Below are 288,358 nucleotides of genomic sequence, written 5' to 3'. Positions count from 1 at the left end.
TTTTTATTCTATAGAAAACCTCCCACAACGGAGTTCTTCAGTTCTACATAGAAACCCCTTACTGTGGCCTTCTATCTTATAGAAGTTCCCTACAAAGGCCTAGGAAGTCTCCTTCTTTCCTATGGAAACTCCCTCCTATGGAGGTATTCTTCTATTCCACAGAAGACCCTCCAATGTTAGTCTTTCATATTCTATAGAAGACCGCCCTTCTACAGAGGCCTTCCATTTTATAAAAGTCCCTCCTCCTGTGTAGGCCTTCTATCCTATAGAAGTCGCACCTACGGAGGTCTTCTGTTCTAAAGAAGTCGCTCCTACGGAGTTCTTCTATTCTATAGAACACTCCTACCAAGTTCTTCGATTCTGTGGGAAATTCCTACCAGAGTTCTTCTATTCTATAGTAGACTCCTATCGAAGTTCTTCCAATGGAGTTCTTCTATTCCATAGAAGACTCCTATCGAGTTCTTTTACCCTATAGAAAACTCCTACGGTGGTTTCCTATTCCATAGAAGACTCCTACGGAGATTTTTTATTTAATTGAAGACTATAGAAGAAGTTCTTCTATTCTATAGAGGACTCCTACGGAGTTCGTGTATTTTTTCACCATGGGAGCGGCAATTTATCCCGGAATGCCTGCTTAGAGCTCTTCTGGTCCGTGCCGGGATAGAGATGAACCCCGTGCCGGGATAGAGATGAACCCCGTGCCAGTATGGATCTGTTACGTTTGCCAGATCCGCATCCACCACATGTCAACAATGGTGAGATGTAAGAGATGTATGGAATGGGTGCATTTTCGTGGGTGCTGTGGCCTTAGTAGCACCCGGGACCCCAACAATAACAAATGCAGGACCTAACACCACAAGTTGTTGTTCAACGGCCCGGAAATGCATCTTTCCTGCAATTCAATTGCAACGGTCTCCGCAATAAGGTCAGCGAAATTGTAGGTTTTATGAGTCGGAAAAACATCATGGTCGCCGCGATGCAAGAAACAAAGCTCACTGCCACCTGTAGCATGCGTTGTGATGGTTACAACGTTTTGCGGAAGGATCGCACAAGAAGCGGAGGAGGATGACTTGCCTTCCTGATACACTAGTCTGTCCAGTACAGACCTATCTCGCTTGAGCTTGTCTCTAGTGACCCATACATGGAATGTATGGGGGTAGCAATAAAGTGTGGTACTGCCGAGGGATATCTGCTTAATGTGTATACCGCCAATGAATAGCTGTTCCCGATATAAGTTCGCTTTTAGAGAGCAATAACCGTCTGGTGCTAGGGGACTTCAATGCTCATCACGAGCATTGGCATTCCGTCCTAGGTAATTACCAGGGGGGTACAGCGCTGGCTGAGCAAATTGATAGCTCCACGTTTTGCACGGTGAATGAAAACGCTCCTACGAGGATTAAAGGAGACTGCCACAGATGGCCAGATATCAGCATTGTGTCACCAGGTCTGATAAATGACCTATCATGGCAATCCGTCATTTCCCTTAGCTCAGACCACCTTCCTATCATCGTCTCCGTAAACAAACCACCTGACTTCATAATCTCTGAACGCCGTACTTTCCTGAACCATGGGAAAGCTGAATGGAAAAGGTTCAGAGAATTTACCAATCACCGCTTCAGAGAATTGCCCTCTCCCTCCTATCCTCGGGTAGCTGAGAAAACTTTCCGGGATGTCATCACTGCAGCAGCCGCTCGATACATACCTGCTGGTCGAATACCCGAAATAAGACCAAATTTCCCAGCAGAGACGACGGGACATGCAAACAAGCGTGATGAGCTCGTCGTACGAACCCTGAAGACTTAAGAGCTAAAGAGCTTACTCTTGAAGTCAACAGGTTAGTAGGCGGACATAAGCGGAAAAAGTGGCTAGACCACCTGAAGCAATGCAACATTGGTGCAGGATTAAGTAAATTGTGGGCAACGGTTAAATCACTCTCGAATCCGAAAAAAAGGATGACAGAACAGCAGTTACTTTCAACGGCGTGACTGTAACTGACCCAAAGAGGTGCGCTTGTTATTTTAACCGGCAGTTCATAGAGCACCCCGAGAGTGATATGGCGAAGAGAAGTATAACAAGCCGTATAAGAAGCGCACTTCCAGCCGCGGAGGTACCATCACAATTTACGATGAGCGATGTTGCAGATGCCATCCGAAACGCGAAATCATCCAAAGCGTTGGGCCCACACCGAATATCGATGGTAATGCTTAAGCAACTGGATGAATCTGGAGTTGAGTATTTAACAAGTGTCCTCAACCTATCGTTAGCCACCCAAATCATACCAAAAGCCTGGAAAGTTGGCAGGGTGGTCCCGTTACTGATGCCTGGCAATGATGCCAGCAGAGGTGAATCGTACAAGCCGATTTCACTCCTGTCGCCAGTAGCAAAGATCCTAGAGGGATATGTGCGGACGCCAGTCGTTTGTGGAATTTAGAAACAAGAAGTCCAAACCCCGTAGAGTGAATCAGGGAGTTCCCCAAGAGGAGTGATATCTCCGGAACTGTTTAACCTCTAACTTTTTGAAATTCCACACCCTCTAGACGGTAAAGAGATCGTGATGTATGCGGATGATTGTACGATCTTGGGGTCGGGTTCTATCATCGATGACATATGTGATAGGTTAAATTTCTACATAGCTCACCTAGTGCAGTTCTTCCATCTGAGGAATATGAAAATATCCGTCTTTATATCCACTGCCACACTGTTCACCACATGGACGGCTGAAATGAGGCTCCCACTGAACATATTGGTCGATGGTGCACTGATTCCGACCACTAACTACCCCAAAATACTGGGTGTAACGTTCGATAGCATGTTTATGTCTTCCGCGCATGCCACAGCTATTTGCGATAAGATCAGAAGTAGGAACAAAGTCGCTGGCCGGCAGCACTTGGGGAGCTGACAAAGAAACCTTGTTGACCACCTACAATGCAATAGGCCGGTCTGTGGTAAGCTATGCGGCGCCAGCGTGGTCTGCAAAGGTTAGCACTACGCAGTGGAAGAAGATTCAAACCTGCCAGAATGCTGCCCTGAGTACTGCAACAGGGTGCATCCTCATGACACCAGTGGACCATCTTCATGAGGAGACGGAGACACAATAAGATGTTGTCGATGCAGTATCTGTTTGGGTGTTATCGCTTCCTCCACCCAGGCACGTCAGGAGAGATCTTCATGATTTAGAGAGAGGTCCAAAGGTATAAAAGAGAACCTCTAGACCAACGAGCTTATCAGGCAGGCGGGGATAGCATTCACACTGACATGGTTGCGCAGGCGGTAAAGAGATACAGTGTGAATGCCGTTCTTGGAGACCATCCCCATCCATTGCAGCAGAAGAACGCCAGCTGCCAAGGCAAACACGAGTGGTTTTAGCCCAGTTAAGATCCGGACGATGCAGCCGCCTCAATTCGTATTGGGCCCGAATTGACGCCACGATACCCAACACATGCCCAGCATGTGGATTGCGACCATACGATACACTGCATTTGTTTAGCTGCCCAGCTAACCCCACTCACCTGTCTCTTGATTCCTTATGGACGCAACCAGTCCAGGTTGCAGAATTCTTGAATCTGCATACCGAGGAACCTTATACTGAAATAATACACGAACGAACACATTTGCGTTGCTACAACAACAACGGAGTTCTTCTATTCTATAGAAGGCTCCTCCGACGTTCTTGTATTCTATAGAAGACTACTATGGAGTTCTTCTATTCCAATGGGAGACCCTCTGGAATAGGGGGGTGTCCATCTTTGGATGGAAAGTCCTCCTAGTGGAATAAAATAACACCGACAGGTAATTCTATGGAATAAAAGACCTCTGGACCACACTGGCTTCCTAAATTGCCATGAGAGACCTCCTATGAGGTATTCGATGAAATAGAACACCCTTCACGAGGCTTTCTATAGAACATATAAGTGCGTACAACAGAAAATAAAACCTCCATAGGGGGTTTCTATAGAACATAACGCCTTCCAAAGTGTCTTCTAGAGAGGACATCACATAAGGCTACTTCTATTGGAGACGACATAATTAAGGATATTCTGTAGAACAGGTGAGCACCTCCAAAGAGAACAAAACTTTTCTAGGGATCTCTTTTAAAAAAAGGTCTTCTGAGGATTTTTCCATAGAATGAATACCTAAAATAGGAGGTCCCCAAGGAGTTTTCTATAACATAGAAGACCAGCCAAAGATTCTCAAAAGGAGTCATCTATAGAATAGAGGACCTCCCAAAGAAGAGTTCTTCCCAAAAAGGCCTTCTATGGATGAAAAGAGAGTATATCCCAAGGGTTCTTCTTTGAAATAAAAGCCCTCCAAAAGATCCTTCTATAGAATAGAAGACTTCCCAAGGGGTCTTCTATAGAATAGAAGTTTTCCCAAGGAGTCATCAATTCCAATGGGAGACTCCTATGGAGTTCTTCTATTCTATAGAAGACTACTATGGAGTTCCTATATTCTATAGAAAACTGCTATAGATTTCTTCTATTGCATAGTAGACTTCTATGGACGTCTTGTGTTCTATACAAGATTCCTAGAGTTTTTCTATTCCATAGAAGACTCCTATAGAGTTATTGTATTCTACACAATACCCCTAGAGTTCTTATATTCTATAGAAGACTCTTATAGAGTTCTTCTATTCCAAAAAAGACCCCTATGGAGTTCTTGCATTCTATAGAAGACACCTATGGAATCCTTCTATTCTATAGAAGACTCCTATGGAGTTCTTATATTCTGTAGAATATTCCTCTAGAGTTCTTCTATTCCATAGAAGACTCCTATGGAGTTCTTGTATTGCAAAAAGGCCCTATCGGATCACGATCTATAGATAAGCCTTCTACTCTACAAATAGAAATGTCTGTCCTTGGCCTTTCTTACTTTGTAAACCACTTCTTGAAGCAAAACTCTCTTTAATTATCTCTTCCTTAACGCTTTTCAAGCATTAAACATGCATATCACGTCTTCTAAACTAATGAAGTTTCTTCTCCTTATAGTTGAAGGACACAACCTAATCCTGTTTCAAATTCAATTGAATATTTTATTAGAGGATTTTTAGTGAAAACTTTTGTGTTCAATTTTAAACTGATTTATTCTACGACTGTTGTTTGTTATTGTGATGCTTTTAAAGTTCACCAAGACTGGCAGGATTTCTTTTCAAAGAAAAATAAAATTATCACCCAAAACATTTTAATTTACAAAGCTTTTTTTCTCATGCACTTCTTAAAAAAAAAAAAAAAAAACATAAACTGGACGTGTGGTCTGTCACCTATCGCAGTGGCCGGCCAGCCAGCCAGCACCACCACTTTACTTCTTTGTCAGAGTTTAGTGACCAAAAACACTTAAAGGTTATTTCGATATACTGGCTTTACATTAATGTTCGGTGGTGAGTATGATAAGAAGAGGTGGGCAAAAGTAACGGGGAGAAAAAACTAAATTTTCTAGTTAAAATTCTGTTCGTTTTTTGTTTCGTTCAGTGAAGCCTTTGTAGCTCATAAAAATGCTTTGTGGTTTGTAGTTTGTTGTTTTTGTTTTTTATTGTGCAAAGAAAGTGTGAAGTTTTTGTTTTTTCTTTTTCTTCAAACGTTCATTTCAACGTGAGCTACTCAGTGGAGGACGTGTGTCATGAGACAAAAAACGTCCTAGGGCAAAGTTTGGGTGACAATATTTCTGGGAGATTTTCGGAAACTTTTTTAAATGCATTAAATTACCTTTAAAAAATGTTTAAGGAATTTATTAAAATGATTTCTGGTTTCTTGTTGGCCTACGAACACATTTCCTTCCATTAGCCTAAATAACCTCCTCATCATCCTCCTTTTCGATTATCCCTTTTTCTCTCTAATATCCAAAATCTTTAGCCATAAATCATCCATAACCTTTGATATCCAATATTTGAAAAATATAGCTCAAAATCCTTGCACGTATACGTGCCTAATTTCCAAAATCTCTGCTTTGAAAATTAAAATTTAATTTATACGAATTCCAAACAAAACTTTCTGCCACCACCATTGAACAAAGTCAAACATTTTCCAATCTAATATGGACAAGTGTTGAAAAAGCTATTGAAATCTTAAGATTTTTCACACCTTTTTCCATAAATGTACAAGGAAACTATAAAAAACACACACAGATACTTTCAACACCATCTACTGCTTGTAAGGACTCGAAGGCCACACAATTTATGATTATCAAGGAACACACACACCCACACCTTTATTGTTTAAGCATAAACCCCTTTCTCCCTTTTTTAGTGTCTTCAAATTCTCATCCAATTTTCCCAGTCAAGAAGTTTAGACAAAAACGTTGTTAGGAAATTAAACTTAACCTATGTAAACAACACCAACAATATTCCCACACACACACCGGAAACGCTAAGGAAGTAGGAAGTATTTCAACTAGCAAAGGTGTGGTCTGAGGACATCCATCCAACACACACGCACCGTACACATATTGTTGTTGCTGCAAGAACAGGAAAATTATTAGCAAACAAGTTCAAACTTAATTTAAGGTTCAATACAATGAAGATCCTTTAAACACACACAGACATTCACACACACATTACATACTCCCTTCATTCCACCCATATTTAGGTTTCTCAAGACCACAAAACAAACTTGGTCTTTTCGTGTAGCTGCGTGGCATTTCTCCAATCTATATTTTTTTGCCCTGCCATACATAAAAATCTTGTGGTTTATTAGATTTTAATAATTCACACGCAACCTCTACTCGGTTTTAGTTATTGAAAGCTGGGTGGAGCGATTCACTTCGCCGAAGGAATTCAAGACAAGTTTTCAATAAACAGTGGATTAAGAAGGGGAAAAAACAAAACTAAATAAAAAATTTTCCAAAAATTTCCCATCCTATTGAAGACTCTTTCAGAGGAAGAAAGAACACCACGATGGTGTTCGGATTTATCAAATATTCTTTAGATAGCTTCCGTGGTATCAAAATCAATATGAAGGTCATCAATTTGATATATGGACAATAGGGTTATGACTTTTCGATTTTTTTTTTCCCAAAAATGATTACCTATAGCACGAATGAATGAACTATTAATGACTAAAGTAACATTACCAGGGGCCTTTCTTCGATGGACGACTCAAAGGACTCCTTATTTCTTTTCAAAAACTCTTGAAAGAGGTTCATATATTTCAAGGAAGTCCCCCATATACGCAGGTCTTCTATTGTTCACACCCCCTTTACAGGGGTCTTTTCTAACAATTTCCTATAGAATAAAATATCTACTTAGGAGCTCCTAATTCAGAGAGGTTTCTTCTATTCTTCGGCGGAGCATCCTAATATATAAAATACCTCCATGTCGGTCTTCTATAGAATGTAATACCTCTCATTTGTTCTGTGAATGTCAGAACTTCTAAGTAATCTTCAATAGATGAAAATAACATTCCCAAGTGAACTTCTGAGAATAAAAGGCCTCCAATGACCTCCCACCTGGAGTATTATAGAAAAAAACATTTAAAAAAATATAACAGAATATCTCATCTCCAAGGGTCTTCTACAAAATAAAAGACTTCCCAAATTTTCTTTTGTAAATATGTAGCCTCCCAAGACTACATCCATGGTAGAGAACACCACTCAAAAACAACTCTATGGAACAGACGACCATCCTAAATCACTTGAAAAGACTTTTGTCGAACATAAGACATCCTAAACGCTCATCTGTGTATAGAAGGCGTATTTTAGAACTCTTAAGGGGTTTTCTATAGAGCAGATGACCCCCAAAAGGGTGTTCTACAGAACAGAATAACTCTACAAGAGGCATCTATTTGAAAAATAACCCCCTTGGTAAGTATTTCTATAGCAATAAATCGGCATCGCAGAGTCTTCTATGGAAGAATATACCTCCCAAAGGGCTTCCTATAGAAGAGACGTACTTGAGAGGCCCTCAAAACGGAAGGAAAAACTAACAAAATGTTTTCAGCGGAATACAAGACTACATAAGAAGGTTTCTATGGACCAGGGGAAGTTCCATGAAAAGAAGATCTCACAAAGAGTCTTCCATAAAACAGAAGTATACCCTTGTATGGAATAGAGGAACTCCAAAGTGTATTGTATAGGAAATATGGAACAGAAAAACCTCCCAAAACGACTTCAGTGGAACGGAAGAACTTTTAAAGAGCAGAAGATCATATAAGGGGAATTTTAATAGAAAATTAGACATCTAGTGGAAGTCTCCATTGAAAAGAATACCTCCAAAGGGGTACCCTCTGCAACAGATGACCACACAAGTGGTCTTCTTCACAGTGCACTGACTGTTGTTAAATCGTTTAGACGTGTTACAATGGAGCTCCCTAGTAATTCTCTCTGCGCTAAATGTTTTAAACCGGCAAACGTAAAATTTATAGCCTGTCATGTTTGCAGGTCAAAATATCATTTATTTTGTGCTGAAATCGATGTTAGCATTGTTGAACTTTTTATTAAAAATACCAATTTAGTATTTAATTGCAATGACTGTTTAAGTGCTACATCTGACATTGTTGCTGTTATAACTTCTCTGAAAAACGAAGTAAGAGAACTTAAACATTTTATTGACTCTTCGTTGAGTGCAGATGTGCGAGAATTAAAGCAATTATTGGAGAATAACAAGCAAGCAAAAAAAGGAAAACCACATCAAAACAAAACCCAAAGCAATGCGACGGTTAGTTCTGGTGATGTTGTTGGTTCGGTACAAAGTTCATTTGTACCTGTCTCAAATGGTGCCGAAACAGAATCTAATAACAACAACAAACAACATGTTGTGCATTATGCATCCTCTGTGTCGTCGATAAACACTCAAGATGTGAATGCTAATGATGCAAATATGTTTGAATCAAACACGCAAACAACATCAAATTGGATGCGTGCTCAGAGGCGTAGAAAAAGGAGGAATAACATAATTTATGGAGAAAATGTTGATTCCAATGACTTGGATGTTATAGTAGCTAAAAAGTGGTTACACGTCTCATCATTTAAACCGTCAGTAACGTGTGAACAAATCATCAACTATATTGTGAAAAATTCTAAAATTGAAAGGGCCAATGTTGTTTGCTACATGTTAGTAAAGAAAGATGCGGATCATACAACTTTAAAAAGAGTAAATTTCAAGATTGGAATTTCTCCATGTTGCTATGAGGAAATTGTAAATCCTAAATTGTGGCCTAAGGATATCAGAATTCGGCCATTTGTAAATTTTCAAAGAAATGCTGCGCAACCGACGACGTTGTAATTAATGTCGTACACGGTTTAAAAATTTATTATCAAAATTTGTCTGGAATGCGCACTAAGTCAAAGGCGGTTTCAGATTTTACCAACCAGTGTGATTTCGACGTAATAGCACTAGTGGAAACTTGGTTAAACAATGATTTTCATGATGCTGAATTCTTCAATCTAAGTTTATATTCTGTCTATCGCAAAGATAGGAGTGTTTCAATGACTGGATCTACTAGAGGTGGTGGTGTGCTTATTGCAGTCAAAAATCAATATAAGTCTTTTTTACATGAAGTAGATGATGATAACGGATTATTGGATCAAGTTGCCGTATCTATTATTGGTTTGAATATAAATCTTAAAATTTGTTTATCTTATATACCTCCATGTAGTAATGAATGTATTTACTTAAAACATCTGGGTAATGTTGTCTCGTTGGAAGCAAGCTTGGAGTCAAATTTTTGTCTTTGTGTTCTAGGAGATTTTAATCTTTCAAGTATCATTTGGTCCAAATTTGATAGCAATGATTTTTTAACTCCCACAAATGTTAATAAGAGTTATGAAATTGAGTTTATTGATACTTTGTTGAGTTTGAATCTGGTACAAATAAACCATATTTCAAACCAGTTGCATCGTTTCCTCGATCTTATTTTTGTTCCTCATGACTTTAAATTTCAAGTTTTTGAATCGTTGACGCCGATATCTTCTTCCAACCTGCACCATACTCCAGTTGTTATTGAAATCGATTGTTTTCAATTCTTAAAATCCACATCGTTTGCTCTGACAGACTTTAATTATAACGCTTGTAATTTCCAAGTGCTAAATTCGATTCTTGGCTCTATTGATTGGTTGACAATTTTTGCAGATCATGAAGTTGAGGTTTGTTATGAATTATTTATTGAAAAAATGTCAGATATTCTTAAAAATAATGTGCCTATTAGAAGAAATAAACCATATAAGTTACCTTGGTACACTAAAGGTCTTAAAAAGCTAAAAAATCAGAGAAATAAATTCCATAAACGTTTTCTATTAAATGGAAGTTCAGATGACCAGTTAAAATTTAAACACTATCAACGAGAATTTAACTTTTTAAACAAGTTCCTCTACAAGCAATTTATTTTAGATAAAGAAAACGATATTAAAACAAATCCCAAAAGTTTTTGGTCGTTTGTGAAATCAAAAAAACAATCGTCTGATATTCCTACTGTTATGAGGTATAATGGTACAACGTCGCAATCAGGTGTTGACATTGTCAATATGTTTGCAAACTTTTTCAAGTCTAATTTTGATTCGTCAACTGTGAATAATAACGTTATTCCAAACTCTGTATCTGCCATAAATTTGGGTAACATTTTAATTTCAGAAGAAGATGTCTTGGAAGCTATTTGTAAAATCAAGAATAGTTTCAAAAGTGACGTTGATGATTTGTGTGCTCACCTTTTGAAGAATTGTTCAGTTTTCATATCACCAATCTTAAAATTAATTTTTAATCGTTCTATTGAAGAAGGTGTATTCATTAGCAGATGGAAAGTTGCATACATCACACCGATTTTTAAGAGTGGCAGTAAGGATGATATAACCTGTTATAGGCCTATTGCTAAATTATCGTGCGTTTCTAAAGTATTTGAACACGTGATTCACAAAAAACTGTTTTTCACATGCAAATCAATTATTACTCCTCATCAACACGGATTTTTTTCTGGTAGGTCTACTACTACCAACTTAATCCTTTTTACTGAGTATTGTTTATCTGCTTTTGAGCGTGGTTTTCAAGTGGATGCTATTTATACGGATATCGCCAAAGCATTTGATAAAGTCTCACATGTGATTTTATTATCTAAATTGGAACAAATAGGGTTGCATTCTAATTTTTTACAATGGATTGCTTCATATCTGCATAATAGACTATGCAAAGTAAGAATAGAGGAATTTGTGTCTGAGTCTTACTTTCAAACTTCTGGGGTACCACAGGGCAGTATACTGGGGCCACTACTTTTTAATTTATTTATTAATGACATATCTTTGTGCTTTTCCAAGGCAAAGTTTCTTCTCTATGCCGATGATTTGAAGTTATTTTATAAAATTGAGTCTCTGCGTGATGCGATCGACTTGCAGAAAGATCTAGATAATGTTCTACAATGGTGTATTGATAATAATCTTGCATTCAATTTATCTAAATGTTTTCATGTTTCATATTATAGATTACTTAATCCCATTCAGACCACTTTCAAAATTGGTCACATTATACTAAATAAAGTAACTTCAATTCACGATCTCGGGGTAATTTTTGATTACTCCTTGACTTTTGTTCCTCACATGGATTTTATTATTCCCCAAGCCTACAAAGTCCTCGCATTCATCAAGAGAAATTGTTCAGAGTTTTCTGATCCCAATACTATTAAATTGATTTATACTGCCTTTGTAAGATCAAAGCTAGAATATGCATCCATTATTTGGGACCCTTATAGCTTATCCCAAATTAGTCGTGTTGAGCGAATTCAAAGACGATTTACGAAATTTGCTCTAAAACCAATTTCGTTTGTTGAACTTCCACCATATCAATCAAGATGTTTGCTACTAGGATTACAGAGCTTGGAATGTCGTAGAAAATTCCAATCTTCTGTATTCATTTATGATTTGATTAATGACAATGTTGATTCACCTGATTTGCTGTCCTTAATTCCGTTTTCTGCTCCCTCAAGGAGATTACGATTTAATGATTTGTTTAATATTTCTTTACATCGGACTAATTATGCATGTAATGGGCCTTTGACGCGTACACTCAGAAATCTTAACTTAATAAATCTCAACTTTCAAAAAGATCAGAAGCCATGCATTGACTTTAGTGCTCCTAAAGAATCGTTTAAATGTTTAATTTATTATGCTTTTACTTAAACTTTAATATTTAAAATTTATTTATTTTTGAATTGTTATCTTAGTCTGTAAGGAATTGTAATTCCATTGACTGAAATAAATGAAATGAAATGAAATGAAAGAAAGCCTTTCAAGTGGAAGTGAAGAAAATACACAGGTAACTTTATGGGGTAATAGACTTCTGGACCACATAAAAAGTCTTCTAAGAGTGGAAGACCTCCCAAGTGGCCGTGGAAGAACGTCTACTATGATGCCTTTGATAGAATAATACCTTCCAAGGGAAAGACCTTCGTACGGATTTTCTATGGAATAAAAGACTTTTTCTCCGATAATGAAGACCTCCCTAGGGTTCTTCTTTGGAAAAGAAGACTTCACAAAGAGCCTTCTGTGGAATAGAAGTCTTTCAAGGAGCCTTCTATAGAATCGAAGATTTCCAAGGTGTCTTCTATGGAATAGAATAACTTTCAAGGGGTATTCTACAAAATAGACGTATTCTATAAAATAGAAGTATCCTAAGAAGTTATCTATAGATAAGAAAACCTCTAAAGAATAAAAGACTTCCCAAAGGGTCTTCTATGGAATAGAATGTTTCTTCTATGTCATAGAAAGATTGCCAGAGGGTTTTCTATGGAATAGAAGATTTCCTAAGACAATATAATACTCCCCAAGGGACTTCAATGAAATAGAAGAGTTCTTTTCTAGAGGACAAAGTTCTTCTTCAGACTCTTTCTAGAGGAAAGGATGTTTCTTAAGACCTTTTTCAGAGGAAAGGGCGCTTCTTAAGACCTTTTTCAGAGGAAAGGGTGCTTCTTAGGACCTTTTTCAGAGGAAAGGTTGCTTCTTAAGATCTTTTTCAGAGGAAAGGTCGCTTCTTACGACCTTTTTCAGAGCAAAACGTGCTTCTTAAGATTTTTTTCAGGCGAAAGGGTGCATCTTAAGACCTTTTCAGAGGAAATGATAATTCTTCAGACCCTTTCTAGAGGAAAGGATACTTCTACAGGCCCTTTCCAATGAAAAGGGTGCTTCTTAAGACCTTTTTTAGAGGAAAGGATGCTTCTTAAGACCTTTTCCAAAAGAAAGGGCGCATCTTAAGACCTTTTTCAGAAGAAAGGTTGCGCTTAAGACCATTTCGAGAGGAAAGGATGATTCTTAAGCCCTTTTTCTGAGGAAAGCGTTCTTCTTAAGAACTGTTTCAGAGGAAAGGGTGCTTCATATGATTTTTTCAGAGGAAAGGGTGCTTTGTAAGATCTTTTCAGAGGAAAGGGTGCTTTGTAAGAACTGTTTCAGAGGAAACTTCATAAGATCATTTTCAGAGGAAGGGGTGCTTCATAAGATCTTTTTCAGAGGAAAGGGTGATTCATAAGACCTTTTTCAGAGGAAAGGCTTCTTATGAAGGCCTTTTCGGAGGAAAGGGTGCACCCTAAGGCCTTTTTCAGAGGACAGGGTTCTTTTTAAGACCTTCTTCAGAGAAAAGGGTGCACCCTAGGACCTTTTTCAGAGGACAGGGTACTTCTTAAGACCTTTTTCTGGGGAAAGGGTGCTCTTAAGACCTTTTCAGAGGAAATGATGATTCATAAGAAAGGGTGATTCATAGGACCTTTTTCAGAGGAAAGGTTTCTTATTAAGACCTTTTCGGAGGAAAGGGTGCACCCTGAGACCTTTTCAGAGGAAAGGGTGCTCCTTAAAACCCTTTCCAGAAAAAAGGGTCCAATTTAAGACCGTTTCCAGAGGAAAGGGTGCTACTTAAGACCCTTTTCAGGGGAAAGCGTGCTTCTTAAGACCTTTTTCAGAATAAATGGTGCTTCTTAAGACCTTTTTCAGAGGAAAGGGTGCACCCTAAGACCTTTTTTCAGAGGAAAGGGTGCTTCTTAAGACCTTTCTCAGAGGAAAGGGTGCTACTTAAAACCCTTTCCAGAGAAAAGGGTGCTATTTAAGACCGTTTCCAGAGGAAAGGGTGCTACTTAAAACCCTTTCCAGAGAAAAGGGTGCTATTTAAGACCGTTTCCAAAGGAAAGGGTGCTACTTAAGACAGTTTCAAGAGGAAAGAGTGCTTCTTAAGACATTTTTCAGAGGAAAGCGTGCTTCTTAATACCTTTTGCAGAAGAAATGGTGCTTCTTAAGACCTTTTTCAGAGGAAAGGGTGTTTCTTAATTGCTTTTTCAGAACAAAGGGTGCTTCTTAAGACGTTTTTTCACAGGAAAGGGTGCTTCTTAAGGACTTTTTCAGAGGAACGGGTGCTTCTTAAGACTTTTTTTCAGAGGAAAGGGTGGTTCTTAAGACCAATTTCAGAGGAACGGGTGTTTCTTAAGAAATTTTTCGGGGGAAAGGGTGCTTCTTAAGACCTTTTTCAGAGGAAAGGGTGCTACTTAAAACCCTTTCCAGAAAAAAGGGTCCAATTTAAGACCTTTTCCAGAGGAAAGGGTGCTTCATAAGATCTTTTTCAGAGGAAAGGCTTCTTATGAAGACTTTTTCGGAGGAAAGGGTGCACCCTAAGGCCTTTTTCAGAGGACAGGGTGCTTCTTAAGACCTTTTTCAGAGGAAAGGGTGCACCCTAGGACCTTTTTCAGAGGACAGGGTGCTTCTTAAGACCTTTTTCAGAGGAAACCGTGCTTCTTAAGACCTTTTTCCGGGGAAAGGGTGCTCTTAAGACCTTTTCAGAGGAAATGATGATTCATAAGAAAGGGTGATTCATAAGACCTTTTTCAGAGGAAAGGTTTCTTATTAAGACCTTTTCGGAGGAAAGGGTGCATCCTAAGACCTTTTTCAGAGGACAGGGTGCTTCTTAAGACCTTTTTCAAAGGAAAGGGTGCACCCTAAAACCCTTTTCAGAGGACAGGGTGCTTCTTAAGACCTTTTTCAGAGGAAAGGGTGCTTCTTAGGACCTTTTTCAGATGAAAGGGTGCTTCCAGAAAAAGGGGTCCAATTTAAGACCGTTTCCAGAGGAAAGGGTGCTACTTAAGACCGTTTCCAGAGAAAAGGGTGCTTCTTAAGACCTTTTTCAAGGGAAAGGGTGCTTCTTAAGACCTTTTTCAGGGGAAAGCGTGCTTCTTAAGACCTTTTTCAGAATAAATTGTGATTCTTAAGACCTTTTTAAGAGTAAAGGTTTCTTATTAAGACCTTTTCGGAGGAAAGGGTGCATCCTAAGACCTATTTTAGAGGACAGGGTGCTTCTTAAGACCTTTTTCAGAGGAAAGGGTGCACCCTAAAACCTTTTTCAGAGGACAGGGTGCTTCTTAAGACCTTTTTCAGATGAAAGGGTGCTTCTTAGGACCTTTTTCAGATGAAAGGGTGCTTCTTAAGACCTTTTTAAGAGGAAAGGGTGCTACTTAAAACCCTTTCCAGAAAAAAGGGTGCTACTTAAAACCCTTTCCAGAAAAAAGGGTCCAATTTAAGACCGTTTCCAGAGGAAAGGGTCCAATTTAAGACCGTTTCCAGAGGAAAGGGTGCTACCTAAGACCGTTTCCAGAGAAAAGGGTGCTTCTTAAAACCTTTTTCAGGGGAAAGCGTGCTTCTTAAGACCTTTTTCAGAGGAAAGGGCGCTTCTTAAGACCTTTTTCAGAGGAATGGGTGCTTCTTAGGACCTTTTCGGAGGAAAGGGTTCTTCTTAAAACCTTTCTCAGAGGAAAGCGTGCTACTTAAAACCCTTTCCAGAGAAAAGGGTGCTATTTAAGATCGTTTCCAGAGGAAAGTGTGCTACTTAAGACAGTTTCCAGAGGAATAGGTGCTTCTTAAGAAATTTTTCAGAGGAAAGCGTGCTTCTTAATACTTTTTGCAGAAGAAATGGTACTTCTTAAGACCTTTTTCGGAGGAAAGGGTGTTTCTTAATTGCTTTTTCAGAACAAAGGATGCTTCTTAAGACTTTTTTTAACAGGAAAGGGTGGTTCTTAAGACCAATTTCAGAGAAACGGGTGTTTCTTAAGAAATTTTTCAGGGGAAAGGGTGCTTCTTAAGACCTTTTTCAGAGGAAAGCGTGCTTCTTAAGACCTTTTTCAGAGGAAACCGTGCTTCTTAAGTTCTTTTTCAGAGGAAACCGTGTTTCTCAAGACCTTTTTCAGAGGATACCGTGCTTCTTAAGACCTTTTTTCGGGGAAAGGGTGCTCTTTAGACGTTTTCAGAGGAAATGATACTTCTTAGACCCTTTCTAGAGGAAAGGATAGTTCTACAGGCCCTTTCCAACGGAACGGGTGCTTCTTAAGACCCTTTCTTGAAAAAAGTGTGCTTCTTAGGACCTTTTTCAGAGGAAAGGATGCTTCTTAAGACCCTTTTCAAAGAAAAGAGTGCTTCTCAAGACCTTTTTCAGAAGAAAGGGTGCCCTTAAGACCTTTTTCAGAGGAAAGGGTGCTACTTAAAACCCTTTCCAGAGAAAATGGAGCTATTTGAGACCGTTTCCAGAGCAAAGGGTGGTACTTAAGACCCTTTTCAGAGGAAAATTTGCTACTTAAGACCCTTTTCAGAGGAAAGGGTGCTACTTAAGACCCTTTTCAGAGGGAAGGGTGCTACTTAAGACCCTTTTCAGAGGAAAGGGTGCTACTTAAGACCCTTTTCAGAGGAAAGGGTGCTACTTAAGACCCTTTTCAGAGGAAAGGGTGCTACTTAAGACCCTTTTCAGAAGAAAGGGTGCTACATAAGACCTCTGTTTTGGTCTTTTATGGAGCAGAAGACTTCCCAAAGAGATATTTTGTTTCTATGGAATAGAAGACTTCCCGAAGTATAGATGATTTTACAAGGATTCTTCAAAGAAAAATAAAATTTCCAAGTGTCTTCTATTCCATAGAAAAATTTCAGGACGCCCAAGGAAAAGAAAGAAGGCTTCCCAAGAGGTCTTTTAAGGAATAGAAGACCTCCTAAGAGGTCCCCTATAGAATAGAAGGTTTCAAAAGGGGTCTTGTATGGAATATAAGACTTCCCAAGGGGTCTTCTATAGAATAGAAGACTTTCCAACGAGTTTCTATGGTATAGAATACTTCCCAAGTGGTGTTCTATAGAATAGAAGACTTCCCAAGTATAGAATAAAAGGCTTTTATAGACATTACAATTGGTCGTCTAGGATATAGAAGGCTTCCTACGGGGTCTCCTAGGGTACAGAAAACTTTCCTATGGGTCTTCTATTGTACAGAAGACTTCAAAAGGGGTATTCTATTGAATAGAATTCATCGCATGGAGCGGTCCCCATCCAAATTCAGAACATGTGTTATCAATTCGGGACAATATCATTTGTTAAGGTGGCTTCGTCGTCTTAATTGAGCCAAAACCACTCAATGGACGGGGGTGGTCTCCGAGTACGGCATTCACACTATACATTTGTTTTGCCTGCACATCCTCATCTGTGTTACTGCTATACAAGCCTGGCTGTTAGGCTTAGGATAGGTTGATCTATAGGTTCTCGTTTGTGCCTCTGGACCTCTCTCTAGATCATGAAGATATCACCTGACGTGCCTGAGTAGGTAAAGTCTGTCCACTAAATTGAGGCGGGTATACTCAGGGAGATGGCACCCATGCAGATATTTCATCGAAAACATATTTTTATGCTGATGCACAGGCAACATCTTCGCCTCCGATGAACATGGTCCACTGGTGTCATGAGGAGCCATCCTGTTGCAGTTAGCAGAGCGTCATTCTGGCAGCCTTGAATATTTTCCACTGCGTAGCGCCATCATTTGCATGGCGCATTGGCGGGGCATATCTTACCACAAGCTGGACTATTGCTTTATGAAAGGTCAGTACCCCAACTGCTTCCGGATATGAACTATTTAGCGGAGGATATTTTCATCTTCAGATGGAAGAACTGTACTAAGTCCGATATAAAGGGTGATCCAACTAGAGGTATTTTTTCACTAGCCTTTTTTGGCAGATCACATGTGAGTCGTGTCATGGTATCACGTTATTTTTGTTTAGTATTGTTTGGCATTTCATCGTGGAAATACTTACGATTAAAAAACGTTTGCAATCGAATTTTGTTCAGCAATGAGGCCCATTCCAGGCTCAGTGGGTATGTTAACAAGACCGCATTTAGGTAAAGAGCTACCAAAAGAGATTCAAGAGGTGTCACTTTATCCAGAAAAAAGTTCAGTTTGGTGTGGTTTGTCCGCAGGTAGAACCATCAACCCATATTTCTTCAAAAATGATGTCGGTGAGAACGTAAGCTTCAATGGGGACTATGATAGCTGAATATTTGATGCTTCAAAATGCAAATGCCAAGATGGTGCAATCATCCGCATACCTTACATTCTCTATGACGTCCGAAGAGTGTGGAATTTCAGAAAGATAGAGGTTAAACACTTTCGGAGATATTACACCGCCTTGGAGAAATCCCTCTTTCATTCTACGGCTATTCGACTTCTTTCACAAACGACTTCAAGTCAATATAGTAAATCCGCTGCATAGAACAGCCCGTCGTGGGAGATTTTTTCTTTTTTCATTGGAGGTCTACATGTTTTATACAATATCCCTTGTGAGGTATTCTGTTTAATAAAAGTTCGTGCAAAAGTTCCACCCAATCTATAAAAGACACCTTATTGTGTTTTTTCTAGTATAAAGAACCTCCCTTGGGAGTTCTTCTTTTCTATAGAAAGCCACTAGGAATTCGAATTTATTAAAGATCCCCTGGGTAGTTTCCTATTCTTCAAACGGTCCTTTTGAAATTCTTCTTTTCTATGGGACATGTCACTAAATGTACTTCCTTCTCTTCAAACCACTGTCTATCATTACCTGCATTGGACAACTTTTTTGCTAGTGTTGGTGTTTTTGTTTTCTGATTCTTTCTCAAGATGTGTGTGTTAGACAACCAGGCTAAAGTTTCAAGCAGCCGTCATATAGAACACAGAACAGTTTTGGTTTCTTATGTCCTGATAAAATCATAGTTTATGGAATGTATGTTAATATGTATGTATGTTCATACATATGTAACTGGTCGATTGTCAGTTTGCAAAGGAATGCGTAAGTGTTCGTTAAGATTGTTGTTATCATGTCTTTGGAAAGAAGAAAAAATAGAGAACAACACCTACGGCTGGGGGCTAGTCTGTCTGTTTGTTTAAAACATTCTGGCAGCAACAATCAAGCTTTGTTTGCAGGTCGAAGTTAAGGTGTGAGCAAGGATGTTTACTTACACAAAACACCCACTTAAGAGAATTGATTTCCTGTTCCTCGTTATCTATGAAAATTCTATGGCTAATGTGGGAAATAGTTTTTTTTTCTGCGTCAAGCAGATTTTGAAGTTTTAAATCACTTCCAGAACAAAACATAAGTTTTCGGCATTGCTTTCTTTTTAACCACACAATAAGGCCTAAGAGAGCCATTACCGGTGATTTATACAAAATATGTGATAACAAATGTTGCAAGAAAATTCTTGTTGCACTTTTCTTTCAAAAAGAAACTGCAAACAAAAAACAACGCCATCAGCTGTTTATATGAACAGCTGTCAAAATTACAGTTGAACCAACATTCCTTTCCAGTTTCAACGTAAAACTGATAAACTTCTAACATGAACATCACTTCGCTGTATCTTTAGCTTCAGAGAAGCAAGAAAAAAAGAACTCTCAGTTCTTAAAGAAAAAAATGTTTTATTGTATTTGAGAACCATATGTAACTCTCATATGGTCTGTGTTTTAAAACTTTTCCCCTTTTAGATTTTTCGTTAGTTTATTTTTGTTGTTTTTCTTTTCGGTTGTATATTTTTTCTTCTTATGCTTCTAGGAAATTTACACTTTATAAAGTTCTTTTGTTGTAAGAAAATAACATCTTTAGGGAGGAAGAAAAGGAGAGAGTTCACAACTTGGTGTTACATACCACTGGCGTAACCAAGATGCTGCCACTGGTTTTGCTGGAAGGAGAAAAGCTTTACAAATCATAATATGTCCAGTGATGCAGTTTGTCCCTTCCTTCTGTATCTAACCTTCTATTCCAGTGATGTAGTCAGTCAATTCGTCTCTCTTCTATCCACGCCCATATTTTTCTGTCTTCGCCATCCACCTCCCTGGGTGGTAGAATACTGATGTTGCATCAGCAAACCTGGTTGGTTCTTCCATTTAAAATGAAATGCATATCTAAACATCATCATTTCTTTTTGAAAGTAGCCAAACAACCAACCAACAAACATACATATGTCAGTATTTTTGAAGCTTCTCTTCTGAATTTTTTTCTATTTATTTTTTCCCCTTCTGTTTAACTTATTAAAGTTGGGACTCAAAACTCCGAATCCTCAAATGGCTTAAATACTGCCAAAAATATTAAGAATTCTAAGTAATATAGCAGAAGAACACATAAAATTCAATATTTTAGAGCCTACTTCAAGGCGTTGGGAAGTACATGTCACAAAAGTTCAAAATGTTCATTTAAGTGCAGTTTAAGGGCTGTTCGAGGATCATTGGCAATGAGTGTAGGGATTTCTATACATAGATACACTTTTAAGAGGGCCTCTATCTCAAGAAGTCCCCTTTAGCAGGCCTCCAATCCATAGAAGACCCCTTTAGGAGCTCTTCTGCTCATAGAAGACATCTATTGCAGGTCTTCTATCCATAGAAGAGAATATAGTTTTCGCAGGTCATCTATCCATAGAAAATATGACGATATTAGAAAGGCTTCTATCTCTTTTAAGAGTACGTCAGTACATAGAATATCCCTTTTTCTAGGTCTTCCATCACTAAAGATCCCGTTTGGAGGTCTTCTATCTGCACCAGACCCTTTTATGAGGACTTCTATCCATAGAAGTTCCCTATAGGAAGTCTTATATTCATAGAAATTCCGTTAAAATGTCTTCTATCACTAGAAGATCCCTCTAGGAAGTCGTCCATCCATAGAAGACCCCTTACAAAAGGGTTCTATCTACATCATATCTTCAATGTATAGAAGGCCCATTCAGGAAATCATATATCCATAGGATAACACTTTATTAGGTCCTTGAAGACCTCTTAATGGGATATTCTGTCCATAACTATTCTATCCGGTTTAGGTCCTATATCCATAGAAGAACCCTTTTTGAGATCCTTTATCCATATAATAGCTCTTTCGGATGTCCGCTTTACATAAAAGGGCCCTTTATGAAGTCTTCTAAACAGAGAAGACCCCTTTAAGAAGTCGTATACTCAAAGAAGGGACCTTTAAGAGGTATTCTAACTACTAAAGAGGTCTTCTACCCATGACGATATTAGAAAGGTTTCTATCTCCTTTAAAAGTACGTCAGTACATAGAACTCCCCTTTTGTCGGTCTTCCATCACTAAAGATCCCGTTTGGAGTTCTTCTACCTGCACCAGACCCTTTTATGAGGACTTCTATCCATAGAAGTTCCCTATAGGAAGTCTTATATTCATAGAAATTCCGTTAAAATGTCTTCTATCACTAGAAGATCCCTCTAGGAAGTCGTCCATCCATAGAAGACCCCTTACAAAAGGGTTCTATCTACATAATATCTTCAATGTATAGAAGGCCTATTCAGGAAATCATATACCCATAGAAGAACACTTTATGAGGTCCTTGAACACCTCTTAATGGTATATTCTGTCCATATCTATTCTATCCGTTTTAGGTCCTATATAAATAGAAGAACCCTTTTTGAGATTTGTTATCCATAGAATAGCTCTTTAGGATGTCCGCTTTACATAGAAGGGCCCTTTATGAAGTCTTCTAAACAGAGAAGACCCCTTCAAGAAGTCGTCTATTCGTAGAAGAGACCTTTACGAGGTATTCTATCCATTGAAGAGGTCTTCTACCCATGTCGCCCTGAGGACATCATAAGGTGCTGTCGATGCACTGCCTACGTTAGTGCCACAATCTAGTGGTCACTGGATTCCCCATCCAGGCACATTAGTTGATATCTTAATGATCTAGAGAAAGAAGTCCAAAGATACAAACTATCTCTAGATCATCGAGCATATCATGCAGTCTTGTACAGCATTCACACTGGCGCAGTTGCGCAGGCAGTACAGTTGTGCAGTTGTGCACCCATAGCCAAGGCAAACACGAGTGGTTTTAACCGAATTAAGATCCGGATGATACTGCCGCCTCACTTTGTTTTAGGCCCGAATTGATAGCACGGTAGCCAACATATGCCCAGCATGTGGATTGGGACCGCACGATACGCTGGATTTGTTTAGCAGACCAGCTCACTCACTTGTATTCTGATTCTTTATGGATAAAAGCCAGTCCAGATTGCACACTCAAGCATCGGTGAGATGCTAGTGTTGTCGCTAGTGGGTGCATATCAGGGGTTGCTCTGGACTTGTTCGTGTGAGGGAATATACTATAGCCGTCTTGTACAGCATTCACACTGGCGCAGTTGCGCAGGCAGTACAAAGATACATCCATAGCCAGGAGCCAGGGCAAACACGAGTGGTTTTAACCGAATTAAGATCCGGATGATACTGCCGCCTCACTTTGTATTAGGCCCGAATTGATAGCACGATAGCCAACACATGCCCAGCATGTGGATTGGGACCGCACGCTACGCTGGATTTGTTTAGCAGACCAGCTAAACCCACTCAATTGTATTCTGATTCTATATGGACGAAAGCCAGTCCATATTGCACACTCAAACTTCGGTGAGATGCTATTGTTGTCGCTTGTGGGTGCATCTCAGGGGTTGCTCTAGACTTGTTCGTGTGAGAGAATATACTATGGCCCCTATGTTGCTGCATGCTGTGAGTCTTCGTCATCAGAATACCGGACTCCCCGCAGTCCTAGACTAGCTTTTCCAGTCCGTTCAAAACAGACCAATCTCGCTTGGGACTGGCTCTAACGACTCGTACATGGAATGTATGAGGGTAGCAGTCAGATGTGGAACTGCCGAGGTAGAGTTGCTTAACGTATACATCCTGATAAATGGCTGTACTCCAGGTTGTGGCAGCTCGCTTTTGGAAGGTCACAACCGACAGTTATTTTGGTACATTGATGCTCATAATGAGTTGTGACATACGGTCCTCGGCAATGGCCAGAGGGCTGAACTGTTTGATAACGTTTTGCACATTCTATGAGTTCACCCCTACCAGAATTAGCGGAGAGTGCCCTAGTTCGCCAGACATAACAATCATGTAACCTAGTCTGACAAATGAAGTTATCTGGCAGACCATCTATATAAAATCACACTTCTGAACAGGGGCGATCGAGCCAATTCCAATGACCACTGAGTCAGCTATCTGGCAGTGGAAGTTAACAGTCTGGTCGATGAGCATAAATGAAACAAATGGCTAAATAATCTAAAGAGTTGCAACATTGGAGACAGAAGTAGTGTGTTGTGGGCAGCGGTTAAATCAATTTCGAACCCTGGAAAGAAGGAAAATAGGGAAAATAGGACCACAGTCACGATTGACGACGTTACACTGACTGACAGAAAGAGATGCACAAGATGTTTTAAGCGAAAGTTCTTCGAGCACCCCAGGAGTTGACCGGACGAAGAGAAGAGTACTACGCCTTCTCTTCCTGCCCTGGAGGAATCACCACAATTTACGACTAAATCAATTAGTTGTCAATAAGAGCCGTACCTAAAATTTTCTGAGCTAAATCTTTGCAGAATATTTCGATGCTGAAAAACGTCATATAGTGGTATTTTATAGAGGCTCTTAAAATAAAGGACGAAAAGTCAGAAGGTCGAAATGCTCTACGAAAATAATCCTCATTTCATTTGACTACAGACATTTTATCTCAAAAATAAGCTAAAGCTACAGTGAACAAAGATATAACGCTAATTTCTGATGCCTTACAGCGTATCTGGCAAAAACTTCATCACGCCATAAGGCGGAAGTTCGACTCACGGCGGATCTGTCCTTCGGGGTTCTTAATATACTCACCAAGGCCTTTCTTCACCAAAAGGAATTTCCCGTGCCCCAGACTTTCACCAACATTTTGTTGCACAGTTAATCTGAGAGTTGTAACCTTAAGTCACTCTCGAACCCTGAAAAACAGGAAGATAGGACCTCAGTCACGTTTGATGACGTTACGCTGACTGATCAGAAGATGTGTGCAAGTTATTTTAATCGACAGCTTGTCGAGCTCCTCGGGAATAACAGGGCGAAGAGAAGAGTACTACGTTAGGGCAACGTGGTCCCGCTGCTGAAACCGGGCAGGGTTAGCAAAGACTCTTGAGGCTTTACTTCTACCCAGGGCGAGAATTAGCTATATAGTTGCCATTAATCCGCATAGGTTCCGTAAGCAGCACAGCACGACCACAATGTTGCACGTCATCTCCACACATATTAGTCGAAAACTCAACCAGAACAAGCCGGCGATAGAACTGCTGATTGCGCTCGACTTATCAAAAGCCACACTGTTTGAGGACATTGAGCAAACAACCAAGTTTGAAACGTTTGATAACACTGTGAACCGAAATTTTGGGGGGTGGAAAATTCCTATTGGAGATGAAAGCCCTTGGTGAGTATATACAGAACCCCGAAGGACAGATTCGCCGTGAGTCGATCTTTCGCGATATGGCATGATGAAGTTTTTGCTAGAGACCCTGTAAGCCATCAGGAATTAGCATTATATCTTTGTTCACTGTTGCTTTAGCTTATTTTTGATATGACATGTCTTCAGTCAAATCGAATGAGGATTATTTTCGTACAGCACTTCGACCTTCTTACTCGCTTCCTTCAATGTCCTTTTCGTCCTTTATTTTAAGAGCCGCTATAAAAGTACCACAAGATGACGTTTTTCAGCTTCGAAATGTTCTGCAAAGAAAATTTTAGGTACGGCTCTCCTTGACAACAAATCGATGTTGTCGCGTTTTCGTGGTCGTTTTGTGCAGATAGAATGTATTTAGCGTCCTTTCACAATTTTGTGGCCTTTTTTGGACATTTAAGCTTGCCGACAAAAATGTGGATTAGGATTAAAGTTCAAAAGTGTTGCCAAGGAGGTATTTAAAGGTATGGACCCACTTGGTCCATTATGGAAGTGGATCTTATTTTGAGAGTCATATCTTTTCGATAGATATTGCGCCCATTAGTCATTTCAGTGGGTCACTGTATAACTTTTGGACCAGGAAGCATGGACTTGTCCACGAAAAACATAACAAACCTTTAAACAGGACCACAACGAACAGCACTTAGACCCAAATGCTAAATTTTTGTCGGGGAGGTATCCTAAGGAGAGGAGCGATATGGGCCATTTAAGAAGTTAAGCTAAATTTAAACAAAATATTAGGAGATCCATAGTTTGGACCAAATTGGTTGCCGCGTTCAAGGCATATCGTGCATACCGTTTCAGTGACCGGTATTGCCCTTCTTCGAACTGAAACTAAGTTTGGACAAAATATGACCAAGGCCAAATTTTGGACCAAATTGCTTGATCGAGAGTTGTCGTGCTCACCAGCCACTATATATGGTGCCATAGGGAGAAGTATGGACTTGCACCTGAACAAGTAAAAAAGTATCCGTCGGCTTTGCCGACTGAGATATACCCTCATCCTTTGTATATTGAAACAATTTTTCACAAAAAACGTATGTATTTAGGGGGTTTTAAAAATTGTGGGCGTTTTAACGGCAAAAATGTTGATTAGGATTAAAGATCAAAAGCTTTGCGGAGGAGATACTAAAAGGAATGGATCGACATTGACCATTATGGAAGTGGATCTCCAACCACTACATATGGTGCCTATGGGGTTTTTAAACCCTTCGGGCTGTTTCCTCAAGAAGTATGAACTTGCCCCTGAAAAAAACTTTTATCATCGTAATTGAGGCAGCGAATGCAAGTTGTTTCAACAAAAATCAAAGTGATTCGATATCAGGTCTTAAAGTGAACTTATCCGAAATTTTGTCTGGGACGTACCGGATGGAGTAGACAAATATAGTCCATATTTGAACCTTATCTCTATCTGGTAGATATATTAGGATGTGTAAAGTACGGACCAATTCGGCCACTCACTTCAAGAGTTACCGTACGAACAATTTTTCCGAACATTTTTGAACTTTTGTGGGGGAGGTACCTGAACCGATATGGCTTATTTTCGAACTTAAACTGAGCTTGAACAAAATATTACGAAGGCCAAAGTTTGGACCGAATCGGCAGATCCGTTCGAGAGTTATCTTGCGCTCCAACCATTACACACGGTGTCATAGGGATTTTTTTTGCACATTTCAGGCTATTTTCTCAGGAAGTATGGATTTGCCCCAAATAAAACTTGTTCCGTCTTATGGGGGCTGTGAATACAACTTGCTACAACAAAAATCAAAGCGATTCGAGAGCAGGTCCTAAACTGAACTTCTCCGAAATTTTGTGTGGAAGGTACCCAAAAGGGTGGACCGATTGAGTCCTTATCTATGTCTGGTAGAAATTTCACGATCTGCACAGTATGGACCAACTCGGCTACTCGCTTCAAGAATTATCGTGCGTAAAATTTTTCCGAACATTTTCGAACTTTTGTGGGGGTGGTATCTGAAGGAGTGGACCAATATGACTCATCTTCGAACTTTAACTAAGTTTGGATAAAATAGTACTAACATCAAATTGTATATACCCTCGTTAACGTAAATGCTGAGGGTATACAAATTAACTTACAAATATATCATATGCTGTTACAACAACTGCTGCGCACGATATTTTACGAATTGAGTTTCCGATTTAGCCGAAATATTCCAAGAAGGTCTATAGCAGGCAGCACCCTGCTCTACCTCCCTCACAATAGTTCAATAATGATGTTGTTGTTGTAACAGTGTTTTTTTATTATGTTTGTATGTTCGTTCCTCTGTTCAATCTGGCTCTGGGTCTATCTCCAGTTCCAGAAAAATGGCTGCTTCGATGGGATGTAGCCACAGATCCACTGGAGCTAGATGGGTAGGTTTGGCGGGGCAGTTGAAAAAGTGTTCTGTGTCGTGCGGGTCCATGCCGCATACTGGGCAGATGTCGTGCACGGCGCGATCGATTTCCGCCCAATAAGAATTTAGGCGACTGCAATATCCCAAGCGTGGTTGAGCCAAAACTAATCTGGTTTGTTGTGGTAGCTGACGCTCCTCAGCTGCGATATGTGGGGGATGTACTCCGAGTACTTTATTCACACTATATTTGCTTAAGGCCTTGGCAAGTGCGTCCGTGTGAATGCTATTCAAACCTGCTTGATATGCTTGTTGATCTAGGGGTTCTCTCCTGTATCGTTGGACCTCTCCCTCTAGAGCATGGATATCCTTCCTAATCTGCCTGAATGTGTCGGGCCTACCCACAAGATGATGATTGGGATGGCTCACCCGGTAACATCCAAGCAGGTACTGCAACGAAAGCATCTCATTGTGTTGCCTTACTGGAAGAATCTTTGCCTCCTCATGTAGATTGTCCACTGAAGATTTGAGGAGGCACCCTGTTGCTGTTCTCAGGCGGCATTCTGGCAAGTTTTAATCTTTTTCCAATTCGTATCACATAATCTCGGGGACCAGACTGGAGCCACATAGCTTACCACAGACCGACCTATCGCGTTATATGTGGTCAACAAGGTTTCCTACTTTTCAGCTAGTTCCTACTTTTCAGCTTGTCGCAGATAGCTGTGGCGTGTGCGCACGACGTGAATGTAGTGTCGAATGTGACCCCTAAAATGTTAGGACAGTTTGTGGTCGGAATTCTGCTACCGTCGACCACGACATTCAACTCAAGTCCAAACTGCCATGTGGTGAATAGAGTGGCTGTAGATTTTGTGGCGGAAATCTGCATATTCCTCGAATGGAAAAAGGTGGTAAGATCGGTTAAATAGTTGTTCAGTCTCTCACATGACATCTGACAGGATAGGAACCCTACGCCAGGATCGTGCAATCATCCGCATACGTTACTGGCGTCAACACATATAGTTGACTATCCAACGTTTCAAGCTTGGAGGGTTGTCTGCTCATTGTCCTCAAACAGCGTGGAGTGTCTGAATGTATCAAAGGCTTTTGATAAGTCAAGCGTCACCATCATTTTACTATCGCGCGGCCACCTCTGGTAATGGCGTGTAGCGCAGTTGTCGTGCTGTGTTGCTTACGGAATCCATGCTGATGTTCGGTAACTTGATAGCTATTTCTGATACTGGGGAGGACTGAGGCCCCAAGGGTCTTTGCTACGGGCGAGCGAAATCGGCCTGTACTATTCACTTTTGCTGGCATCCTTGCCGGGCTTCCGCAGTGGGACCACCCTGCCCATTTTCCAGACTTCGGGAACAACGAGGGTGGCTAGCGATAAGTTGAGAACTTTAGCGAGATACTCCACTCCCGGCTCATCCAGCTGCTTCAGCACATTACCATGGAGATTCCATTAGGGCCCAACGCTTTGGATGATTTAGCGTTTCTGATGGCATTGGCAACATCATCCATTGTAAATTGTGGTGGTTCATCCTCGACAGGAAAAGATCTGATGCGACATAATACTCTTCTCTTCGCCTTGCCACTCTCGGTGTGCTCGACAAACTGTCGATTGAAATTACTTGCGCACCTCTTCGGGTCAGTCAACGTAACGTCGCCAAACGTGACTGAGGTCCTATCTTTCTTCCAGGGTTCTAGAGTGACTTAACCGTCTGCTCAGCCAGCGCTGTACCTCTCTGGTCGTTTCCGAGGGCCGAATGCCACATCTCATGATGCGCATTAAAGTCCCCCAGGACCATACGATTGTCACCTTCCAAGAGCAAATTCAAACATATGTACACTGAGGTGGCAGCCGCTAGCCGGAACGATGATTTTGTGTTGTTCCGGGCCAATCCGGTACGAAAGAACCCGCTGCCGTGGGATTGTTCAATATTAATGATTATGTGCAGTTTAAGGCTGCTCGAGAATAGTTTTGAATTTGTTTCGATGTCTATACTAACTTATTTTTTCGCTTTAATCCAGTTTAAGGGCACTTCATGGTTCGTGGGAAATTTTAACAACGGGTAGTCCTTGTGATCTTGACTACAACAGATTTTTTTTTTATCGGGGAATCAAATACTTTCTGAAATATGGCTATGGAAATGTCCCCATGCAGATAAGTCCAGGTTTTTATGCAGGTAGTTTTTGTGGCCACTATTACGATGCTAAGTTTTTATTCTCCATATATACCTAAACAATGGTCCGAAAGTTCTAAAAAGAACCAGCCCACATGTTGTTCTTGTAAATTTATAAAGGGTTACGGATTCTATTCGTGTAAACTGTATTGATTGGATCTGTCAGTAAAGGAATTATGCCCACCTACTCCACAAACACATAAAAATTTTGATGGAAACACCCAACATTTCCTTTTTTGAACTAGGGATCTGTACCTAGGACATTAAGGTCCACCATTACTGTTATAGTTTTTTGTACAGTCATATGCCGAGGGTATTTAGGTTTCGTCAAAGTCGACTGTTTCGTTTTTACTTACTTCTACTCAGCGCCACACAACAAGTTTCCTATTCAGGGTTCTTCAGTATAAATGTGCACAATATTTGCTCTGTTCCAGAACCTGCAAGAAGCAACTATTTTTTACTACGATAACATTTTTTCCCTTATGTGTTTCGAAAAATAGTAAAAATTTAGATTCTTGCAGTTCTGGAACAGACCAAATGTATGTGTTGCCTACTTTTAGGAGGTTTACATTCTATGAGGGGATGGTAGATACAATTTCTATTGTGAACTTTATAAGTATTGAAGCCAGCTTAATAGCTTCATTAAAACTTCAAATAATCACATGTTTTACATCAAAACAACCCGCAATTCTCACACAGACCCAAACCCCTAAAAGAAAACAATACCAAGTGTCAATAAGACGTTTATGGTAAAGCAATTGAAATGGAAGTGTTTTTCAAAACAAACAATAGAGTCACACTTCGTAAACCTTTGAACTTTGACGGAACAAGGCAACAGAAAAATAACAACACCAACAATAATAAAAGCAATACAACATAAAGCATCAATAATAATAATTGTAAAGTTCAAATGCCAAACAGCAACAACAACAATAAAATAACACATCAAACATTTCGCGTTTGCCTTTTACTGCTCAAGAGCAAGCAATACCAAGATCTTTTTGTTTTGCAGAACCCTAGCAAAAAAAAAAGCGTTTAATTTGACTCCCAAGAAAGTAAGAAGTAAACAGGAATTATTAAGCAAAAAATTTCCAATTTTTTCCACCGCTTCCTTGTTAAGGATGTAATTCAAAACTTTGGCGGCAGTATCAATAGCATTTTAATTGTGTATATAACGGCTTTGGGTTCGGTTTTTTTTCTTTTACAATATTCAAAGGTGTTAGAGAGAGGGGAGGAGGTTTGTTGTTGTTATTTTTTTATTGAAATTAAAATTAAGGAAAAAAATCTTCCTACTTAATCTCGCCTTGGCCACCGCCGCCGACAAACAAGCAAAGTTGTTAAAGCGTTAACCAAAGTTAAGTGTTGCCAATGAAGCATGAAATGTAAACGTGTAAGCAGTATAGCATAACATTATCGTGGGGGATGGAGTAGGTGGTGGAATGTTTGAGAATTGGTGGTATTCATCACACTTTTAATTAATGAGGTCACGTTTATTTTAATTTTTTTCCTTTTTGGTTTCTTTTCACCGCCTAAAAAGGACTTTAAAATAAGCAAAAGAAGAAGTAGGAAATTCTAAGGATTCCTTTTGGGTGGTGGTAAGGATGAGAGGCATTAAGTGTTAATAATATTAAGGGAAAATTGATATTTTAATTTTTTGTTTTGGTAGAAAAATATCAGTAAATAAGTTTCGCTTTGTTTTTGTTCCGGTTGGAAAAATTTCGTGATTAGCATATTAATTATTTTACGGAGTGTAGTGAAAAGCAAAATCAATTAAACTTTTTTTTTGGAATTTGAGAACTAATATTTAAATGAGTAAATAATTTTCGACACAAATAATTATAGAAAAATTATCAGCTGATTTTATAAACAAGGGAATTTTTATAGAAGCCATGAAGATTTCTTCTAAAAAATGACAATTTATTGCTAGAAGTTATTTTGCCATAGAATACCAGCTAGTATTCCTTTCAAAAGGCTTGTAAATCTTCTTTGATAGAATAACAAAAATATATAACAAAACAAAATATAACAAAATGTCACCTAGAGAAGACTAGAAGAAGTTTTCCCAAAAGAATCGACAGGATGTTTTCCTAGAGAAGACCAGAATGTTTCTTCAATATTGTTTTTTTCCTGTAAAATAAGAGGACATTTTTCATAGTAGCTCAAGAAGATGGCTAGATACCTTCTTCTATAAAAGACCAGACGGCAGAATCTCTTATAATATAGAAAACGTAAAGGTGTTCTTATATACGAGACCGAAGGTGTGTTTCTATACAAGACCATAACGTTTTTTATCTATGGAAGAAGATGCTGAGGAGTTCTTCTATAGAAACACAAGGCCAGACGGTATTTTTCTAAAGAAGACCGAACGTCTTCTTCTACACGCTCCTTCTAAAGAAGACCAGATGGTCTTCTTCGATACAAGACCGGAAGGTATTTTACTATAGAAGACCAGCGGATGTTCTTCCCAACGAGACAATATAATATTTATACCCTCAGCCTTTAGGCTAAAGAGGGTATTTACACTTTGATGCGACCAAAAATGTGCTCATCGAAATAATGGTTTTAGACCCCAAGTATGTTTGTACGATATCCGTTTCAGACAATTTTGAGTAGATCTAGCAATGTCCGCCCGTCTGTCTGTCTGTCTGGTGCGCACGATAACTCTCGAACGGATCAATCGATTCGGTTCAAATTTTGGGTATCGAAATATTTTGTCCATATTCGATTTAAATTCGAAGATGGGCCATATAGGTCCACTCCTTCAGGTACCTCCCCCACAAATGTTCAAAAATTGTCGCAAAACTTGTGCGCACGATAACTCTTGTAGGGAATAACCGATTTGGTCCATACTTTGCACATCGTGTAATTTCTACCAAATTTAGATGAGGTTCCAATATGGACTAAATCGGCCCACTCCTTCGGGTACCTCCCACACAAAATTTCGGAAAAGTTCAGTTTAGGACCTGGTCTCGAATCGTTCTAATTTTTGTTTACGCAAGTTGTATTCGCTGTCCTCTATACGACGCTGTAAGTTTCATTAGGGGCAAGTCCATACTTCCTGAGAAAATAGCCTGAAAGTTACAAAAAACCCTATGACACCGTGTGTAGTGGTTGGAGCGCAAGATAACTCTCGAACGGATCTGCCGATTCGGTCCAAAATGTGGCTTTCGTAATATTTTGTCCAAACTTAGTTCAAGTTCAAAGCTGGATTATATCGGTCCACTCCTTCCGGTACCTCCCCCACAAAAGTTCGAAAATGTTCGGAAAATTTGTGCGTACGATAACTCTTGAAGGAAGTAACCGATTTGGTCCATACTTTGCACATTATGAAATTTCTACCAGACTTAGATGAGGTTCCAATATGGACTCAATCGGTAAACTCCTTCGAGTACTTCCAACACAAAATTTCGAAGAAGTTCAGTTTAGGACCTGCTCTCGAATCGCCTTGGTTTTTGCTGTAACATCTTGTATTCACTGTCCCTTATACGAAGGTACAAGTTTCCTCAGTGGCAAGTCCATTCTTCCTGAAAAAATAGCCTGAAAGTTGAAAAACAAACCCTATGACACCATGTTTATGGGTGGAAGCGCAAGATAATTATCGAACGGAAATTTGGCCTTCGCAATATTGTTTCCATACTTACTTTAAGTTCGTAGATAAGCCATATCGGTCCACTCCTTCAGGTACCTACCCCACAAAAGTTCAAAAATATTCGGAAAAATTGTGCACACGATAACTCTTGATGGGAGTGACTGATTTGGTTCATACTTTACACATTCTCATAATATCTACCAGATATAGATCAGGTTCGAATATGGACTATATTTGTCCACTCCATCCCGTACCTCCCACACAAAATTTTGGATAAGTTCACTTTAAGTCCTGCTATTGAATCACTTTGATTTTTGTTGAAGCAACTTACATTCGCTGCCTCAATTACGATGGGAAAAGTTGTTTCAGGGGCAAGCCCATACTTCTTGAGAAAACAGCCCGAAGGGTGTAAAAAGCCCCTATGGCACCTCCAAGGTCTATGTCGGTCCTTTCCTTTAACAACCTTTTCCGCAAAATTTTTGAACTTTAATCCTAATCAACAATTTTGTCGGTTCATACGACCAAAATTTTGAAACCCCCTAAATACATAAGTTTTTTGTGAAAAAAGTGTTTCAATTTGCACAGGCTGAGGGTATATCTCTGTCGGCAAAGCCGATTGATACTTTTTTACTTGTTTTATAAAGAAGACGAGATTGTCTTCGTGTATATGAGGATTTTTAAAAATATTTTTTCAATGACCACCAAAACTCGTGCTCTTTTAAAATATTTTTTTTTTTTTTCAATAACTACGAGGGCAGTTCGGAAACTTCTTAGCCTAGCACAAAAAGCGCGGTATAAACAGAAAAAAGTTAAGTGTTTTGGAAACTTCCATCTCTGTTATGAACACATGTTAAATTTTGTTTCGATCTGGCAACTCCTTCATATAGAAACAGGTGTTCAAAAAAGACCCATCCGCAATTTTTTTACAATGGAAAAATTAGAAATGCGTGCTGTCATTAAATATTTACATAAAAAAGGTTTATCGGGACAAGAAATTCATAATGATATGGTGAATGTGTTAGGTGAAAGTGCTCCTTCATATGCAACAGTAAAAAATTAGGTTGCTGAATTTAAATGTGGTCGTACAAGCATTGAAGATGAACCACGTAGTGGACGTCCAAAAACAGCAACAACAACAGAAATTGTAGCCAAAGTGCATGATATGGTATTAAATGATCGACGAATAAAAGTGCGTGAAATTGCTAATATAATGGGCATCTCCATTTAATTTTGCATGAAGAACTACAGATGAAAAAGCTTTCTGCAAGATGGGTGCCGCATTTGTTAACAGGCGATCAAAAACGCATAAGAATGAACATTTCTCAAGCTTGTTTGGATCGTTGTAAGCGTCGTTTCATAACTGTTGATGAGACATGGATCCACCACTAAACTCCAGAGACAAAGGAACAAACCAAATAATAGACTAAAGCTGGAGGAAGTGCCCCAAAGAAGGCAAAAACAATTCAATCGGCTGGTAAGGTTATGTCAACGGTTTTTGGGACTTCAAAGGTATTTTATTGATTGAATATCTGCAAAAGGGTAAAACAATAAATTCATAGTACTATTGCAACCTTTTGGATCAATTAAATGTACAAATTCGAGAAAAACGTCCTGGCTTACAACACAAAAAAATAATTTTTCATCAAGACAAGGCACCAGCACACAATGGCTAAAATCAACGAATTAAAGTACGAGTTGCTTGACCACCCACCTTATTCTCCTGATTTAGCTCCCAGTGACTTTTACTTGTTCCCAAATCTAAAAAAAATTCTTGCTGGCAAGCGTTTTACCTCAAATGAAGATGCAATTACAGTTGTAAACCACTATTTTGAAGACCTTGAGGAAAACCATTTTAATCAAGGGATAGAATTGCTAGAAAAGCGTTGGACTAAGTGTATTGAAGTTTCAGGAGATTATATTGAAAAATAAAAATATTTTTGAAAAACTAACTATTCTCTTTCATTGATAGGCTAAGAAGTTTCTGAACCGCACTCGTAGCAGCAGATCACGAGAATTAAAAAAAAAACAAAATTAAAAACCGCCAAATCTAGAAATTTTTTTTTTAATATTTTTTAAGGTCCACCAAAACTTGTAGATTTTTACAAATATTTTTTGGAAGATTTAGTAAAATTTTGAAAAATATTTTTTTTTGTTCAATCACCAACAGACCACGGATATTTTTAAAATATTTTTTTTTTTTCTAGGATCAAGAGACCCTCGAGATTTTCAAAAAAAATTCTCAATATTTGGTTTTTTTTTAAAAATATTGTTCTAAGGACCAGCAGATCTCGTGGATCGTTAAAATTATTTTTTAAGGACCAGCAGATCTCGTGGATCGTTAAAATTATTTTTTAAGGACCAGCAGATCTCGTGGATCGTTAAAATTATTTTTTAAGGACCAGCAGATCTCGTGGATCGTTAAAAATATATATAATTTTTTCAATGACCACCAAACCTCTGGGAGTTTTAAAAATATTATTATTCAATGACCACCAGACCTCGTGGATTATTTAAAATATTTTCCCACTAATAAATTAAATTGTTTTAATAAAATATTAAAACAACGACTATGAGATTAAGCCTGACTATTTTGAAAAACAAAATAGAAGTCGTCATCCCAAACAAAAAACGCCAACCCTCCTAATTGTGAGACCGGGCACCGTCAAAATGTTGTTTATTGCTGTAGTATGCAATACCAACAAACTAGTTATGTGCTTTTTCGTCGAGAATCGACGAACGCATAGCAGTGGGAAAAATTTGGATTTGTTTGCAAGTGAAGTTGCTAGAGTTTAGGTAGTGCCAAAGAAATTCTCGATCAGAGTGTTTCTTTGCGCACGTATCTATTTGAGCTAGCAATTGACACTTGGGTATAAAAAGTTTCTTGTTGAAAAACAAGAAATAAGGGAACTGATGAAGATCTGTGGCGAGATCTGAAACTATAGTATTCCCTGCCTTACCCCTTGGTAAACATCGCCAATTTTTTTCCCACTAATAAATTAAAGTTGTTTTAATAAAATATTAAAACAACGACTATGAGATTAAGCCTGACTATTTTGAAAAACAAAATAGAAGTCGTCATCCCAAACAAAAAACGCCAACCCTCCTAATTGTGAGACCGGGCACCGTCAAAATGTTGTTTATTGCTGTAGTATGCAATACCAACAAACTAGTTATGTGCTTTTTCGTCGAGAATCGACGAACGCATAGCAGTGGGAAAAATTTGGATTTGTTTGCAAGTGAAGTTGCTAGAGTTTAGGTAGTGCCAAAGAAATTCTCGATCAGAGTGTTTCTTTGCGCACGTATCTATTTGAGCTAGCAATTGACACTTGGGTATAAAAAGTTTCTTGTTGAAAAACAAGAAATAAGGGAACTGATGAAGATCTGTGGCGAGATCTGAAACTATAGTATTCCCTGCCTTACCCCTTGGTAAACATCGCCAATTTTTTTCCCACTAATAAATTAAAGTTGTTTTAATAAAATATTAAAACAACGACTATGAGATTAAGCCTGACTATTTTGAAAAACAAAATAGAAGTCGTCATCCCAAACAAAAAACGCCAACCCTCCTAATATTAAAAATAGTTTTTTCTATGACCACCAGACCTTGTGGATTTTTAAAAATATTTTTTCAACGACCACAAGACCTCGTGCATTCTTGAAAAAAAATTTTTCAGTGACCACCAGACCTCGTGGATTTGTAAAAATATTTTTTTAAATGACCACCAGACCTCGTGGATTTTTAAAAATATTTTTTTCAACGACCACCAGACCTCGTGGATTTTTAAAAATATTTTTTCAATGACCACCAAACCTCGTGGATTTTTAAAAATATTTTTTTCAATGACCACCAGACCTCGTGGATTTTTAAAAATAGTTTTTTCTATGACCACCAGACCTCGTGGATTTTTAAAAATATTTTTTCAACGACCACCAGACCTCGTGCATTCTTGAAAAAAAATTTTTCAGTGACCACCAGACCTCGTGGATTTGTAAAAATATTTTTTTAAATGACCACCAGACCTCGTGGATTTTTAAAAATATTTTTTTCAACGACCACCAGACCTCGTGGATTTTTAAAAATATTTTTTTCATGACCACCAGACCTCGTGGATTTGTAAAAATATTTTTTTAATTACCACCAAACCTCGTGGATTTTTAAAAATAGTTTTTTCTATGACCACCAGACCTCGTGGATTTTTAAAAATATTTTTTCAACGACCACCAGACCTCGTGCATTCTTGAAAAAAAATTTTTCAGTGACCACCAGACCTCGTGGATTTTTAAAAATAGTTTTTTCTATGACCACCAGACCTCGTGGATTTTTAAAAATATTTTTTCAACGACCACAAGACCTCGTGCATTCTTGAAAAAAAAATTTTCATTGACCACCAGACCTCGTGGATTTGTAAAAATATTTTTTTTTTTTCAGTGACCACTAGGCCTCTTGGATTTTTAAATGTATTCTTTTTCAAACATATTTTTTTTCGGGACCACCAGACCTCGTGGATTTTTAGAAACATTTTTCAATGACCACCAGACCTCTTGGATTTTTAAAAATATTTTTTCCAATGACCACCAGACCTTGTGGATTTTTAAAAATATTTTTTCAATGACCACCAGACCTCGTGGATTTTTAAAAATATTTTTTCAATGACCACCAGACCTCGTGGATTTCTAAAAATATTTTTTTCAAAGACAACCAGACCTCGTGGGTTTTTAAAAATATTTTTTTCAAAGACAACCAGACCTCGTGGGTTTTTAAAAATATTTTTTGCAAAGACAACCAGACCTCGTGGGTTTTTAAAAATATTTTAATATTAAAGACCCTTGAGATTTTTAAAAATATTCCTCATTATTTTTAAAAATATTTTTTAAAGAACAGCCTAGACCTTATGGATTTTTAAAAATATTTTTTTCAATGACCACCAGACCTCGCGGGTTTTTAAAAATATTTTTTCAATGACAACCATACCTGGTGGATTTTTAAAAATTTTTTTTTCAATGGATTTTTAAAAATATTTTTCAACGACCATCAGACCTCGTGGATTTTTAAACATATTTTTTCAGGGATCAACATACCCCGGAGATTTTTAAACATATTTTTTTCAAGGACCATCAGACCTCGTGGATTTTTAAAAATATTTTTTCAAGGACCACCAGACCTCGTGGATTTGTAAAAATATTTTTTTTTTTCAGTGACCACTAGGCCTCTTGGATTTTTAAATGTATTCTTTTTCAAACATATTTTTTTTCGGGACCACCAGACCTCGTGGATTTTTAGAAAAATTTTTCAATGATCACCAGACCTCGTGGATTTCTAAAAATATTTTTTTCAAAGACAACCAGACCTCGTGGGTTTTTAAAAATATTTTAATATTAAAGACCCTTGAGATTTTTAAAAATATTCCTCATTATTTTTAAAAATATTTTTTAAAGAACAGCCTAGACCTTATGGATTTTTAAAAATATTTTTTTCAATGACCACGAGACCTCTCGGGTTTTTAAAAATATTTTTTTCAATGACAACCATACCTGGTGGATTTTTAAAAATTTTTTTTCAATGGATTTTTAAAAATATTTTTCAACGACCATCAGACCTCGTGGATTTTTAAACATATTTTTTCAGGGATCAACATACCCCGGAGATTTTTAAACATATTTTTGTCAAGGACCATCAGACCTCGTGGATTTGTAAAAATATTTTTTCAAGGACCACCAGACCTCGTAAATTTTCAAAGATTTTTTTTCAATGACCAACAGACCTCGTGGATTTTTGAAAAAAAAATTCAGTGACCACCAGAACTCGTGGATTTTTAAAAATATTTTTTCAATGACCACCAGACCTCGTGGAATTTTAAAAATATTTTTTTCAATCACCACCAGACATCGTGGATTTTGAAAAAAAATTATGACCAGCACACCTCGGGGAATTTTACATATATTTTTTTCAATGACCACCAGATCTCTTGAATTTAAAAAAAATCAATGACCACCAGATCTCTTGAATTTTTAAAAATATTTTTTTCAATCACCACCAGACCTCGTAGATTTTTAAAAATATTTTTTTCAATAACGACCAGATCTCGTGGATTTTTATACCCTCAGCCTTTAGGTAAGATACACTTTGATACGGCCAAAATGTGTCTCATCGGAATAACGGGTTTAGACCCCAAGTATGTTTGGACGAAATATGTTTCAGACAACTTGAAGTCGATTTAGCAAAGTTCGTTTGTCTGGCTGGCTGGCGCGCACGATAACTCTCGAACGGATCAACCGATTTGAACCAAATTTTTTGGCATCGTAATATCTTATCAAAACTTGGAAGATGGGCCATATCGGTCCACTCCTTCGGGTACCTCCCCAACAAAAGTTCAATATTTTTGTGTAAGTGTAAAATGGTGTGGGTCGAAGGGAGCAATCGATTTGGTCCAAACTATGCACATCGTATTATTCCTTCCAGTAGTGCGATTCTCTAACTCATTTTTTGAGTTACCGACAATTGTCGGTAAAATTAAAGTGCTTACAATAAATAGCAGTCATAAAGTTCAACCGATAGCAAGAGTGTCGTCAACATTTATTTGAACTTTTCATTCATAATTTTGCGTTTTAATTTGATCGATTTTTGTCGGTAAGTCAAAAAATGCGTTAGAGAATCGCACTACAGATATAGATCGTGTTCGAATATGGACTATATCAGTCCACTCCTACGGGTACCTACCACGAAAAATTCGGATAAAGTGAAGTTTAAGAGCTCCTATCGAATCGTTTTGAATTTTTTTTCAGTAGGTTGTCCCCTTTACGACGGTATAATTTTTTTCTTGCGCAAGTCCATACTTACTGAGATATTGGCCTGAAAGCTCCAAGAAACCCTGACGGCACCAACCAAAATGAAGAAATTTGGTTACTAGAAATGTTTGGTATATCTATCAATGATTTGGTATAGCCCCTCATTACGGAACATATTTGAAAGAAAACTCGTGATACAAAATCAATATATTTTGTATACGGCTTCCAATTTAAAAATAATTCCACCTAAAAATATTCAATATTTTTGAACACACTAAATGACACAAAAAAATATTTCCTAAAAAGTTAGCGCTAAAATATAGACAATATTTGACCAAAAACGATTAAAAACTCCCCTTCTATATTCTTACTCCCTTTTCATTATTTAAATCCCACATAAAGTATTTCTCAACAAAAAATCTATTCAAAAAGTGTGGCAATTTCAAAATATTGAAACAATATTTTTTCTTAAATTAAAAGTCAACATTTCTTTGTTAATATGCAAATGCACTTGGATTTCCTTGTTTGACATCCCCACAAAATAAATAAAATAAACAGTTCTTTAGTTATCCTTTGGAGATTCTTTGCTTTTACATAGACCCTTTTGAATTTCCTTTGATATTGTTTTCAGTTTAGACAACACATCAAAAAATGTGGGGTAGTGATTTGTTGATATTGAAAATTTGCCGTTGTTATTGTAAGGAAATAAATTCTATTATTTGCTATTTTTTCCAGTGGTCGCCAGTGCCGTGATTCATTGTGAAATAAATAAACATCACAAAATTAATCTCTTAGGATTTAGGAATTGAAATCGCTGAAGCAAGGGACCACAGAGACACCAGCAATTTTCCCTAATATATAAATAAGTTCAAGGAATTATTGCTACATTCTTTGTGTTGAAATAAAAAAATAACGAAACCAAATTGAGATTTGTAAATATTTGCTAGACACTTAAAATGTTCTGCATCACTGCAGAGTTAAATTGGCTTGTGAGACATTTGTAAATAATAATGATATTATTAAGAAAATTGAAGCATTATTTTAGGCGGTAGTGACATAAATCAATGAGAGTAATTTGTTTATTTAAAGGGAGTTAAATGTTTAAACTTTAGCAATTAATAATAATATAATAAATTAATATAATTTTAGGAAATATCCTTCGGTGAGGTGTCATCACATTTTGACACTTCCAATGTCTTACTTTAACTTTGATTTTTCAAATGTTTTATTGTTGCATTACACGCCTGCCGTAAGAAACTAGAAAACATAATTCAACAATTGCCAGGCAATTGTATTGCAACAACTAAATCCTTTTAGCCAGACAATGCCAGGATAGAAAATCCTTCAAACCTTCATGGCAGACAAACTAAATATTGGTCATTATGGCCAACCATTTCAAGCAAACTATAAGATTTTCTTTCTACAAAACGTCTTCGTATTTTACCTTCGTTTAAAAATTTTCTCCATAGAATTGGTATGAGTGACTAAAACAGGCCATATATCACAAGATTTCATTTGCAGTCCATTGTCGTAACGCACGAAACGGAAGTTGTTCAAATAGATTATCTATTCGTACAAGGAAGGCTTCTTTGAATTGGAAGTAGCATTCATTCGTTCGTTCGCTGAGAACTGTTGCGAAAAATTTCACAAATAGATTTGTAATTGGAAGGCGTATTTTTCGAAAATCTTTACTTCCACCTACCTCATCCATTCAATGCTTGGCCAGCCATCAGCCTAGCATGAAGCACGGGCACACACAATTATTGTATGGCTGCCAAATCTTTCTGCACGCTAATAGAGAGGTAAAGGTGTTAACTGTAGACAGAAAGAAGCACGAAGCAACAGCAACTGAAACAAGAAAAAATAACAACCGGCGTAACGAATTTAATGTTCTTAGTAAAGTAGCGGAAACGGAAGAGGCCATTAAGTGATGCCAATGATTAGTACTCAAGGAAATTATAGATTTCATTTCAACAAGCCATAATAAAAACGATGGCCATAATCAATGGATATTGGTGGAAATGGTGGCGGATTGCGAATGGAATGTTAGCTGTTAATGGATTTCAGACATAAATCAATTCGAGACAGATGAAGAGATTTGACAAAAATAAAAATATTAAAGAGAGAAATGACACTGTGCTACAGAACAGTATTCTAGCGTTAAAAGGATTAAATTTGAAAATGTAAGAAAAATGTAAGAAAAATAATAAATAATAAATAAAATAATAAAACGAAGTGACCCAAACGAACCAAAGATATTTTCGTGGTTCAAGGACCCCAACACGATAGAATTTTGTAACAGAACACTTGAATATTTTTCTGGTCAACTGTTGTACCACAGTGTCATTTATCGATATTTGTCGAAAATTTTGCGCAGTCTTAATCCCAAAAGTGTCTAAAGGAGCATTCCAATACTTTTGCGATGTGCTAGAGAGTTCTTAATTATTGTATTGGCTACAATTTTTTGTTGGATCGCTAATCTCAAAGGCTTGGCTGATATATGTCAAAATATCCAAAAACCGTCAATAAAAAACTTCAAGTCGAAATCGGGAGGCTCGATTTTCACCGTAGACATATGATCTAGAGGACTTTTTTGTTCAGTTCAATCCCAGGAATCAGAAACTCGAAGGGCCCATCAAGTTTTTTTTCCTTCCATACAAATCACCCCGGCCTAGTGGACACTACTTTCCTTAAAAAATTCTACTGAATTTCTCGTGGAACCCACGACATTATATAGAAAATGTTGTGTATGCCATTGTTTTATATAGTTAATCTTGAGGATCCTTTGATTTCCCATAGCCTTGCGTCAACACATGTCATTCCACCAAAGAATCATGACGACCCCATTATTTTCTCTAGAAATTCTTGTGGAACCCATGATTTTCTACAGGTAATCTTGTGAAGTCCATGGTTTTCTGTAGTAAACACTGTGAAATAACGATTTTCTGTAGGAAAATCTTGTATAACCGATTACACATTATTATCTATAGAAAATGTTGTGGCCACCATTATTTTCTATAGAAAAATTTGTGGAACCCATTATATTCAGTAGAATATTTTGTGGCACCCATTACTTTCAATAGAAAGTAGTGTGGAACCCAACATATTCTATAGAAACTTTTGTGGAAGCCTTGGTTTCGTATAAAAAAAATCTTGTGGAACCCATAGTTTTCTATAGAAAATCTTGTGAAAACCACTATTATGTATAGAATATATTGTGAAACCCAATAGTTTTTATATTCTATAGAATATCCTGTGGAACCAATTATTTTCTACAGAAAGTATTATGGAACCCACTTTTCTATAGAAAATGAAAATGTTGTGGAACCTATTACTTTCTATAGAAAATATTATAGAACCCACTATTTTCTATAGAAAATCTTGTGGAAGCCATTATTTTTTATAAAAAAAATCTTGTGGAACCCATAGTTTTGTATAGAAAATCTTGTGAAAACCACTATTTTGTATAGAATATCTTGTGGAACCCAATATTTTTCATATTCTATAGAATATCTTGTGGAACCCATTATTTTCTACAGAAAGTGTTATGGAACCCACTATTTTCTATAGAAAATGTTGTGGAAGCCATTATTTTTTATAGAAAATATTATAGAACCCACTATTTTCTATAGAAAATTTTGTGGAAGCCATTATTTTTTATAAAAAAAAATCTTGTGAAATTCATAGTTTTCTATAGAAAATCTTATGAAAACCACTATTTTGTATAGAATATCTTGAGGGACTCATTATTTTTTGTAGAAAAACGTATGGAACCATTATATTCTATACAATATCTTGTGGAACATATTATTTTCTATAGAAAGTATTTTGGAACCCACTATTTTATATAGAAAATCTTGTGGAACCCACTATTTTTATAGAATATCTTGTGGTACCCATTATTTTCTATAGAAAATCATGTGGAACCCATTATTTCCTATTGAAAGTATTAAGAAACCAACTATTTTCTATAGAAAATCTTGTGAAACCCACTATTTTTGTACACTCAACCTTTAGGCTAAAGAGGTATATGGTAATATTCAAAAATGTTTTACAATCGTTGAAGTTAAGGTTCACCATTTAATAAGTCGCGAACTGTCAATATATTTTATATAATATGAATATATTTTTATTAATTGAAGTGTTTTAGCCGGGGTCTCATAATATAGACTATAATAAATAAATTACGTGGAAGCTGTGTTGGTGGTAAATAAAAAAAATGGTTAAAAATGGGTTGAAGTTAGCAAGTTTTTTTGTGCTTTTTCTTGATTTCTGTTCAAACCAGGGAAAATTCAGACCTGAGCTCAAAGAAAGAATTGATGAATATCCCTTGGGCAACATGGTTCTAATGTATGACTTCTCGATATATACAGTGCATCCCCCTTAAATCGATGCTGACATTTTGAAGTTTTGAAATCGGGGTTTTTTGAATTTTTCATATAATTGGAGGGCGCAACCAGATAATGACCTAAACTATTTATTGGATTGTAAAACTCGTGATTCCACGTCGTTTGATGTATATCTCATGAGTGTGCTCCGTACACATCCCTAGTAATAGGAATCCAAAGTCGAATTTTTGATGCGTAAATTTTCTTTAATAACCTATTTTTTGGCTTCAAAATTTACAACTGTGAGTCAGGTACCCTTGAACCCCGCGTAATTTTAGTTTTCTTCCGCGCCGGATTTAATGAGCCCTACCGCGATCGAATCCATCCACTAAAACCGCTGATATAGATACCCTGAAAATAGGAAAATAAGCAAAATTTTATTTTGACTAATCCGCATACTAAACCGAGATTTCCCTTAAAATTTTTTACATAAATGGAATCCTTTATACGCGATTATAATATTTGTCAAAAAAGGTGTGTCATAAATTACAGAGATTCGGGAGTAGTATTCGTATTTAACCAAAAATAGAATCAGGTAGCACATCCGCGGTTCTTGACGAATCTGTATAAAATTTGTCTTATTGACGTATTTTTAACAGGGGGTCACTGAAATCGGATGCGCCTTATAATCATATGAACATCGCGTTATTTTTACCCACATGAAGCATTTTAGTGTAGTAAGATGCAACTGGTAGCACACTTTGGACGCTGAATGAAACATGGAAAAATGCAAACATATTGACAGAGATGCACTCGCTTTATGCGAAAAGCACATGCGCCTCAACTGATTTTAACTATTTCGCGCGTTATACGGGTTTTAACTTTTATGTTTTTTCTTTGATTGTAATATCAATATCACTCTTTATTTCCTAGTTCTGTTGCTTATCACACTAAGCAAATATACTTTCACGATGATAAACTATTTTCCTTGAAGTGAATTTAGCAAAATAATTCAGGTTTTGTTTGTAAATTTAGCGAAATAGTAGAATAACTCCCAAAAAATGTTCTCAAATTTTTCATATTAAACCAAAAAATATATTCTTGAAATAATGTTCCAACAATACAATTTTGTCTTTTGCTGTAGCTGAAATATGCAATCTAAAATCCTTATCAATTAAATTTTGGTCTCACATTTTTCTGGACATTGTCTAGATTCTGTACGTATTTTTAATTTATTTTTTAGAGATTTTTATGGACTTTGAGTTAGAATAAATAAAATGTACTCCAAGATTCCTTCATTATTTTTTGATTTTCCGCCAAAATGAAATTAAATTTAGCAAATATTTAGGCGTCTACGGATAGATATTAAATGTTGCTACCGATTTATATATACATTTTGGTATTACAACACAAAGGGAAATTTTAAATAATTTTTCTTTATAAGGGAATAAAACGCCCCATAACTTTTGGGCGCAGCATCCAATTTTGTGAACGCGAACAGATTTGAAACCACGATTTTTTCCTTAACCCATGTACCAAAAATCGTGAATGTGCTTGTACAAAAAATTTTTCATTTTTTTCGATGTAATTGTAAAGGAATTTTGAAATTTACCATATACACTTTGATACGGCCAAAAATGTGCCTCATCGAAATAACGGTTTTAGACCCCTAGTATGTTTGGACGAAATTCGTTTCAGACAATTTAGAGTCGATTTAGCCATGTCCGTCCGACTGACTGGCTGGTGCACACGATAACTCTCGAACGAATCAACCGATTCGAACCATATCGTAATATTTTGTCCTAACTTAGTTTAAGTTCGAAGATGGGTCTTATCGGTCCACACCTTCGGGTTCAAAATTTGTCTGTAAAATGGTGTGAACGATAACTCTCGAAGAAAGCAATCGATTTGGTCCAAACTAAGCACATCGTATTATTCCTTCCAAATATAGATTGGGTTACTATATTGGTCGTCTCCTTCGGGTACCCCACACACAAAATTCGGATAAAGTGATGTTTAACAGCTCCTTTCGGATAGTTTTGAAATTTGTTTCAGTAAGTTATCCATGCGGCTCCCTTTACGACGATATAATTTTTTTCTTTTTTTTTCTATGGGGGCTATATGAAGGCATGGACCGATACCGACAAAGTTCTGGGGGAAAGTTTTATACCACCACCGTAGACTAAGTACCAAATTTTAGCCATTTCGGTGTGATAATGAAGCTAAAACCTTCAAAATACCGGAAATCGGGAGGTACCGCTCTATAAGGGCTATATGAAGGTGTGGACCGATACCGACAAAATTCTGGGGGAAAGTTTTGTACCCTTAAAGAAGACTACTTACCAAATTTCAGCCATTTTGGTAGGATAATGAAGCTAAAACTTTAAAAATACCGAAAATCCGGAGGTACCGTTCTATGGGGGCTATATGAAGGTGTGGACCGATGCCGATAAAATTCTGGGGGAAAGTTTTGTACCCCCAAAGAAGACTACGTACCAAATTTCAGCCATAATGAAGCTAAAACCTTAAAAATACCGAAAATCGGGAGGTACCGTTCTATGGGGGCTATATAACGTGGACCGATATATCCCATTTTCAATACCAACCATCCTGCAAGTAATAAAAACTTCTGTACCAAATTTTGACTCTCTATCTTTAAAATTGCGAACTCTTTCGGAGCCATACATTAGCACGGGCAGTATCAGCGTTTTGTATAGTGTTATTTTTGTTTGACGAGATGTGGCTTTGTTTTTAAATTGTTTATTTAAACCATAGTAGCATTTGTTGGCCAATAGAATTCTTCATTTTATTTCACAACTGATGGTGTTTGTTGTGTTTATGTCCAAGGTAGACGAAGTCTTTAACTACCTCAAAATTATAGGTACCAACTTCCACAGTTGGTCCGAGCTCAATGGACGCTTTGCGCATCGACACCATCAATTTGGTCTTTTCGCCGTTTACCGTTTACCTTCCTAAAGGTATCATTTCCTTCATTTACTGATGGTCCTATGATGTCTATGTCATCAGCATAAGCAAGTAACATGTGACTATTGGTGTAAATTGTGCCATTTCTTTTGACATTTGCATCTCGTATTAACTTTTCCAGCAAAATGTTGAATAGGTCACACGAAAGGCTGTGTGCTTGTCTGAAACCTCTTTTGGTACTGAACTGTTCGGAGAGGTTCTTTCAGTTAAAGTCATCATACAAAGCCGGATGAACTTTGCGGGGATACCAAATTCAGACATTGTATGGAATACCTTTGATCGGAGGGGACTGTCGAATGCTGCTTTATAATCGACAAAAAGGTGATATTTGTCGATCTGCATCTCTTGGGTCTTCTCCAGGATTTGCCGCAGGGTAAATATCTGGTCAATTGGTCAATTGGATACCAACAGATTCGACAAATGTTCCTTCCATATCCTGAGCAAGCTATCAATATCTGTTACCAGATTACCTTTCCTGGTCTCTACAGGAGGATGTGTCTGTACCAAAGCCATCTGTTTGATGTTTTACGCTTTGGTAGACTTTTCGGACTTCATTCTGGCTCCTGTACATTTCGATTGTTTCACACTCCCGCTTTTCCATTTCTCTCCTTTTGTTGCGAAAAATACGTTTCTCTTCTCTCCTTTTCTCCCAATATCTCTCTCGTTGCTACGCGTTGCTACTGATTGTAAAGTAGCTCTATATGCCGCATTTTTCTCTTCGGTAGCAGCACGACACTCCTGGTCATACCATGAATTTCTTTGTGGAGGTCTCTGGAATCCAAGTATGGATTTTGCGGCTGTTTGCATGGAGTGGGCAATATTTTGCCATTGTGTTGTTATGTGGAATATGCTGTGACTATCTGTTGTGTTTGGAGCCTATCGATGTCCAACTTCCGTGATGTGTCTGTTCGTGCTTTATTTGCAACGTTTATACGGGTACGTACCTTTGCAGCAACAAGGTAGTGGTCCTAATCAATGTTTGCGCCTCGGAACGATCGTACATCCCACACGCTCGATGAATGTCTTCCATCTATCAAAACATGACCAATTTGATTATTTGTTCTTTGATCTGGAGACAGCCAGGTGCCTTTATGAATATCAAGATGCTTAAATTTGGTACTGCTAACTACCATGTTTTTTGCAGCTGCAAAGTCTATCAGCCTCATACCATTGTCAGATGTTTCATTGTGGAGACTGAATTTCCCGACTGTTGGGCCAAAGATATTCTCCTTTCCAATGAGAATGATTTTAATGTCATGGGCAGGGCAACGCACATATGTTTCTTCTAAGCGCTCGTAAAATATATCTTTGGTCTGTTCGTCCTTTTCTTCAGTGGGAGCATGAGCGCAAATAAAGCTGATGTTGAAGAATTTTGCTTTTATTCGAATTGCAGCAAGTCTTTCATTCACTGGGGTGAAGCTGGATACCAGATGTTTTAGCCTTCGACTAACTACGAATCCGCAACCAAACTCATGATTTACGTCATGGCAAATATTACGAAGGTCAAATTTTATCTGTTAAATGTTATCTTGACCTCCAACCACAACAGACGGTATCATAGGGGTTTTTTGCCACTTTCAGGCTATTTTCTCAAAAAGTATAGACTTGCGCCTGATGGAACTTGTCCCGTCGTATGGGGGGCAGTGAATAAAAGTAGTTACGATAAACATCAAAGCAGAGAGCAGGTCCTAAACTGAACTTTTCCGACATTTTGTGTGGGAGGTACCCGGAGAAGGGACCAATTGAGTCCATATTGGAACTTCATCTAAGTCTGGTAGAAATTTCACGATGTGCAAAGTATGGACCAAATTAGTTACTCCCTTCAAATTTGCCGAACTTTTGCGGGGAAGGTACCGGAAGGAGTGGACCGATGCAACCCATCTGCGTTTCGTTCGAGAGTTATCGTGCGTCCCAGCCAGCCAGACGGACAGACGGACGGACATGGCTAAATCAACTCTAAATTGTCTGAAACGGATTTCGTCTAAACATACTTGGGGTCTAGAACCATTATTTCGATGAGGCACATTTTGCCCGTATGAAAGTGTATATACCCCCTGCTGAGGGTATAAAGAAAATTGAGTCTTGTAGAATCCATGAGTTTCTTTGGAAAATTTGTGTGGAACCATTATTTGTAAACAAAATGTTGTGGTACCCTAAGTTCCCTATAAAAATTGTAAGGAACTCAAGAATTTCTGCAGAAAATTTTGTGGAATCTTGGATTTTCTCTAGAAATTGTTGTGGAACCTATGATTTTCGGTAGAAATTTTTGCGAACCCTAACATTTTGTATAAAAAAATTGGAACCTAGGACAATTATGGGACTTAAGATTTTTTATAGATAACTTTGTAGAACTCTTGGTTTTCGGATAATTTTTGTGGAACTGAAGATTTCTCTATGACCTGATTTTCGGTAGACAAGCTTTTGTATAACAAAACATTATGTTCAACAACTTTTCTTCAATAAACATAGAGCGACATGTTTTTCTATAGAAAAGTTGTTGAACATAATCTTTTGTCCAGAAGAGATAATAGATATTTTTATAGCGAATTAATATGTTCTTGTGTAAAATGCGTTTATTTAATTTTAATGTTTTTTGAATTGTAATGCGCTAAGGAAACAATAAACTTCGTTTTGCCACTTCGGTTTCCCTAACAAGTGTTTTTGTTATGGTTCCATTACATCTTGTCGCCTTAAACATATTGCATTGTTCACCCACCCAGGTGGTGTATTAAGGTGTTAACGTTTGGTATACAAGCAATATTTGACTCATAAAATATTAAAGAACAACAACTTTGTTACTTCCTATAGCAATACAATCACATGAGTGTGTGAAAAAAGCTTTAAAAACTCTCGGAATTGGAATAAAAACTCTCATTTACTTAAATTAAGAATCTTCCCCAGGAATATTTGATCAGACAATTATTTTCCTGAAATTTCTTTCTTCCCCTCCCTTTGAAGACCTTGAAAATTGTTATACATTTAATATAAGTTTTGTTTAACTCTTCTTTTGAAAAGAATATTTTTCTTATTTTTAATTTCATATTTATTTGCATTGAAATGTTATTAAATTCTCTGCTTTCGTTCATTTACACACAAAGTGAATGTGTGTTGCATACTTCTAGGCAATTTCATATGTTTAATAAAACGTTAGCATATTTTTAGGCATCTATGCAAATAACCATCAAAAAAGGAACAACAATTTCTAGTCAAAAAACAGTGGCACTCTTCTCACCCCACTACTCCCGCCTTCTAATGGCAAAAAGTCAATAACAATTTACAAACTTTTCTAATATTTCTACAAAATTTTAATGAAAATAGTTTTAGGCCTCTTCGAATGTACACGTTTTCTACCAGGCAGCATAAAAAAATATTGTACCTACTAGCTGCAGCAGCAGAAGCAAACATGAACTACAACAAATTCATCATCATCAGAAGTAGTGAAAAAAGCATAGCTCGTCGCTATTCGCATCATCAAAAAACCTCTGTCTAACGGTTAAGGACTTTAACAAATATTGACAGCCAAAGAGTAAACACAGGCAGTAGAAAAATTAAACCAGCAGCAGCAACAACAACAAGCCATATATGTATGAACCAAATGAATGATATTTTAACAGCGGCGATACTATCATCATCAGCTTCAGTATGAGAATGCGACTGATGATGAATACTCAACGAAGTAGGTCGTTCAAAACAAGCAAATTCATAGATTGTAGCATGGAGGGGGACTGGTTGGCTGCCTGCCTGGCTATATATGTTGAGTACTTCAAATAAATACAGAAATGATATGGAAATGTTTTTATATGGAAAACTTCAAGTGTTTGATACTCGGCACTATTTGTGAAAAATTGGTTATTCAGGCGAAAAGAGAATATTAAATGAAAAATATTTTCTAGATTTTTATAAAACAATATTTTCAGTAGAAAACGATCGATGAACAAAATTTCTACATAAGGATGCACAAGAGTTTTCAGAGAAAATACCACCACCAAAATTTTCTATAGAAAATCTTGGGTTCCGATAAAATTTTCTATAGAAAATCTTGGGTTGCACCACACAAAATTTTCTATAGAAAATCTTGGGTTGCACCACACACAATTTTCTATAGAAAATCTTGGGTTGCACCACACACAATTTTCTATAGAAAATCTTGGGTTGCACCACACACAATTTTCTATAGAAAATCTTGGGTTGCACCACACACAATTTTCTATAGAAAATCTTGGGTTCCACCAAATTTTCTCTAGAAAATCTTGGGTTCCACCAAATTTTCTATAGAAAATCTTGGGTTCCACCAAATTTTCTATAGAAAATCTTGGGTTCCACCAAAATTTTCTATAGAAAATCTTGGGTTCCACCTATTTTTCTATAGAAAATCTTGGCTTCACCAAATTTTCTATAGAAAATCTTGGCTTCACCAAATTTTCTGTAGAAAATCTTGGGTTTCACCAAATTTTCTATAGAAAATCTTGGGTTCCACCAAATTTTCTATAGAAAATCTTGGGTTTCACCAAATTTTCTATAGAAAATCTTGGGTTTCACCAAATTTTCTATAGAAATTTTTGGGTTCCACCAAAATTTTCTATAGAAAACCTTTGGTTCCACCAAAATTTTCTATAGAAAACCTTGGGTTCCACCAAAATTTTCTATAGAAAATCTTGGGTTCCACCAAAATTTTCTATAGAAAATCTTGGGTTCCACCAAAATTTTCTATAGAAAATCTTGGGTTCCACCAAAATTTTCTATAGAAAATCTTGGGTTCCACCAAAATTTTCTATAGAAAATCTTGGGTTCCACCAAAATTTTCTATAGAAAATCTTGGGATCCACCAAAATTTTCTATAGAAAATCTTGGGATCCACCAAAATTTTCTATAGAAAATCTTGGGTTCCATCAAAATTTTCTATAGAAAATCTTGGGTTCCACCAAAATTTTCTATAGAAAATCTTGGGTTCCACCAAAATTTTCTATAGAAAATCTTGGGTTCCACCAAAATTTTCTATAGAAAATCTTGGGTTCCACCAAAATTTTCTATAGAAAAAGTTGGGTTCCACAACATTTTCTATAGAAAACGTTGGGTTCCACAACATTTTCTATAGAAAACGTTGGGTTCCACAACATTTTCTATAGAAAACGTTGGGTTCCACAACATTTTCTATAGAAAACGTTGGGTTCCACAACATTTTCTATAGAAAACGTTGGGTTCCACAACATTTTCTATAGAAAACGTTGGGTTCCACAACATTTTCTATAGAAAACGTTGGGTTCCACAACATTTTCTATAGAAAACGTTGGGTTCCACAACATTTTCTATAGAAAACGTTGGGTTCCACAACATTTTCTATAGAAAACGTTGGGTTCCACAACATTTTCTATAGAAAACGTTGGGTTCCACAACATTTTCTATAGAAAACGTTGGGTTCCACAACATTTTCTATAGAAAACGTTTGGTTCCACAACATTTTCTATAGAAAACGTTGGGTTCCACAACATTTTCTATAGAAAACGTTGGGTTCCACAACATTTTCTATAGAAAACGTTGGGTTCCACAACATTTTCTATAGAAAACGTTGGGTTCCACAACATTTTCTATAGAAAACGTTGGGTTTCACAACATTTTCTATAGAAAACGTTGGGTTTCACAACATTTTCTATAGAAAACGTTGGGTTCCACAACATTTTCTATAGAAAACGTTGGGTTCCACAACATTTTCTATAGAAAACGTTGGGTTCCACAACATTTTCTATAAAAAAGTTGGGTTCCACAACATTTTCTATAGAAAAAGTTGGGTTCCACAACATTTTCTATAGAAAAAGTTGGGTTCCACAACATTTTCTATAGAAAAAGTTGGGTTCCACAACATTTTCTATAGAAAAAGTTGGGTTCCACAACATTTTCTATAGAAAAAGTTGGGTTCCACAACATTTTCTATAGAAACATTTCGGTTCCACAAAATTTTTTATAGAAAACCTGGGCTTTCATAAAATTTTCTATAGAAATTCTTGGTTACCACAAAATATTTTATAGAAAATCTTAGTTTTCACTAAATTTTCTATAGAAAATCTTGGGTTCAAAAAATTTTCTATAGAAAATTTTCTATTTTTTTACAAAATTGACGATTCCATCTGTTTTATTACAAATGAAAATCTTTTTTTACAAAATTGTCTATATCTTGTCTTTCCACAAATTATTGACTAGAAATTCTTATTTTCTTTGAAAATCTTGAATGCCACAAAATCTTATTTGAGAAAAAGTTGGTGAAAAGTTGTTTTCACCTGGAAGTCCTTGAACAAATCCACAAATTGTCAATTTCCCTATTTATAAATTCCATTAAGTAAAGTTTCTTCAATGAAACTTTCTCCAAGTTCTCTCTGCTATGAACTTCTTAGCCAAAACATATGCTATTACAACAATTGCAATTAATCTTGGTTATAAGAAGTTGTTGTTGTTCTTGTATCTCTACATATCACCAAAGAAAAAAGAGTGTCAAATAAACAATGCAAAAACATCATGTAATTGTGGCCAAGCCACTTACTTACACCTACACATGTACGGGTGTCTGAACTTCTGGATAGGTATTTATAAGCTTCTTGTACGTATGTATGTGTTTGGGAGAGGAAAACTTTATCTGAAAGTTGCTTAATTTTTTATTGTATTTTACACCAATATCTATTAAATATCACAACAAAACGTCAGGATGTTTGTCAGTATGGAAGTATGTGTTGTTGGTTGAGGAGACCTAAGGTGAGTGCGAAAGAAAAACAACTTCTTCAACTTTTGCCAATGAAGATGATGACGATGTTAAGTAAGTGGGGAGAAGGGGATAGTTAAGCTACATAACCATTGAAACCACGACAATGACAACAACAATAACTCACTGAACAAACCTTCACGCTTAGTTATATATCCCAGGATTCTTACACACATATGTGGCAAAGGAGGATGATGTAGAATCGTTCTCTAATACCTTAACAACTTTTATTGAGAACTTTTTTCTTGTAGTTTTGTTGAGAGGTTGGACATTAGGGTGGTTAAAATAATACGTAAAATAGGGTTAACCCTATAGATCCCTGTTTGACCCACATTAGATCTTTTTACATAAGATTTGTTTTTTTTTTCAACAAAGTTATTCTCCTGCTTTTCAAATCCCCACCCTAATATCATTTCTCTCCCCTATAATAGTTATAAATAAATGACTATAAGTACCACAGTGAATGCGATGTTTGTAGGTTCACTTGTTGTTGGTGTGCATATCTGTATGTGTCATGTAATGGTGTTTGTTTTGTTTTACAAGGATAATGTGTGGACATGTGTGTGTGTGTGAGGGCGCCTTGCCTTTGTGTATATTTTGTGGGGTATCCTTAAATACCAATTTATGGCACAAGCAGATAAAGTCCCAAATCTGCACTTAATCTTTTGCATTGTTTAATTTTTGCCTCATTGATGTCGAGTTACGATGGCATGAGGTAGGGGTTCACGCACACACACACAAACATGCATAACCCACCAACATTGTATTCAAAGTCTGTATTGAGGTTGCCTGGGAAATAAATCGTCTTGTAGTCGATTCAACTATGTGTGGGAAGTTTTCGAACATTCATTCGTTCATTCATTCATTATAGAAGGAGCAAGCAATATTCAATGCTTCATTTGCTTTTACACCTTGAAAACAATAACAACAACAAGTTATGCCAGGAGACGACAATAAGCATATGCTTCCTTGTGTTTTTTTGGTAAAAACGTTTTCAAGGGAAGCAACAGGGTCGGTCTAAAGTTTAAAGAATAAAGAACACAAAAAGGAGGCTAAATAATGCACATAGGATACTTTGTGGAAGCAAAGGTTTTCTATAGAAAAATTTGTGGCACTCAAGATTTTTTATTTATTACTATATTCTAAAGAAAATTGTGTAGAAGCCAAGATTTTTCACGCCTATCTATAGAAAGTTTTGTTCAAGATGTTGTGGAAATATTTTCTGCCACCTCAGGAAATGAGGAAAATTTTTTCTGTAGAAAACCGCTCTCCTCAAGGAACTGAGGAGAAAATTTCTATAGAAAACCGACCTCCTCAGCAACTGAGAAGAAAATTTTCTACAGGAAATCGCCCTCGTCAGTAACTGAGGAAACTTTGTAGAACCCAACTATTTCTATAGAAAATGTTGTGGAACCCAACTTTTTTTCTATAGAAAATTTTTGAAACCCAACTTTTTCTATAGAAAATTTTTGGAACCCAACTTTTTCATTAGAAAATGTTGTAAAACCCAACTTTTTTTTAGAAAATGTTGTAAAACCCAACCTTTCCTTTAGAAACTGTTGTGGAACCCAACTTTTTCTATAGAAAATGTTGTGGAACCCAACTTTTTCTATAGAAACTGTTGTGGAACACACACTTTTTCTATAGAAAATGTTGTCGAACCGAAGATTTGCAATAGAAAATGTTGTGGAACTCAACCTTTTCTATAGAATATATTGTGGAACCCAACTTTTCTAAAGAAAATGTTGTGGAACAAATCGTTTGCTATAGGAAATGTTGTGGAACCCAAGTTTTTCTCTAGAAAATGTTGTGAAACCCAACTTTTTCTATAGAAAATGTTGTGGAACCCAACTTTTTCTATAGAAAATGTTGTGGAACCCAACTTTTTCTATAGAAAATGTTGTGGAACCCAACTTTTTCTATAGAAAATGTTGTGGAACCCTACTTTTTCTATAGAAAATTTTGTGGAACCGAAGATTTGCAAGATTTTCAACCTTTTCTATAGAAAATGTTGCGGAACCCTACCTTTTCTATAGAAAATGGTGAAACCCAACTTTTTCTATAGAAAATGTAGTGTGACTCAACTTGTTCTATACAAAATGCTGTGGAACCCAACTTTTTCTATAAAAAATTTTGTGGAACTCAATTTTTTCTATAGAAAAAATTGTGGAACCAAACTTTTTCTATAGAAAATGTTGTGGAACCCAACTTTTTCTATAAAAAATGTTGTGGAACAAAACTTTTTCTCCAGAAAATGTTGTGGAACCCAACATTTTCTCCAGAAAATGTTGTGGAACCCAACTTTTTCTAAAGAAAATGTTGTGGAACCCAACTTTTGTTTATAGAAAATGTTGTGGAACCCAACTTTTTCTAAAGAAAATGTTGTGGAACCCAACTTTTTATACCCTCAGCCTTTAGGCTAAAGAGGGTATTTACACTTTGATACGGCCAAAAATGTGCCTCATCGAAATAATGGTTTTAGACCCCAAGTATGTTTGTACGATATCCGTTTCAGACAATTTTGAGTCGATCTAGCAATGTCCGTCCGTCTGTCTGTCTGTCTGTCCGTCTGTCTGTCTGGCTGGTGCGCACGATAACTCTCGAACGGATCAATCGATTCGGTTCAAATTTTGGGTATTGAAATATTTTGTCCAGATTTGATTTAAGTTCGAAGATGGGCCTTATCGGTCCACTCCTACAGGTACCTCCCCCACAAAAGTTCAAAAATGTTCGGAAAAATTGTCCGCACGATAACTCTTGTAGGGAATAACCGATTTGGTTCATACTTTGAACATCGTGGAATTTCTACCAAACTTAGATGAGGTTTCAATATGGACCCAATCGGTCCACTCCTTCGGGTACCTCCCACACTAAATTTCGGAAAAGTTCAGTTTAGGACCTGGTCTCGAATCGCTTTGATTTTTGTTTACGCAAGTTGTATTCGCTGTCCTCTATACGACGCTGTAAGTTTCATTAGGGGCAAGTCCATACTTCCTGAGAAAATAGCCTGAAAGTTACAAAAAACCCTATGACACCGTGTGCAGTGGTTGGAGCGCAAGATAACTCTCGAACGGATCTGCCGATTCGGTCCGAAATTTGGCTTTCGTAATATTTTGTCCAAACTTAGTTCAAGTTCAAAGATGGATTATATCGGTTTATTCCTTCCGGTACCTCCCCCACAAAAGTTCGAAAATGTTCGGAAAATTTGTGCGTACGATAACTCTTGAAGGGAGTAACCGATTTGGTCCATACTTTGCACATTGTGAAATTTCTACAAGACTTAGATGAGGTTCCGATATGGACTCAATCGGTAAACTCCTTCGAGTACCTCCCACACAAAATTTCGGAAAAGTTCAGTTTAGGACCTGCTCTCGAATCGCCTTGGTTTTTGTTGTAACATCTTGTATTCACTGTCCCCTATACGAAGGTACAAGTTTCCTTAGGGCCAGTCCATACTTCCTGAAAAAATAGCCTGAAAGTTGAAAAACAAACCCTATGACCCTTATGGGTGGAAGCGCAAGATAATTCTCGAACGGATATGCCGATTCCGGCCAAAATTTGGCCTTCGTAATATTGTTTCCAAACTTAGTTTAAGTTCGTAAATAAGCCATATCGGTCCACTCCTTCAGGTACCTACTCCACAAAAGTTCAAAAATGTTCGGAAAAATTGTGCGCACGATAACTCTTGATGGGAGTGACCGATTTGGTCCATACTTTACACATTCTCATAATATCTACCAGATATAGATCAGGTTCGAATATGGACTATATTTATCCACTCCATCGCGTACCTCCTACACAAAATTTTGGATAAGTTCACTTTAAGACCTGCTATTGAATCACTTTGATTTTTGTTGAAGCAACTTACATTCGCTGCCTCAATTACGATGGTAAAATTTGTTTCAGGGGCAAGTCCATACTTCTTGAGAAAACAGCCCGAAGGGTGTAAAAACCCCCTATGGCACCCCCATGGTCTATGTCGGTCCATTCCTCTAAGTACCTTTTCCACTAAATTTTTGAACTTTAATCCTAATCAATATTTTTGTCGGTTCATACGACCAAAATTTTGAAACCCCCTAAATACATAAGTTTTTTGTGAAAAAAGTGTTTCAATTTGCACAGGCTGAGGGTATATCTCTGTCGGCAAAGCCGACTGATACTATTTTACTTGTTTTGTATAGAAAATGTTGCGGAACCCAACTTTTTCTATAGAAAATGTTGTGGAACGAAATTTTTTCTATAGAAAATGTTGTGGAACCCAATTTTTTCTATAGAAAATGTTGTTGAACCCAACTTTTTCTATAGAAAATGTTGTTGAACCCAACTTTTTCTATAGAAAATGTTGTGGAACCCAACTTTTTCTATTGAAAATGTTGTGGAACCCAACTTTTTCTATAGGAAATGTTGTGGAACCCAATTTTTTTCTATTGAAAATGTTGTGGAACCCAACTTTTTCTATAGGAAATGTTGTGGAACCCAATTTTTTTCTATAGAAAATGTTGTGGAACGAAACTTTTTCTATAGAAAATGTTGTGGAACGAAACTTTTTCTATAGAAAATGTTGTGGAACGAAACTTTTTCTATAGAAAATGTTGTGGAATCCAATTTTTCTATAGAAAATGTTGTGAAACCCAATATTTTATAGAAAATTGTGTGGAAACCAAAATTTTTCTTAAGATATTTTCTGGATTTTTAGATTCACATTAGAACTTAAATGTTTCTATAGAAATTTTTTGTTTTCCTCAAATTAAAGTTCCGGTTGAATCATCATTTTCCCCAAACTTCTATTTCCAATCCATCTAATATTCCATTATTATGTGATCAGAAATACTTTATTTAATAACCGATATTATCAGCTGCAGTGGCAGCATCAACTCCACACTCGAACATTCATTATTAAATTATCATTTCGTTAACATTGTTTAGCAAGGCGCCACTTAATCATGTCAATGATTTATAAGGCTTTCTTGTTTTTTCATCCTTGCCTTTCCTTCAAGACAATCCATACAGCCACTTAAAACGCTCGCACCAATCCATGATGGCATTCAATACCCAGGAATCGGTCATAACTCTCCCCACAACAAAAATAAACTATAGTTTCACAATCACATAAATCAACAACAAAAACAGAGAATGGCAAAAAACAAGAAATGAAAATGATTTATATGATTATCAGCAAAAGGACTAATGCCACAACAACTACTACTACTACAGCCACTTCTACCATGGACAATGTAGTACCATCTCTCCATCTATCCTTTCGTTTGATTGTGTTCTTCACATATAATAAAGAGGAGATGAGACGACTGCCAATACAAGGAGATAATCTCAAAATGTATAGGAAAATAAAAATATTAAACAATCATAATAAAAGCCTTTGTTCCGTCTGCCACTGTGTGGCAGAGGGGAAGTGGTTGTACAAACAATTGAGGTAGTGAATTGATACTTAGGAATCCCATTAACTATGGAAGAAAACAAAGAGAGGAAAAACAGCAAGCAGCAACACACGCCTTCGGATAAAGGAATTGAATAGCAAATAATCAAGTAATCAAAACAGGAAACACAAAACATATTCCAACAAAACAAAAAAACAGAGGACAAGAGAGGTAATCAATAAACACTGGGCAACAAAGTAAATAAATAATATAAAAAATAAAAAATTAGCATATAAATAATATAAAAAATATGTATAAATATTTTTTACTTTAGAAAATGCTTTTAAAAGGAATAGATATTATCTTAAGTTTGAAATTTTGTGGACGGTTATTTTTTGTCAAATTCTTTTGTAGACTAGTGTAACAAAAAAACTAACTTTTAACATATGTAGTTTATCTCACTGAAGCATTTAATATAATTGTTGATACCACCATCAAACCAGGTGGTTTCTATAATTCCTTTGTACCACCTTAACTTTGATGCCAACCTTCTATCCTGACAAACAATCGCTGTATATTGTCTTTTTAACCTCAGACATAATTATGTAGTTTTTCAACTCTATTCAAACAGAAATGTGGTGCATAACTTACAGAACTTTCCTCGGCATCAACATACAGCATACTTTAAGGGATATGAGTACTTTATATTAATAAATTTCGCCAAGTTTCGCCTCCTTACCTTCTTCTTTACCTTCACTTATTTTCTTTGAAGCCATATGTAAAAGACTTATAAGATTGCACTCTTTTATCTCGTATTGGTGAAGGAAAGGGGAGAATAAAATGAAGCTATAATTCTCTTCATAATCATTAATATGATTTATAGACTTGAAAATATTTTGCTTACCTTGAAAACCATTGAACAAGCTAAGCTATAGGTAGGCAAAGAGATATTTGGTAAATTTATTCAATAAATAAATCCAATGAATAGAAATCAAAAAAATATATAAAACTTAGCCTACTTATAGGATGGCAATGAGTTAAAAAATTATGTTGCCGAAACTTAGGTGCTATATGAAATTTATCAGAAAAGGATTTTTTATAAAGGGTATATACACTTTGAGACGACCGAAAATGTGTCTCAGTAAAATAATTGTTTGGGACCCCACATATTAAGATAAAATTCGTTCCGATATCTTACAAATATCATGGAAAAAAGTCATGCAGAGGAAAATTTTGGCTTCTACATAGCAGAAAACTATTTAAGTAAAATCAATATATTAAAGTGTTTTATTTTATTCCTGATGTCTAGGAGGAAATTATTTGATAAGAACGGCTCATATTGAGATTGATACTTTTTTACTGTCCCAGACGTAGGATAAGCTTTTTATACCCTCAGCATTTATGCTAACGAGGGTATACACACTTTCATACGGGCAAAATGTGCCTCATCGAAATAATGGTTTTAGACTCCAAGTATGTTTGGACGAAATGTGTTTCAGACAATTTGGAGTCGATTGAGCAATGTCCGTCCGTCTGTCTGTCTGGCTGGCTCGAGCGCACGATAACTCTCGAACGGATCAACCGATTCGATCCAAAATTTGGCTTTCGTAATATTTTGTCCAAACTTAGTTTAAGTTCGAAGTTGGGTTATATCGGTCCACTCCTTCCGGTACCTCCCCCACAAAAGATCGAAAATGTTCGGAAATTTGTACGTACGATAGCTCTTGAAGGGAGTAACCGATTTGGTCCATACTTTGCAAATCGTGAAATGTCTACCAGACTTAGATGAGGTTCCAATATGGACTCAATCGGTCCACTCCTTCGGGTACCTCCCACACAAAATTTGGGATAAGTTCAGTTTAGGACCTGCTCTAGAACAGCTTTGATTTTTGTTTCAGCAACTTGTATTCACTGCCCCCATACGACGGAACAAGTTTCATCAGGAGCAAGTCCACACTTCCTGAGAAAATAGCCTGAAAGTTGCAAAAACCCCTATGACACCGTGTGTAGTGGTTGGAGCGCACGATAACCATCGAAGGGATCTGCCGATTTGGTCTAAACTTTGGCCTTCGTAATATTCTGTCCAAACAAAGTTTAAGTTCGAAGATAAGCCATATCGGTTCACTCCTTCAGGTACCTCCCACACAAAAGTTCAAAAATGTTCGGAAAATTGTGATCACGATAACTCTCGATGGGCCGATGGGACCGATTTGGTCCATACTTTACACATCCTAATATATCTACCAGATATAGATCAGGTTCGAATATGGACTATATTTGTCCACTCCTTCGGGTACCTCCCACTCAAAATCTCGGATAAGTTCACTTTAAGACCTCCGCTCGAATCACATTGATTTTTGTTGAAGCAACTTGCATTCGCTGCCTCAATTACGATGGTAAAAGTTTTTTGAAAGGAAAGTCCATAGTTCTAGAGAAAACAGCCAGAAAGGTGTAAAAAACCCCTATGGCACCATATTAGTGGCTGGAGAGCACGATAATTCTCGAACTGATCAACCGATTTGGTCCAAAATTTGGCCTTCGTCATATTTTGTACAAACTTAGTTTCAGTTTGAAGATGGGTAATACCGGTCCAAATCTTCCGGTACTTCCCGGTACTGCACGATATCTCTTGAACGGAGCAACCAATTTGGATATCCCAATATTTAGTTTAATTATACCCTCAGCCTTTAGGCTAAAGAGGGTATTTACACTTTGATACGACCAAAAATGTGCCTCATCGAAATAATAGTTTTAGACCCCAAGTATGTTTGTACGATATCCGTTTCAAACATTTTTGAGTAGATCTAGCAATGTCCGTCCGTCTGTCTGTCTGTCCGTCTGTCTGGCTGGCTGGTGCGCACGATAACTCTCGAGCGGATCAATCGATTCCGTTCAAATTTTGGGTATCGAAATATTTTGTCCAGATTTTATTTAAGTTCGAAGATGGGTTATATCGGTCCACTTCTTCCGGTACCTCCCCAACAAAAGTTCGAAAATGTTCGGAAAATTTGTGCGCACTATAACTCTTGAAGTTAGTAATCGATGTGGTCCATACTTTGCACATCCTGAAATGTGTACCAGACTTAGATAAGGTTTCAATATGGACTCAATCGGTCCAATCCTTCGGGTACCTCCCACACAAAATTTCGGAAAAGTTCAGTTTAGGGCCATCTCTCGAATCGCTTTAATTTTTGTTTTATCAACTTGTATTCACTGTCCCCCATACGACGGTACAAGTTTTATTAGGGGCAAGTCCATACTTCCTGAGAAAATAGCATGAAAGTTGCAAAGAACCGCTATGACACCGTGTGAGGTGGTTGGATCGCAAGATAACTCTAGAACGGATCTGCCGATTTGGTCCAACATTTGGCCTTAGTAATATTTTGTCCAAACATAGTTTAAATTCGAAGATAAGCCACATCGGTCCACTCCTTCAGGTACCTCCCCCACAAAAGTTCAAAAATGTTCGGAAAAATTGTTCGTACGGTAACTCTTGAAGGGAGTGGCCGAATTGGTCCATACTTTACACATCCTATTATATCTACCAGATATAGATCAGGTTCAAATATGGACTATATTTGTCCACTCCATCCGGTACCTCCCACACAAAATTTCGGATAAGTTCACTTTAAGACCTGATATCGAATCACTTTGATTTTTGTTGAAGCAACTTGCATTCGCTGCCTCAATTACGATGGTAAACGTTTTTTTAAGGGGCAAGTCCATACTTTTTGAGCAAACTGCCTGAAGGTGTAAAAACCCCATAGGCACCATATGTAGTGCCTGTAGATCCACTTCCATAATGGTCAATGTCGATCAATTCCATTTAGTATCTCCTCCGCAAAACTTTTGTTCTTTAATCCTATCAACATTTTTGTCGGTTCAAACGCCCAACATTTTTAAAACCCCCTAAATACATACATTTTTTTGGGAAATAATTGTTTCAATATACACAGGCTGAGGGTATATCTCTGTCGGCAAAGCCGACTGATACTTTTTTACTTGTTTTTTTTCTTAGGTATGTTATGTTTTCCGTGGACAAGTCCATGCTTCCTGGAATACTGGTGCAAAAGTTATACGATGACCAACTGAAATGACTAGTGGGCGCGATATCTATCGAAAATATATGACTTCCAAAAGAAGATCCACTTCCATAACGGATTATGTCGGTCCATTCCTTTAAGTACCTCGTCCACAATCCTTTCGAACTTTAATCCTAATCCACATTTTTGTGCGTATGGAGTATTTTTTGGAATAAAGTGTTCCAAATTAAACTGGCTGAGGGTATATCTCTGTCGGCTAAGCCGACTGATACTTTTTTACTTGTTTACTTCTTATATAGGCGAATTGCGGGTATCCATATATTTCTTTCGGATTTCATTCTAACATTACCATAACAGAAAGGCTTGTCGTTTACAGCAGTTTTTGAGAGAAAATAAAACCTACTCGAGTCACTTACAGAGGACCTCCGATAAGTTCCCAACCTAGATTTATAAAATATAAGCCATTCATAAAATAACAACCAAAATACAAATCAATAAAACTAGTAAGGAAAGGATCAAAGTCGGGCGACACTGTGAATATGTAAAATATATATGGGAGCTAAATCCAAATCAGAACAGATTTCGATATAATTTTTCACATTTATTTGTAGACAAAATTCAGTCACATAGTCCAAATTTCATTGAAATTGGACAAATATAGCGTGTTTCGGGCATCAAATACCTAAAATCGGCCGAGAATATATATGGGAGCTATATCCAAATCTGAACCGATTTCTATATAATTTAGCACACTTATTTCTAGGCCAAATCCCGGTAAACATTCCAAATTTTATTAAACTCGTACATATATAGCGCGTTTCGTGCATCAAATACCTAAAATCGGCCGAGAATATATATGGGAGCTATATCCAAATTTGAACCGGTTTCTATATAATTTGGCACACTTATTTCTAGACTAAATACCGTCGCACATTCCAAATTTCATTGAAATCGGACATAAATAGCGTGTTTCAGTCACCAAATGGCTTAAATCGGGGGAAGATATATATGGGGGCTATATAAGGAATACCATAAAAAGAAAATACAAATTACGACGGCGGTAGATAATTCCTCGCGTGAAAATGGTCCTGACAGGTACCTGACACCAAGATCGTACAATCATCAGCAAGCGTTACAACCTCTGGGGTTACAATACAGGAAGGTAGAGGTTAAACAGTTCCGGAAATATCACCCCACCTTGGGGAACTCCTAGTTCCACTCTTCGAAGCTTCGACTTCTTGTTGCTGAGTTCCACGTACGACTGGCGTATACACATATAATTCATTACCGAACGTTTCAAACTTTTCAAATGTGTAGTCCGTTCGATGTCTTCAAACAGCTTGGAGTGTTTGACAGTAACAAATGCTTTTGATAAATAGAACACCACCAACACTGTTCTATCGCACGTCTTGTTCTGGTTTAGTCTTCGACATTCGAAGATATATGAGACCAAAGAGGAAAACATCCGTTCAAAAAGGGGTTCTACAGATTATAATATCTCCATAATACTGGTAGTCTATTACAGTATAGGAAATTTTAGGTTGGGTTTTTTCTTTTCTGAATAAAAACATCCGCCGCACGGTGGTTCAGAAATGGATTTTCCTGACCAAAAACCAAATTTTGTTTTGTCAAAGATATCTAATTTCTAAAAATTAAGTCAAATTACACTGTACAACACAAAAAATAATTACAAGATAATTCGGTCGGGAAGTAACCTAAATTCCGCCCATTTCGACAGGTTTTGAAATATTCGACATCAGATTCCTTGGAATCCTTGCATTTTAGGTATACAGTGTCTTTGGCAAAATTACTGACAACAATGCGGGGTATCTTTTTATGAAAAAAATTAACCCTCATGCGAGTCACTAAAGGGGTCTTTTTGGTCCCTTTTTTCAAAAACGTTTTAAAACTCCTTTAAAATGTGATCGTATCAGATCAAAATATTCTACAAAATTATTTGTCATAAAATTTTACTATAGGTCCCCGAATACACCAAAACTCTGTATCGTACATGAACGCCAGGAATCTGCCAAAAGTAAAATCACGTTTTAGGGTTAATGTTGTACTTTATCTGAGTTTATTAAGTTTTGTCCCACAAAACTTCATTCTAGATAGAAAACGTCAAAGACAAAAATAATCTCCATCAAATTTCAATATAAGTCGCCGAATAAATGAAATATGTATTTGCAATATATATGAAGAAAATATATACATCAAGTTTGCCAACGAAACACCCAAATATTTTTTGAATAAATTTGTTTTGTTCTTTTTTCGAGTTGATGCACGAAAGTAACATGAAATTTAGTTCTAGACGAAAGGTGTTAAAAGAAGAAATATTCTACATAAAATTTCATTGTAAGTCCTAGAACAAACTAGATATATGAGTAAAATACTTTGGTAAGAAAATGACGTTACAAAATTAGATATTATAGGTAGACATTATTTGTTAAACTTTTAGACTCTTAATTAAAATATATTCCATACTGAGTCAAAATCTCCTAAAATACCTCACTTTTTGGGGATTTTGTCAAAAGAAGAAATGTTCTAAATAAAATTTCATTATGAGTCTCTGAACAAAAGAAATTTGTAGCTATAATATTTGACATCTCCAGAGGCTTTCGTTTCTATATATGATTTTAGCTGCCATCATTGGAGTATTTAGGACCATGCCAAAACCATGGATGTTAGGACTCGTATGTCAGTTATATATTCACTGGACAATAGCAGTAGACTATCCTATTTCTCGGAAACTATAACAGATATTGTATTCATTGTTCTTTTGTAAGGTAGGTATTATTAAAAATCGTTTTAATAAAATACAGTCGCGTTTTCACAACATGAGCTATTTTATTTTTCCTCAGGTACTAAAATTGTATGAAATTCCAAATATAGTGGACTAGAACTTTTGTGGAACAGTGTTCAGTTTTCACGGAAAGATGTCCGAGAGTTTCCTCCTTCAGCCCATATGAACTTTTATACCCGTCCCGCTCCGTCCATTTAACACTTTTTATACCCTCAGCCTTTAGGCTAAAGAGGGTATTTACACTTTGATACGACAAAAAATGTGCCTCATCGAAATAATGGTTTTAGACCCCAAGTATGTTTGTACGATATCCGTTTCAGACAATTTTGAGTAGATCTAGCAATGTCCGTCCGTCTGTCTGTCTGTCTGGCTGGCTGGTGCGCACGATAACTCTCGAACGGTTCAATCGATTCGGTTCAAATTTTGGGTATCGAAATATTTTGTCCAGATTCGATTTAAGTTCGAAGATGGGCCATATAGGTCCACTCCTTCAGGTACCTCCTCCACAAATGTTCAAAAATTGTCGCAAAAATTTGTGCGCACGATAACTCTTGTAGGGAATAACTTATTTGGTCCATACTTTACACATCGTGTAATTTCTACCAAACTTAGATGAGGTTCCAATATGGACTCAATCGGACCACTCCTTCGGTACCTCCCACACAAAATTTCGGAAAAGTTCAGTTTAGGACCTGGTTTCGAATCGCTTTGATTTTTGTTTACGCAAGTTGTATTCGCTCTCCTCTATACGACGCTGTAAGTTTCATTAGGGGCAAGTACATACTTCCTGAGAAAATGGCCTGAAAGTTTTGTCCAAACTTAGTTCAAGATAAAAGATGGATTATATCGGTCCACTCCTTTCGGTACCTCCCCCACAAAAGTTCGAAAATGTTCGGAAAATTTGTGCGTACGATAACTCTTGAAGGGAGTAACCGATTTGGTCCATACTTTGCACATTATGTAATTTCTAACAGACTTAGATGAGGTTCCAATATGGACTCAATCGGTAAACTCCTTTGAATACCTCCCACACAAAATTTCGGAAAAGTTCAGTTTAGGACCCGCTCTCGAATCGCCTTGGTTTTTGTTGTAACATCTTGTATTCACTGTCCCCTGTATGAAGGTACAAGTTTCCTCAGGGGCAAGTCCATACTTCCTGAAAAAATAGCCTGAAAGTTGAAAAACAAACCCTATGACACCATATTTATGGGTGGAAGCGCAAGATAATTCTCGAACGGATATGCCGATTCCGGCCAAAATTTGGCCTTCCTAATATTGTTTTCAAACTTAGTTTAAGTTCGTAGGTAAGCAATATCGGTCCTCCTTCAGGTACCTACCCCACAGATGTTCAAAAATATTCAGAAAATTTGTGCGCACGATAACTCTTGATGGGAGTGACCGAATTGGTCCATACTTTACACATTCTCATAATATCTACCAGATATAGATCAGGTTCGAATATGGACTATATTTGTCCACTCCATCCCGTACCTCCCACACAAAATTTTGGATAAGTTCACTTTAAGGCCTGCTATTGAATCACTGTGATTTTTGTTGAAGCAACTTGCATTCGCTGCCTTAATTACGATGGTAAAAGTTGTTTCAAGGGCAAGTCCATACTTCTTGAGAAAACAGCCCCTATGGCATCCCCATGGTCTATGTCGGTCCATTCCTTTAAGTACCTTTTCCGCAAGATTGTTTAACCTTAATCTTAATCAACATTTTTGTCGGTTCATACGACCAACATTTTAAAACCCCCTAATTAGATAATTTTTTTGTGAAAAAAGTGTTTCAATTCGGCAAAGCCAACTGATACTTTTTTACTTGTTTATATATGGGGATTTCTGAGTGAAATCGGACACTTTTTCAATATGAGGTTTTTGATTTCCATTATTTTTTGCTGTGGCGATGCTGCTGATTAACAAAACATTTTAGTATATTTTCAAATTTTTTTTGACTAACGGTTCCAGAGATATCGCGCCTTGAAAAAGTCAAATTCTGTAAAAACTACATGCAAAGAAATACTCATAACTTCTTTAATATTGGTCCAAATGGGCCCATCTTTTTTTTTTGATTTGTTTGTTTTTTTTATCAGCTATCGAAAGAAATATTTGAAAGAAAAATGCACAGTGGGCTTCAATGCAATTTTCGGGGTTTAATATTTAAAATCAATTTTTAAACATGATTGCACCCTTCGATTTTTTCAAAAAAATTTTATGTTAAACTACGTTCAATTACAAAATTTTTAAGCCCTATGTGGTAATGGGATTCGGACGATTACTATTTTTTCTGAATTTTTTAAAATTTGTCAATACAATTTTTCCTTTATACCTTTGTCCAAAATTTATTATTTTATTAAAAAAAATTAAAAGTTTCATTTATAAATATTTGTTTTGATTTTATATTTATGAATTTATATCAAACATCTTAAAAACTGCGTCATTTTTCGATTTTGAAAATGCATCAGCGAAAATTCCATTAAAGTCCACTGTGAATTTTTCTTTCTATTTTTTATGATAAATATACAATATATAATGATAAATATGTACTCTTAGCTTCAAAAATACAGGAAATACAAATTTTGGACAAATGTATTAAGGAAAAATTGTATTGACAAATTTTAAAAAATTCAGAAAAAATAGTAATCGTCCGAATCCCATTACCACATAGGGCTTAAAATTTTTGTAATTGAACGTAGTTTAACATAATTTTTTTTTGAAAAAATCGAAGGGTGCAATCATGTTTAAAAATTGATTTTAAATATTAAATCCCGAAAATTGCATTGAAGCCCACTGTGCATTTTTCTTTTAAATATTTCTTTCGATAGCTGATAAAAAAACAAACAAATCAAAAAAAAGATGGTCCCATTTGGACCAATATTAAAGAAGTAATGAGTATTTATTTGAACATAGTTCTTTAAAAATTCGATAATTTCAATAGGCGATATCTCTGTACCGTTGGTCAAAAAATAATTTTAAAATATACCAAAATGTTCTGTTGGCTAGGAGCATAAATTGAACCAAAAACAATTGAAATCAAAAATTACTTTTCTCCGAACTGTCCGATTTCACTTGGAATTCCCCATATATAGAATTTACATGGGTAAAATTACAGGGTTTTTGTACACAAATGGACATTTTTTGAGTATATCAGTTTTTTACGAGTTATATAAGTTTTTGAAAAAATTTAAATTTTTTGTATTTTTTTTTTTAATTTTTGAAATTTTTTGCGATTTTTTTGTTTGTGGTATTTTTATAGTTTATTTATTGGTTTTTGATCTTTAATATATAGGAAGATATAAAAACACAAAACCACTCATATTTTGATGAAATATAGAAAAAAGACTCAAAAAATGGTAGAATCATTTAGAGATCGCCATTCTACTGAATATAAAACTTCGTAGAAATATTTATGGATTAGATGACCCTGTAGAATTAATTAAATAGAATTCAAATTTAATTCGTGAAAAGATGATCTGAGATCCTTATTGGGTAGATATGCCTTCAGATAGGTATACGTATTTTTAATGTCTGTACATTAAGTTCGGCAGTCAACATAGCTCCTTAATCCTTTCAACATTGTAAACGACATTTCATTTAAAAATGAAATATTCATAAAAAACTTCCACAAACTAGTGTTTTAAGCTTTCAACTCATAAAGGACAAACTCAAAACTATTGCATACCTTAAGGCTTGTCATCTTTTTTATTAACAAACTATACTTTACGGCGCTTCTTTTCAAAAATTGCTATGATTTACCACTAATTACATTTCTTTTAGTTCTCATTTGGGAATTTTAAATGTTCCACTTATTCAGCAATTTCAAAAACCTCTCCCGCCACTTTTTTTTACGAAACCAATTTAAATTTTATTACTTTAAACTTAAACCAAACCTCCCATATTCTCACATCGTGACATTTGTGGCACTTGTTATGAGGCATTTTTCTGCTGATAAATCAAATATTCACAATTATTGCCCATTTTTATGGCATCAATTTCCATATCCCGTATAGGCTTTGCCGTCATTTTTTCTTATATATCATTGCAACTTTTATTGTTGTTGTTATTTTATTTGTTACATCTTCCGGTTTAACATGAAAATAAATTTTAAATGTTCAATTGTTGGTTGGTTGAGTTGGTTGGTTTTCTTCTTTTGCGCTTTCCATGTAGTAACCAAGGTGAAAATGATGATGATAATTTTTCATATATATAGCATACCTTTAAGGCGTAACAGGCAAACACATGCTCGCTTAGCATACCACCATTCGTTGGCGAATATTGCCATTACATTCGCATTATGCGTTGCACTCAAGCAGACAACATTAAAATTTTATTTTAATGTCATCGAGCGCTGATTTACTACACTTTTCCTATACTGAAAATTGTAAATGTTTTTCCATAGGGGGAGGAGAATGGAGTGGCGGAGGTATGGAAGATTCATTTGTCGAGCAAAACATATTTCTTTAGTTAAACAACAACGACGCTCTAAGGAGCATGTTCGTCGAAGTTTTGCGAGACAGTAAAACGACACAGCAAATGAGGTATTGGTTGGGGTTCGTCGTCGTAGAGTAAAATTTTTTGACAATGGAAAGTAATCGAAAGGTGGAACAGAATTTTTAACACTAAGAGAAAATTGTTTGCGATTTAATTTTGAGGAAAATTACAGATAAAAATTAAAAGATTAAAAAATCCAATGGTTACCCTTTGTTAACATAATGCATTCTACTTATGTTGAAGAGAGAGAGAGAGAAAGAAAGAGAGATAGAGAGTTCTCGACGGAAAGTATTTCCTCTTCTGTTTATCTTTTTGTTGTAAAACAGCTGATCATCAGATGGCGTTGCCAGATTTCCTATTTTATAAATGAAAACTCATCATCGAATTAGGATTCTTTAATAGGAATTTTAATAATATTGTTTTCTCTCCGTGTAAATGATTTTTTACAAAATGATAATTTACAACAACAACAATTCATATTTCATTGTACGTATTGCCTTCGTCTTTTGGAAGGTAAAACATAATTTTAATAATATTTTATTGCTTCATTGTTGCGTGATGTTATTGCCATTCTTTATACAATATTTTTTTGTTATTGTTGTTGTTGTCTTTGCTGTTTACAGGCAGTGAATGAATACTCATCGAAAGATAGGTAATAACAATAATAATAATGCCATCCATGGCGAAAGAAACAGGAAAATCAAATGAACAATACCTTGAGAACGCAGCCAAAAGCGGTAAAGGAACAACGAATTTTTGGAAAGACATTTTCAGGCCTTACTCCATAGTTTCCCACCATTCCCCACTTCTCTCTCATGGAGTATCTATCTAATGATACTCATGCAATTGAATGGAATTCCTTGAAAGTAGTAAAAATCATAGCTCGCATTCACCACTCACTCACTGTATTAAAAAGTAATAACAATTTTGAAATGCTAAATTAGTCACAAAAATACTTAGACAAATGTGCAGACAAGTTCCAATGCCACCACCAGCAAGTCTGCTGGGCAAAACGACCTCATCAACACAAAGCTTGGTTGGATTTCTGGCAAAAATGAAATGATAGGTAAAAGCAAACCCCAACATTAATTAACAACAATTACTTATTGTTGTCAGGTTCTTAAAGGGAAAATATTAACAAAAAATAATTCCAGAAGATGTGGATTTTGAGTGACACTTGAAATGACAAGATCTGATTAAAGGAGGTAAGTTTTTTTAAGTTAGAGGACAGTTAGAGGAAAATGTGCTTCTTAAGACCCTTTCCAGAGGTAGATTTTTAAGAACCTTTCCAGAAGAAGGGTGCTTTTAAGAACCTTTGCAGAAGAAAAAGTACTTTTAAGAACCTCTGCAGAAGAAAGGGTGCTTTTAAGAACCATTGCAGAAGAAAGGGTACTTTTAAGAACTTTTCCAGAGGAAAGGGTGCTACTAAAGACAATTTCCCGAGGAAAGGTTGCTTATTAAGAGCCTTTCCCGAGGAAAAGGTGCTCCTTAAGAGCCTTTCCCGAGGAAAGGGTGCTTCGTAAGACCCTTTTCCGAGGAAAGGGTGCTACTAAAGACAATTTTACAAAAAAAGGGTGCTACTAAAGACAATTTCCCAAAGAAAGGGTGCTTCTTAAGATCCTTTCCCGAAGAAAGGATGCTTATTAAGAGCCTTTCCCGAGGAAAAGGTGCTCCTTAAGAGCCTTTCCCGAAGAAAGGGTGCTTCATAAGACCCTTTCCCAAGGAAAGGGTGCTTCGTAAGACCCTTCCCCGAGGAAAGGGTGCTTCTTAAGACCTTTTCCCGAGGCACGGGTGCTTCTTAAGACCCTTTCCAAAGGCTAGGGTGCTTCTTAAGACCATTTCTAAAGAAAAGGGTGCTTCTTAAGACCATTTCCAAAGAACAGGGTGCTTCTTAAGACCATTTCCAAAGAAAAGGGTGCTTCTTAAGACCATTTCCAAAGAAAAGGGTGCTTCTTAAGACCATTTCCAAAGAAAAGGGTGCTTCTTAAGACCATTTCCAAAGAAAAGGGTGTTTCTTAAGACCATTTCCAAAGAAAATGGTGCTTCTCAAGACCTTTTCCAGAGGAAAGGGTGCTTCTCAAGGCCTTTTCCAGAGAAAATGGTGCTTCTTAAGTCCCTTTCCAAAGAAAAGGGTGCTTCTTAAGTCCCTTTCCAAAGAAAAGGGTGCTTCTTAAGTCCCTTTCCAAAGAAAATGATGCTTCTTAAGGTGTTTCTTAAGTCCCTTTCCAAAAAAATGTGTGCTTCTTAGGGTGTTTCTTAAAACCCTTTCCAAAGGAAAGTGTGCTTCTTAAAACCCTTTCCAAAGGAAAGTGTGCTTCTGCAGACCCTTTCCAAAGGAAACGGTGTTCCTTAAGACCATTTCCAAAGGAAACGGTCCTTCTTAAGACCTTTTCCAAAGAAAAGGGTGCTTCTTAAGACCTTTTCCAAAGAAAGGGGTGGTTCTAAAGACCCTTTTCAAAGGAAATGATGCTTCTTAAGACCCTTTCCAAAGGAATGTGTGCTTCTTAAGACCTTTTCCAGAGGATAGGGTGCTTCTTATGACCTTTTCCAAGGGAAAGGGGACTTCTTAAGACCCTTTCCAAAGGAAAGGGTGCTTCTTAAGACCCTTTCCAAAGGAAAGTGTGCATCTTAAGACCCTTTCCAAAGGAAAGGGTGCTTCTTAAGACCCTTTCCAAAGGAAAGTGTGCATCTTAAGACCCTTTCCAAAGGAAAGGGTGCTTCTTAAGACCCTTTCCAAAGGAAAGTGTGCATCTTAAGACCCTTTCCAAAGGAAAGTGTGATTCTCAAGACCTACTCCAGAGAAAAGGGTGCTTTTTAAGAACCTTCCCTAAAGATGAAGCGCTGCTCAAACTTCTCAATACACTTTCCCGAGGAAAGGGTGCTTCTAAAGTTCTTTCCCTGGTGCTTCATAAGTCACTTTCCAAAGGAAAGGGTGCTTGTTAAGACCCTTTTCAAAGGAAAAAGTGCTTCTTAAGACTCTTTTCAAAGGAAAGGGTGCTTCTTAAGACCCTTTTCAAAGGAAAGGGTGCTTCTTAAGAAACTTTTCAAAGGAAGCGGTGCTTCTTAAGACCCTTTCCAAACGAAACGGTGCTTGTTAAGACACTTTCCAAAGGAAAGGTGCATCTTAAGACCCTTTCCAAAGGAAAGTGTGCTTGTTAAGACCCCTTTCAAAGGAAAAAGTGCTTTTTAAGACTCTTTTCAAAGGAAAGGGTGCTTCTTAAGACCCTTTTCAAAGGAAAAAGTGCTTCTTAAGACTCTTTTCAAAGGAAAGAGTGCTTCTTAAGACCCTTTTCAAAGGAAAGGGTGCTTCTTAAGAAACTTTTCAAAGGAAGCGGTGCTTCTTAAGACCCTTTCCAAACGAAACGGTGCTTGTTAAGACACTTTCCAAAGGAAAGGTGCATCTTAAGACCCTTTCCAAAGGAAAGTGTGCTTGTTAAGACCCTTTTCAAAGGAAAAAGTGCTTTTTAAGACTCTTTTCAAAGGAAAGGGTGCTTCTTAAGACCCTTTTCAAAGGAAAGGGTGCTTCTTAAGAAACTTTTCAAAGGAAGCGGTGCTTCTTAAGACCCTTTCCAAACGAAACGGTGCTTCTTAAGACACTTTCCAAAGGAAAGGTGCATCTTAAGACCCTTTCCAAAGGAAAGTGTGATTCTCAAGACCTACTCCAGAGAAAAGGGTGCTTTTTAAGAACCTTCCCTAAAGATGAAGCGCTGCTCAAACTTCTCAATACACTTTCCCGAGGAAAGGGTGCTTCTAATGTTCTTTCCCTGGTGCTTCATAAGTCACTTTCCAAAGGAAAGGGTGCTTCTTAAGACCCTTTTCAAAGGAAAAAGTGCTTCTTAAGACTCTTTTCAAAGGAAAGGGTGCTTCTTAAACCCCTTTTCAAAGGAAAGGGTGCTTCTTAAGACCCTTTCCAGGGAAAGGGTGCTTTTTAAGACCCTTTCCAAGGAAAGGGTGCTTCTTAAGACCCTTTCAAAAGGAAAGGGTGCTTCTTAAGACCCTTTCAAAAGGAAAGGATGCTTCTTAAGACCCTTTCAAAAGGAAAGGGTGCTTCTTAAGACCCTTTCAAAAGGAAAGGGTGCTTCTTAAGACCCTTTCAAAAGGAAAGGGTGCTTCTTAAGACCCTTTCAAAAGGAAAGGGTGCTTCTTAAGACCCTTTCAAAAGGAAAGGATGCTTCTTAAGACCCTTTCAAAAGGAAAGGGTGCTTCTTAAGACCCTTTCAAAAGGAAACGGTGCTTCTTAAGACCCTTTCAAAAGGAAACGGTGCTTCTTAAGTCCCTTTCCAAAGGAAAGGGTGCTTCTTAAGTCCCTTTCCAAAGGAAAGGGTGCTTCTTAAGTCCCTTTCCAAAGGAAAGGGTGCTTCTTAAGTCCCTTTCCAAAGGAAAGGGTGCTTCTTAAGTCCCTTTCCAAAGGAAAGGGTGCTTCTTAAGTCCCTTTCCAAAGGAAAGGGTGCTTCTTAAGTCCCTTTCCAAAGGAAAGGGTGCTTCTTAAGTCCCTTTCCAAAGGAAAGGGTGCTTATTAACTCCCTTTCCAAAGGAAAGGGTGCTTCTTAAGTCCCATTCCAAAGGAAAGGGTGCTTCTTAAGTCCCTTTCCAAAGGAAAGGGTGCTTCTTAAGTCCCTTTCCAAAGGAAAGGGTGCTTCTTAAGACCCTTTCAAAAGGAAACGGTGCTTCTTAAGACCCTTTCAAAAGGAAACGGTGCTTCTTAAGACCCTTTCAAAAGGAAAGGGTGCTTCTTAAGTCCCTTTCCAAAGGAAAGGGTGCTTCTTAAGTCCCTTTCCAAAGGAAAGGGTGCTTCTTAAGTCCCTTTCCAAAGGAAAGGGTGCTTCTTAAGTCCCTTTCCAAAGGAAAGGGTGCTTCTTAAGTCCCTTTCCAAAGGAAAGGGTGCTTCTTAAGTCCCTTTCCAAAGGAAAGGGTGCTTCTTAAGTCCCTTTCCAAAGGAAAGGGTGCTTCTTAAGTCCCTTTCCAAAGGAAAGGGTGCTTCTTAAGTCCCTTTCCAAAGGAAAGGGTGCTTCTTAAGTCCCTTTCCAAAGGAAAGGGTGCTTCTTAAGTCCCTTTCCAAAGGAAAGGGTGCTTCTTAAGTCCCTTTCCAAAGGAAAGGGTGCTTCTTAAGTCCCTTTCCAAAGGAAAGGGTGCTTCTTAAGTCCCTTTCCAAAGGAAAGGGTGCTTCTTAAGTCCCTTTCCAAAGGAAAGGGTGCTTCTTAAGTCCCTTTCCAAAGGAAAGGGTGCTTATTATGTACCATTCCAAAGGAAAGGGTGCTTATTATGTACCATTCCAAAGGAAAGGGTGCTTCTTATGTCCCTTTCCAAAGGAAAGGGTGCTTCTTAAGTCCCTTTCCAAAGGAAAGGGTGCTTCTTAAGTCCCTTTCCAAAGGAAAGGGTGCTTCTTAAGTCCCTTTCCAAAGGAAAGGGGGCTTCTTAAGTCCCTTTCCAAAGGAAAGGGTGCTTCTTAAGTCCCTTTCCAAAGGAAAGGGTGCTTCTTAAGTCCCTTTCCAAAGGAAAGGGTGCTTCTTAAGTCCCTTTCCAAAGGAAAGGGTGCTTCTTAAGACCCTTTCCAAAGGAAAGTGTGCATCTTAAGACCCTTTCCAAAGGAAAGGGTGCTTCTTAAGACCCTTTCCAAAGGAAAGTGTGCATCTTAAGACCCTTTCCAAAGGAAAGGGTGCTTCTTAAGTCCCTTTCCAAAGGAAAGGGTGCTTCTTAAGTCCCTTTCCAAAGGAAAGGGTGCTTCTTAAGTCCCTTTCCAAAGGAAAGGGTGCTTCTTAAGTCCCTTTCCAAAGGAAAGGGTGCTTCTTAAGTCCCTTTCCAAAGGAAAGGGTGCTTCTTAAGTCCCTTTCCAAAGGAAAGGGTGCTTCTTAAGTCCCTTTCCAAAGGAAAGGGTGCTTCTTAAGTCCCTTTCCAAAGGAAAGGGTGCTTCTTAAGTCCCTTTCCAAAGGAAAGGGTGCTTCTTAAGTCCCTTTCCAAAGGAAAGGGTGCTTCTTAAGTCCCTTTCCAAAGGAAAGGGTGCTTCTTAAGTCCCTTTCCAAAGGAAAGGGTGCTTCTTAAGTCCCTTTCCAAAGGAAAGGGTGCTTCTTAAGTCCCTTTCCAAAGGAAAGGGTGCTTCTTAAGTCCCTTTCCAAAGGAAAGGGTGCTTATTATGTACCATTCCAAAGGAAAGGGTGCTTCTTATGTCCCTTTCCAAAGGAAAGGGTGCTTCTTATGTCCCTTTCCAAAGGAAAGGGTGCTTCTTAAGTCCCTTTCCAAAGGAAAGGGTGCTTCTTAAGTCCCTTTCCAAAGGAAAGGGTGCTTCTTAAGTCCCTTTCCAAAGGAAAGGGGGCTTCTTAAGTCCCTTTCCAAAGGAAAGGGTGCTTCTTAAGTCCCTTTCCAAAGGAAAGGGTGCTTCTTAAGTCCCTTTCCAAAGGAAAGGGTGCTTCTTAAGTCCCTTTCCAAAGGAAAGGGTGCTTCTTAAGTCCCTTTCCAAAGGAAAGGGTGCTTCTTAAGTCCCTTTCCAAAGCAAAGGGTGCTTCTTAAGTCCCTTTTCAAAGCAAAGGGTGCTTCTTAAGTCCCTTTCCAAAGGAAAGGGTGCTTCTTAAGTCCCTTTCCAAAGGAAAGGGTGCTTCTTAAGTCCCTTTCCAAAGGAAAGGGTGCTTCTTAAGTCCCTTTCCAAAGGAAAGGGTGCTTCTTAAGTCCCTTTCCAAAGGAAAGGGTGCTTCTTAAGTCCCTTTCCAAAGGAAAGGGAGCTTCTTAAGTCCCTTTCCAAAGGAAAGGGTGCTTCTTAAGTCCCTTTCCAAAGGAAAGGGTGCTTCTTAAGACCCTTTGCAGAGGAAATGTTTCTTTGTAAGACCTTTTTCCGAGAAACGGGTGCTTCTTAAGACCCTTTCCCGAGAAACGGGTGCTTCTTAAGACCCTTTCCCGAGAAACGGGTGCTTCTTAAGACCCTTTCCCGAGAAACGGGTGCTTCTTAAGACCCTTTCCCGAGAAACGGGTGCTTCTTAAGACCCTTTCCCGAGAAACGGGTGCTTCTTAAGACCCTTTCCCGAGAAACGGGTGCTTCTTAAGACCCTTTCCCGAGAAAAGGTGGTCCTTTCCCGAGAAAGGTGTGATTCTTAAGACCCTTTCCAAATTAAAGGGTGCTTCTTAAGTCCCTTTCCAAAGGAAAGGGTGCTTATTATGTACCATTTCAAAGGAAAGGGTGCTTCTTATGTCCCTTTCCAAAGGAAAGGGTGCTTCTTATGTCCCTTTCCAAAGGAAAGGGTGCTTCTTAAGTCCCTTTCCAAAGGAAAGGGTGCTTCTTAAGTCCCTTTCCAAAGGAAAGGGTGCTTCTTAAGTCCCTTTCCAAAGGAAAGGGTGCTTCTTAATTCCCTTTCCAAAGGAAAGGGTGCTTATTATGTACCATTCCAAAGGAAAGGGTGCTTCTTATGTCCCTTTCCAAAGGAAAGGCTGCTTCTTAAGTCCCTTTCCAAAGGAAAGGGTGCTTCTTAAGTCCCTTTCCAAAGGAAAGGGTGCTTCTTAAGTCCCTTTCCAAAGGAAAGGGTGCTTCTTAAGTCCCTTTCCAAAGGAAAGGGTGCTTCTTAAGTCCCTTTCCAAAGGAAAGGGTGCTTCTTAAGTCCCTTTCCAAAGGAAAGGGTGCTTCTTAAGTCCCTTTCCAAAGGAAAGGGTGCTTCTTAAGTCCTTTCCAAAGGAAAGGGTGCTTCTTAAGTCCCTTTCCAAAGGAAAGGGTGCTTCTTAAGTCCCTTTCCAAAGGAAAGGGTGCTTCTTAAGACCCTTTGCAGAGGAAATGTTTCTTTGTAAGACCTTTTTCCGAGAAACGGGTGCTTCTTAAGACCCTTTCCCGAGAAACGGGTGCTTCTTAAGACCCTTTCCTGAGAAACGGGTGCTTCTTAAGACCCTTTCCGAGAAAAGTGTGGTCCTTTCCGAGAAAGGTGTGATTCTTAAGACCCTTTCAGAGGAGAGAGTGTTTTAAGACCCTTTCCCGAGAAAAATGTGCCTTTTAGTACCCTTTTCAAAGGAAAGTGTGCTTTTCAAGACCTACTCCAGATGAAAGGCTGCTTTTTAATACCCCTTCCCGAGGAAAGGTTGCTTTTTAAAAGCCTTTCTTGAGAAAAGGGTGCTTTTTAAGTCCCTTTCCCGAGGAAAGGGTACTTTTTAAGTCCCTTTCCGAGGAAAGGTTGTTTTTTAAGACCATTTCCCGATGAAAGGGTCCTTCTTAAAGTTACTTCCTTAGGGTGCTTTTTAAGACCCTTTCTCGAGGAGAGGGTGCATCTTAAAACCCTTTCCTAAAATCCTTTCCCTGGGATAGGTTGCTTCCCTGGACCTCATCCCGAGAAAATGTTTCTTCTTAGGACCCTTTATCATTAAAGCGGTGCTTCTTTACACCCTTGCTCGAGGAAAGGGTGCTTGAGGAATAGGCACTGTTTTAAACCTTTTTCAGAGGAAAGGTGCTTCTTAAGATCCTTTCCCGTGACCTTATCCCTAGGAAAGGGTGCTTCTTAAAGTTGCTTCCTAAGACACTTTCGCTAGAAAATGTTGCTTCTTTAGGTTTCTACCTAAGACCCTTTCCCGAGGAACGGTGCTTCTTAAAACCTCTTCCGAGGAAAGGGCGCTAATTAAGAACTTAGCTTGAGGAAAAGGTGCGGCTTTTCTGAGGAAATTATGCTTCTTAAGACCCTTTCCCGAGGAAAGGGTGCTTTTTAAGACCCCAAAGTGTATATGAGGTTAGGTTTTGAAAACTGTTATTACCTTTAATAATATTACTTCTTGAGCAATTCCAGAATTATTTGAAACAATTTATTTTTTGTTTCTTTTCCATAAATGAATTATGTAGCCTAAATTCCTCATCAAGGAAATTCCCTAAATGCCAAAATAATATAAATTATTTATTTTTCTAAGATCTCACACATCAACAAAACATAAAAAAATGTTAAAAACAATTTTTGTTATTAAAAAAAATTACTTGGCATCATCTTTAACATGGTTATAATGTAATGTATCCTATGGATATGTGTAAAGATGTATGTATGTATGGTTACATACTGTAGATGTCAACGGACAAGGATACTTGCAGAGCAAGGTAGGCTCACAGGACCTTTAGGTATGTAAATGGTTTTGTGTTGTAAAGGTGGTGGCGAAGATATGCAAAAGATGTTGTATTACATCATACATGGAATGAGTAGAAGACGAAATATCTATAGAATCTTGTCAAAATACTCTGGAGGTTAATTCTTGGCAACAACAAACAAGGGGCAGGGTTGAATCTTAAGTAAAACGCCAAAGCATTAACGAACACACACTCACACACGAGCCCATAAAGGTGACGATGACATTTTTTTAATCATCATTAACAATAATTCAAGATATACTTTTAATTTTCATCTCATGTCTGCAGAATAAAACAAACGGCAAGAACAACAACAATGTTCATTCGAACATGGTTTGTTCGAACATACTACACATGAAACATTTGTTTTTTTTTTTTTTTTTGTTTTTTTTTTTTTTTTTGTTTCTTGGGTTACAAAGATGTAAAAGGCTTCAAATATGTAGAACAATACTTATCTTTGAAAATTTCCATCAACCACCCATAATAATCTATGCATATTTTTAGGGTGGGAGTTGCAAGGCAATTCCTTGCTGGGCTGTTTGTGGGCTAATGGCTTTGTATTCAAGCTCAAATATTTGCTTGTAATTGAAAAATATTTTTGTTAAATTATTTACACCAAATAACTTTTTTCTTTGCGTTACATTACTCGTTCAAGTGTATCGGTTAAAGATTTATGGCCACAGAAACGTGTACCCCACCACCCATACCTTGAAAAATTTAACTTTTTTATTTTTTCTAATTATTTCTAAAATTCACGTTCCCCATTTCACTTTTTTTGTTTATGTCCTCTAATAATTATAGACTTTGGAACCAGCAAATGTTTACCATAAATTATTTACTTGTTACAAAATGTCTGCTATGAGGAAAAATAACAACTTCGGAAATTTGGGCAATAAATAACCGAAAAATGGTCACTGTCATTTGGAGGTTTTTTTTTTTTGTTTTTTTTTTTCAGGAGAAATTATCATTACGCTTTTCATAATTAAAAACCAAAAAAATGGTTACAGAAAAATATTAAATTTCATTTAATGTCAATGGTTTGGGGGCGTTGGCCATACAACGGAAATGCTGTTTATCTTTGAGGTTTGATAAGCCTAAAAGTGTGCTTACGGTTACAGAGTTACTTTCGTTAAGTTTTTGTGGACTAAAGAATCTACATATAAGCTTGGTTTCTTTAGAAAATTTGAACTTTATGGTTCTAAAATTAAATACAAAAATTCAAATCTCGGCATTTGTCCAATTTCAACTTCAACTTCTGAGATTTTAGGAACTCGCGAGACATTATCGAGGGTAGTACGGAGAATGAAAGGCGATAATTGACCCATAAACTGGATATAAGAGCAAAAGTGTTGAAATTTTGTTGAGGAGGCACCTGAAGGAATGGACCGACATAGCCTATCTATTGAATAGAAGGCCTTCAGAGAGGTCTTCTCTGGAATAGAAGTCCATCGGAGTGGTCATCTACAAAATGTAAGGCCTTGAAAGTAGTCCTTTATAAAATAGGAAACAATCGAAGTGATTTTTTTAACAATGGCCGTCAGACTGGTCTTTTATAGGAGTGTTCTCTTCAGAACAGAAGGCCTTTGAGGTGATCTAATATCGAACAGGAGACCTTCAGAGAGGTCTTCTATAAAATAGAAGACCTTCGGAGTGGAATTCTACAGAGTAGAAGGCTTTCAAAGTGGCATTCTATTGAATAGAAGAACTTCGGAGTGGTATTTTTTAGAATAAAGGTCTTCGGAATGATTTTCTATAGAATAAAAGGCCTTCGGACAGGTCTTCTATAGAACAAGAAGAGTTTGAAGTGTCCACCATGGAAAAGAAGACCTTCGAAGTAAAACTTTTTAGAATAAAGGCCTTCGGAAAGGTCTTCTATGGAATAGAAGCCATTCGGAGAGGTCTACTATGGAAAAGTAGTCGTTCGGAAAAGTCTTCTAAGGACCTCCGTAGGGGTCTTCTATAGAATAGAGAACCTCCGTAGGGGTCTTCTATAGAATAGAAGTCTTCCGTAAGGGTCTCCTATAGAATAAGAGACATCCGTAGGGTTCTTCTATAGAATAGAAGACCACCATAGGGTTCTTCTATAGAATAGAAGACCTCCGTAGGGGTCTTCTATAGAATAGAAGAGCTCCGTAGGCGTCTTCTGTAGAATAGAAGAGCTCCGTGGGCGTCTTCTATAGAATAGAAGAGTTCCGTAGGCGTCTTCTATAGAATAGAAGAGCTCCGTGGGCGTCTTCTATAGAATAGAAGAGTTCCGTAGGGGTCTTCTATAGAATAGGAGAGCTCCGTAGGGGTCTTCTATAGAATAGAAGAGCTCAGTAGGGGTCTTCTATAGAATAGAAGAGCTCCGTAGGGGTCTTCTATAAAGTAGAAGAGCTCCGTAGGGGTCTTCTATAAAATAAAAGACCTCCGTAGGGCTCTTCTAAAGAATTGAAGACCTCCGTAGGGGTCTTCTATAGAATAGAAGAGCTCCGTAGGGGTCTTCTGTAGAAAAGAAGAGCTCCGTAGTGGTCTTCTATAGAATAGAAGAGCTCCGTAGGGGTCTTCCATAGAACAGAAGACCTTCATAGTGGTCTTCCATAGAACAGAAGACCTTCATAGTGGTCTTCTTTAAAATAGAAGAGGTCCGTAGGGGTCTTCTATAGAATTGAAGAGCTCCGTAGAGGTCTTCTATAGAATAGAAGAGCTTCGTAGGGGTCTTCTATGGAACAGAAGAACTCCGTAGGGGTCTTCTATAGAAAAAAGATCCGTAGTGGTCTTCTATAGAATAGAAGAGCTCCGTATAGGTCGTCTATAGAATAGAAGAGCTCCGTACGGGTCTTCTATAGAATAGAAGAGCTTCGTAGGGGTATTCTATAGAATATAAGATTTTCGTAGGGATCTTCTATAAAATAGAAGATCTCCGTAGGGGTCTGCTATAGAACAGAAGAGCTCCGTTGGGGTCTTCTATAGAATAGAAGACTTTCGTAGTGGTCTTCTATAAAATAGAAGAGCTCCGTAGGGGCCTTCTATAGAACAGAAGAACTCCGTAGGGGTCTTCTATAGAAAAAAGATCCGTAGTGGTCTTTTATAGAATAGAAGACCTCCGTAGGGGTCTTCTATAGAATAGAAGAGCTCCGCAAGGGTCTTCAATAGAATAGAAGACCTCCGTAGCGGCCTTCTATAGAATAGAAGACCTCCGTAGCGGTATTCTATAGAATAGAAGACCTCCGTAGGGATCTTCTATAGAATAGAAGACCTCTGTAGGGGTCTTCTATAGAATAGAAGACCTCCGTAGGGGTCTTCTATAGAATAGAAGATCTCCGTAGGGGTCTTCTATAGAATAGAAGATCTACGTAGGGGTCTTCTGTAGAATAGAAGGTCTCCGTAGGGGTCTTCTATAGAATAGAAGAACTCCGTAGGTGTTTCTATAGAATAGAAGAGCTCCGTAGGAGTCTTCTATAGAATGGAAGAACTCCGTAGGGGTCTTCTATGGAATAGGAGAGCTCCGTAGTGGTCTTCTATAGAATAGAAGAGCTCCGTAGCAGTCTTCTATAGAATAGAAGAGCTCCGAGGGAGTCTTCTATAAAATAGAAGAGCTCCGTAGGTGGCTTCTATAGAATAGAAGACCTCCGTAGGGGTCCTCTATAGAAAAGAAGACCTCCGTAGGGGTCTTCTATAGAATGGAATAGCTCCAGGGGTCTTCTATAGAATAGAAGACCTCCGTAGGGGTCCTCTATAGCATAGAAGACCCCCGTAGGGGTCTTCTATAGATTAGAAGACTTCCGTAGGGGTCTTCTATAGAATAGAAGACCTCCGTGGGGGTCTATAGAATTGAAGGCCTTCTATAGAATTGAAGACATTCCATAGAATAGAAGACTCCGAAAAAGACGCACAAGAACCCGGTTTAAACCCAGGGCGATTCAATTATAATACAAGCCAAAGATTTGTCCCACGCCGATATCGTGAAGAAAATAAAAACTGTCATCAAACCTGTGGAAATTGGAGTGGGAATAAAGGGAATCCACAAAAATAAGGACGGTAATGTACGCATTGAGCTTGGAAATGGAGATGGGCAAGCCACAAAAATTGGAAAGTGCATTTAAATCTTCATTAGGTGAAAATGTCGTAGTACAAACGCGAAAGGTGAAGTTTTACTGTTGAGGCTGAAATTGTAAAGAGCATCCCAGAGGCATCCAAGGAAACTGACGCTTCTAAAATCAAAGTGCGTAATATCCGAAATTTCTACAGAGGTACAAAACAAGCCTTATTATGAATTCCTAAAGAGCCGGTTTATTGAAGTGGGCCTTATAGAATGTAGGATACTCTTCTTCTCTTCCGATTAACTCCTTGAGGAGCGGTGGATTCTAACTCCTTCACAAGACTTCCTTTCCACGAGTTTTTTGGTCTTCCTTTTTTTCTGCTACCTTGGGGATTCCAATCTAGGGCTTGACGGCATATTTCATCGCTATTTTTCCTCAATGTGTGCCCTAGCCACTTCCATTTTCTTCTTTTTATGATGGTTGTTATTGGATCGGTATTGCACCTTTGGTAGAGAACGGAATTGCTTATAACATTTGGCCACCATATTCTCAAGATGTATCGGATACATCGATTTGTGAATAACTGTAGCTTTGAATTTAAGGCTGCGGCAAGCGGTGTTACAGATGCTTGGAAAAAAACCACATTGCACAAAACTGCCAAGGAAAAGATCGCAGTAAGATGTGCAGAAGATGTGGAATTGACGGACACAAAGCAAGTACTTGCCAAACACAGCCGCGATGTGTCATTTGCCTGGAGGCCGGAGAAAAAAACATTACCCATTACATGGGAAGGGGCCCTTTATTCAATGGGTTTTAAGATTCTTCCAATAAATCTGGACAGAGGTCGTCAAGCTCAAGACTTGATGATAAAGCAAGCCGAAGGAAAAACTGTAGATGTAGTATTAATAAGCGAGCAATACAGAGCACGTGAATCAAATAAACTGCACCAAAATAAGAAGGGCAATGCTACTGTGTATATAAGGCATCCTCTCCTGAATATACGCAAAGTAGAGGAAAATCATGACAACTTTGTCGTAGTGCACATAAACGGCATACGAATTTTGCAGTTGCTATTTTCCTCCTAACATTGAGATGTCGGAATTCTTATCAGGCATAAACTTATATTCCACATAAAAAGTCATGACACACCCGTACCCGTTGGAGGCGACTTCAATAGCAAATCACCCGAATGGTTCGCTGGAACAACGGACGGAAGAGGATTAGTGGTCAGCGAAATGATAGCATCTCTTAGGATAATTATTCGCAATAGAGGAAATACATCTACATTTGTGCGCGGTGAAGCAAACTCGATCACTGATATCACATTCGACTCACTGTCGATTGCAACCAAAACACGGTAGTGGAAAGTACTCGATGATGAGACTTTAAGTGATCATCAATGCATCACAGTGGATATAGATTGCAATACCGCTTTAGAAAACACCGTTAGACCAAGATGGAACACAAGGAAGATGAACCCTGAAAGATGCAAAGAAAAAATATTAGACATCAAAGAGAGTTTCCTTTTAAGGAACCATATATATCTAAACAATACTGTAGAACAACTTATGGAAATCCTTTCCCAAATATGCGAGACAGGGATATCGAAAACAAAGATTTGTAGCAAAACCAGGAAACAAGTTTATTGGTGGTGCCTCAAAGCAAAGCGAGTGGCCACTCGAATAATGGGCGATCCTGAGATCCGAAAAAATCTCAGAGAAATTAAAAGAGCAAAGAAAAAATCCTGGGATGAACTATGTGAAGAAGTTCAAAATGATCCATGCGGTCTCCCATACTATACTCCCAAATAATAATGAAAAAGGTTGGAAACAGATATGAGATTTAGGGAATAAAAAAAATCCACGCCATCATCCTGCCATTTGCCGATAAAAGCTCGGATGTTGCAATGACCGGTAATGACTCCCGTCAATACCCTGATTTCTGATTTGCTCAAATGTAAGAGTGAAGTTGTTTTGTTTGTTGATAGAGTCGGCCAAATGGCCCTTGACACGTTGCACCTTGATTCATTATGCCATAGTTCCTTGGCTCGTTCTTCAATGATCGTCTCCACTCTCCGAAAAGGTGACATATGGGTGGTTTGATTGAATCAGTGATTGCTAGACTTGTTGATTGGGATCCATGTCTTGACAGTTCATCTGCCTTCTCGTTTCCAATAATGTCACAGTGTCCCGGTACCCAGCAGAGTCGGACAGTGTTTGTGAGGTTCACCAAAGCAGTTGTACACTCAAGAACGGCCTCAGACTTGATGTTGGGGGATTTGATGGCTTTAAGAGCCGGCTGACTATCAACGAAAATAGTCACCGGTTCAAAGATTTCTGCATTCAGACTTTTTATCAACTCTGCAGCCATTTTGATCCCGAAGATTTCTGCTTGGTAAACACTACAGTCACTGTTCAACCTATATGAGTATTCGAGACAAAGCTTTTCGCAGTAGACGCCAGCTCCGGTACCTTCTTCTATCTTGGAAACGTCTGTGTAGAAAGCCAGACCGTCCAGAGGAGGGTTACTACGGATCCAGTAATCTCTACTAGGGATAACGACCTCAAAATCCTCAAATCTTTGGTCTGGTGATAAGTAGTCGCTGAATTTCCACTGCAGATTTAAGCTAAGGTTTGGTGCTAGCTCACGAAGAATGCATGCATGTCCATAGGTGCTGTCACGCCAACGATTCAATTCATGTAGCCTTAGGGCACTACGTGCTACTTGACCTTTGATGCTGAGTTTCATGGCCAAGAGGTTCAACATCGCATTTAGAGCTGCTTGCGGTGTACTTCTAAAAGCTCCATTTATCAGCATCGAGGCTGCCCTCTGCACCTTGTCTATGTTGCCGGAGTTCGATTTATGTCGAAGCGCATGCCACCAGACAAGGCCTCCGTAGGATAAGATGGTATTAGAGACAGCAAGGTTATCGATACATCAACAACGTTTTTGTGCAGTTATAACCCTTGATATAAAAAATGCGTTTAACTCAGCCAATTGGAATGTTATAAGGCAGACATTAAGAGACCGATGAATTCCTAGCTATTTAGTCAGAATGATTGACAGCTATCTACAAGATAGAATTCTAATGTTTGATACAGATCTGGGAACAGAAAAATATGACATAACATGTGGCGTTCCACAAGGGTCTATATTAGGACCTTTTCTACGGAACGTGATGTACGACGACATTCTAAATTTAAATCTACCCGAAGGAACAAAACTAGTCGAATACGCAGACAATGTCGCGCTAATTGTCGACCAAACTACTGTACCCATAATAGAAATCATTGCAAATGACTGCCTGTCAAGGATATCCAGATGGCTAAGATCAAAGGGTTTATCAATGGCCGCAACCGAAACCGAAGCGATCCTAGTGACCAGAAAGCGTAGTTTTACTATCCCGTAAATTATAGTGGATGGACACGATATTTCTTTTAATAAAAGTCTTAAATATTGAGGAGTAGTACTAGATTGCAAACTATCATTCAAAGATCACGTAGAACAGATAGATCACGTAACAGAAAGATTATCTCTGGAAGTATTGACTTACTCCGGAAAAGAATGTACCGTTGTAGATAAGGCCGCTCGAACAACCTACTGAAAAAAAGAATTAAAACGATTCGAGAGAAGCTTTTAAACTTCACTTTATCCGAATTTTGTGTGGGAGGTTCCCGAAGGAGTGGACCGATATTGTCTATACTCCAACCAGATACATGAATGTACGAAATAATACGATGTGCAAAGTCTGCACCAATCAGAAACTTCCTGCGAGAATTATTTTGCGAACTTGCCTTTTGGTTGGTGCCGTTAGGGTTTCTTGGAGCTTTTAGACCAATATCCAGGAAGAAAAAAATTGTACCGTCGTAAAGGCAGCCACAAGGAAAACTTACTGAAAAATTTTCAAAACGATCCGAGCGGAGCTCCTAAACTTCACTTTATCCGAATTTTGTGTGGGAGGTACCCGAAGGAGTGGACCGATGCAATCCATATTTCAACCTGATAAATGACTGGATGAAATAATCCGATGTGCAAGTCTGCACCAATCTGAAACTCCCTGCGAGAATTTCCTTGCGGATTTGCCATTTTGGTTGGTGCCGACGGGGAGCTTTTAGACCAATATTTCAGGAAGTATGGACTTGCGCAGAAAAAAAATTGTACCGTTGTAAAGGGAGCCGCAAGGACAACTTACCGAAAAAAAATCAAAACGATCCGAGCGGAGCTCTTATACTTCAACTAATCAGAATTTTGTGTGGGAGGTACCCGAAGGAGTGGACCGATATAGTCCGTACTGGAACCCGATATATATCTGGAAGGAATAATTCGAGGTGCGAAGTTTGGACTATATCAATTGCTCCCTTCAAGAGTTATCGTTAACACCATTTTACAGGAAAGTTTTGAAATTTTGTGGGGGAGGTACCGGAAGAAGTGGATCGATGTGGCCCATATTGGAGCTTAAACTAAGTTTGGAAAAATATTACCATACCCAAAATTTGGTTCGAAACGGTTGATCCGTTCGAGAGTTATAGTGCGCACCAGCCAGCCAGACGGATGGACGGACATGGCTAAATCGACTTCAAATTGTCTGAAACGAATTTCGTCCAAACATACTTGGGGCCTAAAACCGTCATTTCGATGAGGCACATTTTTGGCCGTATCACAGTGTATATACCCTTTCTAGCCAAAAGGCTGAGGGTATAAAAAGGGGTCCTATAGAATAGAAGAGCTCCGTAGGGGTCTTCTATAGAATAGAAGAGCTCCGTAGGGGTCTTCTTTAGAATAGAAGAGCTCCGTAGAAGCCTTCTATAAAATAGAAGAGCTCCATAGGGGTATTCTATAGAGTAGAATACCTCCGTAGGGGTGTTCTATAGAATAAAAAAGCTCCGTAGGCGTCTTCTATAGAATAGAAGAGCTCCGTAGGGGTCTTCTATAGGATAGAAGAGCTCCGTAGGGGTCTTCTATAGAATAGAAGAGCTCCGTAGGGGTCTTCTATAGAATAGAAGAGCTCCGTAGGGGTCTTCTATAGAATAGAAGAGCTCCGCAGAAACCTTCTATAAAATATAAGAGCTCCATAGGGGTATTCTATAGAGTAGAATACCTCCGTAGGGGTGTTCTATAGAATAGAAGAGCTCCTTAGGGGTCTTCTATAGAATGGAAGAGCTCCGTAGGTGCCTTCTATAGAATAGAAGAGCTCCGTAGGTGTCTTCTATAGAATAGAAAAGCTCCGTAGGTGTCTTCTATAGAATAGAAAAGCTCCGTAGGGGTCTTCTATAGAATAGAAGAACTCCGTAGGGGTCTTCTATAGAATAGAAGACTTCCGTAGGGGTCTTCTATAGAATAGAAGACCTCCGTAGGGGTCTTTTATAGAATAGAAGACTTCCGTAGGGGTCTTCTATAGAATAGAAGACCTCCGTAGGGGTCGTCTATAGAATAGGAGACCTCCGTAGGGGTCTTCTATAGAATAGAAAAGCTCCATAGAGGTCTTCTATAGAATAGAAGAGCTTCGTACAGGTCTTCTATAGAATAGAAGACCTCCATAGGGGTCTTCTATAGGATAGAAGAGCTCCGTAGGCGTCTTCTATAGAATAGAAGATATCCGTAGGCGTCTTCTATAGAATAGAAGAGCTCCGTAGGGGTCTTCTATAGAATAGAAGACCTCCGTATGGGTCTTCTATAGTATAGAAAACCTCCGTAGGGGTCTTGTATAGAATGGAAGACCTCCGTAGGAGTCTTCTATAGAATAGAAAACCTACATATGTGACTTCTATAGAATTGAAGACCTCAGTAGGGATTTTCTATAGAAATCAAGTAGGGATTTTGTGTGGAATAGAAGAGCTCCGTAGGGGTCTTCTATAGAATAGAAGAACTCCGTAGGCGTGTTCTATATAATAGAAGAACTCCGTAGGCGTCTTCTATATGATAGAAGAGCTCCGTAGGTGTCTTCTATAGAATAGAAGAGCTCCGTAGGCGACTTCTATAGAATAGAAGAGCTCCGTAGGGGACTTGTATAGAATAGAAGGGCTCCGTAGGGGTCTTCTATATAAGAGAAGAGCTCCGTAGGGGTCCTCTATATAATAGAAGAGCTCCGTAGGGGTCTTCTCTAGAATGGCAGACCTCCGTAGGGGTCTCCTATAGAATAGCAGACCTCCGTAGGGATCTTCCATAGAATAGAAGAGCTCCGTAGGGGTCTTCTATAGAACAGAAGACCTCCGTGGGAGCGCCGTAGGCGTCTTCTATGGAATAGAAGAGCTCCGTAGGGGTCTTCTATAGAATAGAAGAGCTCCGTAGGGGTCTTCTATAGAATAGAAGAGCTCCGTAGGGGTCTTCTATAGAATAGAAGAGCTCCGTAGGGGTCTTCTATAGAATAGAAGAGCTCCGTAGGGGTCTTCTATAGAATAGAAGAGCTCCGTAGGGGTCTTCTATAGAATAGAAGACCTCCGTTGGGGTCTTCTATAGGATCTTATATAGAATAGAAGACCTCCGTATGGGTCTTCTATAGTATAGAAAACCTCCGTAGGGGTCTTGTATAGAATGGAAGACCTCCGTAGGAGTCTTCTATAGAATAGAAAACCTACATATGTGACTTCTATAGAATTGAAGACCTCAGTAGGGATTTTCTATAGAATTCAAGTAGGGATTTTCTGTGGAATAGAAGAACTCCGTAGGCGTGTTCTATATAATAGAAGAACTCCGTAGGCGTCTTCTATATAATAGAAGAGCTCCGTAGGTGTCTTCTATAGAATAGAAGAGCTCCGTAGGTGTCTTCTATAGAATAGAAGGGCTCCGTAGGGGTTTCTATATAAGAGAAGAGCTCCGTAGGGGTCCTCTATATAATAGAAGAGCTCCGTAGGGGTCTTCTCTAGAATGGCAGACCTCCGTAGGGGTCTCCTATAGATTAGCAGACCTCCGTAGGGATCTTCCATAGAATAGAAGAGCTCCGTAGGGTTCTTCTATAGAACAGAAGACCTCCGTGGGAGCGCCGTAGGCGTCTTCTATGGAATAGAAGAGCTCCGTAGGGGTCTTCTGTAGAATAGAAGAGTTCCGTAGGGGTCTTCTATAGAATAGAAGAGCTCCGTAGGGGTCTTCTATAGAATAGAAGAGCTCCGTAGGGGTCTTCTATAGAATAGAAGAGCTCCGTAGGGGTCTTCTATAGAATAGAAGAGCCCTGTAGGCGTCTTCTATAGAATAGAAGAGCTCCGTAGGCGTCTTCTATAGAATAGAAGAGCTCCGTAGGCGTCTTCTATAGAATAGAAAAGCTCCGTAGGGGTCTTCTATAGAATAGAAGACCTCCGTAGGGGTCTCCTATAGAATAGAAGACCTCCGTAGGGGTCTTCTATAGAATAGAATAGCTCCATAGGGGTCTTCTTTAGAATAAAAGAGCTCCGTAGGGGTCTTCTATTTAATAGAAGAGCTCCGTACAGGTCTTCTATAGAATAGAAGACCTCCATAGGGGTCTTCTATAGGATAGAAGAGCTCCGTAGGCGTCTTCTATAGAATAGAAGAGCTCCGTAGGGGTCTTCTATAGAAGAGCCCTGTAGGCGTCTTCTATAGAAGAGCCCTGTAGGCGTCTTCTATAGAATAGAAAAGCTCCGTAGGGGTCTTCTATAGAATAGAAGACCTCCGTAGGGGTCTTCTATAGAATAGAAGACCTCCGTAGGGGTCTTCTATAGAATAGAAGACCTCCGTAGGCGTCTTCTATAGAATAGAAGACCTCCGTAGGGGTCTTCTATAGAATAGGAGACCTCCGTAGGGGTCTTCTATAGAATAGAAAAGCTCCATAGAGGTCTTCTATAGAATAGAAGAGCTCCGTAGGGGTCTTCTATTGAATAGAATAGCTCCGTAGGGGTCTTCTATAGAATAGAAGAGCTACGTAGGGTTCTTCTATAGAATAGGAGTGCTCCGTAGGGGCCTTCAATAAAATAGAAGAGCTCCTTAGGGGTCTTCTATAGAATAAAAGAGATCCGTAGGGGTCTTCTATAGAATAGAAGTGCTCCGTAGGCGTCTTCTATAGAATAGAAGAGCTATCGTAGGGGTCTTCTATAGAATAGAAGAGCTATCGTAGGGGTCTTCTATAGAATAGAAAACCTCCGTAGGGGTCTTCTATAGAATAGAAGAGCTATCGTAGGGGTCTTCTATAGAATAGAAGACCTCCGTAGGGGCCATCTATAGAATAGAAGACCTCCGTAGGGGTCTTCTATAGAATAGAAGAGCTATCGTAGGGGTCTTCTATAGAATAGAAGAGCTATCGTAGGGGTCTTCTATAGAATAGAAGACCTCCGTAGGGGCCATCTATAGAATAGAAGACCTCAGTAGGGGGTCTTCTGTAGAATAGAAGACCTCCGTAGGGATCTTGTATAGAAAGGAAAAGCTCCGTAGGGGTCTTCTATAGAATAGCTCCGTAGGGGTCTTCTATAGGATAAAAGAGGTCCGTAGGCATCTTCTATAGAATAGAAGGGCTCCGTAGGCGTCTTCTATAGAATAGAAGAGCTCCGTAGGCGTCTTCTATAGAATAAAAGAGCTCTGTTGGCGTCGTTTATAGAATAGAAAAGCTCCGTAGGCGTCGTGTATAGAATAGAAGAGCTCCGTAGTTGTCTTCTATAGAATAGAAGAGCTCCGTCGGGGTTTTCTATGGAATAAAAGAGATCCGTAGGGATCTTCTATAGAATAGAAGATCTCCGTAGGGGTCTTCTATAGAATAGAAGAGCTACGTAGGGGTCTTCTATAGAATAGGAGTGCTCCGTAGGGGCCTTCAATAAAATAGAAGAGCTCCTTAGGGGTCTTCTATAGAATAAAAGAGATCCGTAGGGGTCTTCTATAGAATAGAAGAGCTCCGTAGGGGTCTTCTATAGAATAGAAGGGGTCTTCTATAGAATAGAAGGGGTCTTCTATAGAATAGAAGAGGTCTTCTATAGAATAGAAGAGCACCGTAGGCGTCTTCTATAGAATAGAAGAGCTCCGTAAGCGTCTTCTAAATAATAGAAGAGCTCCGTAGGGGTCTTCTACAGAATAGAAGACCTCCGTAGGGGTCTTCTATTGAATAGAAGAGCTCCGTAGGGGTCTTCGATAGAATAGAAGAGCTCCGTAGGGGTCTTCTATAAAATAGAAGAGCTCCGTGGTGGTCTTCTGTAGAATAGAAGAGCTCCGTGGGGGTCTTCTATAGAATAGAAGACCTCCACATTTTTAAACGATTCAGTTGAAATTCGAAATGTTAATTTCTAAAAATGTAAATCCATGTCAACAGTTATCAACTGGAGAATATCTGTGGTTTCTTATGAATTGATATTTAGCGACATTTTTAACCAGGAAAATTTGCTCTTGAGACCACAGTGTGTTGACCTGTTTGGAAAATATATTTTTTTAACTCCACATTGTTTGTAACAAGCCTCAACAAGCTGATGTAGATATCGCAAATGTTAATATTCCAAATAATTGGATTGCATGTTGGCAATGTTACAAATTCCAAACAAGATTACATGCGAAGAATCCCCCCAAAGCACGGCATATAAAACACAGCGTTATACCCCACGAATTTTCATTCTAATTTTTTTCTAATTCATTATGTTTATTGTCAATGGAATTATTATTTGGTGGTTCCTACACCTCTGTGTTATCTACACCCAAGCCCAAAAGGACGCGATCGTTGCTGAATTGGAATTATTTGAAATCGATAAGAAATATGATACGAAATTTATCGATTGGAATACCTTGAGGATGACAAGAGTATCGCGCAATAATTTTGTTGTGAATGGCACTGTCATTGTCAATTTCAATTTGAATAATCATCAAGCGGTAAAGATATATTCAAATATTAATTAAATACGCTTGTAAATTATTTTGCAAATTCCTATTCCAGATAAATTTGCAAATCTACAGCTACGATGCCAAGCAGAAGATGCGAGGTCTTTTGGTTTTTAATGTGGATCAGAAAATTTGTGAATTCATTGAAAAGGATAAACAAGTTTATCCTGGATTACAAGACGTGTCTAATCTACCAGAACCGGGAACGTGTCCAGTGCCAAAGGTGAGATAAACCAATATTTTAATTTAAATAGGAGTCCCTTAAAGACCTCTAATGTTTTTTCCCTTCCAGGGCGAGTACCACATCAAAAACTATGAACTGAAAATCGATTTTCTTAGCTCCGATATTCCCGATGGCGATTATAATATTTTGGTTAAGCTAAAGAATGGTTTTAACACCGTTGCTGGCTTGGAAATTTTTATCAAAATAAGTCATGAAACCTGAGGATATCATCCTTGTTTTCTATTCCCCACTCCTTTATTGCAAATTTTAACAATAAATGAAGCAGCAGTTATTATTTTATTTTTGATTGTATATACGAAAGGGAAGAAGAACAATTGCATATTTTGAAGTGTGTGTGTGTGTTGTGCTCACAGATAATCAATTGCTCTCATATTTCACGGTCTAACACCTCTGGTAATTGCATTTGTCCTTTTGTTGGCCACAAAATAATTGTGAAATCAATTTATCATATTTTTAATTGTTTTCACTGCTCATTAAATATTATTAAAAGCGTTGATTTTTTTTTCAAGGGAAATGATAATAAAATTGTCTCTGGCTCCAACTTCAACTCTACCTCATACTCCTTATTCCCCTCATTGTCTGAATGGAATTTTATATTTACAATCCATTGATTCTTGAACATCCTTCAAATGTGAGTGCGTCTCTTACTCTCGACTCTTATGGCATTACTCCAGTTTGTTTTTTCTCGATGGGGACGATATTATCAACAGCAGCAACACTTAATTAACAAGATATTCATATGACGCACTGGTTCGAATTATTTTGAATGTGGTACAACTTCAGTTTTTCCACAAACAAAATTTCCATGTGACACGGAAATTTAAATAATTTTGAAAATAAAATAAATTCTATTTTATCCACAAATTATTATACGCCATCCACGGTGCTCTTGAATCAAATTTAAATGGAAGGTGCTTACACCTGGGAAGTTTTTGCGGATTCTGAAACTACAATGTTCTTAGATGAGACAAATCAAAAAACAAACAAAAAAAAAATCGCCGGAGCGCTTTTTAAATAAATCGCGATTCAAGTTGAAATTTTTAGGGGTTGTTTAGGTTCTTGCGATTTTGCTTGGAAACTGCAAGTCCTATCAAAATGGGAACAAAGAGAATGTTGTAGCTATCAAAATTCTCTACAAGATTGAACTTAATGATATTTTCGTAGGTTTTACAACTTTTGAGATATAGAAGTTGAAATTGGGAAAATTCAAATTCAATTCAATTCTGTGTCGTCTCCTTATAAAACAATGTCATGGCTGCAATTTCCCAACTTAAACTGATATATCTAAAAAAATGGTACAGCCTAGGAAAAATTACATAAGCCAGTCTTGTGGAGAATTTTCACAGCTTTAAGATTTTCTCAGGTCCCATGCCGATAAGACTTGCCGTATTCAAGCAAAATCGCGAAACCCTAACAAAAAACCTAAAAACGTAAACTGAGCTTCTTTATCTCAAAATTGGTACAGCCTGACAACAAATCATAAATCAATCCTGTAGAGAATTTTCACGGCTACAACTTTTTCTTTAGCTCCATTTCAATTGGACTTGCGGTTTCAAAGCAAAATAGTGAAAACCTAAAAATGTGAATTTTGACCGCGATTTATTTAAAAATCCCTACACCGATTTTTTCTTGTTTTTGGATTTTTCTCATCTATAAACATTGCTGTTTCAAAATTCACAAAAACTTCCCCTGTGCAAGCGGTTTTCATTAAAAGTTAGTTAAGGCACACCCTTCATGACATTGTTTTATAAGGGGGCAATACAGTCAGTGCATTGTCCCAATTTGAACTTCAATATGTCAAAAATGGTAAAACCTACGAAAATACCGTAAAGGTCAATCTTGTAGAGAATTTTCAACATTATAACATTTACTTTAGTCTCATTTTGATAGGACTTGCGGTTTCTAAGCTAAATCTTGAAAACCTAAACAACCCCTAAAAATGTCAACTTGAATCGCGATTTATGTAAAAAGCGCTCCGGCGATTTTTTTTTTTTTTGTTTTTTGATTTTTCTCATCTATGAACATTGTAGTTTCAGAGTCCGCAAAAACTTCCCAGGTGTAAGCACCTTCCATTTAAATTTGATTCAAGAGCACCGTGCATCTCTTTAATATTTAATATAGTTTGAATTTTATTTTCTTATTTATTTACTTTTTTATTTTTCCAAATATTTTCGAATTTTTAAAATTTTTCACTTTAATTTTTATTTTTCCATATTTTATTCGAATTTTTCAATATTTTCCTCCTTTAATTTCTTTTATTTTAAGATTTTTGAAAAATGTCCTCCCTTAATTTATTTTATGGGAACTTTTAAACATTTCCCCCTTATTTTTTATGACTCCATATTTTACGCGACATTTTTAAAAATTTCCCCTTTTTTTAAATTTTCCTCTTTTATTTTTTTATTTTTCCATATTTTAGTCGAATTTATAAAAATTTTCCATTTTTATTTTTTCCAATTTTTATTCATTTTTTTTAATTCCCTCTAATTTTGTATTTTTCTATATTTTATTTTTCTCTTTTTTTAATTTTTTACTTAATTCACTTATTAATTTTTAATTTTTCCTATTTTATAAGACTTTTTAAAAAGTTTTTTCTTAAATTTTTCTTCAATATTTTTTCGATTTTTTTTTAAATTTTCCATTTTTAGTTTTTTCAATTTTTTTATTTCTTCATATTTTATTAGAATTTTTTAAAAATTTCCTCTCTAATATGTTTATTCTTCCATATTTCATTCGAATTTTAAAAAATTTTCCTCTTTTAATTTTTCCATATTGTACTCGAATTTTCCTTTTTTATTTTTTCTTCTTCTTTTTTTTAAATTTATCCATAATATTTTCGAATTTTTAAAAATTTTCTCCTTTTATCTTTTTCCATATTTTTTTATTTTTCCATATTTTAAACAAATTTTTAAAATTTTTCATTTTTTAGTTTTTTTTTCATATTATATTCGAATCTTTAATTTATTTATTTTTCCATATTTTTGTCGAATTTTTAATAATGCTCCTCTTTTTTATTTTTGTATTTAATACAAAAATGTCCCCCCTTTTATTTTTTTAATTTTTTCATATTTTATTCGATTTTTTTAATGTCCTCTTTATTTTTTTATTTTCCCATATTATATTTGATTTTTTAAAAATGTTCCTCTTTTAATTTTTTGCTCTTTCCATATTTTACACGAATTTTTAAAAATGTCCTATTTATTTTTATTTTTCGAAATTCGAATTTATTAGAAATGTCCTCTCTAATTTGTTTATTCTTCCATATTTCATTCGAATTTTAAAAAATGTTCCCCTTTTAATTTTTTAATTTGTCCATATTGTATTCGAATTTTCCTTTTATATTTTTTTTGTAATTCTTCCATATTTTACTCGAATTTAAAATTTTTTCTCTTTGATTAATTTTTTTGTATGTAAGACACTTTTTTATGTATGTTTCCATACTTTATTCGTTTTTTTAATTTTCTCTTTTAATTTTTTATTTTCCATATTTTACTTGAATTTAAACTTTTTTTCTTCTATTAATTTGTTTTTTTTTTATATTTTATAGTACTTTTTAAACAATTTCTTATTACTCATTTTTTAATATTCAATATTTATCGAATTTTTCAAAATTTTACTTTTTAATTTTTTTATTTTTCCATATTTAATTCGAATTTTTAAAAATTTCTTTTCATTTTTTTTTTAAATGTCCATATTTTTCCGAATTTTTAAAAAATTTCCCCTTTCACATTTTTTATTTTTCCGATTTTTCAAAATAGTCTGGCTTAATCCCATTGTTGTTGTTTTAATATTTAAAACAACTAGTTTATTATTCACTATTTTGAAAAATTAAAATTGTAAAAGCTATTCCAATAAAAAAAACGCCACCAATGTTCTATTTTCTATTTTTCCATATTTTTTTATTTTTCCATATTTTAAACATATTTTTAAAATTTTTCCTTTTTTAGTTTTTTTCCATATTATATTCAAATTTTTAATTTATTTTTTTTTCCATATTTTTGTCGAATTTTTAAAAATGTTCCTCTTTTTTATTTTGTTGTATACATCTATTTATTTTTCCATATTCTAATGGAATATTCATTTTTTTTTTTTTATTTTTTCCAAATTTTATTCGATTTTTTTTTAAATTTCCTATTTTATTTTTGCATATTTTATACGAATTTTTTAAAAATGTCCTCTTTTATTTTTTATTTTCCCATATTATATTCGATCTTTTAAAAATGTTCTCTTTTAATTTTTTACTTTTTCCATATTGTACACGAATTTTTAGAAATTTCCTCCTTAATGCCCTTTAAATTTTTATTTTTCAAAATTCCAAAAATATCGCCTTCCGGTACCTCCCCCACAAAAGTTCGAAAATGTTCGGAAAATTTGTGCGCACGATAACTCTTGAAGGGAGTAACCGATTTGGTCTATATTTTGCCCATCGTGGAGCGTGTACCAGACTTAGATCAGGTTTTAATATGGACTCAATCGGTCCACTCCGTCGGGTACCTCCCACACAAAAATTTGGAAAAGTTCAGTTTAGAACCATCTCTCGAATCGCTTTGATTTTTGCCTTAGCAACTTGTATTCGCTGCCCTCCATACGACGGTATAAGTTTCATCAGTTTCATACTTCCTGAGAAAATAGCCTGAAAGTTGCAAAAAAACCCCTATGACACCGTGTGAGGAGGTTGGAGGGCAAAATAACTCTCGAACAGGTCTGCCGATTCGGTCCAAAGTTTGGCCTTAGTAATATTTTGTCCAAACATAGTTTAAGTTCGAAGATAAGCCATATCGGTCCACTCCTTCAGGTACCTCCCCCACAAAAGTTCAAAAATGTTCGGACAAATTTTGCGTACGATAAACTCTTGAAGAGAGTGGCCAAATTGGACCATACTTTACACATCCTAATATATCTACCAGATATAGATCAGGTTCAAATGTGGACTATATTTGTCCACTCCATCCGGTACCTCCCACACAAAATTTCGGATACATGTTCACTTTAAGACCTAATGTCGAATCACTTTGATTTTTGTTGAAGCAACTTGCATTCGCTGCCTCAATTGCGATGGTAAAAGTTGTTTCAGGGGCAAGTCCTTACTTCTTGAGCAAACATCCCTGAAGTTGTAAAAAACCCCTATGGTACAATATGTTGTGGCTGGAGATCCATTCTTTTTAGTATCTCCTCCGCAAAACTTTTGATCTCTAATCCTAATCAACATTTTTGTCAGTTCAAACGCCCAAAATTCCCTAAATACCGCGTGTATTTTTTTTTTTTTTTTTTTTTTGGGAAAAAAATTTTTTCAATATACACAGGCTGAGGGTATATCTCTGTCGGCAAAACCGACTGATACTTTTTTACTTGTTTATTTTTATTTTCCCATATTTTAAACAATTTTTTTTTAATTTTGTTCTTTTTTAGATTTTTTTCATATTATATTCGAATTTTTAATTTATTTATTTTTCCATATTTTTGTCGAATTTTTAAAAATGTTCCTCTTTTTTATTTTTGTACTCAATACAACTATTTATTTATATTTCCATATTTTAATGGAATTTTCAAAAATACCCCCCATTTATTTTTTTTAATTTTTCCATATTTCTTTCAATTTTTTTTTTAAATTCCTATTTTATTTTTTCCATATTTTATACGAATTTTTAATTTTTAATTTTTTTTTATTTTTTATTTTCCCATATTATTATTAATTTTTTAAAAATGTTCCTCTTTTAATCTTTTACTTTTTCCATATTTTACACGAATTTAAAAAAAAATCCTCTTTATTGCCGTTTAAATTTTTATTCCTCGAAATTCAAAAAAATATCGAATTCTTAAATTTTTTTTTTTAATTTTTAAACTATTTATTTTTCCATATTTTATAAGCATTTTAATTTTAATTTAATTTTTATTTGACAAACACAGTAACCTAGCCCATAGGGCCATGAGCGGTTCCAAAAACAGCTATACAATAACTACTCTCAGATACTTATATCTAACAATATTTCTTAGCATATCATGAATAGAATTAAACATAAATAAAAGCAAAAGCATGTAAATTAAGAAATGAAAATATATAACAAAATAATCATTAATAGAATCAGCTATGCAACAATATATCATTACAAACTAAGACAACATTTATGAAAAAAAAATTCTTCTTTTAATTTTTCTATTTTCCCATATTTTATTCGACTTTTTAAAAATTTTCCTCTTTTATCTTTTTTACTTTTCCATATTTTTTTATTTTTCCATATTTTAAACAAATTTTTATATTCATATTATATTCGATTTTTTTTAATTTATTTATTTTTCCATATTTTTGTCGAGTTTTTAAAAATGTTCCTCTTTTTTATTTTTGTACTTAATACAACCATTTATTTATTTTTCCATATTTTAATGGAATTTTCACAAATGTCTCCCTTTTCTTTTTTTAATTTTTCCATATTTTATTCGATTTTTTTTTAATTTCCTATTTTATTTTTCCATATTTTATACGATTTTTTAAAAATGTTCCTCTTTTAATTTTTTACACTTTCCATATTTTACACGAACTTTTAAAAATTTCGTCTTTTATTTTTTTTTAAAAATTTTCATTTTTTTCCGAATTTTTAAAAATTTTACTTTTCAAATTTTTAAATTTTCCATATTTAATTCGAATTTTTAAAAATTTCTTCTTTTAATTTTTTTAAATATTTCCATATTTTTTCGAATTTTTAAAAATTTTCCTCTTTTATCTTTTTTATTTTTCTGATTTTTTAAAATAGTCTGGCTTATTCCCATTGTTGTTGTTTTAATATTTAAAACAACTAGTTTATTATTTACTATTTTAAAAAATGAAAATTGTAAAAGCTGTCCCAAGAAAAAAAAACGCCACCAATGTTCTATTTTTTATTTTTCCACATTTTAAACAAATTTTTTAGTTTTTTTTTCATATTATATTCGAATTTTTAATTTATTAATTTTTCCATATTTTGTCGAATTTTTAAAAATATTCCTTTTTACTCGTATACCCTCCACCATATGGAGGGTACAATTAAATTTGTCATTCCGTTATTCCGTCATTCCGTTATATATTATTGATCAGCATAAAATTCTATGTCGATTTGACCATGTCCGTCTGTCCGTCCGTCTGTCTGTTGAAATCAAGATACAGCTCGCAATTTTAAATATAGAGAGTCAAAATTTGGTACAGAAGTTTTTATTACTTGCAGGATGGTTGGTATTGAAAATGGGATATATCGGTCCAAGTTTTGATATAGCCCCCATAGAACGGTACCTCCCGATATTAGGTATTTTGAACGTTGTGTCCTCAATATTCCACCGAAATGGCTGAAATTTGGTACTTAGACTTCGTTGGGGATACTCTAACTTTCCCTTTAAATTTGTCGGTATAGGTCCACGCCTTCATATAGCCCCCATGGAAAGGTACCTCCCGATTTTTCGTATTTTGAAGGTTGTGTCTTCAATATTCCACCAAAATGGCTGAAATTTGGTATTTAGTCTTCAATGTGATATAAAACTGTTCGCCAGAAATATGTCTGTACATGTCCACGCTTTCATATTGCCCCATTTCTGATTAAAATTCGTCGGTATAGGTCCACGTTTCGATATAGCCCCCATACAACGGTACCTCCCGATTTTCGTAATACTGAAGATTGTGACGTCAATATCCAACCGAAATGGCTGAAATCCGTTATTTCGTCTTGCAAGAGTTATAAAATATTCCAGAAGAGTATTATGAGTATAGGTCCTCGTCTTCCTATATCCCCATAGAAGCGTACTTCTTGATTTTCGGTATTTTTTAAGTTTTAGCCACATTCTCTTGTCGGTATAGATCGACGTTTTGAAATAGAATGGTGCCTCACATTGTTTTACCGAAATTGCTGAAAATTAGTATTAAGTCTTCTTCATACACGAAAGGAAACTAATTATTCCATTTTACTTCAATACAACTTGTGGTGGAGGGAATAGCAAGTTCGGCCCGGCCGAACTTAACGCCGTTCTTACTTGTTTTTCCATACTATTGTCGAATTTTTAAATATGTTCCTTTTTTATTTTTTTTATTTTTGTACTTAATACAGCTGTTTATTTATTTTTCCATATTTTAATCGAATTTTTAAAAATTTTCCTCTTATATTTATTATTTTTGCATATTTTATGCAAATTATTAAAATTTTTTCCTTTTTTTAAAAATGTAATTTATTTTATTCCTTATTTTTTCATATTTTTTAAAATGTTCCTCACTTCATTTTTTTGTTTATTTTTCCAAATTTTACAAGAATTTTCTTTAAATTTTCCTCTTTTATTGTATATATTTGTAATTAATTCACTTATTAACTATTTTTTAATTTTCCACATTTTTTCAATTTTTTTTTAATTTTCCTGGATAATGTACTTTTCATATTTTATTCGATTTTTTTAAAAATGTTCCTCTTTTATTTTTAATATTTTTCATATTTATTCAAATTTAAAAAAAAATCTCCCTTATATTTGTTTATTTTTGTACTTAATCCAGTTATTCAAAATATGGAAATTTTATTCGAATTTTTCAAAATTTCATTTATTTTTCATATTTTTTAAAATTGTCCTCTCTTAATTTTTTTATTTATTTATTTTCCCGCTACAATAAAAATTTTCTTTAAATTTTCCTCTTTTATTCTTTATTTTTGTAATTAATTCACTTATTAACCATTTTTTAATTTTTATTTAATTTCCCTCTTTTCATTTTTTATTTATTTTTCTACTTAATCCACTTTGCAAAAAATGTGTTATTTAATTCACTCCCCATAAAAATATGTTGCATTAAATGCATACATATGTTTATGGTGGGTTGCTCACTCAATTCTCTCTCCAATGCCAAAAACTCAGTCACACAAATGTGCCATAAACATACAGTGATACAGTGGATGACATTGTCTCTTCACCACCATCATCAATACAATGGAGGTGGAGTGATTACATTGATATGACAATTTCTTTTTCTCTCTCTCCTGAATTTTGGCATAATGCACTTTTTGCACTACCCCCAAAAAGGATGCAATACAACGACATTGATATCTAACACGACAATCCCCATCATCATCATCATCATCGCTGTTATTGTTGTCGTATTAATAACACCAACATCATCGTTAATGATAATCGTAATTGTAATTGAAAAATCATTTGCACAGTGCATAATTATCTTTGGCAGTAGCAACAACAAGAACAGCAGCAATAATCCTGTGCTGCAATCCTTTTTTCCCATCCTCACCATATTTTCTTCTTTAGGCATTCATGAGGTAACTCTTTCTTTTTTGGTTGCTGTGTTGACTGCATGTCTATTAACTGCTTCTATGATTTTATTGGGGATTTGGCTGTTCAGGGGAGATTTACTGTCATCCTTGCACCGCCACCACTACCACACATCGCATTGTTTGCCAGTTATCTTCACACTTTACGTTTGTACATTTCAACGCCTGCTGATGATGACATGTTTTTGCAAAAACACTGACAAATGGTAATAAATTTTAATTGAATTCTGTCACCAACCAGGGAAAGGGAAAGGAGGGGGAAAGGAGTTACAAGAAAGAATTGTGGACTCTTTGGAAATATATGGATATTGTTGACACATTATCTTCGAACTTCGGGATCATAATGTATCTACATTATTCAAACAATGTGGATAATGTATCTACATTATCCAAACGTGGATAATGTAAATATATTATCCAAATAACACGGATAATGTATTTGCATTATCCAGGCAACGTGGTTAATATATCTACATTATCCACACAATGTGGATAATGTATCTACGTTATCCAAACAATTTGGATAATGTATCTTTATTATCCAAACAACGTGGATAATGTATCTACATTATCCAGACAACGTAGATAATGTATCTACATTACCCAAACAACGTGTATAATGTATCTACATTATCCAAACCAAGCGGATAATGTATCTTTATTATCCAAACAACTTGGATAATATCAAAACAAAGTGGAGAACGTATCCACATAATCAAAACCATGTGGATAATGTATCCACATTATCTAAACAACGTAGATAATGTATCTACATTACCCAAACAACGTGAATAATGTATATACATTATCCACACAACACGGATAATGTATATACATTATCCAAGCAACGTGGATAATGTATCCACATTATCCAAGCAACTCGGATAATGTATCCACATTATCCAAACAACACGGATAATATATCTACAATATCAGAGCAACGTGGACAATGTATCCACATTATCCGAGGAACGCGAAAAATGTATCTACTTTATCCAAACAACGTAGATAATGTATTTACACTATCCAAACAACGTGGATAATGTATCTACATTACCCGAACAACATGGATAATGTATCTACATTATCCAAACAACATGGATAATTTATCTATATTATCCGAACATCGGGGATAATGTATCTACATCATCCGAACAACAGGGATAATGTGTCTGCATTATCCAAACAACGTGGATAATGTATCTACATTACCCAAACAACGTATATAATGTATCTACATTATACAAACAACATGGTTATTGTATCTTTATTATCCAAACAACGTGGATAATGTAAATATATTATCCAAACAACGCGGATAATATAAATGTAATGTATATTATCCAAACAATGTGGATATTGTATCTTTATTATCCAAACAACGTGGATAATATATTTACATTATCCAAATAATACGGATAAAGTATCTGCATTATCCAGGCAACGTGGGTAATATATCCATATTATCCAAGCAACGCGGATAATGTATCCACATTATCCAAACAACGTGGATAATGTATTTACATTATCCCAACAACGTGGATAATGTATCTACGATATCCAAACAATTTGGATAATGTATCTTTATTGTCCAAACAACATGGATAATGTATCTACATTATCCAGACAACGTAGATAATGTATCTACATTACCCCAACAACGTGGATGATGTATATACATTATCCAAACAACGTGGATAATGTATATACATTATCCAAACAACGAGTATAATGTATATACATTATCCAAGCAACGTGGATAATGTATATACATTATCCAAGCAGCGTGGATAATGTGTGCACATTATCCAAACAACGTGGATAATGTATATGCATTATCCAAACACCACATGAATAATGTATCCACATTGTTCAAACAAAGTAGATAATGTATCCACATTATCCAAACAACGTGGATATTGTATGCACATTATCCAAACAACGTGGATAATGTATATGCATTATCCAAACAATACTGTAGATACATTATCCGAACCACATGAATAATGTATCCACATTATCCAAGCAACGCGTGTAATGTATCCCCATTATCCGAACAACATGAATAATGTATCTGCATTATCCACACAACGTGGATATTGTATCTACATTATCCGAACAACGTGGATAATGTATCTGCATTATCCGAACAAGGTGGATAATGAATCTATATTATCCAAACAACGTGGATAATGTATCTACATTATCAAAACAATGGATAATGTATCTACTTTATCCAAATAACGTAGATGATGTATCTACATTATCTACACAACGTGGATAATGTATCTACATTATCCAAACAACGTGGATAATGTACTTGCATTATCCAAACAACGTGGATAATGTACTTGCATTATCCAAACAACGTGGGTAATGTACTTGCATTATCCAAACAACGTAGATAATGTACTTGCATTATCCAAACAACGTGGATAATGTACTCGCATTATCCAAACAACGTGGATAACGTACTTTCATTATCCAAACAACGTGGATAATGTATCTACATTATCAAAACAATGGATAATGTATCTACTTTATCCAAATAACGTAGATAATGTATCTACATTATCTAAACAACGTGTATAATGTATCTACATTATCCAAACAACGTGGATAATGTACTTGCATTATCCAAACAACGTGGATAATGTATCTACGTTATCCAAACAACGTGGATAATGTATCTACGTTATCCAAACAACGTGGCTAATATATCTACTTTATCCAAATAACGTGAATAATGTATCTACATTATCTAAGCAACGTGGATAATGTATATACAATATTCAAACACGGCGGATAATATATCCACATTATTCAAACAACGTGGATAAAGTATCTTTGTTGTCCAAACAACTTGGATAATGTATTCACATTATCAAAACAATGGATAATGTATCTACTTTATCCAAATAACGTAGATAATGTATCTACATTATCCAAACAACGTGGATGATATATCCACATTATCCAAGCAATGTAGATAATGTATCCAAACAAAGTGGACAATCTATCTGCATTATTCGAACAAATTGGATAATATATCTGATTATATAAACTACTTACAACATTATCCACATTGTTTGGATAATGCAGATACATTATCCACATTTTTGGATTATCTTAGGACTTTAAAAAATTCTTAAAAGGAAACCCACTTTCTGATACCTGCTTACATCCAAGTCCTTTATAAAATAATGAATATATACCACATATTGTCCATTGGTATCATTTATTCCTGCCCTCCACCTGCAATTTCCTTGGACAGATTATCCATTCATACATAATGGAAACAGATCTACTCAATTGTGGCACATGTGAATGATTAAAACCGAATTGAAATGGATTTCATTTTGGTTTTTACATTCACACGATTCATAATAATTCCGAAACAGGCACACACCCACTCACATATAATACAATCACAAAATATATATCCATGACCCATAACTTTTAACTTCAGTAATAACTGATGGACCTATGTTGAAGCCAAGTGGAAATCTCCTACAAAAAAGAAAGAAAAACAACAAAAATTAACCAAAATTGCTCTCGGAGCAAAAAAAAGAAACATACGCCAGATAAAATCCACTGGCCACTAGACAATCATCTCTACTGGTTTTTCATTAAAATCATTCATTTACAATAACAGGCAGCAGCAGCGGGAAACACCATTATCAAGAGAGTTGTTATACTTTCTTGATCTTTTTTTGCGCATTGAATTCCCTGGCCACGACCACCAACCAGTCAACCATTCGAACGTATTGTTTCGTAGCATGTACCTGGCCATGCAGTAATTCTTTCCAAAAACAACAAGTACAACAACATCATCAGTTATTTTTATAATATTTATTTTTATTGAAGAATGATGGTTAAGTGGGCCGTCGGTCGAACGGCCAGTTGTATGGCCACTGTATGGCTTCAATCAACACCAACCAAAATTGAAATGGATGAAAGAAAAACAACAACAAACATTAACTGCAACAGAAAAAAAGAAACACAAAAACACCGGTGTCCGAATATATGCTGAAAATTGAGCCTGAATAAATATACAAATTGGCATAAAAACAATAAAAGCCAGAGGCCAGAGCCAAAACGAAGCGAGCTAAAAGTCAACACAGCTCACAGCAGAATGGCGGCTGCAGATGCTGCTGCATCGTTTTCGAAACGCTTAATATTGTTGTAATGGATCTAAAAAAGTCAAGTGGTCATTTGGTTTAATACATATAAATAAATGGAATTATATAAAAAAATACTTCGGGAGTACATGGTGAAAAATATGGGGAGAGGAATTTGTTCTCTTACAGAGTTTTTCAAAATTTTTTGGGTTCAAAGAAAGAATTTGGCAAGGCTCGCCAAATTTGGGATCGCTTTGGGGTCATTAAATTAAATTTTTGGAATTCAGGTACACTATTGATCCCAAATAAATGGTTCACAGTTTGGCCACCGAAAAAATTGGTTCCTGGCGGATGATTGTAGATAACCTTCAAGCTTCTGAGTGGTAGTTTAGATAGGGATAAATCTCCACGACCTTTTATAATATCGAAACGATTCATGTGATCCTCTTCTAAGTGGCGTCCAATGAGGCTTCTATATTAAACACACATGTGAACATCTATTAAATCTCGCCCAACGAATTTCTATATAAAACATTGCATTTAGGTTCTATATAAAACTCCCATGTGAAGATCTACTGATTGGCGCCCAATGTGGCTTTTATATAAAACAAGCAATGTGGAGTGGTAGCTGAACACTTCACCTTGTATAGTTGAACTTGTAACATCCTCGATTTTGTTAAAGCGGAACGGGCATGTGGCGCCCAACATGGCTGTCTATATAAAACACCAAATTAGATGTGGTGCCGTTGACTTCATTGTATGCTTAACCTCAATGTCTTTCCATATAATAGCGAAACGGTCGAGGTTGTCATCTACAAGTGGCGCCCAATGTGGCTTCTAAATAAAACAACGAATTTGCGTATATTTGGTGTTTTATTTTGAAGGTCTACTTCCCAGATTCAAAGTTCATATTTCCGAAACGGCATCTTTGCTTTCTTCAGTCTGGAAATATCCAGTTTTTTTCGCAAAAATCATTCTTTCGAGATAGCAAAACGTCCCAAATAATAAAAAGAAATAAATATTTTTTTCACTGTGTATAAACAGTATAAATGGTCCACAGCCACCTATATATGTACATACATATGTATGCAGCTTATGATATGATTTTTTGCCCAACCACAACTTCATCTCTATATGGTGATACCACAAAAAAGGGTTCATTTAAAATTGTTAAAAAAAAGAACCAAACAATTCAAGTCAACAATTATTCGTAAAATCAAAGAGAAAAAAATAAAAAAAAAAACAACAGAGCCATTATTATTGTAAATTGGTGTTGTTGTTATTATATGATGATTTTTATAAAAACATTTATTTAAAAATAGGTTTTTATATATACACACAGATTTCCATACACAAGGAGTTAATGTTTTTGCCCGTTTATAATCGTATTGGCTGGGTTAAGTGCCAAACTGTCTGTTAACTTTTTTCGTAGATTTTCCACTTGCATTTTCTTTTGTTATTAAAAAATTATTTTATGCATCATTTGAGTAGATTATTGCATGTATTTGCCGCAAGTAATTTGTGGGTATTTGTTTTATTTTCAGAAATTGGTATATGCAACAAATTTAATGTGATTCGTTTTGGGAATATGCAAATATTTTTGTGAAGGACAAGTCATTGAATCGGGACGCACTCTGTAACTTGAGAGAAGTGTTCTCTTGCAACAGTTATTTTTTTAAGTACAGAATACTCAATCAAGCTTCGATTGGTTTTCTATGGAATAAAAGGCCCTCGAAGTGGTTTCCTATGGAATTGAAGGCCTTCGAAAAGGTCTTCTATGGCAAAGAAGTCCTTCGGAGAGGTCTTCTATGGAACAGAAGTCATTCGGGGTGGTCTCCTATGGAATAGAAGTCCTTCGGACAGGTCTAATATGGAATCGAAAGACTTCGGAGGATCTTCTATGGAATAGAAGTCCATTGGAGAGGTCCGCTATGGAATCGAAGGCAGTCGGAGTGGTTTTCTATGGAATAGAGATCCTTCGGAAGGGCCTTCCCCAAGGGCCTTGTGTAGAATACAAGGCCTTCGGTGTGGTCTTCTATGGAATAAAAGGCCTTCGAAGTGGTTTCCTATAGAATTGAAGTCCTTCGGAAAGGTCTTCTATAGAATAAAAGGACTACAGAAAGATCTTCTATGGAAAATAAGTCCTTCGGAGAGGTCTTCTATGGAACAGAAGTCATTCATGATGGTCTCTTATGGAATAGAAGTCCTTCGTAGAGGTCTAATATGGAATCGAAAGACTTCGGAGGATCCTCTATGGAATATAAGTCCTTCGGAGAGGTCTGCTATGGAATCGAAGGCATTTGAAGTGATTTTCTATGGAATAGAGGTCCTTCGGAAAGGTCTTCTATAGAATAAACAAGTAAAAAAGTATCAGTCGGCTTTGCCGACAGAGATATACCCTCAGCCTGTACAAATTGAAACACTTTTTTCACAAAAAAACTTATGTATTTAGGGGGTTTAAAAATGTTGGTCGTATGAAGCGACAAAAATGTTGATTAGGATTAAAGTTCAAAAATTTTGCGGAAAAGGTACTTAAAGGAATGGACCGACATAGACCATAGGGGGTTTTTACACCCTTCGGGCTGTTTTCTCAAGAAGTACGGACTTGCCCCTGAAACAACTTTTACCATCGTAATTGAGGCAGCGAATGTAAGTTGCTTCAACAAAAATCAAAGTGATTCAATAGCAGGTCTTAAAGTGAACTTGTCCAAAAATTTGTGTGGGAGGTACGGGATGGAGTGGACAAATATAGTCCATATTCGAACCTGATCTATATCTGGTAGATATTATGAGAATGTGTAAAGTATGGACCAAATCGGTCACTCCCATCAAGAGTTATCGTGCGCACAATTTTTCCGAATATTTTTGAACTTTTGTGGGGTGGGTACCTGAAGGAGTGGACCGATATGGCTTATCTACAAACTTAAACTAAGTTTGGCATTTCCGTTCTAGAATTATATTGCGCTTCCACCCATAAACATGATGTCATAGTGTTTGTTTTTCAACTTTCAGGCTACTTTTTCAGGAAGTATGGACTTGCCCCTGAGTAAACTTGTACCTTCGTATAGGAGACAGTGTATACAATATGTTACAACAAAAACCAAGGCGATTCGAGAGTAGGTCATTTACTGAACTTTTCCAAAATTTGGTGTGGGAGGTACTCGAAGGAGTTTACCGATTGAGTCCATATATGAACCTCATCTAAGTCTGGTAGAAATTTCATAATGTGCAAAGTATGGACCAAATCGGTTACTCCCTTCAAGAGTTATCGTGCGCACAAGTTTTGTGACAATTTTTGAACATTTGTGGGGGAGGTACCTGAAGGAGTGGACCAATATAATCCATCTTTGAACTTGAACTAAGTTTGGACAAAATATTACGAAAGCAAAATTTTGGACCGAATCGGCCGATCCGTTCGAGAGTTATCTTGCGCTCCAACCACTACACACGGTGTCATAGGGTTTTTTGTAACTTTCAGGCTATTTTCTCCGGAAGTATGGACTTGCCCCTAATGAAACTTACAGCGTCGTATAGAGGACAGCGAATACAACTTGCGTAAACAAAAATCAAAGCGATTCGAGACCAGCTCCTAAACTGAACTTTTCCGAAATTTTGTGTGGGAGGTACCCGAAGGAGTGGACCGATTGAGTCCATATTGGAAACTCGTCTAAGTCTGGTAGATATTTCACGATTTGCAAAGTATGGACCAAATCGGTTACTCCGTGCTAAATTTTCCGAACATTTTCGAACTTTTGTGGGGGAGGTACCGGAAGGAGTGGACCGATATAACCCATCTTCGAACTTAAACTAAGTTTGGACAAAATATTACGAAAGCCAAATTTTGGATCGAATCGTTTCATCCGTTCGAGAGTTATCGTGCGCTCCAGCCAGACAGACAGACGGACGGACATTGCTCAATCGACTCCAAATTGTCTGAAACACATTTCGTCCAAACATACTTGGGGTCTAAAACCATTATTTCGATGAGGCACATTTTGTCCGTATGAAAGTGTATATACCCTCGTTAGCATAAATGCTGAGGGTATAAAAACGACATTCAGTGGTCTTATATAAAATTAAGGACCATAGGATTGATAATCTAAGGAATAAAAGGCCTTCGTAATGTTTTTCTATGGAATAGATGTAATTCGGAGCGGTCTTCTATGGAATATAAGACCTTCGGAGAGATCTTCCATAGAATAGAAGGCTTTCGGAGCGGTTTCCTATGGAATAGAAGTTCTTCAGAGTTGTCTTCTATGGAACAGAAGTCCTTCGGAGAGGTCGTCTAGAGAATAAAAGTTCTTCGTAGGGGTCTTCTATGAAATAGAAGTCCCTCGAAGAGGTCTTCTATAGTATAGAAATTCTTCGGTGAGGTTTTCCATGGAATAGAGGTCCTTCGGATAGGTTTTCTATGGAATAGAAGTCCTTCAGAGGGGTCTTCTATGGAACAGAACTACTTCGGCGAGGTTTTCCATGGAATAGAAATCCTTCGGATAGGTATTCTATGAAATAGAAGTGCTTCGTAGAGGTCTTCCATGAAATGGAAGTCCCATGGAGAAGTCTTCTCTGGAAAAAAGACCTTCGGAAAGGTTTTCTAAAGAATTGAAGAGTGGACTTCTATAGAATAGAAGGCTTTCTACGCTGCTTTAGCTGCCTGTCTATGATTTCGTTGTCTAGGGATGTTTCCTTTCTCCTGTCAGTCTTATGCTTGGTTTACATTACGAAATCCCCTCGATTTCAACTGTCAATTCCTTTGCGTATACGTCAAATGAAAACTTATCTGAAATCCATTGGATTTCGTTTGACGTTTAATCAATGGAATTGACAGTTGAAATCGAGTGGGTTTCGTAAATGTAAACCAAGCATTATAGTTTAAAAATCTCGCCACAAATGGCTGGTGGTTACAATTGGGTCGACATTTTTGCTATCCAAGGTCCATCCAACCTCCATCTATGTATGTATTTGTTTTTTTGCGATTTGTTACATACGTGAGTCATTCGGAATAGAGCCCGTGGCAGAGTGGTGTTCTATAAAATGAAATTCCATTGGAGTGCTCTCTTATAGAATGAAATGTCTTCGGAATGGTCTTCTATAGAATATGAAGACTTCGGAGTAGTACATCATAAATTAAAGTCCTTCGGAGTGGTCTTTTATAGAATGAAAGGCACTTTAAATGGTCTTCTGTGGAATAGAATGCCCTTCAAAAGACTTTTTATAGTGAGCAGCCCTTCAGAATGTTTTCTATAGAAGCCCTTCAGAGAGGTCTTGCCCATAATATGAAGCCTTCGGAGTGGTCATCTATAGAATAGAATGCCCTTGGAGAGGTATTTCACGGAGTAAAGACCTTCGGAGTGGTATTTTTTAGAATCAAAGGCATTTAAAGTGGTCTTCTATTGAATATAAGGCATTTGGAGTGGTCTTCTGCGGAGTAGAAAGGAGTGTTTCCTTTCTCTTGACAGCCTTACAGTTTAAAAATCTCGCCCCGATTAGGCCCGCAATGGGTGGTTACAATTGGGTCGACATTTTTGCAATCCAAGGCCTATCCAACCTCCGGCTATATCTGTATTTGTTTTGGCGATCTGTTACATAGGTGAGTCATTCGGAGCCAGCGACTTTGGGGATTCTCTGGGAATTTTTTATTTCTGCGCTAGGTCTTCACAATTCTTAGCTTTGCAGGCGAGTGTTTCTTCCCGCCGTAGTTACCACGTTCCCTTGATTACCGTTTTATACAGAGAAATTCTGTACATTGATAGGTCAGTCCAACTGCCAGTAATTTGTTATTAATATGGCTTGAGTTAGTCCTTCTAGGAAATTGGGAGAGACAGACTCTATGACAGACAGACTGAGGAAGATCGTCTCATTGGAGTCTCGGGATTTTTCGTTTCCGCCTTCCTCACCGTAGTAACCAGCCATTTTGGAGAAATGAGTTCAGTTTATTGAAGACCAATTTTCAGGTAAGTGTCCTAAAAGTCCTTCTTAGTCAGCAACAAGCCTTCTTATGAGTTTTCACCCTGCCTCCTTTGTGGCGGTGGATGAAGGATACAAATTTTGTTTCGGTCTTCATCCACCTCCTAATGCTATTCTTTCTAAAGACACTCTCCTGGTCATCCTATCGGCCAATGCCAGTGGAAGAATGAAAGCACCAGTGGTGGTATTTTTGATATTTGCAAAGAATCCAAAAAAAGTTGTAACCCTAGTGTGTACCCTGAGAATCAGGTTAGTTAAGTAAGAAATGTTTTAAAGTAAGTTTCCTTATCATTTTTTCATTTGCCTGCCTGTAAATCAATATTTAATGATAAATCAAAAGAAAGAAATTCTAAACGTGGAAATAATTTTTTTTTTCAATAATTGTGCTACTTCGCATTTTCGGCCATTACATGGAAGGCAAAATTCATATTTATTTTATCAAAGAATACTCTTTTATACTAAACAATGAATTTATACATGTTTTATTTAGTCCATATCTACTTGGATTTATAATAATTTATAATACTTCTTTATTTTGTTAAGTATTTTCATTTTTTTAGTTTTATTAATAATTTGTGTTATTTATCATGCTTTCTTTTATTTATATATTAAATCCATTTTAAATTCCATAATTCAGGTTCAATAATTTAATATATTCATTTTACACACATGTTATTAAACGGTTTCAAATAAATTTGAAAATAACAGTACCAACCCCTTTACTTTGTTATTTTAATTTGAACCACTCTCACCACACACAACGAAACATGCGCATTATTCACCACTCACAGACAGGCAGTTTTCAATTTCCCCTTACTTAACATGTGTTTGTCGCAATGTGTATTACGACAGAAGGCAAAACAATGCTGATTCTTTTATTTATTTTAACTCACCACAAAATGATAACACAAATTCTCTTTCCCTCTACTACCATTTCTGTACAACTGTGAGCACATGTTTTTTGTTTTGTGTTGTGATTTTTGCCGGGCGAAAAGTAAAAAAATTCCATCGATTGTTTACAATAAATAATTATTAAATTAAATAAATTCCCAAGTGTTATTAAACTAAATACTCAGCGTTTTACAATCTCCTACCTACACCAACTATACGAGAACTGTCATATCGTCTTCGCCATGGCTTCCACGGACTGTTTACAGATGAACAAAAGTGAAATGTTTGCCAAAATACGCGAATCTTTGTCAGTCGAGAAACGTTTGCACACAGAAAATCTCTTGGAATGTAAAGATGATTTGTTATTTTGTTGGGATTCCAAACAATCCTGTCTATTGACCCTGAATTGGAGAGCTGCAATGACAATGGGTTTGGATCAGATTAAATTCCAGGTAAGTTGTTGTGTTGCTTTATTGTGGCGGTGGTTGTTGATTGGGATGATGGTGGAAGGGTAAGTATGTACACAATATCTATGAAGAGGAAAGCAACAAGTTTTTTGAGGAAAATTCTAATAAGATTTTTGTTGATATTACAGACCGGACGGTGGTTTCTATAATATGTTGCAATGTGTGTTTCTACAATCAGGGCGGTATTAGAAGCTAAAGAAAGCGAAAGCAACCTGCCAGATTATTTTGTAAGGCCATTGTTAACAGATACAAAGACGGTTTTTTTTGAACATTGTGATTTGCGGGAGCCTCACTTGAACAAACAAAAAACAAAGTCTTCTGCAGAGACCTTCTATAAAATAGAACATGTTTGTATGAACATTCTATAAGGATATATACCCATTTGCGGCTCTTATAATATAGAAGAGCAACTCTAGATTCTACTATATAAAGAAGACCGCCGTAAGAGTCTCCTATGGAAAAGGGACCACCTAAAAGTACCCATAAGGGCCTGTCATAGAATAAAAGACAACCGTAATGGGTTAATTATGGAATAGAAGAGCACCAAGGATCTTCTATAGAATACCACCATAAAATTTCATCTATATGTCTTCTGTAGATTCGATAACTGTGCAAATGTCTTCTACAGAAGACAGTCTATAGATGAAATATAAGACTTCCTTAGTGGTCTAATAAAAACACATGGCATCTGTAGGTGGCTTCTATAGAATAAAAACTTCCACAAAATTATTCTACACCTAGAAAACCTACGAAAGAGTCTATTGAGAGTAGATAATCTTCGTAAGGGCCTTAAATTGTATGTAAAACCTCCGCAGATTGATTTATCGAATAGAGGTATACCACAGGGGCCATCGTAGGGACTTCCGCAAAGGTCAAATAACCCAATAAGTCTTAAGTGTATTCTATATTATAGAATCGCCGTACGATACTTCTTCAAAATAGAAGGTCTAAATAGATTCTTCTTTAAAATAGAAGATTTATGGAGGGATCTTCTGATGGATAGAAACAATTCATGGGTATCCTCTTTGAATAAAAAAATCTCTGCATGGGTTTTCTATAGAATAGAAAGTCGACGGAGGAGGTTTCTATGGAACAGAGTGTCTTTTTAGGAGTCTAGAAGGCGTCGGTAGGGATATTCTATAGAATGAAGGCCAACGTACGGGTCTTCTATGGAGCAGAATATCTTCTGGGGGTCAACATAGGGGTCTTATATAATATAGAAAACATCCGTGGAGGTCTTATATAGAATAGAAAGCTTTTTAGAGGTATTGCACAGAATAGAGGGCCTCCGCATAGGTATTCAACAAAAGGAAGAACCTCTGTAGCATATTTCATGGAATAGAAACCTGTAAGAGTTTTCTGTAGAAAGGAAACCATCCGTGGGGGTCTTATATAGAACAGAAAGCTTCTTAGAGGTATTCCACAGAATAGAGGGCCTCCGCATGGGTATTCAACAGAAAGGAAAAAGCTCTGTAGCGTATTTTGTTTTCCATAGAAAAGAAACCATCCGTGGGGGTCTTATATAGAACAGAAAGCTTTTTAGAAGAATTCCACAGAATAGAGGGCCTCCGCATGGGTATTCAACAGAAAGGAAGAACCTCTGTAGCGTATTTTGTGGAATAGAAACCTGTAAGATTTTTCTATAGAAAAGAAAAACGCGGTGAGGGCCTGCTATAAAATAAATAAAACAAAATAAATAAATTCTATAGAACAGAAAACGTCTCTAGAGGACTCTCTATAGTGGGTAGGCTTCCTCTATAAATTAGAAGGCTTTCGAAGTAATCTTCTATAGAATATAAAACGTCCGTAGGTCTCTTCTATAGAATAGAAGGCCTTCAAAGGGGTCGTTTGCAGAAAAGAAGAACTCCGTTTGGGTCTTCTGCATCCCCTTGAAGAATTGAAAACCTCTGCGCGGGTCTTCCATCGAATAAAATACTTCTGTGGGAGTATTCTATAGAATGGAACACATCTGTAGGGGTCTTCTATCGAATAGAAGACCCATGTAGGGATCTCCTATAGAATGGAGAGCCTCCTTATGAGTCTTCTGCGGTATAGAATGCGTCCGTAGGGGTATTCTATAAAACGAAGGCCGCCATACGGACGTTCTATAGAGTAGAATACCTTCTAGATATCTTCTATAGAACAGAAGACCTATGTAGGGATTTTCGCCTCCTTAGTTCTTTTATGGAGTAAAATACTTCGGTAGGTGCCTTATATAGAAAACAAGGCCTCCGTAAGGGTCTTCTATAGTATAGAAGGCAACCGTAGAGGTCTTCTATAGATCATCTATAGAATAAAATAATTCTGTTGGGGCCTTATATAGAAAAGAAAGCCTTTTATGGGTCTTCTATAAGATAGAAGGCATACGTAGAGGCCTATATAATAGAAGGGTTTTCTATAGAAAATATGGTCTCAGTAAGGGACTTCTTTAGAATAGAAGGCTTATGTAGGGGTCTTCTATAGACTATAAGGTATCGGTAGGGATCTTCTATAGATAAAGCATTCTTAGGGGTAATCTATAGAATACAAGGTCACCACAGAGGTCTTCTATAGAAAATAACGTTCCCGTAGAGGTGTTCTGTAGAAAATAAGAAATTTCTTTGAGTTTTGTATAGGATAGAAGTCATCTGTAGGGGTATCTACAGAATAAAGGACCTCTGTAGGTGACTTGTTTGGCACAAAAGGTCTCCGTAGGCGTCTTATATAGAATAGAAGGCATCCGTTCGTGTTTTCTTTTGAATATATGGCCTCCTTAACTTCTATAGAATGTGAGACCTCCGTATGGGTCTGCTATAAAATTGTCTGTGCGGGTCTTCTTAAAAAAGACAGAAAATCACCGTAACGTTCTTCCATAGAATCTGAAGCCTCTGTACAAGTCTTATGTAGAATATAGCGCCTCCGAAGTGATCTTATACGGAATAAAAGCCATTCGTAGGGACTTCCACATAAAAGAAGACATTATTAGGGGTTTTCAATAGAATGGAAAGAATCCTTTGTGACTCAGTAAAGGTCGTCAATAGAAAAGGAGCTCTTCTATAAAATTGAAGGATTTCGTAGGTGTCTTCTATAGCATAGAAGACCTCCGCAAAAGCCTTTTATAGAATAAAATACGTCTGTACGGTCTTCTATATTGTAGAAGATATCTTTAGGCATTTTCCGTAGAATGGCGTCTTCGGTAAATAGAAGACCTCTGTCTTCCATTGAATAGAATGCCACCGGTCTCTGTTGGGGTCTCTTATAGAATGGAAAACCTCTGTAGGGATCTATATATAATTGGAGTCCTCTGTGGGCTGTTTCTATAGAATATATGCCTTCTATAGAATGGAATACCTCTGTAGGGGGGTTAAAGACCTCTGAAGGGATCTTCTATAGAATGGAAAACCTCTGTAGGGGTCACCAATAGCATAGAAGACCTTTGGAAGGATCTTATAAACAATATAAGTTCTCTTTAGGGATCTTCTATAGCAGAGAAGACCTCTGTAGAAAATGATATGGAAATCCCTTAAGGAACTTCTATAGAATTGACGGCCTCTGCAGCGTGCTTCTTCTATACAATAGTCGACTTCTGTAGGGGTCTAGAATGGAAAACCTCTTTAGAGGTTTTCTATAAAATGGAAGAACTCTGTGGGTGTTTTCTATAGAATGGAAGACATCTGTTGGGGTCTTCTATTGAATAGAAGAACTCTGTAGGATTCTTCTATTGAATAGCAGACCTCTGTATGGGCTTCCTTTAGAATGGAGAAACTCTGTAGGCGTCTTCAATAGAATGGAAGAACTCTGTAGGTGTCTTCTATAGAATGTAAAACCTCCGTAGGTGTCTTCTATGGAATGGAAACCCTCTTTAGGAGTCTTCTATAAAATGGAAAACTTCTGTTGTGGTTTTCTAAAGAATGGAATACTTCTGCAGGGGTCTTCTATAAAATGGATGACCACTGTAGGGATCTTCCATAGAATCGTAGTTCTCTCTCGGGGTCTTCTATAGAATGTAAGACCTCCATAGGGGCCTTCTATGGAATGGAAAATTATTTAGGGGTCTTCTATGGAATGAAAAATTATTTAGGGGTCTTCTATGGAATTGAAGACCTCTGTCGGATGTTTCTATACAACAGAAGATCTCACTAGGGGCCTTTTATAAACGGAAAACTTCTGTAGTGGTTTTTATACCCTCAGCCTTTAGGCTGAAGAGGGTATTTACACTTTGATACGACCAAAAATGTGCCTCATCGAAATAATGGTTTTAGACCCCAAGTATGTTTGTACGATATCCGTTTCAGACAATTTTGAGTATATCTAGCAATGTCCGTCCGTCTGTCTGTCTGGCTGGCTGGTGCGCACGATAACTCTCGAACGGATCAATCGATTCGGTTCAAATTTTGGGTATCGAAATATTTTGTCCAGATTCGATTTAAGTTCGAAGATGGGCCAGATAGGTCCACTCCTTCAGGTACCTCCCCCACAAATTTTCAAAAATTGTAGCAAAACTTGTGCCCACGATATCTCTTGTAGGGAATAACCGATTTGGTCCATACTTTCCACATCGTGTAATTTCTACCAAATTTAGATGAGGTTCCAATATGGACTCAATCGGTCCACTCCTTCGGGTACCTCCCACACAAAATTTCGGAAAAGTTCAGTTTAGCACCTGGTCTCGAATCGCTTTGATTTTTGTTTACGCAAGTTGTATCCGCTGTCCTCTATACGACGCTGTAAGTTTCATTAGGGGCAAGTCCATACTTTCTGAGAAAATAGCCTGAAAGTTACAAAAAACCCTATGACACCGTGTGTAGTGGTTGGAACGCAAGATAACTCTCGAACGGATCTGCCGATTCGGTCTAAAATTTGGCTTTCGTAATATTTTGTCCAAACTTAGTTCAAGTTCAGAGATGGATTATATCGGTTCACTCCTTCCGGTACCTCCCCCACAAAAGTTCGATAATGTTCGGAAAATTTGTGCGTACGATAACTCTTGAAGGGAGTAAGCGATTTGGTCCATACTTTGCACATTATGAATTTTCTACCAGACTTAGATGAGGTTCCAATATGGACTCAATCGGTTAACTCCTTCGAGTACCTCCCACACAAAATTTCGGAAAAGTTCAGTTTAAGACCTGCTCTCGAATCGCCTCGGTTTTTGTTGTAACATCTTGTATACACTGTCCCCTAAACGAAGGTAAGAGTTTCCTCAGGGGCAAGTCCATACTTCCTGAAAAAATAGCCTGAAAGTGGAAACACAAACCCTATGACACCATGTTTATGGGTGGAAGCGAAAGATAATTCTCGAACGGAAATGCCGATTCCGGCCAAAATTTGGCCTTCGTAATATTGTTTCCAAACTTAGTTTAAGTTCGTAGATAAGCCAAATCGGTCCACTCCTTCAGGTACCTACCCCACAAAAGTTCAAAAATATTCGGAAAAATTGTGCGCACGATAACTCTTGATGGGAGTGACCGATTTGGTCCATACTTAACACATTCTCATAATATCTACCAGATATAGATCAGGTTCGAATATGGACTATATTTGTCCACTCCATCCCGTACCTCCCACACAAAATTTTGGATAAGTTCACTTTAAGACCTGCTATTGAATCACTTTGATTTTTGTTGAAGCAACTTACATTCGCAGCCTCAATTACGATGGTAAAAGTTGTTTCAGGGGCAAGTCCATACTTCTTGAGAAAACAGCCCGAAGGGTGTAAAAACCCCCTATGGCACCTCCATGGTCTATGTCGGTCCATTCCTTTAAGTACCTTTTCCGCAAAATTTTTGAACTTTAATCCTAATCAACATTTTTGTCGGTTCATACGACCAAAATTTTTTGTGAAAAAAGTGTTTCAATTTGCACAGTCTGAGGGTATATCTCTGTCGGCAAAGCCGACTGATACTTTTTTACTTGTTTATATAATGGAAGGCCTCTGTAGGGGTCTTCTATAGAATCTAAGTTCTCTGTAGGGATCACCTATAGAATAGAAGACTTCTGTAGGTATCCTTATGGGTATTTTATAGAAAACAAAACACACACATACAGAGGGTCTTCTATAAAATATAAGACCTCTGCTGGGGTCTTCTACAAAATATAAGACCTTTGTAGGGGTCCTCAAAAGCATAAAAGGCATTTGTAAGTATCTTCTAAAGTAAGTATCTTCAGAGAAAACCTCTGTAGGTACCATCTGTAGCATAGAAGACTTCTGTATGTATCCCTCAGGGTATTTTATAGAAAAGAAAACCTCCGTAGGACCTCAGTAGAGGTCTAGTATTGAATATAAGAACTCGGTAGGAGTCTTGTATAGAATATAAGACCTTTGTTGGGTTCTCCTATAGAATAGAAGACCTCTATTGTGGTCTTTTTAGAATAGAAGACCTCCGCAGAGTTATTCTATACAATAGAATACATTTTAAGAAAAAGAGAGACACCTTTAGTGTGTTTCTATAGAAGGGAATGCCTCGTTAGAGCACTTCCATACAGTGAAAGGCCTCCATTGAGGTAATTTAAGAAAAATATGAAAATCAGAAGGCTTATTCTATGCAGTTCTCAGAGTTGCATTGTGAAGGGTTTGTATATTGGAATATTTCTCATTTTAACTATACTTGTTTGTTCGTATTTACTTCAAGTGTCTGTTCACACCACAGGTAGCCGGGTCATTCGTAGAACACATATGGATGCTGTGGAATGTGGACCGAGTATCTGTATTTAAGTGGAGTACAGGAAGGATTGGAACAATTTGAAAGATATCACGCCAAACAGAGTAAGGTGATTGATATTTCAATCACACCAAGACGGTGTTGTGAAACGACCATTTCTGGTTAAGTCCTTGTTTAATATCTACGGAGATAAAATGCTACTGTTTTACTGAATATATGCTGATGATCGCCAACTATATAGCGTCCTCTGACACGGCTGAGGAGTAATGTCAGGCTGGTTTTTGCTTTGAGGGGAGTTTTACAGTTGACTTCAAAAATGTTGTTTCATACTCAACCCCCCAATCATACAGCAGCATTGCCGCAGAGAGATACTGACAGGACCCAACAGATCAGAATACAGAGTTCTGTTATTCTGATGTTTAACAAGAGTTCCGTGAGACAAAGTAATATTGTGATTCAGTCAGAAACACGCTTCGGTTCAGTCAGAAACACGCTTCGGTTTTAAACCTTTATTTGGACCAATATTGTTCTTGAATGTTGTGCACGATAACTGGTAGGATCTTAAATAATCCGTAGGAAATATAAGTAAAGTTTTTTTAACGCAACAATGTACTCCAATCTTAACCCCTTGAATCTAAGAAGATGTAACCTTAGGAATGGAATTCCATGGATACGAGTCATCGCCATAAAACAAATAACTTTGTCTTTTGAGAGTTATATTTTCCACTAGAGTCTTATTATTATTAGATCAGATAATGTCTTATCAAAAAATATGAGTCTATAACAATTAACTGATACACAATGGACAAACTTAACAAATTAAAAAAACAACACACAATGTTTCAACAATTCATCATTGATTATAACAAAAACAAAAGTAACACTATTCTACAAATAATCCCATAATCCAAACGAAACTAATCCTCTTCCAAGGCTGTATTGGTTACACCATTCGGACTACTGGCGTTATCCTTTTTGCCAAATTGTGAATTCATGGAGGGGGCACGATCAGCAACCACGCGTTTTTTGGTGTTGGGTGGTACATCAACCAAATCAATTGACTTACGGGTACCTTTAAAGAAGAGTGGGAGGCCAATAAAACCAAACAAATTACGTTTCAGCTTCTCTATACAAAAACTTACTGCAACAACCACCCATTTTTATTTTTATTTCTTTGTTGTTTTGCTAATGTGTACTATAAGGTCTGCGATCCTCTCAGAGCCTCAGCGTAACTACTACTAATAATAATAATTGAATTATTTACACCTTTTTTCGTCTTCAAAAAAGGTAACGACAGCGATGAGCTAATAAGAATAAATATCTCTTTTTGTTGTTGTTTCTTTTCACCTATACCCGCATTGAGTTGAAAATAGTTAGTCTCCTGTCTTCCCCTCCCAGAAAAATACTTAACTTCAATTTTTTTTTCGAATAGGTTGGTTGGCGTTTTGTTGCTGTTCCCATTACCGGTGATAAGGTTTTTGTTATTTGTTTTCACATGAATCACATGTGTGCGGTGGGGTTTTTTGCTCGCTGCCTAAAGTGTAGCCCCATGGCGCGGGTGCATACGGTAGTTTTAGCACTTTTATGTTGATTAGAGTTTAAATGATGTTTAAATGATGACCGACCACCTACCTCTGCTGTGATATGGTTATGAAGTGCTTTTTTCATTGCTCCCCATTATCATTTGTTGAGACTTCATTTCTAAATGTTTTTGTTGTTGTTGCTGCTTTAAAATATATTTAGAATATCGCCTTGTCCGTCTTTCTGTCTATCAATTATAATTTACAAAAGATAACGCTGAGCTATTCTTCGTAATGTTGCTTTTTTATCTATTTGGTAAAGAATTTATGTCATTAACATTAACAGTGGCGGACAAAAGTGAAACGAAAGACCTAAGAGGTCTTTAGCTGAAAATTAAGAAGGGCAATGGAAATTGGTTCTACGGTATTTTTTAAAAATGTATAAATTGTCTTTAGATGGAAGAACCAATGACGAAAAAAATCCAAAAACTTTTTTTAATTTGAATTTGTTTTTTTTTTATAGAAAGCCAAAATTAATTTTAGAGGGATTCGATAAAAGGATAATTTCAAAGGGATTCTATTTAATCGAAACTCGGTCCGAAGAGAAGTCTTCCATTTCACAGACCTCCATAGAAGACCTACATTCTAAAGACACAACCCAAGCTGTGTCGTCTATAAAATATAAAGAGGAAGTCTGCAATTCTATAGGAGACCTATAGAAATGTCTACCTACCCATAAATGGTTATGGGGACCTCCCCTATTCTATGAAAGGTTCCAATGAAAATCTGCTGTTTTTTGGAAGGGAGTCCGTAGGCAGGTTTTCTCTTCTTTAGAAGGCCTCTGCGGAGGTTTTCCATTCTATAGAATATCCCCATTGATGTCTTATTCTATACACAACCTCTGAGGCCGCCTTCGAATTCGCAGTAGAATCGTCAGGTATTTTTTTTATACTAAAAAATTTCTAGGGAGGTAGTCTATTTTATGGAAGGCTCATAGAACAGATTTTTATTCTAGAGAAAAAAAGGCAGGCAGGTATTTTTTCTTGATAAAACGCCAGAAAGATCTTTTATTCCAAAGAAAAATCCTATGGACGTCCTCCACTTTAGAGAAGATCCCTAGGACGGCATTTTATTCTAAGAAGTATTGGTGAAGAGATCGCTTATTTTATATTCCAAGAATTCTATAGACTCCATAAGGGAGGTGTTATAATCTAGGTAGGTATTCTATTCTTTTATATAGAAGAACCTAGAGAGATATTTATAGGGAGATCTTCTATTTTATGGGCTGATTTGCTATTCTGGAGGTAGGTTTTCTAATCTACATCCCCCGAAAGAGGTTCTCTTTTTCTATAGTAGAAACTTAGACAGATCTTTAAATGTAGAGAAGATCCCTAGAGCGGCCTCCTGTTCTATAAAATAGCCCTAGGTTTATCTTCTATTATATAGAAGACCCCAGAGTGGCCTTCAATCCTACCGAAGACCCCCGGAGTGGTCTTCAATCTTACCGAAGATCCATAGGGCGGTCCTCAATTCTATAGAGGATCCCTAGGGTAATCTTCAATTTCATAGAATGTCCCTACGGTGCTCTTAAATTGTATAGAAGAACCCTATGGTAGTCTTCTATTCTATAGAAGACCGCTAAGGTGGTATTCTACTCTATAGGAGATCCCCAGAATGGTCTTGTATCTTATAGAAGAACCCTAGGGTGGTCCTTTATTCTGTAGAAGACCCCTAGCGTGGGTTTCTATTCTATAGGAGACCCCTAGTATGGCCTTCTATTCTATAGAAAACCTACCGAAGACCCCTAGGGCGGTCCTCAATTCTATAGAGGATCCCTAGGGTGATCTTCAATTCCATAGAATGTCCCTACGGTGTTCTTAATTGTATAGAAGAACTCTATGGTAGTTTTCAATTCCATAGAAGGTCCTTATGGTGTTCTTTATTTCTACCAAAGACCCCCGAGTGGTCTTCAATTTTATAGAAGACCCCTAGGGCGGTCCTCAATTCTATAGAGGATCCCTAGGGTGGTCTTCAATTCTTTAGAAGGCCCCTAGTGTAATCTTTAATGCTATAGAAGACCCTAGGGTGGTCTTCAATTCTATAGAAGGTCCTTATGGTGTTCTTTATTTATGTGTTCTTTATTTATTTCTACGGAAGACCCCCGGAGTGGTTTTCAATCCTACCGAAGACCCCTAGGGCGATCCTCAATTCTATAAAGGACCACTAGGGTGGTCTTCAATTCTATAGAAGACCTCTAGGCTGATCTTCAATGCTATAGAAGACCATAGAGTTGTCTTCAATTCTATAGAAGGTCCTTACGGCGTTCTTTATTTCTACCCAAGACCCCCGGAGTGGCCTTCAATCCTACCGAAGACCCCCGGAGTGGACTTCAATCCTACCGAAGACCCCTAGGGCGGACCTCAATTCTATAAAGGCCCCTAGGGTGGTCTTCAGTTCTATAGAAGACCCCTAGGGTGATATTCTATGCTATAGAAGACCCTAGGGTGGTCTTCAACTCTATAGAAGGTCCTTATGGCGTTCTTTATTTCTACCCAAGACCCCAGGAGTGGTCTTCAATCCTACCAAAGACCCCCGGAGTTGTCTTCAATCCTACCCCTAGGGCGGTCCTCAATTCTACGGAGAACCCCTAGGGTGGTCTTCAATTATATACAAGACCCCTAGGGTGATTTTCAGTGCTATAGAAGACCCTAGGGTAGTCTTCAATTCTATAGAAGTTTCTTATGGAGGTCCTTATTTCTACCGAAGATCCTCGGAGTGGTCTTCCGTCCTACCGAAGACCCCTAGGGCGGTCCTCAATTCTATAGAGGGACCTAGGGTGGTCTTCAATTCTATAGAAGACTCCTAGGGTAATCTTCAATGCTATAGAAGACCTTAGGGTGGTCTTAATTCTATAGAAGGTCCTTTTGGTGTTCTTTATTTCTATCGAAGACCCCCGGAGTGCCCTTCAATCCTACCGAAGACCCCTGGAGTGGTCTTCAATCCTACCGAAGACCCAGAGGGCGTTCCTCAATTCTATAGAAGACCCCTAGGGCAATCTTCAATGCTATAGAAGACCCTAGGGTGGTCTTCAATTCTATAGAAGGCCCTTATGGTGTTCTTTATTTCTACCGAAGACCCCCGGAGTGGCCTTCATTCCTACCGAAGACCTCCGAAGTGGTCTTCAATCCTACCGAAGACCCCTAGGGCGGTCCTCAATTCTATAGAAGACCCCTAGTGTGGTCTTCAATTCTACAGAAGGTCCTTATTGTGTTCTTTATTTCTACCGAAGACCCCCGGAGTGGCCTTCAATCCTACCGAAGACCCCTAGGGCGGTCCTCAATTCTATAGAGGACCCTGGGGAGGTCTTCAATTCTATAGAAGACTCCTAGGGTAATCTTCAATGCTATAGAAGACCCTAGGGTGGTCTTCAATTCAGTAGAAGACCCTTATGGTGTTCCTTATTTCTACCGAAGACCCCCGGAGTGGTCTTCAATCCTACCGAAGACCATAGGGCGGTCCTCAATTCTATAGAGGAGCCCTAGGATGTTCTTCAATTCTATAGAAGACCCCTAGGGTGATCTTCAATGCTATAGAAGACCCTAGGGTAGTCTTCAATTCTATAGAAGGTACTTATGTATTTCTTTATTTCTACCGAAGACCCCCGGAGTGGTCTTCAATCCTACCGAAGACCACTCGGTCCTCAATTCTATAGAGGACCCCTATGGTAATCTTCAATGCTATAGAAGACCCTATGGTGGTCTTCAATTCTATAGAATGTCCTTATGGTGTTCTTTATTTCTACCGAAGCGCACGATAACTCTCGAACAGATGAACCGATTCGGTTCAAATTTTGGCTTTCATAATATTTTGCCTAAACTTAGTTTAAGTTCGAAGATGAGCTACATCGGTCCACTCCTTCCTGTACCTCCTCCACAAAAGTTCGAAAATGTTCGGAAGGTTTGTGCGCACGATAACTCTTGAATGGAGTGACCGATGTGCTCCATACTTTGTATAGCGTAAACTTTCTACCAGAGTAATGTGATGTTCTAATATGGTCTCAATAGGTTCACTCCTTCGGGTACCGCCCACACTAAATTTCGGAAAAGTTCAGTTTAGGGCCATCTCCCGAATCGCTTTGATTTTTGTTTTAGCAACTTGTATTCACTGCCCTCCATACGACGGTACAAGTTTCATTAGGGGCAAGTCCATACTTCCTGAGAAAATAGCACGACAGTTGCAAAAAAAAAACCCTATGACACCGTGTGTAGTGGTTGGAGCGCAAGATAACTCTCGAACGGATCTGCTGATTCGGTCCAAAATATGGCCTTAGTAATATTTTGTCCAAACAGAGTTTAAGTTTGAAGATAAGCCATATCGCTATCCACTCCTTCAGGTACCTTCCCCACAAAAGTTCAAAAATGTTCGGAAAAATTGTTCGTACTCTTGATGGGAGTGACAGATTTGGTTCATTCTTTACACATCCTAATATATTTACCAGGTATAGGTCAGGTTCGAATATGGACTATATTTGTCCACTCCGTCGGGTACCTCCCACACACATTTTCGGATAAATTCGCTTTAAGACCTCCTCTCGGATCTCATTGATTTTTGTTGAAGCAACTTGCATTCGCTGCTTCAATTACGATGGTAAAAGTTTTTTTAGAGGCAAGTCCATACTTCTTGAGCCAACAGCCCGAAGAGTGTAAAAACCCCCTGTGGCACCATATGTTGTGGCTGGATATCCACTTCCATAACGGTCTATGTCGATCCATTCCTTTTAGTATCTCCTCCGCAAAACTTTCGATCTTTAATCCTAATCAACATTTTTGTCGGTTCAAACGCCCACAATTTTTAAAACCCCCTAAATACATACGTATTTTGGGAAAAAATTTCAATATACACAGGCTGAGGGTATCTCTCTGTCGGCAAAGCCGACTGATACTTTTTTACTTGTTAAAAGAATTTTCGATACGTTTTGAAGAAAAAGAGTTATTTTTTTAAAAAAAATGCTTAGATAGTTTCCAAAATATCATTTTCAAATAAAATTTGAAGTTTTTCGAAAAAAAAAAAATTCTCGGCGCTAGGTGGGTTAGGGGAATATTTCTAGCGAGGAATATTCTTAGCAATTCTAGAGAAGATCCCTAGCGGATCTTCTATTCAACGAGAAATACCAGGTATGTGTTCTTTTATAGATAATATCCATGGAAGAGATCCCTTTTCCGTTTCTTCCTAGGACACATACCAGGTATGTGTTCTTTTATAGATAATATCCATGGAAGAGATCCCTTTTCCGTTTCTTCCTAGGATCTTCTATCAAAATAGAAGCAGTTCTTCCATTCGTTAGAAGTCACCTAGGCCTGGCGGCCTTTTATTCTATGAAATATTCATTATTTTTCACTTTCAAAATGTTCTATAGAAGTCTAACTTTTATCAAAAAAGGTCTATAGGGGAGTATTTTGTATTGGAAATCTCCAGGAATGCATTTTATTCTACAGAAGAACCTCCCAAAGGAGTGTTATTAAGTAAGAGGACATGCTGAACGGATTCTATTTTATAGAATATCCTTTCAGAATTGATTATATTCTATAGAAAACCCTTTTGAATTGCATCTTTCCTATGGACGGAAGGTCTTTCATTCAAGAAAAGACTTTACCATAGGCTGTCTTTCCACCGAAGGCCATTCCGAAGAGCTTCTGTTCTATTAAGACCTTCCAGAGTGTTCACTATTCTATAGAAGACTCCTAAAGAGTTCTTATACACTATATAAGACCCCAGTGTGATCTTCTATTCTACGGAAGGCCTTTTCTATATAAATCCTATGGAGAGATCGTTTATTGTAAAGAAGATCCCTATGGAAGAACGCTAAGGAGGTATATTATTTTATAGAGGACCGTTGAAAGGTTTTATGTTTTATAGGGGCCACCAGGGAGGTTTTCCCTTGTATATAAGGGCGCTTGGGAGATACCTCATTTATCAGAGGTGCGCTAGAGAAGTAGATTCTATAGAATTTCTCTAGAAAGCTAAACGATTCTATAGAATACCCCAAGGGAGGCGTGCTCGTTTATGTAAGAAACCTAGGGAGGTAAGGAACCAAGGGAGGTATTCTCTTCTATGAAAGGCCACTATTTAGGCCAACATCCGGCAAAAGGGGGCACACGTGCCCTTGATGAGAATAACAACAGAACAACCACCACTCAGTCTTCATTCAGAAGTCAATGAAGAAGGTTCTGTTGTCGGTTGTTTCAATGATTTTTTATTTTAGCAATGCATTAACGCACACGCTGTTTGTGGAGAGAGCGAGAGAGAGAGTCGTATGCGTGAGGCCGCAAACAATGCGTTTGTATTGGTGCCGATACCTGATTTAGGCCATCTGTTAGAAGAATACCAGTTAACAGATACTATATTCTATAGAAAGCACTTAGGGAGGTTTTTTTCTCTATGGAACAAAGGTTCTAATCTACTCTAAGAAGGTTTATAATCTACAGAAAACACCTATTAAGACTTCTTTTCTCTAAATATTTCCTAGGTATGTCCATATTTACATTAGGTAATTTTCCTTGCGGCAATTGTCAGGTTGCCGGTGAGAGAGGGTGTTGAGAAGCAAAAGGTTACCATATGCCTCACCTCTCTCTCCCTCAAACTGACAATTGCCGCAAGGAAAATTGCCTAATATAAATATGGACTATATTTTCTCTTCTTTTACTTAACATAGGAGATTTTCGGTTTTTTTAGTTCCTTTTGGAAAAAAAAACTTTCAAATTTCAAACGGGACACCAGAAAGATATGAAGACTAATAGCGTCTAATCAATTAAAGGAAATAAATTCATTGCATTTAATAGATTTAAAAAGAGAGTCCCCCGCGGAAATATATAAATTACCCGACATTAAATAAAATAGTCCTTTTTTCATTTTAGTTGACCAAAGCGGAACCAAACGATTGTCAGCTTTGTTGTGTTTTTTTATTTTTTGAGGAAAAAAGGAAGAAAATTGATTTCCTTTTTTTCTGATGACAAACGCATCAAAAGCGTTTGGGAAAAAATAGATCTTTGGAAGAGTCCTTTTGCATCGGAGAAAAATGAAAAAAAACGAACATTGACAGAAATACAAAATCCCCATTGAAGCCAGTCATCATCAGCACTGGCTGTAGCAAACAAACAGGCGGCGCATTTTTCTTACCCACACCCTTTTGAGTCACTCACACACTAACATTAACTGCCGCCTCATCTATTTAATACCATAAATAATTGCATCTAATTAAATATTCACGCGAATGAATGAAAATGTCCTTTTTTCCTCTCAACAAATGTCCTGTTTGTTGCTGCTGCTACTATTTCCTTACTTCGGTGTGCATTTGACGCGTGATGGAGCGAATGTCATTCGAAATGAAATTTAGTGCAAAGTGTTGAAGAATAGGGACTGAAGAAGAAAGACCAGTGAAGAAGAAAAAAACATAGAAAAATTGGACAATTTCAATGGGTATGGTTATGTTGGAACGACAGCTTCCGCGCAAAAGAAAAAAGTGTAAAAATTACACCAAATACAAAAGCAAAGTGTGGAGAAGTTAAGAAAAAAAGAAAAACAATAATACGACAATGATGAGCCATGGCAAAAAGGAAGAATGAGGGAGGTAGCCCGGAAAAAAAGAAGAAAAACAACGCGCTAAATTTAATAGTTTTCAATTAGGAATCATTCGTTTGCAGGCATTTCGAAAAAAAACCCAGAGGAATATCAACTGAATAGAAGGAAGTGCCTTTTGCCATCATCATTTTTCCCGTAAAAGGACAATAAATGAAGTCACGTTTTTCTTTTCGAAAAGAATGGCACAGAACTAACCGAATCCATAGAACGAAAAATGCGGAAAAAATAAGTCAGCATACCAGCAAGAGCTATTTTTTCTCATGTTCTTCTAATTCCTTTCTTCTTCTTCCCGTCACTTACAAACTCTTGGCGCCATTTTCAAAGCTCATTTAATTTTTAGTCGTTAATTTAATTTTGAGATGGCTTTCTTTCATTGGCCATCATTTTTCTATTCGCCAATTACAAATAAGTCAACGTCAATTGTAAATGAAGAGAAAAAATATCGGATATTTACTTCAAATAGAAGTTTACAAAAGAACCTCCGCAGAGGTTCAGTACAGTATAGAAGGTCTCCGCTTAGATTTCTATAAAATAAAATACCGCCGTATGGATCTTCTATAGAAACAAAGGCCTCCGTAGGAAAACAGGGACTTCCGTAGAGGTCTTCTATAGAACGTAATACCTCTGCAGGGGATCTTCTCTCTAATAGAAGGCTTTCGCAGGAGTCTCCTATAAAACATAAGGCCTCCGTAGGCGTCTCCAAGAATAAAAGGCCTCCGTAGGAGTCTTCTATAGAATAGAAGACGTCCGTAGGGGTCTTCTATAGAATAGAAGACGTCCGTAAGGGTTTTCTATAGAATAGAAGACGTCCGTAGGGGTCTTCTGTAGAATAGAAGACGTCCGTAGGGGTCTTCTATAGAATAGAAGACGTCCGTAGGGGTCTTCTATAGAATAGAAGACGTCCGTAGGGGTCTTCTATACAATAGAAGACGTCCGTAGGGGTCTTCTATACAATAGAAGACGTCCGTAGGGGTCTTCTATAGAATAGAAGACGTCCGTAGGGGTCTTCTATAGAATAGAAGACGTCCGTAGGGGTCTTCTATAGAATAGAAGACGTCCGTAGGGGTCTTCTATAGAATAGAAGACGTCCGTAGGGGTCTTCTACACAATAGAAGACGTTCGTAAGGGTCTTCTATAGAATAGAAGGCCTCCGTGGGGGTCTTCTATAGAATAGAAGACCTTCGTGGGGGTCTTCTATAGAATAGAAGACCTCCGTGGGGGTCTTCTATAGAATAGAGGACGTCCGTGGGGGAATAGAAGACCTCCGTGGGGGTCTTCTATAGAATAGAAGACCTCCGTGGGGGTCTTCTATAGAATATAAGGCCTCCGTGGGGGTCTTCTATAGAATAGAAGAAGTCCGTAGGGGTCTTCTATAGAATAGAAGACGTCCGTAGGGGTCTTCTATAGAATAGAAGACGTCCGTAAGGGTTTTCTATAGAATAGAAGACGTCCGTAGGGGTCTTCTATAGAATAGAAGACGTCCGTAGGGGTCTTCTATAGAATAGAAGACGTCCGTAGGGGTCTTCTATAGAATAGAAGACGTCCGTACGGGTCTTCTATAGAATAGAAGACGTCCGTACGGGTCTTCTATAGAATAGAAGACGTCCGTACGGGTCTTCTATATAATAGAAGACGTCCGTACGGCTCTTCTATAGAATACAGAACGTCCGTACGGCTCTTCTATAGAATAGAAGACGTCCGCACGGGTCTTCTATAGAATAGAAGACGTCCGTAGGGGTCTTCTATAGAATAGAAGACGTCCGCACGGGTCTTCTATAGAATAGAAGACGTCCGTAGGGGTCTTCTATAGAATAGAAGACGTCCGTAGGGGTCTTCTATAGAATAGAAGACGTTCGTAGGGGTCTTCTACAGAATAGAAGACGTCCGTAGGGGTCTTCTACAGAATAGAAGACGTCCGTAGGGGTCTTCTACAGAATAGAAGACGTCCGTAGGGGTCTTCTACAGAATAGAAGACGTCCGTAGGGGTCTTCTACAGAATAGAAGACGTTCGTAGGGGTCTTCTACAGAATAGAAGACGTCCGTAGGGGTCTTCAATAGAATAGAAGACGTTCGTAGGGGTCTTCTACAGAATAGAAGACATCCGTAGGGGTCTTCTACAGAGTAGAAGACGTCCGTAGGGTTCTTCTATAGAATAGAAGAAGGGGTCTTCTATACAACAAAAGGCCTCCGCAGGGGTCTTATATAGAAACGAAGACCTACGTAAGGGTTTTCTATAGATTCAAGATCTCTGCAGGAGTCCTTTATAGCATTGAAGAGCTTGGTAGAGTTCTCCTATAGAATCGAAGACCTCTGTGGGGATCTTCATTTGAATCAAAGTCTCTATAGGGGTTTTCTATAGAAGCAAGGACCTCCGTAGGGCTCTTCTATAGACCTAGAAGGCCTCCGTGGGGGTCTTCTATAGAATAGAAGACCTTCGTGGGGGTCTTCTATAGAATAGAAGACCTCCGTGGGGGTCTTCTATAGAATAGAGGACGTCCGTGGGGGAATAGAAGACCTCCGTGGGGGTCTTCTATAGAATAGAGGACGTCCGTGGGGGAATAGAAGACCTCCGTGGGGGTCTTCCATAGAATAGAAGACCTCCGTGGGGGTCTTCTATAGAATATAAGGCCTCCGTGGGGGTCTTCTATAGAATAGAATAAGTCCGTAGGGGTCTTCTATAGAATAGAAGACGTCCGTAGGGGTCTTCTATAGAATAGAAGACGTCCGTAGGGGTCTTCTATAGAATAGAAGACGTCCGTAGGGGTCTTCTATAGAATAGAAGACGTCCGTAGGGGTCTTCTATAGAATAGAAGACGTCCGTAGGGGTCTTCTATAGAATAGAAGACGTCCGTAGGGGTCTTCTATAGAATAGAAGACGTCCGTAGGGGTCTTCTATAGAATAGAAGACGTCCGTAGGGGTCTTCTATAGAATAGAAGACGTCCGTACGGGTCTTCTATAGAATAAAAGACGTCCGTACGGCTCTTCTATAGAATAGAAGACGTCCGTACGGCTCTTCTATAGAATAGAAGACGTCCGCACGGGTCTTCTATAGAATAGAAGACCTCCGTGGGGGTCTTCTATAGAATAGAAGACCTCCGTGGGGGTCTTCTATAGAATAGAAGACCTCCGTGGGGGTCTTCTATAGAATAGAAGACCTCCGTGGGGGTCTTCTATAGAATAGAAGACCTCCGTGGGGGTCTTCTATAGAATAGAAGACCTCCGTGGGGGTCTTCTATAGAATAGAAGACCTCCGTACGGGTCTTCTGTAGAATAGAAGACGACCGTACGGGTCTTCTATAGAATAGAAGACGTCCGTACGGGTCTTCTATATAATAGAAGACGTCCGTACGGCTCTTCTATAGAATAGAAGACGTCCGCACGGGTCTTTTATAGAATAGAAGACGTCCGTAGGGGTCTTCTATAGAGTAGAAGACGTCCGTAGGGGTCTTCTATAGAATATAAGACGTCCGTACGGCTCTTCTATAGAATAGAAGACGTCCGTAGGGGTCTTCTATAGAATATAAGACGTCCGTACGGCTCTTCTATAGAATAGAAGACGTCCGTAGGGGTCTTCTATAGAATATAAGACGTCCGTACGGCTCTTCTATAGAATAGAAGACGTCCGTACGGGTCTTCTATAGAATAGAAGACGTCCGTACGGCTCTTCTATAGAATAGAAGACGTCCGTACGGCTCTTCTATAGAATAGAAGACGTCCGTACGGCTCTTCTATAGAATAGAAGACGTCCGTACGGCTCTTCTATAGAATAGAAGACGTCCGTACGGCTCTTCTATAGAATAGAAGACGTCCGTACGGCTCTTCTATAGAATAGAAGACGTCCGTACGGCTCTTCTATAGAATAGAAGACGTCCGTACGGCTCTTCTATAGAATAGAAGACGTCCGTACGGCTCTTCTATAGAATAGAAGACGTCCGTACGGCTCTTCTATAGAATAGAAGACGTCCGTAGGGGTCTTCTATAGAATAGAAGACCTCCGTGGGGGTCTTCTATAGAATAGAAGACCTCCGTGGGGGTCTTCTATAGAATAGAAGACCTCCGTGGGGGTCTTCTATAGAATAGAAGACCTCCGTGGGGGTCTTCTATAGAATAGAAGACCTCCGTGGGGGTCTTCTATAGAATAGAAGACCTCCGTGGGGGTCTTCTATAGAATAGAAGACCTCCGTGGGGGTCTTCTATAGAATAGAAGACCTCCGTGGGGGTCTTCTATAGAATAGAAGACGTCCGTACGGGTCTTCTATAGAATAGAAGACGTCCGTACGGGTCTTCTATATAATAGAAGACGTCCGTACGGCTCTTCTATAGAATAGAAGACGTCCGCACGGGTCTTCTATAGAATAGAAGACGTCCGTAGGGGTCTTCTATAGAATAGAAGACGTCCGTAGGGGTCTTCTATAGAATAGAAGACGTCCGTAGGGGTCTTCTATAGAATAGAAGACGTCCGTAGGGGTCTTCTATAGAATAGAAGACGTCCGTAGGGGTCTTCTATAGAATAGAAGACGTCCGTAGGGGTCTTCTATAGAATAGAAGACGTCCGTAGGGGTCTTCTATAGAATAGAAGACGTCCGTAGGGGTCTTCTATAGAATAGAAGACGTCCGTAGGGGTCTTCTATAGAATAGAAGACGTCCGTAGGGGTCTTCTATAGAATAGAAGACGTCCGTAAGGGTCTTCTATAGAATAGAAGACGTTCGTAGGGGTCTTCTACAGAATAGAAGACGTCCGTAGGGGTCTTCTACAGAATAGAAGAAGGGGTCTTCTATACAACAAAAGGCCTCCGCAGGGGTCTTATATAGAAACGAAGACCTACATAAGGGTTTTCTATAGATTCAAGATCTCTGCAGGAGTCCTTTATAGCATTGAAGAGCTTGGTAGAGTTCTCCTATAGAATCGAAGACCTCTGTGGGGATCTTCATTTGAATCAAAGTCTCTATAGGGGTTTTCTATAGAAGCAAGGACCTCCGTAGGGCTCTTCTATAGACCTCCTGAAAGGTCTTTTATAAAATTGAAGGCTTCGTAAAGTATTGTATAGGATAGAAAATTCTGTAGGAGTCTTTATAGAATTGAAGACGTACTAACTCCGTAGTGTTCTTTTGTGGAATAGAAGAAATTTTTATAGGGGTCTTCTACAGAATAGAAGATACCTGTAATGGGTCCTCTACAGAATAGAAGAAATCTGTAAGGGGTCTTCTATACAATTGAAAACCTTTGTTGGGGTCTTTCATAGAATCGAAGACCAGTGTAGGGGTCTTCTGTACAATTTCAGGCCTTTGTAGGGGTCTTCTATAGAATAGGAGACTATTGTAGGGTGTTTCTCTTGAATAGAAGACCTCTGTAGAATCGCAGACCTCTGTAAGGGTATTTGATAGAAAAGAAGACATTTGTTGGAGTCCTCTGGAGAACAGAAGACCTCCGTGGGGATCGTCTGTAGAATCAAAGAAGGTTATTCTATAGAATAGAAGACTTCTGTATAGGTCTGTAGAATAGAAGGTCACTGTAGGGGCCTTCTGTAGCATAGAAGGGGACATTTGGGGACTTCTATAGAATATAGGGGTCTTCTGTACCGTAGAAGGCTTCCTTGGGGGTCTTCTATAGAAAAGAAGGCCTCTGTATGGGTCTTTCACATTATACAAGGACTTCGTAGGGTTATTTTATACTTATTAAAGTTTTCCTAGTGGTCATCTATATAAAAAGGCGCCGTAGGGGTCTTCTATAGAAAATAATACCTCCGTAGTGGTCGAAAGAATTCCTTGGCAGAGGTCTTCTATAAAATAGTAGACCTACGTAAGTGTCTTCTTTAGAATGGAAGACCTCTTTTTATAGAATAGAATGTAGAAAATAATCCTTCCATCCACTTCCATTGAAAACAATATCTCCGTTGGGGGTTCTATGGAATAGAAAGCCTTTGTTGGGGTCTACCGTAGAATGGATGACCTACGTCAGTGTTTTCTATAAAAAAAAATAATACCTACGTATTGGTCTTGGGCTTTTTCTATAAAATAGCAGACCCTGATAATCTTTGAAAAAAAAAACACACACACATATTGCCATATGTTGTTTTCAGATATGTATCTTTAAGGTGTTGCTTTGAAGGGAGGCATACTCTTCGTCACCACCACAAATAGATTAGCATAGATAAAATTAAGAACTAAACCCATAATGTAATTTTTTAAAACAAAATAAGAAGTGCACGATTCAAATTGCCGCCATACATGCAACTCGAAGGAAAAACTTTAATTCAATTATTCTCGATTTCGAAGAGATAACCCAAAGGGAAAACGGAAAGTGTCCCTAATGAGATGTAAAGTAGAATTACAAAAAAAATGAAAACTATAAAAAACTGGGCAGTGGACAAATCGTGTACGCACTTAGCAACGGTCAAATGTGCCAAGAGTGGGGTGATATGTGAAGAAAAACACATTAACCCCATACGATTGTTGAGCAACATTTATTTGAATAGTTCTGGGCCCTACTTCTTCTTCTGGCCATTCTCCTTCTTCGTCTTCCATTCTCAATAATATAAAATAAAATTATTTAATTACACTTTGGTGAGAAAGTTAATAGTCTGACAAACGCAATTGGAACGTTGAAGTCGCCAAAGGCGATTTTTATCTGTTTACACACAACAGCAACAACAACAACAACAAATGTGCCACTGTCATAATGACAGTAAAAACGCAACATGTGTAAAGAGTACGAAATGATAGAAAGTATTTGTTGCTAGCTGTTAGTCTAATTAGCCAAAGGATTCCATAGTTGAATGACTGAATTTTGTTTGGTTTGTTTCGAAACGAAAACGAAAAAAAACTTCGAATTTAGGGTGTGCAAAAATCGTTAAAAGGCGTCAACAAAGTTTAACAAATACCCAGGATACCACACTTTAAAATTTACCAAATTAGCTATACAGTGACACACACATACAAACATACGCAATACACTGGCTTCAAATGTCCTTCATAATGCAGTCTACGTCTATAAAACACAAACAAAAAAACATTCTCACATGATTTGTAAAAAGTTTTGAATTACGCTCAAAAAATAAATTAGTAGAAGTACAGACCATGAGATCTTCTTATACTGGACCACATGGTTTTATTATAGAAGACCACGAGGTATTCTGTTAGACGAACATGAAGTGTTTTCATAGAATGCCATGATGTCTTCTCATAAAAAAGCATGAAAACTTCTGATAAAAGGCCCTGAGGTCTTTTTAGAGAGGTCTCTGAAGATCTGGAAGTCTCCTCTTCGAAGATCTAGAGGTTTTCTCATTGAAGGTCTGAAGGTCTTCTCAGTAAAAAACTGGATTTATTCTCATTGGAGACATGAGGATCTTCTCATTGGAAGGCTTTGAGGTATTCTCACAGAAAGCTTTGAAGTCTTCTCGTAGCAGACCATGTGGTCTTCTCATGGAAGACCTAGAGGTATACTCTTTGAAGACCCGGAGGTTTTCTCCTTTAAGACCCGGTGGTTTTCTCCTTCTCACTGAAGAGCTAGAGGTCTTCTCATAGAAAACCTTGAAGTCTTCTCATTGAAGTCCTGGAAGTCTTCTCCTTGAAGACTTCAACGTCTTCTATAAGAAGACATCAACATCTTCTTCTAGAAGACCTCTAGGCCTTCACATAACAAGACCTATAACAAGACCTCAAGATCTTCTATAAAAAGACCTCAGAATCTTCTATAAGAAGACCTTAAGGTTTTCTATAAGACGACCTCAAGGTCTTATATGAGAAGTCCTCAAGGTCTTCTATAAGAAGACATCAAGGTCTTATCTAAGAAGACCTCAAGGTCTTATATAAGAATACCTCAAGGTCTTCTATAAGAAGACCTCAAGTTCCTCCGTAGGGGTCTTCTATAGAGTAGACCGTAGGTCTTCCCATAGAAGACCTTGAGGTCTTCCCATAGAAGACCTTGAGGTCTTGCCATAGAAGACCTTGAGGTCTTCCCATAGAGACTATGAGACTTCTCACTGAAGACCATGGGGTTTTTTCATAGAAGACATCAACCTCCGTTTCACGGAAGACTTTGAAGACATCTCATAAAACTCTTGAGGTCCTTTCTTAGAAGGCCTTGAGTTCTTCTATAGAATAGAAGACCTTCGTAGACCTCCGTAGGGGCCTTCCGTTGGGGTCTTCTATAGAGTAAAAGACATCCGTTGGGGTCTTCTATAGAGTAAAAGACCTCGGTAGGGGTCTTCTATAGAGTAAAAGACCTCGGTAGGGGTCTTCTATAGAGTAGAAGACCTCCGTAGGGGTCTTCCATAGAGTATAAGACCTCCGTAGGTGTCTTCCGTAGAGTATAAGACCTCCGTAGGTGTTTTCTATAGAGTAGAAGACCTCCGTAGAGGTCTTCTAAAGAGTAGAAGACCTCCGTAGAAGTCTTCTATAGAGTAAAAGACCTCGGTAGGGGTCTTCTACAGAGTAGAAGACGTCCGTAGGGGTCTTCCATAGAGTATAAGACCTCCGTAGGTATTTTCTATAGGGGGTCTTCTATAGAGTAAAAGACCTCGGTAGGGGTCTTCTATAGAGTAAAAGACCTCGGTAGGGGTCTTCTATAGAGTAGAAGACCTCCGTAGGGGTCTTCTATAGAGTAGAAGACCTTCATAGAAGACCTTGGGTCTTCCCATAGAGACTATGAGACTTCTCACTGAAGACCATGGGGTTTTTTCATAGAAGACCTCGACCTCCGTTTCACGGAAGACTTTGAAGACATATCATAAAACTCTTGAGGTCCTTTCTTAGAAGGCCTTGAGTTCTTCTCTAAAATAGAAGACCTCCGTAGGTGTCATCTATAGGATAGAAGACTTCCGTAGGGGTCTTCTATAGAATAGAAGACATCCGTAGGGGTCTTCTATAGAGTAGAAGACATCCGTAGGGGTCTTCTATAGAGTAGAAGACCCTCATAGAAGACCTTGAGGTCTTCCCATAGAGAATATGAGACTTCTCACTGAAGACCATGGGGTTTTTTCATAGAAGACCTCGACCTCCGTTTCACGGAAGACTTTGAAGACATCTCATAAAACTCTTGAGGTCCTTTCTTAGAAGGCCTTGAGTTCTTCTACAGAATAGAAGACCTCCGTAGGGGTCTTCTATAGGATAGAAGACTTCCGTAGGGGTCTTCTATAGAATAGAAAACATCCGTAGGGGTCTTCTACAGAGTAGAAGACCTCCGTAGGGGTCTTCTATAGAGTAGAAGACCTCCGTAGGGGTCTTCTATAGAGTAGAAGACCTCCGTAGGGGTCTTCTATAGAGTAGAAGACCTCCGTAGGGGTCTTCTATAGAGTAGAAGACCTCCGTAGGGGTCTTCTATAGAGTAGAAGACCTCCGTAGGGGTCTTCTATAGAGTAGAAGACCTCCGTAGGGGTCTTCTATAGAGTAGAAGACCTCCGTAGGGGTCTTCTATAGAGTAGAAGACCTCCGTAGGGGTCTTCTATAGAGTAGAAGACCTCCGTAGGGGTCTTCTATAGAGTAGAAGACCTCCGTAGGGGTCTTCTATAGAGTAGAAGACCTCCGTAGGGGTCTTCTATAGAGTAGAAGACCTCCGTAGGGGTCTTCTATAGAGTAGAAGACCTCCGTAGGGGTCTTCTATAGAGTAGAAGACCTCCGTAGGGGTCTTCTATAGAGTAAAATACCTCCATGAGGGTCTTCTATAGAGTAGAAGATCTCCGTAGGGGTCTTCTATAGAGTAGACCTTAGGTCTTCCCATAGAAACTATGAGACTTCTCACTGAAGACCATGGGGTTTTTTCATAGAAGACCTCGACCTCCGTTTCACGGAAGACTTTGAAGACTTCTCATAAAACTCTTGAGGTCCTTTCTTAGAAAGCCTTGAGTTCTTCTATAGAGTAGAAGACCTCCGTAGGGGTCTTCTTTAGAGTAGAAGACCTCCGTAGGGGTAGAAGACCTCCGTATGGGTCTTCTATAGAGTCAAAGACCTCCCTGGGTGTTTTCTATAGAGTAAAAGACCTCCATGGGTGTCTTCTATAGAGTAGAAGACCTCCGTATGGGGTCTTCTATAGAGTAGAAGTCCTCCGTAGGGGTCTTCTTTGGAGTAGAAGAGCTCCGTAGGGGGTCGTATACAATAGAATACCTTCGTAGTGGTCTTCTTTAGAATAACAGACCCCCGTGGGGGTCTTCTATAAAGTAGAAGACCTCCGTAGGGGTCTTCTATAGAGTAGAAGACCTCCGTAGGGGTCTTCTATAGAGTAGAAGACCTCCGTAGGGGTCTTCTATAGAAGAGAAGACCTCCGTAGGGGTCTTCCATAGAATGGAAGGCATTCGTAGGGGTTGTCTATAGAATAGAAGACGTCCGTAAGGGTCATCTATAGAATAGAAGTCGCCCTTAGGGGTCTTCTATAGAATAGAAGTCGCCCTCCGTCGGCCCTCTATAAGAAGACCTCATGGTCTTCTATAAGAAGACCTCATGGTCTTCTATAAGAAGACCTCAAGGTCTTGTATAAGAAGACCTCGAGGTTTTCTATAAAAAGACCTTAAGGTCTTCTATAAAAAGACCTCAAGGTCTTCTAAAAGAAGTCGTCAAGGTCTTCTATATGAAAACCTCAAGGTCTTCTATAAGTAAACCTCAAGGTCTTATGTAAGTAGACCTCAAAGTCTTCTATAAGAATACGTCAAGGTCTTCTATGAGAAGATCTTGAAGTTTTTTCATAGAAGACCTTGAGGTCTTCCCATAGAAGACCTTGAGGTCTTGGGGACAATGGGGTTTTTCATAGAAGACCTCGACCTCCGTTTCACGGAAGACTTTGAAGACTTCTCATAAAACTCTTGAGGTCCTTTCTTAGAAGGCCTTGAGTTCTTCTCATAAGGTACCTTGAGGTCTTTTCATGAAAAGACCTTGATTTCTTCTCATTTAAGACCTTGACATCTTATCATAAAAGACCTTAAAGTCTTCTTATAAGAGACGTATAGGACTTTTGAAATTTTCAACACGTAAAGACCCCATTTGTATTGTTGTGAACGTTTCTGAAACACTTGGTTTTTAACAAACTTTCCATTTTTTGAGTGTTTAGCGCTTTAAAATAAATATGTGTAACTAACAACATTAGCGGCAAGTGTTAGTAAGCAACAGCAGCAGCAGCAGGATGAGTAGTAAATGGCTAATTAAATGGAAATTAATGAATAAATGTTCAAATGTACCGGAGGTTGTTATTGTTGTTGCTGTTGTCACTTCTTTTTACTATTTGTCAAACATGCAAATGCAAGGCAGGCAAAAAGGTGTGGTCTCTCTTTCTCCAAGTGATGGACAAAAATGGCGACTTTCAAAAAAATTGAATAAATTGACAAAAACGTACTTGGGGACATGTCTGGAGGGAGAGTAACGACCATCAAATGTATGTCAGTTCAGTTGTTATAAATTGAAGGATATTACACGAAAAATTAAACCATTAAATTTAGAAAGCAAATAAACTTACAATGTGCTTGGGAGGAGTTATACACCACCCCATCACCTTCCCGCCTCACTTAGGTAAATAAAAAGGCATACTAAAACTAACAATGAAGTGGCGATTACATCTACTTATTATTACATTATGCTCTCATGTTAACAGAACATTAAAATAATAAGGGTGGCCTACCGCCCTCCTTCCCTCCATTCCAACCCTTCCCACCACAATAAACCACAAACAAAAATTTCCAAAAACATGTAATGTTTCATCAAATTTGAAATTGAATTTAACACGAATGGCATTCCATGCAAAGAGAAGAAAACAATTTAAAATAATGTTTGTTTGTCATTTCAACACTAATTAAAGCCGGCATGGAAGCCATAAAACCACGAGGCACTAAGTGACCGAGTGACGACTGACTAGTGACAGAAGTTTATAGTTGACAAAGGAATTAAACCAAACCGAGTTATAATTTGCATACCAACGAAAAAAATTGTTTAATTAAATGGCTACTCAAATTCTTCGAATTACTGTGACACATTTCAATAAACATTTCATAAAAATCTCACATTTCCATTTAGTAAAAAATATCACACCTTTTGTTCGACTTTGTGTCATAAAACATTTTTATGATTTTGTTGAAAGATATAATATTTTGGGTTTAATTAATCCCAAATTGAAACAAACATTTTTGATAAAATTGTAAAAATGTTAGCTATGACATAGTGTCATTTTTACAATGTGTGATGCATACTTTTAGGTTAGATACATTAGAGTTTTAAGAAAGAATCTTTTCTCACTTAATTTCCAGCTTTTATTATAGAAAAAAATGCTGTGGGTTCGAATCTAGCGAGAAATTAATTAAAAATAAAAATTCTCATTCACTAGAGAACTAAATTTTTTATATAACAATTTCGCCTGTTTTCGTTATAATTATTTGAAAAAAATAATGCTCACATAACTTGAGGACGGATATTTCTTGTACAGAACAGATTTTTTATAAAAATTAATTCTGGCATTCCCTGACGACAGAATTAAAGTGAACAATAAACTGTAATGAAAAGTACTTTGCCAGTGACCAAAATTCTTTCTATGAAAAAAAGAGATTCGAATATCCCGAACTTCTCGTGCAGTGGTGCCACTATTTTCTGCTGCATTGAAAGATATTTGAGCTTTCTTTTTTCGCTTTATTCTAATAATATTTTTTCGGTTGCGTGTTATGCTCAGAACTATTTATACCATCCGAAATTTAAGAAAGATGCGGAGCGACATTTTTGCAGAACATTTCAAAGCTGAAAATTGAACTGTAATGATTTTAACTCAACGGCCTTCGGAATTCTACATTCTATACCCAGCAAAATGTTTGTAGCCAAAAAAGTAGTTGAATCATGAGTGCAAGTGCTTCTGGACTACATATTTTTATGTGAAAGAAGTCATGATTTTTACAAGGGCATGGTGCAGTGAGGATACTGTCTAATTTGTATATTCATCACATATTTTGCATGACTCTGTGGAAGTCAATAAAGAAGCATTTCTTAAGAAGTTTTCGAGTATTTTTGAGCAATAAAAGCGAATTCCCTACTATAAAAAGTAAAAAATAACCATAACGGATCATGTTTTTTGCAGTTTAAAAGTCGTTTTGCAAAAAACGCATAAATTGTTCATATACAATAAATTCGATGATATGGATACAAATCGGATGTTGTCAAAAGATAAAGAATAGACTGTATCTATCATGACTCTCTGTAGGCTGCCTCGGATAGGAGCTATGAAAGTACTACTTCATCTTGAAGTAGTTCAATTTTATTTTGCTGGGTAGAAAACGAAGGCCAGAAGAAACTTTGTAGGGTTTACTATTCTATAGACGACCTTTCTATTCTAATGAAGGCCCTTAGGGAGGATTTATATTCATTGAAGATCACTACGTGAGTCTACTATCAATTAAAAACCTAAACTCAGATCTTCTATTCCACTAAAGGTCCTTCCATAGACCGTCTGTTGCATATAGGAGTCCTACGATGTTCTTCCAATTCATTGAAAGTAGGAGGGAGGATTTCTATTCTATAGAAGTACCCTATATATATATTCTAAGACCTCTACGGAGTGATACTGTTTTATAGGGCGTCCCTACGGGCGTCTTCTATAGAATAGAAGACCCCTAAGGACGTCTTCTGTTCTAGAGAAGACCCCTTCGGGCGAATTCTATTCTATAGAAGACCCCCACGGTCGACTTCCATTCTATAGAAGACCCCTACGAGCGACTTCTGTTCTATAGAAGACCCCTACGGGCGACTTCCATTCTATAGAAGACCCCTACGGGCGACTTCTATTCTATAGAAGACCTCTGCGGATGTCTTCTATTCTATAGAAGACCCCAACGAACGTCTTCTATTCTATAGAAGACCCCTACGGGCGACTTCTATTCTATAGAAGACCCCTACGGGCGACTTCTATTCTATAGAAGACCCCTACGGGCGACTTCTATTCTATAGAAGACCCCTACGGGCGACTTCTATTCTATAGAAGACCCCTACGGGCGACTTCTATTCTATAGAAGACCCCTACGGGCGACTTCTATTCTATAGAAGACCCCTACGGGCGACTTCTATTCTATAGAAGACCCCTACGGGCGACTTCTATTCTATAGAAGACCCCCACGGGCGATTTCTGTTCTATATAAGACCCCTACGGGCGACTTCTATTCTATAGAAGACCCCTAAGGGCGACTTCTATTCTATAGACGACCTCTGCGGACGTCTTCAATTCTATATACGATCCTACGAACGCCTTTCATTCTATAGCAGACCCCTAAGGGCGACTTCTATTATTTAGACGACTCCTGCGGACGTGTTTTATTCTATAGACGACCCATACGGGCGACTTCTATTCTATAGATGACCCCTACGGAGGTCTTCTACTCTATAGAAGACCCCTACAGATGTCGTCTATTCTATAGACGACCCCTACAGAGGTCTTCTATTCAATAGAACACCCCTACAGAGGTCTTTTATTCTATAGAAGAAACCTACTTAAGTCTTCTATTCTATAGAAGAAACCTACTTAAGTCTTCTATTCTATAGAAGACCCCTACGGAGGTCTTCTACTCTATAGAAGACCCCTACGGAGGTCTTCTACTCTATAGAAGACCCCTACGGAGGTCTTCTACTCTATAGAAGACCCCTACGGAGGTCTTCTACTCTATAGAAGACCCCTACGGAGGTCTTCTACTCTATAGAAGACCCCTACGGAGGTCTTCTACTCTATAGAAGACCCCTACGGAGGTCTTCTACTCTATAGAAGACCCCTACGGAGGTCTTCTACTCTATAGAAGACCCCTACGGAGGTCTTCTACTCTATAGAAGACCCCTACGGAGGTCTTCTACTCTATAGAAGACCCCATACGGAGGTCTTCTATTCTATAGAAGACCCCTACGGAAGTCTTCTGTTCTATAGAAGACCCCTACGGAGGTCTTCTATTCTATAGAAGACCCCTACAGCGGTCTTCTATTCTATAGAAGACCCCTACAGCGGTCTTCTATTCTATAGAAGACCCCTACAGAGGTCTTCTATTCTATAGAAGACCCCTACGGAGGTCTTCTATTCTATAGAAGACCCCTACGGAGGTCTTCTATTCTATAGAAGACCCCTACGGAGGTCTTCTATTTTATAGAAGACCCCTACGGAGGTCTCCTATTCTATGGAAGACCCCTACGGAGGTCTTCCATTCTATGGAAGCCCCTACGGAGGTTTTCTATTCTATAGAAGACCCATACAGAGGTCTTCTACTCTATAGAAGACCCCTACGGAGGTCTTCTACTCTATAAAAGATCCTTAAGGAGGTCTTCTATTCTATAGAAGACCCCTACGGAGGTCTTCTATTCTATAGAAGACCCCTACGGAGGTCTTCTATTCTATTGTAGACCCCTACAGAGGTCTTCTATTCTATGGAAGACCCCTACGGAGGTCTTCCATTCTATGGAAGCCCCTACGGAGGTTTTCTATTCTATAGAAGACCCATACAGAGGTCTTCTACTCTATAGAAGACCCCTACGGAGGTCTTCTACTCTATAAAAGACCCTTAAGGAGGTCTTCTATTCTATAGAAGACCCCTACGGAGGTCTTCTACGCTATAGAAAACTCCTACGGAGGTCTTCTATTCTATAAAAGACCCTCTATAGAAGACCTTTACGGAGGTATTCTACTCTATAGCAGACCCCTACGGAAGTCTTCTATTCTATAGAAGACCCTTAAGGAGGTATTTTATTCTATAGAACACCCCTACGGAGGTCTCCTATTTTATAGAAGACCCCTACGGAGGTCTCTTATTCTATAGAAGACCCCTACGGAGGTCTTCTATTCTATAGAAGACCCCTGGAATGCCCCTCCAGTGGTTTTCTACCAAAAAGAAGACCTCTACGGAGGAGAACCCCACGGTGGCTTTATAAGACTTCTACGTAGACCATCAGTAATACATATGCTATTTTTTAGAAGACCTCTGCGGGCTTGCTTCATTGTTCATCCGCTCTATTAAAGACCTAGGAAGATCTCTACGCAGGTCTATAGAGGACAGCTACGGATATATAGAATACACTTGGGCGGGTCTTCTTTTTTATAGAAGACCCCTTCCGAAGTCGTTTATTCTAAAGAAGACCTCAAGCGATCTTTTCTATTATATAGTGGATTTTTACGGAATATTCTTTTCTATAGAGCACCTCTACGGTTGACTACTACTCCATTGAAGGCCCCTATCGAGTTGCTCTATTCGATAGACGACATTTACAGTGTTCTTATATCTAATATAGAACCCCTTCGGATGGTTTCTATTCTATAGAATACCCTGACGAATGTATTTTGTCCTATAGAAGAACCCTACGGAGGCCTTCAATTCCATAGAATATCCTTAGGGACTTTTTTCTATTCACTACAAGCCCTTACGGAGGGAGGTCTTCTATTCTATGGAAGACCCCTAATGAGGCCTTCTGTTCCATAAAATTCCCGTGCAGAGGTCTTCTATTCTATGAAATACCCTTATGGAGGCCTTCTATTCTATAGGAAACCCCTACGGGGTATTATATTCTATAGAAGACATCTGCTCAGTTCTTCAGGTGGTCTTCCAATGGTCTTAGTTCCTGTATATAAAAGTTTCTCTGATGCTATTCATTCCTCTCTATTCTGTTGATTTTCTTCCATGGCTCTGTAAAAAAAATTTCAATTGTACAAAGGTTCTCCCCGATATAAGAAGGCCTTCTTTTGGTCTATTGATTTTTTCTGATGGTTGTCTATGCCAAAGAAGACCTCTCCAATGGTCGTCAATTCTATACTTACACTTACCATTTGTATGCAATTTCAACTACAGAAAAAAAAACGTTTAACCCTTGTCGTTAGATAAGGAAGCAACAACCCAATACCCTTCAATATTAACAACGATACCGCAAGCAACGTTTTCCACCTATTACCCATGTCTTGACCCTTAGCAAAATAAGATGATGACAAGAAATATAATGAATGGTGGTCGGTCTGTCATGGTCTTCAGTTAAGGTTTGTTAGCCAAGAAAAAGGACATTTATTGGCTGGACATTCCCTTAAGGATGTCCGGCGGCATACATTCCAAGGACTCTGTCGAAACGGCATTCAACATATGGTCAAATCGATTAAATAAATCATTAGCATCTTTTGTAAACATACGACAAAACAGCAACAATTTCTACACCCTCTCCTCTTCAATGTAAAAGGATATGCGAAAGGAAGTCTTGCTTGGTTTTTTATGGCCATCCATCCACACATTCAATGGTTGTCTTCTTGTGAAAACTTATCCTTTTTATGAAGTGTTAAAAAAGAACTTTAGGTTAGGAATTCAATATTTATGGTCTATTAGAAACATATATGGAAGACAAATGGTGGGACGGACAAAAAAACGGAAAGGCAGATAGATAGTTAAGGGGGAAAAAGTGTGGTCTTCTGTTGCATTCTTGGCTTATGAGATGTTCAGTGTGGTTGCGTGTTGTTGCTTAAATGGTTTTTTAATATGAAAAGTGTGAAAATAAATAAATAAATATCCTTTAGCCCTTTCCTTGACTCACCCTCAGACTACCCCTTCCCCCAAACAAACAAAGATGGCAATTGTTACACGAATGCTTTTACTTTTATGGCATTTTAACACCAAAGAAATGTTTCAAATTAAACGACTATTTAATTGCCGTTCCGTCTTATGTTTTTTTCGTTTCTTTTCTTCTTGGCCATCGTGTCGTGTTTCAGGCAATTATTGAACCTTTTCTTTTGTGTGTGTAAGTGTTTTTGTGTCAAGACAAATTTTGAGGATATTTGTTGTTTATTCAAAGCCCAACAAACTTTGGAGACTGGACCCCTTTTTTGGTGTTTTTTTCCTTTGCTTTGACAAAAAAGCGAGAGGAAAACCAACACCACCAACAAAGAAGGAAAGAAAAGAAGAGCCACAGTTAATAAGGCCAATATCTTACAATAATGGTTAAAATATTTGGTAAAATACTTGGCGTGTAACTGTCTAATAAATTTTCTTTTTCTATAAATATTTCTCGCCAAAGTGGCAAGAAAAAACAAATCAAGTGACAAGAAATCCTTGAAAGAAACCAAAAAACGACAACTTTTAATGGAAAACTGTTGAACCCTTTTCAACAATGCCACAGCGAAAAAAATCTTCTTCGAAACTTTTCACCGAAACCAAAAGTGACAATACATGTTTTATGCCCAAATAAAATTGCCAGACAATCCAACCAACCACCATGAATTATATCCTTAATAAAATGCTAATTTATTACCAGCAACGAATTCATTTAAAGGTGTCCTGTGAAAGGGATAACGACATAAACACCTTTCATTATCCATTAACTGTTTTCTTTAAGATCAAATGAAAACTTTGCTTGTAATTTTTTTAGCGATTATTGAACATTTCTATGGAATAGAAGATTATCGGAATGGTCTTTTCTGAAGTAGAAGATCGTCGGAGTTGTATTTTATTGAATAGAAGAGCATAGGTTTCGTCTTAAAGACCTTCGGAGTGATTTTATATATAATAGAAGCCCTTCGGATCGATTTTTATACCCTCCACCATAGGATGGGGGTATATTAAGTTTGTCACTACGTTTGTAACTACTCGAAATAATCATTGTAGACCCCACAAAATATATATATTCTCGATCAGCGTGCAATTCTACATCGATATAGCCATGTCCGTCCGTCTGTCCGTCTGTGGAAATCACTCTAGCGTCCGAACGGATTGACGTAGGTTGATGAAATTTTGGGAAAATATGTTATATTTACGTAGGACTTTTGGTATTGAAAGCGGGCTATGTAGGTCCACGCTTTCGTATAGCCCCCATACAAAATGAGGCGTGTCGCGTCGTCGTTTTAAGGAATTTTTAAGATATTTGGCTCACTTTACCACCGAATTGGTTGTAATTTGGTACTTTGTGTCTCCAGAGGCCAAAAAATATTCCTACCAAAGTTGGGTTATATAGGTCCACGTTTTGGTATAGCCCCCATATAAGGCCCCATATAAAGTACGCGTCATTTTAATATATTTTGAATGTATTAGACCCATTTGACTACAGAATTGGTTGAAAATTGGTATTTTGTGTCTTCAGAGGCCAGAAAACATTCCTACCAAAGTTGGGTTATATAGGTCCACGTTTCGGTATAGCCCCCACATAAGGCCCCTTATAAAGTACGCGTCATTTTAATATATTTTGAATGTATTAGACCCATTTGACCAAAGAATCGGTTGTAACTTTGTATTTTGTGTTTCCAGAGGCTAAGAAACATTTCTAGCATAAAATGTTTATATAGGTCCACGTGCTGATATAGCCCCCATAATACAATATCTCCCGATTTTCGATATTTTGAACGTTTTAGCCTCATTATCACACCGAGATGGCTGAAATTTGGTATTTAGTCTTCTTTAGGCGTATAAAACTTTCCCCCAGAAATTTGTAGGTATAGGTCCACGCCATCATATAGCCCCCATAGAACGGTACCTTCCGAATTTCGGTATTTTGAAGGTTGTGGCCACATTAATCCACCGAAATGGCTGAAATTTGTGGTGGAGGGTATAAAAAGTTCGGCCCGACCGAACTTAACGCTTTTCTTACTTGTCTATATAATAGCAGCCCTTCGAATCGATTTTCTACAGAAGAGAAAACTACCGTACTGGTATTCTACAGTATAGAAAATCCTGGGAGTGGTCTTCTATATATTATAAGGCCTTCGGAGTGATCTTCTATAAAATAGAATACATTCGGAGTGGTATTCTATATAATAAAAGGCATTCCGAATGATCTCTCAAAGAATAGAAGACCTTCGGCGTAGTCTTCTGTAAAATAAAAGGCATTTGGAGTGGTCCTCTATATAATAGAAGGCCTTCAGAATGGTCTTCTATATTTAAAAGGCCTTCGAAGTGGTCTAAAAAAAAATACCAGGTCTTTGGAATGGATTTCCAAAGATTTTAAGGCGTTCGGAGTGGTCTTCTCTATTTAAGAACGCCTTCGGAATGGTCTTCCAAAGAATAGAAGGCGTTCGGAGTGGTCTTCTGAACAATAGAAAGCCTTCGAAATTGTCTTTCAAAGAGTGGAAAGCCGTTGGTCCTTTATATAATGGAAGGTATTGGAGTGGACTTCTATATTCAAGAAGGCCTTCGGAATGGTATTCCATAAAATAAAGGGCCTTCGGAGTGGTCGTTTATATTAAGGAAGCCCTTCGGAATGGTCTTCACAAAAAATACAAGGCCTTCGAAATTGTTATCCCAAGAATATAAGGCGTTCGGATTCGTTATCTGAACAATAGAAGACCTTCGAACTTTTTTTTCAAAGAATAGATGGCCTTTGGATTTGTCCTCTATATAATAGAAAGCTTTCGGAGTGGTCTTCTATATTTAAGAAGGCCTTTAGAATGACCTTCCAACGCCTTCTGAGTAGTCTTCTATACTTAAGAACGACTTCGGGATGATTTTCCAAGGAATATAAGGCCTTCGAAGTGGTCTTCTATATAAGAGAAGTGGTTTGGATTGGTCTTCTATATAATAGAAGGCCTTCGGAGTGGTTTTCTATATTTAAGAAGGCCTTCGGAATGTTCTTCCAACAAATACAAGGCTTTTGGAATGGTCTTCCAAAGAACAGAAGGCGTTCGGAGTAGGTATCTGAGCAATAAAAGACCTTAGAAATGGGTTTTCAAAGAATAAAAGGCTTTTGGACTTCTATATAATAAAAAACCCTTGGACTGGTCTTCTATATTCAAGAAGTCCTTCGGAATGGGCTTCCAAAGAATAAAAGGCCTTCGGAATGGTTTTCCAAAGAATAAAAGGTGTTCGGAGTGGTCTTCTGAACAATAGATGGGCTTCGAAATGGTCTTTTAAATAATGGAAAATCTTTGGTCCTCTATATAATAGAAGGCCTTTGGAGTGGTCTTCTATAATCAAAAAGTCCTTCGGAATAGCCTTCAAAGAATAAAGAGCTTTCGGAGTGGCGGTTTATATTTAAGCAGGCCTTCGGAATGGTCATCCCAATAATATAAGTCGTTATCTGAACAATAGAAGACCTTCGAAAAGATGACCTTTGGATTTGTCCTCTATGTAATAGAAAGCCTTTGAAGTGTTCTTCTGTATTCAAGAAAGCCTCCAGAATGGCCTTCCAAAGAATAAAAGGCCTTCGGAGGGGTCTTCTCTATTCAAGAAAGCCTCCAGAATGGCCTTCCAAAGAATAAAAGGCCTTCAGAGTCGTCTTCTATATTTAAGAACGCCTTCGGAGTGATTTTTCAAGGAATTGAAGACTTTCGTAATGGTTTTCAATATTTAAGAAGGCCCTCGGAATGTTCTTCAAACAAACACAAGGCCTTCGGAATGGACTTCCAAAGAATAAAACGCGTTCGGAATATATATCTGAACAATAGAAGACCTTAGAAATTGTTTTTCAAAGAATGGAAGGCCTTTGGATTTGTCCTCTATATAATAGAAAGCCCTTGGACTTGTTTTCTATATTCAAGAAAGCCTTCGGAATGGTCTACCATAGATTAAAAGGCCTTCGGAGTGGTCTTCTGTATTCACGAAGGCATTCGGAATGGCCTTCCAAAGAATAGAGGTGGTCTTTTATATTTAAGAAGGCCTTCGGGATTGTTTTCTAAAGAATAGAAGGCCTTCGGAGTGGGTTTCCAAAGAATAGAAGGCGTTCGGAGTGGTCTTCTGAACAATATAGGCCTTCGAAATTATCTTTGAAATAATGAAAAATCTTTGGTCCTCTATATAATGGAAGGCCTATATTCAATAAGTCCTTCGGAATGGTCTTCCCAATAATATAAGTCGTTATCTGAACAATAGAAGACCTTCGAAAAGATGGCATTTGGATTTGTCCTCTATGTAATAGAAAGCCTTTGGAGTGGTCTTCTGTATTCGAGAAGGCCTTCGGAATGGTTTTCCAAAGAATAAAAGGCCTTCGGAGGGGCCATCTCTATTCAAGAAAGCCTTCGGAATGGCCTTAAAGGCCTTTCAGAGTGGTCTTCTATATTTAAGAAAGCCTTCGGGGTGATTTTTCAAGGAATATAAGGCCTTCGGAATGGTTTTCTATATTTAAGAAGGCCTTCGAAAGGCGTTCGGAGTAGGTATCTGAACAATAGAAGAGTGGTCTTCTATATTTAAGAAAGCCTTCGGGGTGATTTTTCAAGGTATATAAGGCCTTCGGAATGGTTTTCTATATTTAAGAAGGCCTTCGAAAGGCGTGGGAGTAGGTATCTGAACAATAGAAGACCTACGAAATGATTTTTCAAAGAATGGAAGGCCTTTCTATTTGTCTCTATATAATATAAAGCCCTTGGACTTCTTTTCTATATTCAAGAAGGCCTTCGGAATAGTCTTCCAAAGAATAAGAGGCCTTCGAAGTGGTCTTCCAAAGAATAGAAGGCGTTCGGTGTGGTCTTCTGAACAATAGAAGGCCTTCCAAATTGTTTTTTTAAATAATGGAAAATCGTTGGTCCTCTATATAATGGAAGGTCTTTGATATTGGTCCCCTATATACAAGAAATCCTTCAACGTATAAAGGGGCTTCGGAGTGGCAGGCCTTTGGAATGGTCTTCCAAAGAATATAAGTCGTTATCTGAACAATAGTAGACCTTCGAAAATATGGTCTTTGGATTTGTCCTCTGTAATAGAAAGCCTTTGGAGTGGTCTTCTGTATTCAAGAAGGCCTTCGGAATGGTTTTCCCAAGAATAAAAGGCCTTCGAAGGGTCTTCTCTATTCAAGAAAGCCTTCGGAATGGCCTTCCAAAGAATGAAAAGACTTTCAGAGTGGTCTTCTATATTTAAGAACTCCTTCGGGGTGATTTTTCAAGGAATGGAAGGCATTCGGAATGGTTTTCTATAGTTATGATTGCCTTCAGAATGTTCTTCCAACAAATATAAGTCCTTCGGAATTGTCTTCCAAAGAATATAAAACGTTCGCAGGAGGTATCTGAACAATAAAAGACTTTCAAATGGGTTTTCAAAGAATAGAAGGCCTTTGGATTTATCCTCTATATAACAGAAAGCCCTTGGACTAGTTTTCTATATTGGAATGGTCTTCCAAAGAATTAAAGTCTTTGGGAGTGGTCTTCTGTATTCAAGAAGGCATTCGGAATGGCCTTCCGAAAAATACTAGGTGTTCGGAATGGTTTTCCAAAGAATAAAAGGCCTTCGGACTGGTAGTTTATATTTATGAAGGCCTTCGGAATGGTCTTCCAAAAAATGCAAGGTCTTCGGAATGGTCATCCAAAGAATATAAGGCGTTCGGAGTCGTTATCTGAACAACATAAGACCTTCGAAATGGGTTTTCAAAGAATAAATGACCTTTGGATTTGTTCTCTATATAAAGAAAGCCTTCGGAGTAATCTTCTAACTTCAAGAAGTCCTTCGGAATGGTCTGCCAAGGAATAAAAGGCATTTGGAATGGCCTTCCAAAGAATAGAAGGCCTTGAGAGTAGTCTTCTCTATTTAAGAAAGCCTTCGGGATGATTTTCCAATGAATTAGAGGCCTTCGGAGTGGCCTTCTAAATAAGAGAAGGCCTTTGGATTGGTCTTCTATATAATAGACGACGTACGAAATGATTTTCCAAAGAATTAAAACTCTTCGGAGTGGTCTTCTATATTCAAGCAGGACTTTGGAACTGTCTTCCAAGGAATAGAAGGTGTTCGGAATGGTCTTCTATATGTAAAATAACCTTCGGAATGGTCTTTGGAAGAATAGAGAGCCTTCGGAGTGGTATATTAGTGGAATGGGTTGGTCTTCTATATAATAGATGGGCTTCGGAGTGGTTTTCTATATTTAAGAAAGCCTTCGGAATGTTCTTCCAACAAATACATAGCCTTCGGAATGGTATTCCAAAGAATAGAAGACATTTGGATTTGTCCTCTGGATAATTAAAATCTCTTGGACTGGTGTTCTATATGCAAGAAGGTCTTCGGAATGGTCTACCATAGAATAAAAGGCCTTCGGTGTGCTCTTCTATATTCAAGAAGGCATTCGGAATGACCTTCCAAGGAATAGAGGGCCTTCAGAGTGGTCTTCTATATTCAAGAAGGACTTCGGAACTGTCTTCCAAGGAATAGAAGATGCTCGGAATGGTCTTCTATATGTAAAATAACCTTCGGAATGGTCTTCTGAAGAATAGAGAGCCTTCGGAGTGGTATTTTATATGTAAAAAGAACTTCGGCATGGTCTTCCAAAGAATAGAAGGCCTTCGGAGCAGTCTTCAATAAAAAAGAAAGGCTTGGGGTGGTCTTCTGTGTAATAGAAGGCCTTCAGAGTTGTCTTCTTTAAAATAGATGGTCTTTAGAAAGGCCAATTATAAAATGAATGGAGTGGTCTTCTATACAATAGAAGGCTTTCTAAGTGATTTTCTATATAAATAAGACCTTTAGAAGGCCTTTGAATTGGTATTCTATATAAAATAATGACTTCGGAGCGGTCTTTTATATACTAGAAGCCATTCGGGGTGGTCTTCAAAATATTGAAAGGTTTTCGGAGCGGTCTTCTTTAAAATAGAAATCAGTCGGAGTGATCTTATATGTAACAGAAGGGCTTCGGAGTGGTCTTATATAAAATGGAAGGCCTTCGGAGAGGTATTCTATATAATAGAAGCACTTCGAAGAGGTTTTCTATATAATAGAAGACCTTTGGATTGGTCTTCTATATAAAAAAAGCCCTTCGGAGCGGTCTTCTATAAAATAGAAAACTTTCGGAGTGGTCTTATATATAATAGACGGCTGCGGTGTGGTCTTGTATAAAATAGAATGGCTTCGGAGTGGTCTTCTATGTAACAGAAGGCCTTCGGAGTAGACTTCTATATACAAGAATGTCTTCGAAATGGATCTCCTAAGAATAGAAGGCCTTCGGAGTGGCATTCAATCGAATAGAATGCATTCGGAGTGGTCTTCCAAACAATAAAAGGCCTTCGGAGTAGTTCTAATATTTTCGAAGCCAATTCTCTTCGAATATGTGTTACCAATCCTCTATTTTCTTGTTAGAGTGGCTTCTGAAACATTCCCACTCATAATCACTTCACAAACATAATTAGAAATAATAAAAACCCCCTACGCAAACCCTTTGTGGATGATCTCTGTGCTAATAAAAATTTTAACAACCATTTCAATAGCCGAACAAGCCATTTACGAAGCGTGTTCATTAACAGGTGAAATCGTAAACCCTTGGCAAAGTCATTATTATTGACAATAACTCGTTCTTGTTCTATGCATAAAATAACAGGAGAACCGTTACTATTTACACACATGCAACAAACAAACACTCTCGCACTCACATCCCATCCCAACATAAGCATTATTACACATATGGCAGGATAATTTAATACCTATCCTGATGAAGGATGCTTGCACATAAAATAGTGGCATCTTAACACAGATGATCATCTGCATAGTTGAGTATATCATATTTTATTGTTGTATCTTCCTTCAACTATGACTCACCTTCCTCCCTCCCTCCGAACCTTTCGATGCCATCCATCTATATTCAGTTATATAATATGTTTGTGTTTATGGCTTTTAACAATTAACCAGAAAAAGTTAATGTAAAATTATAATTATGTTACAACGACAACAACAGCAACAACAACAAAAGTAACATTTGTTAATTTAAAACCCCTTTCTAGAGAGGTGTTGGGGTGGTTGGAATGTTCATTTGCTGTTCAATTTAAATAAAGAAAATTGTAAGACGCAGTGCTACACCACATATTTGGCCATTTATTTGCATCGCGTACAGGTCTCGAACACATTCTGGTACTTAAGCAGACACACACACACTCGACAAACTCCCCAAAGTAATAAATATAAAAACAGCCAAAAAATATGCTATAAAATTTTCAACACAATGTCATTTATACCGCTAACAAAAAAATAACATTAGATTTTATGCCTGCTGCCGTTTGGAACAAATTTTAACTCCTTCAATTCATCCACGAGTTCTCCTAGTGTCATTGATGATGGACAGTGGGTTAATTGTCATTGCATTTTATTCGAAAAAGTCTTCTATACGGTAAAAGACCGTATGCGGTTTTCTGCAGGATAAAAGGTCCTCAAAGACTTTTTGATTGTTTTCTGCAGGATTAAAGATCCTCTGAATGGTGTCTTATGAAATATAAGTCTCTTGGAATGGTCTTCGTAGTGTTTTTTTATAGGATCAAAGTCCTACGGTGCCAAATGAAAGACTTTTGGAGTAGTCTTTTATAGGATGAAAGAACTTCGGAGTGTTCTTCTTTATATTAGAAGGCCTTTGTAGTGGTCTTATAAAAATATAAGAACTTTAGAGTGGTATTTTATTTATTAGAAGGTCCTCGGATTGATCTTGTATAAAATTGAAGGTATTCGGACCAATCTTCTATATAATAGAAAACCATCGGAGTAGTCTTTATTACATTAAAAAACATTCCAAAGTCTTCTTTCTTACAGGTGGTCTTCGAAGTGGTCTTCTATTTATTAGAAGGTCCTCATGTTAGCTCGATTAATTCAAATAATTAATTAAATAAGTCCTCAGACTGGTTTTCTAAAAATATAAGGCCTTTAGAGTGGTCTTTTATTTATTAGAAGGCCTTCGAATTATATATGAAGAAAAGACAAAATTTTTTAGTTTTCCTTAAAAAAAAAAAAATTTTAAGCTACATGAAAGATTTTTGGTACATAGATTGGGAAAAAAATGCCATTCTTAAATCTGTTCGTGATACTAATTTTGGTTGTTGCGCGCAAAAGTTATGGCGGTTTCAATTCTGATAAAAGGAAAAAAATCTTTAAAAGACTCTAATCATTATATTGAGAAACTCTCTTAATTAGGGGCTCCCTACATACTATATGTTTACTGAGGTCCCATAACTTTAGTGAAAAAGTTGTGCATTTTCGCGGAAATTAGGAAAGAATTCCAAACAATTGGTAGTTTGCAACTTGTTTTAATAAAATTCAACCTGCTTATGCCTCTGAAAAATATATAAAAAATATGTACGTAATCTATACATCGCGAAGATTCAAATGAATCCAAAACTATACAAATCCGTTTAGTGGTTTTCATATTATAGCGAAAACAAAAAATATATTGACGAAATTTATAAAATTTTTGTAAGAGAAAATATTTATTAAAATTTATTTTGTGAGTTACTTGAAGAAAATGTAGGAAAAATAGGTCGGAGTTTTTCTTCTATTTTAGTTAAATTTCACGCAATAAATCACATTTTTTATTCTAATCACTTCTCGAAAACACGCTAACATCTAGCAGAAGATATGGATATCTTTCAAATAAATGTTGGGTTCCTTTAAATGGGGTATAATCTTGAAATAAAATTGTATCGGGTAATGTTCATTTTGAAATGCGTGTAAATCGCGAAATCCTCAAAATCACTTGATGCGCATGCGGTTTACCAATACAGCGAATTCTTCTCTTTTAATTTGTACACATTTGCCAGGATTTACTTTGACCGCTAAGATGTAGCATCGTCTGCAGTTTAGTGTGCAACAAACTGTATTACGCTTATATTTTGCACACAGTATTTTTTGGATAAATCGGATACAGCTCCCATGCCACTAAATTTTTCAAACCGCTGTTTTCGCACAAACGCGAGTGATGATTCACTTTCTTCATTGAAATGGAAACGATCCACATAAAAATTAGTCAGCGATATTTTGAAAAACATTTTTCGCAAATTTTTTAATTTTTGCAGTAGCCATTTCCGCCGTTCTAGTAGATGGATTTTTATGATCTGTGATTCACAGGATCGTCGAAAAACTAAAATATCGCGGGGTACCAGCACACTCAAAACGATATTGTAAATACTGTACCCAAAAAATAGGTTTTTTAGAAAAAATATCACACTAAATTTTGGCCTTTGGCAGTAGATTACTCTGCTGCTGTGTGGGCTACATACTCAATATACATATCAGATTATGCGAAATCGCGAGTTCTTTAATCCTATAATTGGTTTTTCGAAATATCCGAATGCGCGTCCCAGTTACATAAAAAATACAAAAAACACCTGAAATCCGGCTTCAAAATGTCAGCATCCATAAAAGGTGGATGCAGTGGAAATTTTGGAAAGTGATATATTAGAAGGTAATCTTCATTTTGTATTCTCCTACTTTTACTTTGGACAGATGTCCGTCATTTGAATGGTTTAATCAGAAATCGAATAGCAATGTAAAAAACCTGTTTAGCTTCAACGTGTTTTTACCTATGTTTTTTCCTTTACGCGGTCGTAACTACCACGTAAATTAAATTTTTTTGCTAAATTTTTGAGCTTTGTACAAAAACATTTAAAATAATCCAGCAATAGTCATAGTTACTGGTAAACTACAATAGTTCGCGTATTATAATAGTGCAAACCTTGGCTTCATGGAAACTAAAAAATTTTGACTTTTCCTCATATATAATAATGAATATAAATGTTTCACAAACATCCCAGAAGGGACGAGGGTGTCTTCGTAGTGGTATTCTATAAATTAGAATGCTTTCACGGTGGTCTTCTATCGATTAGAAGGCCCTCGGATTGGTCGTCTATAAAATAGAGGGCCTTCTGAGTGATCATCCATACAATAGAAGACCTTCGGAGTGGCATTTTATAGATTAGAAGGCCTTCAGAGCATTATTCTCTATATTAGAGGGCCTTCGGACTGGTCTTCTATAAATTAGAAGGCCTTATGAGTAGTCTTCCTTATATTAGAAGACTTTCGGAGTGGACTTCTATATATTAAAAGGTTTTGGAGTGGTGTATTATTTATTAAAAGTCCTCGGAGCGGTTTTCTATAAAATATAAGACCTTCGGAATGGTATTCCATACATTAGATGGCCTTCGGAGTGGTCTCCTATACATTAGAAGGCTTTCGGAGTGGTCGTCTAGAAAATGGAGGGCCTTCTGAGTGATCTTCCACATAATAAAAGACATTCAGAGTTGCATTCTATAGATTATAAGGCCTTCGGAGTATTCTTCTCTATATTAGAGGGCCTTCGGAGTGGTCTTCTATAAACTAGAAGGCCTTCGGAGTAGTCTTCTTTATATTAGAAGACTTTCGGAGTGGTCTTCTATATATTAGAAGGTTTCGGAGTGGTCTACTATTTATTAGAAGTCTTCGGAGTATTCTTCTCTATATTAGAGGGCCTTCTGAGTGATCTTCCAAATAATAAAAGACCTTCGGAGTGGCATTCTATAGATTATAAGTATTCTCTATATTAGAGGGCATTCATAGTGGTCTTCTATAAATCAGAAGGCCTTCGGAGTAGTCTTCTTTATATTAGAAGGCCTTCAGAATGATCTGCTATATATTAGTAGGCTTTAGGAGTGGTGTGTTATTTATTAAAAGTCCTCGAAGTGGTTTTCTATAAAAAAAGAAGACCTTCGGAATGGTATTCTATACATTAGAAGACCTTCGGAGTGGTCTCCTATATATTAGAAGACTTTCGGAGTGGTCTTCTATATATTACAAGGCCTTTGGAATGGTATTTTATTTATTAGAAGACCCTCAGATTGGTCTTTTATTAAATAGAAGTGCTTCGAAGTGATTTACCATATAATAGAAGACCTTCGGAGTGATCTTCCATATAATAGAATATCTTCGGAGTGGCATTCTATATATTAGAAGGGCTTCGGAATGTTATTCTTTATATTAGAAGGACTTCGAAGGGGTATTCTACCGAATATAGGCATTCGGTGTGGTCTTCTAAAAATATAAGGCTTTTAAAGTGGTCTTTTACTTATTAGAATGTCTTCTGAGTGGCGTTCTATATATTAGAAGGCTTTCGGAGTAGTAAATTATTTGTTAGAAATCCTCGGAGTGGTTCTCTATAAAATAGAATATCTTCAGAGTAGTCTTCTATACATTGCAAGGCTTACGGAAAGGTCTTCTATATACTATAAGGATTTCGGCATTGTTTTTTATGTATTTGATGATCCTCGGAGTGGTCCTCTATAAAATAGAAGGCTTTCGGAGTGATCTTCCATATAATAGAAGACCATAGCAGTGGTATTCTATAGTTTAGATGTCCTTCGGAGTAGTCTTCTTTATATTAGAGGATCTTTGGAGTTGTCTTCTATAAATTAAAAGTCATTCGGAGTGGCCTTCTTTATATTAGAATACTTTCGGAGTGGTCTTCTATTTATAAGAAGACACTCGGAGTGGTCCTCTACAAAATAGAAGTCCTTCGGAGTTATCTGCCATATAATAGAATATCTTCGGAGTGATCTTCTATATATTAGAAGGCCTTCAGAGTGGTCTTCTATTTATTTGAAGACCCTCGGAGTGGTCTTCTAAAACATATAAGGCCATTGAGTGGCCTTTTACTTATTAGAAGGCCCTCGGAGTGGTCTTCTATCAAATAGAAGGCTTCGGAGTGATCTTACATTTAATAGAAGACCTTCGGAGTGGTTTTCTATAAATTAAGAGATATTCGGAGCAGTATTATCTTTATTATAGGGTCTTCGGAGTGGTCTTCTATAAATTAGAATGCCTAATTGAAGATCTTCGGAGTATTCTTTATATTAGAAGGCATTCTTAGTTTTATTCTAGAAGCTATAAGGCCTTTAGAGTGTTTTTTATTTGTTAGAAAGCAATCGGAGTTGTCGTCTATAAAATAGAAGAGCTTCGGAGTGATTTTCCATATAATAGATGATCTTCTGAGTGGTCTCCTTTATATTAGAAGACCTTCGGAGTGGTCTTCTATTTATTTGAAGGCCCTCGAATTGGTCTTCTATCAAATATAAGTCTTCGGAGTGATCTTACAATTAATAGAAGACATTCGGAGTGGTTTTCTATAAATTAAAAGATATTCGGAGTAGTATTCTCTTTATAAGAGGGTCTTAGGAGTGGTCTTCTATAAATTAGAATGCCTTCTGAGAATGCCTATTTGTAAAAAGGGCTTTGGAGTTGTCTTCTTTATATTTGAAGGCCTTCGAAGAGGTCTTCTAAGGAATATAAGGCATTCGGAGTGGTCCTTAAAAATATATGAGGCCTTTTAGAGGGTTTTTTATTTGTTTCAAGGCACTCGGAATGTTCTTCTATTAAATAGAAGTCCTTCGGAGTGATCTTTCATATAAGAGAAGACCTTCGGAATGGTCTTCTATATAATAGAATGCTTTCGAAAAGGGTATTATATAATAGAAGGCCTTCGGAGTGGTTTTCGGATATAGGAAGGGCTTCGGAGTAGTTTTATTTGTATAAGAAGCTCTTCAAAGTATGAGGCCTTTTAGACGGTTTTTTATTTGTTTCAAGGCACTCGGAATGTTCTTCTATAAAATAGAAGTCCTTCGGAGTGATCTTCCATATAAGAGAAGACCTTCGGAATGGTCTTCTATATAATAAAATGCTTTCGAAAAGGGTATTATATAATAGAAGGCATTCGGAGTGGTTTTCGGATATAGGAAGGGCTTCGGAGTAGTTTTATTTGTATTAGAAGCTCTTCGGAGTAGTCTTCTATATATTAGAAGACCTTCGGAGTGGTCTTCTTCATAAAAAGGCCAGCGAAGTAGTCTTTTAAAGAATAGAAGTCCTTCGGAGTTGTCTTCTTAAGAATAAGAGGCCTTTGGAATAGTCTTCTATAAAATATAAGGACTTCGGAGTGGTTTTCTACAAAATATAATACCTTCTGAGTGGCCTTCTAAAGAATAGAAGGCATTCGGACTGGCCATCCTTAGAATATAATGATTTTTATTAGATATACATAAGACCTTCGGAATGCTTTTCTACAGGATACAAGGCCTTCGGAATGGTCTTCTATGGACAGATCTTCGCAGTGGTCCTCTACAGAATAAAAGCCTTCTGAGTGATCTTCTATTGATTAGAAGCCTTCAAAGTGTCTTTGGTACAAAAAAGGAGTGGTCTTCTATAGACTATAGGCCTTGAGCGTGATCTTCTGTAGAATATAAGGTATTCGGTATAAGGTTCTTTTATAGAAATAAAAGTTTCGGGGTGGTTTTCTATGGAATATAAGGCTTTCGTAGTGGTATTTTATGGAGTAGAAGGGCTTCGGAATGGTCTTTTTATAGGATAAAAGACTTTCCTAGTGGTTTTCTATATAATAGAAGGCCTTCGGTCTAGTTTTTTATAGAATAGAAGCCCTTCGGAGGAGTCTTCTATAGAATATAAACCCTTTGGCGTAGTCTTCTTTAGAAACCAAGACCTTCGGTGTGGTCTTTTTGGAAATTTCAGATCTTCTCCCTTTCGTTTCCTAACCACTGTTTATTAAAATTATTACCGTTAAATATGGGAGGTCTTCTTCTGGTGTCATCATAAGATTAGGCCACCAAAAATGCGTGTTTGCCTCTGTTGATGTCGTTATTGTCATTATGACTATTATTGACTACGTGAACATTATCAGGACAATGATGATGATGCGGATGATGACAAGGCTGTCTGAGACCATATGTAGGCTTTTCCCCAAAAATCTAAAGGCATGTGTTAATATGATATGTTGGCGAGGAGGGCCATTTCACCAGCAAAACGTTATTGACGCACAACTCCATAGTAGGAGGTAGTTTTGCATTACGTTAAACAAACAAATAATAAAACGAATCGCTTTTGTGTGGCACACAACAACGATACACTACTGCGAATAACACTAGCCGAGATGTACTTCAGAGAGTGAACTGAGGGATGGGGTGGGAGTGGTGTTGTTGTTGCTATTTTGTGAATAATGGGGTGACAATAATACATGTTGAACCCTTTTAAAACGCTAACGAAAAGGGCTTCATAAATTTTATTTTCTTCTACTGCGTGTATTTGCCGAGGAACTCGAGGCAGCAAACGAAAAACAACCGAAATGCCATAAATATTGAGCTTAGTTTTCATTTTCACCATTGGAAAATCAACTACAGTGAAGGGTATAAGGTATAGGGGAGGATGGATGTTATGATATTGGGAGATATTTGAGATTTCTTTTTGTAAAATAGGTTCTTAAACAGAGGATATTCTTAAGAAGAAGACATTAGTAGAGGTTGCTTCAAAGGATACATCTTTTAAGATTTTTGTTGTTTTATCGTGGAGCCTAGTAGAGTTGTCTACAGTACAAAAAAAGTCATATACACTGAAAAGTATATAAAAGGTTACAATAGATGACCCCCGGTTTTGGCGCATACGATTTTGAACTTTTGTATAGGATATATCAGAAGAAATGGCCATACATATTACATCTTGCAGCTTGATCTATGTTTGGGAGTTATCATATAGTTATGCTTCGGAGCGTCCTTCTAAAGAATAGAACAGTTTCGGAGTGGTTTTCTAAAGAACAGAAGGGGTTCGGAGTGATTTTACATAGAATAGAAGGCCTTTGCAGTGGTCGTCTATAGAATATAAGCTATTCGAACTAGTCTTCTATGGAATAGAAGGCCTTCGGAGTGGTACTCTATCAAAAATAATGCCTATGGAATGGTCTTCTATCGATTATAATGCATTCGGAATGAATTTCTGTAGAATGTAATGCCTCCGAAATGAACTTCTATAGAATAGAATGACTTGGGAATGATCATTTATGGAATATAAGGTCTTTGGTGTGGTCTCCTATGTAATAAAAGACCTTAAAAATGCATTCGAAGTGGTCTTCTATGGAAGGTAGGCATTCGGAATGGTCTTCTATGGAAGAGAAGATCTTTTGAATGATAATCTATCGAAAAGAATGAACTTCTATAGAATAGAATGCCTCCGAAGTGAACTTCTATCGAATAGAATGCCTCCGAAGTGAACTTTTACCGAATACCTTAGGAGTGAACTTCTTAGAATAGAATGACTTGTGAATGGTCATCTATGGAATAGAATGCCATGGGATTGTTCTCCTATAGAATAAAAGGCCTTTGGAGTGGGTTTCTTTGTAAAAGAAGACGTTTAGGTGGTCTGAAATACCTTCGGAGTGAACTTCTATAGAATATAATACCTTCTGAGTGGTCTTTATGGAATATATAGCCTTAGGAGTGGTCTTCTTTAGAATGAAAAACCTTTGGAATGGTATTCTACGGAATAGAAGGCTTTCGGAGCTGTCTTCATAGAATGAACGGCTGTGGAGTGTTTTTTACGGCACAGAAGGCCTTCGCAAAGGTTTTCGTTAGAAGTCGGGGCGGTCGTCTATGAAATATAATGCCTTGGAATTGGTCTTCTATAGAATAGAAGGCGTTCGGAAAGGTCGTCTATGTAATAAAATTGGGGTGGTCTTCTATAGAATAGAAGGCATTCGGAGCGGTTTGTATGGAATAGAAGCCTTCGGAGAGGTCTTCATTGTAATAAAAGACCTTTATAGTGGTCTGAAATGCCTTCGGAGTCGACTTCTAATAATAATTGTTCCACAAACGACCCAGAATGGACAAAAGGGACTTCTCTCATATCAATGAGTGCATCCCGATTAATATTAAGCTCAATGATATGGGATCTACTATTTATCGCCGAGTCCGAAAGGCGTGTCTTAGGCACCATGTGGGTATCTAGTGCAGCGAAGTTTTACATGGCTGAAATACTCAGGAAATGTCGCCAACATTACTGAGGGATATTTTGCCACCGTTGAAAATTGTTGATGTTGCTTGGCCGGGGAATCGAACAAACGACCTTCAACGTGCAAGGCGGGTATGCATACCATTGAACCACAGTGGTACCCGGAGTCGACTTCTACAGAACAGAATTACTTCGGAGTGGTCTTCTGTAGGATGTAAGGGCTTCGGAGTTGTCTTTATATAATGAATGGCGTTTGGAGTGGTCTTTTATTGAATAGAAGGCCGTCGGAGTTGTTTCCTATAGGATAGAAACCCTTCGGAATGGTCTTCTATAGAATGAAATGTGTTCTTAATGGTCTTCTATGGAATAGAAGGTCTTCGAAGTGGTCTTCTATGGAACACAATGCCTTCGGAATGGTCTTCTATGGAATAGAAGGTCTTCGAAGAGGTCTCCTATGGAACACAATGCTTCGGAATGGTCTTCTATGGAATAGAAGGTCTTTGAAGCAGTCTTCTATGGAATCGAAAGCCTTCAGAGTGGTCTTTTATAGAATTAAAGGGCCCTAGGAGTTGTCTTCTACAGAATGAAATGTCCTTAGATTGGCGCTTAGAGCGGTCTTCTAGAGAATGAAAGGTCTTTGAAGTGGTCTTCTATAGAAAGAAATGTCTTTGAAATAGTTTTATCTGGAATTGAAGCCTTCTATGGACTCGAAGGCCTTCCGAAAGGTCGTCCGTGGAATAGAAGGTCTACGATGTGACCTTTTTTAGTATGAAAGGCCTTTGGAGTAGTCATCTATTAAATAGAATGTCTTCGGAGTCGTCTTCTAGAGAATGTATGGCCTTTAGAGTGGTCTTCTAGGGAATGAATGGCCTTGGGAGTGGTCTTCTGTGAAATAGATGGCCTTCATTGGGGCCTTCGGAGCGGTCTTCTATAGAAAAAAAAGCCCTAGGAGTTATCTTCTACAGAACGAAATGACCTTAGATTGGTCTTCTGTTCAAGGAGCGGTCTTCTAGAGAATGAAAGTTCTTTGAAGTGGTCTCCTATAGAAATAAATGTCTTTGAAGTGATCTTCTGTGGAATAGAAGGCTTCGGATTGGCCTTCTATGGAATCGAAGGCGCTCGGAAAAGTCGTCCGTGGAATAGAAAGCCTTCGATGTGACCTTTTATAGAATTAAAGGCCTTTGGAATAGTCTTCTATTAAATAGGATGTCTTGGGAGTCGTCTTCTAGAGAATGAATGGTCTTTGGAGTGGTCTTCTATGGAATAGAAAGCCTTCGGATTTGCCTTCTATGTGGTCTTCAATGGAATATAAGGCCTTCGGAGAGGTCTTCTATTGAATAAACTGCCTTCGAAGTGGTTTTCTATGGAATAGAAGGCCTGCCGAGAGGTGTTCTATAAAATTAAATGGTCTTTACAGATTAGAAGGCCTTCGGAGAGGCATTCTTTCAAATAGAAGCACTTCGGGGTGGTATTTTATAGAATAAACTGCCTTTGGAGTGGTCTTCTATGGAATAGAAGGTCTGTGGAGAGATGTTCTATAAAATGAAAGACCTTCCGAGTGACAGCCTTCAGAGTGGTCTTCTATAGAATAAAAGGCCCTAGGAGTTGTCTTCTACAGAATGAATTGTCTTCAGATTGGTCTTCTGTGGAAGGAGCAGTCTTCTAGAGAATGAAAGGCCTTTGAAGTGGTCTTCTATAGAAAGAAATGCCTTTGAAATGGTCTTCTGTGGAATAGAAGCTTTCGGATTTGCCTTCTATGGAATCGAAGACCTTCGGAGAAGTCGTCCGTGGAACAGAAGGCCTTTGAAGTAACCTTTTATAGAACTAAAGACCTTTGGAGTAGTCTTCGATTATATAGAATGCCTTCGGAGTCGTCTTCTAGAGAATAAATGGCCTTTGGAGTGGTCTTCTATGGAATAGAAAGCCTTCGGAGTGGTCTCCTATAGAATGAAATGCCTTTGGGGTGGTCTTTTATTGAATATAAGGCCTTCGGGGAGGTCTTCTGTGAAATAGAAAATCTTCGTTGGGGCCTTCTATGAGTATAAGGCCTTCGGAGCGGTCGTCTGTGGAAAAGAAGACCTTTGGAGACGTCTTCTATTGAATAGAAGGCCTTCGAAGTGGTTTTCTATGGAATAGAAAGCCTGCCGAGAGGTGTTCTATAACATAAAATAGTCTTTACAGATTAGAAGGCCTTCGGAGACACATTCTTTCAAATTGAAGCACTTCGGGGTGGTATTTTATAGAATAAACTGCCTTTGGAGTGGTCTTCTATGGAATAGAAGGTCTGTAGAGAGATGCTCTATAAAATGAAAGACCTTCCGAGTGAAAGCCTTCAGAGTGGTCTTCTATAGAATAAAAAGCCCTAGGAGTTGTCTTCTACAGAATGAAATTTCTAAAGAATGAAAGGTCTTTGAAGTGGATTTCTATAGATGAAATGTCTTTGAAGTGGTCTTTGGTGGAATAGAAGCCTTCGGATCTTCTAGAGAATGAAAGGCCTTTGAAGTGGCTTTCTATAGAAAGAAATGTCTTTGAAATGGTCTTCTGTGGAATAGAAGCCTTCGAATTGGCCTTCTATGAAATCGAAGGACTTCGGAGAAGTCGTCCGTGGAATAGAAGGCCTTCGAAGTAACCTTTTATAGAACTAGAGACCTTTGGAGTAGTCTTCTATTAAATAGAATGGCTTCGGAGTCGTCTTCTAAAGAATGAATGGCCTTCGGAGTGGTCTTCTATGGAATATAAGGCCTTCGGGAAGGTCTTCTGTGGAACAGAAGGCCTTCATTTAGGCCTTCTATGACTATAGGGACTTCGGAGCGGTCGTCTGTGGAATAGAAGACCTTTGTAGAGGTCTTCTATTGATTAGAAGGCCTTCGAAGTGGTTTTCTATGGAATAGAAGGCCTTCCGAGATGTGCTCTATAAAATGAAAGGGTCTTTACAATACAGAAGGCCTTCGGAGAGGCCTTCTTTCAAATTGAAGCACTTCGGAGTGGTATTTTATAGAATAAACTACCTTTGGAGTGGACTTCGATGGAATGTAAGGTCTGCGAAGAGATGTTCTATAAAATGAAAGATCTTCCGAGTGGTATTCTACAGAATATAAGGCCTTTTAAGTAGTATTTTATAGAATAAATGCCTTCAGAGTGAAGTGGTATTCATAGGATAGAGGGCCTTCGTAGTGATCCTTGCAGAATAGAAAGCCTTCGGAGTGACCTTCTTTCGAAAAAAAAAGACTTCGGAGTGGTATTTTATAAAATAAAATGGCTTTGGAGAGGTCTTCTATAGAAAAGAAAGTTTTCTTTGCAGAATAGAATATGCCTTCGGAATGTTCTTCTATGAAATAGAATGCCTTCGGAGGGGCCTTCTATAGAATACAAGGCCTTCTGAGGGGTCTTCTATATATAGAATAAAGGCGTCTGGAATAGAAAGCCTTTGGAGAGGTCTCTTGCAGAACAAAAAGTATTCGGAGAGGTCTCTTATAGAATAGAAGGTCTTCGATTTGGTATTCTACAGAATTGAGGACCTTAGGATTGCTCTTCTATCGAATGGAAGGTCTTCATTGATTATTTTATAGAATACAAGACCTCGGGAGTGGCCTTCTATATAAATATAAGGCCTTCGTCGGGGTCTTCTATAAAGTATACGACCTTCGGAGAGGCATTCTTTCGATAGTTATACTGATCACCTGCCATTTTAGGTGTCCACCGCAGCATTTTTTTACAGCTCTCGGGTTATTATAAATAAATTATGTCATAATCAGGACTGCCATCCGTGAAAATTTCAAAACGATCCTGCAGCAGCCCTTAAACTGCATACATTTTGAACTTTTTTGGAGGGATATTCTCGAATATGTTGTCCGATATAGACCTTCCTGGAACTTTATGTACATTTGGAAGAAATTGAAAGATTTGCAGTTTGGGTTTAGAGCAAATCGCATACTCGACTCGTAAGTTATCGTGCTCACCAATAACAGTAGCTTCTGGCGATAGGGTTTTTGGAGCTTTTGGACTATTATCTCAGGAAGTATGGACTTGACCACAAGAACTACCTTCGTTCAAAGGGTGTACCAAATCAGTATTTCCTACGATGGTAAAAAATGCCATTCAGCATAATGAAGGCGACATTTTCTTAGTATTCCAGCTATGTAAAGCTTGTCTACAAGTGATTTGTTAAGATACGGCGTTCCGACTGGTCCATAAAAAGTAGGTCCCATATAATTGAGCTAATTAGAAGGAGGCACTCATTGATATGAGAGAAGTGTATATTGTCCCATCGGAATTGTATGTATCTGGGAACATGTATGTATATAATAAAGAATCGTCGGAATTTCAAACCTCTCTCTTAGCTACACCCAATACTGTAGTGTAAAATTCTAATATGGTCCATATTATTGGTGTTGGCTTACAATTCATGCGTTCGTTCATTTATCCTCCCATGTATTGTTTATATCTGCAACAGTTTGTTAACCATAAGCCATATATTTCGACCTCCAACGTCCTCACTCCCAGCTACCCATCGAAAAATGGTTGAAAAACTACATTTTGCCATTGAATTGGATTTTAGTGTGCGAGTGTGTGTGTGTGTTTTAACCATAAACTTTAGCCATTCCATGATGATGATGGGATCCGAAACTGTTTTGTAATATTTGTTGAACATTAAAAACGCTTGATGAAGTGTTCGGCGTTTGTTCGGTGCGTTTTTGTGAAAGTCATTTGTGAAAGGGTTAGCAGTAGTTACTCCTAGATGATGAGCAGCAGGATGGATAATTATCTAAAGTTCTATTACCAAAAATGAAATGGAGGAATATTATGAAGGCGTGTGCGTGCGTGGTAACCTCTTATGGCCTCATCTAGTCGTAGCTGTGCCTGCCTGCCTGCCACTCTTAATGGTGATTTGCAAGTGTTAATAATTTTTATCCAGGCCATATATTATTTTTTGTTTCGGTCGGTGTTTGGGTGGGCGGCAGGCGAGTTAAAGGCCATAAAACTGTAAACTAAGTATGACAAGGTATTTTTATGGCTTTTTCGTTTGTCCCAAAGAAGTACAGAGGAGTGCGGCACGGAATTATACCAGCCATGAAACTGACTTTCGGTAATATTAGAAAACATTAATTTCTTATTGTGTGGAACTAGAAGTGGAAATTAATGTTTTGTTAATTACTTTTTCTGCTACTTTGGTCATAATTTTTCCAGAATCGAGTAAATTATTTGTCAGTCCACCTCCGCAACCCTCAAAAACATTCCTATTCTTGTCCTTTGCAAAGACAAATTAATATATTTGTTGTTTTCTTGCTAAAGGATTAGAGCATAAATAACCCAGAGGGGAGGGTGGTTTATCATTTCCTTTGGAACCTCTCACCAAAAAACAACCCTTTCATTTCCACTTGATTGCTTGGCTAAAGTGCGCCGGTCAGAGAAAACTGCTATTGGAAAATCATTTGTAATCGATATCCTTTGATTTAGGCTCCTCTTGGGGTGCTCAGCGCAAAGCAACAGTCAAAACACCAACAGCAAGAATACAAGGACAAAAACGAAACTCATAAAAAACACAACTCGGCAAAGCAACCAATCAGAAGCCAGTGAACACTTTACGGTTGGTGGTTAGTTGTTTGACTCACTGGATGGCTGACAAAGTTTTGCCCAGAAAAAAATGTATCAAATCCATGGATATTTGTTTGTCCTTGTAATTTTTCTTGATTTGTATCCTTATTTTTTATTTTTTCCTAAAACATGGGCCATTATTTAGCCGAAAACAAAAAAATCACTCAACATTTATTTAGCTTAAATATTTTAAATGTTTGAAAATCATTTTTTAAACATAAAATTAATGTCTATATTAACATTTTGTGTTTTTTTTGTCCCAAAAAATGTCCTGCTCCTCCTCTAAAACTACCCTGTGATTTTGGTTTTCACAATTTGCACATATAAGGATTTACTTGCATAGATTTTTTCGTCACATTCCAAATTAATTGCCTGTAATTTTTCTAACTTAAAAACAGTTCTTTTTTCCCTATGACATTTTAAAGTCCCTCAGCCACGGCACTGTGACGGGAGAAATCATTCATGACGTGCTTTCTTTTTTTAAGTGGCACTATTTTTTATGGATTGTTGAATGGCTGTTTGGTTTGCCATGGTTCGTTGGTTGGATGCTGATGCTGCTGCCACTTCTGCATTGCCTCCATTATCTCAGGACATTTATTTCACTTGCTTATCATTCAAAACCAAACATTGGCAATTGTTTAGTTTTTTTTTCTTTTTTCATGTCCAATACATAAAATAAGGCATAATTTCCCAGTTCTGCATCTTCACAGGGATGTTTGTAAAATATACGACAATATCATCAATTTCTGATAAATCTAAGAGGGACTTTTGTTGCCTACATTCAGGAGAAATTAATAAATACTAATTAGTTGTATACTTTTAGGCTCAATGGAGGGCTTTACCGATTCCTTACCATGTATGGAGGACTTTAAGGGTATTTTTTAATAAAATTGTAACAATTTAAAAAAATAAGGCCTCATATCACAAAATTTCCGAATTTTGATATATCTAAATTAATTACCTTGTATTGCCGATATTTTGGAATAAACTATAATAATAATGATCGAAAGCTGTCACAAAATCCTAATGATCCACTTAAAAACATGCAAAGCCTTTCAAGGAGATCTTGTAAACAATAGAATGTCTTTAGAATGGTATTCTATAGAATTGAATACCTTCCGGATAGTCTTTTATAGAATAAAATGCCTTCCATGTGGTTTTCCTTAGAATTGAAGGCCGTCGGTGTGGTCTTCTATGGAGTAGAAAGCCTTCGGAGTGGTCTTCTATAGAATAGAAGCCTTCGGAGACCACTCAGGAATATAAGGCCTATGGAGTAGAAGGTCTTCAGGTGGGTCTTCTATGGGATAGAAGGCTTTCGAATCAATCTTCTATGGAATAGAAGACCTTCGGAGTGGTCTCTATTGAATGAAAGGCCTTCGGAGTGGTCTTTTATGGAGTAGAAAGTCTTCAGAGTGGTCTTATATAGAATAGAAGGCCTTCCGAGTGGTCCTCTACAGAATAGAAGGCATTCGGAGTGGTGTTCTATGGAATAGAAAACCTTCGGAGAGATTTTCTATAGAACAGAAGGCTTTTGGGAAAGGTCATCTCCGGTGAACTTTTGTATTGGAAAAGTCATCTCCGGTGAACTTTTGTATAGGAAAAGTCATCTCCGGTGAACTTTTGTATAGCAAAAGTCATCTCCGGTGAACTTTTGTATGGGAAAAGATATCTCCGATGAACTTTTGTATAGGAAAAGTCATCTCCTGTGAACTTTTGTATGGGAAAAGTCATCTCCGGTGAACTTTGGTATTGGAAAAGTCATCTCCGGTGAACTTTTGTATGGGAAAAGTCATCTCCGGTGAACTTTTTTATGGGAAAAGTCATCTCCGGTGAACTTTTGTATTAGAAAAGTCATCTCCGCTGAACTTTTGTATAGGAAAAGTCATCTCCGGTGAACTTTTGTATGGGAAAAGTCATCTCCACTGAACTTTTGTATAGGAAAAGTCATCTCCGGTGAACTTTTGTATAGGAAAAGTCATCTCCGGTGAACTTTTGTATGGGAAAAATCATCTCCGTTGAACTTTTGTATGGGAAAAGTCATCTCCGGTGAACTTTTGCATAGTAAAAGTCATCTCCGGTGAACTTTTGTATTGGAAAAGTCATCTCCGGTGAACTTTTGTATTGGAAAAGTCATCTCCGGTGAACTTTTTTATTGGAAAAGTCATCTCCGGTGAACTTTTGTATGGGAAAAGTCATAGAATGTTGTGAACTTTTGTATTGGAAAAGTCATCTCCGGTGAACTTTTGTATGGGAAAAATCATCAGCGTTGAACTTTTGTATGGGAAAAGTCATCTCCGGTGAACTTTTGTATTGGAAAAGTCGTCTCCAGTGAACTTTTGTATTGGAAAAGTCATCTCCGGTGAACTTTTGTATGGGAAAAGTATCTCCGGTGAACTTTTGTATAGGAAAAGTCATCTCCGGTGAAGTTTTGTATAGGAAAAGTCATCTCCGGTGAACTTTTGTATTGGAAAAGTCATCTCCGGTGAACTTTTGTATAGGAAAAGTCATCTCCGGTGAACTTTTGTTTGGGAAAAGTCATCTCCGGTGAACTTTTGTATGGGAAAAGTCATCTGCGGTGAACTTTTGTATTGGAAAAGTCATCTCCGATGAACTTTTGTATAGGAGTGGTCCTATATGGGATAGAAGGCCTTCGAAGCAGTCCTTTATGGAATAGAAGGCATTCGGAGTGGTCTTCTATAGAATGAAAGTGCTTCGGAGTGGTCTTCTACAGAATAGAAGGCCGTCGGAGTGGTCTTTTATGGAGTAGAAAGTCTTCAGAGTGGTCTTCTATGGAATAGAAGGCTTTCTGAGTGGTATTCTGTAGAATAGAAGGTATTCGGACTGGAATAGAAGGAGTGCGGAGTAGTTTTCAATGGAGCACAAGACCTCCGAGTGGTCTTCTATGGAATAGAGGGCCTTCGGTGTGGTCTTCTACAGAATAAAAGGCCTTCGAAGAGGTCTTCAATTGAATAGAGGGCCTAATGAGCAGTTTTATATGGGGCACACGGCCTCCGAGTGATCTTCTATGGAATTGAAGGCCTCTGGAGTTCTATTGAATAGAAGGCCTTCGGAGCAGTTTTATATGGAACACAAGATCTCAGAGTGGTCTTCTATGGAACAGAAGGCCTTCGAAGTGGTCTTCTTTGGAATAGAAGGACTTCGGAGTAGTTTTCAATGGAGCACAAGAGTGATCTTCTATTTAATAGAAGGCCTTCGTTGTGGCCTTCTACAGAATAGAAGGCTTTCGAATAAGTCTTGTATGGAATTGAAGGCCTTCGAAGAGGTCTTCTATGGAATAGAAGGAGTGGTCTTCTATCGAATAGAAGGCCTTCGAAGTAGTTTTATATGGAGCACACGACCTCCGAGTGGTATTCTATGGAATATAAGGTCTTCGGAGTAGTTTTCAATGGAGCACAAGACCTCCGAGTGGTCTTCTATGGAATAGAGGACCTTCGGTGTGGTCTTCTACAGAATAAAAGGCCTTCGAAGAGGTCTTCTATTGAATAGAGGGCCTTATGAGCAGTTTTATATGGAGCACACGGCCTCCGAGTGGTCTTCTATGGAATTGAAGGCCTCTGGAGTGGCGTTCTATTGAATAGAAGGTCTTCGGAGCAGTTTTATATGGAACGCAAGATCTCCGAGTGGTCTTCTATGAAACAGAAGGCCTTCGAAGTGGTCTTCTTTGGAATAGAAGGACTTCGGAGTAGTTTTCAATGGAGCACAAGAGTGATCTTCTATTGAATAGAAGGCCTTCGGTGTGGCCATCTACAGAATAGAAGGCTTTCGAATAAGTCTTGTATGGAATTGAAGGCCTTCGAAGAGGTCTTCTATGGAATAGAAGGAGTGGTCTTCTATCGAATAGAAGGCCTTCGAAGTAGTTTTATATGGAGCACACGACCTCCGAGTGGTATTCTATGGAATAGAAGGCCTTCGAAGTGGTCTTCTATGGAATATAAGGACTTCGGAGTAGTTTTCAATGGAGCACAAGACCTCCGAGTGGTCTTCTATGGAATAGAGGACCTTCGGTGTGGTCTTCTACAGAATAAAAGGCCTTCGAAGAGGTCTTCTATTGAATAGAGGGTCTTATGAGCAGTTTTATATGGAGCACACGGCCTCCGAGTGGTCTTCTATGGAATTGAAGGCCTCTGGAGTGGCGTTCTATTGAATAGAAGGTCTTCGGAGCAGTTTTATATGGAACGCAAGATCTCCGAGTGGTCTTCTATGAAACAGAAGGCCTTCGAAGTGGTCTTCTTTGGAATAGAAGGACTTCGGAGTAGTTTTCAATGGAGCACAAGAGTGATCTTCTATTGAATAGAAGGCCTTCGGTGTGGCCATCTACAGAATAGAAGGCTTTCGAATAAGTCTTGTGTGGATTTGAAGGCCTTCGAAGAGGTCTTTTATGAAATAGAAGGCTTTCGGGCTGGTCTTCTATCGAATAGAAGGCCTTCGAAACAGTTTTTTATGGAACACAAGATCTTCGAGTGGTATTCTATGGAATAGAAGGCCTTCGGTGTAGTCTTCTACAGAATAGAAGGCTTTCAAAGAGGTCTTATATCAGAGTGGTGTCCTATAGAATAGAAGGCCTTCGGAGTAGTCTTCTATAGAATAGAAGGCCTTCGGGGCCGTTGTCTATGTAGCACAAGATCTTCGAGTGGTCTTCTATGGAATAGATGGCCTTCGGAGTGGTCTTATATGGAGTGGAAGGACTTCGGAGTAGTTTTCAATGGAGCACAAGACCTCCGAGTGATCTTCTCTGGAATATAAGGCCTTCTTAGAAGTATTCTTTCCATAGTCCTTCTTAGATTTATCAGATATTAGTCGCATTTGACTTTAAATTAACTTTTGTTGCCTACATTTAGGAGTAATACACAAGAATAAGTACAAACTACTGGCTGTATACTTGTAGGCTTGATCGAAAGATCTGACACAGTGATAATGATGGACTCTTAAAATTATGTTTCTAAACATCAATCGACTTCAGTAGATGTAGAAGCTCTTCAAGGAGGTATTTTATAGAATAGAAGGTCTTCGGAATGGTCTTCTTCAGAATAGAATGCCTTCGGTGTGGTTTTCTATAGAATGTAAGTGCTTTGCAGGCCTTCTGCGGAATAAAAGACATTCGGAGTAGTTTTCTATGGCGCACAAGGCCTCCGAGTGGTCTTCCGTAAGAAAGAAGGCATTCGGATTGTATTGCCAATTTTCGAGTAGAACAGTAATAAATAAAAATTTATTGCATACTTTTAGGCTCGGTCGAAAGCTCTTACAGATCCATAATGGTGGACTTTTAATGATTTTTACAAAAAAGTGAATTCTTTAGAACTTGATTTTCTATAGAATATATTACCACTGATATATCTTCTGTAGAATAAGTCAACTGAACATATTTTTTTCTCAGAGTCCAGAAGGGTTGTATAGTAAATATGATTGCTGGAGAGGTTTAGAGTCCTCTAGGGGAAAAAAATTCTTCTCAAAGGTCTTCAAAAGGTCAAATCATCTTCCAACAGGTATTCTGTACAATACATAGAAAGTGTAGAATTTTTCTATAGAACTGATGACCTCGGAATTCGTTTTTGAAGAATATATGACCTCTAGCGTGTTTTCTGTAGAAAAGATCACCTGAACAGAGGAATGTTCTGAAGTTCGGGAAGCAGAGAGGACTTTCTGAGACATCGTCTCTGCTGCAGCCGCTCGCTATATACCTACTGGTCGAATACCCGAAGCGAGACCTAATTTATCAGCAGAGACAGCGGGATTGGCAAATGAGCGTGATGAGCTTCGTCGAGCCAATCCTAGTGCATTATAGGGAATGATTAAGTCACTCTAGAACCCTGGGAAGGTAAAAGATTGCACCTCAGTCACGTTTGCCGACGCTGACTGATCAGAAGAGGTTGTTTTTGTAAATGCCATTAAATTTTCTAATGCGTTGGGCGCTAACGGAATCTCCATGGTAATGCTGAAGCAGTGGTTCCGCTACCAAAGTTAGGCAAGGTTATCACCCAGCAAAACTCTTGACTGTAGAATAAATCATCTTTCCTAGAATAAATGATATGGAGCTCATAGAATGTAGATGTCTTTCTAAAGACCTTCTACCTACTGAAGACCAATCTTGTCGTAAAGTCCTTCATTGAGTTCTCCTGTAAAATATAAGAATTTTCTTCTTCTTTTCCGATTAACTCCTTGAGGAGCATAGGGTCTCTAGAGGTTTCTGAAACACAGTCTGAACATGAAGTGCTCCCTCCCAGACACGTGGAGGTTGCCGCAGTTGCGGGAGGATTTGTCATATGCCTGTGACCTCCTGGGAGAATTAAATTTCATTCGGTTCTTTCTTTCATGTTTTGATGACAAAATTTTTCAGGATTTCTTCTTTGCTTGTGAGCACAAGGAAGAGCTTAGAGAGCCTGGCACTCATCTACGTCTAAGCACGAGCCTGTGGGCGCCACCGTTGACCTACATGGCTCTTACAGATATTTTGGTAGTGGTACAGGTATTTCTTCCATGCAACGATATAGGGTTATACAGAATATATAAGAATACCGCTTGTTTTTGTGGAGTCTTTCATTGTTGTTGTTGTTAAATGCCCTCTATTCTCCATTTGAAAAAAATATATATTGTAAATATTTCCCTATCATTAAAACACATTTTCTTGTTCACAACACCAACAACTACCATCATCTTAATTACTCAAGATAAGCATGAAATAATGCCAAAGTCATGTAACCTTATCCCGAATATACATTTAACGCTATGTTATTGCTGATGATGACGATGATGGTGGCATTGCCTCTCTAAACCCGTTTCTTATGAAATGATCCATTTGATGTTCACATATCCTACTAGAAAACGAAGAAAAAGTAGAAGACAAAGTATTCGTATAGAATAATTATTATGCATAGAGGCACGAATCCGTACTGCGAGAAACGCCGTTGACTTTTATGACAATTAACTTGTAAAACATTGCCTGGTGTTGCTGTTGTTGGTATCGCGTCCACATTTCAACAATAATGTCATGAAGAGTTTCTTCATATCTCTGTTTGCTTCTAAAGAAAGGATATTATAAATAATATTAAACTTTTGTTCGCATCTAATTATCAAATGTACACACACACAGAGACATGTGTGTATTTCCATAGGATTTCGTGTCCTCCTCCTCCCTTCCTCCTAAATTCCACAGGAAAAAAACAATACATGAACTGTAATTCTTTTACTCAAAGTCATATCAGCAAATTTTTATTATGTCTTAGACTTGTTCATTATAATTTTATTCGTTGCTTCTTTTTTTTTCTTCCTCTTTTCATACAAGGACTTCTTACGTGAAAGGACTTATTTATTTTATTGTGGACAATCAACAATGAGATTTGCATTTTATGCGGAATTTCAAAAAATGGAAGAAGATATTTGTCAATTGTTATCTTCTTCTTTTCTTTGTATGTTGTGGAAAGTTCTTTTTGTATATCACACGTCCGCTATATCGGTCTTAATAGGCCACAATAGAATAACTGTTATAGTCTATAGGATTGAATACGTTTTCTTTGAAATTTGATTATTGTGGTTGACTGTAGGAAATTGTCTGTTATGTTTAAAAAAGTTAGAAAAAGAAAAAAGACCTATTTCATCCTGCTTTGTTCTTTTTTTATAGAATGCACTTCAAAAGATCTTCTGCTCCATATAAACTCCTTATTTATATTCCAAAGAAAACATTTCGAATATTTTTTATTCCCCAAATAATTCTTCCGGAGATCTTTCTCTTTTGTATGTCATTTATTCAATACAGAAGCGAACGAATGACTGTTTGGACAGGGTTCCAGTCGCTTAGAGATGTACCTTAGACGTACAAGGTACGCAATGGCATCTGATTTGTAGTAGACTTCTGGGAGGTCATAAAAACGCTTCTACCTTCCATTACTAAAGAAGTCTCCTCCATAAGACTTGTGTCCTACAGAAAATCTGCTAAAGTTCCGTATTTTTCGGCCATTAACACCATCATTCCATACGTCGTATGCCCTAAGTTATTTTTTTCTTTTAATATGGTCTGTCCAAGTGTCTTCTATATTACAGTACATATATATGATCATTATCTGACTGAATAGAAACAAGCCTTTAGACAAATATCCTTTAAAAATGAGCCTTTAAAAGATAGTCTTCTTTACGATTTCTTTTTATAGAAAAACCCATAACAAGTCTTCTACCAACTATTCCTGTCCCATCGAAGGCCTTACCGAAAGTTACTTTTTCAGCACCCTATGCTATGAAAAACTCCATATAAAGTTCGAATATAAAATAATGCCTCATTTTCAAATACATCTCTTCTATGAAAAATGCTTGGATTAGATAAGTCTTTTCCTAGATATTTCCGCAACATCTAGTTTTTCAGTGACTCACCAGAATTTTATTTTGAAATGTTTTTTACGACCAGTCATTGAGAGGTAGACTCTAGAACTCATCTGTGCAAAATTCCTCCATAAAGTTTTCTTTTAGTTCTCATCTGAGAAATCTTCATATAGTGTTTGTCTCTGAAATGCTCCATTTGTATTTGATTTATGAGTTGGTGAAGACTTCTAGACGTCGTCTATGAAAGGCATATTATACAATTCCTTTGGACTCCCCTCTCATCACAGAAGCTTGCCGTTGAAAGATTCCATCTATTTTATATGAGAAACTCCCCCAAAAGTTTTGAAATGAATGATTCCCTTTACTCATCTTCTGTGAAAAGTACTTTCTATCTTGGGGTAGATAATACTTTTCCTAAATCTTTCCTATCCAGTTAATTTAGTGGAGATTCACCAGAGTTCTGCTCTTATGAACTTTCTTTAGAACCGTCATAAAAAGTCTCCCTACAGAACTCATCAATGCAGAACTTAGAAGATTTTCTTCAGAACTCTTTTAAAAAATCGACCAGCTTAATCTATAAAGGGACTCTTTATGTTTAATCTAAGAAAGCATCCTTATGAGTTTGTCCATGAAAGACTCCCTCTGTATTTCATTTATGAAAAATGCATCTTTAGTGTAACTATGAAAAACGCCCTCTAGACCTTAGCTATGAAAAAGTTCAGTAAACTACGTTTTAAAATGATCCCTCTAGAACTGCTCTATGAGTAGACTTTCTCTAAATATCGTTTGTGAACGGAATTCATGTAGAGAGGGCTTTCTCTATAAGTCATATTTGGAGCATGTCTATGAAACACTCACTTCAGAATTCATCTGTGAGAGACTTCTCCAGAGCTTGTCTATGAATACTGCATTGAAACTTGGTCTATGAAAGACAGACTCCCCCTACATTTCGTATATGAAGGCCATACTCTACAGCTAGTATAAGAACGACATTCTCCAAACGTCGTTGTTTCCTTCAAACTCCTTCAAGATTTTGTAAATGAAAGATTCCCTCTATAGGTCTTCTGTAAAAATATCGATTTTTATTGACCTAGGTAAGCCTTTCCCTAGATCTTTCTTTTGCAGCTATATTATAAGATACTTAACAGAGTTCGCTTATGAAAAACTTCCTCTACAGTTCGTCATTTAAAGTTTCCCACTAGAACTCGATCTATGCAAGACTTTGACGGATTCTCTCTATAAAACTATAGCGGCTTCGTGCATAAACTATCACTTTAGTGTTCCTTTAGGTATTTTTTCTGTAAAAAATTCCCTCTTTTGATTGTCTGTCAAAGACGCTCTCTAAAGTTCAGCTATGAAAAACTCGTGTAGATTCTATCCATTAAATAATATCTTTAAAAGTCTTCTTTGAGAAGAGTTCCTCTAGAGTTCATTTATAAAGAATATCCTGTTGAGAGGGCTCCCTCTAAAACTCGTATTTGGGAAGACTTCCGGAAGTTTATATCTATGGAAAACATATATGAAAATTTTCCTCTACAGCTCTGTTATGTTTCCATCTAGACTTTGTCTATGAAAGATATACTGTTTAACAGTTCTAAATTCCCCCTAAACCTCGTCCACAAAGTTAAACTTCAGAACTTGTATATGAAAGAAAACAAATCTAAGAAAACTTCTTTAGGGGTTAGTATTTAAAACGTTTTCTCAGTATTTATTTATTTATACTACGCACGACAGACGCCCTCTAGACCTCAGCTATCAAAACTCGTCTAGATTCTGTACATAAAAGGCACCCCTGTATTTCATCTATGAAAGACGCCCTCTTTACCTCGGCTATGAAAAACTTATCTAGATTTAGTCCATAAAATAAAACTAAAATAAACTATTTAATGAAAATACAGCCTCTAGAAGTCATCCATGAAAAGAATTCCTGTATGACTTTCTCTAGAACTCATATTTGGAATGAATTCAGCTAGAACTGTCCTAGATTCTCCCTTAAACGTCGTCTATGAAGAATAAATAGAAATAGTCTATGGAAGATTTCATGCAAAGCATATCGTTGAAAGATTCTATGTACATTTCGTATATGAAAGAATTGTAAATAAAAGGTTCCCTCGCTTTTGTGAAAAAACTCCATCTGTGTTGGATTAAATAAAACTTTTTTTAGATCTCTCCTCTGCAACTAATTTATCAGAGGCTTATTACACTGTGCAACAAAATGGAGCTCGAGGTCTGGGGGGTGGAAAATTCCATTTGGGTGTGAAAGCCCTTGATGAGTATATACAGAACCCCAAAGGGCAGATCCGCCGTGAGTCGAACTTTTGAGTTATGGCGTGATGAATTTTTCACTGGAGACCCTATAAGCCATCAGAAATTAGCGTTATATCTTTGTTCACTGTTGCTTTGCCTTATTTTTGATATGACATGTCTTCAGTCAAATCTAATGAGGAACTTTTTCGTAGAACATTTCGACTTTCTAACTCGCTTCCTTCCATGTCCTTTTCGTCCTTTATTTCAAGAACCGCAATAAAAGTACCAGAAGATGACATTTTTCAGCTTCGACATATTCTGCAAAAATGTCGCTAAGAAAATTTTAGGTACGGCTCTCATTGACAACTAATCAATATTGTCGGGTTTTCATGGTCCTTTTTGCATTTACCCTGTTTTTGTTCAGAAGAAAACTATATTTTGTTTTTCTGTTGGTTGTTGGAATATGTATACAGAATAAACAAAAACACAAATCATAGTTTTTTTCTGAACAAAAACAGGGTAAATGCAAAAAGGACCATGAAAACGCGACAATATCGATTAGTTGTCAATGAGAGCCCTACCTAAAATTTTCTGAGCGACATTTTTGCAGAATATGTAGAAGCGGAAAAATGTCATCTTCTGGTACTTTTATTGCGGTTCTTGAAAAAAGGACGAAAAGGACATGGAAGGAAGCGAGTTAGAAAGTTGAAATGTTCTACGAAAAAGTTTCTCATTAGATTTGACTGAAGACATGTCATATCAAAAATAAGGCAAAGCAACAGCGAACAAAGATAGAACGCTAATTTCTGATGGCTTATAGGGTCTCCAGTGAAAAATTAATCACGCCATAACTCAAAAGTTCGACTCACGGCGGATCTGCCCTTTGGGGTTCTGTATATACTCATCAAGGGCTTTCACCCCCAAAAGGAATTTTCCACCCCCCAAAATTTCGGTTCACAGTGTTATTGCTTTCTTATGAACAAATACTTACTTTGGAGATAGTCTTTGAAAGACTACCTCTAATCCAAACCAAGGCAATGTGTCTCCCGTGAGCGTAAATTTGCTCTCGCTCACCACCAGTTAGAGTCTACACAGGTTGAGAGCTTGAGTAAATTTACGCTCACGGTATACCCATTGCCTTACTCTGCTCTAGACCTCATCTCTCTAGAGATCTTTGAAGGATTCTCTATAGAGGTTCAAAATAAAAAGAACTATCCCAGCGATGTGCATTGTCTCCATCCAGTGTTTGTCGAAGAAAATTTCCTTTAAGGTTAGTCAAAGGCTCCCTCTGTGTTTCATCTATGACATCACACTGTCTACGAAAAACTAGTTTTTTGCTCGTCTATAAAGCCATTATAATATTTGTCTTCAAACCCTTGCAAATGAAGAATTTCGGCTAGAGCTCTTCTGTGAAAGATTCCTTTCTCTAGATCTTTCCTCCGAAGGTATTTTTGCAGAGACTTATTGCAGCTTTCATATGAATACCTCTTGAACACTTGAAAGTCTCCCTCTAGAGCTCTTTGAAGTATAAACAATCTCAGTGTCGTCCAAAATTCTCCCTCTAAAGCTCGTTTAAGAAAATTTCATTTAAGGTTTTTGAAAAGCTTCCTCTGCATTTTATCTATGATAGATCCCCTCTATAGTTCATATTTAGTTCGTCTGTGAAAAACGCCCTCTATTTCTGTCTTTCAACAACTTGTAATCTGCCCGGCGTAATTTATTACACTTACTCGTTTAATAGTTATCCTCAGATATTGTACAATAAGTTATGACAGACTCTATATTTCAAATTATAGCAACATTTATATGAAATATTTTAGTAATAAATATTGCTTTAACTAATGGATTTGGTCTGACCCAAAGAATTAAGAGCTGAAATAATGTGGGTTTCGGCAATACGGTAAACCATACAAAGTGGGTCAGTACTGCTAATATCTCTAATACTCTTCTCCACAGGAATTCTATCTTATAGGATACTAAACCCATAAGAGCTTCCATGTGGTCATATGACGTTCACAGAGTTTTTCTATTTAGAAAATGTGCATCAAAGACTTTGAAATCTATACAGCAGATTCATAGAAACTTAAGGTTACGTTCATAAGCATAATTTTAGGCGAAATATTTAAAACAGAATACATATGCATTGACCTGGAAAGCTACGAACATGGCAAAATGATAATTGAAGTTATAGAACACATTCTACTGCCATCTATATTTACAATATATATTTAAAGTCATCTATATTTCAAATTATAGCAACATCTATAACTCAATTTTCACGAGAAAGATAAATTGTTAAGTATAATTTTGGATTAAGAACTAAAATAATGTGGGTTTTGGTAATTCGGTCAACTGGAATAGGTCCTAATTACTGAACCAAGCATAATGGGTCAGTACTACTAATATCTGCTCTATAATACTCCTCACCGCAGGAATTCTATCTTATAGAACGATTCTCCTAATATAATCTATGGTACTAAGCTCTTAAGAGCTTCCATGTAGTCATATGACCTTCACAGAGTTTTTCTTTTTAGAAAATTTGCATCGAAGGCTTTGAAAATTGAAAAAAAAATATTGAAATTGTACAACACTTCTTACGCCATCTATAGCTCCGATTCCTAGACACAAAAGTTTAGGCTAGATTCATATGCACAATCATAGGCGAAATATTTAAAACAGAATACATATGCATTGACCTGGAAAGCTACGAATATGGCAAAATGATAATTGAAGTTATAGAACACATTCTACTGCCATCTATATTTAAAATATATATTTAAAGCCATATATATTTCAGGTTCCTAGAGAGATAAATTAATAAGACTAATTTTGGAAGTCTTCGAAAATTTCTAATAGATTATTGAAATTGTGCAATATCTTCTAACGCCATCTATATTCGAAATATATAATGACGTCTATACTGCAGTTTCTTAGAGAGATAAATTCATAACCATAATTTTAGGCGAAATATTTAAACGCGTAATAAAAATTCACTGGACTGCAAGTCTGCGAAAATTACCAAGAGCTCATTGAGGTTTTACAATATCTTCTAACGCCATCTATATGGAAAATATATAACACCATCTATAATTCAGATTCCTAGAAAGATGTATTCATAATCACAATTTTAGGCGAAAAATCTAAATAAACCCAGCAAAATGTTCGATGCCAAAGATGCCATTCAATCATGGGTGAAAGTGATCTGGCATGTCATCTTTTTAGCATCTTCATCGATGAATTTTATATGAGCGTGGACCCCAAAAGATGCTATTCATTTTTGGATCCAAAGTATGTCATTTACACTAATGCTTTGACATGTCATTTTCACCAATGCTTTGGCATGTCATTTTCACCAACCCGTTGCAATGACATTATCATTACGAAGAGAGTTTTAACAACGAGGGTTGGGATTTCGAGTCTCCGACAACATCAAGCCTATTGTAAATAATTAATCTTATATATTTAGACAAATGTGTATAAATAAAAACACAAAATGCATCTCTATTGAATCGATGGAATGGATTCAAATGCTCATGAAAAGATCGGATTTTTCATGACTTCCTATGCATGGGTTCAAATGCTGATGAAAAGATCGGATCTTTCACGACTTCCCTTGCATTTGTTCAAATGCTAATGAAAAGATCGGATCTTTGACGACTTCGTTTGAACCAATGCAAAATATGCCATGAAATCACGTCAGCACATGGAACCCCTTCCTTAAAATTTTGCTGGGAAATACTCAATATTTACTGGATTGTGAGGATACGAAAATTACCGAAAGATTATTGAAATAGTACATTATTCTCTAACGCCAACTGTATTGGAAATATGCAACGCCATCTGTACTTCAGGTTTCTAGAGATATAAGTTCATTCTAGAGATATAAGTTCATGAGCATAGTTTTAGGCGAAATATTTAAATTCATAATAAGTGTTTTCTGGAAAAGTGCCAAAACATCATTGAAATTATAAAATATCTTCTAACGTCAACTATGGGAAATATACTTCAGGTTCCTAGATAGGTTCATAAGCATAATTTTAGGCGAAATGATTGAATACATAATAAATACTTGGTTTTTGGCTGGGCCGATGAAATAATGTGGGGGTTTTGAAAATTGAAAATATTGAGTTGAAGATCGCTGTTAATATGACCACAGATGCTTTAGGAGGAGGCTTTTATAGAATAGAAGACCTCAGTAGAAGGCTTCTATAGAATAGAAGACCTCAGTAGGAGGCTTCTATAGAATAGAAGACCTCCGTAGGAGGCTTCTATAGATTCCATAGAATAGAAGACCTCCGTGGGAGGTTTCTATAGAATAGAAGACCTCCGTAGGAGGCTTCTATAGAATAGAAAACCTCCGTAGCAGGCTTCTATAGAATAGAAAACCTCCGTAGCAGGCTTCTATAGAGTAGAAGACATCCGTCGTCTATAGACGACCACCGTGGGAGTATTCTATAGAATAGAAGACCTCCGTAGGAGGCTTCTATAGAATAGAAGACCTCCGTAGGAGGCTTCTATAGAATAGAAGACCTCCGTAGGAGGCTTCTATAGAATAGAAGACCTCCGTAGGAGGCTTCTATAGAATAGAAGACCTCCGTAGGAGGCTTCTATAGAATAGAAGACCTCCGTAGGAGGCTTCTATAGAATAGAAGACCTCCGTAGGAGGCTTCTATAGAATAGAAGACCTCCGTAGGAGGCTTCTATAGAATAGAAGACCTCCGTAGGAGGCTTCTATAGAATAGAAGACCTCCGTAGGAGGCTTCTATAGAATAGAAGACCTCCGTAGGAGGCTTCTATAGAGTAGAAGACATCCGTCGTCTATAGACGACCACCGTGGGAGTATTCTATAGAATAGAAGACCTCCGTAGGAGGCTTCTATAGAATAGAAGACCTCCGTAGGAGGCTTCTATAGAATAGAAGACCTCCGTAGGAGGCTTCTATAGAATAGAAGACCTCCGTAGGAGGCTTCTATAGAATAGAAGACCTCCGTAGGAGGCTTCTATAGAATAGAAGACCTCCGTAGGAGGCTTCTATAGAATAGAAGACCTCCGTAGGAGGCTTCTATAGAATAGAAGACCTCCGTAGGAGGCTTCTATAGAATAGAAGACCTCCGTAGGAGGCTTCTATAGAATAGAAGACCTCCGTAGGAGGCTTCTATAGAATAGAAGACCTCCGTAGGAGGCTTCTATAGAATAGAAGACCTCCGTAGGAGGCTTCTATAGAATAGAAGACCTCCGTAGGAGGCTTCTATAGAATAGAAGACCTCCGTAGGAGGCTTCTATAGAATAGAAGACCTCCGTAGGAGGCTTCTATAGAATAGAAGACCTCCGTAGGAGGCTTCTATAGAATAGAAGACCTCCGTAGGAGGCTTCTATAGAATAGAAGACCTCCGTAGGAGGCTTCTATAGAATAGAAGACCTCCGTAGGAGGCTTCTATAGAATAGAAGACCTCCGTATTCGAAGAAATATTACAATATCCAAGTGTGGACGAACGCAGTATTCGGTTTGAGCTCTCCAGTTACTACATATGGTGCCATATGGGTTTTTACAACTTTCGGGCAATTTTTCTCAAGAAGTATGACCTTGCCCCTGAAAAAACTTTTACTGTCGTTATTGAGGCAGCGAATGCAAGTTGCTTCAACAAAAATCAAAGTGATTCGAGAGTAGGTCTTAAAGTGAATTTACCCAAAATTTTGTGTAGGAGGTACCCGAAGGAGTGGACAAATATTGTCCACATTCGAACCTGTTGTATATCTGGTAGAAATATTAGGATGTGTAAGGTATGGAACAAATCGGTCACTCCCATCAAGAGTTACCATGCGCACAATTTTTCGGAACATTTTCGAACTTTTGTGGGGGAGGTACCTGAAGGAGTGGACCGATATGGCTTATCTTCGAACTTACGAAAGCCAAATTTTGGACCGAATCGGCAGATCCGTTCGAGAGTTATCGTGCGCTCCAGACAGACGGACGGATGGACATGGCTAAATCAACTCCAAATTGTCTGAAACGGATTTCGTCCAAACATACTTGGGGTCTAAAACCGTTATTTCGATGAGGCACATTTTGCCCGTATGAAAGTGTATATACCCTCGTTAGCATAAATGCTGAGTGTATAAAAACTGGAACAATGTCGGCCCACCAGCCTATCAGAAGGCGGCAAAGTTTTTAAAAAAAGCTTCATTCAGCCCCAGTTTTGTTTCAGGGGAAGTGAACATTTTACAACTTTTTTGTGTACGGGAACGAGTTTTCGGTATGTGGTAAAGTGGTGAAAAATGTAAAAACTTTTTAGTTCTGGAACAAAGCTAATGTCTATAATCCTTCAGAAAATCTTACTACGTTTTTCTCTTCCATCTAGTAAGTATACTACTCCGTAGTTTCTGTAATATTGACAGCATCTTCGAACGTCTTCCCCTTAATGTGTTGTTTCTTTTTCTGTTAATGATCTTCTTGAAGAGATTTTGATCTGTTTTCCTGACCCTTAAATTGGTCATATCATTTCTTTTAATATTGAAATTTTCTTGTGCTTTCTTTTCAGACCTTAGTTCCTTCCATACCCTTCAGCTTTGAAGTGGAACGTGTGGTAGCATCAATTGAAGGTTCATTGCTGGCATTGGCTGGACCCAAGGGAATTTGTATTATGGAAATGCCCAGACGTTGGGGTGCCAATGGTCAGTTTATGGATGGAAAATCACGCATCACCTGTCGGTAAGTCTAATATAGAACGTTTTTTTATTTCTCTGTGAAGTTGTGCTAAATCGAAGAATGTTTGCCTTGGAAAAGCAAGGCCAACGAAGTTTCACACACTGACCATTGTGCTACTCGTCGCATTGTTGGTTAAGTAATCCCATCATTTCCTATTAGATAAAGATGATGGAGCATGATGGATTCTTTTTAAATGTTGGTATGAAATGAAACACGAATCCAGTGAAATTCCGGAAACTAAGGGTGCCAGGCATTGCGCTGCTGGTTAAGCAGATCATCAGACACATTCAATATGAAAGTTCGTCCATACTTCCCATTTCATATTTATTTAACTTTTTATCTATGTTGCAATATTATTCAAATGTCTCCTGAATTGCTTCCAAATCAAACTGTCATTAAATCATGACTTGGTAAAAAATAACTCCTGGCGAACATTATTTTGAGACTTATTGTATTAAATTAGAGCTTATGGCCTTATAAAAATGATAAACTGCATAATATTTTGTAGTCGGCGTCATACTTTTTTTTCGGCTACATGGCAGGCAAATGCAAAACAGAACTACAAAGTTTTTCAAAAAGTCATTATTATAATTTTTTGTTGATGTTGTCGTTGTTGGTGGAAGAAGAAGTTTTCTCAGAAGACAACCTGGTGCCCATACCCGAAATAATTTTTTTCTTTGTGAAATGGTAACAGGTTGTATTAAATGCTAAATGCATTTGTCCTTTACCAAAGCGAAAGAGTGATTATTTTTTGCATGAAGTTGTTGTAGCGGAAGTCACCAAAGAATTCCAAAGAAGAAGGAGGCAATTTTTATGCCGATGTTAGCACATCTGTTTTTTATTACTTTTAATTTGCCATTAATAAAGCATTTCGTCGTTGTTCGGCTAAAAAATGTATTGCGGCTGTGGCAAGGTAGTTAGATATTTGCTTAAGCTTATTATTAGACACCTTTGGTTTATGGCCAAAAAACGAGAAGCAACTTCCATTAAACACCAATACTGGAACTTCATTTCGATGTTCATTCAATTGCCACTAATCACCCAAGGAAAAACTTTCTTCATCATTCCGTTCCGTCATGGCCATTAATTATGTATGAAGTGAAATGAGATGCAAATATCTTTGGGAATTAACACGATTTGTGGTTGGGAAATGGATGGAAAGGAGGGGTTGTTTCTTTTTTGGGTTTACTTGGCCACTAATAATGAATCAATGATATTGACAGTTTTATGAGTTCTTATCTCTTTTTGAAGAAGTTACCTAACAAATGTGGGAAGACAAACAGTTGCCGCGGACATAAGTTATTAGCTTAATATTTCAAAATTTTGATATAAATGCAAATCCCAAAATTTCTATGCTATAGAAGACATTCGGAGAGGTGTTTTGTGCAATAGAAGACGTTCCAAGTGGTCTTCTATATGGTAGAGGACATTTATAGTGGTCTTAGATTCAATTGAAGACTTTCTGACGAGTCTTCTTTCAAAGACAAACCCTTTGGAGAGGTCATTTACGCTATAGAAGACCGCCGGAGTTGTCTTCTATGCTATAGATAACATTTCGAGTGTCTTTATATGCAATGTAAACTTCTTCTATTCCATAGAAGACCTTCAAAGTGGTCTTATATGCAAAAGAAGACATTTGGAGAAATAGCCCCTACAAAAGACGACCTTCCATACCAAAAAGACAGGTCTTATATGCTATAGAAAACATTCGGAATGAACTCCTCCTATTAGATCTGAGACATTTGAAGTGATCCTACATTCCACTGACGACAGTCGTAGCCAGAAAGACTATCGTAGTGGCCTTCTATACGACAGAAGAAATTCGGAGTGGTCTTCTTTACAATAGAATACCTTTAAAGTGGTCTTGTATGCAATATAATGCTTTCTGATTAGTCTACTATGCTACAGAAGATCATTCTATACCATAGAACAGATTCGGAGTGCTCATCTACGCGATAGTAGACAATTTGAGTGGGCTTCTATGCAATTGAAGACTTTCCAAGTGATTCTCTAAGCAATTTCAAACTTTCGGAATAATCGTCTATGTAAGTCCATATTTACATTAGTCAAATTTCCTTGCGGCAATTGTCAGTTTGTCGGTGAGAGAGGGTGTTGAGAGGCAAAGGGTTACCATATGCCTCACCTCTCTCTCCATAAAACTGACAATTGCCGCAAGAAAAATTGCCTAATATAAATATGGACTATTATAAGTCTTCCTGAAAACTTTCGGATTGGTCTTTTAAGTAATAGGTGACCTTGGGAGTGGTCTACAATGCGATAGAAGATATTCGGAATGGTGTTTTATGCAATAACAGACTTTCGGTCATATTCCGTGGGTCATCTATGCAATTGAAGATCCCTCTGCGAGTCATATATACCACATAAGTCCCTCCCGCGATACCTCGATTCATCTATAACATAGAAGGCACTTCCGTGGGTCATCTATACCATAGAAGACAATTCCGCCATTGTCATTTTTATCATAGAAAACTCTTTAACGGGTCATCTATAACATATAAGACCCTTCAACGAGTCATATATAACATAGAATACCCCTTCGAGAGTCATCTCTACCATAGAAGAACCTTCGGGTCATTTACACTATAAAAACACTTTCGCGGGTAATCTATCCCATATAAGACCCTTCCGCGGGTCTTGATGAAATAGATGACTCACGGAATGGTCTTTTGCAGGTCACATATTCTATAGAAGACCTTTCCGCGGGTCATCCATTTAATAGAAGACCCTTAAGCTGGTAATGTATTCAATTGAATACCCTTCCTCGGGTCATCTATTCTAAAAAATGCACTTTCGCTGATTATCAATTCGACGCCTCCAAACAATAGTATGCTAAGTCGACTTAGCATGTTTTCAAGTTCTTTACATTTTTACATTTTACGTCCTTTAACTTAAATTCTGTCAAATTTTGGTAATGATCGGTCAATCCGAACAGAAGTTATAAACAAATGTTTACTCAGAATAGTAGTGAAGGTCAAAGAAAACTGTAAACTTTGAGAGCTTCTCCTGCAAAACTCACTTTTCAGACTTAGCATACTATTATTTGGAGGTGTCGAATTGAAGGTTCAATTGAACCCTCCGCGAGTCAGCTATACTATAAAAGTCCCCTCCGCGAGTCATCGATGCTATAGAAGACCCTTTCGCGGGTCATTTATACTATAGGAGACCCTTCCGCGGGTCGACTATACTATAGAAGAACCTTCCGCGGTTCACCTATACTATAGAACACCCTTCAGCGGGTCATCTATACTATAGAAGACCCTTCCGCGGGTCATCTATACTATAGAAGACCCTTCCGCGGGTCATTTAAACTATAGAAGACACTCTCGCGGATCATCTATACTATTGAAGACCCTTCCACGTGTCATCTATTTTATAGAAGCCTCTTCCGCGAGTCATATATTCAATAGAATACCGTTCTACGGTCCATACCAGACCAAAAAATAAAAGTCTCCAAAGGAAGTTTTCTACTTTTTTTAGAAATCTCCTAGGGGAGTCTTCTTAAGAAGTCTCCTGGGGAGGTTGCCTATTCTTTAAAAGTCTTCTAGGGAGGTCTATTTTAGGTAGAAGTCTCCTATCGAGGTGTTCTATTTTTTAGAAGTCTCCTGGGAAGGTCTTCTATTCTTTGGAAGTCTCCTATGAAGTCTCCTATTCCTTAGAAGTCTCGTGCGGTGGTCTTTTATGTCATAAAAGTCTTATACGGAGCTCTTCTATTCTATAAAAGTATTCTACGGATGTCTTCTATACAATAGAGATCTCCTTCGGAGTTCTTCTATACAACAGAAGTCTCCCACGGAGGTCGTCTATACTATAGAAGTATCCTGCGGAGGTCCTCTATACTATTGAAGTCTCCTACGGAGGTCTTCTATACTATAGAATTCTCCTACGGAGGTCTTCTATACTACAGAAGTCTCCAACGGAGGACTTCTATACTATAGAAGTCCACTACGGAGGTCTCCTATTTTATAGAAGTATCCTGCGGAGGTCTTCTATTCTTTAGAAGTCTCCAAGGGAGGTCTTCTATGCTATAGAAGTCTTCTACGAAGGTCTTCTATACTATAGGAGTCTCCTACGGAGGTCTTCTATACTATAGAAGTTTCCTACGGAGGTCTTCTATACTATAGAAGTCTCCTACGGAGGTCTTCTATACTATAGAAGTCTCCTACGGAGGTCCTCTATACTATAGAAGTCTCCTACGGAGGTCTTCTATACTATAGAAGTCTCCTACGGAGGTCTTCTATACTATAAAAGTCTCCTACGGAGGTCTTCTATACTATAGAAGTCTCCTACGGAGGTCTTCTATACTATAGAAGTCTCCTATGGTGGTCTTCTTTTCTTTAGATGTCACGTACGGAGGTCTTTTATTTTATAAAGGTCTTTTACGGAGGTCTTCGATTCTATAAAAGTCTTCTACTATCTTCTAGTCTATAAAGAGCTTCTACGGAGGTCTTCTACTTTATAAAAGTCTCTTACGGAGGTCTTCTGCTTTATAAAAGTCTGCTACGTAGGTCTTCTATTCTTTAGAAGTCTCCAAGGGAGGTGTTCTATGCTATACAGATCTTCTACGGAGTTCTCCTATTCTTTAAAAGCCTCCCAGGGGAGGTTTTTTATTCTGTAGAAGTCTTATACGGAAGTCTTCTATTCTATAAAAGTTTTCTACGGAGGTTTTCTATTTTATAGAAGTTTCCTACGGAGTTCATCTATTTTAAAGAAGTATCCAGCGGAGGTCTCCTATTCCATAGAAGTCTCCTCCAGAGGTTTTCCATGCTATAGAAGTCTCCTACGGAGGTCTTTTGTTCTATAATAGTCTTCTACGGAGGTCTTTTGTTCTATAAAAGTCTTCTACGGAGGTCCTTTATTCTATAGAGTGTCCTACGGTGGTCTTCCATTCTATGTTAGTCTTCTACGAAGATCTTCCATTCTTTAGAAGTATCCTATGGAGGACTTCTATAAAAGTCTCCTACGGAGGTCTTCTATTCTATAGAATTCTCCTATGGAAGGAAGGGGCTTTTATAGTATAGATGACGCGCGTAAGGGTCTTCATAGCATAGATGACCGTCGGTAGGGTCTTCTATAATCTGTCAAATATTTTTAAAAATTAAATTCCAAATATTGCTTGAAAATCATGTCTTAATCAACTTCTTCCTCATAATCTCTTTGAACATCTCCGCCTCCCTCCTCCCCTTTTCAACTGTTGTAGTTTTTGTTGTATGTTTTACTTGACTAAAATTTCGAAATTCCTTTTGCCATATTATGTTGCAAATAGAACAATTCGTTCGCTCGCTCTCTATCTCTGTGCTTCATAAGACCTGAGTGAGGTATCGGTGTAAACCAAACCCCAAGCCAAGCCAGTGATGACAGTAACGGACTTCCTATTCTGTCGCGCATTAAAAAGCCTTTGGAATTTCTTTCATTACCGTCAACGATGTCGGCGATGGCGATGATGACGACAACGAAACAAAATCTTTGATTCCTTTTAATGAATGCCAACTGGAACTGGCAAATGCGGACTCGAACTGAATTTGCAAACATAGACAATCAGCCATATCTGAAAAGAAAGGAAACTGAATGTCCCCGCCCTCGCACACTATTCAGTGGAGCTTCACAAAAGTTTCAAGTGCTTTTCGAAACATTTTTTGTTAGCCAAAAGAAAGAAGGCGAACAACGAAATTGGAACCATTGCAGGGCGAAATATTTAACTCTTTATTATTGTTATTGAGGAACTCGAGAACAACAATTGCATTTTTGTGTTTGAATACAAATGCTGATGATGGTGGTGATGGCGCTCCCTCCCTCCACTCCACCTCCTCCTAATCGTTGATGCCTCCAAGTAGTTCATTTTGCTAATGCTGCAGAATAATAGAATTTTTCGATTGCTCATTTTTTGGAAAAAAGGAAATGCAGGAAAGATGCAAAGCAAGAGGGGACACGTTGGGTAGGAGAAGCTTGTATTGAAGCTATAGCCAGGCAATATTCCATCAAGGATGCAAATTTTTGGCAAATTACAATAGAATTTGTCAAGTCTAATTTTGTTGAAAAACAGCAACAACAAGAGCAAATGAATGAATGAATGAATGATAAATGACAGAAAAAGTTTGTTCGAGAATAAAACCTGGGAATTCAAGTAGAACACCTAAAGCAGATTTTCTATAAATTGAGAGCATTCCTTGCTTTGGAAGTTTCTTTTGCCGATAATCCATAACTAGAACACTGAGTTATTCTGTTTTTCAAACTTTAAAGGATTCACGTAAGCCTTACGTACTACAGATACCCTCACATAGAACAGAAAATGTCATCTGACTATAGGGGGGCCTCCTAACAAAGATTCATCCAACAGAACTCTTCTTCGCAGGTATATTTGCATGACAACTTTTCTCCAACAACTCATAAAAAAATATCTATTTATTAGCCTAAAAGTATGCTAATAAATTTGGATTTCATTTGAGAACTTGTCCCATAATTAAGTTGAATTTCACATATGGATGGCGTTCTAATATATCAGAAGATCAAAGATTTTTAGCAATCCTTGCCCTTACTGAAGTCCTACTGAAAAAAAAACAGCCCAAGAAGTTTACTTTCAAACCACCCCAATAACAAGCTCCACAATTCTTCCATGTTACTGTTTGTTCTTTTTTGTTTGTTTCTCGTCCACTTTGTAATCACGCTGTCGAAAAACTTTATGATTTTTGTCATTTTATGGCATTTGTGGTACTTTTTCGATTTGCATAGCATAACAATTAATGTTGAAACAAACCTCCAACTAACTACTTGAAATACCAAAACAAACTACAAGCCAGTAAGCCCAAAATGTCAAGTGTTATGATTCCAACCCTTCATCTACCTCTTCCTTACCTCCTTTACCTTCTTCTGATATCTATAAAGCCTTGTTGTGTTTTCATATTCTTTAAGTGTTATTTAATTATATTTACGTATATTCCGAAAGGCTGTCATTTTTGCACCTTTCAAGCTCATTAATTTCTGTGGCATTACTGGTTGTCTGCCTGCCTGCCTATTGGTGTCGGAGTGTTATTTGGTAGAATCATCATCATTGTCATCACGCCAACAATTTGTTGTTGACTTAGGTTGATTTTTTTTTTCTTCATAAAAAAAAATTATGGTAATTTTGAGGTAAAAAGACAGCACAAGGTTCAGTAAGACAATTATAATGATATTCAATAAATCTTCTATAGAAAAGATGGAATTCATTCCCACGGAGGTCTCCTACGGAGGTCTTTTATACTATAGAAGTCTCCTACGGAGGTCTTCTATACTATAGAAGTCTCCTACGGAGGTCTTCTATACTATAGAAGTCTCCCACGGAAGTCTTCTATACTATACAAGTCTCCTACGGAGGTCTTCTATACTATAGAAGTCTCCTACGGAGGTCTTCTATACTATAGAAGTCTCCTACGGAGGTCTTCTATACTATAGAAGTCTCCTACGGAGGTCTTCTATACTATAGAAGTCTCCTACGGAGGTCTTCTATACTATAGAAGTCTCCTACGGAGGTCTTCTATACTATAGAAGTCTCCTACGGAGGTCTTCTATACTATAGAAGTCTCCTACGGAGGTCTTCTATACTATAGAAGTCTCCTACGGAGGTCTTCTATACTATAGAAGTCTCCTACGGAGGTCTTCTATACTATAGAAGTCTCCTACGGAGGTCTTCTATACTATAGAAGTCTCCTACGGAGGTCTTCTATACTATAGAAGTCTCCTACGGAGGTCTTCTATACTATAGAAGTCTCCTACGGAGGTCTTCTATACTATAGAAGTCTCCTACGGAGGTCTTCTATACTATAGAAGTCTCCTACGGAGGTCTTCTATACTATAGAAGTCTCCTACGGAGGTCTTCTATACTATAGAAGTCTCCTACGGAGGTCTTCTATACTATAGAAGTCTACTACGGAGGTCTTCTATACTATAGAAGTCTCCTACGGAGGTCTTCTATACTATAGAAGTCTCCTAATGGAGGTCTTCCATTCTATAGAAGTCTCCTAATGGAGGTCTTCCATTCTATAGAAGTCTCCTACGGAGGTCTTCTATACTATAGAAGTCTCCTACTTAGGTCTTCTATACTATAGAAGTCTCCTACAGAGGTCTTCTATACTATAGAAGTCTCCTACGGAGGTCTTCTATACTATAGAAGTCTCCTACAGACGTCTTCTATACTATAGAAGTCTCCTACGGAGGTATTCTATTCTATAGACGTATCCTACGGAGGTATTCTGTTCTATAGAAGTCTCCTACGGAGGTCTTCTATACCATAGAAGTCTCCTACGGAGGTCTTCTATACTATAGAAGTCTCCTACGGAGGTCTTCTATACTATAGAAGTCTCCCACGGAGGTGTTCTATTCTATAGAAGTCTCCTACGGAGGTGTTCTATTCTATAGAAGTCTTCTACAGAGGTCTTCTATTCTATAGAAGTCTCCTACGGAGGTCTTCTATTCTATAGAAGTCTCCTACGGAGGTCTTCTATTCTATAGAAGTCTCCTACGGAGGTCTTCTATTCTATAGAAGTCTCCTACGGAGGTCTTCTATTCTATAGAAGTCTCCTACGGAGGTCTTCTATTCTATAGAAGTCTCCTACGGAGGTCTTCTATTCTATAGAAGTCTCCTACGGAGGTCTTCTATTCTATAGAAGTCTCCTACGGAGGTCTTCTATTCTATAGAAGTCTCCTACGGAGGTCTTCTATTCTATAGAAGTCTCCTACGGAGGTCTTCTATTCTATAGAAGTCTCCTACGGAGGTCTTCTATTCTATAGAAGTCTCCTACGGAGGTCTTCTATTCTATAGAAGTCTCCTACGGAGGTCTTCTATTCTATAGAAGTCTCCTACGGAGGTCTTCTATTCTATAGAAGTCTCCTACGGAGGTCTTCTATTCTATAGAAGTCTCCTACGGAGGTCTTCTATTCTATAGAAGTCTCCTACGGAGGTCTTCTATACTATAGAAGTCTCCTACGGCGGTCTTCTATTACATAGAAGTCTCCTACGGAGGTCTTCTATTCTATAGAAGTCTCCTACGGAGAAGAGGTCTTCTATTCTATAGAAGTCTCCTACGGAGGTCTTCTATTCTATAGAAGTCTCCTACGGAGGTCTTCTATACTATAGAAGTCTCCTACGGAGGTCTTCTATACTATAGAAGTCTCCCACGGAGGTGTTCTATTCTATAGAAGTCTCCTACGGAGGTGTTCTATTCTATAGAAGTCTTCTACAGAGGTCTTCTATTCTATAGAAGTCTCCTACGGAGGTCTTCTATTCTATAGAAGTTTCCTACGGAGGTCTTCTATTCTATAGAAGTCTCCTACGGAGGTCTTCTATTCTATAGAAGTCTCCTACGGAGGTCTTCTATTCTATAGAAGTCTCCTACGGAGGTCTTCTATTCTATAGAAGTCTCCTACGGAGGTCTTCTATTCTATAGAAGTCTCCTACGGAGGTCTTCTATTCTATAGAAGTCTCCTACGGAGGTCTTCTATTCTATAGAAGTCTCCTACGGAGGTCTTCTATTCTATAGAAGTCTCCTACGGAGGTCTTCTATTCTATAGAAGTCTCCTACGGAGGTCTTCTATTCTATAGAAGTCTCCTACGGAGGTCTTCTATTCTATAGAAGTCTCCTACGGAGGTCTTCTATTCTATAGAAGTCTCCTACGGAGGTCTTCTATTCTATAGAAGTCTCCTACGGAGGTCTTCTATACTATAGAAGTCTCCTACGGCGGTCTTCTATTACATAGAAGTCTCCTACGGAGGTCTTCTACTCTATAGAAGTCTCCTACGGAGGTCTTCTATTCTATAGAAGTCTCCTACGGAGGTCTTCTATTCTATAGAAGTCTCCTACGGAGGTCTTCTATTCTATAGAAGTCTCCTACGGAGGTCTTCTATTCTATAGAAGTCTCCTACGGAGGTCTTCTATACTATAGAAGTCTCCTACGGCGGTCTTCTATACTATAGAAGTCTCCTACGGAGGTCTTCTATACTATAGAAGTCTCCTACAGAGGTCTTCTATACTATAGAAGTCTCCTACAGAGGTCTTCTATACTATAGAAGTCTCGTACGGAGGTCTTCTATACTATAGAAGTCTCCTACGGAGGTCTTCTATACTATAGAAGTCTCCTACGGAGGTCTTCTATACTATAGAAGTCTCCTACGGAGGTCTTCTATACTATAGAAGTCTCCTACGGAGGTCTTCTATACTATAGAAGTCTCCTACGGAGGTCTTCTATACTATAGAAGTCTCCTACGGAGGTCTTCTATACTATAGAAGTCTCCTACGGAGGTCTTCTATACTATAGAAGTCTCCTACGGAGGTCTTCTATACTATAGAAGTCTCCTACGGAGGTCTTCTATACTATAGAAGTCTCCTACGGAGGTCTTCTATACTATAGAAGTCTCCACGGAGGTCTTCTATACTATAGAAGTCTCCTACGGAGGTCTTCAATACTATAGAAGTCTCTCCTACGGAGGTCTTCTATTCTGTATAAGTCTCTCCTACGGAAGTCTTTTATTCTATAGAAGCCCCTACGGAGGTCTTCTATACTATAGAAGTCTCCTACGGAGGTCTTCTATACTATAGAAGTCTCCTACGGAGGTCTTCTATACTATAGAAGTCTCCTACGGAGGTCTTCTATACTATAGAAGTCTCCTACGGCGGTCTTCTATACTATAGAAGTCTCCTACGGAGGTCTTCTATACTATAGAAGTCTCCTACGGAGGTCTTCTATACTATAGAAGTCTCGTACGGAGGTCTTCTATACTATAGAAGTCTCGTACGGAGGTCTTCTATACTATAGACGTCTCCTACGGAGGTCCTCTATACAATAGAAGTCTCCTACGGAGGTCTTCTATACTATAAACGTCTCCTATGGTGGTCTTCTATACTACAGAAGTCCCTTACGGAGGTCTTCTATACTATAGAAGTCTCCTACGGAAGTCTTCTATACAATAAAAGTCTCCTACGGAGGTCTTCTATACTATAGACGTCTCCTACGGAGGTCTTCTATGCTATAGAAGTCTCCTACGGAGGTCTTCTATTCTATAGAAGTCTCCTACGGAGGTCTTCTATTCTATAGAAGTCTCCTACGGAGGTCTTCTATTCTATAGAAGTCTCCTACGGAGGTCTTCTATTCTATAGAAGTCTCCTACGGAGGTCTTCTATTCTATAGAAGTCTCCTACGGAGGTCTTCTATTCTATAGAAGTCTCCTACGGAGGTCTTCTATTCTATAGAAGTCTCCTACGGAGGTCTTCTATTCTATAGAAGTCTCCTACGGAGGTCTTCTATACTATAGAAGTCTTCGACGTAGGTCTTCTATTCTATAGAAGTCTCCTACGGAGGTCTTCTATTCTATAGGTTCTTTGCTTTTACAATTCCTTACTAGTTTTTTATTTGTGTTCAAGGCTATGCGGTTGAATAATCACGGAAAGAGATGTCCAATAACTGCAAATGAGGAAATGAAATCCTATTTCCGATTTACCAGTCCTAAGCCATCCGAGCAAATGTCTCGCTACGTATACAATTGTGAGCAAAATGGTTTAAATTTCCTTAATTGTAACGTTAAAAGAACATCAAGATTATACAGTAGGACACAGCTTTAACGAACATTCCATAAAGGACATTAGGAGACTTCTCTCACTTCTAATCTTCCCATTTTTTTTAGAAAAAAACCAATACATAAAACTTTTTCTGTAGAAAAAACCAATTCATTAAACTTTTTCTTTAGAAGCCAATACAGTGAACTTTTTTTATAGAAAATGTCAATTCAGCGAATTTGTTTTTATATAAATAGTCGATTTGACGATCTTTTTCTATATGAAAAATTAATTTAGCTAGCTGTTTCTATAGAAAACGTCAATTCTGCAAACTTTTTCTATAGAAAAGGCAATTCGGCTAAATTTTTCTATAGAAAAAGACAATTCAACAAACTTTTTCTATAGAAAAAGTCAATTCATCAAACTTTTTCTATAGAAAAGTCAATTCAGTCAACTTTTTCTAAAGAAAACGTCAATTCTGCGAACTTTTTCTATAGAAAAAGGTAATTCAGCTAAATTTTTCTATAGAAAAAGTCAATTCAGTAAACTTTTTCTATAGAAAACGTCAATCCAATTTTTTGAAAAAGTCAATTCAGCAAACTTTTTCTATAGAAAATTAATTCAGCAAACTTTTTCTATAGAAAAAGTCAATTCAGCAAACTTTTTCTATAGAAAAAGTCAATTCAGCAAACTTTTTCTATAGAAAATTAATTCAGCAAACTTTTTCTATAGAAAAAGTCAATTCATCAAACTTTTTCTATAGAAAAGTCAATTCAGTCAACTTTTTCTAAAGAAAACGTCAATTCTGCGAACTTTTTCTATAGAAAAAGGTAATTCAGCTAAATTTTTCTATAGAAAAAGTCAATTCAGTCAACTTTTTCTATAGAAAACGTCAATTCTGCGAACGTTTCGATAGAAAAAGGCAATTCAGCTAAATTTTTCTATAGAAAAAGTCAATTCAGCAAACTTTTTCTATAGAAAAAGTCAATTCAGCAAACTTTTTCTATAGAAAAAGTCTATTCAGCAAACTTTTTCTATAGAAAAAGTCTATTCAGCAAACTTTTTCTATAGAAAAAATCAATTCTGAGATCGTTTGCTGTATTAAAAGGTAATTCAGCTAATTTTTTCTATCGAAAAAGTCAATTCAGCGAACTTTTTCTATAAAAAAAGTCAATTCAGCAAACTTTTTCTATAGAAAAAGTCAATTCAGCAAACTTTTCTATAGAAAAAGTCAATTCAGCAAACTTTTTCTATAGAAAAAGTCAATTCTGCGTACGTTTCTATAGAAAAAGGCAATTCAGCTAAATTTTTCTATAGAAAAAGTCTATTCAGCAAACTTTTTCTATAGAAAAAATCAATTCTGAGATCGTTTGCTGTATTAAAAGGTAATTCAGCTAATTTTTTTTTTTTATCGAAAAAGTCAATTCAGCGAACTTCTTGTATAAAAAAGTCAATTCAGCGAACTTTTTCTATATAAAAAGTCAATTCAGCGAACTTTTTCTATAGAAAAAGTCAATTCAGCGAACTTTTTCTATAGAAAAAGTCAATTCAGCGAACTTTTTCTATAGAAAAAGGCAATTCAGCTAAATTTTTCTATAGGAAAAGTCAACTCAGCGAACTTTTTTTATAGCAAAAGTCAATTCAACCAACATTCTCTAAAGAAAAAATCAACCCAGCGAACTCTTTTCTATAGAAAAAGTCACTTCAGCAAACTTTCCCCATAGAAAAAGTTAATTCAGCAAACTTTTTCTATAGAAAAAGTCAATTCAGCGAACTTTTTCTATAGAAAAAGTCAATTCAGCGAATTTTCTACAGCCCACTGTATTTTTTCCAAACTTGCGCATAAATTTTAAAAACTAAACTAAAACAGTAATCATAATTATGAACAACAAGCGTGCTAAACGAACGAAAAATTGACAACCTTCTTTGCTGCTGCTGGGATAAGCAAAAAAAAAAAAAATGAAACGGAATTGCGAATGCCGCTCACTTCCTTTACATTTGCTTGCGGAGGTGGATTATATGAAGCCGTTTTAAAAAACAGGAAAATGTCAACATTACTATGCTAATCGAAGTCATTTGACAGTTATTGTAATGTCAAAAAATGAAATTACCTGATATCAGCGAACGAACAGCGGCGAGTGACAAAACAAAATGGCTGACTATGGTGGATGGAATGTGGATTATGATGATGATGGTGCTGCTGATGTTTGGATGAAGGAGGTGAAACTTGCGATGCTGTCATAATCAAAAACTGCTTATGAAATTGCAACTCGAAGTACAAAATTTGAATATTTTAATATCCAAGAAACATTTTGGAAATCCAGCAGCGAAGTTCATCGAAGCAGGTGTGTGGAGCCATAAAGAAACAACCAACAAACCATCACGAAGGATAAGACAATGTCTTCGAATGATGTTTTCAAATAACCATAAAAAAATATTTTCATTTATTATGATCACCACCCCACACCAAAGACAATTACCTCCTGAAGTACGGTATCTCAACTAGAATAACAGAAATTTGAATATAATGAAAATATTAAACAGCGACGGCGGGTTAGTTAAGAAGTGTGACCATAAATATTCAACTAGCAAATAAAATGAACGTGTGCGCCGCCTTCTTCTCAATCTGACCAACCATAGGCTGGCTGGTTGGTTCGTTCGTTGATGGAATAAAAGTAATCTCCTTTGTAATGACATTAAAACATTGAAATTCTCAGCCACTGAGTCAGCAGTTTCCGTTTGACACCTTTACTTGATTTGCAATTTGGTATACGAATCTAAACTGCCGCCGATTATTATCCCCTTTCCCAAAGAGTTACAAATAACGATGACAGTCAGTTTTTTATTATCCTTTTTAACTGATAGCCCGTAAGAGAAATAAATGGTGGTTGAAATGTTCCGTTAGGCGATAGATGACTGACTGTCGAACTTCTTTGTAATGCTTGGTAATGTGGTTGATTTCATTAATATTCATATGAAGGCACATTTTTCGCTTATTCGCAATTGTCCATGGCTAATAATTGAACGGATTAATTTTTCGTGGATAATTTTCAAAGGATTAAATATGAAAGGTTCTTCTTCCAATAGCATGGGAAAATGTATTGTAAGCGTATGATAATAGCAGGTATTCCATTTCATTAACAAACCGCTTTGGAGGTTTTATATTGTGTAAAAAAAAAAACATTCAAAATGATATGCTCTAAAGAAGCCTATTTCTGAGGTCCATTATCGCACTTCGGATATTCGTTTGAAATTTGTTTATTCTATTAGAAAAACTCTTTGGTGATCTTTTATTCCATTGAAAGCGGCAGTTGTGATATTTTATTCTATTTAATATGCCTTCCATAGAAGACCCCAACGGAGGTCTTCTATTCTATAAGAGACCCCTGCAGAGGTGTTTTATTCTATAAAAGACCCTTACGGAGTTCTTTTGTGCTATAGAAGTCCCGTGCGGAGGTCTTCTATGCCATAGAAGACTTCCCCGGATGTTTTCTATTCTATAGATGTTCACGTAGGGGCTTCTGTTTTATAGGAGATCTCTTCGGAAGTTTTCAGTACTATAGAGTACAAACCCCCTGTGAAAACGTCTTTTCAGCGAACTTTTCTATAGAAAAAGTCAATTTAGGTACATGTTCTATAGAAAAAGTGATTCATCGAAATTTTTCTATAGGAAAATAAATTTAGCAAACATTTTCTATAGAAAAAATCAGTTCAGCAAACTTTTTCCAACGAATACTTTTTCTATCGATAAAATCAATTCAGCAAACTCTATAGAAAAAGTCAATTCAGCGAACTCTTTCTACAGAAAAAGTCAATTCAGCGAACTTTTTCTATAGAAAAAGTCAATTCAGTGAACTTTTGCTATAGAAAAAATCAATTCAGCGAATTTTTCTATAGAAAAAATCAATTCAGCGACATGTTTCTATAGAAAAAGTCAATTCAGCGATTCTATAGCAAAATTCAATTCAGCGAAGTTTTTCTATAGCAAAAGTCAATTCAGCAAACTTTTTCTATAGAAAAATCAGTACAGAAAACATTTCTATAGAAATAGTAAATTCTGCAAACCTTTTCTATAGAAAAAGTCAATTCGGCAAGCAATTTCCATAGAACAACTCAATTCAGCAAACTTTTTCTATAGAAAAAGTCAATTCAGCAAAATTTGTCTATCGAAAAAGTCAATTCAGCAAAATTTTTCTATAGATAATGTCATTTCAGCAAAACTTTTTCTATAGAAAAAGTCAATTCAACAAACTTTTTCTATAGAAAATGTCAATTCAACAAACTTTTTCTATAGAAAATGTCAATTCAGCAAACTTTTTCTATAGAAAAAGTCACTTCAGCGAACTTTTTCTATAGAAAAAGTCAATTCAGCTAACTTCTGTAGAAAAAGTAAATTCAGCGAACTTTTCTGTAGAAAGTCAATTCAGCGAACTTTTTCTATAGAAAAAGTCAGTTCAGCGAACTTTTTCCATAGCAAAAGTGAATTCAGCGAACTTTTTCTATATAAAAAGTCAATTCAGCGAACTTTTTCTATATAAAAAGTCAATTCAGCGAACTTTTTCTATAGCAAAAGTCAATTCAGCGAACTTTTTCTATAGAAAAAGTCAATTCAACGAACTTTTTCTATAGAAAAAGTCAATTCAGCGAACTTTTTCTATAGAAAAAGTCAATTCAGCGAACTTTTTCTATAGAAAAAGTCAATTCAGCGAACTTTTTCTATAGAATAAGTCAATTCAGCAAAATTTTTCTATAAAAGTCAATTGAACAAACTTTTTCTATAGAAAAAAATCAATTCAGCAAACTTTATCTGTAGAAAAAGTCAATTCAGCAAACTTTTTCTATAGAAAATGTCAATTCGTTGAACTCATTCTATACAGAAAGTCAATTCAGCAAACTTTTTTGTGAAAAAAATTAAATTCAGCTAACTTTTTCTATGGAAAAGTCAATTCAACAAACTTTTTATAAAGGAAAAGTCAATTCAGCAAACTTTTTCTATAGGAAAATCAACTCAGCAAAAATTTTCTATATAAAAAGTCAATTCAGCAAACTTTTTCTATGGACAAAAGTCAATTCAGCATTTTTTTGTGTTGAAAAAGTCAATTCAGCCAACTTTCTACATAAAACGTCAATTCAGCTAACTTTTTTATGGAAAATGTAAAAAAATCAATGTCAATTCACTGAACTCATTCTAAAGAAAATGACAATTCAACAAACTTTTTTGTGAAAAAATTAAATTCAGATAACTTCTTCTATGGAAAATGTCAAGTGAGCAAACTTTTTCTATAGAAAATGTAAATTCACAACGTTTTTTTTAGAAAATGTCAATTCAACAAACTTTTTCTATAGGAAAAGCCAATTGGGCATACTTTTATTATAGAAAAAGTAAATTCTGCAAACCTTTTCTATAGAAAAAGTCAATTCGGCAAGCAATTTCCATAGAAAAAGTCAATTCAGCAAAATTTTTCTATAGATAATGTCAATTCAGCAAACTTTTTCTATAGAAAAAGTCAATTCAGCAAACTTTTTCTATAGAAAAAGTCAATTCAGCGAACTTTTTCTATAGAAAAAGTCAATTCAGCGAACTTTTTCTATAAAAAAGTCAATTCAGCGAACTTTTTCTATAAAAAAGTCAATTCAGCGAACTTTTTCTATAGCAAAAGTCAATTCGGCAAGCAATTTCCATAGAAAAAGTCAATTCAGCAAACTTTTTCTATAGGAAAAGTCAATTGAGCAAACTTTTTCTATAAAAAAGTCAATTCAGCCAACTTTTTATATAGGAAAAGTCAATTAACCTAACTTTTTCTAGAGAAACAGTCAATTCAGCTAGCTTTTTCTATAGAAAAGTCGATTCAGCGAACTTTTTCTATGAAAAAAGTCAATTCAGCGAACTTTTGCTATAGAAAAAGTCAGTTCAGCGAACTTTTGCTATAGAAAAAGTCAATTCAGCGAACTTTTGCTATAGAAAAAGTCAGTTCAGCGAACTTTATCTATAGAAAAAGTCAATTCAGCGAACTTTTTATATAGAAAAAGTCAATTCAGCGAACTTTTTCTATAGAAAAAGTCAATTCAGCGAACTTTTTCTACAAAAAAGCCAATGCAGCGAACTTTTTCTATAGCAAAAGTCAATTCGGCAAGCAATTTCCATAGAAAAAGTCAATTCAGCAAACGTTTTCTTAGAAAATTTCAATTCACAAACGTTTTCTTTAGAAGAAGTCAATTCAACAAACTTTTTATATAGGAAAAGTCAATTCAGCAAACTTTTTCTATAGGAAAATCAACTCAGCAAAAATTTTCTATATAAAAAGTCAATTCAGCAAACTTTTTCTATGGAAAAAGTCAATTCAGCAAAGTTTTTCTATGAAAAAGTCAATTCAGCAAACTTTTTCTATAGAAAATGTCAATTCGTTGAACTCATTCTATAGAAAAGGTCAATTCAACAAACTTTTTTGTGAAAAAAGTAAATTCAGCTAACTTTTTCTATGGAAAATGTCAATTCAGCAAACTTTTTCTATAGAAAATGTCAATTCAGCAAACTACTTTTTCATAGAAAAAGTCTATTCAGCGAACTTTTTCTATAGAAAGAGTCAATTCAGCGAACTTTTTCTATAGAAAAATCAATTCAGCAAACTTTTTCTATAGAAAAAGTCAATTCAGCAAAATTTTTCTATAGAAAAAGTCAATTCAGTAAAAATTTTCTACAGAAAATGTCAATTCAGCAAACTTTTTCTATAGGAAAAATCAATTCAGCAAACTTTTTCTATGAAAAAGTCAATTCAGCAAACTTTTTCTATAGAAAAAGTCAATTCAACAAACTTGTTCTATAGGAAAATGTCAACTCAGCAAACTTTTTCTATAGAAAAAGTCAATTCAGCAAACTTTTTCTATAGAAAAACTCAATCCAACAAACTTTTCCTATAGAAAAAATCCACTCAGAAAACTTTTTCTATAGAAAATGTCTATTCAGTCCACTTTTGTTATAGAAAAAGTCAATTCAACCATTCATAACTTCAGAAAACTATAAAGTAAGCATCCTGTTCGAGTGTGACAACATTATTTACCATTTTATAATTGCCATAACTCTACTCATTAGTTTTTCTCCTCTGCACTCTACACGCAATTAAACACAAATGGATTTGACTTCTTATCCTTTAAGGCGGCGAACAAAACACCAGCAGCAGCATCTTGGGACCATACTTAGGCTCCATAAATCCTTTTTCGTGAAATATATAAACACTAACTACAAATAATACCTGGCGATGATGACAACGATGGGTCGGGCTATGCCATGCATAAAACTTTATCCTCTCTCTCCCTCGCTCGCTCGGCAGCTGAACTTTAAGCGTGCGTTACAACGGAAACATTGCCAAAAATAATGTGTTTGAGCCAACAAATTTGTCGCTTAGCAGCGTTCCATTCGCATCCTTATTTCCCTTTTAATTTTTAGTCAGTTGGCCCAACCGAGCGACCAACCGGCGTATATTTCAAAAAATTTATTACTCACAAAATATCACCTGTGCGTCGTCGTTGTCGTCGGTAGTTATTTAATGTTCGTTACAAATTTCGACGTTGTAAATTTTAATGTTAAAAACTAAACTTTGTACGGATGTATGACTTTTCAGAGTGTCGTTGTTGTTGTTTTGGTGTTATTTTGGCGCAGTGTTGCGTTACCATAAATTTATAAATAAAATAGATGTTATTATTGTAGATGTGTGTATGTGTTTGTTAATGCATGCGTTGAATTGTTCTAACAAAAATTAATGAGACATTAGTTTTTCAAGGGATTGGCAACATTATTTACAGGAGAATAGGGAACTATGAGTACAAAGGATTGAAGAAAGGATGATGTGAATGAGTTTTCAAAGCAAACTTCTATAGAAAAAGTTGACTTATTTGACATTTTCCATAGAAAAAGTTGTCTGAATTGTCTTTTTCTATAGAAAAAGTTCGCTGAATTGACTTTTTCTATAGAATAAGTTCGCTGAATTGACTTTTTCTATAGAATAAGTTCGCTGAATTGACTTTTTCTATAGAAAAAGTTCGCTGAATTGACTTTTTCTATAGAAAAAGTATGCTGAATTGACTTTTTTCTATAGAAAAAGTTCGCTGAATTGACATTTTCTATAGAAAAAGTTAGCTGAATTGACATTTTCTATAGAAAAAGTTAGCTGAATTGACTTTTCGTATAGAAAAAGTTCTCTCAATTGACTTTTTTTATGGAAAAGTTGGCTAAATTGACTTTTTCTATAGAAAAGTTGGCTGAATTGACTTTTTCTACAGAGAAAGTTGGCTGAATTGACTTTTGCTTTAGAAAAAGTTGGCTGAATTGACTTTTCTTATAGAAAAACTTCGCTGAATTGACTTTTTCTATAGCAAAAGTTCGCTGAATTGCCTTTTTCTAAAGAAAAAGTTGTCTGAATTGTCTTTTTCTATAGAAAACGTTCGCTGAATTGTCTTTTTCTATAGAAAAAGTTCGCTGAATTGACTTGTTCTATAGAAAAAGTTCGCTGAATTCAATTTTTCTAAAGAAAAAGTTGTCTGAATTGACTTTTTCTATAGAAAAAGTTGGCTGAATTGACTTTTTCTATAGAATAAGTTCTCTGAATTAAATGCTTCCATCGAAAACGTTAGGTAAATTGAATGTTTCCATAGAAAAAGTTCGCTGAATTGACTTTTTCTATAGAGAATGTTTGCTGAATTGTCTGCTTCCATAGAAAAAGTTAGCTGAATTTACTTTTATAAAGAAAATGTTGTCTGAATTGTCTCTTTCTATAGAAAAAGTTCGCTGAATTGTCTTTTTCTATAGAAAAAGTTCGCTGAATTGACTTGTTCTATAGAAAAAGTTCGCTGAATTCAATTTTTCTAAAGAAAAAGTTGTCTGAATTGACTTTTTCTATAGAAAAAGTTGGCTGAATTGACTTTTTCTATAGAATAAGTTCTCTGAATTAAATGCTTCCATCGAAAACGTTAGGTAAATTGAATGTTTCCATAGAAAAAGTTCGCTGAATTGACTTTTTCTATAGAGAATGTTTGCTGAATTGTCTGCTTCCATAGAAAAAGTTAGCTGAATTTACTTTTATAAAGAAAATGTTGTCTGAATTGTCTCTTTCTATAGAAAAAGTTCGCTGAATTGTCTTTTTCTATAGAAAAAGTTCGCTGAATTGACTTTTTCTATAGAAAAAGTTCGCTGAATTGACTTTTTCTATAGAAAAAGTTCGCTGAATTGACTTTTTCTATAGAAAAAACTTCGCTGAATTGACTTTTTCTATAGAAAAAAGTTCGCTGAATTGACTTTTTCTATAGAAAAAACTTCGCTGAATTGACTTTTTCTATAGAAAAAAGTTCGCTGAATTTACTTTTCTATAGAAAGAGCTCGCTGAATTGACTTTTTCTATAGAAAAAGTTTTTCTATAGAAAAAGTTCGCTGAATTGACTTTTCGTATAGAAAAAGTTCGCTGAATTGACTTTTTCTATAGAAAAAGTTCGCTGAATTGACTTTTTCTAAAGAGAATGTTTGCTGAATTGACTGTTTCCATAGAAAAAGTTAGCTGAATTTACTTTTCTAAAGAAAATGTTGTCTGAATTGTCTCTTTCTATAGAAAAAGTTCGCTGAATTGACTTTTTCTATAGAAAAAACTTCGCTGAATTGACTTTTTCTATAGAAAAAAGTTCGCTGAATTGACTTTTTCTACAGAAAAAGTTAGCCGAATTGACTTTTCGGAAAAAAAGTTCTCTGACTTGACTTTTTCTATAGAAAATGTTGGCTGAATTGACTTTTTTCTACAGAAAAACTTTGCTGAATTGACATTTTCTATAGAAAAAGTTAGCTGAATTGACTTTTCGTATAGAAAAAGTTCTCTGAATTGACCTTTTATGGAAAAGTTGGCTGAATTGACTTTTTATATAGAAAAAGTTGGCTGAATTGACTTTTTTTATAGAAAAAGTTCGCTGAATTTACTTTCTATAAAAAAAGTTCGCTGAAGTGATTTTTTTATAGAAAAAGTTCGCTGAATTGACATTTTTCGATAGAAAAGTTGGCTGAATTGACTTTTCCTATAGAAAAAGTTTGCTGAATTGACTTTTTCTATAGAAAAAGTTCGCTGAATTGACATTTTTCGATAGAAAAGTTCGCTGAATTGACTTTTTCTATAGACAAAGTTCGCTGAATTGACTTTTTCTATAGAAAAAGTTCGCTGAAATAACTTTTCTATAGAAAACGTTGACCGATTTGACTTTTTCTATAGAAAACGTTCGTTGAATTGACATTTTTCGATAGTAAAGTTGGCTGAATTGACTTTTCCTCTAGAAAAAGTTTGCTGAATTGACTTTTTCTATAGAAAAAGTTCGCTGAATTGACTTTTTCTATAGAAAAAGTTCGCTGAATTGAATTTTGTCTATAGAAAAAGTTTGCTGAATTGACTTTGACTTTTAAAAACTTCTCTGAATTGACTTTTTATGGAAAAGTTGGCTGAATTGACTTTTTCTATAGAAAAAGTTCGCTGAATTGACTTTCTATAGAACAAGTTCGCTGAAGTGATTTTATTTTATAGAAAAAGTTCGCTGAATTGACATTTTTCGATAGAAAAGTTGGCTGAATTGACTTTTCCTATAGAAAAAGTTCGCTGAATTGACTTTTTCTATAGAAAAAGTTCGCTGAATTGACATTTTTCTATAGACAAAGTTCGCTGAATTGACTTTCTATAGAACAAGTTCGCTGAAGTGATTTTATTTTATAGAAAAAGTTCGCTGAATTGACATTTTTCGATAGAAAAGTTGGCTGAATTGACTTTTCCTATAGAAAAAGTTCGCTGAATTGACTTTTTCTATAGAAAAAGTTCGCTGAATTGACATTTTTCTATAGACAAAGTTCGCTGAATTGACTTTTTCTATAGAAAAAGTTCGCTGAATTAACTTTTCTATAAAAAACGTTGACCGATTTGACTTTTTCTATAGAAAACGTTCGCTGAATTGACCTTTTCTATAGAAAAAGTTAGCTGAATTCACTTTTTCTATAGAAAAAGTTTGCTGAATTGACTTTTTCTATAGAAAAAGTTTTCTGGATTAATTTTTTCTATAGAAAAAGTTTGCTGTGTTGACTTTTTCTATAGAAAAAGTTTGCTGAATTAACTTTTTCGATAAGAAAAGTTCGCAGAATGATCTTTTTATATAGAAAAAGTTCGCTAAATTGAATTTTTCTTTAGAAAAGGTTCGCAGAATTGACTTTTTTATAGAAAAAGTATGCTGAATTGACATTTCTCGATAGAAAAAGTTGGCTGAATTGACTTTTTCTATATAAAAAGTTCTCGAAATTGACTTTTTCTATATAAAAAGTTCTCTGAATTGATTTTTTCTATAGTAAAATTTCGCTGAATCGACTTTTTCTAAAGAAAAAGTTTGCTGAATTGACTTTCCATCGAAAACTCTTCCACAAATGATTTTGCCAAAAAAAAACTCTTTCGAATTACCATTCTAAAACGATGTGATTTTAAATGGCATTTTCTGAGTATATAAAAAACTAAACTGCCAACAATAAATAAAACGTTTATTTTCTCAGTTTTTTGTATTTCTCATTAATTTTCTTATCAAATGGCGAATAAAAAATTCGTTACCCTTTGGAGAAAATTAGCAATAAAAGAGAACAGAGAATCGGAAAGAAAATGGGAATCATAAAATAAGCTTGATTAAATGTAATTAGCGCAATTAAGTAGAACTAAGCCTAAACTAATTGCAATTAAACAACCCTTTCCCCAGCCCCGCACATGCAAAACACAACATGATTATTTACACAGGATGTTCATTTCATTTCCGTTTTTAAGCAAAAAAAAACTACAGGGATATTCCTTGAAATTTATATGCATTTTTTTCTTATTCAGATCAGCCTAATAATAGCAAAGTGGCGGGATGTAGTGCCACGGTAAATCCAGCATCTAACACGCCCTCATATTTAACAAAAAAAGTATTTACACGACAAAAACACATTTTCAACGCCAAAAAGACACGCATTTTTGTCATAAAAATCGTTGAGTAGGACACAAACAACAACGGCAATAACAACAAACGAAAAAAAACTGAACGGAACGGATATAAGCGGTAAAAGGGTTAGATCACCCAGGCATATTTCCGTTTATGTAAACACACGTTAAGATTTGTACGTGTAAATGCATATTCTCTGCATAGCTTTTACCCTCAATAACTTAGCCAGCATCCTGCTTACTGTAACCCAATCTCCACCCCTCAATTCGGTGTGTGTGTTCACTTTACCGTCACATTGTCAAATTTTGTGTAATGTTTAATAAACGGATCCAGCCCTCGTTTTTCAAAAGATTTGTTAGTAAAAACCAAACAAAAAAATGAAACGAAAAATTATCGCTTTTTTGTCAGTTACGGCCGGAAAAAGGTAAATTTTATGGATGAATATTGTATTAATCCTTTTTCAGGACATTTAGATTTTTTTGTTTCTTTCGCTGAGTTTTGTTATCTTCCACTTTAGGCCGGTGGTGGTTAATATTGCCTTGTAAATAAAATTAAATGATGATGGCCACATATTTTAATTGTCATTTTGGCAAACAGCAGCGGACACTGGATTAACAATATTTGGAATGTAAGAATTATTGTCCGCCCCCCATCTTTAGTCCACAGCAGCAGACACGACATAAAAAAGGGGTTAAATAAACACGTGTTATTTTCAATGAATTTTCCATGAAAATTATTTAAATTTGGATATTTTTTTCAACAGTTATTTTGAAATGAAAATAATCCAATCAGCAGTTTTCAGCTGTTAAGTTACCAATGAAGCTAAAGCGAACTTTTTTTATAGAAAAAGTAAATTTACTTAAAGGATCTATATAAAAAGTAACTTCAGCGCATTTTTCGTATTGAGAACAATCAATTCAGCGAAATTTTCTCATCGATAAAGTCAAAGTCAGCGAAATTTGTTCTATAGAAAAAGTCAATTCAGCAAACTTTCTATAGAAAAAGTTAGTTCAGCAAACTTTTCTATAGAAAGTCAATTCAGCAAACTTTTTCTATAGAAAAAGTCAATTCAGCAAACTTTTTCTATAGAAAAAGTCAATTCAGCAATCTTTTTCTATAAAAAAGTCAATTCAGCAAACTTTTTCTATAAAAAAGTCAATTCAGCAAACTTTTTCTGTAGAAAAAGTCAATTCAGCAAACGTTTTTTTTTTTATGGAAAAATTCTATTCAGCAAATGTTTACTATAGAAAAATTAAATCCAGCAAACTGTTTCTGTAGAAAGCCATTCTAAAAGCTTTCTTATCAACAAGTCAATTCAGCAAACTTTTTCTATAGAAAAAGCCAATTCAGCAAACCTTTTCTATAGAAAAAGTCAATTCAGCAAACTTTTTCTATAGAAAAAGTCAATTCAGCGAACTTTTCTATAGAAAAACATCAGTTCAGCAAACTTTTTCTATAGAAAAAGTCAATTCAGCGAATTCTTTCTATAGAAAAAGTAAATTCAGCGAACTTTTTCTATAGAAAAGGTCAATTCAGCGAACCTTTTCTATTGAAAAAGTCAATTTAGCAAACTTTTTCTATAGAAAAAGTCAATTCAGCGAATTCTTTCTATAGAAAAAGTAAATTCAGCGAACTTTTACTATAGAAAAGGTCAATTCAGCGAACCTTTTCTATAGAAAAAGTCAATTCAGCAAACTTTTTCTATAGAACAATTTAATTCAGAAAACCTTTATTTAAACAATTTTCTATAAAAAATTCAGTTCAGCCAATTGTTTCTATAGAAAATTTCAAATCAGAAAACATTTCTATAGAAAAAGTCAATTCAGCAAACTTTTGCTATAGAAAAAGTCAATTCTGCAAACTTTTTCTATAGAAAAAGTCAATTCAGAAAACTTTTCTTTCAATTCAGCAAACTTTTTCTATAGAAAAAGTCAATTCAGCAAACTTTTGCTATAGAAAAAGTCAATTCAGCAAACTTTTTCTATAGAAAAAGTCAATTCAGCGAACTTTTCTATAGAAAAAATCAGTTCTGCAAACTTTTTCTATAGAAAAAGTCAATTCAGCGAATTCTTTCTATAGAAAAAGTAAATTCAGCGAACTTTTTCTATAGAAAAGGTCAATTCAGCGAACCTTTTCTATTGAAAAAGTCAATTCAGCAAACTTTTTCTATAGAAAAGTCAATTCAGCGAACTTTGTTTATAGAAAAAGTCAATTCAGCAAACTTTTTCTATAGAACAAATTAATTCAGCAAACCTTTATTTAAACAATTTTCTATAAAAAATTCAGTTCAGCCAATTGTTTCTATAGAAAATTTCAAATCAGGAAACATTTACTATAGAAAAATTCAATTCAGCAAACTTTTGCTATAGAAAAAGTCAATTCAGCTAACTTTTTCTATAGAAAAAATCAATTCAACCAACTTTTTCTATAGAAGAAGTCAATTCAGCAAACTTTTTCTATAGAAAAAGTCAATTCAGCAAACTTTTTCTATAGAAAAAGCCAATTCAGCAAATTTTTTCTATAAAAAAGCCAATTCAGCAAACTTTTTTTCTACAGAAAAATTTAGTTGAGCAAACTTTTTTTTATAGAAAAAGTCAATTCTGCAAACTTTTGCTATAGAAAAAGTCAATTCAGCAAAAATGTTCTATAGAAAAGTGAATTCAGCAAACTTTTTCTATCGAAAGTGTCAATTCAGCAAACTTTTTCTATTGAAAATGTCAATTTAGACAACTTTTCTATAGAAAAGTCAATTGCGCAAACTTTTTTATAGAAAAAGTCAATTCAGCAGACTTTTTCTATAGAAAAAATCAATTCAGCAAACTTTTTATATAGAAAAAGTCAATTCAGCAAACATTTTCTATAGAAAAAGTCAATTTAGCAAACTTTTTCAATAGAAAAGTCAATTCAGCAAACATTTTCTATAGAAAAAATCGTTTCAGCTAACGTTTCTATAAAAAAGTCAATTCAGCAAACTTTTTCTCTTAACAAAGTCAAATCAGCAGACTTTTGCTATAGAAAAAGTCAATTCAGCAAACTTTTTCTATAGAAAAAGTCAATTCAGCAAACTTTTTCTATAGAAAAATTCAATTCAGCCTACTTTTTCTATGGAGAAATTATATTTAGCCACCTTTTTTCATAGAAAAAGCTAATTCAGCAAACTTTTTCCATAGAAAACTAAATTCAGCTAAGATTTTCTTAAAAAAAAAAAATAAATTCAGCTAACTTTTTCTGTAGAAAAAAGTCAACTCAGCGAATTTTTTCTGTCAATGCCATCTCCAGTCATCTTTTCGACAGAAGATGACCGCTACAGTCACCCATCCGGCCGTAGAAAATTACTTCAGCCATATACACAGAAGAAGATGACTTCTTCAGCCATGTACTCGGTACTGGAAGACTTCTCCCGTCATCTACTCATCATTAGGTGACCCTCCGCCTTGCAAATGACTTGATAAGTCATGAACCGCATTGTAGAAGGCGTCAGAAGTCATGTACCGGCTTGTAGATGGCTTCAGAAGTCATCTACTGCCTTGTAGGAGGTTTGAGGAGACATATACCGCATCAGAAATCATCTACCGGCTTGTGGATGGCTTCAGAAGTCATCTACCGGCTTGTAGATGGCTTCAGAAATCATCTACCGCCTTGTAGATGGCTTCAAAAGTCATCTACCGCATTGTAGATGGCTTCAAAAGTCACCTACCGCATTGTAGATGGCTTCAGGAGTCATCTACCGGCTTGTAGATGGCTTCAGAAGTCATCTACCGCCTTGTAGATGGCTTCAGAAGTCATCTACCGCCTTGTGTATGGCTTCAGAAGTCATCTACCGCCTTGTAGATGGCTTCAGAAGTCATCTACCGCACTGTAGATGTCTTCAGAAGTCATCTACCGCCTTGTAGATGGCTTCATCTACCACCTTATAGATGGCTTCAGAAGTCATCTACCGCCTTGTAGATGGCTTCAGAAGCCATATACCGCCTTGTAGATGGCTTCAGAAGTCATCTACCGCACTGTAGATGTCTTCAGAAGTCATCTACCGCCTTGTAGGAGGTTTGAGGAGACATATACTGCTTCAAAAATCATGTACCGGCTTGTGGATGTACCGCCTTGTAGATGGCTTCAGAAGTCATCTACCGTCTAATAGACGGCTTTAGAAGTCATCTACCGCCTTGTAGATGACTTCAGAAGTCATCTACCGCCTTGTAGACGGCTTCAAAAGTCATCTACCGCCTTGTAGATGGCTTCAGACGACATCTACCGCCTTGTAGATGGCTTCAGACGACATCTACCGCCTTGTAGATGGCTTCAGAAGTCATCCACCGCCTTGTAGATGGCTTCAGAAGTCACAGTAATCTACATCGCAAGCCATCTTCTCTTTTGCTTTTCAACGTAATATGTCCTCACCTGAATTGTATCACATCTCCTGCCATTTACAATAAATATCTTCTGATTCTTCTAACCCATTCCCTACCACTTTGTCATATTTTGTCTTTTTGGAAACTTTTTCGGAACAATTTGTCAAAGGAATTTTATTTTGGAAAATAACTTCTCTCTGGTTTGTTGTATTGCAAGTTTTTGGCAAAACTCCATTGACTTAACTCCCTCCTTCCCTACCTCTAAGGATTCCAAGAAAAGAAAAAACTAATGATGACAAAACCGAGAAAGGATTTAATGGCACATTAAGATTTTTATTACCAACCAACCAAATAAAAAAAACGACGAAGAAGACAAAATCGTTGCCTTATTGTTGCTGTTCGTTCATATCATTCGAGCGAGTTAAGGCCATATTCAAAATTTGTTGGAACATTACTTACTTTTTGGCTTTCGTTAACAAATCCATTGTCTATAAATTTTAGCCGTGGTTATATGATGAAGCTTGAAAGATGATGACAGGCCTGATGATGGCGGCGATGATGCTGATTGTGATAATGGCAATACAGCATTGAGGCCATTGTGAGTTTTCCCTTGGTCTCCTACCTAAGAAAATGCCAACTAAGCACTTCATCTTGCAGTCAGTTTGGCATCTTTGGTCCATCATTCTCCTCATTGTCTTCCAATTTTTGGTTGCTGCTCGTCATGGCGGTGGTGGTGGTAATACTTTTTCGCTGTGCAAATGTCATTTTTGTCAACTATGGCATAAAAATGACATTTATTTCACTGTTTTGTGTTTCTTTGGAGCCGCCGCCAAGTGCACATTTTGGCGGTGTTCTATGAAAATCTTTTTCTGTCTTTCTGGGGAACAATTCGATGGGCGTTCCTTATTATTGCTGTTCAAGGTGTTTGTATTCTTTTGCGGTAACATTTGCCAAAGATTAAAATGGAATTCCTTTTCGAGCAGGTGGGTGGGAAGCTGCCAAAATACAACTCTTTCAGGATTTGTTGGTGTTGTTGCTGTTACTTCTGTTGGTGGTTTGGTGTAATTAAATTAATTTGTTGCAAATATTTTCTCGTGACACATTAACATTCATTAAGATTTACATAAGGATGATAAAGGATGTTCCATTAAAATTCCAAATAGAAGTCAAAAGTAATTTTCATTCCCATTACTCATTCCATACAGAGGTGGTGATTCTTTGTCTATGAGAAATGTTAAACCAAGAAAAAATATTCCTACAAGAATAGACGATTATAGGTCTCTAAAACTGTTTTGAATATCCACGAAACACAAAAATAAATTGTGTAAAAAATTCACGAATATATCTTAAAGGTCCCTAAAAAATTATTCCTCAGAATATCCACAATTATTACCCTGAAGACATTTTTATCACAATTCTATTTTTTCTGTATTTTTTATATTTCTTCTTCCCCACCAAAAGAAAAAAATATTCTAAAAAACCCCAGCATCTCCCCAAAGCCATAGTCCTATTTGTTACATACTCATGTTTTCTCTATTTCCACTGTTGTCCTTCGTCCAGATTACATTATTAATGTCCATTATGTTACAGTTGGCAACATATGAAACGTGGACATCCACCACATATCAGAACATGAAGCTTGAAAAAAAAAACATAATTGTTTTAAAAGCGTGTTCAGGGAAATGAGAACAGCATCAGCAGCAGTTTTTTCTCGAAATAATATATTTTAAATAAAAGATATGGTGAAAAAAACAAGGACTGAAATTCTCTATTTCTATGCGAGTAATGAATATTATTTAAGCATAATTACAAATAAGAGCCATGCATAAGGATTTCAATTTTTTTCTAAAGGACATTTTTTCTAAATGAGACAAGAGCTACAGAAAATGGGCAAGGCAAATTAATGCATCATACAACTTTTTACACAAAATAACTTTTGCTTTGATATGATATGTAATCCACTACCGACTAGAAGGGCCTTCAGATATAATCTACCGCCTTGTAGACGGCATCAGAAGTCACCTACCGCCTAGTATATGGCTTCAGAAATTATCTATCCCCTATTAGTTGTCTTCTGAAGTCACCCTCCGCCTTGTAAATGGCTTCACATGTCATCTATCGTTGTGTAGATGACTTCAGAAGTCACCTACCTCCGTTTATATGACTTTATGTCATTCACCGCCTTGGATATGTCTTTACCAGCCATCTATCGGGTTTTAAATGATTTCACACCATTTTAATAGCTTCCCCCTATGTAGATGGCTTCAGACGCCATCTATCGCCGAGTATATTGCTCCAGAATACATCTATCGACCTGTAGATGACTTCCGAAGTCATAAATCGCCCTGTGGACGTCTTTAGAAGTCATCTACCGTCTTGTAGATGGCTTCAGAATTCATATACCGTCTTGCAAATGGCTTCAGAAGTCATCTACCGCCTAGTAGATGGCTTCCGAAGTCATCAACAGCCTTGTAGATTGTTTTAGCCGTCATCTTCCGCCATGTAAACTGCTTCAAAGTATATCGCTTCAGAAGTCATCTACAGCCTTCTAAATGGCTTCAGAGGTCATCTTTCGCCTTTATCTATCATTTACAGCCTTGTAGATGGCTTCAGAAGTCATCTACAACCCTGTAGATGGCTTCAGAAGTCATCCACAATCCTGTAGATGGCTTCAGACGACATCTATCGCCGCCTTGATGGCTTCAGATGTCATATACTAACTTGTAGATGGCTTCCGAAGTCATCTGTCGCCCTGTGGGCGGCTTTAAAAGTCATCTACCGAATTGTAGATGGCTTCACAAGTCATTAACCGCCTTGTAGATGGCTTCAGAAGTCATTTTCCGCCTTGTAGATACCTTCAGAAATCATTTACCGCCTTGTAGATGACTTCAGAAGTATTCTACAGCCTTGTAGATGGCTTCAGAAGTCATTAACCGCCTTGTAGATGGCTTCAGAAGTCATTTTCCGCCTTGTAGATACCTTCAGAAATCATTTACTGCCTTGTAGATGGCTTCAGAAGTCATTTTCCGCCTTGTAGATACCTTCAGAAATCATTTACCGCCTTGTATATGACTTCAGAAGTTTTCTACAGCCTTGTCGATGGCTTCATAAGTCATCTACCGCCTTGTATATGGCTTCAGAAGTCATTTTCCTCCTTGTAAATACCTTCAGAAATCATTTACTGCCTTGTAGATGGCTTCAGAAGTCATTATCCGCCTTGTAGATACCTTCAGAATTCATCTACCGCCTTGTAGATACCTTCAGAATTCATCTACCGCCTTGCAGACGGCTTCAGAAGTAATTTTCCGCCTTGTAGATACCTTCCGAAATCATTTACCGCCATGTATATGGTTTCAGAAGTCACCTTCCGTCATGTAGATGACCATCTATCACTTTGTATATTTGTAAAGTAATGTGCCCCTGAAGTCATCTACAGCCTGTAGATGGCCCCAGGCGACATATTTTGTCGTATTTATGGCTTCAGAAGTCATCTACCACCTTGCAGATGCCTTTAGAGGTCATCTGACACCTTCAGAAGTCACCTACCCAACCCGCTTGTAGATTGCTTACAGATGGCTTCGGAAGTTGTATAGCGCCTTGTAGATGGCATCGCAAGCAATATTTTGCCATGTTAATGGCTCCACCGCCATATAGATTTCTGTAGAAGTCATTTATGGCCTTAAAGACGTCTTCCGAAGTTCTCTACCACCTCGTAAACGGCTTCAAAAGTCCTCTACCACTTCTTAGATAGCTTCAGAAGTCATTTACTGCCTTGTAGATGGCTCATGGCAGAACTACCAGTTAGTGGTATCACACCAGCTGATCGAATATGAAAAGTCAAATCCCTATATAAAAAAATTATTTTTGTTGTAATTTCTCCAACAACATAAAGAAAGTTTTGACATAACATATTCAAAATTTTAGGATGCCACTACCTGGGTAATTGTGCCATGAGATGGCTTCAGAAGTCATTTTCTGCCTTGTAGATACTTGTTTATGGCTTCAGAAGTTTTCTACAGCCTTGTAGATGGCTTCAGAAGTCATTAACCGCCTTGTAGATGGCTTCAGAAGTAATTTTCCGCCTTGTAGATACCTTCCGAAATCATTTACCGCCTTGTAGATGGCTTCAGAAGTCACCTTCTGCCCTGTAGATGGTTTCAGAAGTCACCTTCCGCCATGTAGATGGCCATCTATCACTTTGGATATTTGTAAAGTAATGTGCCCCTGAAGTCATCTACAGCCTGTAGATGGCCCTAGGCGACATATTTTGTCGTATTTATGGCTTCAGAAGTCATCTACCACCTTACAGATGCCTTCAGAGGTCATCTGACACCTTCAGAAGTCACCTACCCAACCCGCTTGTAGATTGCTTACAGATGGCTTTGGAAGTTGTATAGCGCCTTGTAGATGGCATCGCAAGCAATCTTTTGCCATGTTAATGGCTCCACCGCCATGTAGATTTCTGTAGAAGTCATCTATGGCCTTAAAGACGTCTTCCGAAGTCCTCTACCACCTCGTAGACGGGTTCAAAAGTCCTCTACCACCTCGTAGATAGCTTCAGAAGTCATTTACTGCCCTGTAGATTGCTTCAGAAGGCACCATCCGCCATGTAGATTGCTTCAGAAGTCATCTACCACCTTGTAGATGGCTTCAAAAGACATCTGTCACCTTTAGAAGTCATCTACCTCCTTCTAGATAGCTTCAAAAGTTTTTTACCGCCTGGTAGATTGCTTACAGTTGGCTTCAGAAGTTGTATACCGCTTTGTAGATGGCTACAGATGTCATCTACCACCTTGTAGATGGCATCCCAAGCAATCTTTTGCCATATCGATGGCTTCAGACGTAACTCACAGCCATGTAGTGTACTTTAGAAGTCATCTATAGCCTTAAATACGGCTTCCGAAGTCCTCTATCACCTCGTAGATGGCTTCAGAAGTCCTCCACCACCTCAGAAGTTATCTACTGCCTTGTAGGTGGTTTCAGAAGTCGTCTACCACCTTTTAAATGGATCGAGAAGTTATTTGCTGACTTGTAAATGGCTTCAGGAGACATCTATCGCCGAGTAGATGGTTTCAGAACTCATTCACCAGCTTGTAGATGGCTTCAGAAGTCATCTATCGCCTTTTAAATTGCTCGAGAAGTTATCTGCTGACTTGTAGATGGCTTCAGGAGACATCTATCGCCGAGTAGATGGTTTCAGAACTCATTCACCGCCTTGTAGGTGGCTTCAGAAGTCCTCCATCTTTTAAATGTCTTCAAAAATGATCTAACATCATGTAGTTGGGTTCAGAAATCATATACCGCCCTGTAAATGACTTCAAAAGTCATTTGCCGTCTTGAAGATGGCTTTCAGATGTCTCGTACCGCCCTGTAGATAGCTTGAGAAGTCATCAACCGCTTTGTAGATGGCTTCAGACGACTTATACCGACTTGTAGATGGCTTCAGAAGTCATCTGCCGCATTGTAGATGGCCTCAGAAATCATCTGCCGTCTCTTAAAAGGTTTCAGAAGTCTTCTGCGGGCTCGTAGATAACTTCAGAAGTTAACTACCGCCTTATAGATAGCTTCAGAAGCAATCAACCTTGTCTTGTTGATTGCTTCCGATTGATCATATACATTTTTAGATGACTTCAGAAGCCGTATACCCACCTAGAGGTGGGTTCAGACGTCATATACCGACTTGTAGATGGTTTCAGACGTCATATACCGACTTATAGATGATTTTAGAAGTCATCTGCCGCCTTGTAGATGATTTCAGAAGTTATCTGGCGCCTTGTAAATGGCTTCAGAAATCTTCTGCCTCCTCGTAGATAGCTTCAAAAGTTAACTACCGCCTTGTACATCCCTGAGGACGACATTTTCTAGAGAAAATTTCTCCTCAGGTCCCTGAGGACGACATTTTCTATAGAAAATTTCTCCTCAGGTCCCTGAGGATGACATTTTCTATAGAAAATTTCTCCTCAGGTCCCTGAGGATGACATTTTCTATAGAAAATTTCTCCTCAGGACACCTGACAAAGATTTTTTCTATAGATTTTTTTCTCAGTCTGAGAAAGACTTTTCCTAAAGAAAGACTTTTTCAATATATACTAATTTTCTCAGAAGTTTGTATGACCGATTGTACCGTATCCATGCTTATATTGTCAACTTAAGCCATTTCGCAATGCCATTTTTTTCGCTTTCTCTCTTTGACAGTCTCATTTGCTTCCCTTTCATGGGAATCCGAATATGAATTATATTACACATACGATTACCCAGAGTACTTTATTTTAGTTTAGATAAAAAGCTTGGATAATTTATGTGATTAAAACACACATTCAGGCATCCGCACACACACACTTGGTCTCTCAGCCATGAATTTACATTAAAAACATATTCACAGAAGTCCCAGTAATGTTCACTTCAAAGTAAATATTTTTAATAAAAATAATTTTTAATTATTTTCTGAGGTTTTTCAATTAATTTGTGGTTATTTTCAGGGAGTGAGTGTGTGGGTTTCAGCTTTCAGTAGCATGCTTGGCCATAATCGAATCAACAATTTTTGGTTATTCAATTAAAACACAGTTATCATTTATCTGAGCAGACAAATGATTTGCCATACTTGGTTCTCCTTTCGCAATACCCTCAAAATGCACTCATTGTTGTTACACACCAACCATCAAGCCTGCCTAGCCGCCTGCCCTTTCGTGTTCCAATTCTTTGTAATGATATTTCGGAAAATCCAATTTTTGTTTGTTGTAATCGCCTGGCAATCCAATTCCATTTTTACAAATTTCAACTAATTTCCATTTCAATTAACTTTTAAAATGTAATTTAAAACATTAACAAAATTGACTGGGTTTTTGTTGTAAAAAGCAAATAGAACCCAGTCAGTCAAACAAACCAACCAACCACATCGAATAAATCCCAACCAAAGCATTGCTAGTGGCCAGAATTTCCATCTCCAAAACTCCCAACATTTTTCCACAACATCAACATTCTGCTTTGCTGCATACAAAGCTAATAAAATATATGAAAATGTTTAATAACCAACAACAGGTAAACCTCGAACTCTTCAGCTTGTCTGCCGGTCACCCACACAATGGCCATCGTCATAGACGATCATGATGCGAAATACCACCACGAACACCACGACCCGGGTTACCAGTTTTTGGTAATAATCATTATTATAAGGCATTTGACTTGTTCTCATCAACATCACCATTAGTATACTCTTCTTCACTTGTAGCCCTTTCTCTGAGCACACATACATCTGTTGCTAAAGCAAGTCGAAGACCATCACCATACCTCCATTACCACCCGGACAATGGCATAAACGAATCATCATTCACTTGGTTGAATTTTCAGTAACAATCATCATACGCCACACTCAATTCAGTTACTTGCGGATGTTTCTGAGGTGCGACTATTACTAGGGATTATACGAGGGTAGGGCTTAAAGATGTAGATGGCTTCTACCGTCGTGTGGATGGCTTCAAAAGTCTTTTACCGCCTGAAAAAGTCTTCCTCAGGTCCCAGAGGAAGACTTTTTCTATGCAATATCTCTTCCCCAAGTCCCTGATTAAGAATTTTTCTACAGCAAATTTCTCCTTAGGTCCTAAGGAAGCCTATTTCTATAGCAAATTTCTCCTCAGGTCACTGAGGAAGACTTTTTCTATAAAAAATGTCTCCTCAGGTCCCTGAGTAAGACTTTTTCTATAGAAAATTTCTCCTCTTGTCCCTAAGGAATACTTTTTCTATAGAAAATTTATACACAGGTCCCTGAGGCAGACATTTTCTGTAGCAAATTTTTCCTCAGGTCCCAGAGGAAGACTTTTTCTGTGGAAAATGTCTCCCCTGGGGAAGACTTTTTCTATAGCAAATTTATCCTCAGGCCACTGAAGGAGACATTTTCTATAGACATTTTCTGATCAGGCTTCTGAGGGAGACATTTCCAATAGAAAATTTCTCCTCAGGTCCCTGAGGAAGACATTTTCCATAGAAAATTTCACCTCAGGCTTCTCCTCATGGTTCTGAAGAATCTATCGCAGTCTATATGACTTCAGAAGACATCTATCGGTTTGTAGATGGCCTCAGAAATATATTACATCCTTGTGGATACTTCAGAAGACCTCTATCGCCGTGTAGATAGCTTTAGAACGCAGCTATCGTCGTTTAGTTGGCTTCATAAAAGTTCGTCTCTGAATACTTTGATCGCATTGTTCAGGCCTTCCGAAGTCATTCAGTCCTACACGACTGTAGATGGCCTCAGAAGTCATTTACCTCCTTGTAGACGGCTTCAGAAGACATCTATCTCCGTGTATACAGCTGTAGAAGTAATTTGTCGCCGGGTAGATAGCTTCAGAACACATCCATCCATTGAGATAACTTCAGAAGACATCTATTGTCATGTAGATGGACTCATAAAACAGAAGTCAGAAATCATTTACCTCCATGTGTATATGTCTTCGCTGGGTAGATGGCTTCAGAAGACATCAATCGTCGTATACATGGCTTTAGAAGACATATATCGACGGGTAGATAGCTTTAGAAGACAACTATCTCTGTTTAGTTAGCTTTTGAAGGCATTTATTGCCGTGTTCATGGCTTCCGAAGCCATCCACTGCCTTGTAAATGCCTTCAAGTATAATCTACCGCCTCGTATATGGCTTCAGAGACCATATATCGCCGTGTAGATGGCTTAATAAGACATTTATCGCCGTGTAGATGGCTTAAGAAGTCATCTATCGCCGTGTTGATGTCTTAATAAGACATTTATCGCCGCGTAGATGTCTTCAGAGAACATATATCGCCGTGGAGATGACATAAGAAGTCATCTATCGCCGTGTAGACGGCTTAATAAGACATTTATCGCCGCGTAGATTGCTTCAGAAGTCATTTACTTCCTTGTGGATAAATTCAGAAGACATATAACGCGTTGAACATGGCCTCAGAAGTTGTTTACCTCCTTGTGGAAGACACCTATCGCCATGTAGATGGTTTCATAAGAAGTCATTCATCGCCTTGCAGATGACTTCAGAAAACAAAAATATATCACCAAAGATCATCGGACTCTTAATATTGGGACTGATGATACCTCTTCTTCTTATTTTACTCGGAAACATGTGCGTGTTCAAGCGTGTTCAGGATGACACTTCAAGTCATTTACTCAGAATTCTCACGCCATTCAAGCCTTCCCATGCCATATGGCAGGCAGGTGATGACATACTAAGTCATTTTTACAAGAAGTTGATTACATCTTCTTCTCCAAAAAAAACCCTGAGGAGATGACTTCGTCAGACATTTAATCGGCAGAGGATCACTTCTCAAGCCATCTGCTTGGCTGAGGGTGACACTTCAAGCCATACACTCAAGATTAACAAGCCGTTTAAGCCTTTCAAAACCGCCTGTTTAGCATTAGATGACTTCTCAAGTTATCTGTTAGACTTTAGAAACCTTCTAAAGTCATATAGGCAACAATGGATGATTTTATCATGGCATCTACTCGACAGTAAACTTTTTGTTAAAGCAGTCGGGCAGAAGATGACACCTCCAGTCATCTCTTCGAGATTCTGAAGCCTTCCGTAGCCGTATGTTTGTCAGTTGATGACTTCTCAAGTCACATTTACACGAAGTAATTGATTTCTCAAGCGATATTCTCAAAAGTACTTGCCAGTAGACAACTTCTTAAGACATTTAGTCCGCAGCAAATAACTTCTCAAGCCATCTGCTTGACAGAGGGTGAAACTTCAAGCCATATACTCAAGATCATCAAGTCGTTCAAGATATTTACTGTTCCTTTCAAACCTTCACAAGTAGATGACTTCAGAAGTCATATTTACACTAAGTAGATGACTTCATCAGACATTTAGTTAGGAGCGAGTCACTTCTCAAGCCATCTGCTTGATAGGGGGTGACACTTCAAACCATATACTCAAGATTATCAAACCGATCAAGGCCATACACTCAAGAGTACCTATCCATCTGTTGTTCCTTTCTCGCCGGTATATGTTTTCTTCAGACATTTAGGTGGCAGCGAATCAACATTGGATGATTGTTTCAGGCCATCTACTCGACAGTGATTTTCTTGTTAAAGCATTTCCTCGGCCAAAGGATGACACATCAAGCCATCTACTCAAGATTCTCACGTCATTCAAGCCATCTAGTGAGCCTTTCAAGCCTTCTCAAGCCGTGTGTTTTGCAGTAGATGATTTCTCTTGACGTATTTGCTCGAAGTAGATGATTTCTCAAGTACGTGCCAGTAGATGTCTTCTTGAAACATTTAGTCGGCAGCAAATTACTTCTAATGCCATCTGCTTGACAGATGATGACACTTCATGTCATTTTCTCAGAATTCTCACGACATGCCTTCCCATGCCATATGGTTGGCAGTTGATGACATATTAAGTCATTTTTACACGAAGTAGATTACATCTCAAGCCTTATTCTCGAAAAAAAGTCGTGATGAGATAACTTCGTCAGACGTTTAATCGGCAAAGTATCACTTCTCAAGCCATCTGCTTGGCAGAGGCTGACATTTCAACTCTCAAGATTAACAAGCCGTTTAAGCCTTTCAAAACCGCCTGTTTGGCATTAGATGACTTCTCAAGTCATCTATTTGACTTTAGAAACCTTCTAAAGGATTGCACGCAACAATGGATGACTTTATCAAGCCATCTACTCAACAGTAAACTTCTTATTAAAGCAGTCGGGCAGAAGATGACACCTCAATTCATCTCCTCAAGATTCTTAAGCCTTCCCAAGCCGTTTGTCAGTTGATGACTTCTTAAGTCTCAAGCCATATTCTCGAATGTACATGCCAGTAGACAATTTCTTCAGACTTTTAGTAGGCAGAGAATAACTTCTCAAGCCATCTGCTTGGCAGAGGGTGACACTTCAAGCCATATACTCAAGATGATCAAGTCGTTCAAGGCCATACACTTAAGAGAACCTATCCATCTGGTGTTCCTTTCTCGCCAGTATATGTTTACTTCAGACATTTAGGTGGCAGCGAATCAACATTGGATGATTGTTTCAGGCCATCTACTCGACAGTAAATTTCTTGTTAAAGCATTTCCTCGGCCGAAGGATGACACATCAAACCATCTTCTCAAGATTCTCACGCCATTCAAGCCATCTAGTGAGCCTTTCAAGCCTTCTCTCTCAGTAGATGATTCCTCTTGTCGTATTTACTCGAAGTAGATGATTTCCAAGTACGTGCCAGTAGTCTTTTTCAAACACTTAGTCGGCAGCGAATCACTTCTCAAGCCATCTGCTTGACAGAGGATGACACTTCAAGACATGCCTTCCCATGCCATATGGTTTGCAGTTGATGACATATTAAGTCACTTTTACACGAAGTAGATTACTTCTCAAGCCATATTCTCAAAAAAAAAAAAAAAACGTCGTGAGGAGATAACATCGTTAGACATTTAATCGGCGGAGTATCACTTCTCAAGCAATCTGCTTGACAGAGGGTGACAATTCAAGATATTTAGTGCTCATTTCAAGCCTTCACATGTTGATGACTTCTGAAGTCATATTTACACAAAGAAGATGACATTTAATTAGCAGCGAATCACTTCTCAAGCCATCTAATTGGCAGAGGAAGATACTCCAAGCCATATACTCAGGATTATCAAGCCCTTCAAGCCTTCTAGGGTGCCTTTCAAGCCTTTCCAAGCTGTATGTTTGGCAGTTGATGACTTCTTCAGACATTTATTCGGTAACGAATCACTTCTCAAACAAACGATGAAACTTCAAGCCATAAGCTCAAGATTACCAACTTGCTCAAGCATTTTCAAACCGCCTGTTTAGCCTCGGAAGTAGATGTCTTCACAAGCCATATACTTGTTGTAGAGTAACAAGCTTAGGAGTAGAAGGCTTCATGTACCAGTGGGTGATATTTCAAGCCATCTGCTTGGCAGTAGAAGGTTTGGTGATCAAATGTCTTGAGCAAGTCATGAATATTGAAACTATGTTATCTACACAGCAGATAATGTCTTCACAAGTCATAAACATGACAATGGATTCGTTTAAAAGTCATTTACCTGACAGTGAATGACATTTGAAGTCAGCTACACAGCACTGTATGCTCTCCCAAGCTATCTACATGACAGTGGACACTGCTTAAGTCAACTACTGGGTAGTTGATAATTTCTCAAGCCATGATTTTGGCGATGGATTCGTTTACATGTCATTTACTTGACAGTGAATGACATTTGAAGACAACTACATGTCACTGTATGCTCTTCCAAGCTATCTACATGACAGTGGGGACTGCTTAAGTCAACTACTGGTTAGTTGATAACTTCTCAAGCCATGATTTTGGCAATGGATTCGTTTACATGTCATTTACTTGACAGTGAATGACATTTGAAGACAACTACATGTCATTCAATGGCTTTTCAAGTCACCTCTTCTACAGTAAATGCCTTACCATGCTGCTTAATTAACAGTGATCCCTTTTCAAACAAATCTCTAGAGCAGAAAACCTCTCACACAATAAATACATTATTAAATCTTCTGCTCTTCCTACCTAGATGGTCCTCCTATATTTCCACTTATATATTTTCATTGTCTATCTTTGTGTTTAATTGTTAAATACCTGTATAACATATTCGCCGCCACTACTCCAGCCCTTCCATCGACGCGTAAGTTTTTCTTATTCCCGTCTATGTTCTCATCTATACACTTTTGGAATGATGATGTTGCCTTTCATAAATGGCCGTTGGCACTTTTTAATTTTCGTTAACCGAAAAATTCACAGTCAACACACACAGTCGAAATAGTCATTAAGTCAGATACAGAGATTTGCTAATACCTTATTCGCCATAACATCAAGGTTTTCAATTTGCAGTCAGTCACTCAGCTTTGGCAAGAAGGAGGAATACGTTGTCCGACAATGTTCCGCGTTATCGCAGGAGTGGGAGTGGTGTAAAGCAGTGTACTATTTGGTTCGTTGAAATATCTTTCCAAAGGGTTAATGGACCATTTAGTCGAAGATTGCAATTTTAACGACGATTATTATTATAGTTATGGACGTGAAATCTTTGTTCAAGCAAAATTTTGTATTTTTGGGACTCGGAAATAAGAGAACAATATTGGCTTTGGTTTGTAAAAACAGTTCAAATTAATAATTGATTTTCAGCATACTGTTAGGCGTTTTCCGAAAGAAATTTGCATTTCTGCCACATTAACGAGGAATGTGTCCTGCATACTGTTAGGCTTTGTTACCAATCATATGTTTAAATTAAAATAGCCTCACATTAATGATGAATATGTGTTGCATACTGTTAGGCTTCGTTTACCAATCATATGTTTTAGTCAAAATATGCTGAGAATTCTCAAGCAGGAGATTCACAAACTTTTGAAATTAAAAAATTACCTAAATTGTACAAAACATCGGAACAACTATCATTCATGTTCTATTAGCGAATATATCAAGAAAAAAAGGTGGAATAAGACTCCAATTAAAACCAAAGAGTGTGTATATTAATATGTTTTCAATATTCCCCTAAAGGCGGATAATGACCAGAAAGAGCAAATTGACAAAAGGTGTGGTCATCACTGCAATGGAGAGCGGAAGGATGGCTTACTATCAGTGCTATCCCGGCACAGCAACCAAAGCGCAATCACATGTCATGCATTACATTTAAAAAAATCTTGTCATCCAAATACAGTAAGGACATCGTCAGCACTAAAAACTATAGAAGATAACCGGACATATAATCCTATGAAAAAAATCATAGAATATTAAAATAAAAGGAAACAACATTTAAAAAACATGCTCTCTTGAATTGTACTAATTTCATCGTATTGAGTAAGGACAGAAATACATGTAAATGTAAGAGCAAGTTGCGGCTACTAGATAGAGAGCAAATGTCCTGTACTAAGAAGTTATAATCCAATCAGAAGAGGAAGTTTTTTTTACTAAATGACAGCAATTCTATGTATGATTTTGTTGCGTTGTCTTTTGTGTCCTCTTTCGTGTACCATATTCGCACATTAAGCAGGAAAAGAATAATAATTTATAAAATAAAAACCGCACTACTAGTTTTTCATAAAATTGTGTTTAAGTTTATATGGAGAATGGCAGGATTTTCCGTACTAATTGAAATACTTAAGATGAAGTAATGTGTGGTGCATACTTTCAGGCGTTTATTAACACATATGTTTCTATACACAATCATAAACACTTTTAATGGATTCTGAGAACTACCAATAATTAATTTCAAATTTCTTAAAAATATTCTTTCTGGTGACAGAAGGTATAAAAAGTGTGAGTAGGATCACGACCAAGCAGAATTAATCGTCAATCATCGATGAATCAACCATTCTTTCTACACTAGCTTGGTACACACTTTCACTAATTCTTTGGCATTGCTTTAGACTTGTCCATGTAAGGGACTACGGCAGGGATACGTCATCAAAATACGAGACAACCACAATTTCTTGTTAAAGATTTTCTTAAGGCAGAGGATGACACATCAAGCCATCTACTCAATATTCTCAAGTCATTCAAGCCATGTATTGAGCCTTTCAAGCCTTCTCAAGTCATATGTTTGGCAGTTGATGTCTTCTCTAGTTGTATTTAAACGAAGTCGATGACTTTTCAAGCCATATTCTCCAAAATACTCGTCAGTAGATAACATTTTCAGGTATTTAGTCTGCGGCGAATAACTTCTCAAACTATCTGCTTTGCAGAGTCATATAGTCGGAGGCCATATGCTCTAGATTGAACGGCTTCAAGCCCTTCAATCATGGGGAAGACTAGTTGGCCTAGTTTCAGAGAGTTCACCAATTCACAGTTTCAGAGAACTCCTCAACCCTTCCCATGTTCGGGTAGCAGAAAGGATGTACCGGAACATCATCAAAGCGGCAGCCGCTCGCCATATACCTGCTGGCCGAATACCCAAAGTAAGACCACATTTCGGACCCCAGACACTAGAGTTAGCTCGACGAAGCTCATTGACTAGTCCCGCAAATCAGCTGTGAACGCACACACACTTGTGGATTACCTTTCAAGTCATCTATTGGGCAGTAGAGAACTTCAAATGTCTACTACTCTACAGTATATTTCTTGTTAAAGATTTTTTTAAGGCAGAGGATGGCACATCAAGCCATCTACTCAATATTCTCAAGTCATTCAAGCCATCTATTGAGCCTTTCAAGCCTTCTCAAGCCGTATGTTTGGCAGTTTACGTCTTCTCTAGTCGTATTTAAACGAAGTCGATGACTTCTCAAGCCATATTCTCCAAAATACTCGTCAGTAGATAACTTCATTAGATATTTAGTCGGCAACGAATAACTTCTCCAACTATCTGCTTTGCAGAGCCATCTTGTGAGAGGTCATATACTCTAGATTATCAAGCCTTTCAATCATGGGAAAGCTAGTTGGTCTAGTTCTAGAGAGATCACCAATTCTCCGTTTCAGAGAATTCCCCAACCCTTCTCATGTTCGGGTAGCAGAGAGGATGTTCCGGGACTTAATCACAGCGGCAGCCGCTCGCCATATACCTGTTGGTCGAATACCCGAAGTGAGACAACATTTCAGACCCTAGACACTAGGATTGGCTCGACGAAGCTCATTGGCTAGTCCCGCAAATCAGCTCTGAACGCACACACACTTGTGTATTACTTCTTAAGTCATATATTGGGCAGTAGAAAACTTCAAAAGTCTACTACTCTACAGTATATTTATTGTTAAAGATTTTCTTTAGGCAGAGGATTACACATCAAGCCATCTACTCAATATTCTCAAGTTATTCAAGCCAGCTATTGAGCCTTTCAAGCCTTCTCAACCCACATGTTTTGCAGTTGATGTCTTCTCTAGTCGTATTTAAACGAAGTCGATGACTTCTCAAGCCATATTCTCCAAAATACTCGTCAGTAGATAACTTCATCAGATATTTAGTCGGCAACGAATAACTTCTCGAACTATCTGCTTTGCAGAGCCATCTTGTCAGAGGTCATATACTCTAGATTATCAAGCCTTTCAAGCCTTTCAATCATGGGAAAGCTAGTTGGTCTACTTCCAGAGAGATCACCAATTCACCGTTTCAGAGAACTCCCCAACCCTTCTCATGTTCGGGTAGCAGAGAGGATGTTCCGGGACATAATCACAGCGGCAGCCGCTCGCCATATACCTGTTGGTCGAATACCCGGAGTGAGACAACATTTCAGACCCTAGACACTAGGATTGGCTCGACGAAGCTCATTGGCTAGTCCCGCAAAGCAGCTCTGAACGCACACACACTTGTGGATTACTTTTTAAGTCATCTATTGGGCAGTAGAAAACTTCAAAAGTCTACTACTCTACAATATATTTCTTATTAAAGATTTTCTTTAGACAGAGGATGACACATCAAGCCATCTACTCAATATTCTCAAGTCATTCAAGCCATCTATTGAGCCTTTCAAGCCTTTTCAAGCCGTATGTTTGGCAATTGATGTCTTCTCTAGTCGTATTTAAACGAAGTCGATGACTTCTCAAGCCATTTTCTCCAAAATACTCGTCAGTAGATAATTTCATCAGATATTTAGTCGGCAACGAATAACTTCTCGAACTATCTGCTTTGCAGAGCTATCTAGTCTGAGGTCATATACTCTAGATTATCAAGCCTTTCAATCATGGAAAAGCTAGTTGGTCTAGTTTCAGAGAGATCAATTCACCGTTTCAGAGAACTCCCCAACCCTTCTCATGTTCGGAAATGACATCATCACAGCTGCAGTCGCTTGGCATATACCTGCTGGTCGAATACCCAAAGTAAGACCAAATTTCCCACCAGAGGATTAGCAAATGATCGAGGAGAGCTTTGTTTTGTCAGTCCTAGTGGGCACAAGCGAAACAGGTGCTTATATAATCTGAAAAGTTGCAACATTGCTCCCGGTATAGTGAATTGTGGGCAACGATTAAGTCACTCTCGAACCCTGGAAAGAAGGAAGATAGTACCTCAGTCACGTTTGGCGACGTTACGCTGACTGATCCGAAGAGGTGTGGATGTTAATTTAACAATTCGAAAATTTTTTGTGGACCTCGGGAGTGACAGGACGAAAAGAAGAGTACTACGTTGCATTAGATCTCTTCCTGCTGATTGGGAACCACCACAACATACAATGGCTGATGTTGGAAATGCCATCATAAACGCTCAATTATCCATAGCGTCGAGGCCTAATGGAATTTCCATGGTAATACTGAAACTGCTGGATGAGCCGGGAGTCGAGTATCTCAACAAAGTTCTAAACCTGTCACTAGCCACCCACATCGTGTCCGAAGTCTGGAAAATGAGCTGGGTGGTCCCGCTATTGAAGTCCGGTAAGGATGTCAGCAAATATGAATCATAAAAGACGATTTCGCTTTTGTCGCCCGTAGCAAAGACTCTTGAGGCTTTACTCCTCCCCAGTATCAGAAATAGTTATCCAGTTGCGTCGTCAATCAGTATGGGTTCCGCAAGCAGCACAACAATACAACAGCGCGACAGGCCATCTCCACACATATTTGTCGAAGACTCAACCAGAAAAAGCCAGTTTTGGTGGCTCTCGACTTATCAAAAGCCTTTGATACTGTCAAATACTCCACGCTGTTCGATGACATCGATAAATTATATGTGTGGACGAAAGTCATGCCTGGAATTCAGGGGAAATAAGTCCAAACCCCTTATAGTGAACAGGTAGTTTCCCAACGTGGGATGATATCTTCGAAACTGTTCATTTGTGAAAGACCGATCTCCCATTAGCTCGATCTTACCACATATTTCGGCGAGAGGAGTATGCAAATATACGCCACAAAGACTACGGCCACTCTGTTCACCACATGGACTGTTGCCCAGAATAGCTAGCTTAAGATCCTAGGGGTAACATTCGACAGCATGTTTACGTCGTCCGCGTATACCATAACAGCACTTGGGGTACAGATAAAGAAGCCTTGTTAACCACAAAACACGATAGGTCGCTCTCTGTTAAATTAGGCGGCACCATGGTGGTCCGCGAATATAAGTGCAACACGATAGAAAAATATTCCGACCTGCCAAAATGTCGCCCTGAGAACAGCAACAGGGTGCCGCCTCATGTTTCAGTGGACAATCTAACTGAGGAGACAAAGATTCTTCCAGTACAGTAACACAAATATGTGCTTTCGTTGTAGTACTTGCTCGGGTGTTACCGTAAGATCCGTCCTAATCACCATATGGTGGATAGGACTCCCCCACCTAGGCATTTCAGGAGGGATCTTCATGGTCTATAGAGACAGGTTCAACGATATAAGAGAGAACCACTAGATCAGCAAGCCTATAAATTCACAAAGATGCAGTCGCAGGAGCCATGAATAACTATCTTGTGAAGGCGGTCTCGGAGAACATCGCAGCTGAGGAGCGTCCGCTGCAACGACAACCATAGTTGTTTTGGCTCAACTATGTTCAAGATGGTACAGTCATCCAAAATCCTATAGGGCAAGGTTTGATGGGCACTATGCAAATCATCTACCAAGCATACGGCACAGGCCCGCACGACACACTGCAACTTTTCCATTGCCCGTATCCAAAAAAATTCAAGCAAAACCAATCAGGTTGAGACAAATGAAGCTAGATGATCCCACGTAAACCGGTGCGTACCGTTCTCTAGGCCAACGACACAGTTTTACTATAGGCGGAGGTTCCGCAAAAAGTGTATTATATTGTTTAGACATTCTACACGACTACTTCGACGCCATCTTCATAACATGCAATATTATTAAGGACTTAGCAGATTCAGCAACCAATTACAATGATTATGTCTGTCTTAGCCTATTCAACAATCCATCGTCATGATTCTGAGATGCAGTCTCCCTTAGCAGAGAGACCATTATACGATGCAGTTTTTTTCCAGGGGGAGGTTTCGAAGAAAGTTTTGTTTAGACATCTAACGCGGCTACGACGCCATCTTTATAACATTATTGCAATCTTGTTAAGACCTTGGCAGATTCAACTACCCATCAAAGTGACAGTGGCTGCTTTAGCAGATTCGACAAACAATTAGCTTAGATAAAATTAGCAGATTCAACAACCCATTATCCCTTATGCCATTTACATGACCCGATTTCACAACCAATTATTCCTGATGCAGTTTGCCTTAACATATTCAACATTGCTTCATGGGTATACATATGGTCTATAAATGCATTCTGGAGTATTATTTTTTGTATTGTCTACTATATTTCGCTTATTAAAAAGCTTCTTACAATGACCAAATATTTGCGCAAGTACCCGAGTTTTGTATAAATTATTGCTCAAGTTTGGTTTTCTGGTATTCCAAATTGTAATAGGAAATATCTAAAAATTGGTATTGGCCTACAAAGTGGGTAAATATGTGGTAAATAACATCTATATGTGTGATGCATAGTTTTAGGCGATGCTCATAGAACATATGTTTTAGCTTGTTTTTATATTTCCAAGTCTTTTCCCCTTATTTTTCCACATCATAATCCATTACAGAGCTTAAGAAGTGACTTTCGTACTTCCAAAGAAATCTCCCCTTCAGCTTGAATGGCTTTTCAATGTCTACCTGAAATTCTTTAGATTTGGTAATAAATTTCACTTTTGTTATGTCGTCATTTATTAGAATAAGGGATTTTATTCAACTCTTTCATTATCATTATTTTCCATTGGTTTTTTTTGATTTGTTATTTCTACCCTTAGCTTAGCATTTCTTTTATGTCCCATTTCATTTTCCATTAATTAATTAATTTATGAATGAATATTTCCACCTTTTTCCGAACATTTATTTAAGTTGTCGTCATGACTGCCTTCTTCTTCTATTAACTGCTGCTGCTGCTTTTGTTTTTGTTATTTAATGAAAAACGACAAGTCACCTGACAGAATTATAAGAAGTTGCGGTTGAAAAAATGGAGCACATTTTTTTGTAAACTTGAGGGCAAAAGTCATAAACTTTTGACCGCACTGAACATTGAATTATTACGAATTGGAAGGGGATATATGGGAAGAGACTGAGGAATTTGATAGATAAATGGTAGTAAGTGGAAGGTAGCATAGATCAAGGTTATGGCTACAATGTAAAATTTTTGAATATGTAAACCTTTCCAAACATTGAAGTCAACCCAAAGTTGAAAGAAGTCATGACTTATTAATGAAAATATCAGTCTTCTAAGGTCAGTCTGTTGGCAAAGACATTCCGTATAAATAAAATGAATTACCTAAAGTTTTAAAAAAGAAAAAAAAAAAAAACAAAAATTCGTTAATAAAATACATGGAAAATGACATTCTTGAAGAAGAAACCTAGGGTCTAAGACTTTCAGAATAAAATTCTAGTTTCGTATTCGACCACTAATATAAGTTGAATTGACTATTATATTTATTTCATACAATAAACAATTTATCCAACATTTTGGAATCATAATTCTTTATCTGGCGATGAATATTGAAGATTTTTGAAAGAGCACTGTATATTTTTAGGAGTTCTATGTTGACCAACTGATTATGAATATTGTAAAGATTTGTAAAATCATTGCATACTTTTAGGTGTTCTATATTATCAGCTGTTTTCATTAAGTAGACATCTAGGGTTGCCAATCTGGTATCTATTATCCAAATGAAAATATGGAATATCAATAAATCCTTTTCCCCTTGACTATCTTGGTAATAAACCTACCTATCTTCCCCTGTTTAGTGTAGTACCTCTGCCGGTCACCATATTGTCCACATTTTTTCATATTGTCCTTATAAACTTCATTTATATAATTAGGTATTAACTCTTTACCCTTTTTTCTGTTGGGCTTCATCATCCGAAGAAATAACCAAACAAAGTATCTCCCGATAATGTAAAACAGCAAATAAAACGAACGCATCAGACAAACAGAAAGCAAAGTCTGTGATAACCGCAGTTTCTTTGCACTCTGTCCCTTTCCCTTGCAACCAAGGAACACACAAAAGGATCCCCAAACTTTTTTTAAATAAACACCCAGTCAACTGTCCCATTCAGAGCAAGAAGAAGGTTGTGTCCATTTCAGCACCTGTAAAAAAACGAAACTGAAGTTAGTGGTGCGACAGATTTTTTGTTGTAATTTTTTGTTTTGTTTGGTATGTCCAAACGCAGTGTGTAAATAATTTTTAATTGAAAATTATTGTTAAGTTTTTTTTTGTTGTTGAATTATTACATTTTTTTCATTCTATCGGAATTTTTGCATTGGCGTAGAGCTAAAGCGCAAGAAAGGCTTTTTGGGTTGAATTGAAAGCAGAAAGATTTAAGTCAGCCGTAGATACTTTATAACAGTAAGATACACATGCATTTCAGCTTGGTAAGACGGGTCATCAGGTTTCATAACAGTGGAGAGGCTACGAAAGAGGGTTTAACCATGTCACCATCTTTTGCTGAGTTCTTCATTCATTTGCTGTGGGGGTTAGCTATGGATTTAACTATGCCCCCATCATATACATTTTGACCCTTTGAACCCTTTCGGAGGTTTGCGATTCCTCTGTAATACCTACGTCTCTGTTATTTGTATCTTGCTTTTGGTTAAATTTGACTTATTTCAAATTTGTGACAGTGTTAATTTTTTGTTAGGATATCCCACTATGGGATAACAGTTTGATTTATGGGAAAGAGGATGGGTTGTCTCTTAAAATGACCTGACATTTTCTATTAATTGGAAATTATGTTAATTTGCCAGACTGGTAGAGGTAGGAAGCCTTATAAGTAAAATTCCATAACAAAAAAGTGTATCTTGGCTGAGGGAATCTATGGAAGAGACTTTATGGAAAATAATACCTGCACATGGACCTTCTAGGGAAAAGAAGAACTCCGAGATAGTTTTCTGTAGAATTGAAGACCTCCGCAGGGGTCTCTTGGGGATTAGAGGAGCTTCGTAAGGCTCTTCTACGGAGCTTCGTACGGGTCTTCTGTAGACTTAAAAAGCTTCCTATGGGTTTCTATACAATAATAAAGTTTCGTAGAGGCCTTCGATAGAATAGAAGGGCTCCGAATAGAAGAAAGCCACAGAATAGAAGAGCTTCGTAGGAGTCTCAGGCGGTTTTCTATAAAAGTAAGGGCCCTTCTATAAAAAGGCTAAGAACTCCGTAGGGATCTTTTAAAAAGAAGAGCTTCGTAGGAGTATTCTATAAAATGGAAGAGGAATATAGAATAAATGATGTGCGTAGAGGTATTCTATAGAATAAAAAGCCCCATACGGATCTTCTGTAGAATACATAAACTCCGTAGGTGTCTTCTATAAACTAGAATAGTTTCGTAAGAACCTTTTATAAAAAAGAAAACTTCGTAGAGGTATTCCATAGAATAGAAGAGCTCCGTAGGTACTTTCTAATGAATAGAAAGGCTTCGTATGGGTATTCTCTAGAATATAAGTGGTCTGTAAGGGTCCAGAGAAGTTTTTTTTAATAGAAAAGCTCAAGAGAAGTCTTATTTTTAATAGAAAAGCTCAAGAGAAGTCTTCTATATTATTGAACAGCACTGTAGATGTATTCTATAGAAAATAAGGCTTCCATAGGTGCCTTCTACAGAATAGAAGGCCTCCATAGGAGTAGGAGTCTTTTATAGGCTATGAGAGCTCCACTGGAGGCTTTTATAGAATAGAAGTCCTTCGCAGGGATCTTCTATAGAATAGAAGACCTGTGTAGGGATCTTCTTTAGAATAGAAAACCTCCATCCGGGTCATCCGTAGGCATCTTCTATGGAATAGACGACATCCATAGGGGTATACTATAGTATAGGAGCCATCTGTACGGGGCCTTCTATAGGAAAGAAGACATCCATAGGGGTCTTCTATAGGATAGAAGACATTCGTAGGAATGTTCTATAAGAATAGAAGACCACCGTAGTGATCTTCTTTAGAATAGAAAACCTATGTAGGGGTATTCTATAGGATAGAAGCCATCCGTAGGGGTTTTCTGTGGAATAGAAGACATCCGCAGGAGTCGTCCATAGGATAGAAGACATCCGTGGAGTCTTCTATAGAATGGAAGTTTTCCATAGGAAGTCATCCGTAGGCAGGAGTCTTTTATAGGATAGAAGACATCCGTAGGGGTCTTCTATAAGATAGAAGACATCAGTAGGCGTCTTCTATAGGATAGAAGACATAAGTAGGGGTTTTCTATAGGATAGAAGCAATCCGTAGGGGTCCTTTATAGGATAGAAGATATCCGTAGGGGTATTCTATAGGATAGAAGACATCCGTAGGGGTCTTCTATAGGATGGAAGACATCCGTAGAGGTCTTCTATAGTTTAGAAGACATCCGTAGGCGTCTTCTATAGAAGACATCCGTATGAATTTAAGACCTCCGTCGATGTCTTCTATGAAATGGAAGGCCTCTGTAGAGGTCTTCTGTAGAATAAAAAATTTCCGTAGAGATCTTTTTTACAACAGAAAATCTCCATAGAGGCATTTTATAGAAGAGAAGACCTTTGTAGATGTCTTCTATAGAAGGCATCCGTAAAGGTCTTCTATAGAATGGAAGGCATCTGTAGGGGTCTTCTATAGCATAGGAGGCATCTGTAGGGGTTTTCTATAGAATAGAAGATCTGGAAGACCTCCGTAGATGCTTTCTATGGAATATAAGACATCCATAGATGGGTTCTGAGAATAGTAGACCTTCGTAGAGGAGGCCTTCTATAAAATAAACGACCTCAGTAGAGGAATTCTTTGGAATAGATCTCCGTAGAGTTCTTCTATAGAATAGAAAAAGGCCTCCGTAGGATCTTCTATATTGTGTAGAATGGAAGCAGCATCATAGATTTCCATTTGTTATTACCATTCGATGTAAGTGGGGTTAAAACATTTCATAAATTATGTTTTCACATAGCTATTGTTGTTGTTATTGTCGTTGGCCATAATAACAAATAATTTCTATGACATTTGTTTTCATCCATCAAAAGCCAGTTCAACTAAACGATGACGACAATGATGATGATGGTATTCACAAATAATTACTTGTTATGTCAGAATAATACAGGTGGGTGGCACCAGCCAACCCCTTATCCTTTCCTTGCCGCTTTCCATCCAACAATAACACAAAGATTAAATAATTACAGCTTCAAGGAGAAATTAAACACTTACTATGAGCGGGATACTCGTCATATGCATAGAAACAAACAACCAGCAGAACAACATTTCTTTTTTTGCCAACAATCAAAGAACTGCTGGAAAACAATAGAAAACGGCTTAAAAATCCAAAACGACATCGTTTAGATTACAGGCGAGCAAACGACCGACCGACCAGGGCAACCGAAAAGGGCTCAAAACAAATCATGGCTTGCTATTTTATAGTCAAGTTGTTGAGGTATTTGCAATTTGTTTCTGGTTGCTGATGCTGCACTCCTTCCGCCTGTATTGCCACCACCCACCATTGCCTTACCATCAAAGCTGGTAATGGCTGGGTAGAACTAAATGGTGCGGGTATTGTTTCATATTTCATCTACAAAGTAGGTGAAGTACTGTAAACATTTACCGAAGGACTTGGCAGACTTGCAGCTTGGAGAATATGTAACTGCATCCTCCTTTGCAGCTCACTCATTTCGTATGTATTTATTGTATTTTTTTCCATGCAGATGTCAATACAACGCCTCGGCATCACCACCACAGGAAAATCACCGTACAAAAACAACGAAGGCAAAATACTTAAGTTTCGTATGTATTTTTTTCAATTGCATTCATATTGCTGCTCCTTGCTTAAGGGTCTCTTGCCGATTCTTCAAATGCCGCCTGAGACGGATGAACGGCCACCGCTTGTGCTGGTGGTGGTTAGTAGGTGTCGTTCACGTTTTTCAATTCCGGTTGCATTTATAGTAATTTTCCAAACCATAGTGAATGAGCACACAGAGAGACGGAGAATGCCTTTGTTTGCCGATGGCAAAAAGTGCACCACCTCCCAAAGAATGAGGCGAACTTTTTTTTATGTTCAGTGAAGAAGAAGAGGCGAAAAAAGAACTCAAGTGAGACCTTTGATTGTTATGTCAAGTGTAGAAAATTTCTTTTAAACAATCGAAAGAAAATTATAGAAAATTGTTTTGAAAAATAATAACAACAACAAGATCTTACACCCCGACGACCTCTCCTTGATGCTTAAGAGGAAAATGATTTGAAAGGCTGGATTGTGTTTCTGTTTACATTCAAGATGCGAAATTTAAAGGAAATTAGGATTTTCAAGGACTATTTATTCTATAACAACAAATTTCTCAGTACCGCTTGAGGATTATTTGCTTCGTAGGGATCTTCTTAAAAATCATAGGCCTGCGTTAAAGTCTATAGAATAGAAGAGCTTCTTAGGAGTCTTTCATATGATATGAAACCTTCGTAGTGGTCTTCTATAAAATTTAAGACATCCGTAGGTGTCTTCTATAGAATATGAGACATCCGTAGGGGTCTTCTATAGAATAGAAGACCTCGGTAGGGATCTTCTATAGAATAGAAGACCTCGGTAGGGGTCTTCTATAGAATAGAAGACCTCGGTAGGGGTCTTCTATAGAATAGAAGACCTCGGTAGGGGTCTTCTATAGGATAGAAGACCTCGGTAGGGGCCTTCTATAGAATAGAAGACCTCGGTAGGGGTCTTCTTTAGAATAGAAGACCTCGCTATGGGTCTTCTATAGAATAGAAGACCTCGGCAGGGGTCTTCTATAGAATAGAAGACCTCGGTAGGGGTCTTCTATAGGATAGAATAGAAGACCTTCCTAAGAAGACCCGTACCCCTACCGAGGTCCTTTATTCTGTAGAAGACCCCTTCGGATGTCTTCTATTCTGTAGAAGGCCCCTATGGATGTCATCTATTCTATAGAAGACCCCTATGAAGGTCTTCTATTTTATAGAAGGCCTTCGCACTGGTCTTCGTTAGAATAGGAGACCACCGTGGGGGGGTCTTTTATGGAAAAGAACACCTCCGTAGGGGTCTTCTATAGAATAGAAGACCTCGGTAGGGGTATTCTATAGAATAGAAGACCTCGGTAGGGGTCTTCTATAGAATAGAAGACCTCGGTAGGGGTCTTCTATAGAATAGAAGACCTCGGTAGGGGTCTTCTATAGAATAGAAGACCTCGGTAGGGGTCTTCTATAGAATAGAAGACCTCGGTAGGGGTCTTCTATAGAATAGAAGACCTAGGTAGGGGTCTTCTATAGAATAGAAGACCTAGGTAGGGGTCTTATATAGAATAGAAGACCTATATAGGGGTCTCCCGTAGAATAGAATCCTTCGTAGTGGTCTTCCGTAGAATAAAACACCTCCGTAGGGGTCTTCTATAGAATAGAAGACCTCGGTAGGGGTATTCCATAGAATAGAAGACCTCGGTAGGGATCTTCTATAGGATAGAAGACCTCGGTAGGGGTCTTTTATAGAATAGAAGATCTCGGTAGGGGTCTTTTAAAGAATAGAAGATCTCGGTAGGGGCCTTTATAGTAAAGAAGGCCTCAGTAGGGGTCTTATATAGAATAGAAGACCTCGGTAGGGGTCTTCTATAGCATAGAAGACCTCGGTAGGGATCTTCTATAGAATAGAAAACCTTGGTAGGGGTCTTCTATAGCATAGAAGACCTCGGTAGGGGTCTTCTGTAGAATTGAAGACCTTGGTAGGGGTCTTCTATAGAATAAAAGATGGGAAATTTAAAGGAAATTAGGATTTTCGAGGACTATTATTTCTATACAACAAATTTCTCAGTACCACTTGAGGATTACTTGCTTCCTAGTGTCTTCTTAAAGCTGAGTTATTCCATAGAAGAGATTCGTAGGGGTCCGTTGAGGTCTTCTATGGTCTTGAAGACCATCGCAGGGTCTTCTATAGAATATAAAAGGTCCTAAGGGGTCTTCTATAGAATAGAAGACCTTCGTAGGGGTCTTCCATAGAATAGAAAACCTCAGTAGGGATCTTCTAACGAATAGAAGACCTTCGTTGAGGTCTTCTTTGGAATTGAAGACCTCCGTTGAAGTCTTCTATGGAATTGAAGATCTTCGCAGGGTATTCTGTAGAATAGAAAACATCCTATAGAATAGAAGACCTTCGTTGGGGTCTTCTACAGAATAGGAGACCTTCTTCTATAGAATAGAAGACCATCGTAGTGGTCTTATATAGCACAGAAGACGTCCTTGGGGGTCTTCTATAGAATAGAAGATATTCCTAAGGATATTCAATACCATAGAAGACCTAGGTAGGAGTCTTCTTTAGAACAGAAGATCTCGGTAGGGGTCTTCTATAGAAAACCTCGGTAGTGGTCTTCTATAGAATAGAAGACCTAGGTAGGAATATTCTTTAGAACTCTATATAGAATAGAAGAGCTCGGTAGGGGTCTTCTATAGAATAGAAGAGCTCGGTAGGGGTCTTCTATAGAATAGAAGACCTCGGTAGGAGTCTTCTATAGAATAGAAGACCTCGGTAGGGGTCTTCTATCGAATAGAAGACCTCGGTAGGGGTCTTCTATCGAATAGAAGACCTCGGTAGGGGTCTTCTATCGAATAGAAGACCTCGGTAGGGGTCTTCTATCGAATAGAAGACCTCGGTAGGGGTCTTCTATAGAATAGAAGACCTAGTTGGGGGTCTTCTATAGAATAGAAGACCTAGTTGGGGGTCTTCTATAGAATAGAAGACCTAGTTGGGGGTCTTCTATAGAATAGAAGACCTCGGTAGGGGTCTTCTATCGAATAGAAGACCTCGGTAGGGGTCTTCTATCGAATAGAAGACCTCGGTAGGGGTCTTCTATCGAATAGAAGACCTCGGTAGGGGTCTTCTATCGAATAGAAGACCTCGGTAGGGGTCTTCTATCGAATAGAAGACCTCGGTAGGGGTCTTCTATAGAATAGAAGACCTCGGTAGGGGTCTTCTATGGAATAGAAGACCTCGGTAGGGATCTTCTATAGAATAGAAGACCTCGGTAGGGGTATTCTATAGAATAGAAGACCTCGGTAGGGGTCTTCTATAGAATAGAAGACCTCGGTAGGGGTCTTCTATAGAATAGAAGACCTCGGTAGGGGTCTTCTATAGAATAGAAGACCTCGGTAGGGGTCTTCTATAGAATAGAAGACCTCGGTAGGGGTCTTCTATAGAATAGAAGACCTCGGTAGGGGTCTTCTATAGAATAGAAGACCTCGGTAGGGGTCTTCTATAGAATAGAAGACCTCGGTAGGGGCTCTTGTATAATAAAAGCCCTTCTTGGCGGTCATATATAAAGTATAAGATCTTTTTTGGGCCTTCTATACAAAAGAAATAGGAAATATGTAGTTAAGAATTTGTAGGTCAATGACCTCTCATCTGATTCCGATGACCATATTGTTCCAATATTGAAGTGTTGATTTTTAACAAAACATCTGGGCATATCCACAAATCTTTTGCAATTTCAATCTAAAAGCCCTTATCCCCCAGGATAAGTTTCTTTTTTTCTAGAAAGTGCATCCTTTCCATTTACTCTCCCCTTCCTAAAACGTAAAACGTGTTTTACATATTCCAAACAAACAGCTCAGCTCCACTTTCTGGCAAAGATAAAACACGTTCTAAGGTTTTGTTTTTTTTTTTTAGTTTGATTTTCTTAGAATATCAAACCAAAAACATTTTTTTGGCTGAGCAAAAAAACGGCTCAGCTCGTTGACCATTCAACAACAATGGAGGATTTGAAATTAAGCAAAAATAACAACAACAACAACAACAACAAAACGACATAACACAAAACCAAACGGTTAACATGAAAAATGTCAGAGTATAAATCCCAGACTCCCAGTTGCAATAATAATTTTAACAGAGTACTGCCGCCATCCATACCGCCACCGCTGCCATGTGCCGATTCCAACCTCGATGATGCAATGCGATGCGATGTGCGACACATATGGATGTTTGTTTCAAAATGGACAAAGTCGGAAAAAAGTGAGTGAAGAAAAAAAAACTAGTAAAACACACACTTGGCCACGATTTGTTAACAAGAAATAAAATCTAGAGGACGACAAAAAAAAAACAAGTGACAAGAATAGCAACAAAAAGGTACCCAAGAGCTTGCCATGCGGAATAGAATAAAATGTAACAACAGCAACAAAAACAACACAGAAAACGTAGCAACAAAAAATCACATTTGCCTTTACATATTTAAAGCGTGCATTTACATAATGAAAGATGTAACAAATGGACATGTGGTGAAAGGGTCACCCGCTATGGGAATGAGGGGATTGTGAGAAAATAAAGATACTCCGAACATTTGTTTTTAAAAAAATTCACGTTGTAAAAAATTGAACCCAAATATGAAAGTATTCTGGCAATATTTAACATGGAAACTTTTCGAAATATGTCCATATCTCCCTTAATCGTTTATTTTAGGTGTCAATGCAGAAAATATTCTCCATCAAATTTCACTATTAGTCCTCGAAGAAAAGAAATCGTCAGCTATAGTATATACCATGAAAATATCAGCAACAACAAAACAATTTTTCTCAACGTAATTTTACCATTTCTCTGAAATGTCTTAATATCTCACTTAATCCTTTATTTTAAGGATGTGGTGTCAAGGGAGAAAATTTTCTACATCAAATTTCACTATAAGTCCCCTAACAAAAGGAATCGGTAGCTTTAGTATATACCGTGAAAATATTAGCAACAATTTGGGTAATTCATTTTCATTATTTTTTTTTTTAACTAAATTGGGAATTTCTGTGAAATGCCTTGATATCTCCCTTTATCATTTATTTTATGGATGTGATGTTAATGGAGAAAATATTCTCCATCAAATTCCACTATAAGTCCCCTAACAAAAGGAATCGGTAGCTTTAGTATATACCGAGGAAATATTAGCAACAATTTGGGTAATTCATTTTCATTTTTTACAAGTAAATTGGTAATTTCAGTGAAATGCCTTGATATCTCCCTTCTTCCATTATTTTATGGATGTGATGTCAATGAAAAAGATATTCTCCATCAAATTCCACTATATGTCCCCCAACAAAAGAAATCGGTAGCTATAGTATATACCATGGAAAAATCAGCAACAAGTTGTATACATAATTTTTATAAATTCTTTCAACGAAAATTTGGAATTTCTGTGATATGGCTTAATTTCTCCATTAATCCTTTATTTTAGGCATGTGGTGCTAATGGAAAAAATATTCTCCATGAAATTTCACTATTACTGCTCTAAAAAAAAGAAACCGGTACCTATAGTATATACCATGGAAAAATCGACAACAATTGAGATTAGTCAGTGTAATAGTATTTTTTTTTGTTTAGGTTAAATACGGAATTTCTTCGAAATATATCAATATTTCCCTTAATCCTTTATTTTAGGGACAAGGTGTCAATGGACAAAATATTCTCCATCAAATTTCACTATATGTCCCTCAACAAAAGAAGTTGGTAGCTATAGTATATACCGTGGGAATATTAGCAACAAGTTGTATACGTCGTTTTCATAGGTTATGTTCCATGTAAATTTGGAATTTCTCTGAAATGCCTTAATATTTCGCTTAATCCTTTATTTTAGGGACTTGGTGTCAGTGGAGAAAATATTCACTATCAAATTTCAACATAAGTTCCCTAACAAAAGAAATCAGTAGCTATAGGAATTATTATGGAAATGTCAGTAAAATTTAGGTAAATTATTTTCATAGCTATTTTTTCATGTAAATTTGAAATTTCTCTAAAATGTCTTGATATCTCCCTTCATCTTTATTTTAGGAATTTGGTCTCAATGGAAAAAATATTCTCCATCAAATTTCACTATAAGTCCCTCAACAAAAGAAATCGGTAGCTATAGTATATACCGTGGAAATATCAGCAACAATTATACATAATTTTCATTGATTTTTTCAACTTTAATTTTGAATTTTTCTAAAATGCCTTAATATTTCCCTTAATCCTTTATTTTGGGGATATGCTGTCAATGGAGAAAATATTCTTCATCAAATTTCACAATAAGTTCCCTAACAAAAGAAATCGGTAGCTATAGTATATGACCTGGAAATATTAGTAGGAAGTTGTATACACCATTTTTATAGATTTTCTTAACTCAAATTTGGAATTTCCCTGAAATGTCTTTATATCTCCCTTAATCCTTTATTTTAGAGTTGTGGTGTCAATGGAGAAAATATTCTCCATCAAGTTTCACTATTAGTTCTCTAAGAAAAGAAATTGGTAGCTATAGTATATACCATGGAAAAATCGATTACAATTGAGATTAATCAGTTTCATAGTTTTTTTTTAGGTTAAATCTGGTATTTCTCCGAAATATATCAATATTTTCCTTAATCCTTTATTTTAGGGACAGGGTGCCAATGGATAAAATGTTCTCCGTTAAATTTCACTATGAGTCCCTTAACAAAAGAAATCGGTTGCTATAGTATATACACTGGAAGATGTATACATAATTTATATGGATTTTTTCCACTGTAAATTTGGCATTTCTATGAAACGTCTTAATATCTCCCTTAATCCTTTATTTTGGGGATGTGCTGTCAATGGAAAAAATAATCTCCATCAAATTTCACTTTAAGTCCCTTAACAAAAGAAATCGGTAGCTATAGTATATACCGTGGAAATATCAGCAACAATCATACATCATTTTCATTGATTTTTTCAACTTTAATTTTGAATTTTTCTAAAATGCCTTAATATTTCCCTTAATCCTTTATTCTGGGGATATGCTGTCAATGGAGAAAATATTCTTCATCAAATTTCACAATAAGTTCCCTAACAAAAGAAATCGGTAGCTATAGTATATGACCTGGAAATATTAGTAGGAAGTTGTATACACAATTTTTATAGATTTTCTTAACTCAAATTTGGAATTTCCCTGAAATGTCTTTATATCTCCCTTAATCCATTATTTTAAAGATGTGTTGTCAATGGAGAAAATATTCTCCATCAAATTTCACAATTAGTTCTCTAAGAAAAGAAATCGGTAGCTATAGTATATACCATGGAAAAATCGATTACAATTGAGATTAATCAGTTTCATAGTTTTTTTTTCAGGTTAAATGTGGTATTTCTCCGAAATATATCAATATTTCCCTTAATCCTTTATTTTAGGGACAAGGTGCCAATGGAGAAAATGTTCTCCGATAAATTTCACTAACAAAAGAAATCGGTTGCTATAGTATATACACTGGAAATATTAGCAGGAAGATGTATACATAATTTATATGGATTTTTTCCACTGTAAATTTGGCATTTCTATGAAACGTCTTAATATCTCCCTTAATCCTTTATTTTGGGGATGTGCTGTCAATGGAAAAAATAATCTTCATCAAATTCCACTTTAAGTCCCTTAACAAAAGAAATCGGTAGCTATAGTATATACCGTGGAAATATCAGCAACAATTATACATCATTTTCAATGATGTTTTCAACTTTAATTTTGAATTTTCTAAAATGCCTTAATTTTTCCCTTAATCCTTTATTTTGGGGATATGCTGTCAATGGAGAAAATATTCTTCATCAAATTTCACAATAAGTTCCCTAACAAAAGAAATCGGTAGCTATAGTATATGACCTGGAAATATTAGTAGGAAGTTGTATACACCATTTTTATAGATTTTCTTAACTCAAATTTGGAATTTCCCTGAAATGTCTTTATATCTCCCTTAATCCTTTATTTTAGAGATGTGGTGTCAATGGAGAAAATATTCTCCATCAAATTTCACTATTAGTTCTCTAAGAAAAGAAATCGGTAGCTATAGTATATACCATGGAAAAATCGATTACAATTGAGATTAATCAGTTTCATAGTTTTTTTTTAGGTTAAATCTGGTATTTCTCCGAAATATATCAATATTTCCCTTAATCCTTTATTTTAGGGACAAGGTGCCAATGGAGAAAATGTTCTCCGTTAAATTTCACTATTAGTCCCTTAACAAAAGAAATCGGTTGCTATAGTTTATACACTGGAAATATTAGCAGGAAGATGTATACATAATTTATATGGATTTTTTCCACTGTAAATTTGGCATTTCTATGAAACGTCTTAATATCTCCCTTAATCCTTTATTTTGGGGATGTGTTGTCAATGGAAAAAATATTCTCCATCAAATTTCACTTTAAGTCCCCTAACAAAAGAAATCGGTAGCTTTTGTATATCCCGTGGAAATATCAGCAACAAGTTGTATACATAATTTTCATAGATTTTTTCAATGTAAATTTCGAATTTCTGAGAAATGTCTTAATAGCTCCCTTAATTCCTTATTTTAGGAATGTGGTCTCAATGGAAAAAAATATTCTCTATTAAATTCACTATAAGTCCCTCAAAAAAAGAAAGCGGTAGCTATAGTATATACCGTGGAAATATTAGCAGGAAATTGTATACATCATTTTTATAGATTTTCTTAACGTAAATTTGGAATTTTTCTGAAATGTCTTCATATCTCCTTTAATCCTTTATTTTAGGGATGTGTTGTCAACGGAGAAAATATTCTTTATTAAATTTCACTATAAGTCCCCCAACAAACGAAATCGGTAGCTATAGTATATACAGTGGAAATATTAGCAACAAAGTGTATACATCGTTGTTTTCATAGGTTTTTTTTCATGTAAATTTGGTATTTCTCTGAAATGTCTTAATATCTCCCTTAGTCCTTTATTTTAGGAATTTGGGGTCAATGGAAAAATTATTCTCCACCAAATTTCACTATAAGTCCCTCAACAAAAGAAATCGGTAGCTATAGTATATACCGTGGAAATATTAGCAGGAAATTGTATACATCATTTTTATAGATTTTCTTAACGTAAATTTGGAATTTTTCTGAAATGTCCTAATTTCTCCCTTAATCCTTTATTTTAGGGATGTGGTGCCAATGGACACAATATTCTCCATCAAATTTCACTATAAGTCCCTCAACAAAAGAAATCGGTAGCTATAGTATATACCGTGGAAATATTAGCAGGAAATTGTATACATCATTTTTATAGATTTTCTTAACGTAAATTTGGAATTTTTCTGAAATGTCTTCATATCTCCTTTAATCCTTTATTTTAGGGATGTGGTGTCAACGGAGAAAATATTCTCCATCAAATTTCACTATAAGTCCCTCAACAAAAGAAATCGGTAGCTATAGTATATACCGTGGAAATATTAGCAGGAAATTGTATACATCATTTTTATAGATTTTCTTAACGTAAATTTGGAATTTTTCTGAAATGTCCTAATTTCTCCCTTAATCCTTTATTTTAGGGATGTGGTGCCAATGGACAAAATATTCTCCATCAAATTTCATTATAGGTTTCCTAACAAAAGAAACCTGTAGCTACAGTATATACCATAAAAAAATTAGCAACAACTTGGGGACTTCATTTTCATAGATTTGTTCAGCATAAATCTTGAATTTCTCTGAAATGTCTTAATATCTTCTTTAATCCTGTACTTTATGGATGTGTTCTGAAATTTCACCATAAGTCCCCGAAGAAAAGAAATCTCTAGTTACAATATATATCATGGAAATTTCAGCAGCATTAAGAAACATTTTTTTAATGAATGTCATACTTTTTCCTTGTTGGTGCATAACTTGTCACACATTACCACCTCCAAACTTGAAAACCTATCATCTCTTTCAGTTGCATTTTAGGATCTCACCAATTCGCTGATGTGTCCCCCTTTAGAAAAAAAACAACAATAACAACATCCATCCATGCAGGGAATTATAATATAAAATATTGAAACCAAAATGCTAGTATTTGTTATTCACATGTATGCAATATATCACGGGGTTTGTATACGCATATGTATGTGTCTGTGTGTGTGTGTGAGTGTGGTTAGTAGAATACAAATCCCAACATAAGATATAGCCAACCAGATCTCACACCCTCACCAAATGGGATAACAAGTAGAGGAGTTAGAAAAAAACAAAAACGATAACTAAATGCATTTAGTGAATCTTTTTTAGCAAAGCCTTCTTTTTCCACATCCACATCAACTTTTGGGCTCCTATTCCCCCACCTCACCCCTTTCTAAATGATGCCATACATTTCCTTTTATGTCAACGATTATAATGAGCGTGTGTGTGTAATGTCCGTTTTTTTCTCAACTTGGTGTTTCTAGAATTATAATATGTGCAATATTTCGTTGTTCTTTGTAGCCCCCCATAACAAATAAATTTCATAAGCATGCGTTCCAATTTTTTTTGGCTATGTCCTTTTTTGAGAAAAAAAAAACATTTAAGTGGGTGGGTGTTGGTAACAAAATTTCTTTATGGCCCAAGAATTGTCCAAAGTTGGCGTAGAAAAAAATTTTTTAAATTATTAGCTTTTTTGTGTCCTTGCATTTCCTCATCTTTGGCCACCTCTTTCTCCAGGCAAAGTTAGCCGAAAAAAACGTACCACACTTTTTTCCAGCTGCTGTTTTTATATCCTGCGGCAAATGCGCATAATGAGCGCGTATTACATATTTTTGCATATGCAGTTGTTTTTAACAAAAATGTCCTTTTATGTCACAAAGGAAAAAAATCACATTAAATAAGGGAGGGATCCCAAAGTACTATTTTTTTCGTCTTATTTTGTACTGACCAGATTTTCCATTTGCCAAAGTTTTGGTAACGCGCTTTTCTTTTTTCTTTCCAAAAAAAAAAAAAACAAATGGTTAATGTACATGTCCTTCTTCTCTTTTTTTCCTCCACATCTTATGCTTGCCTCTTGTTTTTATTAAGCGTAAATCCTTTCCCGTTTAGATAATGATATGTGGTTACAGTTACTTTGTTCAAAATTATTCAAAAGGTTTCATCATCGTTAAGCTTGGGCCAGCAGCAAAAAAAAACAACAATTTGCAAATAAATTTTACAGGACATATATTTTTTTCCTATCATAGAGGGTGCAGCTGGGTGTTCCACATTAATTCTCAACTGGGCGGAGTTTTTTTTTTTACAATACGTTTTTTTCTATTTAGACATATAAATAATTTGCTAAGAGATGTAGACATAATTATAAGTGGATGTAAAAAAGCAGAGGATTTAAAGTCCATTACAATAATAAATTATTCTATGGATTTTATTAGGACAATCAGAGGTTGTGCTTTGGATATCTTATTCGAAAAAGACCCAAAAAACAAGTTTTTGATTCTAGAAATATTATTCCAAAAAATCTAAAGATAGAGTTACATTAGGCAAATAATAGCTCCAGCGACCGGCAGTGTGCGCTTACTGAGAGCAAGGGAGCATAAATTCAATGTATTATTAACACTCACTTGATCTCAGTAAGCGCACAATGCCCGTCGCTGGAGCAAATATTTGCCTAATGTGACCTTACCTTAAGGCTATTAACAATTTTCCGCATATGGTTATTGACAATTTTCTCTGGCAAATCACATAATTTTCTGCAGAATTAAAAAATATTCTTCAGAAAATTTCACAATAAGTTTTCGAACAGGATAAATCTGTTGCTCTATCAGGATATTGATCATATAGTTATTTAGTATATTAAAATAATTATTGAATTTTGCATTCTTGCGAATAGTTGACTTTACCTTGCTCTACCTTCCATTATAGGGTCTTAGTGCCAAAGCGGGAAATCTTCGCCATAAAATTTCACGATAAGACACCGAACAACCGAAATATGTAGCAATAGTATTTATCATGGAAATACTTGGAACAATTTGGGAACATAGTATGCATTGACTTTTTAGAGCAAACATGGAATATTTTCAAAATGTGCCAATATCTGCCCAAAATCTTTATTTTAGCGGGGTAGAGTCAATGGAGAAATTGATCTTCATAAAATTTCACTACAAGTCTCCTAACAAAAGAAATCAGTAGCTGTAGCATAAACCATGGAAATATTAGCAACCAATAGGATACATAATTATCATACAATTTTTTCCCACCATAATTGTGGAGTTTCTCTGAATTGTGGTTATATATCCCATTATACTTAATTTTATGGAATCGACCTCAATGAAGAAAATATTGTCCATCAAATTTCACTATAAGACTCCTAACAAAAGAAAAATGTAGCTATAGTATATACCAGACAAGTGTCAGCAACAATATGGTAACGTAATATTCTTTGGATATATTTTATCGTTTATATGTAGTATTTTTGAAATATGCTAATATATTCTTTTATACTAAATTTTAGGGAGTCGGTATCAGTGAAGAAAATATTCTCCATCAAATTTCACTATAAGTTTCGTAACAAAAGAACCCTCAGCTACAGGATATACCATGCAAATATCAGCAAGCAATTGGGTTAAATCATTTTCATAGTTGTTTCTCAGCGTAAATATGAAACTTCTCTGAAATGCCTTAATATTTTTCTTAACCATTTTTTTAGGGAAGTGGTTTCAACGAAGAAAATATTCTTTATCAAATTTCATTATAAGTCGTCGATACTAAGATATTCGGATCTATAAAATATTGGCAACTATTTGTGTATCTAACTTTAGTAATTTATTTAATGTTATCATGGAAATTTGTCATATTTTCCTACAATCCTCTATTTTGGACCTGTGGTGGCAATGGATAAAATATTCTCCACCAAATTTTGCAATAAATCGCCTACCAGGAGATATTCGTAGGATTAGTTTTTACCATGGAAACATCATCATCATCATCAATTGGGTATATAATTTTCATTCAGTTTTGTGACATTAACATGGAATTTTTGGGAAATGTGGTAAAATCTACCTTAAACGTCTATTTTAGATAGCTGGTGTCAATGGAGAAAATATTCTCCATCAAATTTCACTATAAGTTGTCGACTAGAAGATATCCGCAGCATTAATATATACCATGAAAACATCAGTATCAATTTTATGTATTTTATGTATAATTTTAATTTGATTTTTTGGTATTTATGTGGAATTATTCGAAAAAGTATTAACATTTACCTCAATCATCTATTTTAGAGTTTTGGTGCCAATGGAGAAAATATTCTCCATCAAATTCCACTGTAAGTCACCAACCAGGAGATTTCCGTAGCATTAATATATACCGTGGAAATATCAGCCTCAATTTGGTTATAAAATGTTCATTGTTTTTTTTGGCGTTTACATGGATTATTCGGAAATATATTAAAATTTACCTCAATCCTCTATTTTAGAGCGTTGGTGTCAATGGAGAAAATATTCGCCATCAAATTCCACTATAAGTCGCCGACCAGGAGATTTCCGTAGCATTAATATATACCATGGAAACATCAGCCTCAATTTGGTTATAAAATGTTCATTGATTTTTGTTGGTGTTTACATGGAATTATTCGGAAATTTATTAAAATTAACCTCACTCCTCTATTTTAGAGCGCTAGGGTCAATGGAGAAAAAAATTCTCCATCAAATTTCACTATAAGTCGCCGACCAGGAGATTTCCATAGCATTAATATATACCATGGGAATATTAGCATAAATTTAGGCACATCATTTTCATTACATTTTTTGCTTTAACCAGGATTTTTGCGGAAATATGCTAAAAGCTACTCCAATCTTCTATTTTAAAGCGGTGGGGTCAATGGAGAAGATATTCTTCATCAAATTTAACTATAAGTCACCGACCATGCGATATCCGTAGTATTAAAAAATATCATGGAAATATTAGCATCAATTTGGTTATAAAATTTTCATTGGATTTTTCGGTGTTTACGTAAAGGTGTTAAAATCTACGCTAATCCCATATTTTAGAGAGTCCGTATCAATGTAGAAAATATTTTCCACTAAATTTCATAATAAGTCGTCGACCACAATATATCTGTAACTATATTATAGACCATATAAATACAAGCAACAACTTTGGTACATAATTTCATATAATTTTTATACTTTAAGATGAAATATTTCTCAAAGGTGTGGAAATCTCCCTTAGTCCTTCATTTTGGTGATGTACTGTCAATAGAGATAATATTCTTTTCCAAATTTCACTATAAGTCACCGAACAGAAGAAATCCGTTACCATATCATAAGCCATGGAAACAATAGAAAACAAATTTGGTACATAATTCTCATTCAATTGTTTTACCATTATCAAGGATTTTTTCAAAATAAGTCAATATCACCCTCAGTACTCTATTTTAGGGATGTGATGTCAATGGAAGAAATGTGCTCCATCAAGTTTCCCTACCACTCGCCAACCAGAAGAAGTCGGTATCTCTAAGATATGCATGCCAATATAATACAGGAATAATTTGAGTACAGAATTTTCATTATTTTTTAACCTTATTTCGGAAATTTGCCATTATCTCGCTTAATTCTTTATTTTGGAGCGATTTTGCCAATGGAGAAAATATTCTATACCAAATTTCACTAAAAGTCGCCAAACAGAAGAAATCCATAACCATATCATAGGCCATGGAAACAATAGAAAATCATTTGGGTACATAATTCTCATTCATTTTTTTCCATTAACGTAGATTTTTCGAAATAACTCAATATCTCCCTTAGTACTATATTTTCGGGATGTGATATCAATGGAGAAAATATGCTTTATAAAATGTCACTATAAGTCGCCAACCAGAAGAGATCGCTAACTGTAATATATACCATGATAATATCAGAAATAATTTGACTACACAATTTTCATTCATTTTTTAACGTTCATTTAGGATATTTCGGAAATTTGTCCTTATCTTCCTTAATCCTTTATTTTGGAGCGATGGTTTCAATGCAGAAAGTATTTTCTACCAAATTTCACAAGATGTCTCCTACCAAACGATAGCCGTGACTATAATGTATACAATGAAAATGACAACATTATCTAATTTTCCTCGATTTCATATAATTAAAAGTTCAATTGATTTTTTCCGCCAGTGTTTATAACTCAGATGAACCTTGAAACCCTATTCTTAACTAAGATGAACCTTGAAACTCTATTCTTAAAAAATCCACGTTTGAAGGATGGGAAATACAATCCTATTTCCTTTAAAAATCCCTATTTTTCCTAGTACCTTCAGCATGAAGCATTCTTTTCAAATGTTCCATATAGGAAGCCTGAATTAAAATGTTTCTATTTCCTTATAATACCCACTTCGTATTACAAAACTATGTATTTAAATCCCTATTGTAAATCACATCCCTTTTTATGATTACAATTACATTTCTATGGTTTTTGCACACCTGTTTTAGTTTTCTCGTTTTGTCTTCTTTTTTTACAGAACCTCTAATTTGGATGGTCATTTCTTTGCAAATAATCCACATTTGGAATTACGACAATTACGCTGGCATCCGGCCTCACCCACCGATTCACATTTGCTGGTACTGCTGTCGGACAATACCATAAGGTAGGAATTAGAAACAACGAAAACAAAAATGAAACGTAGAACGAAAGAGTTGCAGGAATTAACAGACAATATTTATTAGCAACTAATATGCCGAGTAGAAATATTCTAATCCGTATACAACTAAAATGTGTTGTTGTTGTCTTTCTTTTGTTTCTAATGTTTTTTCTTCTAGAGTTTATGATAATGCGTCGCTACGCCATGTTTGGCAAGTTGGTCCCATACCCCTGAAAAATGATGGTAATCTTAATCCTTCCACTGTTTATGCTCTGGGAGAGGCAGCCGTTGATTTCGATATTGCACCAGCTGTTAATGTGGCCGAAATGCAAGTGAATACCACTAATACAACCATAAATAAGGACCAAAGTGTTCTAATGAATAGCACCAGACTTAATCAGAATACCAATAAAACAGTGATTGGTGAAACGAAGGTGAGAGAGGAGGGAGATTATGATTACAAAGAAAGAAATAAAAATAAACTTATTGCACTTTTTCAGGCTTCATCGAATAAGCTGCCAGAAAAAATTGAATGGCCCATCATAATACTAAGAGAAAATGGCAATATATATGTTCTAATGTCGGGATTGGATACAGACAGGTAGGTCATCAGTAAAGATGTATAAAAAAAACTGTTAATGTGTTGTTAATTTATTTAACAGACCCCGCTTACAAGGTCCTATCACCATTACACCCTCCACAGTGGACAACTATGGTTTGGATTCTTGTTCAATTTTGGTCATACCTTCATTGCCACCCACATTGGTTATTGCTGAAACAAATGGTAAACTACATCATGCCTTGTTTTTGGAAGCTGAAAATGCCGAGGATGTAAGTAGAGGTCTAAATACCAATCGATTTTAAATCTTATATTAAAATTTTCAGAAGATTTTTTATAGGCTTCCCATAGATAGAAGACCTCTTGTTCGTCCTTGAAGTCCTGTACGAATACCTTTAAAGAAATCCTTATCCAATCTTATGTATATAGGAGATCTTTTAAAAGTCTTCTATAAATAGAGCATATTCTTAAAGTCTTTCAGAATTCGATCATTGGACAGAGGACCGTATAGGAGACACACAGAGAACCGTAAAGAAGACTTTATAAAGTTATTCCATGGATGGTCTTCTACTGACAGAAGACATTTCAAAAGTGCCCTACAGCAGAAGGCTTTATAAAGATCTTCTTTGAGGAGGATATCTTAAAAAGGTCTTCTTTTGATAGAAGATCATAGGAGACACACAGAGAACCGTAAAGAAGACTTTATAAAGTTATTCCGTGGATGGTCTTCTACTGACAGAAGACATTTCAAAAGTGCCCTACAGCAGAAGGCTTTATAAAGATCTTCTTTAAGCAGGAAATCTTAAAAATGTCTTCTTTTGACAGAAGATCATAAAAAGGTCTTCTGTAGTAGACATTCTAAAGCAACCGCTGATACAACCATTGACTTGTTAAATATCGCAACCTACAGAAAATTCGGGACAAACTGTTGCATAGTTTCTTCTCACTAATCTTCTTCCTCACCGAGTCATTCAGAACAGAAGGATGGACCGGTTTTGGCAGTGTCCTCTTATTCGCGGGAAGCTGCTGTTCTCCTGACGACCACATCCTCCTCACGACAACTAGTCGTGTTTCAACCAACCCGGTCGACTGTGGACTAGCATGTACGAACATGTACACACTGAGGTGGCAGCTGCTGGCCGGAACATTGGTTTTGTGTTGTTCCGGGTCAATCCGGTACGAAAGAACCCGCTGCCGTGGGATTGTAGGCCCGGCCCATTCAGGGAGATCAGGAAGGATATCCATGCTCTAGAGGGAGAGGTCCAACGATACAGGAGAGAACCCCTAGATCAACAAGCATATCAAGCAGGATTGAATAGCATTCACACGGACGCAGTTGCCAAGGCCTTAAGCAATTATAGTGTGAATAAAGTACTCGGAGTACATCCTCCATCTATCGCAGCTGAGGAGCGTCAGCTGCCACGACAAACTAGAGTACGCTCGGGATATTGCAGTCGCCTAAATTCTTATTGGGCGGAAATCGATCGCGCCGCACGACACACAACACCTTTTTAACTGCGCCGCCAAACCTACCCATCTAACTCCAGTGGATCTATGGCTACATCCCATCGAAGCAGCCACTTTTCTTGAACTGGAGATAGACCCAGAGCCAGATTGAACAGAGGAACGAACAAATAAACATAACAAAAACAATGTTACAACAACAACAACTGTGGACTAGCGGTCTTGGAATTAGTCAACGTTGTCTCTGACCCATCATAGTTACGCCTTCTCGCGTTTCCACCGTTATTCTTGGATGGGATTGTGAAAGTTAAGCAGCTGTGGAGTTCAACGAAACCGCGTGAGAGAATTATGGTGTGGTCTTCACCTTTTTGGCTTCTTCACAGTCTTCTTGGAAGACTGTGACATGGTCATCTAGGTCTAGGGCTTACCTTTTGCATTGAGTGAAGGATCTAAAGGTTTCAACACCTTCTTAACCATCACGGGTTGAAACTGAGATATCGCTTTTGAATTCGTCTTTAAGGCGGATGACGTAGCCGACAGCCATGACACCTTCAGACTTCCCAGATTGCAGATTTGCCACAGCCGTTCTGGCACCAGAACAGGAGGATCCCACAGTTTCAACCTTCATAAGGGTTTCGACAGCGATCCATCCTGCATTTGAAGTAAGAATTTCGCAAATAGGAAATTCCCTCTTCGCAGATAGTCCTTTTCAAACTTCTCAAACTTAAAGTAATTTTTGGATCCTTTTCAACGCACCGACTACTGTAAGATACTACCCTTCGGTACGATTTTTTGTTCACTGCTTATTTTGCTTTGACATTTTTGGAGGTCAAAGTTACCGGCAAACCATCCATCTTTTTGATGGATGATTTTGTGTTACTAATTTCGGCAGGGACCTGGCAACTAAAGCTGTTAGTCGTTGAGGCTCCCATGGGTCACCTATGCTCCGTTCAAATACAGTTGGTACCCTACTGAAAACTCCTGCGCCAAATTCCACTCAAAATTTGGGAATTGTCACAGGTTTTTCCGCAGTTGATAAAAAGGGCTAATGTTCTTCTCATTGTTTCGAGTTCACAAAATTCTTTGCGCACAACAGCAACCCATTAGGAAACAGTGGCTCACAGGCAAATATGTATGTCGTAATTCCCTTTTATGGGGGACAACGTTATGCACTTGCTAGCATTCCCATTTTGTCGCAAAAAATTCAGAAACGCATTCTAAAAAGTGGAACTTCCCTCTCTATCTGTTTTTATTTTTATATAACTTACTTTTATATATAATAATATACCCTCAAAAATTATTCAAATGTTACTGCTAATGAAAAGTGGTGAAAAACAGACCCACATCTTTCAAACTAATATGTAAAAAGACTTTTTGACCTATGAGAATGTTATCTTTTGTTCATTTTAATATTTTGTGTAAAACGTGTCTGTGTTTATAGTCTCCCTTAAAACATAACCTCAAACCTTTTCTTTAACCATTTCTTGTCTATAATGATTTTCTTTACTACTTACAGTCCTTCAATGAAGTTGATGATAGTCTCATTATACACCCCTGTGAGTGGACCGTGCATGTTTTGGAAACTGTGGAATTGGAATTGGGTCTTCCCAAAGATGATGTCAACCAACCTTATTTTTGTCCCATACATCTTAAGAGGTAAGATCGAAATATATAAGAAGATGCTCTATAAACATTTAATCCGAAATTCCTTTTATTTTTCCTTTACAGAGATTTTATCAATGAGCTGCGTTATTTCGCCTATCACAATACCGGCTTGCATGTCATAACTGTAAACTTTATCGGAGAATTACAAAGATTTTTGGAAAGTGAAGGTATGTCATATTTGTAAGCATTTGTATACATATTTAATTTTAATATTAATATATTTAATTTTAATTATAAAATTTGTTTTTTTTTCTCTCTTCTTCTTCCAGTTGATAGTGACATCACCTCCCTCTCCACACCATCACATGCTGAATATCTCGTTTGCACCAAAATCGATACGGGTGATAATGTAAATGCCGTTTTGGGCTTTGTTCTTTTACAAATGCCATCCTGCATAGTTTTACTCCTTGCCAGTGGTCAAGTTATTACCCTAAAACTTGTCATTGATGCAAAGCTTCTATCAGATTCGCAATCGAAATCTAAAGATGATACAGCACAACAAAAACTTGATGATCCAAATCAAAATCAATTAGACCAACTACTTCTTGGCCCCTCATTTGTTGATCACATTCGTAATATATTAAAACGTAGTGTTACACAACCCATACTCTCACTCGATAAGTCTACAAATCCTTCACCACAAGAATGCTATGAACTTTTAACGCAGGCCATTGAAGTATTGCGTAGTCAGTATTTAAAACGTCACGAACTGGTTAAGGCCGAATTTGCCAAACGTATTCACACCATAAAATTGTGTCGCGAACAGCAGAAGCAGGATATTGCCGATTTGGAAAGTGAACGTGAAGAAATTAGAGATAAGGCGCATAAATTAGCTGAACGTTTTGAGGAACTCAGTGATAAACAGGAGGTCTTAACGAAAATGTGAGTATCTTTTATCAGGATTTCTCAGTTCGTAAATAGACTAATAAGGTTATAACAAGTACAACGATACGGGATTGATCTCCGTTCATTTAGAATTACTTATGTATATGAGGTGATCAATTATCAATCCTTTTTCTGTTGTAACGCAATCTTTCATTTTGAATTAAAACGGTGTATCTGTCTCTCCCTTTAGCTGCCAAGATCTTATGCGCCAGGCCAACACCTGCTTGCCGAGCAACTCTTTGGCTGAAAAGGAATTTGCCCAGGAGGTAGAACGCATCAACAAGCTAACCAAAAATATGACCAATGCCCTGCAGAAGTGTAAAGAATCCATCAATAAACAGAGTTATCATGTAAGTTTGTTTTTAAATGGTTTTTTGTTTTGTATAAACAAATATTAGAACCTATTAATTTTGCAATATAACCCTACTTTTCAGATTGCTAAATATCAGGAAAATTCCAAAAAGAAAACCTTTGAATTGCCCGAGACACAGGAGAGAACAATTAAGGAGATATTATTGCAAATGTAAGTAACTACATCAATTTTTGTAAATATGTGGATTTAAGGTTATGTTAGGTTAGGTTGAAAAATGCATTCCTTTGGAACGTTTTGGGAGAATAAGTCAAAAAGACAACTTACTTTTTGGTGTGGATGCATTCTCACGTACACTTTAGTGCTGTCGGCATATATCGTCAGTTCATGGAACTAAAATATGTATAAGAAATTATTTTGTTTAGTTTGGACTTGACCCACTATTCTCTTCTCACTTTTTGTATTAGCAAAGTCAAACACCTTTCTCGTATTTCGAACAGTTTTTTCTTCGGTGTGTTATACGATATTTCAATAAGTCATAGCAGACAACCGAATACAACAAAATTCGGCCGGTTTTGCACACATAACCTTTATGTTAGAGATAGCAATACAATGATACTAAAAAGGGGGGAAGAGGAGGACTACCTTCAGTCTAAAGAACAGAAGTGACTTTGTGGCATGTTCGAAACAACCGAAACTGCATCAATGCTATATTTTTAAAGGAGAAAATTGTCTTATCCTTCAGTCTCTTCCTCGATTTCGCAGAAGCTGCAGTGAGAGTAGGGATGCAGTTCTCAAAGAGGAACTTGTTTAAAATGCAATAAGTTTGTAGAGGAAGAATACAAGCGATGGCTTGACAAAGTCCTCCACTTGTGGGTCAGAAGACTGAGAACTTCACAATGTTATTTCATCACCTATCTCATTTTCCTCAGCATTGCAGTGTTTCGGTGCCCATCAAACAGCCATATCACAAGTTTTAAAACATATTTCATATTTTGAAGAGTTTTAGATTTTAGGGCGAAGGACCATAGCTATTCAAATATACCTCTCTACCTGCAAAATCTGTCAATTCCACTAACAGCTCCGATGCTTTCAACACTGTTTGTTGTTTGTGATTGTCTGTGCCGTCCCAGAAATCCCGTAATGGTATTGAATTGGATATTGAATGCTTTAAGTGTCGAACATGGTTAATGTGGATCGTTGTTGTTGTTGTAACAGTGTTTTATTATTATGTTTGTATGTTCGTTCTCCTGTTCAGTCTGGCTCTGGGTCTATCTCCAGTTCCAGGAAGTTGGCTACTTCGTTGGGATGTAACCACAGATCCACTGGAGTCATATGAGTAGGCTTGGCGGGGCAGTTGAATAGGCGCTTAGTATCGTGCGGGCCCATGCCGCATACTGGGCAGATGTCTTGCACGGTGCGATCGATTCCCGCCCAATAGAAATGTAGGCGACTGCAATATCCTGAGCGTAACTGAGCCAAAACTACTCTGGTTTGTCGTGGCAGCTGACGCTCTTCAGCTGCGATAAATGGGGGATGTGCTCCGATGACTGCATTCACACAATAATTGCTTATGGTCTTAGCAACTGTGTCCGTGTGAATGCTGTTCAAACCTGTCTGATATGCCTGTTGATCTAGAGGTTCTCTCCTATATTGTTGGACCGTCGTCTCTAGAGCATGAATATCCTTCTTGATATGCCTGTGTGTATCGGTGGCCAGCAGATGGTGATTGGGATGGCTCTCACGGTAACACCCGAGCAAGTACTGCAACGATAGCATCTCATTATGTTGCCGTACTGGAAGAATCTTTGTCTCCTCATGTAGATGGTCCACTGTAGATTTGAGGAGGCACCCTGTTGCTGTTCTCAGGGCGGCGTTCTGACAAATTTGAATCTTATCCCACTGCGTGTCACATATATTCGGGGACCAAACTGGCGCCGCATAGCTTACCACAGACCGACCTATCGCTTTATACGTGGTCAACAAGGTTTCTTTATCTGCACCCCAATTGCTGCCGGCTAGGGACTTGAGGACCTTGTTCCTACATTTCTGTTTATCGCAGATAGCTGTGGCATGCGCGGACGACGTGAAAGTGGTGTCGAATGTGATCCATAGAATTTTGGGGCAATTTGTGGTCGGAATTCTGTTACCATCGACCCTGATATTCAACTCTCTTCTATACTGCGCCGTCCATGTGTTCAACAGAGTGGCCGTTGATTTAGTGGCGGATATCTGCATATTCCTCGCGTGGAAAAAGGTGGTAAGATCGGTTAAATAGGAGTTCAGTCTCTCACAGATGTCATCAGGGTAGGTACCTGACGCCAGGATCGTGCAATCATCCGCATACGTTACGATCTCAATGCCGTCTGGAGGGGGCGGAATACAGGAAAGGTAGAGGTTAAACAGTTCCGGAGATATCACCCCTCCTTGGGGAACTCCCTGTTTCACTCTACGGGGCTTGGATTTCTTGTTCCTGAATTCCACATATGACTGGCGACCACACATATAGTTGATTATCCAACGTTTCAGACTTGGCCGGGGGGTTGTCTGCTCTATGTCCTCGAACAGCGTGGAGTGCTTGACAGTATCAAAGGTTTTTGATAAGTCAAGCTCCACCATCACTGTTCTATCACACGGCCGCTCCTGGTTGAGTCCTCGACAAATATGTGTGGAGATGGCGTGCAGCGCTGTTGTCGTGCTGTGCTGCTTACGGAATCCATGCTGATGATCGACAACTCGATAGCTATTTCTAATGCTGGGGAGGACTAAGGCCTCGAGGGTCTTCGCTACAGGTGACAAAAGCGAAATCGGCCTGTACGATTCACCTTTGCTGGCATCCTTGTCTGGCTTCAGTAGCGGGACCACCCTGCCCATTTTCCAGACTTCGGGAACAATAAGGGTGGCTAGCGACAGATTGGGAACTTTAGTGAGATACTCCACTCCCGGCTCATCTAGCTGTTTCAACATTACCATGGAAATTCCGTCAGGGCCAACGCTTTGGATGATTTAGCGTTCCTGATGGCATTCGCAACATCATCCATTGTAAACTGTGGTGGTTCATCCTCTGCAGGAAGAGATCTAATGCGACGTAACACTCTTCTCTTCGCCCTGTCACTCTCGGGGTGCTCGACAAACAGTCGATTGAAGTAACTTGCACACCTCTTCGGGTCAGTCAACGTAACGTCGCCAAACGTGACTGAGGTCCTGTCATCCCTCCTTCCGGGGTTCGAGAGTGACTTAACCGTTGTCCACAATTTGCTTATACCAGCTCCAATGTTGCAACTCTTCAGATGATTTAACCACTTGTTCCGCTTATGTTCGCCGACCAGCCTGTTAACTTCCAGTGTCAGCTGCCTGACTCTGGAGTCGTCGGTGTTGGTTCGACGATGCTCATTTGCTAATCCCGTCGCCTCTGCTGGGAAATTTGGTCTTAATTCGGGTATGCGACCAGTAGGTATATGGCGAGCGGCTGCAGCATTGATGATGTCTCGGAACGTCCTTTTCGCTACCCGAACATCAGAAGGATTGGGCAATTCTCTGAAGCGGTGATTGGTGAACTCTCTGAAACTCGGCCAATCAGCTTTCCCATGATTGACGAATGTGCGGCGTTCAGAGGTGATGAAAGTGCAATGGAGTGACATCCTAGATGTCAAGGTTTAATTGCCGGATGTGTCGAGGGAATGAATTGGGATGCGTAGGCTGATGACATGTCAGTAGGAACAATCGTGTGAGCAACACGTTATGTTACTGCATTGAAAGTATACTTGCCTCCTGATGCACATTCGTCATCTGGACACACCCGGTTGCTGTGCGAACGACATCATTTTGAGAAGATTGCAACAAACTCCACTATGTATCACTTACAAATTATTTCCAAACTAGGGATGCGTAATTTAGGACATGTCGACTGTAAAAGCTACCAACAGCACATTTTTGTCCTTGTCTCACGCTGCGGCGAGATGGCTTGAAGCACTATATTTCGTTTTTGGACCTTCGCTTGGGAGTAAGGAGGACATTGAAGGTGACACCCATTATCTTCGGGGTTTTTTACAGTTGAAATCGTCAAGTCTCCGATCTTTATCAAATGCAGTCAGTTCAGTTTTAATGTCAATAGATCTCCGTTATTCTTTCAGATTTACAAAATCATTGTTCTTTGGCGGTGTAACCGTTCATTTGTCAATATCTCATTAACCACAAATATTTTCCTTTCGGGTGTTTTTAAATTATGCCAAAATCCCCTACAATAATTCATGGTGTTGAGAGGGGTGTTTAAATTTGGGTGATCATCGACCCTTTTATAGCTTTGTTTAAAAACGTTTCCAAGTCATGGTAAAATCTCTTTGATCCCTTAAAAAAAAGAAAATATTTGTAATAAAATTTTACCCAATCTGTGTCTAAAATATTTTACAATAAAATATCACCACAATTTTCGTTATATGTGTATTAATTTTATTTTTCTTTACAGGACTGCCGAAATTGATGGCCAAATAAAAGAAGTCAAACGCATTTCAAAAATTGTGGGCATATAAAATAATAATTCACCTCTCCCCTTTTCTCTTTGTTTCCCAAATTTTTAATTAATAAAAACCTTATTTAATAAATAAAACACCAAACAATACTTTTTCTTCTTTTTCTTCTTCTTCTTTTTAGCTTTTTTACGAAGTTTATTATATTTTCTTATATGACTAACAATTAAGGGTTTTAATTCTTGACGCTTATGCTTACGCCACGATATAGACAATAATATTAGAGAGTTAACATAAAAAAATAATCTAAAAAAATAATTTTCATCAGTTTCGAATTGTTGTCTGTCCCAATAGAAATGATCACGGAAATTATCATAGACAGCATTCATGCATAAATAAGTGAGGATGGTGGCACAACGCTGTACATCCAACCATTTACCACGGGCCAACAAATATAATATAGCCTCGTGGGCATAATCTGCAAGTCAATGATCTATCAATGGGCCCCAGAACATTTTTGAGATCTTTGTTTCGTCTTCGGTTAAGAAGAATTGACGACCCAAATGGACAAATTCTTTCAACGATAGTTGGCCATCGCCGTTTCTATCTATCACAGCAAATGAAATGGCGGCATCTTCATTGGAGAGCCCCAAACAACGGAAGAATAGCTTGTATTGATCCAAATCCAAATAACCGGAATGATCGTAATCCACAGCCTGGAAGGAAAAGAGGAAAATAAAGAGAATTTAGATTGAATTTTGTAAACATTAAAAAAGTAATAAATCTAATTTTCAACATAACCAACAAAATATATTTTTTAATTTATGCCAGTTCTTTTTATTAATTTATTATTGTTTTCAATTTGTAATTACTATTTTCCAAATTATTCCAAATTATTATTTTAAAATTTATAATTAATTTACTAAAAATCACTCTATTCAGTTTGAGGTTATGTGGAAAATTAATTTCATTATTCAATCTAACCTAAAAAATATGTCTCCTAAAAATATGTTAAATTATTCAATTGTTAATTAATTTAGAATCAATATTAATTATTTTTTATTCATTAAAGTGAAAAAATGTATGTATTTAGTTTGATGTTATGCTAAACAATTAATTTAATTTTTCAACCTAACCTCAAAATTTTTTCTAATTCTTCAATTGATTATTATTTTTAATTCAGCAATATTATTTTTTAATTTATTATAATGAAATTATTTATTTCAATTACTGTATTTAATTCGAGGTTATGTTGAAAATTAATTTCATTATTCAATATAACCTCAAAAATATGTCTCCTAAAATTATGTTAAGTTATTCAATTGTTAATTCAATACAGATTATTTTTTATTTATTTAAATGAAATTGTGTATATATTTTGAGGTTATATTAAAAATTAATTTTATTTTTCAATATAACCTCAAACAAATTTTTACTATAATTATCTGCAATTCTTTAATTTATACTCACTATTAAATTTTTTTAATTTATTATAACAAAATTTTATCATTTTTTAATCTATAGTTAACAAGAAATCTGTATTTAAGTTGAGGTTACTTTAAAAATTGGTTTTATTTTTCAACATAACCTCAAAATTATTTCTAATTCTTCAATTGATTATTATTTTTAATTCATCAGTATTATTTTTTTTAAAATTATTATAATGAAATTATGTATTTTAGTGACTATATTCAATTTGAGGTTATGTTGAATATTAATTGCATTATTCAATCTAACCTCAAAAATATGTCTCCTAAAATTATGTTAAGTTATTCAATTGTTAATTCAATACAGATTATTTTTTATTTATTTAAATGAAATTGTGTATATATTTTGAGGTTATATTATAAATTAATTTTATTTTTCAATATAGCCTCAAACAAATTTTTACTAAAATTATCTACAATTCTTTGATTATTAATCACTATAAATTTTTTTTAATTTATTTTATAATTTTATAGTTTAAGTTGAGGTTACTTTAACATTGGTTTTATTTTTCAACCTAACCTAAAAAACATGTCTGCATTTACTCCACAACTTACCTTAAACAAATATGGTAAAAATCTACCCATCGATTTGAACATTTTCTCATCATTCAAGCGATGATGAAGATCTGTCAAAAATTGTTCGGCATTAACCAAATTATATGGGCTAATTTCACCGAATTGCTCAATCCAGGTTTCTTCCATAACCTTTAAGAATTCGGCAGAGAGTTCTTCGTTTAAATGACCCAAATCGGTAAAGCGTTTATGGAACAATTTGAAATCATCAAAAGAGATAACACCATCACGATTGACATCCAAAATGCGATGCAAAGTACGCATTTTACGGCGCCAGAATTCGGTATCACCCTGTAGTAGTGGAAACAAAGAAGAAAAGGAAAACAATGAAGATTTTAAGTAAGTATTAGAAATTTTACTGTGATTTCTCTTTACACTGTCAGCCTACTTCCAAAAACGTGTTAACTCAAAGGCTATTGACTCCTACACTGTACTGTGATGGAATATTAAAGAATGTTTTGTAAAAAGCCAATCCCACCCACCTAATTAGGAATGCAAGTCATAAAATTGTAATTTGCTGTTGTCCGAAAATGTTGTAATTACAACAACCATAACGATTATGCAATGTGAAATTACTATAACAACACGCGTTATAAGAAATGTGGTATTCCGGAAAGGTTTTCTCAAAAAGTAAATGTATACAGGTCTTCTATAAAAAGGTCTTCTTGTAGAAGTTTTTTTATAAAAAATTTATACGAACATTTTAAAAAATGCCTTCTACAATATCCCAAGATAATTTTTCACATCTGTATGCCTTCTACAAGAAGTCTGCATATAGGTAAACTATACGAAATTTGCTACTAACCTTCCATAAGAATGCTGTATAAATGTTTGCAATTTTATTAACATCTTCTTAAGGTTTTTCTAGGTCCCATATAATGCATAGACTAACAAAAGAATAGACTGAGAAATACTCTCACCTAAATTCTCTCACTCAATGAGAATTGAGTCAGATTACAGGATACTCAATTTTTAAAATGGCAATAATTATGCATTTTTAAACTATTTATGATGGTAAAAGACAATATGTGGGTAATATTGGCCGGATCTACATCCTCAAATAAAAAAAATCAACAAAATCTTGCAATTTACCCAAAAACAAAATGCAATTGAGTGAACACACAGCATATTGGTTGTAGGAGCGACACCTACAACAAACAAGCACACTACAATTTTCTCTGTCTATACGATTCATTAGTCTATGATATAATGTTTATTATTACAAGAGCTTCAAAAGATTAATTTTACAAAATTTTCTGAATGGTCTTCTGTACAAAAAAATAAGGTTCTTGTCTCCATTAAAATCCTCTGAAGAAAATATCCAATACTTTGTTCAATAACAAGTTTCGATTTTCAAGGATAAAGTCCATTCAACCTAATAAAATCCCTCCTCCTTTGTTCTTTTATAGAAAACATAACTTCAGCAACTCTAGCCTTGTGTCTTTTATAATCCCTCCCCCTCCACTTTGTTTTATCAAGCCCCTCAACTTACCTTTTGACTGTATTTCTTGTGTAAAGTTTTCCTCTTGCGTTCATACTCATCATCTGAATCCGAATCACTGTCACTTTCTTCATCTTGTTGACGTTTTAAATTTTTCAAGTTTTTATTATAGAGGCCAGTGCTGGGTGGTGCAACGGTACTGTTTGGTGGTACGGGTGTTTGTAAATACTGTGGTGTTTGGCGTATTAAAGCTTGACTTGATGTTGAAATTGTGCGTGTTGTACGGCTGGGCTGTAATGAACACGAGAAGAGGGAGAGAAAAATGAAAACAATAAATATTGGGAAGTGAAGAAATCTTTTTGGAAAAACAAAAGGTGAGCACGGAATCTTGTTCATTTAAGAAATTAAGTAAGACTAATGGTATTTATTTAAGCTATACATGTGACTCGCTGGAGTTGGGTAAGTATTTGTTGTTTAAGTTGAGTTTCTTTGGGTGAGTTTTAATTTTGAAAATGTTTTTTGTTTATTTTTTAGGTTATGTGTGTGTCACAATATTTGAGGATATGTATGTGGTAATCTAATTAGAAGTAAAGATAACTAAACGGTACCCAGCAAAATGTTCGATGCCAAAGATGACATTCAATCATGGGTGCAAGTGATCTAGCATGTCATCTTTTTAGCATCTTCATCGATGAATTTTATATGAGCGTGGACCCCAAAAGATGACGTTCTTTTCTGGATCCTAAGCATGTCATTTTAACCAATGCGTTGACATGTCATTTCCACCAATGCTTTGGCATGTCATTTCCACCAATGATTTGACATGTCATTTTCACCAACCCCTTGGCATGAAATTTTCATGTCTTGTTTGGAAAATGGAAATGCTGTATTGAAATATGGTTTTCATGAAAAACAAAACTCTTTATTAATTCAAACGAATTCATGAAATAGCTACAATTAATTTAACAGTTTAGTTTTTCAAAAGTTTACATCCAAAATTGCAATGTAATCACCACCGCTGCAACGCAAAAGTTTACTTCCTTCGTTCTCCGCAACTGATTATCTTTCATCTTACAAAAGGTTTTTTTCAATTATCTTCCCATCACCAGTTCAGATTTCGACATGGACTCCAAATGCACTCCTTTAAGTATTCTTATTTCGTAAATTACTTTTATTTTATAATTTTGTTATTTTATAACAACATTTTGGTAATTTATACTCTTTGGTTTAGTGACGGAAATATGTAGGGATCTACAACCCGGCTTGCTTTAGGGATCTCTAAGAACAAAATGTAACGAACGGGGAGGAGAGACTTTTTATGGAAAATACCATTTATGCTAAATTAATTTATTTTTAATTGTTTCTTTCCAAAAGTAGTTTCTTCTTTATTTTCAGATTCTTGTTCCTTTTCGTTTCGGACTTTTTTTCAAATTCCAAGAAGCGAGATTTGATTGATTTCATTCTATGTCAGATTTAGAACAGACAAGGGAACTTTTAGGATAGCAATGTGTGCAGTCCGATTCTATTTTTAGCTCATATACCTAATACCAATTGTTTAGAAGTTTTAGTTGTTTGATATGCAGGAAATGTAAGACAACATCACGACGACAGTTCTAACAACTTTGGTCTGTTCCAGAAACTGCAAGAATCTACTTATTTTTACTACGATAACAATTTTTCCTTTATGTTATCGGAAAAAATAGTAAAAATTAGTAGATTTTTGCAGTACTGGAACATACCAAAATGAAAATAAACAGGTGTGTAAATAAAAACACAAACATCATCTCTATTGGATCGATGGAATGGGTACAAATGCTGATGAAAAGATCGGATCTTTCACGACTTCCTTTGCATTGGTTCAAATCCTAATGAAAAGATCGGATCTTTCACGACTTCCTTTGAACCAATGCAAAAGATGACATGAAATCACGTCATCGCAAAGAACCCCTTCCGTCAAATTTTGCTGGGTATTGTTTGCTGAATAATTATCATAAATCAATAGATAGACAAATTGTTGACCACTTTGCCAGCAATTTTGGAAAGATGTGTGACATTGACCAGTAAGTTTTATTTGTATATATCAATATTGAAACTAACATTTCTGTCATATTTTTTGTAGCTTGACATTTGTGTTGTATTGTAAATAATAATGACATTTAATGTAGAATGTTTTTTACATTAGAACTAACCTTCTAAAAGAAGTATTGATGGATATTTTGTTACAATTCGAAATCATCAAAAAGAAAATTGAAAAATTAAAATGTATTAGTTACTACCTTATACTGATGTATATTATAGCTATGGATATGATTTGTTCTAAGACTTAAGTCCAAATTTTATGTAGAATATTTTTCTCTTTAGGTCAATTCTCATAAAATCAGGCCATATTCGTAAATCCCATTTTACTGTAATAGCGAATAGTATTTTATGTGTCCAAATTGAAGCTGTTGTTTTTATGTTATATATTATAGCTACAGATTTCTTTTGTTTGGTGACTCATAATGAAATGTGGCGTAGAAGTTTTTCTCCTTTAATGCCAGTATCCTAATATAAAGCATTGTGTTAGATATTGCCTCAATTCTGAAGCAATCAGTTAAATAATGTCAATGTTCAATTAAAACATTGTATTCTGTTTACTCAATTTATAACTCATATTTTCATGACACATATTATTGCTAGAGACTAAATTTGTTCCCTGACTTATGGTGAAATTCAATGTAGAATATTTTTTACTTTGGGACCATGCTTCTAAAATGTAATATTGTGGGAGATTTCCCCACATTTTGAAAATGCCCAAATTCATACGCTAAATTCCTCTTTCATATATCAATTTTGTAAATGTCATTTTATTGGAATATATATTGCTGGAGAAACCATTTGTTCTGTGACCTATAGTGAAATTTAATGAAGAATATTTTCTCCTTTAATACCACTCTCCTAAAATAAAGCCTAGTAGCAAATATCGCCACATTTTGTAAATGCATAAAGAATACATAAAAGTTGAGGTTAGGTTGGGGGATGTTTAGCCACTTATGTGACAAGGCCACTCGGAAACCTTTCGGTCCACTCTGATCGTCTCCTTCTACATAATGGATGATCACAAAAGACCGAAAGATCTCAGAGTTGCCTAGTCACATAAGTGGCAACACATCACCCCCTAACCTAACTTTGTCCAAATTTTAATCGATATTATTATGTAAATAAAGATTTGTGAAAAAATGGGCACATTTTGAAAATGCCCAAAACAATACTATAAAAGTCCATAAACAATTTTTTGTTTATATAACATTTAAATGATAAATATCATAGCTACAGATTTGATATGTGAGGACACTCATAATGGATTTTGTTGAAGAATATTTCTTTAGTCTAACACCTCGAACATGAAGTTTTGTGTAGGATATTGAGATGATTGTGAAGCGCCCATAAAATTGCCATAAATGTTGATATATCAATTTTGATCATGACAATTCCACTAAATATAGCAAAGCTACAAATTTTTTTATTCTCTTTTCTTTTCATAGTTAAATTCGTTGTAAAACATTTTCTCCTTTGACACTACCTAACCAAATTGAAGTATAGTGGAAGCTTTCTGAAGAACTCTTAAAATAAAAAAGTACAAAAATATCCCCAAATAAACACATTTCTTTATGTTCCATAAAATGTAAATTTACAAAACACCGATACTCCCTCTTTATCAATCTGTCTGAGTTTACTTGTAATTTTGAATATAAAATATATTTCATTTGTTTTAGATTAGAACTAAAGTGATCCTTATATGTATGTTAAATTGGCTTACAAGCACGTCTAAAAACCAGGATGTTCAGTTAATAGCGCATGTTGGGAGTGCGTAGCAGACTTTGAAGTACTTTCTCTGCTAGTGTTCAGCTCAAACCTCAAATTCCATATAAGAAATGCAACAGATTATAAAAAATTTGGGTAAATGAATTAAATAAAAAATTAAAATTTCTCAACATTTTGTTAAGGTCGTATAATTGTTCATAATTATTGAATTGATTCTCCTTCATCAACTAGAATTTAGCCTTGAGTACAAAACTGGCTTAAATGTATGCCCACTAGGACATATTGTGATATTTTCCTTTTTTACCTAACCTATAATACCAAATTCTCTGCCTTAAGTAATGGATCTTGTAGTTTCTATAACAGAACTGAAATAAAGTTTTCTTTGTTCTGGGGCAACAGTTAACATATTCTTTACCAAATAAAATCAATAAATTTACGAAAGAGTTGTTTCAACAAAAACAGGTTTTGGATTTAAATACCAATAAATTAGAAAAAAACGTACATTTAAGCCCCTATCTGGCTATCTGGGTGTACTTAAGAAGAGAAATAGAGGTTAAGAAAACAAATAGACAACTCTGATTTAAACGTATGTCCACTAGGGCATGTTACGATATTCTCGTCTCTCCTCATAACCTAACCTATAATACCCAATTCTCCACCTCAAGGTATGGAACTTGCACTTTCTATAACAGAATTGGAATAAAGTTTTACTTGTTTTGGTTTTGGACAGCTGTTAAAATATTCTTTACCAAATGAAATTAAAAAAAAAATTAAAATTTACATAAATTACGAAAATAATTCTTTCAGAAAAAAACAAGTTTTTGGACTTAAATACCAATAAATTAGGAAAACGTGCTATTTGGATGCACTTAAGTAAACAAACATAGGTTTTGCTTTTATTTATTATTATTTCTACTTCTTATATATATTTTTGCGTCGTATTTTGACACAGTTTGAAAAATAACAAAAACTCTAGCAATCGCAAAGAAACTCTTCACTTGGAGTGCGTGTGTGGAAAAATACACGTAACTCAAATTATGCTTTCTGTTCCATGCATACCAAATAACCTTGTCTAAAGAGAATTGTGAAAGAATAATCAATTTCAAAAAGAAGTAGCAGCTTGTTTTTGTATCACAGTTAAAAGAACCTTGGCAGAATCTTATTATCATACAGAATGGGTAATTATGGAGAAGAGGAACACAAATATTAATTTCCTCTTTATGTTGTTTGTTTTCAGCCGATATATGTATATCATGATACACAATTATTGAAAATAGATAAGATTTTTTTCAAAAATTTATCAAGAGAATGAGGCTCAATATTTGGTTGACAAAATAAGTATACAAAACTGAAGATTTATCTCCACAAGAACTTTGAGTAGCATAATGCCAGTAAACAGAATATTTTTGGGAGAAATGTTGTCTTCAGCACTGGAAGAGGTTACTTTTTATTGCAAATACATACCACAAACATGTTCAAAAGAGACAAGGTGAGACTTTTGTCATATCCAAGAGATTTGTTTAATAATATGAGCATAATATGAATCACTAATAACGAATGACATGAGGAACATAGTAAGACCCCATCAGTAATGGAATTCTGCCGTGACATCGATAAAATTAAAACGCAGAATTATGAATGAAATGTAACTATACAAGTTGACAACATTGTGGCCATCGATATTACTTAGCGACAACTTCAATTTGGTCGCTAACTTACTAACATTTTTCGTTAATTACCGAACAACGAACAAAAATAAATTAGAGCATCCCACTACTGAAGAGAAGTTCTACATGGCTGAATGTCAACAAACGTATTTCAACTTTACACAGAGATGTTTAAACATAATTTAAAAAGTGTTGCTGTTCTTTTTTTTAGGGAAATGTATGCTCGGGGATCTAAGGAAACTTAAAATAATAATTGGGATAAGTAATGCATAGTAGAATCGCACATCTCGGGAATTATGAATTCTCCCTTATGAAACGTGCATAGTTGTGTCTAAAAACAAGTGGCATAATACTACGTTTACATTGTACTAGAGCTTTAAATTGTAGATTTCATCATAAAGGATAAAGCAGGTTAATAGCCCGTTTACATCTAAACTGATTTAACAAACAAACTGGACTCCAATTGTGAATTCCATTACGTATACGTGAATGAATAACTCCTCATAAACTATAATATAAACAGCCTATTTCCAGACAAAAGCCTCTAATATAATTCAACCATAGTAGCTATTTTCGGATTGCTGATCACAGCAATGTAGAGCTGATCTCAGCAATTGACATTTTATGAAGAAGAAATAACTCAATACTTTAATAAAATTGGGCCTCGAATGTTTCAAAAAGTTCTTAACAGGATTTAAGTAAAAACAAGTGTCAGTCGGCTTTGCCTACAGATATATACCCTCGGCGAATGTGAAGCGAAACTTTCACCTCCGGAAAGATCGAATGTCTTTAAGGTCTCTTCAGAATGTTGTGGCCGTTTTTGGACATTTGAACTTGCCGACAAAAATGTGGATTAGGAATTAACTGCACTAAGGCACAAATGTTGAACTTTTGTAGTGCCGGTACCCTTAGTGAGGACCGATATGGACCATTTTAGAAGTTAAACTAAATTTTGCCCCATTCAAGTGATATCGTCCTAGCCTTTTAGTGACATTTTTTTTTAATATTGGGGAGAAGTACCGAAAGTTGTGGACCAGTATTGCCAGACGAAATGTTGGATCAAATCGATCGATATGGTGACGTAGGGGTTTTTTACACCTTTCGGGCTGTTTTCCTAAGAAATATGGACTTGCCCCTGAAAAAACCTTTACCGTCGTAATGGAGGTAGCGAATGCAAATAGCTTCAACAAAAATTAAAGTGATTCGAGAGCAGGTCTTAAAGTGAACTTATCCGAAATTTTGTGTGAGAGGTACCAGAAGGAGTAGATAAATATAGTCCATATTCGAACCTGATCTATATTTGGTAGATATATTAGGATGTGCAAAGTATGGATTACATCGGTCACTCCCTTCAAGAGTTGTCGCGCGCAAAATTTTTCCGAACATTTTTGAAGTTTTGTGGGGGAGGTACCTAAAGGAGTGGACCGATATAGCCCATCTTCGAATTTAAACTATGTTTTCATAAAATATTGCGAAGGACAAATTTTGGACCGAATCGACAGATCGGTTCGAGAGTTATCTTGCGCTCCAACCACTACACAAGGTGTCATAGGGGCTTTTTGCACCTTTCCGGCCATTTTCTCAGGACGTGCCCCTGATAAAACTTGTACCGTCGTATGGGGGGAAGTGAATACAAGTTGTTGCAACAAAAATCAAAGCGATTCGATAACAGGTCCTAAACTGAACTTATCCGAAATTTTGTGTGGGAGGTACCCGAAGGAGTGGGCCGATTGAGTCCATAATGGAACCTCATCTAAGTCTGGTAGAAGTTCACGATGTGCAAAATATGGACCAAACTCCCATCAAGAGTTATCGTGCCCACAAATTTTCCGAACATTTTAGAAAATTTGTGGGGGAGGTACCGGAAGGAGCGGACCAATATAGCTCATCTTCGAACTTAAACTAAGTTTGGACAAAATATTACGAAAGCCAAAGTTTGAACCGAATCGGTTAATCCGTTCGAGAGTTATCGTGCGCACCAGCCAGACGGACGGACATTGCTAAATCAACTCCAAATTGTCTGAAACACATTTCGTCCAAACATACTTGGGGTCTAAAACCTTTATTTCGATGAGGCACATTTTACCCGTATGAAACTGTATATACCCTTTCTAGCCTAAAGGCTTATACCCTCAGCCTTCACTTCAATAAAATTGGGTCTCGAATGTTCCAAAAAGTTCTTAAAGGATTTAAGTTAAAAATAATTTAAGTTAAAAATATTGTAATAGAATATTATTTGAAATAAAGAACATTCTTTACCCGAAGAGCAGATATAATCATAAAGACTCAAATCTCGACCGAACTACATGTGGCAGAAACATATTATCGATTCGAATGGAGTCCCTAAACTAGATTTGTTCCTTAATATAAAGGAGGTGTGAGTTTCCCGCAGAAGATATGTAATTGTTACTCATTGCAAATTTGCTACTCATTTCCGACCAAAGAAATGTAAACCGTTGTTATCAGCAGAACAAGGACTAACTATGGTAAAAAATTTATATCAATTGAAGTGGAAGCCCTAAACGGGATTTGTTTTTATCCTTCTTCTCTATATTCAATTGTAGTGTGAGCTAAATAGTGGACCGTATAACTACCTAAAGTGTAATAGAAATCCTCAATATACAATTATCGTGTGATTTATATTAGATCTGCTCCTATTACTTGCAAGAATCATAAAATTTTACAACTTTTTGCTCGAAAAACGTTCCCTAACTTCAAAAAGCCTACAATCATTATGAGAACAGTTAACAATTTTAAATGCTTTTGCAACTTTTATAATTTTGAAAAATAAAGAAACAGACCAATTATGAGCTTCATGTTTTACATATAATACAATACAGCTGTCCATTCGTTGGTTTCGTAATTTTCTCTGTACATACAGTTAGTCAACTAATGTATTGCAAAAACATTGTAACAAATTACATATTGATTGTTCATTTAAGGCAACAAATTATATAAAAACTATACGGTTTTTTGTGCAAATCACTGCTATTGGTCCTCAAACCAATATTCCGTCAAAATATACAAAGTTGATTTACTTTGCCGTAATGAACAATTAATATGCAATTTGTTACAATTTTGATGTTTGCAATACATTAGTTGACAAAGTAAAGTAAGTATGTAAGTACATACATGTATGAAAGCATGTATTTTTACATTCTCCTTTTATTATGTATGCATTTTCCTAACTCATGGCACAATCATACAGGTATCCGCATCAGCCCAGCTGATGTACTGTGAGCTGTCAAAAAAGTTGTTGTAATTGAAAACACAAAATTAAAAAACAAAAATTTAAACGAAAAATTGTGAATTTTTGTCGGATTTTTGTAATAATGTGTTTATTAATAACTCCCTAACAAAATTTTGTTGAAACAATTCTGTGAATCGCTTTATTTTTGGAAAACATTTTTGACATTTCACAGTACTGAACTCGTTTTTGTTGTAGTTGTCGGCTGATGCATCTACCTGTTAATTGTACCATGTCCTAACTAAAGAAATAGCAACAACAATAACTTACATGCATTTCAATATCCACATAACCATTTAGCATAGAAATTGCACCGACAGCCATATTGCGTTCCAGTAGCTCTCTGGAAGTGCGCAAGAGGCCACGACTAATCAATGAGAAAGCCATGATGATAAGGGCGAGGACGACAAGAAAGAATAAATCCCAAGTAGGAAAAGAAGAGGGAACAAGACACTGTTTTTTTTTTTTTTTATAAACTTTGCACCGTTTTTTACTTTTTTAAAATGTTTCACAGAAATATTATAAAGAACTTGTTTAATTTACACGACGAACACGAGTTGTAAATTGTATGTTTCCTCAATTCCATTTAATTTTGTTTCGCTTGAGAGAGTTTCTTTTTTGCAGTTTTTCTTTTAACCGTTTCTTGTTTTTTTTTTTAAGAAAAATATTTTGAATTTTTAATATTGCGTTACAAGACGTCTGTTTGCCACAACGTTCGAATATGTTTTGATTTCAATGCTGGAATACAGTTTGCCAAGAAAACAAGCTGAGCAGCAGACAGACGTGCAGACCAGCCAGTCCGTCAGTGAGGCAAACAACAACCAACAATGATTACGACGCTTCTTTTTGTTTGTTTGCGCTTTGCAGCAGCGCTGCGGTCCTCCATACATGCACATGATGATTCCTCCTAGGTGGTGTAGCCTCAGTCACACAAAAGCCAGCCATATGAATCTGCTTTGTTGTTGCTATTGTTCCATACAGCTTTCCATTGATCATAATGATGAATGTCGATGATCATCATTATCATTTAGTTTAGTCAAGTGATATATGTATTGTATGTTCCAGTCTATACAAGAAAGACGTAAGGCGAAAGAGAGAGGAAAATTTCAATCGAAACGAAAAACAAAAATAAAAACAACCGGCAAACAAAAACAACAATGCACTCGAAATCTGAACTAAAGAAGTGTATGGCCTAGAATAAAGACCGGCGGACAGACATCACTTGTAATGCAATATGGAATGAACGAAAAAAGAAGGGTACAAAGTCGAAATTCAATGAACCAGGCAGGAGTGGGAGATTGAGTTTTAAATACCCTACAAAGGAATTTAAAAGACTGAGGGATTGGACAGTAAATCTATATATATAAAAATGGTGTAAAAAATGTATAGTAATTAATAAAATGAGAACGGCTAGGCCGATTTCTGTAAAATTTTTTGTCAGTTATTCGTATTTTCGAGGAGAAGGTCTTTACGGAAGAAAATTTTGGAAAATCTGTCTGGAAAAGTCGGAAAATTGGAAAAATCGAAAATTGAGTTTTTGTATGAAATTTTATTCCTTAATAGCGAGACGAAGTTCGCCGGGTCCGCTAGTTTATTATGAAAATTTAGTCAATTACCATTTAAAATATTAATCAACAGTTCACCTTTAGCTCTCGCAGCGAACGGTCAACATCTCTTTTTCGTGCGCTCAACACAAAAGTCTATTTTTCGTATCAGAGTAAAACAAAAAAATCAAAGTTCATTCTCTCTATCATCTTTTATTTTTGTGTACTCGTCATACAAGTTTTTTCTATTACTGCCTGTTAGTGATCGGTACTCGTAATGGAGTCCTCCTCTGGAGGAAACTACTATGCTAGTCTAGACCCAGGGGAACCAAGTTCCGCCTCTCCTAGACGCAAAAAACAAAAAACAAACGCAACCGTCATGCTTGGAAATTCCATGGATTATCCACCTCTTTTGCAAACACGAAACAAGAAGCAGCAATGCCCAAAGTTCGTAATCATGAAGAGCAAAAATATCGATCAACCGTTGAAATCATACAACATTTTCCTTTTATCAAAAGCCATACAAGGCATTTCTTCAGAGCCAACATTAAAAACAATATTCACGAGAGATGGAAATTTGATGTTCCTTACAAAAAACGAATCGCAAGCCCATCGTTTCATCAGGGCAAAAAGTCTACCAGGCCTTTGCCCAATAGAATGTGCACTACATCCTACTTTAAATATTGTCAAAGGTTTTGTATACTGCGATCTGTTAACCAATCTTAGCGAAGAAGAAATTGTAAAAGAAATGAAATCCCAAGGAGTTGTTGGATGCAAGAAGATAACCTCGTTTAAAAATGGCATTGTATCTAATACACCCATGCATATCCTCGATTTTGATCTCTACGAAGTTCCACAGACTGTTGATATTGGCATAATCCCATGCAAAGTGAAGGAATACGTACCAAACCCTTTGCAATGTAAAAACTGTTACAAAATAGGCCACACAAAAAAATTTTGCAAAAACAACACAGCATGTGAAATTTGTTCTTCTGTAATACACGATCCCACACCATGCACTAAGATCCAATGCATCAATTGTAACCACTCTCACCGCTCCACCAACAAACAGTGCCCAGCCATATTACAGAGAAAAGAGATCTTAAAATATAAGATAAAAAATAAATGCTCATTTAAAGAAGCATCCCAACAATCACCAAAGCTCACGAATTTTGAAATACCAATAGAGAAATTAGAGGAAGCAATGGAAGAGCGAAAACTAAAATTAAATGCAATAAACAAAGACAACAACATCTCAACTACCGTTGAGAAAACAACAAAAACACAATCTCCTACTGAAAAAGTCAACAACCAATTAAGAAAAGAAACTGATTCAACAATATGTACAACATCCACCACTAACAATTCATCATCAAACACTCTGCTAAATTCTTTTTTGAAAACCAACAATTCTATCTCCTCTCCCAGCCCCACAACTGAAATTACTAAAACTACCACATCACACACAAATACATCAACATCACCCACAAATACTTCAACATCATCATCACCCGCAAATACATCAACATCACCATCACCCACTCAAAATGAACAAAGCAAAAAATTCACCTCTTCTTTTCTCAGCAACCCAACAACATCATCACTCAATATCTCAAGAGCATCATCTGCAGATACAAAGAACAATACTCTCAAAGAGACACCAGCTAAAATCACTGCAAGAAGGTCTGAAATAGACACACAAGACATTGACATGACAAGTAGCTAATCTGTTATAGTACTTTTGGATTTCTGGATCCGCTCGATTTCAAGTGGCGATTTCATGGCGCATGCGGCAAATGAATCTAATGGATATTTTTTGGCGTATGCGCTATGGAGTTGTCATTTGGAGTCGAGCGGATTTCGTAAGTCTAAACGTACTATTAGATACATTCCATCTCGATTATCAATATGGATAACTTTAAGATTATCCAATGGAATATTAAAGGTTTGATCAATAATTATATTGATCTTCAACATTTAATAAATGATTATAATCCGGATTTTTTATCCATACAAGAAACACATATACCATATAACGGAAATATAATTGCGCCATCCTCATTTGCTTGTTATTCAGCAAATCATCCGGATAACAGAACTGCTAAAGGTGGAATCGCTGTTTTTATTAAAAACCATATACCTCACAAAAAAATTTCCAACAACTCGAAACTCCTGAACATATCAGTTGAGGTTACTCTTAATATAAAATTTACGATTGTTTCGGTATACATCAACCCCAACGAAACATTTTCGATTTCCGACATCTCAGATCTTTTTTGCAATATACGTACACCTATAGTATTCGTCGGCGATGTCAACAGCTGGAACATAATTTGGGGATCAAATACTACTAATCCTCGGGGTAATATTATAGAAAATGCCCTTAACATTCAAAATTTATGTGTGCTCAACGATGGAAAACCCACGCATTTGTCAACATTTGGCACACACACAAATATAGACATTTCGAGCTGCTCTGCATCCCTATTATCATCCGCTAGTAGTCACACACTGGACGACTTATATGGTAGTGACCACTTTCCCACAATTACCAATATCTTGTTGGGTACTTCTTTCATAAGATCAAAGCCATCGATCAAATATAATATAAAAAAGGCGAATTGGGACTCTTTTAAAATTGATGTCGATAAGAAATTGGACACAAAAAATCTTAAAGGTAACCCAAATAAAGTTAATGCGATCTTCACAAAAGCGATTCACGTAGCTTGTAATAAAAACATTCCAATTTCTAAAATTATACCAAGGAAGACCGTCCCTTGGTGGAATAAGGAATTGGACACCCTACGGAAATACAAGATGCGTTGTTATCGGAAATTTAGAAAATCGCCCTCTATGGAGAATTTAAAATTATACAAAAAATCCAATGCCAAATTTAGGTTTGAATCCAAAAAAGCAAAAGCGTTGTGCTTCTACAATTTTACCAAAACCATAAGCCGTGATCTTCCCCTAAATTTTGTGTGGCAAAAAATCAATAGATTATCAAAAAAATGTGAGCACCACTCCTTTACAACCATGGAGTCCAATGGTATACTTATAAATGATCCTGTTGATATTGCTAATCACTTTGGTATTAAGTGGTCAACCGAATCCTCTAACACCAATTTTTCCAGTGATCTTTGTTCCGCCAAATCAAAAATTCCATCAACATTTTCTAATGTCGCTTTAAATAAACAAGCATCTACAATTGAATCAAAAATCGAATTCTCCGAACTTTTATTGGCGATGAAAAAAGTCAAAGGGAACACACCAGGACGGGACAATATATCATACCCAATGTTGCTAAACTTATCCAACAAAGGCAAACAAAAACTGCTCTCCTTTTACAATGATGTTTTCGAAACCGGTATAATTCCTCAAAACAGATTTTTCTGCGTATCGACCCATATCTTTACTGTCTTGCGTTTCAAAACTATTAGAACGCATTATCGCCAATCGGTTATCATGGTTTCTAAGTACACGCAAACTAGTTGCAATTAACCAAGTTGCATATAAATCAAATCAGGGTTGTACAGACGTACTTCTGCACATTGATTCATATGCATCAAAGGCAGTCTCTACAAAAAATCATGCATCCGTATTATCAATAGATTTTGAAAAGGCATTTGATCGCATAGGACTGCATGTCATCTTAGAATCCTTATTGTCATGGGGCGTTGGCTACAAAATCTTAAATTTCATCAAATCATTTCTAACAGGACGTCATTTTCGAGTTAGAATTAACAATTTCTTCTCCGAGCAGTACACAATGGATAATGGTATCCCACAAGGATCTCCACTTTCTGTGATGCTATTCCAAATAGCCTTTAACCAAATAAGTGATATCATCAACCAACATCCAAAAATATATCATTGTCTTTACGCCGATGACTTATACATTTTAAATTCTAACAAGGATAATACCACTACCAACAATCTGTTCTCCAAAATAATAACTGACATCAACACATGGTCCAAGACATCCGGTGCCAAAATATCTTTCTCAAAGTCTTCAATTCTCCACATTTGTAGAAAGCAAAATTGTCTTCCCACAGACATATCGGGAAATGGATTTAATATATCTTACGTTAATAAACTCAAAATTCTGGGCATTGTATTCCAAAAAAATTATCGGTGGAATGAACACATCATAAAATTGAAGAAAGACCTAATTCCGAGGTCCAACATCATCAAATACCTTTCATCAAGAAGTTTTGTCCACGTAAATACTCTTACATACTTAGTAAAGACATTGGTTTTAAGTAAAATTGACTACGGTTTGTATTTATATGGCAATAGTCCCAATTCAACACTAAAACAAATAAAATCTGTATACCATGACAGCATCAGAGCAAGTTTGTACGCGTACAGAACGACACCCATAACTACATTGCTTATAGAATCTGGGCTACCCTCTCTCGAAGACAGATACCAAGAGTCTATAAATATGTTATTGCCGAAAATTCTGTCTTCCAAATCCTCGCTTATCGACGCTGATGTAACAAAAATTATGAAGGCGAAAAGAAAACCCAAAACACCATCAGCCATTTATTACTCTCTTACAAGCAACGTACTCAATTTCAAAGATAAGCTGTCTTGTAACAAAATAAAATGTCCCACTTGGTCTTTTCCAGACAAAGCTTGCGACATATCCCTCAGTACTCTAGGCAAGAGTACAACTCAAAATGAAACATACTCTCAACATTTTCTAAATTTTTCTTCTCAACATTCTGATTGGCAGTTCCTATACACTGACGCATCCAAAACAAACACCGTATCTTCATTTGCCGTAGTTGATGCTGAAGGCAACGTTTTAAAAACCAAAAAACTCATAGACTTTGCATCCATCTTCACAGCTGAGGCAGCGGGGATAATTGAAGCCATTAACTTCGCAACATCAACAAAACGTAAAACAGTTATTTGTTCTGATAGTTTATCAGTAATAAAAGCAGTTTCTAATATATCAAATATTAAATGGACTTCAGTTAATATAATTAGAGATGTATTATCTGAAAATAACAACATCAAATTATATTGGACGCCTGGGCATGTTGGCATTAAAGGAAATGGTTACGCGGATAAAGCGGCTAAGTATGGATGTACAGCTCCTCTAGTGTATGACACAATTACAGAAAAAATGGATTTGAGAGCTCATATTAAAACTGAGCTCCTTGACATTAGAGCAAACAAATTATCTCTATTCAGACATAACCATTACAATCATGTCAATCCCAAATGTATCAAGCCAATTTATCCCACAAATGTGGACAAAAAGAAGATAAGATTATTCTCCAGACTACGTATGGGTCATACTATATCCACGCATCAACATCTTATTAACAAGGACATTAACAATACTTGCCCGAAGTGCGGAAGTATCTGCACAGTAGAGCACATCTTACAGAATTGCAACCAACTTTCCCATAATTACCACACATATCTGAACAACCGAGGACTGGATATCCTGAAATCACCGACACCTGCCAACATTGAAGCAATTTATAATTTCATATCTAAATCCAATTTTATAATCTAAACTAATTGTATCGTAACCTTTAACTATTACAAGCTCTAGCTGATGGCCACAGTAGCCAATGCTAAATCTTGCTTTACTAACTATGTATTTACTACATTGTTAATAAATAAATAAATAAATATTAATCAATATATGGAAATGAATATTTCTATATAAAAATGTTCACCAATGAACTTTTTCTATAGAAAAAGGTTCACCAATGAACTTTTTCTATAGAAAAAGGTTCACCAATGAACTTTTTCTATAGAAAAAGGTTCACCAATGAACTTTTTCTATAGAAAAAGGTTCACCAATGAACTTTTTCTATAGAAAAAGGTTCACCAATGAACTTTTTCTATAGAAAAAGGTTCACCAATGAACTTTTTCTATAGAAAAAGGTTCACCAATGAACTTTTTCTATCGTAAAATGTTCTCCAATGAATTTTTTCTATCGAAAAAAGTTCACCAATGAACTTTTTCTATAAAAAAAGGTTCACCAATGAACTTTTTCTATCGAAAAATGTTTACCAATGAAATTTTTCTATCGAAAAATGTTCACCAATGAACTTTTTCTATCGAAAAATGTTCACCAATGAACTTTTTCTATCGAAAAATGTTTACCAATGAACTTTTTCTATCGAAAAAGCTTCACCAATGAACTTTTTCTATCGAAAAATGTTTACCAATGAACTTTTTCTATCGAAAAATGTTCACCAATGAACTTTTTCTATCGAAAAATGTTCACCAATGAACTTTTTCTATCGAAAAATGTTCACCAATGAACTTTTTCTATCGAAAAATGTTTACCAATGAACTTTTTCTATCGAAAAATGTTCACCAATGAACTTTTTCTATAGAAAAATGTTCACCAATGAACTTTTTCTATAGAAAAATGTTCACCACTGAACTCTTTCTGTAGAAAAATGTTCACCACTGAACTCTTTCTATGGAAAAATGTTCACGAATGAACTTTTTCTATAGAAAAATGTTCACCAATGAACCTTTTCTATAGAAAAATGTTCACCAATGAACTTTTTCTATAGAAAAATGTTTACCAATGAACTTTTTCTATAGAAAACTGTTCACCAATGAACTTTTTTTATAGAAAATTGTTCACCAATGAACTTTTTCTATAGAAAAATGTTCACCAATGAACTTTTTCTATAGAAAAATGTTCACCAATGAACTTTTTCTATAGAAAAATGTTCACCAATTAACTTTTTCTATAGAAAAATGTTCACCAATTAACTTTTTCTATAGAAAAATGTTCACCAATGAACTTTTTCTATAGAAAAATGTTCACCAATGAACTTTTTCTATAGAAAAATGTTCACCAATGAACTTTTTCTATAGAAAAATGTTCACCAATGAACTTTTTCTATAGAAACATGTTCACCAATGAACTTTTTCTATAGAAAAATGTTCACCAATGAACTTTTTCTGTAGAAACATGTTCACCAATGAACTTTTTCTATAGAAAAATGTTCACCAATGAACTTTTTCTGTAGAAAAATGTTCACCAATGAACTTTTTCTATAGAAAAATGTTTACCAATGAACTTTTACTATAGAAAAAGGTTCACCAATGAACTTTTTCTATAGAAAAAGGTTCACCAATGAACTTTTTCTATAGAAAAAGGTTCACCAATGAACTTTTTCTATAGAAAAAGGTTCACCAATGAACTTTTTCTATAGAAAAAGGTTCACCAATGAACTTTTTCTATAGAAAAAGGTTCACCAATGAACTTTTTCTATAGAAAAAGGTTCACCAATGAACTTTTTCTATAGAAAAAGGTTCACCAATGAACTTTTTCTATAGAAAAAGGTTCACCAATGAACTTTTTCTATAGAAAAAGGTTCACCAATGAACTTTTTCTATAGAAAAAGGTTCACCAATGAACTTCTTCTATAGAAAAAGGTTCACCGATGAACTTTTTCTATAGAAAAAGGTTCACCACTGAACTCTTTCTGTAGAAAAATGTTCACCACTGAACTCTTTCTATGGAAAAATGTTCACCAATGAACTTTTTCTATAGAAAAAGGTTCACCAATGAACTTTTTCTATAGAAAAAGGTTCACCAATGAACTTTTTCTATAGAAAAAGGTTCACCAATGAACTTTTTCTATAGAAAAAGGTTCACCAATGAACTTTTTCTATAGAAAAAGGTTCACCAATGAACTTTTTCTATAGAAAAAGGTTCACCAATGAACTTTTTCTATCGAAAAAGGTTCACCAATGAACTTTTTCTATAGAAAAAGGTTCACCAATGAACTTTTTCTATAGAAAAAGGTTCACCAATGAACTTTTTCTATAGAAAAAGGTTCACCAATGAACTTTTTCTATAGAAAAAGGTTCACCAATGAACTTTTTCTATAGAAAAAGGTTCACCAATGAACTTTTTCTATAGAAAAAGGTTCATCAATGAACTTTTTCTATAGAAAAAGGTTCACCAATGAACTTTTTCTATAGAAAAAGGTTCACCAATGAACTTCTTCTATAGAAAAAGGTTCACCGATGAACTTTTTCTATAGAAAAAGGTTCACCGATGAACTTTTTCTATAGAAAAAGGTTCACCGATGAACTTTTTCTATAGAAAAAGGTTCACCGATGAACTTTTTCTATAGAAAAAGGTTCACCGATGAACTTTTTCTATAGAAAAAGGTTCACCGATGAACTTTTTCTATAGAAAAAGGTTCACCGATGAACTTTTTCTATAGAAAAAGGTTCACCAATGAACTTTTTCTATAGAAAAAGGTTCACCAATGAACTTTTTCTATAGAAAAAGGTTCACCAATGAACTTTTTCTATAAAAAAAGGTTCACCAATGAACTTTTTCTATCGAAAAATGTTCACCAATGAACTTTTTCTATCGAAAAATGTTCACCAATGAACTTTTTCTATCGAAAAATGTTCACCAATGAACTTTTTCTATCGAAAAATGTTCACCAATGAACTTTTTCTATCGAAAAATGTTCACCAATGAACTTTTTCTATCGAAAAATGTTCACCAATGAACTTTTTCTATCGAAAAATGTTCACCAATGAACTTTTTCTATCGAAAAATGTTCACCAATGAACTTTTTCTATCGAAAAATGTTTACCAATGAACTTTTTCTATCGAAAAATGTTCACCAATGAACTTTTTCTATAGAAAAATGTTCACCAATGAACTTTTTCTATAGAAAAATGTTCACCACTGAACTCTTTCTGTAGAAAAATGTTCACCACTGAACTTTTTCTATAGAAAACTGTTCACCAATGAACTTTTTTTATAGAAAATTGTTCACCAATGAACTTTTTCTATAGAAAAATGTTCACCAATGAACTTTTTCTATAGAAAAATGTTCACCAATGAACTTTTTCTATAGAAAAATGTTCACCAATGAACTTTTTCTATAGAAAAATGTTCACCAATGAACTTTTTCTATAGAAAAATGTTCACCAATGAACTTTTTCTATAGAAAAATGTTCACCAATGAACTTTTTCTATAGAAACATGTTCACCAATGAACTTTTTCTATAGAAAAATGTTCACCAATGAACTTTTTCTGTAGAAACATGTTCACCAATGAACTTTTTCTATAGAAAAATGTTCACCAATGAACTTTTTCTGTAGAAAAATGTTCACCAATGAACTTTTTCTATAGAAAAATGTTTACCAATGAACTTTTTCTATAGAAAAAGGTTCACCAATGAACTTTTTCTATAGAAAAAGGTTCACCAATGAACTTTTTCTATAGAAAAAGGTTCACCAATGAACTTTTTCTATAGAAAAAGGTTCACCAATGAACTTTTTCTATAGAAAAAGGTTCACCAATGAACTTTTTCTATAGAAAAAGGTTCACCAATGAACTTTTTCTATAGAAAAAGGTTCACCAATGAACTTCTTCTATAGAAAAAGGTTCACCGATGAACTTTTTCTATAGAAAAAGGTTCACCAATGAACTTTTTCTATAGAAAAAGGTTCACCAATGAACTTTTTCTATAGAAAAAGGTTCACCAATGAACTTTTTCTATAAAAAAAGTTCACCAATGAAATTTTTCTATCGAAAAATGTTCACCAATGAAATTTTTCTATCGAAAAATGTTCACCAATGAACTTTTTCTATCGAAAAATGTTCACCAATGAACTTTTTCTATCGAAAAATGTTCACCAATGAACTTTTTCTATCGAAAAATGTTCACCAATGAACTTTTTCTATCGAAAAATGTTCACCAATGAAATTTTTCTATCGAAAAATGTTCACCAATGAACTTTTTCTATCGAAAAATGTTCACCAATGAACTTTTTCTATCGAAAAATGTTCACCAATGAACTTTTTCTATCGAAAAATGTTCACCAATGAACTTTTTCTATCGAAAAATGTTCACCAATGAACTTTTTCTATCGAAAAATGTTTACCAATGAACTTTTTCTATCGAAAAATGTTCACCAATGAACTTTTTCTATAGAAAAATGTTCACCAATGAACTTTTTCTATAGAAAAATGTTCACCACTGAACTCTTTCTGTAGAAAAATGTTCACCACTGAACTCTTTCTATGGAAAAATGTTCACCAATGAACTTTTTCTATAGAAAAATGTTCACCAATGAACTTTTTCTATAGAAAAATTTTCACCAATGAACTTTTTCTATAGCAAAATGTTCACCAATGAACTTTTTCTATAGAAAAATGTTCACCAATGAACTCTTTCTATGGAAAAATGTTCATCAATGAACTTTTTCTATAGAAAA

The 288,358-nt window shown here is 36.8% G+C and overlaps 4 protein-coding genes across 4 annotated transcripts; 2 read left to right on the top strand and 2 right to left on the bottom strand.

The window, feature by feature from the left end:
- Positions 1 to 92,762: 92,762 nt before the first annotated feature.
- On the top strand, positions 92,763 to 93,545 carry CheA7a (Chemosensory protein A 7a). Its single transcript, XM_073974596.1, has 3 exons — positions 92,763 to 93,013; positions 93,078 to 93,245; positions 93,315 to 93,545. Exons 1-3 carry the CDS (start codon positions 92,783 to 92,785, stop codon positions 93,465 to 93,467), a joined length of 552 nt encoding a protein of 183 aa, XP_073830697.1. The 5' UTR covers positions 92,763 to 92,782; the 3' UTR covers positions 93,468 to 93,545.
- Positions 93,546 to 113,558: 20,013 nt separating this feature from the next.
- mbo (Nuclear pore complex protein Nup88) lies at positions 113,559 to 264,495 on the top strand. The gene is made up of 12 exons (XM_073972157.1): positions 113,559 to 113,975; positions 186,857 to 187,026; positions 254,880 to 255,005; positions 255,178 to 255,433; positions 255,500 to 255,600; positions 255,662 to 255,830; positions 258,539 to 258,678; positions 258,751 to 258,854; positions 258,957 to 259,569; positions 259,763 to 259,922; positions 260,007 to 260,095; positions 264,348 to 264,495. Exons 1-12 carry the CDS (start codon positions 113,766 to 113,768, stop codon positions 264,409 to 264,411), a joined length of 2,202 nt encoding a protein of 733 aa, XP_073828258.1. The 5' UTR covers positions 113,559 to 113,765; the 3' UTR covers positions 264,412 to 264,495.
- LOC141397634 (uncharacterized) lies at positions 261,082 to 262,816 on the bottom strand. The gene is made up of 2 exons (XM_073974186.1): positions 261,786 to 262,816; positions 261,082 to 261,735 (listed from the first exon to the last, which is right to left on the bottom strand). The coding sequence occupies exons 1-2, from the start codon at positions 261,823 to 261,825 to the stop codon at positions 261,137 to 261,139; spliced, it is 639 nt and encodes a 212-aa protein (XP_073830287.1). The 5' UTR covers positions 261,826 to 262,816; the 3' UTR covers positions 261,082 to 261,136.
- A 6-nt stretch (positions 264,496 to 264,501) lies between the features above and the next one.
- Positions 264,502 to 277,571, bottom strand: CBP (sarcoplasmic calcium-binding protein). The gene is made up of 4 exons (XM_073972158.1): positions 276,838 to 277,571; positions 267,901 to 268,140; positions 266,391 to 266,699; positions 264,502 to 265,064 (listed from the first exon to the last, which is right to left on the bottom strand). The coding sequence occupies exons 1-4, from the start codon at positions 276,952 to 276,954 to the stop codon at positions 264,834 to 264,836; spliced, it is 897 nt and encodes a 298-aa protein (XP_073828259.1). The 5' UTR covers positions 276,955 to 277,571; the 3' UTR covers positions 264,502 to 264,833.
- Between the last annotated feature and the right edge of the window lie 10,787 nt (positions 277,572 to 288,358).

Source organism: Musca autumnalis, unplaced genomic scaffold (genome assembly GCF_047663935.1).
Source record: "Musca autumnalis isolate F117 unplaced genomic scaffold, ASM4766393v1 scaffold_3, whole genome shotgun sequence".
Taxonomy (NCBI): domain Eukaryota; kingdom Metazoa; phylum Arthropoda; class Insecta; order Diptera; family Muscidae; genus Musca; species Musca autumnalis.
Note: the sequence above shows the minus strand (reverse complement) of the source record. Positions and strands in the feature narration are given on the sequence as shown.

What these genes read in the sequence shown, in the direction of transcription:
- CheA7a (XM_073974596.1), top strand. Translation starts at nt 92,783, where the DNA reads ATGTTTATTGTCAATGGAATTATTATTTGGTGGTTCCTACACCTCTGT. An exon ending in ATTTGAATAATCATCAAGCG is followed by an intron (nt 93,014 to 93,077) that starts GTAAAGATATAT and finishes TTCCTATTCCAG; the next exon opens with ATAAATTTGCAAATCTACAG. An exon ending in GAACGTGTCCAGTGCCAAAG is followed by an intron (nt 93,246 to 93,314) that starts GTGAGATAAACC and finishes TTTCCCTTCCAG; the next exon opens with GGCGAGTACCACATCAAAAA.
- mbo (XM_073972157.1), top strand. Translation starts at nt 113,766, where the DNA reads ATGGCTTCCACGGACTGTTTACAGATGAACAAAAGTGAAATGTTTGCC. An exon ending in TGGATCAGATTAAATTCCAG is followed by an intron (nt 113,976 to 186,856) that starts GTAAGTTGTTGT and finishes CTTTCTTTTCAG; the next exon opens with ACCTTAGTTCCTTCCATACC. An exon ending in AAGATTTTTGGAAAGTGAAG is followed by an intron (nt 258,855 to 258,956) that starts GTATGTCATATT and finishes TTCTTCTTCCAG; the next exon opens with TTGATAGTGACATCACCTCC.
- LOC141397634 (XM_073974186.1), bottom strand. Translation starts at nt 261,825, where the DNA reads ATGCGGCGCCAGTTTGGTCCCCGAATATATGTGACACGCA. An exon ending in CCGAATATATGTGACACGCA is followed by an intron (nt 261,736 to 261,785) that starts GTGGGATAAGAT and finishes GAACAGCAACAG; the next exon opens with GGTGCCTCCTCAAATCTACA.
- CBP (XM_073972158.1), bottom strand. Translation starts at nt 276,954, where the DNA reads ATGGCTTTCTCATTGATTAGTCGTGGCCTCTTGCGCACTTCCAGAGAG. An exon ending in ATGTGGATATTGAAATGCAT is followed by an intron (nt 268,141 to 276,837) that starts GTAAGTTATTGT and finishes TGTTCATTACAG; the next exon opens with CCCAGCCGTACAACACGCAC. An exon ending in TTTTACCATATTTGTTTAAG is followed by an intron (nt 265,065 to 266,390) that starts GTAAGTTGTGGA and finishes TTTTCCTTCCAG; the next exon opens with GCTGTGGATTACGATCATTC.